This window comes from Nesoenas mayeri (genome assembly GCF_963082525.1).
Source record: "Nesoenas mayeri genome assembly, chromosome: 4".
In the NCBI taxonomy this organism is placed as follows: domain Eukaryota; kingdom Metazoa; phylum Chordata; class Aves; order Columbiformes; family Columbidae; genus Nesoenas; species Nesoenas mayeri.
Window position 1 is genome coordinate 65,174,646 of NC_137540.1, and position 206,500 is coordinate 65,381,145.

Genomic DNA, 206,500 nt, shown 5'->3' on the forward strand with positions numbered 1-206,500 from the left:
CAGGACTGACACAGTGATTGATATATCTATCACAAAAGTAAATCAAATTGAAGCAAAAAATACAAGAAACAACTTAAAATACTAGTCATCACCATACTATTGGTTCACATGAAAAGGGGACCGCTGGAATGGGCATGTAGAAGACTGCAAATCCACCAGAAAATGTAAGTTCAGTAATAAGCCCTGATAACTGCTTACACTTATTTGAAGAATAAAATCCTGCCTGTCTCCCTTGTTCGCTCTTGGTGGAAGAAGCACATAAAAGATGTACATGAAGTCTTCAATAAACAGTTTAAATAAGGTGATTGTCTTCAGATTTAGTTACAAAATAAATTCCTTTACACTGGTCTCATAGTCACAAGGCTCAAGACAGCAGTAGCAAAAAATCAGGTAGGCCTTTACCATAAACACATAGCTTTAGCAAAAAAAAAGAGAGACAAAATTTTTAAAAGTCAGGAGAAAATCATTCATTATATCAGCAATAATCTGAATTACTGTTCCATATCCATATTTTAGTATTACCTAGTCATCAAGGTAAAAGTATTGTATTATTGTCATAATTCCCCAAAAAGCAAATACTAAAAATATTATGAAAAAAAAAGAATTTTTCTGATTAGTAGGGACAATGTAGCAGATCCAAAATAAATGTTTCTACTCAGTATATCTGAGGGACAGACAGAACCAAGTTTCTGAAAAATTGTCACTTTCATCTCTCAGAATATCTTGGTAGAGACTTAGTATCTACATCGTTATGCACTTCTTTATATGTATGTTAACGTGCCATTTTTTAGGTTTTCATATTTTTATGCATACATGATTCACTTTGAACAGCAGTAATCTTGAAAATTTTTATCCTTTTTTCCACACGTTTTTGCAAATACGGTCACAGCTTTGCAGAGATGTGAGCTCATAACTGAGCCTCTTCAGTCTACGTATTTACAGAAACAGCGCTGAGTTAATGAGAAACGACCACGGAAAGCTGCCACAGCCTTCCTACTCCAGCAGAACTGCAAGGAGACACTGAAGATGAGCTGCTGTTAAGAACAACTGCGTCAAATAGCAAATGCAGATGTCACGGTCGCGCAGGGCAGGTTTGGTGGCTGTGGGACACGGGGGCAGGGTGGGGAGGCGCGATTAGCCGGGGCCCAGGGCTGGGACGGGGTTATCGCCAGCAGGGACTCCTGCCAGGTCACGGGGCTGTATTTCTCTGAAGCGGACAATCTGCAGGAGTTTAGTCACAATAAAACAGGATAAAGTGTGTTTTCGTAAACACAGAAAGGACGCGGGCCCACGCTGCGAAAACAGCTGTGAAAACTGTCGGTGTTTTGGAGTCTCAGCTTCTCAGCTTCAGCATTACAGATACTTAATTCTACATAGAATATTTAAACAGGAAACGGTGATTATAAGTACAAATTTAAGGTCTGAGCGGGGTAAAAAAAGTATTTTCAAGGGCATATAGTGTTTGGGATTTTGCTTTTGCAAAACCTCGTGAAAACAGAGGGAAGAACTGAGGCGGGGAAAAAAGGAAGGAAACTTTTTAATCAGACATATAATATTTTCCCACAAAATGATCAGTGTAGCAGAGACACTCAGTTCAATTTGTGCAAATCTCCAGTTTAGGGAAGTAAGTGAACATCACGGAGGGAGTTCCAGAAGCGAATGTCTGGGTCTCTCAGACACAGATTCTGCACACAGAAACCAAAAATAAAACCTCAGGCACTGCGGGTGCTTCCAGGATTACACCAATAACTGCACTGCTTCACTCACCTTATACTCACTGTAGGGTGGCTGGTTTTGTCTGCAGTTATAACGCCACAGCACAGTGATAACTCACTATGAAAGCGTGTGGGGCTTCACTGTGTAGTTTCATTTATGCTCGGACTGATTGTTCAGCCCGAGTCCCACAGCTGCCTTGGCAGGGCCCCGGGTAGCAATGCGGCACATTCACTTTCAAAGCTTTTTTGGGAGAAGCACGGGTTTTCTTTGTGACTGCATTATAATACAGCTGTATTTCATACTATGTCGATGACTTACTTTTTCCTTATAGAAGCATTTCCATTTTTAATGCCTTAATTCTTTCTCAGATTTTAAAGATTTGTCAACAGATGATAAAAAAATGCAGGGCTTCTAAATGCTTAACACAGCTCCATGCCTGCTATTAGATGACTTAGTCATTACTCCTGCAGTCTGGTACAGATGAGGAAGCTTGCGCTTGCAGATCCCTTGCAGGACTAGGACCACACTTCATGAGTTAAGAACAGCTCTCCAAGCTCAGCCATGTTTGGCTTTGGCATGTCACATATGACAAGGCCAGCTGTACTAGCAGGGGTCTGGGCGCCTAATCAACCAGAAAGAGCGAGCAGCTATCTCTGGCGTCCTCCCCCGTTCCCCAGCAGAACACATTTTTCCGGAGCCACTGATATTCTTGCAGCACAGACCTGATTTATGACTACTGCCTTCAGGAGCTACTGCAATGCACACACTTAATTCGATAGTTACAGTAGCCCAAGATGATAACATTAACAGAGGATCTTTCTGTAAATGACTTGTATTTACAGAAATAAATGCCATTAGTATTTCCTATGTTCAAACGGTCATATCTGTGAATATGAATGTTCCTGCATTTGTATAAAAATTTCCTCAAGGTGCTTACACTAATACATTATCGAAACACGCACAAATATATAGAGATATATGAGTGAAACACAGTATGAGAATTAAAGAAAAGAAACACACTAAGTATAATATATCAGAGAAATACACTAAATACCAGGTTTTAAATCGCCAGTTCAGCCCATATAACAGTTCAACAACTACGTTGCTCAGGCAAATGGTCCCCTCCGCTACTTTCAGCTGGAGCAGGCAAAGCTGAACTTAGCAATTAGATAACAAAGCTGAACTACTTTCTAATTTCTCCACGTTCAAGTACATTAAGCAATTAGCAGGCACACTTTGTGGATTAATTTTTGCAAGCCCTGCTAGAGGGGCCTCCTGTCCTCAGCCTGGCTGGAGCTGCACACCAACAAGCTAATAAACAGGTTAAACCTGTATAGACCCACGCAATTCACTGCAAAACACTTTGCATGTGGTAATAGGGTCGCTTCTATTACCTCTGAATGTTTTTAACATGTATAAGTTATTTGTTTTGATAGGGAACAATAAATAAAGGTGAAAAGGGCTGTCCCTTTGACCCACAGTGTGGAGTTGTGCAGCAGCACACAGTAGCCTCGGGTGGTTTTTATGCCCAGGATTAACAGGGATTGGGAATGATGCAAAAGCAGCAGCTGAATCAAGGGTCGGAAATCACTCTGTGAGACAATTTCTACAGAAAGATTCAAAACCAATGTGATTTCCAAGTATAAACAAACACCCTAATGTCCTATATTCAGAATTTGTTTATTTAATCTCAATGTTTTTTCAGTAAATGGTGCAGCTCAGAGCTTGTTTGGATGAGCGGACAACACTGTGTTTCATGGCATGAAGGTCTGGCAGCAAGTGACAAAGCTATCAGAAAATTTGGGAGAAGTGAAGGCAAGTAAGTTTGTTGAACTTCCACAGCAAACGAGAAAAAGGAGAACTTGTTTTCAATCAGACATCGTGTGATGCCCTTTTTCCCTTATTAGGGAAGGCAATCAAGCATTTCTGTTCATGCTGAACTTACTTGTAGTAGTTGTGGATACAAACAGTTTCAAATATGTATTATTTTAAAAAAGCTTTATCTCCCAACTACATATTGAACTTTGATGAAAAAAGGATTATCTTGTGTCCATTTCCAATCAGACGGATTTCTACCTCTGGATTTATTTTTTGCCTCATGTTCATTTTGGCCTTATGAAGAATTCAGTGTTAAGGAAAGTGAAACATTTATTTCCCTGCTAAGTCTTCTCCTTATAAAAGCAGCACGCCTCTTTTTTCCCCTCATGCTTGATTCTCTGTCCCCTTGGTCCATTTCTTCTCTGCGGTCTTCAAGTATCACAAAAGCTGCAATTCTCTTTTCCCTAGGTTTCTAATAATTATCTCTTACTTGTTTCTACAGTGTCTCTCCTATACCCTTTAAGAAAATTGCAAACACTCTACAAACTGTATAATGAATAATAATGAAGTATTTCATTGCATACTTAGCTGTAAGTAGACTCATGACTTATCTAAGTTTGATTGTCAATGAAGACTTATACTTAACCTTGCCTCAGATACATAGGTGCATTAAGAATATCAGTAGTATCTGTGACAGACAGAAATGTCTTCAAGTTTTCTGCAATAAGCAAGAAAATCCTGCCTTAGTTTGCTCGTCAGCAGTCTCAAAAATAAGTCTGTGGCATAAAAGTTTCTCTTCTCTCAGCTGAAGGACAGAGCTGCATAGTTCATCATGCCCAGCTAACGTATTTATGGTCCAAAGGGCTCGCCTCACCCCCAGACTTCAGGCTTACATTGGAATCCAAGGTATGTAATGATGATATGAACATGATATACTTTACTGTAACCTGTGCTTCAGGCAGCTGTTAATGCCAGTCTAGCTTTCTGCAGTCTGCAGCCAAAGGAAAGTTGTCTGCAGCGTATGTATATCTTCAGTCCCCAGCGTACTTACTGTGAGGTCAATGGCATGCTGAAGTGGATGCCACAGAACCAAAGAGCCATTTGTTAAAATTCAAGTCTCAGATGTTAATGTATATTTGGGATCATTTCTCTGCCTAAGAATGAAATTAATTTCTTCCCTGCTAAATTACTATTGCCGTAGCATCTAAGTCTCTCTCTAAGATTGAGAGACACATTGTACTGAATTTACAGAAATAGTGGGAAAGATGGTCTGGCTCCAAAGAGATAAAAGTCAAAGGTAGCAAAAAGGTCAAAATACATAAAGGAGAAACCAAGAAGTACAGTGGGAAGGGAAACAAGAGAGATACGCTGGCCTCCCACAACTGCTGAGCAGATCAAGAACAGGATTTGAACTCAGCCTGTTGGCTCCTAATCTAATCTTCTATTGTATGCTGCTGCTGCTTCGCACAATCTTGCCCAGGAGAGAGATGCCTTACTATTTCAATATTGCCCCAAATCCTCTCTTGTGAAGTTGCTCTTGTTATGCAGATCCTTCCATTTTCAGTCCCAGTTTATGCAAGTTATGCTTTGTTAACCAGTAGATCAGTACACTTTTCATCAAGTGTAAATCCTTTTAGTGGTATGCCTACTCCTTGCTCAGTTGATGAACATGCAACACTTACACACAATGTAGATGCAAAAATCTGCACAGTGAGTTTCTCTGCAGCATCGCAGTTAAGGGTTCTGGTCATGAACAGTCAGGGAAGGGAATCAATCAATTGTATTGCTTTTCCTTGGACTCTTGCTCTCATTGATCTGCAAAAAATAACATGAGTAATTTTTAAGTTCAGACCTTGAAAAAGCTATGTAGTGTGGAAAGATTGCTTGGTTTTATTTATGTGCAGCACTCCTCCTAAGACATCCCACAGGATGTTTACTTTTGTGCAGCAGCATGAAATTGTTGATTCACATGTGCTTTTTTTCTTCTACAATCTTCAAATATTTTTCTACTGAACCGCTGCTACTAAACAGTTCCCATTTTAAAATTATTAATTTTAATTCGTTAACATTAAATGATGTTCATCGGTACCTAAATGTCCCTCAACTATGAAAATACCAAGTGAAGTATTGTCAAAGGCTTCATTAACCTCATCACATATAGTTACAGCTTCTCCCTATACTCATGTTTATGCGCATACATTAGTGAAAACAATAGCAACATGTACTGATTGTACTCTGGATTAGATGATTACAGGATGTAGAACAAAGAATAATAAGTTCATGCAATATAGAACTGCTGCAGGATAAATTTACCTTATTTGCACCATTTTCTAGAAAACCAGTTCTGGTTTCAATCACACTGACTAAATATAAAACTGCATTCATAATTCAGGTGCTGTGCATCAAGTAAATCTTCAGCACGGAGGTCTTAAGACCTTTTTGGAGTGCAGGGGCATCAGTCAGGCTTACAGAGGTGGAGCTCAGGTATGGACCCAGCTATCAGCTACAACTGAATTTTTCACCTGCAGAGCCAGCTATCAGGTGCCAGGCTGAACGTGCAAGCGCACAGTGGCAGGCAGGCTTTGTGGACGAGGGAAGATAAGAAGCAGGTGCAAAGTATGCAGCAGATCAATGTGGACAGCACAGACATGCTATTTATCTTCCCAGAGCTCCCTGGAAAGGGCTCAAGACACCTTCAAGGGCATTTCCTCTCACAAGAAAGAAAGTGAGAACCTCCGTGGCTTAACTCCTTAGCGATCTATAAAGGATTAAGCATTAGAGGGCAACAAGAAGAGCCAAAGTTCTGTAATCCATTTTTGGCAGAGAGGAGCACTCAACAAGCCCCACAGATTTGGTAGCAGCAGGCAAAACTGACTTCATGGATCTAGAGCTGCACAGAATTATGAGAAGGGCGTAGACAGGAAAAGATGACAGCAAGACCGCAGGGCAAACACAGAGAGCAGGAGCTGTCTGCATGTTAAGAGGAGAGGGAAAAGGAAAAAAAAAAAAGAAGAATATTAACATCAATTTTCTTTCCATAAAAGCCCTATTTTCTCCTCAATTTTTTTCCCATTTTACCTTAGCCTTTGACGTCAGTGAACAGCGTCTGTTCATTCTAGCAATAAATCTAACCCACAGTTTCTAGATCTCACTATTTAACAAGATTTTGGAACTTTGTCATTTGATTATTTGCTCATTTCTATCTGATTATTTCTACCTTTCCACTGCAGTATTTTTCTGTGTGACATTCTGACCACTACATCCATCACAAACACCCCTGGAGTAAGTTTAACAGTGGGGTTTGCTTGCATGAGCTGTTTTAAAATCGAAATGCAATTCCAAAAGAGGAGCTAACCTGCACGCGTAGAATCATGAGACTACTTTAGCATCCTGCAAACATGTTTGGAGAGAGTAAAATGAAACATTTAAGCATGCTGATTAAGGCATTGATTCTGCAAGTACTTACTACAAGGCATAATCCCTTTGAAATCAGGGGGACTATTCATGGTCAGAAAAGCTGTGCCTGTGAGTAAACATTTGCCTCCCTCAGCCCTTGAAAGTGATTGCAGGCAATATTTTTCTTCTAAATGGACAGTGCTCACTCATTGGCAGTCCACAGCTATGAAATTACATATAGTGTAATCGTGAAAATCACATAGGACTGCCCCTAATAACAGCTTGTAGTCAGTAATTGGCTCGGTGGTGAGATGAGAAGCGCTTAGTCATTCCGCGAGAGGCACACAGGAAATGCCGAGATGAACTGTCGTAATTAGACACATATTATTAGTATTTATTAAAACACAACTAGTTACACTGGTTGTGCATATTCTGCAGGCAGACCTTCTGAAAAACTGAGTAAGCTAGCCTCAGCCTTGCAATATAGGCCTTGTTTACAACAGAAAGTTGTGCTGACCTAACTACATTACTATAGTTAAAGCTATACTACTAAATATATTACTACACATATATTACTATATATATATATTACTATAGACAAATCTCCCATTTAGGAGGAGCTGTATCAGAATATCTTCTTTTTCCTTAGCAGAAGGAAAAACAGTGGCAGTATAAGACACCTTCATATCAGTACAAGCATGCACCTACTTAAATTGTACAATTAAACGGGTTGTAAAAATTCACAGAGCTTGGATAACACAGTTAAATTGGTATGTGATGTATGAAGAGATCAGACTCTCTTATTTCACAGATAAATGTGCATCTGTGAATCTCACCCCTCTTGCATGTGAGAAGAAGTGAAAACGCCCAGTGTTTAGGATAGAGCCTTTTATGCCTGAGCATCTTGTGACTTAACCAGCATTTGCAATTCAGTGAAACGCAACGTATTCATTTGGCGGCTGCCTGTAAAAGTACTTGAATCAGTCTGAGAAAAAAGGAGAGAAGCTGCCCATTTAAGAAAACAATAAAAGGTCACAGAGGGATAAATGTTTCTGCCAGCATTAATGTCACTATAATGTTCCAGTTTCTCATCTTGAAAATTGAAGGGATTTTTCCTTGTTCTTCCAGTCAGAGAAAGTAATGCATATATATAAATAAGAAACACGCTGCGTTATGGTGGAAGCTGGTTAATACTCTCTGAAGAATGTTTTTGTTTCCCAGTGATCACTGATGAGCACCACGGGGCGGGCGGACAGACGGCAGGACCAGGCGGCAGAGACTGGGCTTCCGCCTGGGACCTGCCTCTGGCCCACTGCAAAACCGCTGGCAAATCACCTTCTCTCTTTGCACCTCAATTTCCTCCTTTACAAAATCAGAGAACGTCAATTTGCAAAGTACTTTGAGCAGTAACAATGATGAACAAGTGCTATATGTTACTTGGGAGGCATTGCTACCAGCTCCTATACCTTCTTTTCTTATGCTATAGCCACCATTGAAGGCAGAAATTTCAGCTTTGGTTGCTTATTAGATAATTTACTAATTTTGGATCCAAATCTGAATTCAGATATCAAATGAAGTTCAAAGCTTCAAATTACTGAATGTGATTTTCCAGTTTGAGGTATTAATTTCTTCAAAATCCATGTTATAGAAAATGAAAATTTTCATACGGAATACTTCCATAAAACACATTTTGTTCCTATTTTATCCAAATGGACCCAATCAAGTTACCTGTTCTTGAAGAGTCCCTCATAATGTATTTATAGAGAAATCACTACAAGCAATTCCATTACCAGTTGCTACCATTAGGCTGAATCACCAAGTAACCTTGTTTCTGACACTATAACCAGATATATCACATGAAGTAATGGATTGAATGCATCATGTGCTGGGTGGCTGATGAGAAGGATATACCAAAAGTTAGGAGATGAGAAAATAGTACACAGATGTGGGATTGAACAAATCAAGCCACAATTTGGAACCCATTATTCCTTGCTGTCCCTTACTAGTAAATTTACTACAATTAAACTGCAAAAAGAAAAACAGAAATAAAAGTTTTGATTTGCCTAGTTACTTGACATGTGGCTTGTCTTTTATGCAAGGTCTCAACTACAGAATAGAACTATTCACATGTGAAAATATTTTCAAGATCAGAATTGATATTTTCAGACGTTCCCATATGCAAGTTCCAGACAGTGTTTTCTGTCACTGCAAGGTCACATTTGGTCTCAGTTTTACTGCTTTAGTTCTGTAAAGGATCAAATATAAGTAGAGTTGAACTGGAGTAAAGGAAACATAAGCTAGTCCCAGCTGTTTGTATACTAGGTGTAGGAGAATAGCTACTCTTGCTTAATTCAAATAGTCTCTGTTTCTGTTTTACAGTTGCCTCTATTTTGTAGACACTAACTAAATTTATGCGTATTAATTAGACATATACATTTTATATTTGAAATGTTTACATTATGGTATTTTTGTTGATATAGCACATATTTCAATAATATTATGTGTCAAATTATTTAATCTATTTCATAATGAATTACTCCTTTACTTTTTTTGTATTTCCTGCATTCTTGGTATACATAAGAAATTATCTTTATATGGTACTGCATCTTTGAATTATAATAATACATTATTTTCTGTAAGATAGAAACTTCCTAGGTATGAAAACGGTCCAGTCCACAAGTCCTGATAAATTTTTCCAATATTTAAAGGTATAGTCTTGAATACTGGTGACCCAGGCCTCACTGGCATTATCAATATCAATTTTACTGAGCTGTTTGCCAAGATGCATGTAATGAAATACATGAATAGCTTTTGTTTTATTAACTGTCTTTTGGATATCATCCCAGCATCTTCTGGCCATTCCAAATTATGTTTGCTGTAGAGATGGGTTTGAATTAATTCTCCAAATTCAATGACTTCTCAGTTCAAGGAAGTTCAGAGGGAGGCTCTGATGTACTCCTTTTTCTTACAAATTTTCTGCCCGTGTCCTTACTTAGTCTTGTCTCATGCTGTTATTTGAAAACCTTATGCAAATTATGAATGCTTGTTAAAAAGCTCTAATTTTGCCCAGACTTAAATGAAAATTATTTTGTAAACGTGTATATATGGATGAGGAGCACAGACTGGGATTTTAACAGGCTGGGTTCTTCCTGTTCAATTAGTTGTAAATTGTATATTTTTCTGGCCCTAATTTAGGAAACCACTTTAACCTGTTATTAAATCCTAGTGAAATCAAGGAGATCTCAACACACATTTAAGGCTTAGCCTACACTTCAGTGTTTAAAAGAGAAACTTAACAACATGCATTCCTGAGGAATATTTACCATGGTAAACAAGTATTTCCCTGTGACTGGTGCACAGTCTCCAGGCAATCCACCAAAAGAGACATAAGTAACCATGAGATGCTGAAAAACTTACTAAGCAACACTGAGACAACTTAAATATTTAACTTTTGTGAAGTCTGACATAGTAAGTTTGGTAGCTCCACCCTTTCCATACCCCGCAGGTGACTCTTGGCATTATCTCAGTGCTCCACAACCCACACTCCCTTATCATTCACCTTCAAGAATTCAGTCAGTCTCTTGAAACACACACGGAAAAGATGTACTCTTGTACTGAGAAATGCACACACGTACCATTCAGCACTCCTATCTGAAAAAAACAGTATACTTTGAAGACATGAATATATATTATCTTATACATGTCCATTTTTGGATTGCTGCTTTTATTTTTAGGGACCTGTGCAACAAACTTTGCAACACCAGTATTTTTTTTTTCACATGGGTGCAAGAGGTTTGTGTATATTAACCAGGTAAACACAGATTCATCTCTGTATAGTGTTTTCTCTGACATTTTTCTAAACTGAAAAATCAGCTGCATCATTGTTATTCTGTGCTTTCTAGAAGTCCAAAACTGAAATGTCGGTGTGCTGGAGGTGGGAAATTATTAGAACTTTATATAGTTGCTATACCCTGGCAAAGTGTGGCAAAGCTTGTATGGTCCTTCCAGACGTTGGGGCTTACAGGGCATTTTCCCTTCCTGAAAACTAAATGTACCCCATATTTTTTGCCAAACACTTTATCTTCAGAAGCAGGTTTTCCAATACAGTATAAATGTTCTGCTGTGACTTCTTGTGGACTCGGTTATACTGTAGTGTACAAATGTATTTTTTTATTATCTGATGTCACATGGAAAACGGACCTAAAGTGAAAGAAACAACCCTTACGCAAGACGAAAGGAGTATTCATAGTGGTAAAACTTTCCCAAAGACATTACTTAAATTATGAAGCTTATTTCTTTCATTGGCATTAATCTCTTCCTGAGACATTTGGCCACCGTAAACAGTAACTGATATTGTCTGCAAATATGATATACTACTGTGGGTGTTATGCAAGCCAAATTCAGCCCACGGGACAATTCTTCTCGTACCATCGTTACCATCTTGTACAATCTTGGAGTGGAGAAGAAAGGAAATTACTAACTGAAGAAGTGCATGAATCTCAGCAGAAGTTGCTGGTTCCAGGTGAGGGAGCGGTTTGCCATTCCTTGGCAAGCAAAGGCTGGTGTTATTTGTCCAGCAGCTGCTCCAAGGTTAAAAAAAGTGGAGAATGCAGGTGTGTGAACCTCTGATAAACCTCCTCAGCAACTTCGGAGGATGGGTTGCTGCTGCAGTAATATGATCACAAGAGCCTGTCTGTAGTGAGTTCTTCCGCTGCTGTGAGTGCAGAAACGTGTGGGTACAACCTCTCTACTCAGCCCTGGGAAGGCTGAGAGCCTGGTGAGACCAGTGGAAAGACTGACCTTCCACTCAACGAAGCAGCACCATGCTGTCCACTATGCCTATGATCATGTACTCTTGACAGGTGATAAATCATCTCAACCTCCCTGGCTGCCACAACGATTCCATTGCAATTATATCTATGTATCTATTTATTGTGATGTTTTATCTTGCAGATTTTAAATATGATGTATTAAAACACGGTGCAGTGTAATCCAAATGCAATGAGGCAAGTAACTGTAAAAGCCAAAATTAGGATTCAGAGAACAATGTGTTTCAAATCAAGTGGGAACAAGATTACTTGTTATCTGAAAATAATGAGCACCTTCAGTGCCTTATGTGCATGCAAATGATAGGTGTGCCAAAGGAATATAATATCAGCTGACGTTACAAAACCTACCACCATGGAAAATAAGAGAAGTGCACTGAAGAACCTAATCATTACAGAATTAGCAGAAAATTGCCCCAAAATCAACATCACAAGCAAACAAGTATGCTGATTTAATCTGCCACTGTATAAACAAAAAACCTGTCTGTCTCCGATGAGATATGCCTCAGGCAAACACCTGAAGTGGGATGGTGAGCCAGAACAAGGCATGCAGCTAAAATGTTCTCTGCATCTATGGGTAAAATAAATAAATAAATCAATCATGAAATCGTGGAAGGTTGTTATCATCTCACATAACTAAAGAAAGCAGAATAGTTGATGCAAATAATCACACGCTCAAAATTTGAGACCAGTCACAGAAAAATGTAAGCACTTGTCATTGGCTTTGGATGAGAGCACTAACAGCAGTGAAACCAGGCAGATATTAAATTTCAGCTGAGCTATTGCTAAGGTTTTTTTTTTTGTAAAACAAATGGAGCAGTACTTTTAATGTACTTCGGAAGTACTTCTTTCTACCACTAGCTCATGTAACAGTTTTGAAAAACTCCCTTGTCACAAATAATGACAAGCAGTGATTGTCTAGAAAAGTCAGTTAATGAGTTGGGTGAAAAGAAGGTGCAGCTGAATGCCTCACCTTCTCTGCACGATACATTACTAGACAGTTGGTGGTAAATCTATGAAACAAGGAACACAAAGACTAAAAGAGCTAAAACCAAACCATGAGAATGCAAACTCCCTCATTCAGAAGTTGGGTGGCTGTAAGCAGGGAAGCTGCCTTCTTTACTTTTCCAAATGGGCATGTCTTGAAGACAAGAGAGCAAATACCACATTTCAGTTCTAAGAGCCTATTCGCACTCACTGGTCTTCCTACCAGCTTTATAGTATCTCCAGTCTGCATGGTGCCTAAAATCCGGGGGCGCTATTCAGGTCACCTATTATCCATGCATGGAAAAGCTTAAAATTTACTAGAGTTTCCGTGTCGGATTGCAAAATTTTCTACAAAGACTGCCCCATGTGTTTAAAAGTATCTCAAACTGAACTCTTTAAGCTGTAATTGAGAAAGAAGTGCCTAAACTCATCCCCAGAGAGCCAATTCCCACACCTAGCACTCACAAATAGCACGGAATTTACCTCAAAATCCATTTAGTACTCCCAGCTGACATCAGCACTCTTATCCCGCCTGTGAAGCAAGCTCTTCCAGAAGACTGCTCTAACCAGCAGCCTAGAGAACAGTTTAGGATGAGGTCCATATCCTCCCCACTCTTAACTCTCAGTAACTCACTCATGAGATCTAGTGTTTACATTTTGCATTACGGAGTTGGCTAAACTGCAGACATATAAATGGAAATAGAGTCTGAATTCCAAGACTTTTAGACTTTTCATTTCAAAGGGGTATCCTTCAGCAATAAGAGATAGGAAGTTTGGGTCTGGTTTTATTTCTTTCTGGTTCTGCCTTTCCTTTCTGACCAATAACCTAGTTCCAACAAGAGGGATGGAGAGTGGCCTGTATCCTAGGGCACTCTGCCATTTGCTCATTCATTTGGAAAATCAGAATCAGTGGCTTCAGCTTACTCAAGACTGAAAAGGTCCTAGAATAAATGTTTTTGTCTTCCAAGACAGATGCACAAATCAACAGATTACTGTGCATGGAGCCACCACAGCTACATCCTCCGCTGCCTGCTCTGAAGACACAGAATGCTATGTTAAACTTTGAAGTTATGTTCACAGTGCCACATAAAGCAAGACCAGGGTATGGACTTGAACACAGGACTATGTAGTACTTGACCGTTAGCACAGTTGGCCAATAACCCCTGCCTAGCATCACCTGGAGATAGCACATGCCAAAACCCATCCCTGATAGGAAACCTGGGTGCAGCCCCACTGGTTTTGGGGAGTGAGGAGAAAGTGCAGTCACATGGATGTGAAGCAGGGGGCCACTATGGGGCCTGCTTACTTGTAAAAATGTCTTGGTGGCTGGAAATACCGCTGGCAAAGCCAAAACTGCTGACTCTTCAGATGGTTTTCAGCAGTGTTATCCACTGCTGAGCTCTAAGTGCTTCTCCATCGCAGCATACAGGAGTCCTGGACCAGCTGGCAGCCCCAGGCAGTCGGGGCAGAGAAGCTGATGTCTTATAGAGGTGCCCTGAGACCCTTTTACAGGGCCTAAGAGCTTTTCATTGACTGCGGAAGAAATATTGCCATGATATTTTTTGGCACAGCAATGTTTCAATTTCAGATATGGAAATCACTTCTACACACTACAGTGAAGGATGGAGTTTTCAGCTTGTTTCTTACAGATTTCATTTCCCACCTGAAAAACTTTGCAGTGAAGTACTGCTCAATGTATAGAAGCACATGTGCCTGGGAAAGTGCACTCTCAGGAATAAAAATCTGTAAAATCAAAATATTGCCACAACCCAGAAAGCAGTGCCCTTAGATGCCGATTCTTATTCACGGCTGTGAAAACTGACATTGGCATTTAGGAAGATAATGTTTGTTCCGTGAAATAAACTATTATTTAATTATACTGTTTTCATTTTACCCCTTTAACAAATGAAGTCCAAGCGATCCATCTCATAGGACAATACTCCCATCTGTGATCTGTAGTTGTGGCTCAAAGCTGGCATCCAATATTCTCCTCTGATACACCATCACTGCATTAGCTCGGTCTTCAGTGCCTTCACCTTGTGTCATCGGATCACAGTAGGTTCTGATTTAGCTCAATCTGGGCCTACAATCAGCCTCAGAGAAAAAAATATACAGTGCTTTCTTAGGGGAAATTACCTCTGTCTTCCCTACACCTTAAAAAGCTGGCTGGGTCTAAAAATGTAACCATTCCTTTATTTCATGACCTCTCCAACTGCTGAAATATGCGGTGTTTTTAACATCAAGACAGCAATTTTCATCCAGCCTATTAAAACTATGCCTGCTTTTTTGTCTCTTGTGAGTTGATACTGAAATAATATCAAACACAAAAGATGCCAATTTCGACACAAAATCCCAATGAAACTAGAAAACAAGCAGTTTTCATCTCAATAGTGACAGCTTTGTGGTATCAAACATCTTTATAGTGTATATATATAAACTGTCCATGTAAAGTCAAATACTTTTGTTCCCATTAACAAGTTCCTATGAGTAACTAGAGTGTCTAGATAACATTTAGTTAGAATTACAAGACAAAATATCATGAAAGATACTTCAGAGAGCACGTTGGCATAGTTGCAAAATACTGAAATATTAGCTACCTCCTGACAGAAAAATACCCTTTCCTTCTCTTGTGCTGCTCAATTTTTTCTCTTTCAGGCTGACAGACCTGTAGTCAGTCACACCAGCTAGAAATCTCAGTGCAGTTACAGCTTTAGAAAGGCAGGTACTAGGTCCCAGAGTTTATTTAAAAACAATATTTTTTTAAGATGAAAATGGTAATATTCTTGTTGGGATTCAATAACCTTTTTCAAATGCTGCATTTGTCACACTTAACTTTTTTTCCTGTTCTATATGAACTCCTTATAATGGCTACTGGTATTAATCAGCCACTCTTAATGCTTCTTTAATATCTGTGGAATCACTTATTTTTAATGGCACCACTTCCTCGGTTATCAGCTCTATCAGAAAGCATCGATGGCCATTCTGTTTCCACACAGATAAAACAGTTCACATACTAAAAAATATACTGAATAAACACAAGTTTATTATAGCCTATAAGTTATGCATCCAGATTCACTTACATGCCAGTTTTCAAAGCATGCATTTCTTTTAAGCATCTGTAAACGTGCACTACTTTTGATTTGCAGTTTTTACAATGGGATCAGATAAGAAAGCTTTTTGATCAGTCAAAACCTAATGTCAAAGTGCCAGGACAATAAGCCATTAATACACAAAGGATCTTTTCTTTTACTAGGGTATGCAGCAGAATATCACGTTAAGAAAATGCTGATGCATTGTACAAAAATAATACTACCTTTGATGCAATTACTTTAAGAACTTGATACGTTTTCATGTGTTTCTTTTACTTTTCATTTCATATAGATCATTAATAAACGTTGAATTACTCTTTTAGTAGGTTCATTCCAAAATCTGTGGCCAGATCATCAGCTCGTATAATGCGATCCACTCTGTTTTCAGCATTTTCACTGGCTGCGAATATGGTCAATATCTGAAAAAAAATGTTTGCTGGAATTAGTGTGGAACAATAACTGTATTTCTGACAAGCAAGGCAAGGATTTGATGCTGATGCTGCAGGCTACTCAAGGATGGTTAATTGTATTCATGAACTATTTGTAAGACAGCAAGCTGCCAAAACCTCAGACATTTCCAACATGGTAATTCTGGAATGCTGCAGTAAATAGGAAAAAACAGATGTCATAATGTGTTTCATCTACTTTAAATCTTAACATGTAATTAACTTAATGGCTTGACAATAGCTGATGTAGCAACAAATATAATGCAATTAAATTAGTACCTCATTACGATATCAAATTCTTCTCTATATGCATTACCAAAAAAAGTATCAGATTTTGAGACTGTGGCGTATTTTACAGTGACTAAGTGTCCTTAAAGTGCAATCACATGTAATACTTGCTTTGTATTTCAACACTTGTGGAAATAATTTCATTTTTAGAATGCTGTATTTTCTGTAGTCTTTTCATTACACCAGTAGTGAAAGCTGTTCCTTGGTTTATTGTTTCAAATGCTATATCTAGGTACCTGGACTTTTTGCGTTCATTATGTAGTATAAGTCTTTCATTTTCTTTATCTTTTGTACTGTTTGTTTGTCCAAAGTGGTGTAGGCAATTATTGCGGTTCTTTCACATAATACCTGAATATTTCTTACAGTAGGCTTCAGGTGGTCTGTGTTATACACACAGCAGCATGTTGAGGCAGAGTCCTCTTCATGTATTATTTTTGGCTTCCCAGAGGTTTCTCAAGGTATTATTAGAGTTTCCCAATTGTTAGTGCTTCAGGATGAAACAGAGCAAGACCACACTGAAGCAGATTAATTTTAAATAAAATTTAAGGTCCCAAAGGAATGCCAACCCCATGCCCAGACATTCTTGTTACAGAACAGCACTGCCTGACCTGCAATTTCTCTGACAGTTTCCTATGTGCAGTTTGTGTCCAAATAAAGCAAAAACACATTTTGAGGTTATGGTGATATAGTTGTATTAAACAGAAAATCATTTCACTTTGAATTAGGTAATTGATTTTTCAAGTAACTCAGATCTTCCAAACTCACCGTGCCAGTGAGTTGCTATTGACGACACTAAAACCTGTTACAGAACAGTCTGAAAGGAAAAAGGTCAAACTGTGGCCTAATGCAGACCCTACTAAAATTTAATGTTACTTTCCATCCACTGTGGTAGAGGAGGTCCTCAATGCTGACAACACAGTGGCTCTCTGATGCTGTGGGTATCTCCAGCTCGCTCTTCACTGTGCAGGGGTATTATTAGGAAAGAGGGATCAGTAAAAAGGAATCTGAAACCTGATTTAGCGCTGAGGAATGCCTTTTGAATGTGTCACTTGAACCTAGTTATTACTTCTGGGAGGTGTGAACGTTTTGCATGAGTCTTTGCTCAAAACCTGAAATGGACCGTGAAAAGTAGTAAAAAAGTTACGCAATCTTTCATGCAATTAAGCAAAGTAGTTTCAAACAGATAATTATATACCTCTGTAGCTATACATCAAGATATCCAATAAAACGCATCAGGTATCTGTTGGATATTCCTCGTTTCACCTTGCACTAAGGCCTATCCATTTTCTGGATTGAAAAACAAATCTATGAAATTATGTATATATTTAGATTCTGCACACTTAGGTGATTTTTTTGTTCCTAAACTACATTTATTCCCTCATGAATGTTGGTCTATCTCTATTTCTAAACCACTGAATGGGCAGATTGTTACTATTAAGCATTTCATACGAACAGTTTATGAAGTGCGAACAATAAAGGACGGTCTAATAATTGCTTATCATGACTTTTTAAGTTAACTGATACAGAAGCCCTCTCTGGCAAAAATAAGATGTTTGTTGTTTTTTTTTTTCTTCTTTTATTGCACCTACCAGGAAATTTTAGGGAATATTATAACTGCCCAGTTTTCAGGAAGTAAGATGGATGGCTGACAGTAAAATGCTTATAAGGTGTGACTATGTAAAACTCAACTGCTGTGCAATTCCTCCTTCAGTGTGCTCCCTAATAGGAAAAAATATTATATGGTGAAATTGATACATTTTTTAGAACTTTATTGGAGACCCTTTCCAGCAGGGGTCAGAATGAAAGAGGGAAATAGCAGTACTTGCTGAGGCTGACAGCTAAAAGCACAAATCCATCAGTCACTCAGATGTAGTTTCGCATTCTTTTCAACACAGATCATTCAGCCTTGATTTTCCAAACAAGTGCTGTCACCTACGATCCACACCCACCTACTTGTTCTTGCTCTATGTAGGTTGTCACACAGGGGCAACAAACAGAGTTCCCATAGAGAACGTCCGTCTTTGATAGCAGTTCAGAAAGGAAAAGCCACTGATCCGAGTTAGCCTGTGCTATCCCTATGGCTTTTTGGAGGAAAAGTTCATTAGCTGCTTTGCATGCCAAGGGACCAGCTGTCCTTCAGCACATGGAGCAGCTCTGATTGACCAGGAGGACAAGTGGGAAATAAGCTCACAGCAGCGCCAGCGCGGCATATGGTCGTGGACCAGCTGTTTCCGAAATACTTGCCAAAGAGAGACCAGAATTGGCTTGGCTGTTAGGGAAATAAAACCCAACAAAAACCAACAAGCAAACAAAAAATTCCACTGTCAGGATTCCTGAGATCTGACCACAAAACCATAACTGTCAATTTGAAATGTCACACAGCAACTATGTGAATATTCAGAATAACGCGTCATTGGCTTCACGCTCTGACTTGCTCCATTCGGAGAACACCTATGTTCTGAGCATCTGTCCCATCTACAGAGAGGAGAAAAAAACCCCAATGCCAAAACATAGAAAGGGTGATATAAGGTAAGTGGATTCATATTAGTGATATACATTGCTAATACATTGAGAATACATTCAGAAGACTGAATGGAGATTGATTTTAATTGGTACCAATTGTTATCAGAGACAAATCCCAGGTGTCCTGCATTTTACTGTATTTTATTTCTACCTTGAAAAGAGGAATTCAGATTCTGAGCTCTCGAACAAAAGGAGATTTGATTGCAATTGGTGCAAGTCGTATTACAGTGTTGGTGAAATGCTTCTGATAAACCAGTGGAGTGACTCAGCAGTAAACAGTCAGCAGGATTTTCCCTCCAAAGCTTTTCAGTTTCAGCTTTTCGTAACAAGAAAATAACTTGAACGGTAATTAAATGGTTGAGAGAACTACGCTGTCCTTCTGTCACAGGGTTTAAAGCACTACTTTCTCTTTAGAGCTTTCCCATAATACTCCTTCAAGGCTTGAAGAAAGCCAAACTGATTAACTGCACGTTCATATGACACCAATTACTGCCTTGGCAGCGTTTAAGCGAACATTGGTAGCTCACGTAGCTACAAAATCCTGCGTATTTAACAGGAAAAACTTAGGCTTTTTGTCCAGTCTACATCAAATTTACGACTAAATAAGGTGCTAAGGATAATAAAAAAAGGCGAACTCTAGCTAAAACAAGAGCAGTGCTGCTCCTGTATCAGGAAATGACTATACAGGCTGGGAAGCAGTGGTTACTCCCTCGGATTCTTCCGAGATGTATTTTTATATACAGGTTTAACTCGTCAAAGGCCTAAACAGGACCACCTCCAGGGTGGGGGAATCATCTTGTCAAAGATTAGCCTGATTCCAGTGACTGAAGATGTTTGCACAAAAGGAACAGCATTAGCCAACCCAGATGACATACCCCGTTTTGGAACTCTAGGAGCCACACATACAGCAATGAAAGGAAGAAAACCCTTATGACTACACGCAGACGGAAGACTTACTTGGACATCTTACGTAATATTGACTTTCCTTACACCACAGTGTGTTCATATATTTGAGAAATGTGAGGTGCTAGTGTACACCTGAAAAGGGCATTATTATTTTCCCAATTAAGAAGCTTAACTAGCACTTTGGTGTGTCGTCTTTGTCATATTTTCAGTCTTACCGTGGCCCATTTTCACCCATCTACTATGCTAAAAATGTTGCTCTTTCATTACGGTTGTGTAAACAGTTGTGATTAAGCTGGCATTTAATCAATTGGAATGAAATTTCCCCGGCTCCTGAGGAGCTCACCTACTAAAACCGACTTTCAACGGCATCAGTCTTCTAAAAGACAACTTTATTTCCAGACGGACCCTCATCTAGCAGCGAAATAAACTTTTCTTTGCTAACCTTGCCCTCAAAAGTCGCCAAGGATTTCAAAACGACCTCGCATTACAAACACCGCCACGCTCCGTCATTATCCCCTATTTCCTCCTTCGCATTCCCGCCCCGGCCCTGGGTGTTTCCCTCTCCATCGTTACAGCGCAGCCAGCGCTCCCGGGGGCAGGAGCCGCCGCCCGCCTCACGGCCGCCTCCCGCCTCACGGCCGCCCGAGCCCCGACCGCCGGCGCAGCTCCCCCCTCCGCGCCGGCCGGTGACTTTCAAACGCCTCGCCCGCCCCCGTCTCCTCAGGCGCCCGGCGGACAGCGCGGCGTTCCGGCGGCGGGCGGGGCCGGGCCGAGGCTGTACAACCAGGGCAAAGGGACACTTCCCCTCCTCCCCCCCGCCCTTCCTGCGCGGCGGCCCCGCCATGGAGCCGGCTGCCTGGCGCCCCGGCGCTACCAGACGGGGACGCAGAGGCCCGGCTCCCCCCGCCGGCGCGGCGGGGAGCTCAGCGGCGCCCGCGCTGCACAGTCACCTCCGCGCGGGCCCACAACCCAGCCCGCTCGCCTGGGCGGCGGGATCCGGGCCGCCCTCTGGGCGGAAGGATACGGGGAGGAGCCTGCGGCGCGGTCCGCCGGGGCGCTGAGTCCTGTTGCCGGGTGACGGAGCGGCCGGCCCCCTCCCTCCCCGTGGCGCTGGGAGCCGCCGCTGCCGCCGCCGGTTTACGTAACGCCTCCCAGGGCAGGTCCCGGCTCCGTCCCGCCCGCCTCACTCGGGGACGGCAGCAGCGGGACGGGGTCCGCCGCCTCCTCCGGCTGCCAGAGGCCCCAGGGCCCCGCTCTACGCCGCCACGGCAGGTAAATACCCGCCGCGGGTCCGGGGAGCAGAGGGAGGGGCAGGGCTGGAGGGAGGGCGGCTGCCGCCCTCCCCGTGGCAACGGGAGGACGGAGCCGGGAGGCGGCTGCGGGCGCCCTCCCCCCGCTCGTTCCTTCCCGCCGCTGCACTGAGGGACGGGCAGGCTCGGCCCCCGGCGAACGCCGGGCCGGCGGCTTGAGGCCCGCCGAGGAGGCCCGCGCCGGCCCGCTCTCCCCTCCCCTCTCCGCTAAGAGCCCTAGAAGAGGAGGAGTTGCGGGGCTGGGTCTGGCCGGCGCTGGGAGGACGGTTTTTGAGAACGGCGCGTCCCGCTTACCGCTGTGCCTGCCGCAGCGCGGCGGGAACGTGCCGGGGAGGCCGGGGGGAGAGGGGAGGAAGCGCGGCCGCGGGAGGAGAGGGGCCGGGGAGGGGGTGACAGGAGCGCGAGGGGCCGGGCGGGGGGTGGCTGCGGGGCTGGCTGCGGGCCGGCGGAGAGGCAGCGCTGGGGGCGGGGCCGGGGGCCCGGCCGGGGTGCCCCGGTCCGAGCGCCTGCCGGGAGCGGAGCCCTCCCTGCCCCCCCGCGCTCTTGCATCCCAGCCTGGCCCCTGGGGTCCCAGCGGCAGGTGAGCGGCTTGCGCTGGGGGCCCGGGGGGAGGCGCCGGCTTCGAGCGGGAGTGGGGGCTCCCTGCCTTAGAGCCGGGGTCGCGCTCGGGAAGAGGGAGAGGAAGGCGGCACCCAGCGCCCACCCCCCGTGGGTGCCGGCCTGCGCCGATGTCACCCTGCGCAGCGGACGGGGAAGCCGGAGGATGCGGCGCTTCGGGTCCGGGTAGCAGGAGCCTGAACCGAGCGGTCCCTTCCCTGCCCGGCCTGACCGTGGAGTTGCAGTGACCGGGCTTTCCGCACCGGCCCCGGGCTGCTGCCGGGCCCGGCCGGTGCGCGGCGATGGCTCCCGCCGTGACCTTTCATCCTGCGCGTAATTGTACAAAGCGCAGGCAGCGGCCGCTGACCGGCTGGGAGGAGCCGGGTCTAAACGCCCCGGGTTGGGGTAGAGGGAAACCACCGCTGGCCCAGCTGCGGCGTTACAGGGTCACCCCCGGGGCCGAGCTGGTGGGACGCCGTCCCCTCCTTGTAATTTTTTTTTCGTTCCGAGAGCATTGTCCTTTAGGGGCCTATTGAAGGCAAAGGCGGATAGCACGGCTAGGGCTGCTGCTGTTGAGGAGGAGGAGCTGGGCTGATCGGAGACTGATGGGAGCCGCGTCCTATGGCCGCTCGGAGCTCCGCGCCGCCGGGGCGGGCCCGGCAGGGCCGCAGCCGCTCGCAGGCAGTGGGCGGGGTGGGGGGGGACAAGGTTTGGCGAAGGTTACAGCTGAATGCAGAAGTGACATGAACTGGCGCTTCATTCCTGCAAACTCATTTCCATATTCGCGGCGTGTCGTCTCGATTAAAAGTGTGCGTGTATTAAGTCGTGTTACAAAACTTTGGGAAAAGCGAAAAAACCCCAAACAAACAGGATTTTTTTTTTCCCTGTTTTGTCTTTGTTTTAATTACTCATTGCAGTACCTGATACTGATCTGAAGGGTGAAAACAGTACCATTTGCTTGTCCTTTCAAAGAAAAGACATTCCTATCTTCCGATGTTTTCCATATATAAGTAATTTGTGTTGTAATTCATAGGTCTGGGATCAGAGGACACTGTGATACGGGTAGTTGATTTTCCTTATGCAAATCCTTTTAAATGTTTAGGCTTTTACCCGTCTGTGGCACACCATATATTACCTCTGTGTTCCTGGGATGAGGTCAGAATTGCAGATCAAATTTAGTTTCTTAGCTGTCAAAAGCGAGCTCGTGATGATTCAGTAGATAATTGTGTAAAACAAACTACTTCACTGCAGTGCCTAAACCCCAAGTATTGCAGGCTTCTCACAATCCATGGGAGTCTGAAATTGACAGTTTTCTTTATTGTTTAAGACAAAAATATGCTTTATAAAAGTAAATGACATGGAACTTGATTGTTACTTGACATGTAACTATACAGATTTTATTTTGTACTAATCCTCCATCTGCTGTTTCTTGTCAGTATGGATATACTAAAATGGTACTTTATAACCCTTCCCAATCAATAAAGCATATCATATAGGTATCAAAACCTTCTATTTTGAACATTGAGATATAAGAAGGGATGTAGGTAACTTGAATAAAATGAGTAGCACACTATATATAATCTTCATTTTCAAAGTCTAAGAATTACAGGAGAAATCCTGATTTGTACACTCCACTGAAAGCATCAGCAGTTTATAACCCCATCATATTCTACCTAGCAGATATTCCCACATGTACAGTCACAGAACTTGATCAGTTCATTTATTTTGTGCACCATGGGGGTAACGATTTCTTGAGACCACAGATTCTGCAAATTGAGATTGGATACGTGACCCTCTAGCTTTTCTGCTCATCGGCAAGGGAATCAAAAGGAAAGGAAGGAACAGATAGATTTATATGTGACTCAAGAGAAAAAAATAGAGGCCTTGAACTTCTCTTGCTAGCTTAATATGTGGATATCATAGCCTGCATTCCCCACTGCATTTGTTGTTACTGCTATTCGTTATTTTTCGAAGTAAGAGAAATTCCATAGGAGTAAAATGATGTCAGCATTTTCTTTTGCTTGTTTGCTGTGCATTCTAGCAGGAATAGGGACAGGGGAACATCTAGATGCTCATAACTTCGTTATTTGTCTTTCTTGAGCATCTTGTTTCTAGATGAATAGGAGGAATGAAGGAAGCCAAGAGGTTGGTTGTATGCTTAGTATGGGTGAGTTTTCTGTGGAATTTTATTGTTTTTTTTAGCCAAGGTGCTGTAGAATCAGAATAGACTTTCTACCTACTTAGCTGGAATCCTAGCAAAATCTATTAGTTTCCTTGTTTAAGCTTTGCCTAAGAAGCATACAAAAGTCGTAATGATGGATGTTGGAAGCAGTATGTGTGAAATATTTCTTTTAAAACCATCTAAATGTTAATGTGTTCAAAATAAGAAATTTGAGATTTTATATTTTTTAAAAAAAATCTGGAGTTTTCTGTAGTTTTTGAGAATAAAAGACCCTTATTCCTTTATAGTCAATTGCAGCTTGTTTTCCTTGTCTTCCTTCTTAAGACATGCATTCATAGCATAGGTATCATACGTATCTGATGGACCCGTAATGTGAAGCCACAAAAATTGTATAATGGTAATAACAACTGATAGCAACTAACTAAAAATAATAACTTATTACTCTAATAAGATGAGTAACAGTGCCTGACAATATCTGGTAAAGCAGAATGTAAGGAAGACAGCAAGGCTTAGAATTCCTGCAGGCTAAGAGAGGTAACAGGGAACGATTCTAGTTGTCTGCACTGCTAGTGGAGCTTGGAATACAAATGATCTTCTAGAAGCTATTTAATATGCTCTGTTTATTGGAATAGGTTCTTCTGTGTTGTGGAACAGAGATTGGAATCCTTCAATTTAGTCCAAGAACAGTGACAGGCTGGTTAGGTAATTTGTAAATGTGATCATAGAAACAAGTTGTGTCTGTCCCTCCCAACCCCGCCCCAAGAATTTTTTCTGAGTAAAGTCAATTTCTTGATACAAAATAAAAATGTTCAAATGAATGTTTGAATGTTCAGTTGCATTTCAATATACAGACAAAAATAAAATTGGCTGATAGGAGGGAAATGTATGTATTTTCAGAATTGTGAAATAATTTACCAACTTTTTCTAGCTAAATACCAGGACTGCCAGCGTGTTTTAGTAGAAAAAGATCTAGATGAGCTAGCTATAATATTTTTACTAAAAAGCATCTTGTTCTACTTTCCTGAAAGTTGCTTTGGTATGTTTATAATGAATGCTGGAGGATTGAATGTGTATTTTATTCAGCCATGGCGGTGGTTGGGGGGTGGCAGGAAAGGTTGAGTAGTTTGAACATTCAGTACAACAATTATTCTTTCACAGACTTCTTACTAGAAGTTATTTCACTAGCTTTATATTTTTTAATTTGCTATTTCCTTTATAATTTCACATGCAAGTGTTTGGATTTACCTGCATAAAACTATTCATGGATTATTTCTGCACCATCTAGATTCTGTTCATAACTTAGCTTCTGTATGTCTGTTTTGGTATCTGTCTTTCCAAGAGATTTATTTCTAAGGCACTAATGTGGAAATTTCAATTACAAAGGATTTAAATTAATGTTTCACCCTTGTGATATTATATGTAATAAAGAAATTATATCCTGTAAAGTTTGTGCATAGTCTGTGCTCAAGCTTGCTATAACAATTTTAATTTTTAATATAATTTGGGGAATGTTTATCTTTTTTACTGTATTGAGGAGAAAGTTTCAAATATGTGGGCCATGCTAATTTTACTTTTCTCTGTAACTTTCTAGGACTTGTTCAAGAAAGTATTGCGTGCGAAAATTTATACTCTGTGCAAAAAACTTGTCATCCCTGTTACAATTCATGTATTCACATCTAAAGAGTATTGTGATCTTCTTTGTAACTTTTAAAAATCTTCCCATGGTTACTATTTAATTTATATAAGGAACAAGGTCTGCTGGATAGAACTCTGGACTAGGGTTGAAGAGACCTGCAGTTTTCTGTCAGCTCTGCCACTGAGTGAATTAAAGCAAATTGTTTCATCATAATGTGCCTGTGTTTAACATGCTGTATGGAAAGGAGGAGCTGTCACACCTTTTACATGTTATTAAATGGTGTGAGTGTGGGGTTTTTGTTGTTTTTATGGTTTGGCTAGATGAACTAGAAGAATTCCGAAGGGAGCCATAGTTGCATTGCAGAAGAGGTTTTGCATATATAGACTGTGGAAGAAAGTACAGAGAGAGATATAAGAGCTTAAGAGACTATAGGTAGCTGAAGGTCAGAAAAAATAAAGCCCATTTTCACAAGACTGTAGTTTTAACATCAGAACAGCAGAGCTGAATTGCAAGGTATAGTCTGCAAGTTTATTCCAGGTAGTATTAGTTTAGTCAGGACTAAGATTAAGACAGTCTTCAACAGCGAAGTGGGAAACTGCTAAAACACACATAGAGTGATTAAGGAAATTATTTGGTTATTTAGCATGTGTCATATGTGCTTTTTAAGAAAATAAAGTGTTCTATTAGCCTAAAGGAAAAAGGTTGCTTGAAGCATCACTAATGAAGAAATCGGTAATGCATTTTTCTGCATTGGGCAGGTAATTAATTCTCACTAAGTCCTTGTGACATTGTAATCTGTTATTACAAACGTGAAGCAAGTTTGAAGACTCTGCGGCTGACTGGGAGTGCAACATTAAAACACTGCATTTAATTTAGGACACTGGAGTGTCTTGAAAGAAACAGCCAACTTCCAGTGATTTCTCTGATTGATAAGTTTACTTACAAAACTTTAGGAAAAACTTACTGTTTCATGATATTTAAATTCTGCTGGCGGAAGATTTTGAGCTCATGACTGTTACTAATTAGCTGAAGGTTGCTGTTGAGTGACTTCCTATTCTCCTGGTTCTGTGTTCTCGGGTAGAAGTTCACTCTTCTGCTTATTTGACTGTTGCACTTAACAGTGAAACTAAACTACCTGTAGGATTTCTTTTTTTTAACTCTTTATAGCTAGTTTGCTGGAAGTCGTATTGGATTGTGTGAGGTGACACGAGTTCTCAAGTGTTTCTGTAAGTCCAGATTTAGTTTAATTTTCATATTTATGTAGATGATTTTTTTCACCAGCTTCTCTGAACAGGGTATCTTATCAGCTTGAGAGAAACCTCAGAGTTCTAGTTTTTAGTAACTTTGTTCTTGAGTTGTGAAAGAAATGCCTTGGTTAGCAGTACAGTAATTTCCTTGAAGAGAAGTAATGTAATGCCGACCTGCTGGTTTTGTAAGAGGTTTTCTGGCGGTGATAGTTAAATATTTCGTATTTTTAATAAAATAAGATTTCCAGCTGTCATCTGAAGTAGCAAACAGCAAATTTATTACTTTTAAGAGCAGTATTAACCTGTTCTACCTGTTTGGTGTCTAAACTAATCTTTTTTTAAAGAAAGCAATACCATTTTAAGCAACATACTTTAACATAAAAATGCACACAAGATATGACAACAAATATCATCACTGTTTTTATAGAAAAAGAAGAAAAAGTTGTTTCCCTGACAGTCTTACAACATAAACTGAACAAAAAAATGCCTATGCAAATGCTCTCAAATGCCAAAATACAGATTCTTTCATGCAAATTGTTACTCTGTTCAAAATTGCAGAGTCTTCTACCTCTGATTTCAATTTCAGAAATATATAGAATTTAATTTACTAACATGCTGGATTAAAACTAGAGGTAGTAGAAGTGCAGGAGTAAAGCATTTGAAATAATTTCCTTTGTAGATCTGCCATATTTTCATTGCTGCAAAGTTGGTATCTTCTCCACTAGTTAAGTCATAGAGTTTGAAAATTCAGCTGGTCATAACAATCTGCAATTACTGAACGTGGCTGACACGTTGTACACTTTTACACAGTTATTATAGAAAACATGGTCTATATGTGATTTCCAACTTAATTTATGATAACATCTTTTTAATGAAAAGGACTGTTGAAAAGACTGTATAGTTAGGCAATAGTTATTAGTTTTTAAACCCTTCATGAGGCTATTTTAAGCTTTTCAAAGTGTGGTAATTAACTTCACACAAATTAAATAAGCTAATAAAGCAAAATGTGTAGTGTGGTCATTAACTAGTTAAATGTTTACATACAGCTGGATTTTTAACTTTGGAATTATAAACAGCTGGCGAAATACCATAGCTTTTAAATGAGCAGGGGTAATTGGATCATTGAAATTCATAATTCATTCTCCTTTTCCCTCCCCAACTGAAAGATGCAGTGTATGCCTTAGAATAAATTGTATATTAATTGAAATTAATCCTATGTGGTTGCACTGAAAGAGCGGCCCTTGGGCTGCTTGGTGCTGCACTAGTGCTTCAGATGGCAGGAAGAGCACTGAATATTTTGTCGGGTAGCCCCACTGGTGGCTGGGGGGCAATTCCTTCTGGTGGCTGCCTGTGCCCGGGAGGCAGCTGGCAACAGCTCTCGGGCACACTGGGGCTCTGTCTGGGCACCCAGATGGTAGGAAACTGGAGGCAGGTCTGGTTTAATGGATGCACACTAGCGTGGTGCTCAGGCCTCCAAGCCGTTACTGTCCCACTTGGGAAGGGAGTTCAAACACAGGCAATAACTATTAGTAACAGTTTGAACTGCTCTAGAAGTTGAAGACATCAGGAAAGTAGGAAGCAGAGTGATCAAAATAGTCAAGAGCATGTGTCAGATCTTTCCATTACTTGACTACATCCTCAGTTGTGTTGTTAAGCCCCACATATATTCTAGTTGATGGGAAGGCCAGTAAATATAGTGAGACACAAGAAGTAGAAAGCTTTCAGATTTTACATGCTGAAAGTCCTGAAGATAAATGTCTCAGTGATCTTAAAATGTGTGCATCCTTTTTGATCTTAGTTATTTTGGGGGATTGTTTTTTATTAACACCATTTATGTTTCCTTAAATCCAAGAAGCAGTTAGTGAAGTATGATGATGGTCATCAGTGATGGTCTGTTGCTTGTGTACATAGTAAAAGCTGCAGTGTTTCGTAAATCGTGTCCCTGTGAAGATTTGCATGGGACTGAACAAAAAAGACTGTCTCCTCCTTGAAGTTACAGCTAGACAGGTATTTCTCCCCAGGACCTCCCAGGCCCTGTGGCAGTCCAACCAGGCAGTCCCGATGTGTGATGGAATTGAGGTGAATAGGAGAGAGCGAGATACTTGTCACTGGCTTTGCTCTGGTATGCTGATAAGATCTGCAATTTTAAATTGAAAAATTGAAATTATACCAGTGACTTCAGTGGTAAAAAGAAAGGTAACAGAACAGTCTGAGACCTGATGTCAGTGGTACTGAAATTACACTGATGGTTGGAGAATACTGAGTATGAACTGAGGCAGCGTCTATGTTCTTGAGGTGAACACTTGCCACCCTCTGCATTTGCACTTACATTTTCTCTTGCGTTCTTCAAACTTTGGTAATCCATAGTATGTATTCTAGGCTGGTTACAGCACCTGCCTCTCTCTTAACAAACTTAGAAGCAAGCAGAAATTTCTTTATTACCAGGCTGCTGTGGGATTCTGTTTGTTTTGAGGCTGAATCTGCTGAATGATATAAGTACAGGATACAATTGCATGGGTCTGTAAGGAATCTCTATAAAAATATTGGAAGTACATCTCATATCTATTGAAGTACCTGGATTGGCTTCCATGCTTCATGCTCCAAAGAGTAGTAGTGGTCTGAAAAACCTGCATCTGAATTGGCTAAAATGTAGTTTCTGAACTCTGCCTTCCTGATGTTTTCCTGTTATACTTCAGTGGATCCAACAGTGGGCTGCTGCTGAAGGGGGCGGCCCTGCTTCCTCTCTTATGCCAGATGTAGAAATTTGCTGGCGATGGGAAGACTTAATTGCTTATTTGTATTTTTTGAAGACTGGCCCACCAAAAACTATTTCTTTCTATTTAGAAGAAACTGATCCAGTTTGTCCCTGCAACTACGCAGTGGATGAGTTAAATACAAGGACAAAAGGTGGAGAAGGCCAGAAAGGGACCACGGGGGAAACAGCAGAACATCCTCTTGGTGGCAGCATGTGGTTGTGGGGCAGTTTGTGGTACACTGACTGGTCTTTGAGTCAGCCACACAGCGTTCTCTGTCAAGATGCTGCTGCTGGTGTTCTCTTGGAAGTTAGTTAATGCTGGTTTAAAAAACAGCACTTCTGATTTTTACAAGCTGGTACTTGTGCTGGCAATAGTAGTAATTACTTCAAATATTCTCAGTCATATGCAGCATTGTTTTAAGTTCATTTTTAATGTGAAAAATGTTTACTTTAATTCCGTGTCATTAGATACCAATTTATATTTTTTAACTTGTAAAAATTATAATATTTCTAGGTTATGCAATATTTGTACTTTTTTCTTTCTTTCAGATACAATTTTAAAAAGTAGTCTTATTTAAACAAAGGAGTAAAATTTAGTTCAAACATCAGTTTTAAGCAAGCTTGAAATTTAGTTCAAAGTCCAGTCTGGACAGTAACAAACTAAACTGGAAAAAATTTTCTTGTGGCAGTTTGTTCATAGTTTTTAAAGAATTGAATGGAATTATTAGGACTATATTGGTAGCTGGATAACATTGTTTGGACAAATCCTTACTAAAATAGTGTAGATATTGCCATTGTTAATGACAGCTAGGCATTTGAAGTTTGTGAAGCAGTATTTTATTCCTTTAGATTCAGACGGTCTATAAATACATTTCAGTATATTAAATCTGTTTGAAGGTGTTTTTAACAGTGGTAAGCCTTTCTTAAAATGAATACTGAAATTTTTAGAGACATAATGCCTTGGGTTGTGGGGGGAGGGCACAAGCTGCAGATACATGGTACTTACACTTATGTGGTACAACTGCACAATAAACTGTGGTACTAGAAATTACTTAATTTGTCATGTTTTATTTTGTCAGAAATGCTCGGGGCTCACCTGTGTTTATTGAAATGGAAGCAGTAGCTATGTGCTGCATAGTGCAGTGCCTGGTTTGGACTTCTTTTTAAAATGCATCTTTAATTTTGAGTCTTGACCTCTTGAAACAGTTTCCTGTGTGTTGCTATGAAATAACAATACTTCCCTCTGGAAGATAAAATTTCCTGCCTAAATTATCAAGACACCTATTGAACCGTGATTGCAAAACTTGTCAACTATTAGGGTTTATTAATTAAATTTTTAAGTCGTATTACATGTAGTGGAGAACCACTTCCTCAGTCTTCACTACGTAGAGATGCTCCTTACAAGTCTGTTGTATGTAATAGGAACCCTTTCAAAAGACTTTCAGACCATCTTACAATTTTCTAAAGTAATGAAGTTTTGGTACATGGTGGGCATAGTGTGCTGTGACTGTTTTTCACAGTGTTTGTAGGTTTTACTGCTAGGTCATGCTTTTTCCTCTTTCCATCTTGTTTGTTTGGTTTGTTTTTTTGTCGTCCCCCCACCCCCCCGCTTACAAATTGTACATTTTCCAGCTTATATTATGTACTTGTTTTGAGAAAGTGGAGAATATTCAGATTACCAAGAATTTGGGGTCTTGAAAATGTAGCTGAACCCCTATTGCAGGTGCCTCACCTGCTAATTCTGCAGTCCAGTGACAGCTGTTTCCCGTAGCTCAGTTTTTGCTCTCTGGCACGACTGATACTTTGACATCTTGTAGAAGACTACATATATGTTAATAATGTGCAGCCCTGTGAATGGAACAGCTAATTGAACTGCTCCAGCTACTTTTTTTGAAGTATAATATGGTGAACATGAATGTTTTATAAGAACAGCTGTACTGGTTCAGACAAAGGCTTTGTCAAATCCAGTACTTGTCTGCAACAGCATCTATAAGTGAGCCTGTTAGGGATGAGAAAGAGCAGGGAAAGTAGATGTGATACCTCTCCTGAAAACTCCCTTAGACTCACACTGTTTTCAGTCTAGGACATTTCCTGAGCCTGATGGGGTTTGTCTAGTTGGGAACTCGCAACTAATCTCCCTTGTTCAATTTCCTTTGAAGCCCATCTAAATTTTTTCTTTTGAGTCCTCAGTATCTTTTGGCAAGGGATTCCCAACACCTGTTGGGTGAAGTTTTGTACATAGTTCTTACTAACTCATTGTTACTTTCTATTAAAAAAATACATTGAGCAGTCAATCTCTATCTATGGAGGGCCATGTCGTCTTTGATATTACAGGACCGGGGTTGCATGTTATGTATAATATGTGTGCAAAACACTGATTTGGTTACACAAATATGACTTCTGTTTTGTTTTGTGATTTACTCTTCTGGCTACTGCTGGGTTTGAGCTTATAGTTATATGAAATAAACATACTACTTAGGAAACAGATCCTGGGGTTTATGGTCAGCTCACAACCCATTGTTTTATGTATTAACAGCATGAGGATATTATTCCTCCTCTTTTTCATTTCAAGTTTATCTATGCTTAATTTTGTTTGCCTTTTTACTGCCCAGTCCAGTTTCATAAGGTCCTTCTGCATTTTTCTAGTTATCTTGCATTTGCTATCCCGCATAGCTTGCTTTTGTTAAGTAGCTGGTTAACTGTATCACTCACCAGGTCACTCTTTCAGGTCGCTATAAGTTTGTTAAGCAATGCAGGTCCCAGTGCAGAATCCTACAGAACTCTGCTAGTGACTCTCCTGGTGTCATCTTGGTCATATCTCTGTTCTGTGCTAACCCAAGTAAATGAGGCTTACATGGTAGCTCTTGAATCCTTTGAATAATTCCATTAAGCTTTTATACGGGATTAACGGCTTCAGATTTTAATTTGGATAAGTGTTATGAAAATAAGCTTGCAGATTTACAAGAAAAAAAAATCCCGTGGTAACACACAGGCTGCTTTCTGTCCCCTGTGTGGGTTCTCTGACTTGACTGAGTTACACTATAAGCACAGCATAAGCCCATCCTCGTTAGACTTCAGTCAACTGTCAAACATATATCCATTACAAATGAGACTGTACCACTCTTGCACTTGCTCATAATACTTCGTAAAAAAGGAAACACTTTAAGTGTTCCTTGCTTTGATTCCAGCCAGGTGTTTCTCATGACATGACAATGCTTCTGAAGCTTTGTGGCAGAAATAGTCTGAACTGGGATGGAGGGAGAGCTTGTTTATAACACAGGCATTATCAGGTTTTTTGGTTTATTACAGTGTTTCAGTGACAGTCATGAATCAAGTCCCTACTTTGCTGTTTATTGTACAAAAGCACCAAACATCACCAGTGCATAAAAAAGCTGTCCTTGCTCTGAAGGCCATGCAGCCAAATTTTGTAGACTATCGAGGAATGTGATTAAAAAATAACAACAACTTTTACTTCCTAATTCACATGTCTTTTAAATGCCATGTGAAATTTATTAAGGTCACAAATTCTATTGTTTAGTAGATTTTAAATAGGCTTTTTTTCTGGCCTTTGACAGTGCCTTTCCAGCATGTGGCTGTTTGGTTTGTATGTTAAGGGTTTATATGGATTTTTCACTGAAAGTAACAAAATAAATTATGGTGAAGTTGCTGAGTCCTCTGTAATATGTAAGAACAATTTTGGACTTCTGTTACCATTGTATGATATGACTGTACTTCTGATAATCAGTCTTCTGGAGGGGACTGAAATTTATTGAAGTGAATATGTGATTTTAGTATCTTATTGACCAAACTTGCTAAAATTTTCACTTTGATTTATACTAATTAGGATTTGCATTTTTGCAATGTGTAGTTGTCAGGGAGAATGATTGTTTAACCATTCCAGGAAAAAATGCTACTAAAAAAATGTGTCTTGGTTAGAAAATATGGACACTTAAATCCACATTAAAAAAAAGAAAAAGGAACTCTATACTATTTTATTTTCCTCTGTGCATTGGAGAATTGTTTTAAATTGTCAAAAACCATAGCGGGGAAAAAACACTTTTGACAATGAGGGCTGTTGATTGTAAACTATGTAATGTACTGGCATATTTCACAGAATAATAGAGGAAACTGTAAAACAGCATTTATGACTTAACTATTGTGTGAGAACGCGTTTGGTCTGATTGTTAACATATAACGGGGCCAGAATGAAGCACTGGAAACACAGGTGCTACCCCTTTTGGGAGTGGAAGGAAAAAGGTGACACCTGTGGCTTTACCTAAGAGATCACTTATCTGTAGTAGATGTGTCAAAAATGTGTAAAAAGTAACTTCGAAGCTTGAGACTTTTTTTGCAGATTATATAAATAAACGTGAGTTTTCAACTTTCCTCAGTGTGTAGCTTCTGTAATTTTTCTTTTTCCACGGAGAGTGTAGAGTCCAGTGTAGTGAATTTGAGCCTGCAGACAATTGGCTTCCTTTTTAAGTTACCTTTTCATGATCTCCAAGAAATAGTCTATGGACCTTTAGTTTACCTGAAAGGTCAATAATAAGGTGTACATTTTTTACTATCCAATTCCAAAATTTTTGTTACTGTAAGAGTTGATGGTAGGTATTTCTTTAAGAAAGCTTGTTAAAGCATTATGTCTACATATTTTTTTCATTGACAAAAAATGTTTGACCAGAACCTTGCTATGTGGATATGTAATTTTCAGAGACCTCTTGGTGCTGTTAAAATATATTTAGGTTACTTTAGATTCATTCATTGGGTTTGTGATATGACTTTCGTCACTGTTTTCTGAGATTAGAAACAATTGGAAAAAAAGGCCTTTTAAGCCCCTTAAAATAACCTGTTTTTTTGTTTGTTGTTGTGGTTTTTTGTTTTATTTTGTTTTGTTTTTTGTATGTAAGGGAATTATAGAGGAAAAAAAGCTGCTGAAGACATGGGCATGTCTTGCCTGGCATGCGCTTTTAGCCAATCAACTCCTCCTGCTGATAGTCTGATAAGGGCAGTTACATATGCCAGCATGTTCTTGGTGGGCTTGTATCAAGCTTCATTGAAGAATGATTTCATTACACCTTTCTTTTACTGCACTCTTTGATAACCTTAGTGTAATTTTACGTTATCATGCTATATTCCTATAGATACAACTGTCAGAAGAAGGTGTTTGTGTGGCTCTCATTATTGTGGTACCATGACAATTTTAATTTTTTTTATTATTATTTTATGCTTTTGTTATGACAATACCTATATGCTATTTCACTTAAGGGGTAGACTAAGATTATTTAGTTGTCAAAAAAGGTTATTGACCGTGCAAGAACAACTCTGTTCTAGGGAATGGACCTGGAGTGTTCCAGCTTCAGTTTCTGTAACATTGATCCTCCTTCCTGTCCCTTGCTACAGATTATTTAAAGGTGTTGCTTTTCATAACTAGATTTCAGGATGCTAAAACTCAGTTATTGTCTTCTGCTGTCTTTTTAGGTCGAAAGAATGTTTAGTGACTATCACACTGAGTGAGTAGAATTTTGAAAAAGAGTATCTATTCCAAGATGATGTAAATTTTAAAATCCAAGTGTTTACACAATATTGTATTCTCATTCCTTTACAAGACACCTCATAAGTTGACTCTAGTGCCCATAGTTGTTGAGCTGGTGACAGCTTATCTAACAGTGACCTTGCTAAGGTTGTTGATTATTATTACAAAAACTGAAGATGACTTAAGAGGAAATATTCATCTAGGAAGTGGAGTAAGTAGAAATTCTTTTGAAATAATTTCATAATATATTTTTGACTTTAGGATTTGTAAGTAATCAGTAGTTTTCAAAAACTGTTATAGAGATGTGTAATTTTTTATTTGGTAATTCTTATTATACAACATCTCCCTCCATCACATTCTGTAGCTGGAAATGGGGAATTCTTTCCAACTTGATAGTTAAAATAACTAGCCTTGCACTAATTACTTAGACTATATTGTCGTCTCCCTGTTCACATTAGCTGTGGTCATTGGTAGGATGGAGAAAGTTATTTTTAACCAGACAGTGTGAAAAATATTAAAGAGGGAAGATAACTTATTTGTCAGAAAATGTTATATCTAAAATCTATTAGCAGAAATGTTGGCTCTTTGAATGACTTGTATTAATTTGATATGGAAAGCTTCTCTTTAGTACTGGGATGGGAAAATACTTGGTTTGCATGAAAATTTATTAATTCTAAAACATAATGGAAATATGTTTAAGAGTTTCTGTAAAACAAAGTACTTGAGACAGTTGTAAAATTAGAACTGTCAAAGTTATTTCAGAATTTTGTTCAGATTTACAGTTTCTATATCATGTATATATTTTAAAACTTAATTTTAAAATAGATGATTGAATATGATACTAAAAAAAAGTCAACTAAAGTATTTGAACATCATAGAAATCTTGTTGTCTCATTTCTTAATTCCCATGATAACCTGTCTCTCTCTTGCTGTCTCTGCCCTTTCCTTCCCATCTAAAAAAAGCCAAGATATGCTGTAACTGGTCAGCCAAAGTAGATCAGATTTTGTTAACCTGAAGCTCAATAACTGAATTTCTCAAATACCTCATGAAAATAAATGCATGATGTCATATGATATGGATTGTCCCTTGGGTCATTTGGGTCCCCTGTCCTGGCCTTGTCCCCTCCCAATGCCTTGTGCGTCCCCGGCCTCCTCATCAGTGGGTTGGGGTGAGAAGCAGAAAAGGCCTTGAGTCTGTCTAAGCACTGCTCAGCAGTAGCTAAAACATAACACGTGTTGTATTATCAACATTATTCTCATCTTAAATCCAAACCACAGCACTATACCAGCAGCCAAGAGGGCCAACCATGTCCTGGAGTGCATCCAGCACAGCATTGCCAGCCAGGCGAGGGAAGTGATTGTCCCGCTCTGCTCTGCACTGGTGCGGCCTCACCTGGAGCACTGTGTGCAGTTCTGGGCACCACAGGATAAAAAAGATATTAAGCTACTGGTGAGTGTCCAGAAGATGGCAATGGAGTTGCTGAAGGGTTTAGAGGGAAAGCTGTATGAGGAGCGTCTGAAGTCACTGGGTTTGTTCAGCCTGGAGAAGAGGAGACCTCATCACCCTCTACGGCTTCCTCACAAAGAGAGGAGGAAGGGTAGGTCCTGATTTCTTCTCTCTGATCACCAATGGCAGAACCTGAGGGGATGGCAGGAAGATGTGCCAGGGGAGGTTTAGGTTGGACATGAGGAAAAGGTTCTTCACCCAGAGGGTGCTGGACACTGGAACAGGCTCCCCAAGGAGGTGTCACGGCCCCAAGCCTGACAGTGTTCAATAAGAGACTGGACAGTGTCCTCAAACACATGGTGTGAATTTGAGAGTTGTCATACGCAGGGACAGGAGTTGGACTTGATGATCCGCTTGGGTCCCTTCCAACTGAGGACATTCTGTGATTCTGTACTAGGAAGAAAATTAACTCTATCCCAGATGAAACCAGTACAACAGAAAAGAAAGGCCACATAATCACCTCATGTAGAGAAAAGCTGAAGCATAAATTCAGTCCTTACTCGGTGCTGAGGATCTAAACCATGTGTCTAAGTAAGTCTTGGTTGAAGTGCCTCAGTATCCAGAAGCCCTTTGCTTTGTCATAAAATCATAGAATGGTTTGGTTTGGAATGAAACTTTAAAGATCATTTAGTCCAACCCCCCCTACTGTGGGCAAGGACATCTTTCATTAGATCAGGTTGCTCAAATTCCTGTCCAGCCTGACCTTGAACATTTTAAATAAGTCATCCATAACTTCTCTGATCAAGCTGTTCCAGTGTCTCATTGCCCTCATCATAAAAAATGTCTTCCTTATGTCCAATCTAAATCTATCCTCTTTTGGTTTAAAAAATTGCCCCTTGCCATGTCACTGTAGGCCCTCCCAGAAAGTCTGTCCCCAGCTTTCTTATAAGCCCCTTTTAAGTACTGAAAGGCTGCAATAAACTATCCCTGGAGCTTTTTCTTCTCCAGGCTGAACAATCCAATCCCTCTGAAGATTTTCATGGCCCTCTTCTGAATCTGCTCAAACAAGTCCATATCTTTCTTGTACTGGGGACCCCAGAGCTGGATACAGTGCTCCAGGTAGGATCTCACAAGAGTGGAGTAGAAGGGGAAGATCTCCTCTCTCAGCCTACTAGACGTGCTCCTTTTTGTGCAGCCCAGGATATGGTTGGCTTTCTGGTCTGCAAGCTCTGGCTCATGTCCAGTTTTTCAACTACCAGTATTCCCAAATCCTCTGCTGGGCTGCTCTCAATCGATTCACCCCTCAATCTGAATTGACACTGGGGATTGCTCTGATCCAGGTGCAGTACCTTGCACTTGGCCTTGTTGAATTTAATGATGTTCGCATAGGCCCACTCCTCAAGCCTGTCAGGGTCCCCCGGGCTGACGTCCCTGCCCTCCAGCATGTCAACCACACCACACAGCTTGGTGTCACCTCCTGTGAACTTGTTGAGTGTGCACTCAGTCCCACTGTGTCTCTGTCACTGATGAAGATACAAAATAGTATTGTTCTCAGTATGAACCTTAGAGGGACACCACTCATTACTGGTTTCCACTTGGACATTGAGCCATTGACTGTAACTTTTTGGACATGGCCATCCAGCTGATTCTTTATCCATCCATGGAATCCATATCTCCCAATTGAGCAGCAAGGATGTTGTGCGGGACTGTGTCAGAGGCCTTAAAGAAGTCTACGTAGGTGACATTTATAGCTCTTCTGTTGCCCACTGATGCAGTTGCTTTTGATTGAAGTAACTCAATTTCCAGAAGCCCGTTGCTTTGCTAAATGGATATTCAAAACCTTCAATGAAAAATGTGATCGTCTTAACCGAGCCCTCTCCATCCCATCTCTCTTGACTGATTTTGACAGTATCTTTGCAAATGAAAGACTGCTTGGAACGTGTGTTTGCTGTCCCTCTCCATTCCCTGTACCTGTGGTAAAAGAAAAGATTACGGGTAGATACCTGGGTAGAGACCTGCTGAATTAGAATAAATGAATTTATTTGGTCACTTTCTCACTTTCTTTTTCTGGTTTTCTTCCCCATCCACCCTTTCATAATTCCCCTTTCCAGTGGAACTTTCTGTCAACTCTATCAAAAAGCTGATTTCTTGAACACTCAGGTAGTTCTGCTCCGTGTCTCAAAAAAGACAAATCAAGAGCGTCGGTTTTCCCAGATCTTTGAAACATGGGATTTGGGGGGCTCACTGGAATTGTGGCATTGACTTAGGGAGAGTGTTAATTACATACTGTGATGTGGAACACCAACAGAAGGATGAAAGAGCTTGGACTTGCTATTGTATCTTGGTTACAATGTTAGACTTTTCTCACACTTTCCATTCTCTAATTAAGTGATGAAGCAGTTACCTCCAGCCTCTATGAAGAGCATTTCTTCCTACTGTTATTTGTGCTTACTTGTGAGATTCTGACTAATACAAACATGTTACTGACAAAGACTGCATACTCTTGGGTTACCTGCTTTCTCAAAATGAACATTGCCATCAGAGAATTAAGGGGATTTTAGTGCAGTGACTGCAGCATCTGATTATAATGGATTTCTTTTTGATGATGTCTCCATTGACTCAGTAAAGATCTGGAATATACAGTTGTCCCTGGGTGGTGATGCAAAGAAACCTCCTAAAAACTATGATCTTTTGTTGTTTGGACATAAGTGTCAACTGTAAGGTCACCCTTCAATTTTATTTGGCCACAAAACAAATGCTGCCTCAGTATATAAATGCTGCACACAGTATATAGTTTAGATAGATTAGATGATGTCTATTTTGAGTGTGTTATCTTGCAGTGGGGTTGAAACAAACCAGTAGATTTTGCTTAGATCCTTTAGTATTTGTTTCCTTTCAGTGAAGGGTATTTCCTGCTAGGATTTGAGCTTTGTTTTCTCTTGCTGAAAAGCTGGAGAGAGAAGGCCCACACAAATGACCGATTGGCATGTGGTTGACTGGCAGACTGGTCCAAAAATGCCTTTTTTGGACTGGATTCTTCAGGGCTAGAGGGCAGGATGCCTGTGTGTGTGATGCTCGCACCTTCTGCTCCTTACTTACCGAGACTATTTGGGATTGTGAGTGGTCTTAAGTCTTAGGCTGGTTTATCTGCTTTAGGATATGGTTTAAAGTTTAAGCTCTCAGGTAAGACTGGTGTATGCTTTCTGTACAGAGAGTTCAGCGTTAATTTTGGCACTGATAAATGATGTTCTGCTTGAATTTTTTAAGTTATTCTAGAAATTTTTATTTTTATGGGGACAGATTTTGGATGATAAAATGTGTAACTGTACTGATGCAATGCAAATATTGAAACTAAAAGAAAAAAAAACACCAAAAATATGCAAGCCTGAAGATAGCAACTATTTAGTGGTAGGATTTGTGAAACTCCTGGCCAGATGAATTTCATGAATTCAGTATTTTATGAACAAGACATTTTTTTCTATTCCAGAAATGGAAATCAGTGCAAACCAATAGGATGATATTGTCTTCTAGTGATGCAAAATATACAGTCAGTCTTCATGCAAGCTAGTGTAGTTTTTTTTTTTAATCAAAGTGGTGGTTTTTTAGCTGATAGTGAAAGTAATAAAATCTCAACTTTCCCATACAGCTAGGTCAAACTTGTATTTCACTCAGCAGATTAGTTGTGAAGTCTTTTATCAGGGTCTCCCTTCTTGCCTTAAAAACTACTTTTTCTAAAAGTCACCTTTAAACTTGGAATGCTTCCTGTTACTCTTCAAAATGACACTGCATAGGTGTACTATATACGTGGATTAAGCAGCATATATATGACTGCTTTCTAAATTGGGTGATTTTTTTCATTGTTTACTATAATTCATGTATGGATACATATTATCACAACTTATCATTTTTTCCTCTTTATAGGTCCTGCTGGGGACTTGCATCTGGCCTCAATGTGAAATTAAGGTAGAAAAACACATCTACATATGTGTTTGCTATTAGGAGTTAGTTTATTCACTGGTCATACCTGAAGAGTGATGTTCGTCTCTAGACGGCTAACTGCCAGGAAATATAAATGATTGTCCTAGAAGTCAAGCCTCTCTCCTATTTACTGGAGTGAAAATCACCTCCAGATACCGACGGAATATCAACTACAGAAAATGCTTCACGTTATAAGGATGCCAACCACCTAGATTCATGCGCCCTATCTGTACAGTTGTTGTGGATGGTTTGCCATCTGAAAGCTCCTCAAGCTCTTATCCAGGCCCTGAATCTGTTTCTGAAATGTCTCTGCTACATGCTTTGGGTCCAGTGCAGACCTGGCTGGGACAAGAGCTAGAGAAGTGTGGCATTGATGCCATGATTTATACTCGGTATGTCCTCAGTCTTCTGCTGCATGATAGCTATGACTACGACCTGCAGGAACAGGTATTTACATATTTTAGATGTTGTCCAGTGAAAGTGAGTTTTTGTATCAGTTATGTTTTGTGTATCATACATGGGCATGGCTCAGATGGGGGGACGGTTGTCTTTCCGTGTGTGGGTGGAAGGGGGGCTTTAAACCACACGGGAATCAAATCTGATGGGTGAAGTGAGATTAATGTAGCTAGTCTGCTGTATGAAAAATTACATTAAACAAAATTTTCACATTGCAACAATTGATATCAGAATGGTTGTATCATAAATGCAGATCTGCAGTACTCATTATTATGAGGTTAATTTAATATTGGAACGTTAGCAACTAATAAAATTACCGTAAATTGTGTGTCAAATTGGCCTGCCTCACAGTAGTCTGTAGACTCTCCCATCACTTCTCCTCATGAATTTAATCTTGTGCTATTTTCAGTAAAGGACAAAAAAACCCACCCCTTTTTTATCATTCAAGTATTCAAGATACATTATTGCACATACATTATTAATGTCTTTTTTTAAAAAGAATGTTAATGCTGAATCCTGATAAAAGGCATGCAAAAGAGTTGTGGAACAGTGAGTTGCTACACGTGGCTGTAATTCGGAAAAGGTGAGGGAAGAAAAGTGAAGCTGTGTATCACATAGGCACAACTCTATTACTGTTCCCATGTGCCTTTATTGCTATGGATTTTATGTGTTCCTAGAACATACTTATACTTTTCAGTCCTGATTTCACCTCTTTTTGTCTTTTTCTTTTTTCTTTTTTTTTAAAATATATTTTAATTTCTCTGCATTGTCAGCGTATATCAAAATACTTTTAATGGTGGAGTTTTCTGGGTGTAGGACTTGGGGAAATCCCGGTGTTTTCAAGAAGGAATGAGGATGCTGTTGATCATAAGGTGGCTGTGATTACAGTGGGAAAGAAAGGAGGCAAATACATTTTATTTGGTGGCTTAATTATTAGTTCTTTTTGTTGCTGTTGGTTTTGGTTATACTTCACACAGTGCTACCTAACTGCTTCAGAACTTTCATTGTTTTCCAGTTTGCCTTTTAAAATTCATCAAGAGCAGGGCAGGGTATTATGGAATAGATGTAGATGTAGCTGAAGCAGAAAAAAAGTCATGTCAGATGTTGCCAGTTTCTAAACTCTTACCAGCCATTACTGTGCATAAAGCCTTCATGTTTCTCTTCTGCAAAACAGAAAACTTCATATGCAAAAGTAATTTTTATTCAAAAGTTTATTTGGCAGCAGTGGAAATCACCACAAACAACCTCATGACTAATAATAGTGATAATACCACTGTAAACACTCTTTGTAATGTACCTTAACAGTGAAGTTATTTAGGACTTGGTCAGATGTGAATAGCTGTATTTTAGAAGGGGACAGAATAAATTTCCAAAACCTGTTTGACTGGAGGATGTGGGGTGGGGACATAAAAAAGAAGCCAAGTGAAACCACACCAGAATTTGAGGAGCTTTATAGATACCCTGTGGTATTGTGGAAAAATGAAGGCCTGTTTCTTTCCAGTCCGTTTTAGAATGTAGTCGTAACTGTGTAGTCACTACTGTGATAATTTGAAATGACTGAAGTGCCAAAATTAGTTTTCTTTTTATCAGGCTTTGTAAGAAGCAGCATAACTGGATTATGAAAACCTCATTCACTTCATTTCTTGTTTCAATACCTTAACTGTATGATTTGTGGGTTGATAGCAGAACTTTAAGAGTGTGTCTTCTTTATCCAAGTTGATTATCTGAACCTAATGAGCCAAAGAGGGAAGGTTGCCCCATGCTGACAGCGTAGCCAGAACCTGTGTTGCTGAGCAGGTGCTGTAGTACAAATGTGCAGGATGTCTTCTGAATGACATCAAGACGTGAAGAAGCTGGAAGTTTCTTTATCCACCTCCTGCAATTAGATCCTACTTATAACGTACTTTTATTGCATATGTTCCCTCTACTTCAGATAACAGTTTTCTAAGTTTTGAGACCTAATACCAACTTAGTTTTGGGATGCTATTCTGTAATAATGATTGGATGCATATGTTATGAACTGTACTGCTGCCTAATTCCTTTCTCAAATAGCTTAGTCTTTAAAGACTGCAAACACAAATTCTTATGTGGAGAACTGAGGAAATCTTGAAACACACATGCTTGTTCTTTTATTTATTTATTTTACTTATTGCCTACCGATTATTTGTATGACTTGGCATTTTAAAATTTATTTTAGGTAAGTCATTCAGAAACAAGAAAATCTGTGCAGTTTTAATCCAGTTTTGGCGATGGGTACAACACTGAGACAAAGGGCAAAAATAAATACTAGTGTTGTATACAAACAAAAATTGGGGATGAGTGCAACAATTAAACATCTAAATGAGAACAATTTAGGAGTAAAATATTGAGAGTTGTTGAGCTCTTTTAATTCAAATAAATTCCAAAGAAGAGTTGGTTCTTGACATCTCAGGAATTTTTTCTCCCATGCAATACTTTTGATTTTTGAGAAAGATGACAGAATTTCCACAGAAAGAACTGTTCTCAGTAGTAGATTTATTGCAGTGATTTCTCACCAACTTAGGGGGCAGCTACAAAGAGAACAGAGGCTCTCTCTTCACAAGGAGCTATATGGAGAAGACAAGGGACAGTGGGTTCACGTTGTGCTGGGTGAGGTTTCATCCTGAGAAATATTTTATTTTTTTTTTATGGTGATAACAGTCATTCACTAGAACAACCTCCTGAGGAATGTGAGTCCACGTTGCTGGAGGTTTTCAAGATGCAATAGGACAGGGTGCTTGATAATCTTACCTAGGCTCTCTTTCCCTCAGAAGGTTGGACCAGATGATCTTTTGAGGCCCCTTCCAACCTCGGCTGTTCCATGATTCTGTGATTGTTTGCTTAGAAGCACAGAATAATTTTGGTTGGAAGAGACCCTTAAGATCACAGAGTCCAACCATAACCTAGATCTAGCACTAAACCATGTCCCTAAGAAACTCACCTGTATGTCTTTTGAACAGCTCCAGGGTTGGTGACTCCACCACTTCTCTGGGCAGCCTGTTCCAATGCCTGACAATCCTTTCCATGAAGAAATGTTTCCTAATATCCAATCTGAACCTTCCCCTGATGGAACTTGGAGGCATTTCCTCTCGTCCTATCACTTGCTACTTGGAAGAAGAGACCAACACCCCCCATGCTACAACCTCCTTTCAGGTAGTTGTAGACAGCGATAAGGTCTCCCCTCAGCCTCCTTTTCTTCAGGCTAAACAGCCCCAGCTCACTCAGCCGCTCCTCATCACACTTGTGCTCCAGACCCCTCACCAGCCTTGTTGCCTCCTCTGCACTCTCTCCAGCACTCCAGTGTCTTTCTTATGATGAGGGGCCCAAAACTGAACACAGGATTCAAGGTGGGGCCTTACCAGCACTGAGTACGGTGGCACGATCTCTGCCCTAATCCTGCTGGCCACACTATTTCTGATGCTATTGGCCTTTTTGGCCACCTGGGCACACTGCTAGCTCATGTTCAGCCGGCTGTCAGTCAGCACCTCCAGATCCCTCTCTGCCAGGCACTTTCTAGCCACTCTTCCCTGAGCCTTTAGTGCTGCCTGGGGTTGTTGTGACCCAAGTGCAGGGCTTCACTGTGTTGAAGCTCATACAGCTGGCATCAGCCCAACAATCCAGCTGCTCTAGATCCCTCTGTAGAGTCTTCCTACCCTTGAGCAGATCAACACTGCCACTCAACTTGGTGTCATCTGCAGATTTACTAAGGATGCACTCAATCCCCTTGCCCAGATCGTTGACAGAGAGATTAAACAGAACAAGCCCCAGTACTGATAGAGCAATGGCTTCTGTTTTGAACAGGTTAAAAGGAACGTGTGGTCTCTGAACCCCTAGTATGGGATTACACTTATAAACAGTCCATCACAATGTGCTTTGTGGGGGTGTTGTGGGGAGGACAAATTTATGAAGTCTTAATCTTACAGATACTCTATAGATCATCTTCATTAGAAATGTTGCCAACTGATGGTCGTTAAGATCTTTCCAACTCAGAATGTTGATGACATCATTAGCAGTGTTTTAGTCGCTTCAGGGAGCCTCCTCCCATGCTTGCTGTATAGTGTTTTGGTGTCATCAGCTGTAGCAGGGAGATGGAACTCTGAAGTCCTGGACAGAAGTTCTGTCAGGTAAGTACAGAAAGATTTAAAATAAAAAATAAATGAAAAAACATCTCCAGCCTTACTAGGCATACCCAGCTGTTTAAGATACCAGTGTTATTGTATTCTCAGTCACTTCTGCTTATATTTAAAATAGATATTTCAAAAGAATATGAGAGTCTTGACTGACTAGGTCGTCAGGGTTATTTTGGAGAATAAACAGGATGTTCCCTTCTAGTTTGTTAGTAATATAGAGTATGTGGTTTCTAGTGTTGATTCTGCTACAAACTTCTGTAGCTTTGGTCATTTGACCTCTTTTCCTGCAATATTATCTATTTCTGTATGGTGGGGTACTTTGAAATGTGGATAGAAGATAAGATGTGTTTAAGGGTTTGGTGTGTGGGGTTGTTTTTTGGGTTGTGGTTTTTTTTTTTGAGGGGTGAATGTGAGTCTGGTTTGGGGAGTGCTTTTGTTTTGGTTTTGTTTGGTTGGTTTTGTTTGTTTGTTTTTATTATTACAGTTTATTTCATACCTTGCCCAGTTAGAGTGGTCTCTGTGGGTATCATTATATGGACACAGGCTCAGTATCGCAACACAATAATAGGTCGTGAGTTCTGAGAGAGTTGATGGGGGCTTTTTACCAGTACTTGTGTGTGAGGCTGTGGATGGAGGCACAGTACAAAAAACGGGTAAAAGTGAAACCCTAAACAACTGCAACCAAATTTTACTAGAATGTTTGCAATTTTTATTCTGGCTCACTGGCTTGAACTGAAATAGCTATTAAAATATTGTGAAAACCGATAAGCAGGTATGTTTAGCGCAGCTGTGTTTCAAAGCACTAGAAAGCTTTTAAGAAAGGAATCTTGTTTATGGTAAATTACACTATGGTAGCAAGATCTTCCAGAGCTGCCGTGGTTATACATATGTTATACATACCTATGAAGAATTACGGTAACACCTCCTAAATACACACCTTAATTTTTTTTTTTTTTTAAAACCTGTTTGGAAACCACTGGTGTTAAGGAAAACCTCATAAAACTGGTATGGATTTAAAGCCTCTGATGATAGCTAAAGTGCAGAGTGTTTCTGTTAAGTATATATGCTTTCATCATTCACATTTTATTACTGATTTTTCTCATTTGGGAATAAAGGATAAATTAAGGAGGGTCCTTTGGGGACCCAGAAAATTGCTATTGGGGAGATCTGGATATTGTGAGACAGCATCTTGACTTCAGACTACACTGACTTTTAATCAGAATGGCTTGCTCTTATGTTAAACCAACCAGGTGCCTTAAAGATTTCTGATTGTTATTTAAATGCTGATTTAAAGTATATTTGTAGATACGTGTGTTCTCAAAGCAGTTTGTGGTACAGTAAATATTGCATTAAGATAGTATAATCTCTGTGAAGTGGAAGGCATTGCCTTAAAATAGATTTTTGTGTGAAACATTATTACATTTATCTTTATTTGTACAGTATTAAAATCAGTGCTCTGTGTTGTATCTTTTATATACTGTTTGTAAGTGTAGCTGTTTCCAAATATAACAAGTTCATGGGTTTTTTTGCCTGCAGACTGTTCTCCCTTTTGAAGTTTATTAAAAATGACCCACAACCCCAAAACCCAAACCCAACAGCCAGACAGTCTGAGAGATAAAGGCTTTGTTTAGAAGCCTTTAGTCATGCAGCATGAAGGTATAAATGCATTTGTTACGCTTATTTTCTGAATCAAGTGGCTTCTCTTGCTTTTGATCTGCTCCTTTCAACTCATTTTTGGAAAATGACTTTTTTTCTGACCCTCAAAAGTAAAAATCCTAAAAAAGTTTCATTTTTTTTTTTTTTAAAGATAATGTTTTCCGAACTCACAAAATGAAGTAGCTGTTGTGTTGGAAACTCTGCTCTTCTGTGACCAGCATGAGGTTTTTTCTTTTTGTTTTTTTGCCGTGTAAAAGAGAGGATTTAATTCTGGAAATCTAATTATTTGTAGACTGATATAAAATAATTCCATTCAGGTAATCTTTTACATGGACGGATAGAAAAAGGCTGCAGAATGGTAGCTACGCTTCTGCTGACTGTCTGATCATAATTTTTATTCTTGCTTCTTCATCATTAGTGGGTACATATTTGAAGTCCAAAATATGGTTTTCTTTTTTGTATTAAGAACAGAGCAGTAGAAAAGAGACCTTAGCCCACATACGATAATTTTTAGGTCTTTATTCTGTGGTTGTATCTCTGTAAATGCTTCTGGCCTGTCACTCTGAACTGGGCTGGGGATGTCATTGCCAACTCCTCTGCATTTGGCGAGCGTGTGCTGGTGACATGGGACGCTTCGCTTGCTGCTCACAGCACCTGGTGCACCTGCTGGGTTCCAAGATCCAGTTGAACGCTGAGCACTTGTTCTCCCTGCCATCCCATGCTAACCCAGTAGAGGGACCTGATGTCTGTTTTATATTCTGCTAATGGATATTTCATTTTTCACATGGATATTTTAGAGGGAAGAGGATGCGTTTTGCAACTGCTTTTTTATCATCCCAGAGAAATGACTGTGGGTCATGTAAACCCTGGGTTTTTTTAAGCATTAAACTATGCAGAGTGTAGTTTAGTTATAGCAGGGTAATGCTGCGTGACTGCTGCACACAAGTGTCATTAAGTTTCAAAGTTCACCAGCAACATGTAGAAGTAAATTTCTTGAATGCAAAACATTTTCCGTTTAGTTTGTATTAGTGGTACTGGTTATTCTATTAAGCTATGCAACATTCCAGTAGGAACCTTTTTAATTTTCTGACATGAGTTCTTTAGCAGTTATCCAAACTAAGTACATAAAATTCAAGTTGTGGAAATTTCCCCTTTTCCCACCTTTTCCCACTTTGTTAATTTTTAGTTAGCATTTAACTTGTTGATTATGAGAACTGCTCTGTTCTGTATTTCTGTCTTGGTGACTGTCAGGTGTGGGGTAAATCTGAGGTATCATGGGCTATGCCTTTGTATTCTTTATTCTGTTTTGGGGATAAGAATCACAGTGGCAGTGGTTGGAGGTCAGTTCTAGGTTTTCGGGGTCATTTTATTTGTGCAAGCTGTACAGTTTCCAGAGTGCTCAGCTTCAGCTGATCTGTTAGTGGAAAAGAAAAGCATTTGGTCTCAAGGTCTCTGGTTATCTGAGGAATTTTTCTTTCATACTCTCTTCTGCCTTTTGTACTTGTGTGAGTGATCATGTTGAAATGCTGATTCCTTTGCAAACATGTCTGTTCTAATATGTGAAACATCCATTTCAAGACATCAGACTTACGTAGTGTCTGTGGTGCCTATCTCATGTGCTATAGACACTGTGTAATATAGTTACATGTTATCATTAGCTTCTGCTCTGAGTAATCAAAGCTGTCCTTTAAAACAGTTCTACATTACCTCTTGTGATTTTCTAAGTAGCATCTAGTGCTTACTTATCATGTGTCTCTCACAGCTACACAAAAAGAATAGCAGAATCACTTTTTTATTGTTATGACTACTAACGAATTCTCGCAAAGGCTCACATAATGCAAAGCAGAGATATAAGGTCAAGTGCCAAGTCGGTTAGCTGCCCTAACAGTCAGGATTTATTTGCAGCCCTCTCTGCGCTGATACAATTGTATTGTTTCAGATTTCAGGAGTAGCTGAGATACTTCCTTAGTGTTATTGGCATGGTAGATCGTTGCATGATGGTGCATTCAACACAGGTCTCCAAGAATAGGTGTGCTCTGCCTATATTCTCTGAAATCAGATAATAACAGTGGTCTGTGATGCTTACCACACAACTTTTTCCCCAAAGGCCAAGAGGTCTACCATAAAGAATGTGAAATAGCTTCTCCAGTCACAACATGTCCCTTTCAGGTCTCTGAAGCCTGTAGTAGCAGTTTCTGTTGAGTTCATGTCTTTCTTTTCTGCCACGTAGGCAAGATGTACAAGTAAAATGATGTCGCTGTAGCTATGGTCTTGCTAAATTTTCTTCTTTTCTGCTTTTACTTCAATGGAAAAAAACTCTGAAGGCAGCCTGCTCAACATAGGATTTCAACAGATGCAGCATTTGCATGTTCTCCTGCTCTTGGGAGTGGGTGTGATCAAATTTCTTCTGCTTGGTTTCAGCCTAGAGTAACTTCTAATTAGTGAGCAACACATAGACTGCCCTTTCAAGTTGGTAGGGTTATAAACAAGAGTTTACAATTGACAGAAACTTGGATTACAAGATTCTATACTCAGATGGATTGGTTTTGATAGGTAGAGTTCTTCCCTGCCTGCAGATAGTGGAATTATCAGTCCTGAATGCCTGGAGGACCTGGACATTGTAGCAGTGCTTGATGTAGTCTGATATATTGTCAGCTCTTCTGTTGCAGTCCAGCTGCCTGGGATTGTCATGTCCCAGTTACAGCAACTGGGAATGAGGTGACTGTAGCAGCCAGATGGTTCTCTGGCTTTTCACAAAAAGTCTAAGACTATTTTTTCTTCCTCTGCTAATACCTGGATTTGGAGTAATCATCTAACATTAAATAACGTTTTCCAGTCTTCTCCATTCATGGTAGCATAGTTTTTGACATGGAGGAGACTTGTGCTGCTCTCTGAAAGTGTATTTATCTGGTGGTTGACTGCAGAACCTCGTGTTGAGTGTCTTTTGGAGAATATAAGCTGAGCTTGTGCCACTGTTCTTGTGCTTGCTTCTGAATTGTCTTGCATATGTATTATCTCATTATCTTTGTCTCAGTCTGAGGCAGCCCGTGAGGAATGTCTGAGCTGATCCTGGCCCTTTATAGACCTTTCTCATTAATTATAATGAGATGCATTGTTTAGGGGAAGTATGTTTTCAGGGGAGATCATTAAAGATATTTACACAATCTTCTTCTGTATAATCTTAAAGGTGAAATAGATGTGATCTGTTGCAGTTTTCTCCAGTTCTCCACTGTGAGATCCTCCTAGAGGTAGTGAAGACCTATTCCATTTCGGCTAAACGTATGGCTATTTTTTTTCCATTCCCTACTTATCGAAATATCTGAAGAGTTGGTTTTTCGAGTTCTTTGAATAACTTTTTGGAAAAACTTTCTTGTAGTGCACAGTGGTTCATACTTGTCAATGTGAACACTGCATTTAATTAAACATCAATGCTGTAAACTGCTCTTCCCAGAAGAGACCAGGACTGCTGGACTCCTTCTGTCAGATTATAGAGTCTTTGTTTTCTTTTATTCATTAAAAACCTAGATAGCTGACACATAAGGTAACTGATGATAGACTTCAGCAGGGAAATTTTCTGGAGTGTGTGTTGGTATTCAGGGATTATTTGGGGTGTGTTTGTGGAGAGAATGTGAATGCCTTTGGAGAATGCTGCTGTCTTGAGTTGAGACTATTCTGCCTCCTAGGCAAAGATCTGCAAATTCTATAGTTCTATAAAACATTTTGGGGTTTTTGGTGTATTCCACAATCCATGACCATGGTATAGAAGTTGGCTTGGGTGATCTGTCTTTCTGGTTTTGAGCTTCTTTCTTAGAAACGACAGCATATTCATTAACTGTTCACTCTGTCTGTATGCACATTCATTCTGTCTTCCCCTTTGGCCTGTCCTGTAATTTTATGATCTCTTTTAATGGCATTTGAGCATCTTCAAAAAAGTTTTGTAAGAAAGGTTTCTCATACAGCTTGGTAGAGGAGTCTGTAGACTAATGCCCCAGTTTGGAGCAAGCAGACAAAACTTAATCTTTATGTTCTACACTGGGCAGGAACTGGTCTATAAACTGGCAGGAACTACTGTCTGTAGACATACAGCTTCAAGCTGTTAAAGGCAAAAATACTGATCAACTGCTCTACTGAGTCTTTGGCAAATGTTTATTCTCTTTTTAAAAAAACTGTGGGTAAATTTTATGCCCTTCCTTGGAGATATCTCTTAATCTGTTGACTGAGAATTATAAGAAGGAAAAATTGTTAGTGTTTGTTACTGATTCTTGCAGGACTCTACTTGCATACCTTAATTTTGGGGAATTCTTTTTCATTTTAGATTATAGTGTCTGGATGTTTGGGTTGCTTATTGCGATGGGATTCCTTGAGTTGGATTCTTAAAGGTAGAGACTCTGTGTGGGTGATTATTTTGTATTTGAGAAATTATGACATGGAATACTTATTTTTTTGTATGAACTTGTTACTAGAACTTGCTTTTTGAAGCAGCACATTTTGGCTGGCCAGCAAGCAAGAAATGTCAAGATGGTAATACGCTTGAATGGCAACTGGTTTATGCTGAAATTGAAATGCACGAAGAAGAGGAGTTTTTCGAAATTCTCTGATTCAGAATTCTTTTTAACTCGTTTTTTTTTTTTTTATTATCTTCTTTGAGAGAACGGAAATTCTTGCCCTAAAGTCTCTTGTATATAATTTTTAATAGAAATGTTGACCGCATAGATAATTAAGGCTGTTCAATACATTATCTAAAAACTTGATATATGTTTGTTCATCATTTATTGTGTAACTAATTCAGTCTGTAGTGCATTTACACAGGTAGAATCTTAGAGAATTAGTTTCCATTAACTTACTTTAAGGGAAAACAAACAAACAAAAAATTAAAATGTTTTTGTGTTGATTTGATTTCCTACTTGGGGAGTTTTTCAATCGGGTTATTAAGTCTGATTACTTTCCTGTGTGTTCTGCGGATAAGGCAAAATTGAAGCCTGTTTGCTTACCTGGGTCGAAACTGGGACCTTGAGTCATCGAGTGTTTTTGCATCAGTGAACTTGACTCCAGCTTTTATGAAACATGGGTAGATCCTGGAAGATTCTTTAAGTAGGTTTTAACACTGATTTTCTATTTATTTAGACTGTGAGCTTCAAAACAATTTTTGCTTTTATCACAAGGTACCATATTTGTTCCCTTACTGGTAGTAGATATTTCTCTATTTCTAGCAAATCAGTACCAAACTTGCTTTTCTTTCGCTTCTCCAATTTCTTGGTAGTGTGGAGAGAAGTGGTGGAATTGCTAGTTTTGCATAGTTAAGCAGAAGAAACAACTTAGAAATCTCTTTTAAAAATTTACACCGATATATTAATTGATGATTGAATTAAGCACTCCAAATACTGGATTTCTTGAGGCAGCATTAGCATAAAGAGTACAGGTACCTCATCAACATTTTTAGCCACATTTTTGGTTCTTAAGTTTTTCTTGTCATGAAACTTTGCATTTTCAGTGTTCTTACAGTTAATTTCTAATATGAAATTATCTAGTTACGTAGTAGGTAGGTACAGTTTGACTCCGAAGAGTAGATGTTTAAATAGCAGTTTAGGTATTCAAACTCAAATTTTTCCAATATTCAGATGGCCTAGGCTTCCTATTGATGTTTATGTAATATTGGGTGGTCATCTCTTAGAAAATTAACTAGTGGTAGTTTGGTTTAAATATAAGAACCTTGTAAGCCAAATTTCATCTTTTTTTTTCCATGTGTATGCATGCTTTTAAAATCGGTACATTTGGGATGACATCGCTTTTATGAAATATTAAGTGACCACAGAACAGAATTGTGAAAATTCAAAGTTATCACAGAGCTCTTGTACTAAAATGAGCGTTATCATACAATCTCCAGTTCTGTTAGGTAACAAAGATAAACAAAGGCATCTAGTAGCTGAAGAGAACAGAAGTCCCTAGTGGTTCTTTCCATGTGAAGTAACTAGTTTACTTACCTTTGTGCATACTGGATGTTTTGTTGAACCACTTGCTTTCATGTTTGGCATGGAATTAATATTTTACAGTCTACGGAGTAAACCTATTAAGAAGCTCCTGACTACTGGAGACAAAGGAAAAAAAAGTGTGACAGAAAGGAAGAGATTAATTTAAACCATTTAAAACCACTGGATTGACTTTTTTATTATCAATTTAGTCATCATAAAAGCAGAATTCCACTTAGTTTGTGTGTCACATCAAGTTCTACAAATTCACTTGCTAGGGTATATGACATTTTATTTTTTCTTGGCTGTTCTACTGTGGTGTGTTTTTTGGTGGGGTGGGGTGGTTTTGGTTTTGTGTTTCTTTTTTTTTGTTCCTTCTAATTGATTTGGTGTGGTTCTGATGAAATGCTTTATACATTTCTCTAAGTGCAGTTGTTCTCACTGCTCTGCTGCCAGACTGCCAGCACATGAGGCCAGAGATTAGCTTCAGCGTACCAGTGCAAAGCAAAGCTTTGTTGGCAGAGATAAAACAAAGTACTGTAATATATAGCATCTTGGTAATGTTATTTTATAGTAAAGATGTTGTTGTCTGAGTCAACTTCCCACCTAAGAGCAGAATACATGAGATTAACCTGGTGCGCATTTGCTGGTGTGCCTAGATTCTCATTTTGGGTAATGTATTGCAAGTGGGTCTGGGTTTCTTCATTTGTAATTGTGCCATGTGGGTGAGCAGGACGGGCTTTGGAAGCAGGTGGGCCATAGGTGGGTCTCATCAGTTTATAAACTTCGGTTAGCAGAACGGTACCATGTTCAAATGTCTTGTTTTAAATGAACCACTGGCATCTTGCACACATGTAAGGAAAAACAGAGTGACTGGTAGCTTTTTGTTCTTCCAGAACTAAATCAATTTCTTCAGTTTTAGTGATCAAATAAGACTTTTAGAAATAAAGAGATTTCTCTTTCCTGAAGGACTTGGTCATGTAAAATCATGAACAGAAGCCATTTCAGTGGCTACTTCTGAAGGTTGATTAGTCCATCTCCACCCTCTTTTTTTCCATCTTCTTTGATTGCAGAGACAACTTCTTTCTCTGCCTACTTGTTTTTACTTCGTTTTGAAGCCATGAGGAATCAGGAGTTGTTTTAAAGGAGGGCAGGCCTTAGCCTGGGTTTCATTAGAAGCAGTAACAGATCTGTTGAAAAGGCTGAAAGGGTTATGTTGAAAAACTGATTTAGATTAGTGTACATTAAAACATGTTCAAGATTATTTTCCTGGAAGCCAAAATATTTCTTTGAGGTGAAGACAGAAAATAGTGTATATATGTGAACAGATAGCAAAGAATAAGCAAGTTGGATAAAAAATTTTGTAAGTTCTGAAAAGCCATATAAAACAGATGTGATGTATCTTTAGATGATTATACATAATACAATAGCGTTCTGCTTTGATTTTATTTTTCTTAGTTAAATGTTCTTATGTGTATGGGAAGACAGCACCCCCACCCCGCAATGTTTAATTTTCTTTTGAAATTAGTTCAGATTCTTTTTAAAATAGGCACCGCTGTCTCTAATTGTAATGATGTTCATTGTTAGACTGAGTTGAAGACTTTGGGGTTTAACATTGCATTTTCTTCCTTTTGCTTGCTTAGCTTTCTCTCTAGTTTGATCCTAGCTCTGACTTACTCGGTTCTCATCATTAATTCAGAGATCAATGAAACTGACATATTTTGTGTAAATTATAGTAATACATTTAATCATAAATTTGCCCTAAGATTATCTTTAAGGACATGCTTTGCGATTGGAAAATAGTGCAGTGAAGTGTGAGTAGCCTCTGTGTCCCGTGAAAAATATGTGTCCTTTTCTGAATAGTAAGTGCAAGTTTTCTGTAATCACATTGATCTTTAATTTGGCAAAAAGTAGTTTTTAGTAGATAGGATGAGGTTGTTTTTATTTTGAACAGTGTGTTATTTGTCATCCTGTCTGTTCTGCTGTACTATGGAGATATTAACGTATTTTAAGTAATGTAATTTCTTTATTTTGATTTTAGGAGAATGACATCTTCCTGGGCTGGGAAAAGGGAGCTTACAAGAAATGGGGAAAGAGTAAGAAAAAGTGCTCTGATCTAACACTAGAGGAAATGAAAAAACAGGCTGCTGTCCAGTGTCTTCGCTCTGCTTCTGATGAAGTAAGTTTGGACTATTTAATAGATTCTTAAGAATGTATGCCCTTCTTTATGTTAGATATATTTAGCTTGTGATGCTTATAATTTAATTTAATTGCTTCTTAAAATGCAAGTTCCACAAGAGTTCTCTGAGAGTTCTTTATTTTTCTTTAGGAAATTATGAAATCTGTGTATGGCAGCAGGATTTCACAAAAGAAATGTACCGAGTAGTGTCATGCTTTCCTTTCTGTAACCCCTTACCTGTTCTTGTCAGGGACAGCTGCAATGTACCACTTAGTGTTGAAATTACCACAAAGCTTTGCATAAACATATGTCTTAAAATTTACTTTGCATTGTGTACAAGCAGCAAGGTATGGAATGTTTGGGCGGAAAACCATCTTGCTTTGTGCATGCTCTATGTGCAATCCAGAATTGCTAAATAAAATGCAATGTGTAGTAGTAGCCAGTGTTCACTTTGCACGTTATATCATTGAGTGGAAGTGGAGTTGGAAGTGCATTGAATGGAGAAGGTGAGGAGAGGTGAAGGCAGCAGGCTGAAGGGAAAGTGCCAGAGGCAGCAGATACCATGTAGCTCAAAAGAAAAGTGGAGAAAGGGAGAGGCCATCCAAGGAAATATTTAAAAAGAAAAAATAATCTGTACCACAGGTCAATGAAAGTTTTCCAAAGAGATTACTCAGACTGCAGAAATGAAAGTCTGTCTTCTAGTTTACAGAACTACAGAGACTCTGATCTGTCACTAGTGTAAGAAGAAACTCTACCCCGCCTGTGCAGTCTGGTTGTGTTATTGCTCCATATGGCTTCCTAGCCACAGTTTGTGCTTGCGCAAACATTCGTGTGGTTGTGTGGAAAACTGGATTGGGAAAGTGAATCAGTTTGTGAGATGAACCTGGCTGAGGTGGAGGAAATGTTAACACAGAAAGGTTTCCTGGTCAGATTTGTAGCAGAGGCACTAGTGCCAGCCAGAGCGAGGAAGGGATTTGACCACCAATAACGAAGGAAGTGGGGCTGATTTGTGTGCTTGTTGCCACCACCACCACCTGCCACAGCATTGCCACCCTACACTGGCTGACTGTGAAGCTACTTGACCATTTGTTCAGTTACTAAAGTGCTAATTGACTAATAGGGAGATTTCTGAACTCCCATTTTCCCATTACTTATCCTAACAACGTGATGCAAAATATAATTTTGTTGGTCATTTGCTCTGCTCTCCTAGTTACAGAATATTGAAGTCAGCACTCTGACTACTGTAAAAGTTAAGTTAAATATGAAGAAAATATGAAGAAGTAATGTCTTTTTTGAGGAAATTGCAATCTTTGTATGCTCATTTTATGAACAACAAAAAGTAGTAGTCTAGTGCATAAACCACAGTAATACTGATGATTTTTTTTAGCTTTAGAAATCACTCTATTGATGCATCTTCACATAGCTGAAAATCAAGGAGGCATCACTTAGAGCTAAATTTATATTCTATAGAAAAATCCGGTTAAAAAAAAAAGAAAATTTATTAATAATCCCTGATCTGCCTCCACTTGAAAGTTCATATAATCTAAAGCAGAAGAAGGGAAGAAACCCTTCAGCTAGAGCGTTGAAAGAATAAAAAGATGTGTGATCTGAAAGGTTGGATAAGTAACTTCCTCCTTTGACTTCTGCCCCCTTATCAGGTTTTATTGTTGAACATTAACCTATAATCTACAGCCTGTAGACTTGTGCTGTTTTGGGGCTGTTTTAACTTCTGGTGCATGTTCAGACAATTAAGCTTGCACATTCGTTGTCTTTAACAAAATTGTAGGTAATAATTTTTGTTACGTATTTTCAAACACAGAGTGGAACACTTAAAAAAAAAGTTTTTACTTAAAGCCGTTCTGTAGGTAGTTTAACACATGTATTGCAGAAGAGAGAGATGCAAATTTACTTATTTATTTATGTGTTTGGTTGTTTTACCCTGGAGTTGGGAGAAAAGGTGGACCTGCTTTGATGCTAGTGATACAAGTAAATTGTAAAGTATCTTTCCTTACTGCTTTTCAAACACATTTCCCAGGTTGGCTGGTTTCTGTGCTTATGTTTGTGTGCTAATCGGATCAGTGGTTTTTGGACTGTGAAACGTAATGTTAAAATACTATTTCTTTTGAGGCATTCAGGCTGCTTCATGCAATGTTGATGATTTCATCTCTACAAAAAAATACTCCTTAACTGTAGCCAAAATTGATGATTAGTGGTGTGTGAGTGAGGAGTGTTAGTAAGAATTGTTGAGATACAAATAAATACTTCCTTTTCAAATGCCACTTGAATTTTTTTTTTTAATCATCTGAAAATGTTTTCCTCTAGAGACTTTTTGTGTCGAATAGGTAGATGGATTAAGATCTTCATAAATCTGTCAACTAGGAGCTTTGTTCTCACAGTTTTTTCTTGCAGTAGTTTGTGTGGGCAGTTCCAGAGCTTGCTTGCACTTTTGGTGTCCTGTGCTCCTTTTACAGAGCAGGTGGACGCAGAAATACCAGTATCCTCACATGGATATGGAACACTTGCTCTTCCAGCCTCACCCCTTCTTTCAACCTCAGCATTGGAGCAAAGCAAGTGGGGTAGAGGTAGCTCCATTACTGGGAGTAATCAAAAGAAATCTTAGTGTATTTAGACTTAAATACAATTTTATTTATATATACTTAAGTGAAATAGAATGTTTACCCTGTGTGTGTATGTAGAGAGAGTATATATACACACGTGTATGCACACACAAAACCAAAAAAACCCCAACAAAACAAGGAGACAAGTTAAAATTTCAGAATTCTGCAGCCTGATCTATTTTAGGGGGAAAAATGTGCAGAGGATGAAAAAGTATTGGGGGTTAATAACTTTTCTAACTGTTATAGGAAATGAAAGAGATCCAGGTACCATAATCTTAATGTTTATATTTAATTACTTAAACCAGTAATGTATTGAGAAATTTCAGACAGTCTGTCTCCTCCCCCCTATCAGTAACCAAAGGCCCTAAGATTGGGTGATCACTTCAAAAAGATACTTGATGGGGAGAGGAAGTAATGAAATAGATTAGATGAAAATTGATTTGATAACGGTAAACACTGCTTTGTCAGTCTTTCCTTTAATAGTTGAAATTATTATTCTGAAATCTTATCTCATGTGGGTTTTCATTTACATAGTATTGATTCTTAGGGAGTACTTTATCTGGTAGCTTAGTTTTGTTTGAATTAAGTTTTTTGTCTCTTATTAAAAAGAGTAATCCTGTAAAACACTATTCTGAGACCCAAGATTCTAATTATAATTTTATGGTGCAGAAAACAAATATTTGCCTTCAAAAAGCCTACAGTTTGGTGTTCATTTCTAAAACATTTCCTAGGTTATGGAGTATGACACGTCAGAGAAGATTCATTCTTTTGGCTGCTGTGCATCACTGTGTCTTGCAGTGGCAATGCATGTTGTGCATGAAGTATTTTTGTGACAGGAGGCCTGATTTTGACAGAAACGGTCTGGTGTACATAAGAATGAAAATTGTTGATGTACGTATGTTCTGAGGACAGTATTTTTTGTGTGACAAGCATTTTGGTGTCTCACATTGTTTATATTTGCTGAGTCTTTGGCTGCAGATGCTCTCATTGCAGCCAGAAAATGTAAATATGGTACAACTTGCCAGAAAAACAGAATGATAGTGAGAAGAACTTTTAAGACAAATACTTCAGTGTAGCAATCCATTTCTATTCTTACTGCTGATCTGAAGTTTATTTTTTCCAAAATACTTGAATGGAGTATAAATAGCAGTTCAAATACCTGCTGAAGAATTGTTCAGATTTTACAGAGCTTGTTAATACTGACCTTGAGTAGAGATTTTATCTTAATTCTTATCCCACTGAATTGTAGAAGAAATTTTAGAACATTGATGTGCAATTAACTCACAAAGTAGGAGTATCCTTTCTAATGAAATGTTGATTAAAAAACCAAAACTGTTTATGTCTGGGGAGTACTTACATAAAGTCCTTTGAGGAAAATAAGAAATTTTATCCTGAAATTACTGCCTCAAGTTTTAAGTAAAAGCAGCTGTTTGTCATCATTAAATGTTTTTGTTTTTTTTTTTTCAGTTAGTTTTTGTTGTTTTCTAATTCCTGTCTGGTACACCTAAAATTGAGAAGGTCAGTTTGTTCGTGTATAGTTTCTGAGATTTTTTTTTTTAAAGCCTCTTAATTTTGAAAGTCTGTAAATTACTTTGGATTTGCATAATGGAACTTGTCAGTAACACAACAGCAATATCTTTGAGACTCAGAAGTTTAGTAAAAAAGTAAGAGTTCAGAAATTTGCCTGTGTTGTATTTTTGCAAGGTGGATACTGTTTGAGCAAGACTGGAATTAGAGGTTACTTGTTGAGTCTGATAAGTGTGAGACTTTTCAGTAGGTATATTTCATAGTAGTATTGAAACTACTCATGTTGCCTGCCTACTACTTAAGGCAGACTTAGGTACCTTTTAACTGACTAGTTTTCAGTTACAAGTTGCACTGCTCGATAGAGTAAGCAGGTGTTCAGCTGTGTTGTTGCATTTCCTATATTATTTAGCTCACTCATGGAACACTTGTAGTACTACATGTGAAATTCCACCCCAAGATGGTGCTAGAGTCTCAGTTAAAGCAGTTGATGTCTCTCTATTCTGCTGAACTGTATGAGGGCATTTTAAGAATGAGCAAAGGAGACTCCTTTGTATGTGTAATATCTTACTTTATGCACTGATGAAAACACATCTCCCAGACTTTTTCCAAAATTATCTGCTTATAGGTGGACACTTAATGTAGGCCGTTCCGCAGCACATCAGTGACATCGTGCCCGTGTCTAATGCTACTGACCTCTCAAGGCACATCCTAAGGTCCCTTTCTGAGCTAACCAGACTCTCAAAATCTGCCGACTGCCATATGAAACAGCGTACAACATGTTAAAGTTAGAATTAGTCTTGGTTAATAGACTCCATAATGAATTTTGAAAGAGCACTGCTGTAATGTAGTTGACAGAAGCAAACAGTGCCTTCCATCCCGCTGTTCTAAGAAGTTACTGCTTGGAGGCAACACTGAAACATAATTGGTGAAACTTCATGACAGTAATTTATTTGAAATGTAATCGTGTGTGGGCATGCTGTTATCTGGAGCGTTGGCTTTGCTTACTTTGAATTATGAGGGGGAAATGTGACTGTTCTGGTATCAAATGGGAGTGCTTAGGGGAACCAGTGTGGCCCTACTGAAACAGTAATCTTAATCTCAAGTGTACCTTACTTTCAGCACAAATATGAGACGTGTCTAAACTAAGATTCTGTTGAAGTTTTCTTAGCATTTGTCATCTTTCTTTAAGTACAGAACTGTCAATCTTTCCATGCAGCTACTACAGCTCTGCACATAAACCTTACTTGAATAAATAAGCTCCTAATCAGGCCAGATTAAGCAATTAGTTATGATTCTTCATATAACTGGAAGCGACATGAACAAAAGATTTGGAAAGAAAGTGCCCAATATTCTTTTGACTTGTAAAAATAAGTGAAAAATGTTAGTCAAAAGCCCTGCTAGGAGGGTAACCGAGTGCTAGGGTGAACACGGCTAATGTGAAGGTAAAGGACAGTACAAGAATGAAGCAAGTTTTGTGAAAGCTTTCTTAACAAATCAGAAAGATGAAATGCTGAAGTTCTGTTGAAAGGTCTGAATTTATTAAAGCAAAAACATGAAATTAAGGTTCCAAAACAACCGTAATGCTTCTTGAAGTGTATATCCTGACTAGCTCAATCATGAGCATTTCTGTGTGGTCAATGATGATCGTTAAGATTTTTTTCTCGAGGAAATGCCCGAACGGTTCACAAAACCAGTGAATATTCTGTTTTTTCTAGGCTGCACCCAATTGACCTTCTTCAAAGGGGTATACTAGCTGTTCCTACAACACATGGCATTATTTAGGAAAGGATTTTAAAATCTTTCAGGAGCTAAGAAGAATTTTAGACAAGATGTATGTTTTGAAAAATAAAATCAAGCCAGGACTGCTGGCACTTGTCTGCCTCTGTGAGAAGGCACCATCAGGTTTTATTATTTCCATCCAGTCATGGCTTTTCTATGATAATTTAATTTGTAATGGTTTGAGAGAATTTGTATTGGCTCTGTATTATCCAATCCATTGGCTTCAAAGGTTTTCCTTCTTTCTCTATTCATATACTAAGTAAGCTGTGTGGTATTGAATTTGGCAGACTGTATTAGCCTGTGTTTTATAGCTTCAGATACCATATAGAAAGCTGAAGTGAATTTGTCTTGCCAAGGTAACCATCATAGAATAAAATAATTACAGTAAATCAATTCATTTTTCCTTATGACTTTGGCATTTAAATAGATATCCATAGTGCCACATATCCGTTTTGTCAGGTCACTGAAGCAGCTACCCTGAGCATAATAGTCACTTTAACGGAAGTTGACAAAAGTTTTATTTTTTTCAAATTTTTATATGGATTTTCTTGCTATAGAAGTATATATCAAACTGGAGAAGTTCTTTTTGAGACCTTAATCTACACAGAATTTGCTTCCTAACTTTATATCAAGCCAGCAAAAGTAAATTAATGATGTCTATCTTGTATTTAAATATCTCCTATAGTATAGATCGTTTTGTCTTGGAGGCTGAAAGTCGATGTTCGGTATGACTGAAAGTTATTTCACCCTGCATGTGCTCCCAGTGGTACTGGGAGCATAAAGGGGGCAGGCAGTTCTCTTGCCAGCAGCTTGTTTGGCGAGTCTGGGGCAGAAGGTCAGTTTGCATGTACACGTCTTGGAGGAAGGAGGAGGCCCGGTTTTTCAGATAGATAAACAACCATGGCCATGAAAATGGCCGAGAAGTTAGTTACAGAGGTCTCCTAAATAATGCCTTGTGTTTCATCATAGAAAAATGTTATTTGATTATAATTTTCCTTAATGTACCGCAATCATTTTCATCAAAAATTTGAACTGGGATCCATTATGAATTCTTACCATAAGCACCAGCAGATTTCAGTGAACATGTCAACCTACCTACTGAGGAAATTTCAAGCATCCTTTCTGCGTTTCACTCGATGCAGAACATAAATTTTGCATAATTGGTTGGAACACACTTTAAAAAGTTTCTGCTCTTTTGTTGGTAATACAGATATGAACATTTCATCATCCTCAAGCTGGAATACTGTGATTAAGTGGAATCTTGCAGCAGCCTTGCTTACAAGGATAGTAAAGTCGTTTCTGGCTTTAAAGTCAGGGTGTTTGTTTATAAGCGATGAATAATAATCAAGAAGAATAGTTTCTAGAGAGGAATTATCCTTTCTTGGGGGGATAACTTTTTACTCAATGTAGCCTGCTATGGGAGCTACAAGAATTAAGTTTTTAATAACAGAAATCAGATTAGTTGCTCTAGTAACCTACATTTAGGGACAGGTGTTTAAGTTAATTTGAGCTAGTAGTTGACCTTTTTAATCTAGAATTAGTAAATAATGTGCTGTTATCTCTCTCTGTGAGAATGTGTGGTGTGAAGCGGTGAAGAACAGCTCTGAAATCTGAGCCTTATCCTAGATAAGTGATTTACCTTTCCTAATGCTGCTTTAGTACAGAACACAGGACTAAGAGAGTTGCAAGAAAGTATTTTAACTCCTTATGGGAAAGCTAGTGCTCTTGTATTGCTTGAAATTTTTTTGAAATTACGTCGGTTTGTCTGCTTGGATATGGGTATTCTGAGGTCACCCATCTCTTGAAGATTACATGTATCAAGCACTCGTGAACCCCAAAGGAGAAGTTAGTAGATAGAATTTGTTTTTCTGACTGGTCCAATGCCTTTGTTGTAAATCATTATATATTCAAGTCAAAAGAGAGAGATTTAATTGTGTTCTCACTACTGAAGGGTCAAAAAGGTGTTGTACAATTACATACTCTAAAATGTTTTGTAGTGTCACCACCTTATTATGCTGGAGGAAAACCCCATAATGCGAACTGGAACCTTGTTTTATTCCTTTGAACTTGACCTTGATTGAACATCTCAAGGAGGCTGCTGTTTTCATTGATTTGTTTATTTATGCATTATGTAGTGATCTTGGGGTTAGGGATTTATTTTTTTTTAGTCCCTCTCTTGAGCACTTCTTCTGTGAGTACTTGTAATCAGATGAGTTATACTGCATCACAATGTTAGAAAAGGAAAACCTAGACTTTTATCTAGCTCGCATCATCCTACAAAGTACAGAAATAGACGTGTGGTTGCAATGAATCACATTTTGTGCCTTATTCAGTTAATGTGGTTTAACAGCTGATTCATGTAGAACAGCTACCTGATCCTGCTCTTGGTGACGGGCTCCGGGCCAAGAAAACAGGCCTGGTACACTGCAGCCAGATTGCCATCTCTGTCAGAGAGTCCTGTGACCTGTTAAAAGAATGAGTTGAAACTATGAATATATTGATTTATTTTAAGTTGTTGATTGTTTGAACTCGTATTCTGTGAAAAGTGTGTCTGTATCCTGCTCTAGCTGATCGTGCTTCAGCAGGTGTCTGGGCTAGATGATCTCCGGAGGTTCTTTCCAATCAAAACAATTCTGTGCATCTGGGAAAGTGAAATGAGGATTTATTTTAAAAGTGCAAGCTAAAAAGCTCTCAAAACCCAAAAGCAAATGAGTTGTTATTTTAATTGTTGAAGTAAAATGAAGTGTAATGCTTGTGTCTTCTCAAAATGCTGAAAAGAGGAACAAGGGACTTTCCTCATACCTTACAGGCCTGAAGTAACAAGCCATATTTAGTAAATATTTACAGTACACAGTTCAAAGCTTCTGAAGGAAGCTATTGGCTAGAAGGAAAAAGAAAAAAACCAAACCCCTCAAAACAAAACACCAAAAAACAGCCCTTCCCTTTGAGCTGTATAATCTGATGGAATTTTTCAGTTTCTGTATATATATTTTTGGTATATCAGATGTGGAAAGCTCATTCTTAAATACTGGCTATCACAACTTTGTTTTCCTTTTTTTGGTCTGGAATTTTTGGCTATTGCATATGTGCAAATCTGCAGAACAAAGTACACATTTGCATGGCAATTCTTGGATGGAATACAAGAGCTATAACCAGACATCATTGCTGGGTGACAGGAAGGGGTAAAAGCTCTGAAAATGAAAAATTGTGCTGACTAATGATGTCCTGAGTTCCATAGAATAAGTACGTGAGATAATAGTGCTGCATGAACATTTGTGACCAAATTCAGGCAAAACTTGTTAAATCTCCTGGGTGGTGACTGCGCAGTGCTTGTTTCCAGCGTTCAGAAGTAAAGTACTAGCAGAGGTGAATGTCAACGAGAATTAAAGTGGTTGGTCAAAAATCTGGAGGGAGCTGATGTTCCACAGCTGCTCACTGAAAACTCTCAGAACATGCAAGTCAGTGCCCACTGTTAACATAAGCAACGGCTTTTAGTGGATTTGAATTTGATGTATATAACATTTTGTTTCCATGGTTTACAATTAAACTGATTATTTTAAATTTATAAAAATATTTCAGAAGTAGTTAAATTTATAGATTTAGTATACTCTGAGAACATTTTCTGCAGCTATACAGGGGTGTGAACATAAGCAAAAGCAATCGCATTGCTTTAAGCTAATGAGTTACCACTTGTCATCTCTGAGTGCTCTGCTTCCAAAGAAGAGCATGTTAAAGATCTTTTATTTAAGATTTTACACTACATATATATGTGTGTAAAAAAATTTACATATATATTTATATTTATATATATACACAAATGTGCATGACGTTTGCTAGTTTTTTGGTTTTTTTAATTGCTCTCATTCCTCGTTATGCAAAACTACATTAATTTGGCTCTGAATGGAGTCATGTTGGTCAGTAAGCCAGACACCGGCTGTTAGAGTGCTGTAACTCCAGCAGTCAGATTGACTGTTCCTGTTCATGCTGGGTGAGTTCAGGAGCTTAATTTATCTGTTAGCACCGACACTCCTGTGCCAGTAACATAACACCTATCCTTTATGTAATCCTTCCCTTGCTTCAGCCAGCTGATGAAAAGCCAAAAAGAATAACTTTTGATGGAACTGGTTGTAAGTTAAAGCAGGAGAAGGCAACAGAAATATGTTGGAAACAGTAGAACAGAACAAATTGTGTTTGGTATAGAGGAAGTTTTGTTATGCAAAATAAAGAATATAAATTGAAACAATGATGTGCTGCCCTTTGTAGTTTGAACAAGAGAAAAGGGTTAGTAGAAATCTAGGTCAGTAGTTTAAATGGCCTTACAGATAACCATGAGATATAAGCCTTTTGTGTTGGAATTACAAAAGCAGTCATAATTTAGGCACTTCCATGTGGAAAAATGTTTTTAAGGTACTCCAGTATTTATACTATTTGGATACTGTTTTTAAATTTGAACATAAGCAAAGAGGTTCAGGCAGATCACCTCATTTTGTTAACAGTCTGTGTCCTAGTGAACCCAGCCAGTGCCTGGAATATCTTACTATCTGGCAATGGGGTTGCTGCGACTACAACACGTTAACTTAAACAATGAAAAAACACAGTAACTGAATCTCGTCGAGGCATTAATTCTGCAGCTTGTTTTTATATACTGCAGTAAGAGGTTGAGCGAGTGGTCCCTGGAGACTTGGCATTCTGAACGGTGCCCCCCCACCCCTTTTATTTGTTTTTCATTTTTTCTTAAGCTAGTGCCAGGGCGATGAGCGAGCCGGGCCGGCCAGCGTGCAGCCCGTCAGCTGACTCCAGTATTAGTTTCATGGTACGGCAGGAAATGAAGCGTTTGATTCCAAAAGTTTTCACTTCTTCGGTGTAATGGTGAGCGTATTGTTCTTGGTTTGGGGGATGATTTTTATATTTTTACATCATGTTATAATTAAGTTAAGGCAGTGGATCTATATTGAGCGTTTGCTACAGGTGTCGGTTGGATTAGACAGTTGGGAGAGCGAGGCAAAAACAAGGCCGGCTCCTCCTCTGCTGCCCTTTTGGGAGGAGGAGGAGGAGGGGGAGTCAGGAGCCGTATAGGCATAAAGTGACAATTGTTACAACTACATAGCTTTGTCTATATTACTGTGATGCTCGGTTCTTTCCAAACGATTTAATTTCTGTTGGTAAGTTTACTGATAGAGAAGATGCCTTCTAAAGTTTAATATTGCTAAGTCATCCCTCCGTTAAGTATGTGCATAAAGGTTTATATTTAGCACGTCAGTGCAGCAATGCAGATAGGAGTAGAAAACTGCTTTCTCACTTGACTGCAGGTAATTAAAATTTAGAAGTTAGCATGTAAATCATTGCTTCAGTATATTATTTTCCAAGTGTATGTTTGTGACAGAGTTAAACAAGCTGGTTTCGCCGCATAAATTAGTATTCCCTTTTCCATAATATTTTATTGTGCTTTAGCAACACATATTAACATTTTTCTGCAATTTCTATTCAGTAGTGAAGAGACAGGAGAAACACTTAGATCTCGGAAAAATTAAATCTTTATACCACCATGGTCACACAGCAAATCAAACTTCTCTTTTATGCATTTCTGTAACTTGATACTTGGTCCGCATTATCTTTGGAGAGAATGCATATTCCGTTACTATATGCACACAAGATCATGTCAAATTCCAGTGAGACAATTTTTTGGGAGGTTTATACAAGTCTTGGAATCTCCAAGTATGGTGGGATCAAGGTGTTGGTGTCGATATTGAGGAAAGCAGGATACAAGAAGCCGCGCAGTTCTCCCCCGTCACTGGTCCCAGCTGTATGGTAATGTGCAGGGATATCGTGCACCCTCACTTGTCTGGGATCGCTGCTTGTGCTTGTACTTACGGAAATTGCGAAGTCTTATCTCCAAACATGATCCCTGAGCATCGAAATACTAAGAGCACAAATATCTACACAGTACTCACCTCACCTAGTTTTCCTTCCAACAGGAATGGTCATTTCAGGCTGTAGGTTGGTATGTAGTATTTTGCTGACTGGAATTCAACTTCTATTCCATTAGAACAGCATAGGGTTTTCTCCTATGGAATGGCTGGTTGTATATTGTACCACTTTATATGTATCTTTATTTTTCAGTAATTTGCCGTTCTGCTGCTGTTGCTTTCTCCAGAATTGCTTGCAGGTCTAGGCAGATGGTAAAAGCAGCAGCATGTGAGAATAACACTGAAATGGGATTTTAAAGGAAGCTCGAGTGTATGGAAAGTTTATGTGGAAGAATAAAGAAGGAAAATAAAGACTTACAGATGAATAAGCTGTTTATTTTCCCCTCTGCTCTCCTGAGTAAACAGTACAATGTTTAGAAAATAAAAATCTGGGCATTGTAAACTTGCAAAACTATGGGATAAGTTTTGCATGAAGATGCAGTGGAAGCTTTTCCTCTCCCTCCGTGCCACCCCTGTGTATATGACTCCATTCTGTTCTCCTCTTCACCTCCACTCCTGATTTTCAGAACTCTTTTAATGGTCCTGTTACCAGAGGCATAAACTGCAAGGGAAAAGGTCAGGCTTAGCTTTTTAAAATGCATCTTAGTGATCACTTGATTCTTGAACTTTTCTCATGAGGCTCTTGGCTAAATTCTAAGTGATATACTGCAGTAAATGTGACGGTTTTTGCAGAGTTTGCGAAAACTTGAATATACAATAATGCAACAATGTGACTCGTCGTTTGAAACCTCTGGGTGAATGAATGTATCTACATGTTTCATGGAATCATTTTGACCCCTAATTAACGTATTTATAGGAATGGATTTATACCTAGTAATATTTTTTGCTGCTTTTTAACCCGTAGTTACCATACCAAAAAAAATACATCTCTGACAAGATATGTTTACAGTATTGATTTTTGCTTTTTCTTTCCTCCCTGCCCCCTCTTTGTTTTTGTTGTGCAGAGCTCTGGGATTGAAACGCTAGTGGAGGAGCTTTGCTCCAGACTGAAAGACCTTCAGAGTAAGCAAGGTGAGGAAATCATCTTTAAACTCTCAGGCCATATATTGTATATTTCAGCGGTGCAACATTCTGAGATGTAGGAGTGGGGGAGCAGGCTGTTAATTCATTAGCTTTTAATACACGCCGTGCAATTTTAAAATACATTTGAATAATTTCATTCAAATAGCTGAAGCAATTCTGTACTAGTATGCTTTGTTTACCTAAGAAATAGCCATTCACAAATGGAGTTTCCCTCATGGAAAGCTGTGACTGTTCATATCCAGCTGTGTCTGCCTTTTTAGTGAATACTCCATATTCAGCATCCCCCTTCCCCACCAAAATAAATCAAAATAAAGTATTTATTCTGTTCCTTTTCTGTACTGATATTTGCAAAGAGTAGATGGGCCTCGAAACTGTTATGTGGTATTAACAGCTATTCCTGTGAGAAGCATCCAGGTAGCCATCATAGAGTGCTGTGCTTAAAATTTCCAGGCTCTAGGGGAGTGATAATTGGGACGTTATGTTGTCCAGTTTAGGGCAGGGAGCATAATATAAAATTGTGATGTCTCCAATGAAAGTTCATTCACACATAGATGTTTGTTCAGGCACATAGCAGCAGCCTTTGACAATAGCAGTAAAATTATGTAATATAAATAGCAATAAATAAGGGATAAATATTTACATGCTTAAAACATGATTGTTTCCATTCCCTTTTTCTGTTTTTAAACAGTAATTCTAGTTGTCTCTTAATATTTCATAGTGATATGCTTTGACACTTCCTTACTGCGCCAAGGTGATGCTGACTATTTATTATGAAACAAAGTAAAATGAATGTGTATCTCACTGCATTTTTTTTTTATATTTTACAGATTTTAATATAAAGAATTAGGAATCCTTAGAGTCACCTCTCATGCAGGAAATTTGCCTTTACCTCCACACAAAGCACAGCAGCTACTGCAGGGTTACTTCCTTTCAGTGGGCAACTGTTCCTCAAAATATTTAGTTAAATTTAGTTGATTTTGGTTTAAATATTTTCTTATATGTAGCAATGCAAGGAGATTAGAATTTGGGTGTGAAGTAAGTAAAAATTGAATAGGAAGTCTCCTAGTGGAGGAATTGCTAACCGTGAAATTGCATGCAGCTGCTGGCCAGTCACATTTGGTGACATTTGCAGGGCTTAACAAGGCAACTGTGGAAAACTTGAATCCTGGGTGATAACTTGTAATTTCTTTATTTATAATAACCAGACTATAAATTGTTCTGTTATTTACAGTGTTTTATGGAAATTTATTACTATTACAGGTATACATCCTTGTGCTTTTTGTTAAATACTGTTATAAAGTACACTGGCTTTCTGAATTTTTCTATTAAGCATTTGGAATTTTCTTCCAAAACAGAGGAGAAGATTCACAAAAAGTTAGAAGGCTCTTTGTCTCCTGAGACTGATTTATCTCCTACAGCAAAGGATCAAGTAGAAATGTATGCATTTTTTATTATCACTACTATCTAAGATGCTTTTCTCCTTTTATTCCTGTATTTTAACATAGTGAAGTTAACCTGGGGGGAATCTGGAGTTTTCTGGGTATTAAGGATTACATTTTTTTCCTGCTTCTTTTGTTAATCTTGTATGTTCAAATACAGATATTTGGTACCATGGGCTAGTTTAATTTCTGGCAAAGTCCTGACTGCTTTGTTTTGACTGTTGCAGAACTCAAACCATACTGTATTTTAGTTTCCTTCAGATGAAGTCAGCTAGACAAATGAAAAGCCTTTAAAACAGCATTAATTGACACATTAGACTTGCAGGGAGAGAATCAGTTTCCTGGGTTCATAGAATAGTTTGTGTTGGAAGGGACCTTCAAAGGTCATCTAGTCCAACCCCCCTGTCATAAGCAAGGACATCTGCAACCAGATCAGGTTGCTCAGAGCCTCTTCTAACCTGGCCTGGAATGTCTCCAGGGATGTAGCATCCACCACCTCTCTGGGCAACCTGGGCCGAGGATTCACCACCCTCATTGTAAAAGAATTTCTTCTTCATCTCTAGGCTGAATCTCCCCTCATTTAGTTTAAAACCATCACCCCTTGTTCTGTCTTGTTCAGAACTTTTTGTCTTCTGTTCCAGAAATGGGAGATTGAAACTTATAACCTTTAAACTCTTTATAACCAGAGTGGTCTACTAGTTACCAAGAACCAGAGTCCGGTGTTACTGAAGTACCCAGGAGTTTTATCACTGACTTCTCTTGGAGATGTGACTGCTTCTGTATCTCTTAATAATAACCATGGGTAGCAACAGTCTAGTAGATGTGTTGCTAAATGGATGATACTTATTCAAGGAGCTGTTTGTGCTAATGTGCATTTAACTTAATTTACTTCTGCATGTTTTTTAATAGATTTTCATTGACATATATGTGATTCAGTATAAATCTCTTTATTCTCAAACACCTACTACTTCAGACGTTGCAGAATGTATTTTAATCTTGTCCCTGTTGCACGAAGCTGTTAAGAATGAATCTTTTTTTGCAATAGCTTTTATTAAAATAAATGGACAATGAAACTGTGTAGAACTTAACAGGTAGTGCCCCATTTCACAAAGGAGAGTTTAAAAAACTGAAATTTGGGACTGAACTGACTGAAATTCAGATCTTCCTCATTTTTACTCTAAATCAAACATGTTTAAGATGACTGTAGTGAATTGCTACAATATCTACTATATCTGGAGTCAGGCCTTCACTGCTTTAAGCATCCATAATTTTTGTCTACAGTGAAGTTTAGTACTCCTTAAAAATGGAATTGTTTTACATGGCAGTATGTTTTTAAACATATATTAATATAAACACTTCTAAATATTATCTTAATCTGCCCTTTTTATCATTCACATAAACTGACATGTGCATGTGTAGAACAAACTAGATTATTTTTTTACAATGATTGGTAGTATTTTGATGTCCTTTAATAATACTTCTTAATCTTAACGCCTGTCTGAAGTTCTACCGAGTGTGACCTTTTTGTTTTGCTTTCAGGTACTATGAAGCATTTCCTCCTCTCTCTGAAAAGCCAGTTTGCCTGCAGGAAATTATGACTGTATGGAATAAATCCAAAGTATGCTCTTACTCTAGCTCCTCATCTTCATCCACTGCTCCACCAACTAGCACGGATACATCTTCTCCAAAGGACTGCAATAGTGAAAGTGAAGTTACTAAAGACAGAAGTAATAAAGCATCTGCCACTGTACAGGAAAGAACCCAACAGAAGAAAAGTAAAAATGAGAAAGAAAACAAGTTTAGTAACAACACTGTTGAAGAGAAGCCTGTTCTGTACAAAAAGCAAGTTCGACATAAGTCTGAGGGAAAGATGCGTCCTCGCTCCTGGTCATCTGGATCCAGTGAGGCTGGCTCAAGTTCTAGTGGTAATCAAGGTGAATACAAGGCATCAATGAAATGCATTAAAGTAAGGCACAAAACAAGAGAGGTTCGAAACAAAAAAGGGCGTAATGGGCAAAGCAGGCTTGCGGTGAAATCTGGTGAAAAGGCCGATAGAAAAGTCCACAGTGGAAGCAGTAGCAGCAGTAGCAGCGGGTCCGTCAAACAGCTGTGCAAAAGAGGTAAAAGGCCATTAAAAGAAATCGGAAGAAAAGAAGCTGGTGGTAGCGATGGAAAAGATTTGTATTTAGACAGCAGAAACGAAAAGGAATATAAAGAAGAACCCTTGTGGTACACTGAGCCGATCACAGAGTACTTCGTTCCTCTTAGCAGGAAAAGCAAGCTGGAGACTACGTACCGCAACAGAGAAGATATATGTGGCGTAACATCGGAGGCTGTAGAAGAGCTGTCTGAATCAGTGCATGGTCTTTGTATTAGCAACAATAATATTCATAAAACATACCTCGCAGCAGGTACTTTCATCGATGGTCACTTTGTAGAAATGCCTGCAGTTCTAAATGAGGATATTGACCTCGCTGGGACCTCAATATGTTCTCAACCAGAGGACGACAAATATTTAGATGATGTTCATCTATCAGAACTAACACACTTCTATGAAGTGGATATTGATCAATCCATGTTGGATCCTGGTGCCTCAGAAACGATGCAAGGAGAGAGTCGGATTTTAAATATGATTCGACAAAAGAGTAAAGAAAAAACTGATTTTGAGGCAGAATGTTGCATAGTGTTAGATGGAATGGAGTTGCAAGGGGAAAGTGCAATATGGACAGATTCGACCAGCTCTGTTGGTGCTGAAGGGTGGTTCTTGCAAGACCTTAGTAATTTAGCTCAATTTTGGGAGTGCTGTTCATCTTCTAGTTCTGGTGATGCAGATGGGGAGAGTTTTGGAGGAGATTCTCCGATCAGATTCTCCCCCATCCTAGACAGCACAATACTTAATTCACACATGCTTGCTGGCAATCAAGAGCTCTTTTCAGATATTAATGAAGGGTCTGGTATAAACTCTTGTTTTTCAGTGTTTGAAGTGCAATGCAGTAACTCTGTTTTACCATTTTCTTTTGAAACACTCAACTTGGGAAATGAAAATGCAGATTCTAGTAGCACTGCTAATATTCTTGGGAAAACACAGTCTAGATTGCTAATATGGACCAAAAATAGTGCCTTTGATGAAAATGAACACTGTTCCAATCTTTCAACGAGAACCTGTAGTCCATGGTCACACTCAGAAGAAACACGTTCAGACAATGAGACTTTAAATATTCCATATGAAGAATCCACGCAATTTAATGCAGAAGATATGAATTATGTAGTTCCTAGAGTGTCTTCGAGTTATGTAGATGAAGAAATTCTAGATTTTTTGCCAGAAGAAACCTGCCAGCAACAAGCTAGAACGTTAGGAGAAATGCCCACTTTGATTTTCAAAAAGAAATCTAAGCTAGAATCTGTCTGTGGTATTCAGCTAGAACAAAAAGCAGAAAGTAAAGACTATGAAACTACACAAGGGTGTAGTGAAAGCAGTCCACATGGAGATGGCTACAGCTCAGGGGTTATTAAAGATATTTGGACAAATATGACAGACAGAAATTCTGCAGCCATGGTAGAAATAGAAGGAATAGAAGATGAATTGTTTTCAACTGATGTAAATAACTATTGCTGCTGTTTGGATACAGAAGCAAAAGTTGAAACCCTGCAGGAGCCCAATAAAGCAGTGCAGAGATCAGAATATCATCTTTGGGAAGGTCAAAAGGAGAATTTAGAGAAGAGAGCCTTTGTCTCCAATGATTTATCGAAAGTAGATGGTGGTGACTATACTACACCATCAAAACCATGGGATGTTAACCAGGATAAAGAAAACTCCTTTATACTTGGTGGTGTTTATGGGGAGCTCAAAACATTTAACAGTGATGGAGAATGGGCAGTGGTGCCACCTGGTCACTCAAAAGGGAGCTTATTACAATGTGCAGCTTCTGATGTAGTGACAATAGCTGGTACAGATGTTTTTATGACTCCAGGTAATAGCTTTGCCCCTGGTCATAGGCAATTATGGAGGCCATTTGTATCATTTGAACAGAATGAGCAATCAAAGAGTGGAGATAACGGATTAAATAAGGGGTTTTCTTTTATCTTCCATGAAGACTTACTGGGAGCTTGTGGTAACTTTCAAGTTGAAGAACCAGGGCTTGAATACTCATTCTCTTCCTTTGACCTGAACAATCCATTTTCACAAGTTCTTCATGTAGAGTGTTCGTTTGAGCCAGAAGGAATTGCGTCTTTCAGCCCTAGTTTTAAACCTAAGTCAATTCTGTGCTCTGATTCAGACAGTGAGGCTTTACACCCCAGGATATGTGGTGTTGATCGAACGCAGTACAGGGCTATACGGATTTCTCCAAGGACTCACTTTCGCCCCATTTCTGCATCTGAACTTTCTCCAGGTGGTGGAAGCGAGTCAGAATTTGAGTCAGAAAAAGATGAGGGAGGTATTGCTGTGTCTTCTCAAGTAGATGTATTTGAGGATCCACAAGCAGATCTCAAACCTCTGGAAGAAGATGCAGAAAAAGAAGGGCATTATTATGGAAAATCAGAGCTCGAATCTGGAAAATTTCTTCCCAGATTAAAAAAGTCTGGAATGGAGAAGAGTGCGCAAACATCACTGGATTCCCAAGAAGAGTCGGCTGGGATGTTGCCAGTAGGAAACCAAGATCCCTGTTTAGAATGCAGTATGAAAGAATCTCTAGATGGGAGGGCGATGGAGAGCTCTAAAGTCAACTGCAGAATAGTGGAGCCACGTGAGGAGACTGCCAGGTTTTGCAGTTGTAAAGCAGGGTGCCATTTCCCCACGTACGAGGATAATCCTGTTTCTTCAGGAGAGCTTGAAGAGGTATGTGGATATATAAAATTACAGAATTTGCAGCTGGTGGCTGATAACCAGCAATTTGTCATGTGACAGTTCAATTTAAACATTTGTAATTGTATAGGTCTCTAGAAATATACAGTTTTGTAGAAACACTGGAGGTTCCATCTGAACATAAGGAAAATTTTTTTCACTGTAAGGGTGACCTAGCTCTGGCACAGGTTGCTCAGGAGGGTTGTGGAGTCTCCATCCGTGGAGATACTCAAAAGACATCTGGGCAAGATCCTGGGCAACGTGCTCTAGGTGGCCCAGCTTGAGCAGGAGGAGCTGGACATGATGACCTCCAGAGGTACTTCTGAACCTCAGTCATTCTGTGATTCTGTGAAAAATTAACCATCTTTAGGCGTTATGGTGTCATCTTGCATACCTTTAAAAATATATGCATGTGTACACTCATGTGGCTTTAAAATCTGTTTATCTTAGGTTTTTAGCTTATCTGATTTACCTGCAATATGTTAAAATGTGCATAAAGTTTGAGTAATAAGATACTACTGATTTTGATTCAAACCTATTTTAAAATTTTGAAGAGGAAGATCTGAAGTCAGTCTTTGCATTATGAATTATAGTTACTTCCAAGTAGAAGATGTTGAATTGTTGGATGTAAACTTCAGGAAAGAAAGATTTGTAGAAAGGCTTAATTGTCTGGAAATTAAAGTGTTCCTTGTCAGCATAGAAACAAAAAGAAATAAAACATGAATGTAAAATATCCATTGCTACCACAGTACTGTAAGGAGGCCTCTCTATAACTACGGGTTAAGCTCTAAGTTTTCTTCCAGGTCATTGTAGCCATAGATGAAATAATGTTGAATACCAAAAATCCCTTCCAGCCAAAAATATCCAAGTTCTTCTTGCTGTGAGCTCCCTCTGCTCTTGACAAGAAATATCTGACCAGCACAATGAAGGTCCTTGAATACTTCCGGGGGAGGGCACCAAAACTGGTGGCAGGGCTGGAAGGAATGCCCCATGAGGGGTGGCTGAGGTCTCTGGGTTTGTGTGGAGAAAAGGAGGCTGAGGGGTGACCGCATTGCTCTCTACAACCTCCTGAGGAGGGACTGTGTGGAGGGAGGTGCTGAGCTTTTCCATCTGACATCCAGTGGACATTAGGAAGCATTTCTTTACCAAGAGGGTGGTCAGACTCTTGAACAGGCTTCCTAGAGAGGTGGTTGATGCCCCAAGCCTGTCAGTGTTTCAGAGGCATTTGGACAATGCCCTCAACATGCTTGAACTTTTTCTCAGCCCTGAAGTGGTCAAGCTGTTGGACTACATGGTTGTTCTTGGTCTCTATTCTAAAATTATTTCTGCAGCCAGCCCAGAGATGATGTCTGGATAGTTATAAGTTGCATCTTACATTTTCTTTTCCTCATCAGCCTCTGCTTCCACATACTCAGCAGTGTGGTATCTACATTAGGAGGAATTTTTTCTGTTTTCAGTTGCAGAGTTGCACCCAGCTTGCGTTGGGTAACTGTATGCTCCTCAATTACAAGTTTGAAACGCTAAAGCATGTATGGGAAAGCTAACCTTTTTCTTGCTGAAACTAAAGCTACCTGCCTTTTTGTTGAACAGAATCAGAGTTCCTCATTTTCCTTCTTCTTCATTTATCCTCTGATCTTCCTTTAAATTAGTTGCTGTTGCAGCTTCTTTTCCCAATGTCAATAAGTTGATGTCTCCTGCTTGCACAGGAGAATCAAATTTGACTTTTCCAGGCCTTTTCTAGCCATCTTTTGACTCCTGCTGCTCTGTGAAGTTAATGGTGATGAAGTGGCTCAGAATCTTTTCTGAAGTTTGGGAGTTTGTGGGTTTGTGCCAAGCCTTGACAAAACAGCCACCAAAAAATGAATAAACTTAGTCTGTAAGTCAGAATAGATTTGGGAATTGCCTTTTACCCAGAGTAAACAGAATTGAGGTTCATCATGCAGTAGGGCATAACAAATGAACAAATGGTATAATACAGTTATTTGTGATAACAAGGGTCCAAAGTTCCTTCCAGCCCTTTTCAGATCTCCTTTCTGGATGTTTAGTTCTCCATGAGGATGTTTATTCTCATCATCAACTAGTTATCCATTCAAGAAAGTACCAAATGTCTAGTATAAGTTTACAGTGGTTCCATAGTTTGTTTGAGCTCTGAGGCTTGAAAAAACCCTTTGGTACTGAATAGTGCTCATAAAGCTCTAGTGTTTTATTGCTTTAAGTTCCTTAGTACAACTAACGGCTTCACTTGCTCAGGTTACATGATCTTGTAGGCATTTTCACACGTTCAAAATTATAAGCCAGTAAGAAGTACAAAGGGCCAACAACCATCTCCACAGTCTAGACTCCAATTTGGTTTGCAATTAAGCTCTTCCTAGGGGGCTTCAGGAGCCTGATTACAACCTGAAATCTGAAAAGGGGGTTAACTGGCCGCCTGTGTCTAGTGTGTCTCAAGATGATGTGGGCACACCAACAGGCCTTTTGGCTTGAGAACATTTACCTAAATTTGTTATTGTAGTTAAGACTGTCTGTAAAATAAGAGGTTTTTTTATGCATTAAAACAATTTTAATACGTTGATTGTGAAGTAAACTTTAATCAGTAAAGATTACTATACTGTGTGCAGGAAGGAGTGCAAATGTCATGCAAGTATGTCTTCTGTATATGAACTTTTTTCTTTTTAAGAGTTATATTAATTATTTTCATGAGCATAAACAAAATCAATATAAAATACCTATTCTAGAATGGTTTAGGAGAAACATTCTTCCCAGATACTCCACATATACCTGCATGGGAAAAAGAGTTTTAACTTGAGCAGAGGCTATGGAATTGACTGATCAGTATAGATCAATATTTGTAAAGGATTTTTTAAGTGAAACTTCTGTGCTTGCTTCTATTGACTTAGCATAAAAATTACTGTTTAACTCACTGTTATCTAACATAAAGTTTGAGCTGTGTTCTGAGGTACCTCTGGTATTTTTGCTTGAGTAATGGATGTGAAAATACTAATGTAGACCACAGTATAATAGTAAAACATTCTGTTTTGCATCACATAAGCTTGAATTATATTTGTGCCGTGCAAACATCTTTGAATAACTCTAGTTTATAAGACTGTAGAAGAATCTGGTTCAGTTTCCTCCCACTTAGCTTCTATATGAGCACACTTCTTTTGGAATTATAGCATATTTCGCAACAGGAATTTGCCAATAACTCCTTCAAAAGTGAATGATAATTGTATACCTAGCTTTAAGAATAAAAACAAACAAAAACCAAAAACCCACCACTAGAACAAAAACCAACACACCCACTCCCAACAACAACAACATAACCTACAAAAAATACCTGCTGAAGTACAGTCCTTTTTCTTCCAAGTAAATGTTCTTACCATTTAGCTGTGGAGTCGTGGGTAAGTACAGTCTGGTCCAGTTAATGGTGTCTCAATATAATAATACTCAATCTCTGACCAACAAATTTTAAATGGGCTCTGATCTAGTAGGTGTGTCCTAAGAATGCCTATATTCTTGAGTCCTTGACGTGGATAAAGAGACTCGTGGGTTTTGTTGGGATTGGTATCACACTTTTGAGGTCTGAACATACCTAGGATAAACTTCACTGGTAAAAACCTTAAGTGTTTATGATCTCATTACTTATTTGGCCTGTTAGATTTGTTGAAGTACTTTGCCTGACTGGAGTAGTGCAATGTAAGCGTATAAATCCTTCAGGAGAGGCTAGTGAGAGAGGAAGGGAAGAGGGGTGATCGATGTACATTGGTGCTGAGGTCAGTAGCGTAGGAGGTACCTGCCATAAACCAGGGTAGTGATAAGAGACAAAATTCAGAGGGGTCTGCTTTATGCTTTAAAATGAGGAGAATCAAGTGGGAAAAACATTCAAGAGCACGTGAAGTTGTCCACATACAAAGCAAAGGACTTGACTGTAAAAGAGAGAGTCATTTGGGGCTGAGAAGGGATTGGTCCAGGTACTTCTTGGTAAGTGCTGATCACAGCAGATGATAAAAACACCTACAAAGACTTTGAGCTCTTTTTAATTAATAAGACATTAATTTGCTGAGATTTTGAAGGGTGAAAGTATCTTGTAGAGTTCACAATGACAGCATAAAAATAATGAGGGGAAAAAAACACAAGGTTTAAAATAAGCCAATAAAATAAAAATCTAGTACAACTGAAAGTCGTAGAAGTAAGTCAGAAACAGGAAAATGACTAAAGGATATTTCTGAGACAGAACTAACAAACTTGGAAAGCTGTGAAAAGATTATGTCAAAAAGGTATCGTATAGTGCATTTTTTGTCACTGTTTGAATTGTTGGTGGAGAAACAACTAGGCAAAGCAGTAGTACAGATAAATGACACTGTTTCAGCTAGTCACAGGAGTATTTAGCTGAATATCATGAGCTGCAACTAGTTTGAAAAAAGCTTAGTAGAATACTTGTTTGAAAGCACACAGGAGCTAGAAAATATATAAAAGGCAAACACATTTCCATCTTAAAAAGGAGAATGGAACTTGGGGTATTACGGATGGCTCTCTTAATTCCCTAAATAAGTGTTTTAAACTGTACATGGCACAGATGCCTGAGAAATGGAGAAAGTTTTTAAGTACCGGTTTGGCAGAAAGATTGCACTCTCAAAATAACAGTCAGTGGCTTATTAGAGGACAAGGGAGATGATTAATTTTTTCTGGTCTGGGGTGTAAAATATATGTTTATGAAAATCCCTGATGATATCAAACTGGGAAGTTCTGCAGTTACACTGGAAGACAGGATTAGAATCAAAAGGCTGTTACATTGGAGAAATGGTCTGAAAAATAAAATGCAATCCAGGGGGAAAATCATGTGAAACAGGAAAGCATCTTCCAGTAGATCATGAGCTGAGCATGAATTAGCAATTACACACCGTACAAGCCAGCATTGTGGTATATAAATAGGAAAGCCCTTCTGTAAAGAGGAGCAGTAATCATTCCTCTGGAGCTGGAGAGTCTTCTGCTGGAGTATTGGGCTGAGCTCTGATCACCCTATATCAGGAAAGATGTCCTGAGGAGAACAGCACAGAGATCACTAGTTTTGAAAACAGAGACCTGAAGAAGAACCCAACATTTTTACAGAAGCCATGTTCACAGTTACAGGAGATACAGAAAAAGCTGCGTTGGGGTGTAAGCTCTAGTAAACTCAAAGAAAGTTCATGTGATGATCTTAAATCACAGCAAGGGAAATGGAAGAAAACTAATTCTAACCAGAAAATGAGCTTACTGTAAGGCTCAATAATTTTTAGGGAAGCAGTGGGAAATGTCTTGAAGAGATGCAGGGTGTAGGAATAGTGCATTGCAGTGTGCAAGAGTAGAGACTAGATGATCTGGTGGGGTCCCTTACACATGTATTTTCAGTTAAATTTGAGAATTAGGTGACTGCCAAATCGGTTTGAAGAATGAGAAGTCTAGACGAGGCTCCCTTCATTCAAGCTGGAACACAAGAGGTTCCACTTAAATTTGAGAAAAAACTTCTTCTCAGTGAGGGTGACAGACACTGGAACAGGCTGCCCAGGGGGGTTGTGGAGTCTCCTTCTCTGGAGACATTCAAAACCCACCTGGATGTGTTCCTGTGCGACCTCACCTAGGTGTTCCTGCTCCAGCAGGGGGATTGGACTAGATGATCTTTTGAGGTCCCTTCCAATCCCAAACATACTGTGATACTGTGATTTGTGACTAGCTTCTTGAGCCAGATGTAACTTCCCTGGGTAGCTGATGAACTAAAATTAGGATCTGATCTTTTGGAATGGGACTCAAGGGTTTAATTGCTGCTTTGACTTCTAAATTATTCATGTGTTACTTGTATTCTTTCTGATAGTGAGGGGATGCAGAGCAAGTTCAAGGAAATTTGTATTTAGAGATTAACAGGACTTTTTCTGTGGTTGGTCATGAATCTGTCAGTCATAACACTTCAGATAATATTCAGATCATGAGGCTTTAATGCTTTTTCTGTTCAGATTCTGCAAAACTCTTGTCACTGCTCAGTCGCTGTCTGTGCATTCTGAAAGAGCAGAAATAGTCAATGTGGGTGGTTGCAAATGAACATCTAAAGCCCAAGTAGTCTCTCCTGAAAGGCATATCAATTTAGATGAGAAATAATAGCTATTTAGATGGGTGGCTGGAAAGTTTGATGAAACTGTTTGTAAAATACTGGAAGTGTGCTTTTTTCAAGACCTGCAGGCAGGTGGTCCTTCAGACTGTAGACTCCAGCTCTGAGAAGATGAAGTTCTGACCAATGTAACTTTTCTAACTAGCAAGCGATTGATCTGCCATCTGAATTTGCTGTAGGCTTTTGTCTGCCACTGTAGGGAAAAACTTGTGATGGAAGCAAGGAAATCAACAAAAATGTTTGCTACTTCATACAAAATTGTTAGTTAAGGAACAGCCAAAACCATCATACTAAGATTTCCCCCTATGCAGATTGTTGGTAAAATAAGATTTAAGTTGTTAAGTACATCCTATATCTGTTCTTGTTGGAGAAGAAAAAATGTGTTGCATATTCATAAATGCTCTCTGAGAAACATATCTGAGGCTGCAAAAAAGATCTGTTTTATTCTGCCTAGAAGAAAGAATAAAGTAAATTCCTAATGAACTACTTGTATGAACAATCAAGCTCTTACCCGAGGAGAAATATTTATATATAAATATATATATATGTATAACAAAATACATATATTTTAAAAACTTTAATAACATGAACTTCCCTTTTAATACATATGTATGCATAAGGAGAGGGGGAAGGAACCTCACCTCTCTGCCCCCTCCAAATTTCTCCTGCCTTTTGTTTTGTGATTTTTGCAGCTGCAACTCTATGATTCAGGCAATAAAACCTCATACCGCAGATGTGACAGTACCAGGTTTATAATTTTATCATATTATTTGGTCTTTTTACCTTGAATTCTGCTTTCATACCTCTAGACGTGGTCTTTCCCAGCTTTGTTAGTCGTTATTTCCTTGCCTGCCTAAATGCCTCTCTCAGAGATATTCCTAACAGTTGGCTTAGTGTCCTGTTGTACAGAACGTCAAGTTAAATTTCAGCTCCGTCAGCAACCCAACAGCGCCATGCAAATGTGCTGTTTATCAGGCTGTTTGCTGGTCACAGCCGAAAACCCTGGTGTTGGGTACGGCCCTTGCTGTAGTGAGTATGGAACAGTTCACATGAGCAAAATGAGCAGAAGCGTGAAATGCTCCTCCTGGGCATTGGCTCTGGCAGGCCCAGCTTCGCAGGCTCAAGTGTCCTCACCAGAGCAGCTTGTTATTTTCCCCAGATCATTATAATATGATATTTTGCTGCGTACTCACGATACAACTTCATCAGCTAATGAATTACATACTGCTTTCCATAGTAGTCCTGTGGGTAAAGCAGCAATACAATAAAGCTGTGTAGAACAGTAGTCTTCCTGAGCTGCTTTATTTCAAACATGCAGCTGAGTGGAAGAGGTGAGGAAAAATCCCATGGATTGCAGGAAATGGTGTTCATGCTGCAGGAAACAATCTTCGACTTCTCTGCTTGTTTTCCATTCTATTCAATTGTATCCTTAAAATACTGAATTGCTTTTCCATTGTGATGCTGGAGCTCAAAGTGGGGGTTGGTCTAGCTGACCTTTGAAGGTCCCTTCCAACCCAAACTATTCAACGATTCTATGAAATACAAGTAGTTGTTACTAACTTTAACTTACAAAATCTCTCCTATGTTATCTGCTTTACACCAGCTAGATTACAGAGTCATTTCACTCTGGTTTGATCTTTGAAGCAGCACTAGGTTTTGGGGTTTTTTAGTTGAAAAAAATGTAGTACTTGCTTTTATTTCTTTGGAAAATATTTGTGTTGATGTTTGTGAAGAATGGTTGTTCTTTTGTATACCAGAGGTTTCATTTGAAATTTTGGATGAAAGACCTAAGTGGACAGCCCTGCTGTTACATGAAGTTCTTAGGAAGGTTCATGTGAGAAAAAAAGACATAAAATGAGGTTGGAAGGAACAAATGCAAGCTAGATGCCAATGAAAGTCTTACAAGTGCTTTTTAAAGTTTTGAAACTTATTTTTCCTCTTTCAAACTCTTGTACAAGCATTAGCAAAGCAAACTTTAAAATTACTTTTTCTGCTGTTGGCTTAACTCTTAGTATGGGAGAGGTAACAGGGGGACAGAAGCAGAATTTGACTTGTAGTTTCTGCATGTAAACATACAGTTCTGACCCAAATCTATTTAAAATTCATAGACCATTGTGGCTGAAATCCAGGACTCGAAGCAGGAGGATCTTGTGTAACTGTAACTTTACAGTAGTGTTTGTGCTTGGGAATGCTGACGTCCTCAAGAGATTTTTACCTCACATCAGGCTCTACGAGAAGCCTCTGTTACCATATGTCCGGCTGTGAAAAAAGAAAGAAACCCCATCAGCCTTCTGTCAGACCTGCAGCAAGACTGAGAGTGCAGCAGCACTGCGGTTGGGTTGGCCTTATTGGCTTTGAGCTCTGCTTAAGAATAAAGCAAAACAATTATGAATGGTTTGAGAGAGGAAGGGCTTCCGCTGGCTATTTCTAATAGCAATATCATTGAGAAGAATAGCTATTTAGATGGGTAGCTGGAAAATCCAGTAAAACTCTTCATATATGAAAATTTAGTAAAACTTTTCATATTTCATACTGAAAGTGTATGTGAGTATGTGTGAGAGAGGAGGAGGGGGCATAAATTGAAAATGCCATTTTAGAAGGGGAAGAATGCCAATGAAGGAAGGTAGAGTCATGGTACTACACAGGAGTTGGTATTTCGTATATACTAATTGGGAATATTTCTTTAATTCACAGAAATTTTCATGATGATAGACCATGCAATTATAGTAAACACTGAATGTATAAAACTGACATCAGCTCGTGCCCCCCATCACCTCCCAAACAAAACTCCCAAATAGTGGGTCTGTCTACCTCTGTCCGTTTGCTTTATACGCCTGACCTTAATGCTGGTTGAGAAATGAAGACAAGTCATTCCACGAGGGTCAGTGTGGAGGCAAGAGGGCCAGGTCTGAGCTCAAACTGAAGTCTTGCTGGGCTGCTGCTGCGCTCAGCTCAGCGTCTGGCTGTCACTGCTCTGGTCCCCGGGCAGGGCTGGGAGGACACAGGGGCTGAGGCAGCTGCAGTCGACACCAGCTCAGTCCCTGGCCCAGCCTGAAGCAGACGCACAGGCTCTGATGGTGACTTAGCCCTGGAATCAGGGCTGCTGGAGCTTCTTACACGTGCCCGACTTGAGATGGCTTTGCTTGTGACCCACAGTGGTTCATCCAGCTTCTCACGACACCAGCGATGGGGGAAACTTGGAACTTAATAAAGCTTTGTGCCTGTGGAGTTGGGCTGCCTCTGTCTATAGTCAGCAGCAGAGTGAAGCTTCCATGATTGAATTTATTTGCAAATGCACATATTTCTTACTAAATCCTGCTTCAAATACCCTAGAGCTTTTTTAAACTATGATTTAATTTTCTAAGAACTCCCTTTTCTGGAGTTGGGGTTTGAGCTTTTGGAGGGTCGTTCCAAAAGGACTGTTCTTCAGTGTTATGAGAAGAAAACAGCATGGATAATTTCAGTATTCGTTATAGCAGAATTTTACAGGGAAAAGGGTTTAATCTGGCACCCATTTCAGAATAGAGTATTCTTGAGTTGCTTATTTGAGTTAAGAGGGATTTCTCTTATATTAAATCAGAGGTGGTTTTGAGTTTAGGTTCTATAGGTTTGTAGGTCTGGAGTAGCTTTAGGAGGAACAAAAGGAGATTCATTCAGTTTCCATGCTTGAATATTCTCAGATTTACAGAAAAGGAAGCTGGATAGAAACTTAGTGTTGAAGCTCCTTTGTTACTGTTTGTCGTAGCTAGTGGTACTATAGTTTTTGAATAATTCTGTTTAATATCTATAAGGGATATTACAAGCTGGCATCATCTTTTCCGAGCTGATGAGGTTACCACAGATGCAGTTACAAAACAGGGACATGTCTGTTGTGACGAGCCTTTGGTATTTTAGCCATGTCCATTAATTTCATAAGGACAGGGCTCTGGTAAACTTAAATTAGCATTAAAAGATGGGGAAAGAGTATTTAGGCATTTTTAGCGAGTAGATTTAGATTAATAATTTGACTTTATGCTAAAAATAATCACCCTCATAACCAGTTTTCCCTCACGTTGACACATTCTCTAATTTTATGTTACCCCATTGATGGTAATAATTTAAACATTAAATTTTGCTGCTTTTTGTTTGCTTTTCTGTTTTGTTTTACACTGAACCATTTGTCACGTTGACTGATGTTGCTTCATTGTATTTTCATCTCTTGGGTAGCTCATCTGTTTTTTCTTTTTGTACTTGGATTATGAAGCACAGGGCTGGCATTCATCTTTTTGTTGTGGTTTTGTACAACTCTGTATCGATGAAGTTTGAGCCCCTGCGTGGAGTTCATATTGATTATAAGAGCTCAGATAATGGATGTTCTATTGTAGTTTGACAGTCCTTTCCTGTTAGTGTTAGAAATCAGTGTGACCTTTAAGACCTAGCAAATGGGTTGTAATACCAGAGTTTCCTCTTATACATGTAAGTATATTATTTATGGCATAATGAAGTGTGATTATTGTCTAAACACTTTCCTGTATTGAATACTAATCTGCAGAGAATGAGTGGCAGCCAGGAAAAGCAATGTTGGTGGGAAAAGGCGCTCTATTCTCCCCTTTTTCCTGCATCACAGTGTGAAGGTAAGAAGCTGTGCCTGTTTGACCTAACTTGCTCTTGCACCTGTGTTAGAATGAAATGCTCTTTCTTACGGATTGGAATTGCTGCAGATGAAGTGGAACTTCCTTCTGTATTGAAAACAAACAAAACCTTTCATAATAAATTCTCTTATCTGAGAGAGAACTGAGATGGTTCAGTTGCATTTGCAATAAGTCTCTAGCATGTTTCTAAATAGTTTTAAAATGGAAGTACTTTAAAAATATTCTTAATATTTATGCAAACTTATTCTATTCCAGAGCCAGAATATTAATCTCTGACTCTGAAAATACTTTATTACATTTCTTGAATGTTTCAACCTGAATAATACTTATCAGGTAGCTAATTTTTTAAGGATGTGAAAACACGGTAATTACCTTTCATGGGTTCACGTAAATGACATGCCAGTTGTTCAGTGAATGTGTGGTATTTCCATCCAGCTGGGAAGGAGAGGGATGTGCCTCTTGGCGCCTGGTTTCACAGTGTCAATCTGGGAATGTTTCTGTCCCGCACAGAGCCAGCCCAACCCGCAGGGCGGCTGCTCACCCGCAGCAGCAGCTGCGCTGCCGCGCTCTTTATTGCCTCCCAAGCATTCATAGCATCTGACAGCTGGCCCAAACCCAGGCCTTCAGTGGACAGGCGACAATCCAGACAGTTTTGGGTTTGGGTTTTTTTTTGCCTTCAAACCAATTTACCTTTTCTGGAGAGAAGGCAAGAAGCTAAATAAGAACATTTTGTATACCACATGGACAGACTTTCTGCTGGTAGAGGCTCAGTGCAAAAGAGTTTTGACCAGAAACCTGCCTCCTTAATAATCTGGAAGTAGATTAGCTGGTAATTATTACTGAACTTTTTTTGGAGTGCACCTTAAAGTGCAACCAACTAGAAGGTGTTCTCGGTGCCACAGTAAATGCTCTTTACTGTGGTGTTCAGAACAGTTTGGGTTACTTTCAAGAGCATCTTCACATACTTCACTCCCAACTGTAGCATTGTGTTTGCACAGTGAAAGAGAATAGATTGATGCTTGCAGGACTTTGATTTCCCTCTGGGACTGGTCACAGAACCTCCCATATTAGAAAAAACCCTCAGTATTTACAAAGTAGAGATATTTAGTGTCCTTTTATAAAGTTTCATTTTTCCCCACGGTGATAATTGCAGAGGCATTATTGGTGTACTAGCAAATGTCGTGACTCCCATTCTTTGAGGATGTATTTAACACGGTAGTCCTTGCATTCCTGTGAGTGCATTGTGTCATCCTTTTGCTGACATCCACTGGTGATCCTGCAGAACTGTCTCAGTGTTCACCACCTTATTTCATCAGAGGAAGACAGAATATACAGTACGAAATACTGTGAAGTCCAGAACCTGCTCAATACAGTGGCAGAATTTCTGTGAAGTATAATAGTTGCACAATTTCCTCTTTTAGACTAAGTTTAAAAAAACAGAGCTTTATCCTCAGAACTAATGTTATTCTTTCACAAATCTTTAGCTGTATCCAGTTTTCTGTGTGGGTATTTTTATATGTGGATATTGATGCATGTGAGCCATATATATTTCTGTGATATATGTTGGTATTATCTCTGGAAATTTACTCTGGTAAGTAGAAACCACAGCCATTCATGTTAACTTTTTTGAGCTGAAGTCAGGATCAGGCTGCTGTTGCAGTGTATTTTGTGTGGGTATAAAAACAGGAATGATTTGGAAAACTGCAGTATCAGAATTTAAAAATACACTGAACCATTTATAATAGAAAGGTAATTATTGGTCTTTGTACCTTACTATTTTAGATGTTTCCATTAACTAAGTAGCTGCTTTTTTTTTTTCTTTCAAATTTGGTTATCTAGGTAAGATTTGATGATGCTTCATTTAGGTATTCAGCTCTTCTCTTTAAGGATATCAAACTAAAACACCCACAAGTACAGAGTTTACATGACTTAGAGTGTGAATTTCAACAATACTTCTCTAGATGATTTCATTTTGGCTAAATGTAAATAACAATGTTCCTCAATTGTTTTTTCTTCCTTTTTCCTCTGAAACACCCCCACAAACACAATCTAAGAATGTTATACAAATGCCAAGGGAGAGAATGGTGTAGGAGAATTTGCAGATGCAAAGGAAATATCCAATGATGATGAACATCTTTTAGATTTTAATATGGTAAGTTTGTCATTGGTTTGGGGGAGGAGGTTTTTTGTTTATTTTATGAGAGTGTGCTATCACACCTTTCCTTTCATCGCAGTTTCCAGTCTGGCCTCAAATGCAGTTTCCACAAGAACCTTCTAAAGCTTTTCTTCCCTTACTTTGTTTTTTTTTCCTTGCCTCTGTGTCCTGAGCGTTCTTCTGAAAACTCCTCGGTGTTGTATTAATACTTGGGGGAATTACAGCCCCAGTTGTACTTCTAGTAGTTAAGCAAATTCACTTTCCTTTGGGAACATTTGACTTTGGGTTATTGTCTATATTAAACATGAGTCTTTTTTCCCTCAACTTCTAATTTCAGTAAGCGTAGAGTGGGCTGATGTGCACTATGAAGGCAGAAAGGACTGGTAACTATAGGAGTAAACATAATGTATGCTGAATTCTGTCTTATTTACAAGCAAAAAACCACCTTTTTTTTTTTTTTTCCATAGAGAAATTTTTTCGTTTCTCTGTGAACTTACTGATGTACTTTTAAACTTTATAGTGATGGTAGCAGGTAAATTTACACCATGACATGCTTACTATAGCTTTACTGATTCAGCTGAAAAGATACTGGGTTTGCATTGTTAGTCAGATCTGTGCTGTGTTTTCTTCATATTTAACACTTACTACCACATTTTGGAGGTAACTTTTACAGTCGTTTTCTAACATGAACTGTGATAATGATGCATTCTAAGTTCACTTTTGATTCTCTTGCTGTTTTGTGCAAATCCTAAAATTAAGGAGTAGGAAAAACTAATAAAAGCCCCACCTCTTCCCCCGATGTTCAGCATTCCTTCCTACACAGTGGCCTAAGTCAGGAAAGAGGACTTGCCCTGTAATTGTGACATCTCTCTTGAACAGCTACAGAATTATAAAGCCTCCCAGCCCAGACAAAAGCAAGCATGTTCTTTATTGTTCCCCATCAACACTGTCAGTTTAAATCCTTAGGTTTCTTCTGTTTATGAAGCAAGATGTGCAGATGATATAAATGCTGAGGCAAAACCAAATGGCTTCAGGAAGAAGATCTACTCCAGCGATAGCTCCGGCTCTGCAGACACAGCTTCAGAAGGTGGAAGTGAATGGGCTGATCCGTGTGAGGAGGAGCTTTTTTCTCGAACTCAACTATAAAAACTGCAGAGTAGAAAAGATGATTTAAAAGGAACATGAGATGGAAAACTATCTTTCTTGAGGGTCTGTAGCTCTAAACCAACAACTTGAGTTTCCTCTTCAGTTAATGGATTCAGATGTGTATTTATCTTTCTCTTCTTGCTGATTTTATAGATGAGGACACAGCTGTCCTGTTGAAGATTTTTTTTTTCTCCAAAAAAACTGTTAAATTCTTGGCTATTTGAACTAGACTAGATTGTGTTGTCAAATCAAGAATGGATGTGCATGTGCTTGTCTTAGTAGTACCACTGCTTTTTTGCATCTTAATTGCAGTTATTTTCATTCGTAACTGTAGCCCTACCACTATTACAACCTTCTTAGCATCGCAGTGTCTACAACTACTTCTGCTATTCTGAGACTTCAGCTTTCTGCACATTAGGCTTTGTTCTTTAAGAACTGGGAGATAAATACTTAACACTGTAATCTATCAGTGCCTTTCTGAGCGCAGGAGAAAAGCATGAATGACTTGTCCAGTCTTCATTCAGTAAATCTCATAATTTTGAAGTAGGAACAACAGGGTTGTGCTTTAGAGACTTACAGAAACTGTGTTTTCTATCCTATGATTCCCCCCTCCCGCAAACCAACACTGAGGATACCATGGTTTGTATTTTTGCTAACTGGAGAAGCCAAGGATTTTTTTTGTAGGATTGGAGGCAATGTGGGTGATTTTTTTCCTTTTTTTTTTTTTCCTTTTTTTTTTTTTCTTTTTTTGTCCTTTTTAGCAACTTGCCAATGTGGGGCAGACATTTAAAAAGTAACACCAAAAATAATAAACCACTGGGGTGGTGAGTGGATTGTTGTGAATTTTGTACCGAGTAATGAGAATGTTGTCTTGTTGCAGATGATGGCATTCATGTAACCTGCAAAAGCATCCTGTACTGAACTTGAGCCTGAATGACTGAAACTCTCTAAAATGCTCAGAGCGTTCAATGTTTGAAATGCAAAGGGTCAGTGCTTCACTTGAAAGAAATCCTGTGGCTGCTGCAGTTAGCTGCTGTTGTGGCTGTAATCTAGTAAATCTCGTAGTTCATTTTGTGTTCCTGAGAGAATGTGTGGGGCAAGTTATGTGTGTGGTGGGTGGGGGCAGGGAAAGCGACGACTTACAACATACATGTGTGATTGCAGTAGTGATTGTTGCTTTATGTGACTTGCTTTTAAATTTTATTTTCTTAACTTAGAAAGTCAATACATTGTCAAGTTGCATCTGTACAAGACTATCAACTCCTTGTGCTTTTAAGACATTATGCAAAATGTATAAGCCAGGAGGAGCAATATTTGCAAAACTAAACATTCTAAGTTTTCACCAACTCATAGTTTAAAAAACAACAACAACTAACTAGTCTATACAATAGCAGCATGTCTATAACATCAGGAAGTGCAGGAAGTCCAATACCAACTTGAAAAGCTTAACCATTAATTTTGACAGGCAATAAACCTCATGAAAACTATAGCTGTGTGAAATGTGAGCTGAACTGCCTTTGAAATATGTTCTGTGGTGGTAAGGGTTTCTGAGTAACTGGGTTTTGTTGCCTTTATTCAGTTGATAATGTAAGAATTGAAATCCGTGGTTGGAGAACCATGCCGCTCTTTGTGCAACTCTTACGTTGAGATCCTTACTGAAAACTGGCTTGGTTTGTCCTTACCTGGGGACTTTCTTTTGGTCCTCCTCTTAGACTATGTTTTAGGGTTTGTATTCATACAACAGATCTTTTGACACATTACACTTTCTTTCCTTAATTTATTTGCAGACTTTGGGTAGATTTTTATATATTTTACTTTCTTCTGGAGCTTCCTTGAGAGGTTGTTTAGCACCTGCACTGAGAACTAGTTAACTGTAACATGAAAGTAAAAAAGAACTTAACACACAAATTCTTCAAATCACTGCAGTGAAGAATGGAATAGAACTTCATTCGAGAACAAGAAATGACCAAATGGACATATTTCAAACACAAACTTCAGCTCAGTTAATTTTGGCTAGAGCTGCTTCTTTGGTAAGAAAGGGCTCAAAAATGACAAAGGTGTTGCTTATAATTACATTGTGGCATGTAATAATTCCAGCACCTTTGGGGAAAATAAAATCGTATCTTGAGCTTGGGCAATAACAAATTGTCTTTACTTGTTTTCATAGTTTAATGGCTAAAGCTCTAAAGCTTTCAGTGAGAGTTGAAGTGTGGTTTTTAGTTTTTCTGTATGGATAGAAACACACACAACAACAACCAACAAAACACCAACAACAGAAGCATTACAGGTTGGCATACGCTGAACCGCACTGTGGTATGAAGCGCATTGCATATCCATAGCACTGAAGTATCAGTTTTCCATTCCTGGGCTGAAATTTGTTTCTACTTTTTGCTTCAAGTGGTTGTATTGTTCTGATTTCACGTACACCAGAGTAACTGATTTTGTTTTCTTGTGGAGTTACTTAACACCGAATAAAAATATAAAAAGGACAATTGGATGGTGTGTGTGCGTGTGTGTGTTCATTTTCTTTGGCTAATGTATATAACTTAGATACAAGATGGTAACTAAGCATTAAACATTCTGGAGAGAGAGCTTGAGGTATCTGATTTGGGTGTCCTTTTTATTGCTATATTTTTTTAAACTTTTTTTTTTCAGCACAATGCAGGAAAATGAAATACACTGCATATGTTCTTTAATATATATATATATATAAAAAAACAGACATAATAAGCTTAGTTCTTGGGTCCTTTCTCACATAACAGTCAAAGAACTTTTATATAATAGTGGACTTTATTTCTGCTCTCGTGTTCAGCCGTCAGTGGTCAGTATCTCACTGTATCTTTAGAAGAAGGCACCCGTACACAAGAACATGCTCACTCTTAACCCCATGGCCAGACCTCTTTTTCTAAAAAGGAAAAAAGAAAGACCCTGTTTTGAACAGCTCCCATGCAGCTTGGTGGAGACAAGTACATGATCTCACTGTAAGTTTACAGCAGTAGTGACCTGGGATTGTACATAGAATGATTTGCCATTCCCCTGAACTAGAGTGCAGTGAAAATGCCACATAAATACACACAGGAAATAATGGAAAATAGTTGTTCTGCATGGTTCTTGGGTAAATACTTTTGTTCATTAACATCGAGCATGCTTTAAATTCTGTAGTTGAAACTTTCAAAGGCACAAATTATTTTTAGTTATTTCTTAAATACAGCAGGAGTATATTTTCACTGCGTTTACAGAAGATGCTTGATAAAAGAAGTACATCTGGTCAGCCAGGCCTTTCAGTTGTTGTATCTGAATTATTAACTCCACATATGCTAAAGAATTAGTTTCCAATGTAAAGAATGCTGCTGTCATGCAAACCCCTCTGTGTTGTCCTTGGCAGCAATTGCGCCTGTCAGCAGTAGCACAGGCGGTAGGTGCGCATGGAACTGTGACTTAGGAGAGTGCCGTCCGCAGTGAAAACACACAGAAAGGTACTGCAGCTCCTGCACAGCCAGTCTGCCCGGGATTCCTTGCTGGTAACTCATTCTTTCCCTGCCAGGACCAGCATATTTAAGCATTATCCCCAACAAATTTGTCATCGGCCTTTCATACGTTATTTTATCACCTGTGAAACTAGTTGCAATGAGAGTCCAGAGGTTTAAGACAAATTAAACTTAACGGATACATTTTAGGCTTATGCAATATCCCTTTTCCCGTTATTCAAGCTGCTCTTAAAATATAATATGCAAGTGCTTGTAAGTTTTATGAGCTACCTCTGTGTTCTAATACGATGATAATGGGATTAAAAGGAAAAGCAAAGCCAACAGAGCTGGCAGTGGGTCAGCACGCTGCCCAGACAAGGTGACTGCGTGGCAAAACAGGGGTTTCCCTGCCCTCCTTCCTCGGTGTGCGGAGCTTCACCTGTAAAGAATGCACCGAGGACAGACACTGAGATAAGAGACTTCCATGGACGCTGCCTTCTCGTACCCGACTGCCGACCCGTAGGGCAAGTGATTCTGGAAGAACTGCGTCTGTTACTAGAATGGATTTGCAGCTGTAGAACCCAGTTAATCCAAGACCATAAGACGGTGCAAAAGCAGCAGTGAGTCCCTGTCACCACAAGGCATGGTTGCTTTTATTAACAGCAGTAACAACTATATAATATTGTTGCAATTGCTTTGCACATAAAGATTTTATAAATTGTTACCGAAGAAGGCCTAAATGCCCATCATTTCTGTGCCGATCTTATTTTACTGACCACAAGGGAATGGAGCACAGTGAGATGTAGCAACTCTCGTCGTATCATGGAACTAGGCAGTCTCAAATTCTTTAATTTCTTCTACAATCAATCTAAACAGTCAAGCCTGTTAAAAAGTGTCAATGAGGACGTGTTCATTTCAGTGTTTTTCTTGTTCATAGCCATGGAAACCCTGAGGAAATGGCACCGTAGTACAGGAGCAGTACTGAACGCAAGTACGTAAGCACTAGAATAGACTGCCTAAAAAAGGGATGCCACTTCCACCATGGGACATTTTTAGGAACACATTAGACAAATGTGTTTTTTCCTCGGGGGAAAAACGAGGAATTAAGTGATCTACAGATTTCTCTGAATCCTGTTTTCCATACAGGAACAGCTTACATCCAGAAGGGCTATTAAATTGATTCACAGTTTACAAAGGAAAAAACTATTAGATTGCCTGTGGGACATTAAAACGTGCAGTTTTTCCTTTATTGATCCCAAACTTGTGTTTGAAAGGAGTATAGCTTGTGTGTGGTTTAAGCCCATTATCCAAAGGATAATTTGCCTCATCAGTCCCTGCCTGCCATTAACATCTGCCGTCCTGATCCCTTCCAGATACAGGACAGAAACTGGTATTGAATGTTTCTTTTTTTGCACAGTTACTTCATGCAATAATGAATGTTACAGACTGTGAGCGTCCTTTGGTTCCAAATACCCTTTCGGTAGGATTTTTTCCCCCTTTTCTCTTACATTTTTTGTAATATTATGTAACTTCTAATTTTTATATTCCTGTTTGGCTTTCAATTGTCTTCACTTTGAAATGGTGTTTTAGCCCATAGTCTTTTGACCCTGGAACATTTATTCATTTGACAACAAAGTCTCCTTCAAGAAGTTTCAATTGTGATTCATGCTTTTAAGATATGTTTCATATAATTTTATTCAAGACAAAAATATTTTTTGAATCACTGCAGATCCACAGAGACATAAGAATTGGATCTGTTGAATGTTACCTGGTTTCATTCATTATTACTAGTTCCAGACAACAAATAATTTTTAGTCGAGTACTTTTTTCCTAGCAAGTCCCAACAGAAAGTTACCACATTGGGTGCAATGCCTCTTGTGTTACAGAATGAATGTTTGCTTTTGGAAATGTAATTTAAATTGTGCTCGCTTAAGAGAATCTGCTGCAGCATTCCAACTTCTCATTATTCAGTTGTGCATTAAAAAAAAACAACCTTGTTTTCTTCTCTGGTGTGATATAGTGATGAATTAAGATCCAAAAAAGAAGTACCATGGAGGCTTTGTTAGCAGTTATTTATGGGCACTTAAGATTCTGCAATTCTGAGATATTTAAAAGTAGCAATATTTTTAGTTTGTACAGTCTTATTCCTTTAAGCCTTATTACTCACGTTGTCTTTCCTAAACAGCTTGTAGACAGCAATAGAAACATTCCAGTCACACACATCACAGTTCAGTAAAATCAATTTGATGTGCTGGAAAGTCTCGCACCATCTTCCCTGCCTTTGCTGCTCTTTATTTTCTTGCTGTCTCATGGAGGGGAACTTTAAACCATATAAGTCTGTTCTTACCCAGTGGTTACAGAAGGGTTAACAGTAATGATAGTTACAGACCTGGCTTCATTTTCCTCCTCCTTTATCAGGTTTAAACTCCATAGGAGGCGGCAGGCTTTTCTCCAGCTGTTCCTGACTCAGACCAAACCTATTAAAACGGTTCGGTGCACAGACCTTCCCCTGCTCGCAGGAACGCCCGTGCAGACGGCGGCTGTACTGGAAATGAACTACTATCCAACGTGCAAAAGACAGATGTTAGTTTTGTGTGAGCACAATTAATTTGAGATGAATTTGAAGAGCGTGGTATTCTCCATTTGTCAAAAACATCACCATCTTCTTGTGAGGTATTGATATTTTTGATCAAATCATCCTGCTCATTGCTACAAGTCAGTAGAAACCTGAATTTATTCATTGTTCCCTTTCCTGTGTCATAAAACATGCATTAGTTACTTTACCATGCATACACAGATCAATATCTCATCACTGTTCTAACACCTTCAGGAGTGAACTTTTCTGTCTCTTAGCAGGATGGACAATAACAGATTATCCATCACCTGCTACACTGCACTCCTGCTTGCATGAGCTAAAACTGCCTTAAATGACTGTGATGGGAAATGGAGCCAAGAGCTGCTGACCAGCTATTATTCAATGATGTGCAATCATTTTATCTTCTCAATATGCAAATCTCTGGTTAGAGAAAAAAGATACCGAGATGTCTTCTACTTTATGACAGAATTACTGACCTTGAGCTAGGCAGGGAGCTGCACAGCTCAGTTTGGCTCTCTCTGAAAGCTGCTTGTATCATACTTGGCTTCTGATGAATGGAAATTCAATCTAGATGTTCCCATCTAGTTCTTAAAAAAATTAAAAGTTGTATCAGTTGCAAAATTGCTGAAGGTTAGCCTAAGCAGAGAATGATTTCCTACATCTACAGGCGTAAGATGCATGAGGGAAGCTTGTGTTTCTGCTCCTGAACTCAACCTTGTTCTACAGGAACAAAGGAAGGACCATTACTCTGCATTCCTTTGTCATATATAGTATATGTTGGACAAATTTGCGAGACAGAACAGAGCACAAACCCTTCAAGTTTTTTTTACAGAGTAACCATAAAATTGGCCTATATAATTCTGCTGGTATGAGTTTGTATGACAAGGCTTCTGAATTGAAAGTTTTCAGAGAATTAAAATCTCTAGCACTGATATGTTGTTAGACCACTTCCATGTTTTTGCCCACTAGGTGAATACTGGTTGCCAATTTGAGGCCACTCTGTGTGGTGCTTCATTTCTACACAACAGCCATGGGCAAGACACTACTGAGCAAAACATCAGCATTTTCTCCCAAGAATTTTTAGGAAATTAAGTATTTTACAGGTTTAGCTGACTCTGAATCAGTGGCAGAGCACTGATGATAACCATGCTCAGTAAGTGCCACAACTAACTTCTTATGCTTTTAAAGATTTACTTACAAGACGACTTGGTTTTTCAGCATGCCCTCCCAGATGAACTTTGTATTTTGCACAGCTGAAAAACAAAGGCGCTGAAGGTCCCCCTTGCACTTCGTTACGCATTTATACTTCCTGTGCCTGGTAGTACCTGTTCTGTTTCCTTTCAGTAATTGGGACACGCCACGCTTCCCTGAGAGCTAATGGTGTGATGCTGCATTTAGTCACATAATGTCAGCCCTTCAGCTTTTCCCAGTCTGGAGGAACAGTAATACACAATACTTGCAGACAGAAACTATCTTATCTCGGATGGAGGTGGCTTTCAGTGACCTAACACTAACTGCTAATGCAAAAAGTCCATTTTTGCTAATAGCTCGCAACAAGCAGAAGTGCTATGTGCCCTTTTCCACGAGTTATAGAGTCATTTGCATGCAATAAAAAGTATTTTTTTAATATTACTAGGCTGGGACCCTGGTTGTTCTGTGTTTCTTCAGTGCAAAGAACAGTAAGAATTTTGTTGTGAGTGGCTATCAAGAAACCTACCAGATGAATAGGAAGAGTCATCTGTGGGTTGGAAATGGAAAATATCCACTAAAATAAATCACTTGGAAGGGGATCTCAAAGGTATTCTGGTTGTTAGGCAAAATTCTATCCTTAAATAAGTACTGACTCAAAAAGTATTTAAGTACCTAACTCCTTGCATGATTTGAACCTTCCAGCTGTGCTCTATACTCTGCCACGGCTGAAAGATTTCCTGCAGCAGATTTTTCTAACAGTTCCTTCAGCCTAAATAATATTATGAAGATGAGATTATAATTGTTGCCTTTGGAGTCAATCTGCAGACTTACAGGATACATGACCGTCTATTTTTGTTCTGCTGTTTACCCTGGGAACTCAACAACTTTGACCCAGGTTTGAGGATACCATTATGACAATACACTGTTCCGGTTGCTCCAATAGAAGAATTGATCCCCCCTCAAAATCAGAAGGAAAATGTTAATACTGAAAAAGGAATTAGTGACAGCATATGCTTCAAAATAGTATACCTCTTGCATATAAGTAAGTTTATAGTGCTTCAAAGCTGTTTTGCTTTTATTTACCTTCTATTGGTAGTAATATGCAAGCTGCCTTGAAAAGGCAGCACTGGTTTTCAAAGAAAGATATGGAGAAATTAGGGCCAATCTTGTGTTGATACCCATCTTAGAAATCCAGCGGAATAAGCACTGAACTTCATCAGTCTCTGACCCAGTCACAGAAAGTATCTGCAGAGGTATCATTTTTGGTTCAGCATAGGTTTTCGTTGCCTACTTCTCATGTTGATAACATGAAACTGGGGTCACGGTGGCAAATACTTCTGTACAAGTTCACCTCAGCCTCTCACAGTTTATCCAGGTGCAACCTGCCCACATCAAAGCTTGAACAATTGCAGCTTTGCTCTTGTTGATATTGAGCTCATTACATTAACACAAGTTCAGATATTTCTGCATTTGCTGCACTCAGTTCCAGCTTCAGGGCAGACATAAAAGGAGTGAGGTGATGAGAAGCTGGTACTTACATCCTTAGTTAAGATAGGAGACAAGTTTATCTTACTACCATTGTAGAGAAACAATCACCAGATGCAAAATGTACATGAGCTTTGCAACAAAACACACATGCATGCAAACAAAAACAAGAAAACCCACCCAACCAAAACCCAAACAACAAAAAGAACCCCAACCACAAGAGTTCAAAGATGTCAGGGACACATGAGGTCTCTGCTCCCGAATCCTGTCAGTGTGGGGGCGGAGGGGTGTGCACAACAGGTTGACTTTGCCGACATCCAAAGGGGACACTTCGAGACGGAGGGTGAAGAAAACGGGAAGATAAACACGCTGGAATAGCAATTACCATCCTGAAGCCTTCACTTTTGTTATTACAGTTCAGTTTCACAGAGCTGTGCATACACCTCCACGTATGCCCCCGACTAAAACGTCCCACAGCCCAAACCTGCAAAACCGACCAGACTTTGCTTTATTACTAAATGCAGCCGGGAGCACAAGAGACCCTCGTGCAGCCCGACCCGGCCCGTGCCCCCGCCGCCGGTACCGCGGGCCGGGCTGCAGCCGCCCGGTACCGGCGGAGCGGCCCCGCTCCCGCGCGGGCGGAACTGCTCTGAGCGAGGGGCCTCAGTTACAGCCCCCGCTGCTCAATCCGCCCCGCTCCGCTCCCGGTACCCGCCTCCGAGCTGGGGCTCACAACGCACCCCCGCGTTAACCCCTAACCCGGGACGCGCTGAGGCGAGTCAAGATGGCGGCCGCGCCCAACGGCCGCCTCCCCGCCCCCCCACCGCGCAGGCGTTTCGCTCCCGGCGGGCGGTGCTTCTCCCCGCCGCGCTGGGGAGGGGGAGCGGCGGCGGGGCGGGAGGAGGCCGGGCCGCGAGGAGCGGAGCGTCCCGGGAAGAGCCCGGCACCTGTCCCGCCGGCAGACCCGCAGCCAGGTGCGCGCCGCACCGCCCGTGCCCGCCGCGGGGGCGGGCGCCATGGGAGGCTCCGCGCCGTGCGGGGAGAGCGCCCGGCGGGCGGGGGCTGCGCCCCCTCACCTGCGCTGAACCCGCCGTTCCTCCGCGGCGACCGCACAGCGACATGGACCGTCCGCCGCAGCCGCCGGCCGCCTCCTAGTCCCGCAGCAGCTGTGAGGCGGGTCGGGCATGGCCCAGCATGAGGAGAGCGGCGGAGGGCAGCGCTGCCCCGGTGAGGCGTCAAAGTTTCTGCGCGGCTGTTCCTCCGCGGGCGGCGGCGGGCAGCGCTGCTCGGGGCCGGGGCGTGCGGGGCACCTGTTGGGGTGAGGGGCAGAGCCTGGGGGGGAGCGGGCCAGGGCTGGGCCGGGCCGTGCGGAACCGCCGCCACCTGCGCGCCGGCCGGGCGGGAGCAGGAGCAGCCCCGCGGTGCGGGGTCTCCGGGCCGGGCGGGAGCAGGAGCAGCCCCGCGGTGCGGGGTCTCCGGGCCGGGCGGGAGCAGGAGCAGCCCCGCGGTGCGGGGTCTCCGGGCCGGGCGGGAGCAGGAGCAGCCCCGCGGTGCGGGGTCTCCGGGCCGGGCGGGAGCAGCAGCAGCCCCGCGGTGCGGGGTCTCTGGGCCGGGCGGGAGCAGCAGCAGCCCCGCGGTGCGGGGTCTCTGGGCCGGGCGGGAGCAGCAGCAGCCCCGCGGTGCGGGGTCTCCGGGCCGGGCGGGAGCAGGAGCAGCCCCGCCGTGCGGGGTCTCTGGGCCGGCCGGGCCGCGCTCGGTCTCTCCGCGGCCACCTTAAAAAGTTGGAGGAGCTGCTCGGCACCGCCGGAGTCTTCGCCGAGTGGTTTGAAGACCGAAAGACGACAGGGGAGGGTGAGCGTTGCTTCCTCAAGCCCTTGGGGAAACACATCGGCTGGGTGCTTTTTTTTTGAAGGCCACCAGCCAGGAAACCTGCGCGGTGTCAGGTCAGCGCCGTGTAAAGGAAGCGACTTTAATCTGTTTCACTTTCTAATCGAAGTCTTTTAGGTGATTCCCAGACACCAAACAAAACTACTGACATCAGCTGAAGTTCTTACGACGCTGCTGATAATTTAATGTGGCCTCAGATCTTTCCTTCAGTGATATTGATGTGGGGAGGAAAAAAAAATCCCGGTAAACTGCTTCTGGAACACAGGCTTTAGAAGAACACTGTGACTCATTTATATTACCTGCCCGACATAGCAAAAACGTGGAAAAGCAGTGAATGGTTTACTTATAATCATTCTCCAAGCAATTCGCTTGGAAGCCAGGTTTATAAAGCTCACACTCTGTGAAGGACGCCAGCTGGGAGTTACATAAAAGACTTCTTAATAAAAAAAAAAATCCCATTTCTTTTTGCCATTAAAGTTTTGGCAGTGCTTGCACATGTAGCCTCAGTCACTGTATTTCATTCTCATGCTTTGTTAAAGGCTGTTTTGTAGGCTCAGGAATTCTTCAGCAATGCTGTGGCTGTTAGAACATGAACAATCTGAACCAAGGTTTAATAAACAAAACTGGTTCTGATGCTCTTGTGCACTGAGGTCACCTGCTGTTGGTAGCAGCAGTGTGTTGTTACATTCAACAAATGTGGTTACATTCAACAAAAATACCGTCAAATGCATGGAGATTTTAAACCTTTCACTTTTAAAAATGTTTTTTCTTTGAGAAGAAAAAAAAAAACAACAAAAAAACCAACCAGTTGCAACTTTGTAATTGAAACAATTCCTTGCTCTTAAAACCTTGTTTTAAAAGCTGCCACAGGTAAGTGTTGAAGAAACGAGGTGATAAAAACTGAGATGTTAACTCTTTGAGAACTGAGCAGTATTCATAGGCTACTGTTGTCATTCCTGTGAGGCAAGAAGATAAAAAGCCTGTTCTGTAGATAGTTTTCTTACCCATATTTCTCAGCAAGTTCATTGCCTAAATTCCATTGCAAGTCACAGCAAACTGGGAACAACATGTCTCGAGCTGGCATCTTTCAGATCTTTGTTTTACCCTAATGGTTTGGCATTGCTATTAACTTTCTTTAAATTTTACATAAAAATGAATTAAAAAGCCATTTTATTCTAGATCTTAGAAATTATAAACTGATATGACTTGTTCCCTCTGTGTTGTTAGGAGATGTGTAAAGTCAAAGTCTGGTTTAAAGCCTCTGGTTATTGTCAGAGCGTTCGTACATGTTGCCATCAGAATCTGGGGAATGTAAGAGGAATGTATGGACAGCCATACAGGGACGGACCAGACAGAAGAATTTACCTGGGAGAGAGCCTAAAAGCAGCACTCATGTACACTGGTATTTCCCTGAAGTTCTGACACTTGCAGTTCAGAGATCTCCTGAGTTTCTCTTTGTTCAGGAATCCTCTAGTGATTTTTTTTCTTCCCTGAGCCTACATGTGAACTTCCAGGATCTTCAGTGTCCTGTGGCAAGGAGTTATGCAGTTCAGCTACTTTTGCATGAATAGCTATGTCCTGTTGGTTAATTCTGAACGTAGCTACAAAACTATGTTTATTTGGTGCCCCTTAGCATTTATGTTGGAAGAGTTACCCCATCTGGAGTATTGTGTCCGGTTCTGGGCCCCTCAGTTCCAGAAGGACAGGGAACTGCTGAAGAGAGTCCAGCGCAGGGCAACAAAGATGATTAAGGGAGTGGAGCATCTCCCTTATGAGGAAAGACTGAGGGAGCTGGGTCTCTTTAGTTTGGAGAAGAGGAGACTGAGAGGTGACCTTATTAATGTTTATAAATATATAAAGGGTGAGTGCCATGAGGATGGAGCCAGGCTCTTCTCGGTGGCAAACAATGATAGGACAAGGGGTAGTGGGACCAAGCTGGAACACAAGAGGTTCCACTTAAATTTGAGAAGAAACTTCTTCTCAGTGAGGGTGACAGACACTGGAACAGGCTGCCCAGGGAGGTTGTGGAGTCTCCTTCCCTGGAGACATTTAAAACCCACCTGGTCATGTTCCTGTGTAACCTCATCTTGGTGTTCCTGCTCCGGCAGGGGGATTGGACTAGAGGATCTTTTGAGGTCCCTTCCAATCCCAAACATACTGTGATACTGTGAAGAGTTAATGAGTAAATAATGCCTGCCTTCCCTCTCCTTGCCACTTGTGACCTCTGCTGTGTTTTCCTATCTCCCTTTCCCTCTTCAACTCTCTTCTGGGACACTCACACTCATAAGGTCATGGTTCCTGTAAGACATAGGTTATTTACAAATACAAGTTTTATTTAAATATATGAGCATCTAAATAAACCATGGGAATTATTAATGTTGTGCAGAAAAAAATTCATTATTCTTTCTCAGTAGTTTATTACAGTGCTAATACTTCAATAACGTTATGTTTATTGTTGCAACAATGTTATGTTATTAAATTATTTATGGAAAGAAGTTAGTGTTGGAGCACAGAACACTTAAAATGTTTGAAATCAGTTGTTAGATTTTGCACTTAGCAGTGAGGCAACTAAAATACGGAGTGTAAATATCACTTCACTACATCCTTAAAAACAATCCTACAACAACCTAATGCAAAATTAATCAAGGAGTTCTCATGTATGTTTTTGACAGCTGATTACATCTCAAGTTTCCATTTAAAGCCCTTGATGGGTATACTTCAAAGCTTCCAACAGTTTCGCTGAACTATGTAAAACCTTTGGAGCTTGTTATTGCATAATTTGCTCCAGCAAGCTGTAGCTGTTATATATTTCTGTTTTTGCTGGTTGCCTGTTTAAAGGATCTCTTCCTGTTAAATTTCTTGCTTAAAAAAAATACCAAGCCAAGTTAAAATAGCTTCAGTACCCCACATAGAAATTTATTTTCGCTTCTCTTCGAACTCTCTCCTTTAAAGAATTGTTTGGTCTCTTGAGGTGCTGTGTTTACTGGCTCTTCCAAGGCCACTTGTGCACTTTCCATTTGTAAGCTTAGTTGAGAAGAGCTGTGCAATTAAACTAAGGACTGGTTCTTACTTGGGAAAGTCATTGAGCAGAAGAGAAGGCGGTCACTCAAGGTCTTTGTTATTGGAACATGCTGGTGCTGTTTACCCAAACAGCATCAAAGTTGTCCCTGGCTGAATACATTTCTGAACTACATTGTCTGGATGTGTTAATAAGTACAAATTGTGGTAAAGCAAACACCTGCACCCTTGCAGACACAGTTCTGCAGTGTGTGTGATACTCTTTGGAGAAACAGTGGGGCTGGGTAAGCTGTTAAGTTAAAGAGCAATATGATGTATATGAAAGAGTGGGTGAGCATGAACAAGAGAAAATAGCCAGACTTACATTAGAAAAATAAAAGAATCCAAGCAAGAAGGTCTGAGAGCAGGAGATCCAAGTGCGTGCAACAGTAATTATATCTAATGCTCCATGTTACATTATATTTGTACACTTTGATTATCACAGTTGACTTCATGAAGTAGAACAGTTTGTTGGCTGTATTTGCGGATTGTTGTTCAGGGTTTTCTGTGTGTGTGTTTGTTTTCTTTTGTTTTGCTTTCTCTTCTATGGCCCTTGCAGTTTAATTTAGTGAGCAGAGAGGTTTGTAATGTACATAGTTGGTATGCCAGCTATCTCAAGACATCACTTCTTTAATTTGCAGGGGATGTAAACTTTTCAAACTGTGGTAATGTACAAAAAAGTTGCTATAGCAACTCTATATGAAAAGTGTGCATCTTTCACAAGCTTTTTGGTCAAAACAGTACTTGGAAGCCTTGCTTATTCAAAGGATTAGGCAATTGATGCATTGATTGATTTGTGTGGGTAGTACATAACTGGTGGTTAGAAGGTTCTGAAAAGGTCTAAAAGATGAAATATCCAAAGTTGTTTCTACTTGACTTTTCCCTGCACAGGGGAGTGCATTGAACTGGAGTGCTGCGTCAGCGAGTGAATAGCATTTGTGTCCTTCCTAAGCTAAGGAGTCGGTATAGCACATGAAGTACATTTGGATTCATGAACTTTTCATGTGACTGAAAGCTTGTGGCAAAAACTGTTACCATTTGGACCAGCAGAATATGTTTGAAATGTGTTTTCTGTCACTTACTCCCTGTCAGTATCGCAAAGTCAAAATATTGATGGGTTCAGAACTAAGAATGAAGTGTGTCAAACCCTGGTGTTTGTCTGGGCTTGGGTGCCAGTAGCCAGTGGTTTGGAACTGCTGGGAGGAACCAGTTTTCCTAAATTAGATTTTTTTATTTTCTTTTTTTTCTTTTTGATTTTTTTTGGGAGGGGGTGGGGTGGGTGAGTCTTGTTTGTTTTTTAAAAGCTGAATGCAGGGAGTACCTTTTAGGGGCCAACTGGCACCTTTAATTAGGTGCTACACTTGAGAGAGAGTAGAAGGCCAGAAGCAGGAGACTCAGCTTCAGGAACCAGAGAAAAATCTGTCTAGAAAGCAAGCTGTTTGTGAGATGGGAAGAGTATTCTTCACTCCTTCACACTTAGCCCAGAGTGTTTCAGAGTGAAGAAACTGAAGCAATATGTGCATATTTGTTCTGCCAGCTGCTGCAGAATAATTACATTGCAAACTTCAGCAGAGCTGCAGATAATTTAACTATTCATATAGAAAGAGAATATAATGGTATAGTGTGCTCAAAGGTCAGCAGCAGTTCTGGGAGCCAGGGCAGTGTCCTGATGGTGTTCAGGTTTATGAAAGGCTGAAGTTGCCCATGAGGACAGTGCATCTAACCTGCAGCTCGTGCTGGGCTGCCCTCTCTTTGAGCCGCTTGGATTTAGGCTGGAAGTGGGGCACTGACTGGATTAACTGCCCCGCTGGCAGCTCCTGGGGAGGAGTGTGAGTGTGTATCGCAGATATGAAGAACAGCAGTCTCGGAGTGCGGGAAATACTATATATTCGCAAGTGTCAGTTTTGTTGGACGTGAGCTAATGAAGTGCATCATGTGTGTTGTCCAAACGTTGACTACAGGGATAGCTTTGTAGCTGTTCCGATTTTGCATCTCTTGATTAATGCAAAACTGATATATTATGCATTCTGTTTCGGTGACAAATTTATTACTATTTTTGTGTTTTCCAGAAGAATGCTAAGAATGCTAAGAAGTTCAAATGAACACTTCAGAATTTTGGTTGAAGTGTACGAAAATAAGTTTTGTAGCCCCCCAACATTAGTAAATATGCATTTCTGACTGTATAAAATTTTTTTCAAATATTTGTCTCGATATTGACATGGAATGTTAAAGTACTGCAGTTTTTATAATATGTAATTTCACTCTCAGGAGATGTATATGAAACAAACACTGGCACACAAACTGCTTATGCAAAGCTTTTCGTGCTTGACATTTTCTAGAAGCCTAATTTAAGTTGCCATTGTCCTGCTTGTTTGAGCAGGGAGAAGGAACAGTAATCATGTGCAAGAGAAGATTAATAACTTTTAATTAAAAGCCTAAATTATGATAGGACTGAGTGTATATATATATTAACAACCAACCAAACCACAACCTTCCTGCAAACTCATAATCTTGTCTTTTCTTTCTTTTTAACCAGTTACGAGTTGGACCAAGACAACTGATGTGAACTTATCCAACTCCTTAAACGGTTTGAGCTTCATGGGAATTCTGGATGCAAGAGTGGGTGGTATCCAGGGCCTTCAAAACTTGAACTCCGGGACCCCAAGATCTCTCTCATTGCCTGAGTATGGGCCTGACCAGCTGTCCAGTGCTTTAGAAGATTGTCATAGCCTTAAATCAGTGGATTCTGGTATTCCAACTCTAGAAATAGGAAATCCAGAGCCTGTTCACTGCAATGTGTTAAATGTGAAGAGAAAGCAGTCAGAAGCTGAAATTGTGCCTGACAAGGCTTTTCAGAGTGCGTGCACGCTGCCGTCTTATGTGCCTCCACATCCTCTGACTTCTGAACATGACCATGCTGTGCGAAAATCCTCTACTTTCCCAAGAACTGGGTATGACACTGTCAAACTTTATAGTCCAACTTCAAAAACTCTGAATCGAAGTGATGATATCTCTGTCTGTAGTGTTTCTAGTCTTAGCACAGAACTGTCAACAACTTTATCAGTTAGCAATGAAGACATTTTGGACTTTGTGGTCACAAGCAGTTCAAGTGCAATTGTTAATCTGGAGACTGATGAGACACATTTCTCAGATGTTACCCTGAATTCCACTAAAGAGACCAATGATGAGAGCCAGCAAGAGATCAGTGATGAGTGTTGTCAAGAGACAGATGTGGACAGTAAACGAAAAATATTGGGACCTTTTACGAACTTCTTTGCCAGGTAGTATTTCCATATAGTATATTTGTATTTTAACAGGGAGATTAAGTAAGATCATAGGACAAAGTTCTTTTGTGATATTTTACTTTGAAAGAGGTAATAGCTTGCTATTTGCATTTAAATTGGTGTTAACAACATATTTTTTCTGTTCTGACTAAGCTGACAAATATTGCTAGGGACCAAGGCTCTCAATCCTACTCTGTATTATCTTTATGGTATATGGAAGCATCTTAAATCTACTTAAAATATACCTCCTATATTACAGTGAAAGGAGTTCTGAACAAGGCTTTTTTCCTCTGAACAAGGGTTTTTCTTTCTGGCTTCTCTAGTGATGCCTTTTGTGATTTTGGCCATAGTTCTTAATCTCATGTTCTGTAAATAGGTTAATATTGGTAGAGTCCATACCTGTATTGAAGAGCTTTGACATTTAAGGATTCATAAGTGGTCTAGTAGTAATGGAGTATTTTATTGATCGATATAAGTGTATGTAGCTTAAAATACAAATATTTGCCAAACACGTGAATGACTACTATGATTTTCCCAAATCTGAGTTATAGTTTTGTTAATACATTTTTTTCCTTCATTTTTGTATAGAATGAGAACACCCAACATTTTGTCACTCAGTTGTTGAAATGAAAGCATTTGCTACTTAAAGCAGTTACGTGACCTCTTTTAAACACGGCCCTTGTATGAATGATAAGGTATTCTAAATGCAGATACCCAGTTAAAGCAGTGAATGAGGAAGAGGACTAGTCTACTTTTTGGTGTTTGGGTTGTTTGGTGTTTTTTTATTTATTTAAGGCCTTAATAATGTCTCTCATTTTTTGTCATATAATGTCTGAAGTATGATATATTTTGAATAAATGGTTCTAGAAGTAAACTTCAGACATCAAGCAGAGTTGGCTGTATCTAACATATTTTGAACACGATAGCTTCAGCTAATCTTTCTCCTCCTGTAAACTTATTTTTTTTTTGCATGAGATGAATAGGGTGATAAAATACTTAAATAATTATATAGCTACATAGATAATAATAACATCATTCTTTGAAAGCCTGCTGCTTTTTGAAGCAGTTTCTTTAGATTTACTAAATTGGCTGAAACCTTCATTGATTTTTGTTCTTAGGTTAAAGTTAATGTAGAGTACAGTGCAGCAGAACTGCAGTCATCAGTCATGTTTGAGGTGCTGAAGCTTTTGTGGACCTCTCTCTGTTTGTTGCCATGGGACCAGACTTAATTCTGAAGCAGGAGGCTTCTCAGCACTTCAAAGCGTGAACTTTTGTTACCCATTCTGGTAGCACAACTGCTACCTCAAACAAATGCTGTCCTTCTGCCCAGAGGAAGCACAGTGGAACGGGCACATTTAGACCCTGCTCAAAGTATATTTAACTGCTGCTCAGCTTTTCTCATCCAACAAAATAGAGCCATCTGTCCAAATTCTGTTCTAGTGTAGTCTCTAGTGGTTTTGCCAGTGTTACAGAAATGGTGATACTCAGTAAACTGAGTTTTTTAACCTGAATCTTTTCAAGTACGTTGAATTCCAGAGAGCAAAGGCTGTCCTTACTACCTTTTAAAGGAGGAACATGTAATCTTGGTCACCATGTGATGTCATCATGAGCATCTGAGGATTAAGTTCGAACAGGTCATCCGCTTTGAAGTTCCACGTGCTCTGTCTGTAACCTGGCCTTTAATATCCTTCCCTTTAACATCCACTTCTGCTTGGTTTTGAAAACAAGAGCTGCTCACTTTTTGTTTGTACTTGCACTCCACACACCAATATTTTATGCATCTGTTCTCTTCTGTCCTGCGACCTGTTGGTGAATTTCACAGGTATTGAACAAGCAGGGAGCTTCTGAGGGTCCTTTTGTCCCACGGGGAATGCTATCTACATTTATGCTGTCCACAATGTTAAGGATCAAAATATGCTGTTGCTAGTTTTTGTTAATATTTGCAGTCTGCTGTCCATGGGGTTGTAATTGCTTCCTCTAATGATCCCATACAGTGTCTGTTCCCTGGGATTCCTTTGTGCTCCTTGGATTCCCAGGGCTTAAACAAGTACTTCAGCAAATGAACGAGGGCCCTGCAGTGTTTGGTTTGGAGTGACTGACTTGTGGGGCCCTGGCTGCCTGCTAGTGCTGTGTGCCGGGGTTTGTGTGCAGGGTTAGACAAGGAGGAGACATTTGGAATAGGATCTTTGAAGACCAGCTTGCAGAGAAGGGAGCTTCTTAAAGACGTTTGTAAAAAATATTGCTGTGATAGTTATAAACAAAGTCCCGAGAGGAGCGTGTTCTTAGTACTCCATTCTGTGCTGAAAGAGTTTCCACTTGATTCTTGCGGTCTTGCAGGTTAGAATGTCCTGAGTTGGAAGGTACCCACAAGGATCATTGAGTCCAACTCCTGCCCCTGCACAGGACAATCCCACAGTTCACACCATGTATCTGAGGGCATTGTCCGTTCTCTTCTTGAACACTGTCAGGCTTGGGGCCGTGACACCTCCCTGGGGAGCCTGTTCCAGTGTCCAGCACCCTCTGGTTGAAGAACCTTTTCCTAATGTCCAACCTAAACCTCTCCTAGCACATCTTCCTGCCATTCCCTCAGGTTCTGTCATTGGTCACTAAAGAGAAGAGTTCGACACCACCTCCTCCTCCTCCCCTTGTGAGGAAGCTGTAGCTGTGATGAGGTCTCCCCTCACTCTCCTCCAAGCTGAACAAACAAAGTGGCTTTAGCTGCTCCTCATATGGCTTCCTCTCCAAACCCTTCACCAACTTCATAGTCTCTTCTGGACGCTTTCTAGTAGCTTAATATCTTCCTTATCCTGTGATGCCCAGAACTGCACACAGTGCTCCAGGTGAGGCTGCACCAGTGCAGAGTGGGAGGTTAAGTGCATAAACCTTACTTTGAAAACCAAGGATGAGCTATGGCAAGAGAAAGCCAAATTGTTTTGGCTTTGGTCAGTGGCTGACACACTTGTGTACAATGTGGAAGAACAGGCACCTGAGTGGTTTGTATGTGGCCTTTGTGCCTTCAGCAGCCTGACGGTCCGGAGAGGCTGCAGTGGGGCTCTCAGCCTGTGCCTGCGGGTCTTGCTCTTTGAGGGCTCCTCTGGGTAGCAGAATTGAACCACTGAGAGCAAAGATGAATCACCTTAGTTTTTCCTCAAGTTGCGGACATTTGGTAAAAGAACCCTTGCTTCTCGAAACGGTAGCTGTACTTGCATTGAAACCCATTTGTCATCTGAGAAGGTGTTAGTTTCGCTGAACTTGTCAAGATGGAGTTTGCCCTGGTTATGTCAATTAAGATTTACAGCTGTCTGTAGGCATAATACTGACAAAACTTAGATGTATCCAGTGCTTGATCACATGCACCTAAGCTGCTTATGTATCAATTAAGGGTAAATCTTATATAGTATCAAGAAGATGCTTAGAGAAGCACCTGCTTTGGAAAGTAAAATTATTTCTTAGCACTCTGACAATTTATTTTTCTTTGCAAGACTGTGTGCATGTGTGCACATGCACTATGCATGAGGTTGTGTGTTACATATCAGTTGTGGCAATATCTGTGGTGTGTTATGAAGTGTTGGTTTTGGCTTGGGGTTGCAGTTGAAAATTGTGTTACAGAGGAGGTGAAAGGAGAACTCGTTGGCTCATTATCTGTCAGTCCTGGCACCTTCCAGGGCACCTGAGCATGGAGTGCGCCTGCCCTGCCCTTCTCAGAACTGTGGTGAAGAAAGTTTCCTGAACTGCTCCCGTCTCAGTTGTTGCCTTTTCAGTGGTTTGAGACTATGAAAGATCTGGTTGTTTCCTCAAGCTCCTCATTGCCTTTTGGGTGTGGCAGGAAGATCCAAAGTGGGAAAGAGAGGCTGCTTTCCTGCTTGTTTGCACATGGCTTTCCCCTTGAAAGAGCTTGAGGCATGGCAGGGATTGTGCTAGGTGGAGTACTGGTGCTCTCATTAGGCTCCAGGTTAGCACATGAAAATGCTGCTGCCAAACAAACTTGGCATGTTGGTTGTTTTCAAGTGTCACACATATCAGCTCTAAAAGGCTGGAGGTGTTTCACATAAAGCATGAGTTTGAATTGTTTTTCTTTGTTTGAATATGTACAGGAACTTGGTTTGAGAAATAGTGTGAGCAAATAATTGGCTTCGAGACTAAGGAGTTGGTGACTTGTTTGTCCCTTTGCCCTGGTGACCCAGAGTAGTGCAGGATAATGAGTGTTACCTTTGGACTTCGCTTCTGTACAGTACTGCTGAAGCACACAGACTTTTTAAATGCTTAGGTTTTTAAACAGCTTTGCTGAATCAGGACAGTTGTGATCTTACTGTAGAAGTTGTACTTTTCATTTATTGTTTTCATTTATCATTTTGGAGAGTGAGGCTGAGGCTTTTAATGTTTACACACAGAGTGACCGTAAAAAGCACTAGGACTTTGTTCACTTAAATAATAAGCAATGCAGTTCCCTCCCTTTTGAGGGGACTGCAAGAATCCTAAGTTTTTACTTAGTCCACTGCTGTGGATTTTGTCCAGATCTCCAGGAATCTGGATCTTCTTTCTCTTCAGGCTGCTCCTGAAGTTTTTGATTTGAATGTTCTAAGTAGCGGGATCTTGGGAAACCTCTACAGAGAATAGGGACTAAACATGAAATAAAGGGCTTTAAGAAGAATGTTATGTTTTATTGTGTCCAAAGAATCTCTGTGTTTTTGACAGAAAGCTTCTGAAGCGGGGTTGGCATCCTACACCATCCGCAGAAGCACAGACTTAGGCCAGGCTGTGGTCTTATTGTAGTCTGAGAAGAAAAAGGGTTTAAGTTTCACAGTAATAGCTACTGATTTCAGCAGTAAGTCTGAAATAATGTAACTTGTACATTTATATCACACACACACTCATACACTGGTCACACTTACTTTGGAGTTCTGAACTTGGAATTATATCCATCAATACTGTAGATAAAGCACCTGTGTTATTGAATAGGATCCTTTCATAATGCTGTTTGTTGCTTTTAATGAGAGAGCAGCTTATTGTACTTCTAATTTTGGTGTTAAAAGGAAGGTAGAATAACAAAGAGCATTTTACTGTTGATTTCCCACTTTCCTCTCTTCAAAAAGTGAATTCACTGACCAGAAAGTGGAAGAGCAAGGGTTAAAATTATTATGATTGAGTAATCTGAGATATTAAACTTTAGATATGATGTTTCCTCTTCTGTGCATGTTTGATATTAAATGAAGACTATTATAGGTTGTTAAGGAGGAAACAGACTGAGAACAGGACTGAAGTGCATTTTGAGCTAATTGTTGTCAATAACAGGCGTTTGAAAGGGTTGTAGAGAGGAAGGCAGACAAGCTGATGTTTCAGTGGTGTGAGAAGCCGCATGGGCACTGACTATCTGTATCAACAGATGATGCTGGAAACAATATTTCAGCAGCAGCAGAGGCATTCCGGTACACTCATCTGACAGCTGCTTTCATCTTCACAATATGGGTTTGAATAGTACTTATTTGAAAGCCACTTTCTGTCTACTTGAAACAAAACTAGTGGTCTCCCTTTATCTATGTTTAATATCATGTCCCTGTGTGGAATAAAAGAAAAGTTGCAGAATTTTTCTGAAATAAACATTATCTATCAAAGCAAATCTTCCATAGGTACAAAGTTGGAATTCTACAAAGACAACAGCCTTTTCTTTTGAAAAAGGTTGAAAATTGAATGATACAGTTTTCAAAATTCTTTATCCTCTAATTCAGTGTGTTAAGTTTTGAACTTTGTCATGTGGCTTGTTCTCCACTAGGTGTTGAACTGAAACTGTCTACATTAATTTTAATCCCTATTTTCCCTTTATACATGGAATAATATAACTTCTGCTTAGAATTATTATTTTATTAGTTCTTCCTTAAATTTTGCACTTAATCTTACTTGACATGCGGCTCTTCAAAATAAAGGGAAGTTGCTTTTGCAGATAAAACCGGCTTTATTTAAACTCCTGTTTGCGCAAAACTGTTTTAAGTTGCTCAACAGCAAAACTAAGAGGCTTGTTGAAGTTATTTGTTCATCCTGGAAGTTAAATGAAAATCTGCTCAGCAGTGCTTTGAATTCTGGGATTTTGTTTCAGTAATGCTACAGAACTATGCAGTAAATGAGGACTTAATGTGATCCTGTTATTATTTTAAATAGAGTTAAATGTGTATGTTTCTTTTCTAGTGGCTGTTGGGAAGCATTACAAGGTCTCCCGCTGGTTAGTGAACGAGATTTGTAGCGTACGTGGGTGTTGTGTGTGACTTGCAGCATTCAGCTGTAATGCTTTTTCGCCCCATTCCTTCTCGTTCATCCTCCATGTGAGGCTGCCTTTTGGAGAGCTTGTGGTGGTTTGGTTCTGCATGCTTGTTTTTGCATAGAAAGAGTGTGAATTATGTTTTGATAGATGTACACAAGACTTCAGGAACTAATTCAGATGAATGAAATGGAAGTCTGTTTTAATTCTGATTCATTTTCTATATGAAGGGTTAGTGAATCAGTGGGTTAGATGTACCTTGTATCTTTAGTTAACTCACAAGGACTTTCCTGATGTCTCCCTGTGTTGAAAGGGACTGTGAGAAGAAGTGAACAGGCACTGGGGAACAGGGAGAATATCAACACTATCACTGCCACGTGGCACTCTATCTATCTCTCTCATCAAAATACCATTTAATGTTCAGCTGACTTTTTGTTTGCTCCCTTCCTTATCAGCAATATCAACTATTTTAAGTTTTTGCAAGTACAGAAATTATTAAAAACCACCCACTTCTGACTGTAAAGAATACCTGTTTCGGGGTCAACATTGTGAGGGTATGTTAGATATGGTTAGAGATTCTGAAAAATGAAGTAGGCAAGGTGAAATTAGATGGAATAAATCTGCTCATTGATTATTATTGTTTTTAATAGTGTCTCCCTTCTTTTCCCAGTTTTACGTGATCTGTGGGGAAGTTGGCATCAACACTAACTTTTGTTTTTAAATATCTTTATGAAGGCTCAAACAAGAAACGATCTGTTAATAGAATTCTATGTATGGATGAATACTTGTTCAACAGAAATAGTTTATGGAGACCACAGGTGTTGTGGAGCAAGAATATGTGTTTTTATGCATTTCTGTGGGCATTCGGAGTTCTGTTAAATACTGAGTTTGCTTTAAGGAAAAAAATCGGACTTCTTTTTTATGAACTGTTAATCTCAATTAGAGCATTATTTACATTGCTGTTTTAAGGAGCTATCCACTCTTCATAGCCATTAAGTGCCTCAGAGGTTTTTGAACCATACTGTCAGAATAATAAAGAAAAAAACCCCTGCAGTAACTGAGGAGTCATTCACACCTTACACTGACAACTGGCAGAATAAGTGCAAGAATTTGGTTACAATTATGAGATAAGATTTTTACTTAGGGCTTGGACTCCCCTTTTGTGAGTATATCCCAGGACAGAGTCACCACAATCTCTCCAGGCTACATAGTCCAGGATTTAGCCACTGCTACTGGGAGTATTTTTTTCTCCTCTGTTTTTTCCAGGTGGAATTTACCTTGCAGCGGCTTGCTGCTTTGCCTCTTGTTTTTTTTTCTGTTTGCTTCTCTGAGAATGGTCGCACAGGCTAAATGAAACCCCCTCTCAGCATCCCCAGTTCTGTGTTGTAGGCCGCCCAGCCACCATTGTGGCCAGACACTGCACTGCCTTCAGGTTTTGATCGCTCTTCATTTTAGTCCAGGGTCCCCAAATTGGATGCAGATATATTTTAATCATTTTTTCCTCTTGATCTTGCTAATACGACCCTGCCCATGTTTAATCTTTATTGCTGCAAGGTCTTCACTGCTGACACAGGTTCAGCTTTTTGCTTAGGATGACATTTCATGTATTCATTCAGTTTTTGATTTGTGTGATAATAGTGCTTCAGATCAATGAAGAAATCTGCTTTCAGAGTCTGGGAATAGAATTTTGTGTTATTCTGATAGCATTGGGATAACTAGGAATTTTGCCAGCTAGAAAAGAACCATTATGTATAGTTGGTGACTAATTCTTTAAACTTGGATACAGATGTTGATTTTGTGTGAGAGCCCTAACTTGCTGAAACTCCTGTTTCTGATAATTCTGCAGCATTAGCATGGTAGGCTAGTGCTGGGCATCACCGACATGCAAAATAGGTCTTGGCTTGCTCCAACTGGTCCTAACTGCTAAACATGCAGGATTAGTGTCTGACTTCTCTTTTCACGTCTTTGACACTTCAGTGTAGACAGCTCTGCTTTGTTCTCCTCTGAAATGAGGGCTACCCTCTAGGAAAAAAGGCAGAACATTGTAGTCTTGATAAGTAGTTTATCGAACCCTGCTTTTTTGTTTTGTTTTGTTTTCCCTCAGAAATCTAAGGAGAGATTTCAAAGTTACCCAATTGCAAGCCGTTAGAAATCCTGTGCTGCTAACTTCTATTGTCTCCTGCAACTGTGAAAATCTTTTTTCAGACTTGCAGGTATCTGTTACGTTGTAAAGTGTCATTATTCTTTATTCTTACTGAACACACTGGAATGCCAGTGGTCGGAAAACTTTGTTTATGAAATGAGATGGAGATTTATAAAACACCATTTGCCATTCGTTAACCTCTTTCATAGGTAGGTCAACTTCTTGGCTCTCTGGCTGTACCTCTGTTGGGTTTGTTTATCCATAAACCAAGCATTGTTCTTCCTTTACCTTGACCTTTGGCAATCTCTCAGAGGTAAAACTCTGCAAACCCTGCCTTTGTATGTGATTTTGGAATCTTGTTCAAAGCATAACTTTTGACTTGTTGATGAAGGTTCTTCACCAGAGCCAAAGCACTTGGACTTTTGTGTGTGTGTGGAGGGGGGTGGTTTGGAGTGTTGTGGTTGGTGGTTGTTTCTTGTTTTTGTTTTTTAATAAAGGTGTAGGTTGACTGAGAGGTGGTCTGGAGTGGGGAGAGGGAACTGGCAATCACTGCATCTAGTGAATTATTTCTAGAAACCAATGTTATCTGGTCCTGGGTACCAGCTGTTGGCTTTCATATGTGGAGAATGTAGATTTAAGGCTTTTCACAGATTTTTGGTAGGTCTGACAAGTGTTTCTTCTCAAGTCTTGTCAGTTCCCTAGCCATCATGATTATGTGTCAATGTTGTTTCCTCCACTAATCAGGTAACCAAAGTTCTGAGGCAGAATACATTGCTGATTTTTCATGGTTTATTTTCTATTCCTCTGGAAATGGTTTAGGTGGCCAGCATGCAAATTTGGAACATCTAGGGTGAGATCTTTCTTCTGTTTGTTGAGGGTAAGTTGTGAAGGTTATGGTTAGTACAGAATACAAAAGGTCATTGAAGGATGAAGATTAAATGGTGGTGTTATACCTTTTGCCTAAATTCCATAATAGCTTGAGAATGTTTCCTAGATAGTGTTAATTGAATTTGTACCATGCCGGCTAAGGTGGCTGGACACTTTTGTGCACAATACAGCAAATGCTTAATGTAATTTCTCTTTTTTTTTTTTTCTCTATATGTGCAATATATTACTTAAAATGGTCGTTTTTCAATGTAGGTTTCTGCATGGCTGTCTTTGCATAGGCCGAGGAGGCTCAAGATCCGAGTCCTCTCTCCACATGTAGAATTATCAGAGAATTTCAGGATCTTCTCCCAGAAGCTGCTAAAATGAACTTTAACTTGACTTGTTTCTTTCCTGCTTCTTAAGAATACATATGAGCCTGATACTCATTTAAAATTTCAATGTAATTTTGTTCTGCAAAAACTGAATCTTTTGAACTTTCTCCACTGTCCTTATTTTTTATCTGCTCTACTTATGAGACTGGTAAGTCCTTCCAGTTGTTAAATTGCATGACTATTCCTGCTGTTTTATGTTCTGAAAATAACCTTCTTAATAGAAAGAGTAATGAAAATTTGAATGTAAGCATGCATCTTGAGAGCTGGAAGTGTTGTACGTGTTTTTAATGCTTGCAATGAAAATTTACTTGCAATTGCAAATTTGTTTTGGATAAATGCAAATGAAAAATTGCATCAGTCTGCGCATGAGTTGGGTCAGTTCTTAGTTAATTCTCATGCGTGTTTCTTTACAGCAACTGTTTTTCTTAAGACTTTTTAAGTCAAGGAACCCATTTATTTTGCAAACATAATCTCTTTGTGAAGTCAGTGTTAAAGTAGTCTATGACAGAGCAGCATATGCCATCTCCCTTTTGCTCATGACTGTCATTCTGTGCTTCATGCCAGTAGCTCATGTAATGTGGACATTCATCTAAGGAGCCATGGCAAAATAGTTAAAAATAATGAACTTCAGATTTTCTGAAGAACCCAAATACTCTGATGATGAAAACTTCTAAGTCCTGAGCTCCTGTACCCTTTATTTCAGGCAGCTGGTGTATCTTGGGAGTTGTGGGGAACCCCAGGCTGTGTGTTGCCGGGCAGCCCGGGGGCAGCCCCTGGCAGCGACTCTGTGGGAGCCCAGCCTGGCTCCTGTTGTTCCATGACGTGTGCCCGAGAAACAGTTCGCCTGGTGCTGAACTTCAGAGGTATCTCAAGGGGCACAGCGCTGAGCCTGCCTGCCTGGAGAGGACTTTTGAGAGCTTTCGGGGGAGAGGTTTACTGATGACTTTTAAGATCTGGACTTGTGGAGTGGTGCAATGAACATGTCGTGTGGCAGTAGCTGCCAGTAGTTGTATTACAGACTTGTTGGCTTTTTAGAAAGAGAATTGGACTGAACTAGATAAGCTTTCTGTTTAAAAGCATAAACTGGAAAAAACTGTAATAGGTGCTATATGGATAGGTTTGGCTTGATTACTTCTAGTTGATGTGATTCCAATATATATATATTATTTTTTTTTTATTATTTGATTAAGGCTACAGCCTGGCCATGGCAGCCCACAGGGCTACATAAATACTGGCAATATATGAATGTGTAGTATGTGTATGCGGCAACTATTCAGTAAGTTTATCTTAGCAATGCTTATAGAACTAAAATGAAGTTGTTCTTAAGTTTCATAAAAGGATAAGGTTTTCTTGACACTGCTGAATTTACCTTAGTCTTAACTTCTCCCCTTCCCACTAAAAGGCAGTTGAACAGGTCAGTACAGGGTCATGGTGCAGCATGTGTGTGTTCAAGCAAAAGATTGTTTGGTCTCTTTCCTGTATCACAGGATGCTATTTGTACATGTATGAACATTAACTCTGGAGTTAGAATTAAATTCTATTCATGCAGGTAATTCCTTTCCATAGCTCAATTAAAATAACCAAGGTAAACAGCTGTTTGGTGCTAAATACTGTTTTAGGGGACTGTGGAAAAGTAATTATCTGTGGAAACGTGATCTCAATTTAACTTCTGTGCTTGGTTTTCCTAAAAAAAGCAGCTTCATACACTTAGTGTAAAATAGTTAACATGTTCAATAGGAATGCAAGTGTAACCCATGACACTTCAATGGCTCCACATTAAGAATACTCCAGACATGATGTATCATGTCAGGTATTCCTGTTAATATCTCTGTTATAAATCAGCATGGTTGTGAAGAGGACAATGAGACCGAGCTAATGATCAGCATGTGATCTTTTCTTTCCAGGCATGTCAACCCTTTTTAGGTTCAAGATCTCTAATTAATTTTTTATAATTTAAAACAGTTGGAAGTAAACTTTGAGATCTTTTACTCTGGGATTTCTGAGTTCATATTTGGATGGAAATCTGGTTGTTTTTTCAAATAGCGAACTCTTGCTCCCTGTTAACCTGCATTTTTTATTAGGTAAGATCTCCTTAAGTTACCTTTAGAGTGGAATATTTTGGTGGATTATATTTGCTCAGAAGCGAGACTGCTTAGTACTGGTTTTGAAAATCCTGGGAGCTGTGTAAGCATGGCAAAAAAGGAATGCCTTTTTGTGCTGCGGCAGCAGAAAAATGAAAAGCTTGTGCTAGGAATTATTTGCTCTGATATACATGGCAGAAATCATTACTTGCCTCTAAGGGAGCTGCATATTTTAAGGGTCTGCTTTCAGTCCAGAAGTCTCAAGTAGTAGTTTTATCAGGACCCTGCGGTGTTGTCCTGATTTATTGCAAAGCTCTGCAGAAGTTGGACCAGAAGACGTTCCACAGTTTGTGGGGTTTTTTTCCTTAAGTTTTCTAAAATTAGGTGCAAAAGCTGCTCCTCCCACGCCAGCCCAGCTGTCATGTGCTTTACCTTTGGCTTGTTGCAGCCTGGGGCAGGTCAGGGTTTAATGATGTTGTGTGTCCTCAGTCAAAGCCAGAACAGGTTGTGTTTTGTGGTTCTACGTCTGATTGTGCCAATTTGTGGCCTCAGATGATGTTATGCTTTTTGGGACATTTGAGACTTTCTGGCGTGCATAAGGAGTGCAGACACTGCAAAACACCAGGAGTTAGGCATAGACAGAGGGCAGGGAAAAAGAGGAAAGGAGAGTAAGTTGCTCCGTACAGAATGGGAATTGTAAATGCCTGGTGCTTTCAGTTCAATATTTTAAGTTTAAAAAAAAGTCCCTGACATAGCACAAAGAGAGGAAGAGACGCCTGGTGCCCTAGAACATGCAGTGGAAATCTCAGAGAGAGCGAAAAGTGAGCTGAACAAGTCCTGTGCCATCTGCTAGATAAGCTGTAGAACAGATTACTTATTATGACGCTCCCCCTAAAGGGAAAACAGTTAGGATTGCAGAATTGAATTGAAAGCGAGTATGTGAGATTGACTCTTCAGATTTAGTTCATTTTGTGCAGGCACTTAGAGGAGAGAGCTTTAATGCTTTATCATTCCAATTCATCTGTGTTTTGCTCTGAGGATAAAGACCTGCTGCTCTTAAAATCCCTCGGAGGAAGTGGGGGCGTTTGTTGCTTGTATATACCTGTGCTAGCAACCTCTGATGTGGATGGACAGGGAGAGAATATCACCTGACAGTCCTTCAGTTTTCATGCTTTTGCAGCGCTAATGATCTGTGACGAAAGCCCTTGACTTGCAGGAGAGGACTGGAATGCGCAGGGGTCTGTCACACGGCTGTGCCACCTCGTGGGGCTCCTCCAGGTGACCCTGCTGCTACAAGTTCTTGTTTCTCTGAAGACAGCGTGTAGTCTGGAATTGCATTTGCTTGCATCTGAAGCAGTAACAACCTGAAAGAAAACGTTTTGCAAGAACAGCCAGCCTGTCTTGCATTGTGTGTCCTGTTTACCTGCAGTGACTTTGACGTTTCTGTCATGTTTCACTTTTTATTCTTAGACATATTTTAGAACTTGCTTGATATTTCTCCATTTAAAATTAACTAAACACACACACATATATATATATGTATAAGATAATCTCATGTCTGTCTCTTTTTACATTTTATTTCCCTGGTAGCTCTCTCAGTTGACCCTATAAATCCATCATTTCAGGCTCCCTTACATACATGTATGAACCTGGGCAGAGGTAAGGAGATAATTACATGTATAATCCCTTCAGGGTATTGAACGCTCAAGCAGAACGAATTCTTTACATTGCCAAGATGAAGGAATTGCTGGTGAAAAGAGAGCAAATTCAGCTGAGTTACCTTTATTGGAAGCTGGTTTTGATGGTCTCTTTTTCCCAGCACTAGCAGGTGTAGTGGTAACGTGGTGTTCAAACTTGTTGATTAATTCTCTACTTAGCTTATAAATCTCTAAGTAGCATTACAACTGTAATGATGAACTACAAGAGAGTCTCATAACACTGAAATGGAGTATGCTAATTAAGACAAAGCAAATATTTGGGTTTGATCCAGTGGTTTACCTGCATAATATAATTTCATTGTTTGAAAAAAGTGGAAAGAGGCAAACCATGGCAGTGTATTTCCATGTTTTCCATGCTGTTCTTCTTTAGTGCTTTCCCCACAGTTGTTTCCCCTATACCTTGATACTATTTTTTGTGTGGGGTGGAGTAGGGGAAAGCTGAAAGGGGCTTGATAGAATTACAGTAACTGCTTAGCTTTGATATCAGTTGTTAGTCACTTGTGTGATTTCTGTACCTAAACACTTTGTTCTTATCTTTTCATATGATAATCTGTTCCTGGTTTGGGTTTCAAGGTAACTGTACCCTTGTGATGTAGAAGCATGTGATCATTTGTGTAAATTTATGCATATTTAAGGATGGCAGTTCATCCTATTAACTTTATAATACATTCCAGCACACTGATGTTTGTGCGATTGTTTTGCTCATGTGAAACGTTTCTCCTGTATTCCAAGCAACATTATCGCTGTCGGTGTATTTATGATATTGTTCACGTTAGCTGATGTGGAGTGGCCAGGAAAACCTTTTTAGCATCCAGGTTGTATTCAGCCCTTTTAGAACATGAAGCTCAATGTAATTTTATTTCCCAAACAGCCACGCTTTATGAATAAGAAACAATCTGGGCATTAAGGTAGTAACTGTAGGTAAGGAAAAGCAGTAATGCCAGACTGGAAGTGTCTGTGGTAACAAGCTACTATAGCTGCCTGCTCATTGACGTAGCAGAAGTGCTTTAGTCTCAGTGTAATTGTGGGGTTTTGTGTGTGTATGTATGTGTGTGTGTGTTTGTTTGTTTGAATTTCCTCTGTTAAATGAGAGAGCAAAAGCCACTAGTCAAGTTCCCAGAAAAACCTGTCAGAAGGTGTGTAAATAATTGAGCTAACCTGGACATACTTGAATATTAGGTGAACTAGACAGCAGGACGAAAGAAAATCTGTTATTGTAATAATCCAGACATGCTGTGGGTGTAGAATGTATGTTGTGCTCTTGGTGGAGCTGAGAGCTACCAGAAGCATGAACACTGATCTTCAGTCCAGTTTTAGAAGAAACTGTTCACATAGTTGTGTTGAGAAGACACATATCACTTTGTGATTAAAAACTAGCAATGGCAGTAAAAATAAGTTAACTCAGTGGCTTTATATCTAGCTTTATGACGGTTACTACAGTGTTTAAGCTGATTAATTTGAGATGGTTTAGAGAGACCTCAGAATTAATGTGTTTTGATAGCTGCTTTTAAAGTTATTCAGGAAAAATAATCTTTTATGAAAGCATATCAATTACAGTAAAAGGCTGCTATGTCTGCAACTTTTTGTGATTTTTGGTAGCAGTGTGTTGTAAGAGGTGGGTGAAGAATGTTTATGCAGCAAGAGATTTCAGTGTCTTAGTCTTATTTTAAAAGAGTGAGGCTGAATGATCTAAAAAAGAAGGCTGCTGTTTTAGAAAGTTACAGATGATTTTTTTTCTTTATCTACTAAAAATTCTTATTTAACCAAGTCCATTGCCTAGTATGGCGATATTGCTGCATAATGTACCTCTTGAGGATGGGAAACAGTAGCTACCAGCATAACCACAAAAAGGAGCTGGAATGTGTGAATGGGGTACATAAGGTTAGCAAATTGTCTGTCCTCCTGTTTTTTGTAATGAATCAACTCTCTTAATCAGACCTTGTTGTTTGTGGTTTTTTTTTTTTGTAGGAATTTGTTTACCAGAAAGCAAAGTGCAAGATTTGAAAAACAAAATGATGTGGGATGGAAGTTGTTTGGAAAAGTACCTCTCAGAGAAAACTCACAGAAAGATCCAAAGAAAACACAAAAGGTATTTGTTTAACTCTGTGTTAGGATTAGTGGTGAAAGTTAAGTTTATGATCTGTGTAATGACTGTGAAGCTTGTTTCTTTGATGAGTTGTGCACAATTTCTTGGGCGGTATCAAAGAAGGTTCTTCATTGAAGTTTTGCTTCCGTTATAGTAGTGCTTTTCAAAAGAATATGTTCTACGTGGTCATTACGTTCAGTACTCCATGAAAATGCCACTTTGATATAAAGCTTTGCATGTGAAGATTCAAAGTATATGAATGTGTCTTTGTGTTTTTTAATAAAGCTTAGCAGAGATTTTGAAAATCTTTCAATTGTCTTTATCTCATGGTAGTTTTCACTGGTTTGTGGCCTTTGTGTCACAGACCCATCTATAACATGCTGTTGAAAGGGAAATAGTGTTCTGCTGGGCGTTGGCTTATCTGTGCTTAAATAGTAATTAAAAAATGCATAAATTCAAGATAGAGTGAATGTGATGGAGTGCCAGAAACTTATGTAGGAATGCTGGTTTGACCCATTCCTTGTTTTCTGAAGTACTTGCTGTTTGGAGTTGAAATTTTCCATGTGTGGTCCTTGATGAAAATTTGGTTACTGACTTGAAATGTTGGAACAGAGTACAGTTCAGAATAAGTACGTGGAATAAAATTGTGTGGGTTTTTTTGTTGTTGGTGGTTTTGTTGTTGTTGTTCAAAAGGGAATTGAAAGTGTTTACTGAAGTGGTTCCCTGAATTAAGAAAAAATTTAAAAACATCAGAAACATAAAAGAATTTGGGTTTCTCCCTGTCTTCATTGCTGCTTAACTAGTTTTGACGTTGGTTTTTATGTGTGTGTCTGTTGCTTACATTTGCTGGTAGTTCGATCCATGATTTGTCAAATTTTAGCAGCTGTTTTTTGGGATGCAGAGGAAGGGGCTGAAGAGGCTATATATACAAAATCCTTTACAGGCCTTACTTTACTGTATCATAAGGTAATAAAAACACAGTGAAAACCCTTTTTCTCCTTCTTTGCATATTATTTCGGAACCTATAGCATTATAACTTTATTGAAAAACGTAACATTTCAGAGTACTGGTTCTGCTGCAGATAAATCCAAGTACATTGCTAGTGAATCAAAGAACCTGCCTTCCCAAGGGGGAAAAAAAATCCTGTGAAATCCAAATATGTGGCCAGTAGTTTATGAGCTGCTCTTTCAGTGAGAAGGGAACAACCTCTTTCGATCTGTCTTGCTTGATCTGGGATTTTTGCATTGCATTATATAGGCATTTTATGTGTTTGAGCCTTTTGTTGTATTTCATTCGGTTCTTACTTAGTTGGAACTGTGGGACTAGTAAGGTTTGCATGGAAAGAGACCGTGCAGTTAGAACTTCAAAACCAGTCGCTGTGTGTGAAATGAGAATGCTGATTTGAAGGACTGAGCTGCTTAATTTAGGATAAAGTGCTCTGAAAATCCAGGTATCTCATGTGACTGTTCTTAGCTGTAGCTAGGCTGTGAATGTAAGTGAACTTCAAGCAGCTTTTTGAAGTTGTCGTTATGATCAACCGTTCAGACTTTATCTACAGCTTATCTTGATACAATTAACAGTTCTGAAGTGTTCCCTGAAGATTTTTGATGACACAATTGAAGGGGCTTAATCATCGCAGTACTCTGACAGTGTATTTTATTGTAGTTATCTGTTATATTATAAGTGTGTAAGTAATTTATTAACATGTTGTGTTTGTTACTGGTACTGTGAAGATTTGTCCTTTAGATCCAAACATTGTGAGTATTCAGTATTTGTAGAACATTACAACTTTGAATGGTTATATTAAATTTGTTATAAAAAGAGTAGTTATTAAAAAATTACATGGTATGGCATCCAACCATCAGTGAGTTTCTGGCAAGATTGCAAGTCTGGAACAATTGTCTCCAATGCCTCTTGTATAACAATAATTAGAGCTTCTTAATTTATTTGGTGCTTTCTTGAAGTTATTTTTGACATGTAAAATTTCTGAGACGGTGCTGTAAATAACTAATCCAGTCTCACCAGCACCCAAAGGCACGCCCCAATTTAGGCCACCCCTCACGGGTTGCTTTGACAATGACAGGGTAGCACTTGTGTTGCAGAGTTTTTTGCCCACTTAAGAGGCAAGCTTTTAGCCCTTTGATTTGTGCCTAAAGAGCTTGCATATGTTTAAGTGGAGAAGCTGACAGTACATGGCTATTGGGATAATGCCTGTTGGCCAGCACCAGTTCCTTCTGCTTTCTGGAGAAAAAAAAAAAAAGGCGGGGGTAGGTAATAGGCCAGAAGAACGAATATTCTGTCTCTTTGTACCATCAGGTATTTTATTTCCAAGACCAAGACAGTTTGTGATCAAGGTAAATAGTTAGTGTCCTAGTAGGTGATTTCAGTGTGTGCACTTTTTCCTGTGGGGCATGAAACAAGGTGGCTGTTAATTGTCTGTGCTTTGTGTATGCTTTACTGGAAATTGTTGTGGTTTTTTTTTAATTCTAGAATTGCTGGGGCTTTCCTTAAAGCTCAATGGAATGGGAGTTACATTTGCATTATATGAAATAAACTATAAATGTTAAGTGCCTGAGAAGCCAGTTGTCTGGGGATACAGAATTGGTGACTGTTTTGGAGCTCGAGACTCCATATCCTGGTCACCAGTGTTTTATGACTTGACTTCCACACTGTCTTATGCAAAGAGATGTGGAAAATATCGTGGAACACCCTTACATGAATTTGTTAGTTATGGGATCTGGGTCTTGAAGACAGTGTGGGAGCTCTGAGGCTTTGAGCAGTGGTGGCAACATGGTGGTTGTTAATTGAACCTATAGAGAGAAGTGGGTAGGACACACAGTCTGAGTGGAAAGTACCACCTGGACAGAAGGGACTAATTCAAACTCTAAGGATTCTCTTAACATAGCATTGTGTGTAACTTCCTATATACTTCAAGAAAATCAAGCTGGAGGGAGAAAAGGGAGAGTCCGTTTTTCTGATGTCAGGAGGGTTGTGAACCCTGCTGTCTGTGATCTCTTGAGCTAACGTCATGATTCATAGCACCAGTCACCTGTCACTCCATGCTGTGATTTTCTGATTATATTACACAACTCATCTTGTGCAAACTTGATGAGAAATAGTTAGGCATTGCCCATGTGCTGCTGGCCACAGTTTCATGGGTATTGCTTCCTTCCCATAGTACATTTTATTCCTTCCGTCTTGTGTATGTGCAGGATTATCTGACTTCATTCATAGGATTCAATGCTCTGACAGGTTTAGTCCTAATGTTTTGTGCTGCTGACAAGATGAACAAAAGAATTGTGCGTTGGCGTGCCCTTGTAACTAACTTTTCATCACTCTGCCTCTTGGGTGTTCATCTGGATTTGTTCTGAAGAGACACTGGTAAAGCGTTTCATGCCTGTTTGCTGGTGACACAAAACTGACAGGCTTCTGAGAGTCTCTTACTTGAGATGCCTCAGGTTTGGGAAAGGGTGGATGTACAGGCTGTGCTGCCTGCTTGAGCTTGACACTGCCCTTCCTGTTCCAGTTCCCACCTCTTGCTGATGCTGGACATTACTGGGGTACTTGAAACAGGGGTTGTTTATTGAGCAAGAGCCTTTCCGTTCTCTGGCTGCTTAGGCTTGGCTTACTGATCCTTTTCAAAGAAAAAAAAACAAATGTATTCCTACCTTTCTTCCTGCAAATTGTCTGTTTGTTACTGTCTACATGATTAAACGCTCACTAGCCCACAGGTAGTAGACTCAGTCTGCCTGGCTACAGAGGCTCTTGAGTAGTGTTTCTGTTAGCAAAATCTTGGTCTAAGTTAATTCGGAAAGGCAACTTAGAGGAGAGGTGATCAATTCCTTGTCATGATTTTTACTTGACCATGGTTTCCCATCTTGGGCATGTAACTTGTTTAGACTGTTAAAAATCCTTTGGATTTTCTAAGATGCTACAAAATAGCCTGACTGTAGTACTAGCTACCGCTATCAATTTCTGTTCTTATCTGTCCTCAAGTTTCACATACCTAGGGAAATCATCTGACCATTAGTGCTTGCTATGAAGCTCTTGGTGCACAGGAATAAGGTGACTGAGCCACCAAGTAATCCTTTCTCAAGTCAGCTACTTTGACTTCTGGACAAACATCAAAGAAATCTATTGTGCAGGTCCCTAATTAGAGCCCTGTGACTATGCAGTTAATTTGGCTGTAGACTCCCATAGTGAGTTAATTGGTATGTTCGTGGTTCCATATTTTGATACCTTTATATTTTTTTTCACAGAATTAGACGAACAAAGTTAAATGCAAACTTAATCTTCTAAAAGATAAGGATGTTTGTGTGCAGAATTAAAAAAAAAAAAAGTAGGGAATTAAAATTATATGAAGGGAAAAATCTTTAAATACATTCACATTCTATATTATTCTGATACTTTCCCTGTAATAAAATTTGTAAGACATAATGCAATAGTAAGGTGCACAAAAGAGAGGGGGGAGGAAAAGTAATTGAACTCTGAACTGGTTTAAGATTGTTCATATAAATACCAGTTCTTATTTCCTTCTGGCCGCCTACTTAATAAATAAATGCTGAAAACTGCAGACCCTCAGACTTCAGTTGCCATTAACAAACTGAATATAATTACAGCACAGCTGAAGATGGCTGTACATACACAGCTGAGGCCAGACGCACTATGTAAGGAGCAGTTGCATTGTGTTCTGTCTGACCTCCCACCGAAGGAATGGTCAAACAGGTTTTTGGGCACATAAACCTTTTCTCAAGTCCCATAAAAACTTCTAACAGCTCTCACTTGTTCAACTGGTATATGTAAGACATAGCATCATACTCTGTTTTAACAATATGGGATTAAAGTCACTCCGGCTAAGTTGGTGTTTGGCCGGCTTTTACTGCTGACAGGATACGTGACAAAGAATCAGTATTGCCATACGCTAAGGTTGGGCTGCTTGCGTGATCACCAAGAGATTTTATATGGTTTTTATCCAGTTAAATGTTTTAAAGCTTAAAAGCTGTCAGCAGAAGTAACTCCTCTGAGAAGCTACAAGTACATTTGCAGTGGAGGTTTGCATGGTTACTTTTTTGTATCAATTATCTTCAGGAATCCTGCTTAAATAGAACTGGTTATGCCAGTTGCTTTTGTAATTGATGTGTGAAAATGCATTAGAAGTCAGATGATAGTACTTCATTGAGAGTAGTAACTGAAGTTAAATTATCTTCCTTTCTCGATAGACTGTAGAGCTGAGCTGGATTCTGCAGCCACTGTTGCTTTCAGGACGTCTTTTCAGGATTGGCAGGAACAGCAGGTGTAAATACCATGTGTTTGCAACTTCTTTTTTATTCCTTTCAGTGGTTTTGCTAGTGAATGCTCTTGAAAAAGAAATTCCTTTACAAATTCAAGAAGAGTTAATGTTGTTCTCAGCATCTCCTTTGGTTGTCTCCTCTCATGTGATCGGTCTTCACAGAACTTATTTGCAAGTGCACAGTCAAGATCTTCTGTATGAAGCGACTAATGTGTATAGAGGAAAGTCAGATTTTAGGTATATCCTGCAGATGCATTACAGCTCTCTTCCCCAAAGGAGCAGCTTAAATGAAAATGCTTTATGGTGTATTTATCTTCTTTTTTTTTTTTTCTGTAATGTGAAAATCCATTTTTAAAAATCATTGCATATTTTTTCCCTTCCAAATGCTCTATGACCCCATGAAGACTGCTCAATTTAACTTCAACTGTATAAATTCCAATAAGAGCACAATGGGATATATTCATTTTCCTTGAGTTTCAATACCAGTAAAATTCAGCATATGTAACAGTTGAGGCCTTTCAGTAACAATCTTAACTCAAAAATTCAGGTCTAAATATTATATTATTTTGTTTGCTGACATTCCATATCAGAATATTTAGAATTCCTAATGGTGGTTCCTTAATAATAAGTAACTATGAATTTTAACCTAGGGCTTTTCACTTTTCCAAACTTAAAAAGATCTGAGACTGTTTTAGGGTTTATTTGATCCTCTCCCTCCCCCAGTCATTCCTGTATTTGTTTCTTTTGAGAAGGGAGGGAGATGGAATAGTCTCATTTCTTTTTTGGTACCATTGAGAACATTTCCAAACTGGGCTGTCTTCAGATGGAGACACAACAGCCTTGCTTTTAGGAGTGATGCACTAACAGGAAATGAATCAATATGATTTACCAGTTATGTTTTTCTGTAATAATTAGATCATGACAATATGTGGGTTCAGCATTCCAGTCAGTTAAATTCAATCGTACTTAAGCTTACTTTGTAGCATGTGATATGATGAAAATGAGCTCTTGAAAGAGCTAAATACATTGCTTGGCTCATAGGTAATCCTTTTTTGTGGGATGAATGGTTAAGTTTTTAATAGTACTCATTGAAAAACCTGTGTAAGTTGATTTGGATCAATTATCATTCAAGTCAATCTTCACTTGATTTTGTTTTCCATTAAGCTATTACCCCAGTTGATTAAAAAAAATCACTTTTACTCAACACCTAGTGTTTGGTTCAAATCTATTATGTGGAAAAGAGTTGCAGAGCAGCAGCACCCAGCAAGAATTACTGAAAGAAATTACTACAACTCATGCTTCAGGCAGACAGTGGTAAGTACTGAGAGCAGTGTGTTCTATCCAGGAAAAAAACAAAGAGAAAAGTCCAGCGTCTGCTGCTGTGTGGAGGTTCTGGTGCAGGTCCATGAGCAGCAGCACGGCTGTGCCGCCACGCATTCTGCTTCCCCTGGCCCTCCGCTGAGGGGTGGCCGATGTCTGAAAACACCCACCTTTGGGAAGCGTTTGCATTGAGCACACGCTGTGCTGTGTTCAGATGGTCCATTCGGGGCCTTGTGAAGGGGAAGTGGTTGGTTCAAGCTGGCTGCAGATTCTGAAAGGAGCTAGATCTCTACAATTTTGGATAAAGCATTGCCTTCTGCTCGTACTGACTTTGCTTTGGATAGATCACTGGTTAAATTGTTGTGACTAATGGCTGTAGCTGATAATGGCGAGGGGGCTGTTTACGTGTAGAGTTCATTCACAGTTTAAAGCATTCTAGGTATTAAACTGTCTAGTGCATTTTTTCTGTTCTGCAGTAGAAGTCCAGGGGTGTTAATGAGTCATTTCCTGTTTTTTTTCCTCCTCTGGGTTCATTTCTACTTGTCAGCCATCAAAAACGCAGGATTTCAATCTGTTGTGGTGTGCCCGAGTTCCTTTTTGTTTCTAAGAATAAAGAAACAAAAACTCATTTGCAGTGCAAGAAGACATAGTTACTGTGGTTACTCTAAAACTAACCTATGCTTATTCTTGTTGCGGTCTCTAGAAATAAAGGTGTAACTCTTATTTTGACACTTAAGAATTATAACCCTAAACTTGCAAGTTGCCTTAATGCACTGCTGTCTCACGTCTTTCCTTCTCATCCAGTTATAAATATTTTTATCATAATAATTTGTAAAAGGCATCTATTTTTTTCATAAATAAAAATAAGTAAATAAAGGAAATCTGTTTTGTAACTCAAGTCCTAAAACATCTGTTTTTCTCCAATATCAAGAAATGTACTGCACAGATTATTCAGCAATTCCAGTTGGCTGTATTACTCTACAAAGAGTGTGTTGCAGTTGTTCTGACTTGAAAATTACCTGCCTCAAACAAATCTACTATCATATTTAAACAGATAAAGCAAGCCTCTATCCACAGTAAATGAAAGGGTAATTTAATACTGTGGCAAAAGGATTGTTCTTGAGTATTTTAATAATAAAAGAATGTAATGAGACCCACCTTGGTGTTATAATCTAGAGGAGTCTAGCTGTCAAAGTGCTGCTCTTGATGCTCTTGGAACTTCTTCCCTTATGAACATGTGAAAGCACAGAATATGTTACGAACATTAAGGTAACAGGAAATAATAGGCTTTGAGTATCAGTTTTAACAGTTATGGCAAGCTACAAAGTATTTTTTGAAAGTGAGAGGGCTCCCCCCAACCCTTTCCAGTTTTAAAGCTTTTATTTTAGTTTTATCACTCTTTAGCACTCCTCATAAATTGTCTTGGTCAAAAGCCTTGGAAGCTGGAGGGATCCTAAATAGGTCTAACAGGCAGGTTTTAAGGATAAGTATCTCCTTTCTGGAATAAAGATAGTAAATAGTTATAAGTATTTGTTAGTTGTTATTGCAGTTAAGATGTCAGCTGCTGGTCTCTACTGAAGGGTCTGTTTCAGTGCCAGTGGTATGTTTTGGAGGAAATGCAGTAAGTTTAAAGTTGTCCATTGAGATGGTAAAGTTTGTCTGTCTTAATTGAATTAGTTACTTTGTAGCCCTAGTTGATGCTTACCATTAGAAGGAGTATAAATTGGCATGGCACAAGATTATTTTTAAATGCAGGAAAGCACAAATTCGTTGAAAAATACTTGACTTGTTAGAATGATATAAACAGCTCTTCCTGCCCCCACAGTTTCAAGGCCAGGGAAGGCAACTTTTCAGAAGACCTGACACATGGGTTTAAGTTCCTTCTCATTTGCTGTTAAATGAGGATCCAAGATGCAGGTGGGATCTGTGTGTCTGATAGTCCTTTTAGATAGATACTGAAACACTCACATCTTGGTGTCAGTGTAGAAACCTTCCACCATGTGTGCTGAACAGCAGCACACAGAAGGCGTTTGGATTGTTAGTTTCCCCATGTGTTTTTAAATGAAAATAGAAGTCTGTAGAGAGCAAGCCTGGAAGTACTGGTGTGTAATTTTGAACACTTAGAAAAACATTGCTGTGAAGCAAAGCTGGAGAGAAATCATTAAAGGCAGGTGTGTGTGTTAGCTTCTGAATACTGTGGTGGAACTGTCTATCCTAACAGGAGACTAGAACTTGCATCACTAAAATGTAAAATTGATAAAGTTTGGTAGACTTCAGTATGTTATTTCTGTGTTAAACAGAAGTAAGCTCACAAGAAACCTGACCCAGAGGTTTTCTTTGTCTGTCTTCCAGTTTATACATCTCCATCTCAATTAAAGAATAGAGAGGAGGTGGAGGTTTTGAAAGGCCAACTCTTACCATGCTCACTAGCAACAACAAACAAAGCTGATGTTCTTTGGCTCTGCAAAATGAATGGAGTTACCATATGTGTGTTAGTGGAAAGCCTGAGGATCTGGATGTATGGGTTTTAAAACACCCAGACTGGTACTTTTTAATTAAATATCTTTCTGAACAAAACCCCTGTGAAAATATTTCTTCAAATTTAATATTCTCATTCTCACTCTCTGTCTCTTAGAGGACACTTGATCTCATTTTTTGACATGATTTTATTACACATTTTTTGTGCCTATTAGTAATTTCCACATAATACTGCACCTTATATTGTAAAGAAGGTTGTATTCTGGAAGATTGCCATGTTGATACAATTTTTTTGTAAAATACTGAATGCACAGGAGTCCACCAGATGATGACAGATAATATGAAGCACAGCATCAGTGTGAGTACAAAAGAAACTTTTATTTGGATGTCTAAGAAATTGGCTTCAGTAACTGCTTCAAGGGTAATTTTAGGGATCAGAGAAGCAAACATGGATGTAGGAAAACACTGAGTGGCTTTAGTGCAATAGACTGATCACGTTGTTTTTCCATAATTTCTAAGGGCAGACAAGTGTCAACCTTGGAAAAGTCAGAGATCCTTAGAAATGCACGAATTTTGATGAGGAAGCAGAATAGAAATTGGCAGAGGGGTCTGAAAAGAGGGAGGGAAGTGGAATGTCGTTAAAAGTATCATGTGAAGTACCTTTTCTCACACTAGTTTGATGTACGTACTGAAGTCATGTAGCTAAATACAAGCCTGCACATACTTATCTATAAGACAGCTGTTTGCAAACAAAAATAGTAACTGTGTGCTGCTGTGAGTGTAAACAGCATAATGCTACGAGTTGCTGTGCATTGCAAAGTAGATGGCATTCCTGGGTGGCTTGTACGCTGTCTTGAAGACTGCGAGTATTCGACGTCATATTTGCAACTGATTTGAGAACTTGGAAGATAAAATGCCTTACTCCTGTGACTCCTTTTCTATATCCCAGAGTTTACCTGATGCATTGGCGATTTTAGCAGCTGACATGACTTGGAGAGTGCTTTTATTTCTGTGTCAGGTGAGCAGGACAGCTCTGACACGCTCTTCAGCCTCACTGAAGAGCGTGTTGTTTGAGAATAGACCAGAAAGATAAGTTTTCTTTTGCAACATCAGCACTGATGTGAAATGTCAGAAGAAAAAGTTGCTGAGAGATGATTTGGAAGGGTATGGTGCTGAAGCTATATAGAAGACTGAGGTGGACAGATGAGTGAGCAGACATATATAGTTTATGTAAAATTGTTTATATGTGAAGCTCACATCCAGTGTTACCCTGGTCTCTGAAAGTGACATTTAAGGGATATGCTGAAACCAGATGTTGATATTATTTTATTCTGGCAGATATTAATAAAAAAAAACCAAAAAACCACAGCATTTAGCTCGTATTCTCTTGCTCAAGCACTTATCAGATGCTTGCTGTGTGCTGGAAGCCTTTCTTGTAGATGTTTCCACTTGTTTGATACTGCAGTGTATCAGATCCTATCAGTATATAGGGAAACTGTGCACATGTTTGTATATGCAGATTAAATTACATCCTTTTCAGCGTTCTAAGCAGCAGGGAGGTTTTTTTTTGTGACTGTGACTCATGCTGGAGTCACTGGTAGCAGTATGCTGGTTACAATAAAGAGCTGTTTGTAAGCCACACAGTTCATAGGTATGCTTTGTCTTGGAGTACTTCCAACATAGGGAACTATTCTAGCTTCCTTTTTAAAAAATAAAGCGTGCCACTCTACATGAACCAAAAAGCACTTAAATTATTAACATATAGCACAAATGAAACATGAACCCTGAGGGCGAGAACCACCTGATATGTAGCGTGTTACGTGACAGACTCCAAAACGGCAAACTGTTATTCTTTCTTGGAAGACCTACCTCGGCCTTATCTAGCGTTAGGTTTTAAGTGTTTCTTAATTTGATGCCTCCATTGCTCAAAATACAACTGTATAAAATACAAATATGTACTTTTTAAAAATAATCCAGTGGCTGGAGCACAGGGCTTCTGTTAACCTTTTTGAAGATGTGTGCGTTGTTTTATTCTTTTTGCTTCAGTGTGATTGTGTGGGACCAAAGTTGCAAACCCAAGCTCTGTCTCACCTCTAATCAGAAGAGAAAAGTAGATACTTTTCAGGGCAAAAGAGGGAAATTTCAGAGCACTTGATGCCTAGAAACAGGTAGTGTGGGGTTTTCCTCGTCTGAACTGGAGTGTAGTCTTTTACACTTAATTGCTTAAGCATTCCTAATTTGTTAAGTATGGAACAGAAGAATACTGTGCTACTACAGACAAGAAGGTTGTCCTGGTGGAAGATAAAACTTTACGTCCATAACGTTATGTCAGTCAAGTTGTGTCATCACATTGCTATTTTCTGCTCTAGTATCCTTTCTATAGCATAAGAGGATTACATATATATATGTGTATGTGTGTATATATATATGTATGTATGTGTGTATGTATATATATGGGTAAAGCAAGTAGGGGCGATGGATCTTGAACCATTAATTAACTATAGAACTTGTCAGATCACTTTGGCAAAGTGTGCAGGTTGAGTGCACAACTCTGATTTGTCAGGTTGTCAGATCAGTAACTAATAAACTAAACACATTTCAGAATAGTTCTGTATCGGTTTTGGAGTTTAAAAAAGCCGCCATATATGTTTGTAAGTTTGATATCTGAGCTCAGCGGTTTGTATTCTCTTTCTGTTGAGTTTTGAAGGATATTCTCATAATTCGACAGTTGCCAGTTTCAATTAAGCTTCTGAAGGAACAGTCCTTTTCCTTCCATTTACTTCCACATTGACGTTGCCCCACAGCAGGCATTGCCAGAGTAACCGCACTAATCCGACAAAACCAAAGGTACTACTTTTAGCAGTATCATTTCCCCAATCGAGTGTGTTGTGCAGTCACACAACTACGTATGGTAATACAAAAAACTGGTGTGAGGGGCCAGAAAGGCAGGGGAGGGCACTGAAGTGCTGAGTGTGTACCAACCTAAGTTTATCTGGTAAACCACTTTATAAAGAAAAGGCAAGAGGTTGCAGATGGACATGCAGTTAGAAAACTATGAAGCAAGAGAAGGGAACATTGAAGCAAAATTTAGGTAGCAGTGAGACTCAAAAAAACCAGGAAAGACCAGTTTTCAGTTTGCTTGTGCAATCCTGGTCCAGTTCCTATCTTGTATGCTGAATTGAGGCGAGGATTCCAGTGGAAAAAATATGTAATTAAAGCATGTGCATAGATTGTTCAGGTAGCCTCAGGTGCTCTTATAATTGAAGCAGCCTAAAAATAGTGACTGTTACTGTCTGTGTAATGTGTGGCTGGGTACGGCTTGAGTTGCAGATCTTCCCATGTCACCAGAAATCACTCTCCAAATCAGTGTTTTGCAGAGTTAGTTGTTTGAGCTCCTATTTATGTGAATTGATACACGACTATTTCCTACATCCAGAAGAGCTGCAGTTTCCTTCTGTTTTCATCATGTGAAAACAGACAGATTTACCACAGGATTACTATTGTTCACCTAAGTTTGCTCTTCCTCATGATCTGAACGGGGTTTTTGTGTTAGTAGCGATAATTTTACATAAATGTATTTTAATATGTGCGATAATTTACTGCTTCAGATAAGTTATGAGAAAAAGCGTTATCAGTGGAGGCTGGAGTGCTTTCCGTGAACTATATTGACTTGCCATCGTGGTAATTATTAGTGCTCTCACACTAGATGCTTGGATGGCAGATGTCTGTAATTAATTGGTGATGGTGGGAATGAAGCCAAAATACTTTTAAACAGTGAGCTCTTCCTCATTTGGTATAATATCGCTTCATCTGTGAATTAGATGAGAAGTCGTGGGTTGAACACATTAGCTAACGCAACAGTTAGAAATTTTGAGAAAATAAGTTATCTCAGCTCTTGCAAAGCCACCTCTTGAAAGCAGAATGCTGAGGTGACTTCGGTTGTTTTTGAGTCCACCTTTGCTGCTCGTCTTGTGGTTCAAGATCAGGCCTTGAGCCAGGCGTGAGGCAAAGGAGTGTGGAATCCCGAGGAAAGGACAACTAACGGCTGCAGATTAGCGGATGAACAGCTTAAAAAGTGGGTCTGCCAAAGATGGTGCCACTGCAGGTTGGCTACCTCCCCTGAGTTAGATAGTGGGTTTCTGGACAAAGGAAAAGTCGCAAACCTAATTCATCTAGATTGAGGCAAACTATTTAACGAGATGTGACGTGGAGTTTGTCTGAACTGTGGAAGAAAGATTTGTATCTCTTACATTTTAGCGCTGGCTGGAGTGGACAGGGTGGGAGTTGCGGTGAGAAGATGCTTATGCTTTGGGGGTATTTCAGCGTGACACCGCTGCGGTTCCCTCTGGACTGGTTTGAGCGCCGGTGAGCCGTGGCTGCCCGTGACTGCAGGGCCGGGACGGGCTGTCCGGGGGTCGGTACCGCTGACCGTGGCCGCAGAGCCGGGCCGGGCCGGGCCGTCCAGGGGTCGGTACCGCTGCCCGTGGCCGCAGAGCCGGGCCGGGCCGGGCCGTCCGGGGGTCGGTACCGCTGCCCGTGCCCGCGGGGCCGGGATGGGCTGTCCAGGGGTCGGTACCGCTGCCCGTGGCCGCAGAGCCGGGCCGGGCCATCCGGGGGTCGGTACCGCTGCCCGTGGCCGCGGGGCTGTGACGGGCTGTCCGGGGGTCGGTACCGCTGCCCGTGACCGCAGAGCCGGGCCGGGCTGTCCGGGGGTCGGTACCGCTGTGCCCGCCGGGCCGGGCTGTCCGGGGGTCGGTACCGCTGTGGCCGCAGAGCCGGGCCGGGCTGTCCGGGGGTCGGTACCGCTGTGCCCGCAGGGCCGGGCCGGGCTGTCCGGGGGTCGGTACCGCTGTGCCCGCAGGGCCGGGCCGGGCTGTCCGGGGGTCGGTACCGCCGCCACCGGGCGCGCCGTGCGTGCTCAGGCAGCGCTGGCCGAGGCGGAGAGAACCGATCGGCTGCGCCGGCTCCGCGGGTGATTACGGAGGCTGGCGGGGCGGGGCGGGGCGGGCGGAGGCGCCGCGGTGGGCGGCCCGGGCAGGGCAGGGCAGGGTCGGGGCGGGCGGCCCGCGAGGCCGTGCGGGCCCGGGCGGCGCCGCGGCGGGAGCCAGGCCCGCGGTGCGGGGCGGGCATGGGGCTCCGGGGCCGCCGCCTGTGACAGGCCGCAGCTTTCATGGTGAGTGAGGGGCAGCCGGGTGCGGGCAGCCGTGCCGGCGGGCAGGGCAGGGCAGGGCAGGGCAGGACGGGCGGCTGCTGGGCGCTTGGGTTCGGGGAGACGGGATGGGTGGGCGCGGACTCTAAAGCTTCTCAGTAAAACCGGCCTTGTCTCCTCCGAACTCGCCTTGCCGGGTCCGGTAGCAAATCCCTTCCCGGGAAGGGGCTCCCTTTGTGTGAGGCGGGCAGGGCGGCGGGACCCCACCGTGGGAGGCGGTGGCTCGGAGCGGCTCCCCGGGCTGGGGCTGCTCCCGCCGGGGCCGCTGGCGACAGCTGTGCCGGCCCCGCCGCCTCCGTCCCGAGCGGAGCTGCCGGCCCTGGGGCGCTCCGGCGCCTGCCGCGCTGTCACCCGGCAGGAATATTTCAGCTTCGGCTGCCTCGGAGGGTGGCTACCTCCAAATAAACAGGGCCAAGACGAGATGACCTTGGTAGAGCAGTCGGTGTGTTGCAGGTTCGGTTGTGCCCGGTCCCCGGGGAGGCTCGGTGGGTGTGCGGAGGCGCACAGCCGCCTCCCGCCCGGTGCCCTGCGTCTTGTGGCACCTGCCCTGCTTTCTGGTGGGTTATTTGTGTTTCTCCTTAAAGATGGCTTAGGATCCCTTTGCAGATTAGCGTCTCTTTAAGAACTACGGGGGGTCACCACAGCTTGAGCTTTTTGCATCTCAACTGCAAAGCTGTCAGGTTCCACCTACAGTTAAACTTGGTTTGGGGGGTGTGTGCTTCTGTGGAGTTTTTTGTTTGTTTGCTTTGGGTTTTTTAAATCCGTGCTTTGATCTGCAGCACACTATCATAGAACATCTTCAAACCCTAGTTCAGCTGTTGTGGCTGAATGCTGAATAGCTTAAGACAGAAACCTGGAAGACAGCCTAAGTGATCTCAGTGATAAGAATGTATTTTAAATTGTAAACGATCAGCTCATCTTAAATTGATCCTAAAATTAATTTGCAACCATATCAGGTTAGTAACCCCTAATCACAGTATAGAATTATTTGTACCTGTGAGAGATTTGAGTGTGAGTTAAAAAAAAAAAAGCTTAAAATGAGCTATTGTGTGGCTCAGCCTATCGCAGTATGCCTGGGTGTGCAAATACTTCCACTTGCTCAGTCAGCACATACTCTTTAACATGAGTTTGTGGAGGCTTCATTCTCCTTCACTGCTGTATCATCCGTTGTTCTCGGTTCAAACTGCATTCTTTTCTTACTGGAATAAAATATCATTTTCACGAGCTTTTGTCATCTGTGAATTTTGGTGGCTTTCTGTTAGAGTTTTTTGGGGGGTGGAGTGTGGTTTTATTGTTGTCAGGTTTTTCTGTTTGTTTGTTTTTCCCTAATTAAAAAACAGCCTTGTGGATAACAACTGTCACCAACAGACATTTTTATTGGTTTTTTGGCTACTGGTGAAAAGGATGATATTACTACAAAAGACTCATACTTGTCGTCAGATAAAATGTGCCACTCCCATTTTTGTGCTGCTCTGGCTTCTTTACCATAGGGTAGTGCTGAGCGGAACACATCAGTGAATACTTGCTGAGGTACAGGGTGGGCTTTTGCTCTTTAAGAGGTTTCAATAACTGTACTAATATGCCAGTACTGTAACTAGCCATCCGTATTTGAAAATGAAACATTCCTTGACCAAGAAATTCTTGGAAGAATGATATCCATCTGTAGTGCTGGTCTGGAAAACATTGTGCTTGGCCGAATGAGCTATCCAAGATAATCCTACTGTAAGGAATAACATCCCCATTGCAGCCGGGTGTGTACAGTTTTTCTCATCTTCCAAAAGCAGTTTTGCTCACTAGTTGGCTTTCAGTGAAAGAAAGCCCAGAAAAGAATTTTCCTAAGCAAAATTAAGCAACTTTTCTGGAACTTCTACTGTAATAGGCATTGGGTACATGTCTTTTAATGTCAAGTTCTGTGATGCTTCAGGGAGATCAGTATATGAGGATTTCTGCATATTGGCAGTTGGATGCTGGATGGTTTTTCATTCACCAGCAGTCTCTCAAAGGAGTAAAAATGTTAGATTTAGGGACAAAGTTCACTTTGGCCTTTGAAGCAGCAATGGAGGTTAATATTTGACTGTGTTAATTTGTGAAAAATAGCTAATAAAAAAGTCAGTCTCCTCATTGAAACTGGGAAAAAGAAAAACCATTAGCCTCATTCCTGCCCACACTGTATTTCTTTCCTTATTTTCTCAATAGAGGTTTTTTTTTAGTGAACATCTTTGTCAGCATGAGCACTATCCCTTTATTAAACAAAGCTAAGTATTATTCAGTAGTCGAAATGCGTTTTTCTTGGTTCTTTTCCTTGTTTTCAAACTGATGTCATGCATAGCAGCATTAACTGGTATTAATGAGGCAGACATTCCCAATTCGTGACTGTTTCCTGTCACAGCAATGCAGGCATCACAGGATTGATTATTGGGGCAGTGCCCAGTTAACACACAAGGAAAAGGAGGGTTTTTCTGTGTCCCAGGAGCTTTGCAGACCTGCCCCTGTGAGTCCCACAAAACCTAGCGTGAACTAGAATTGAATTGTATGACTTGGAGTAGAAAACCACGGCTGTGTTGCTTGGCATTTGTATGTATTTTTCACCTATCCTCTTTTTTTCTAAGGTGGGATTGGAGGAGAAGACCTTTCTGGAAGTGGTAGGGAGCCTGTTTTAGGTTCTGAATGATCCAGACTGTTCTGACTGTGTTGGAAAGGCTGGATCTGCTGCCCAAGGAAGTTTTGACCTGATTGACAGGTTAGGTCGAGAGAAAGAGATCGGAACCATTTGAGGAGCTGTGTGTGCTAACGGGACGCCGTCCATGGCTGGAACACTGTTCGTAGGGCTCATTTATAATGATTAGTTCTCACAGTATTGTTTATTTTATTTTAATAGAAATTGCATAAACAAGCTACACGAGAACAGGTGGGTTTGGGAAGTGGCAAAAATCATTATGATGTAGGTTGTAGAAGTATATATAATATGGATTTTTTTTTTTCCTGTAGGACTGTTTGACTGTGCTAGTTTTTTATATATCACACTTTGAATACTTAATGTTTGCTCTACTATTTCAAGCATTGGAGTAGATGGTAGTTGTGTAAAGTTTGTTTTATCCCACTAGGCTATGTTTTTGATACATTTTGTTCCAAAATGATGTTTGTAGGAAAAATAATAATAGCATGGTACATGTAACGCCAAGTCCTCTAATGTAGATCGTGGTGATACAGTAACTAAGGGTGAAAGGACCTCTGAGTCTCAGGGTTCATCCACTTGGGTTTTGAATGCCTTCAAGGTCAGAGGTTCCACCACTTCTCAGGAAACTTGTCCCAGTGTTTGACTACCTTCCTAGTGGTTGTTGTTTTGTTGTCCTTTTGTCTTTTTTTCCCTAAGAGCAGAATTCTCCTTGTAGCAGTTTGTGCCTGTTGTCTTCACGTTCTTTACACGAGCTCCTCAGAGACTCATGCTCAGCCTTCACTGTCCCATTCCTGCCGCCTGCCAAAGATTCTGTGCAGCCTCGTCCTCCGAAGGCTGAACAAGCCCAGTTCTCTGAGCCTCTCCTCGTGTGTCACTTGCCCCAGACCCCGGTCATCTTGGTGCCTCTTCACTAATCTTGCTCTGCTGTGTCAGCATCTGTATTACAAACACAGTACCTTGTGCTCTGTTAGGCTTTGGGGTTGTCGTACTTCAAGACGTCATAACAAGTGTGGGGTTTGTGTCTAACTGTGATTTTAACCTCCCCCTCCAGTCCTTGAAAGGTTGCATCCTAAAATAGCTCAAGTTGGAGAAATCTTACCATGAGATTTTAAGATAAGGAGCTTATGGTTGGTTTTGGCTTCAATTTCAAAATCATGTAAATGAAAACAATAATATTTTAAATAGGTCTTAGTTTATACCTCAGATAGTATGTGCTGTTTGTAAGCTTGTTCAGTACTGCTAAGTAGTAAGTACAGTAGAGGAACTTTAGATGTTGCTACAAACAGAAGGAATGGAAAAAAACATCAAATCTCACTCCTGAACATAAATTGAAAAGCTTTAAGTGGACTGCAGTTGGGCAGAGATGTGAAAGCACTATCTTGAAGAATTTTGTAGGCCCTGTTTAAATGTTTATGTGCATTATGTTGGTGTTCTCCACTCTTGTAACCTGCCCTGTCTTTTGCTTCTCTAGGAATATGAAGAAAAAACTGGACGAGCTCACAGACCACTCTCTCCTAAACAGAATGTGAGGAAGAATCTTGATTTTGAACCCCTCTCCACTACAGCGCTCATTCTAGAGGACAGACCAGCGTAAGTTTTGGGAAATACCACAATGAAGGTGCCTTTAAAACTAGATGAGCAAAGCTTTTCTTACCATGTGTATTTGGTTACTCTTAGCTTAAACAGATGATTTAAAATTTAAAATAGATTTTTTCTTTTTCAGGCTAGTGAATATGAAAGTGTGCTGATTATGAGAAAAAATTATTCAAACAAAAGTACCCTTATTTTATAATAAAAGCAACAGATTTGTATGAAAAGAGGCAATTAGGAGAGCAGAGATCTAGATTTGAGTAATTCTAACTTCTAAACATGAATAAGGGGTTTTTATTTTCTCTGAGAGAACATAAGCATAGACGTGAAGCTGGTATATGCTAAAGAAATTGAGAAGCAAGGATACGGTGTCCTGTTTACACAGAGAAAGACCACACTTCCATAAATAATGAAACAACATAATGATTGTTCTGCAGTGGGTTCAGCATTGCATTTTAGAGGTTGTCCAGTACTTGCTAAGTTGTTTCATGCTGTTAGTGTAAGGAGATTCTTGCAAACACAGATGAACTCCATAGCGATTTACTGGCAGCTGTTCTACCGTGGTTTGCTCCTGAAGCACACAAAGTCATGTTTAGTCCATTTATGAATGGTACCCAGCTTTACAGGTGTGGCATCTGCGTTTTTAATAGAGCTGTGCATTGCTGTAAAGAATAAGTCTGTATTTTCATCAACAAGCTGGATGAAGACTGCTCATCAAAGTAGTCTAGTTGTAGGGTCATTTAGAACAGTTTTTTACTTGACTCGTAGGCTGTGACAAGAGTTCTTGGTATATCTAGAGCGATATAAGAGTGATTATTTGTTATAGCAGGTTTTATTGTATGCAGCTGCAAGCAATACATACTATCTTATTTGTTGTATTTAAAACGTGTCTGTTAAAAATAATTTTTTATGTGAGATGGTCTGAGAAGTACAGTGCTCGGGTTGAGTTAGTGATACATTAGAGGATAACATTCAGATTTTGCTTTCTTATTTTTCTACTGTTGATAGACTGAGGAACTCCCAGCACAAAAAGTACTTTTTAAGATTCCGTAAAATTGAATCTTCATTTCTTCTGTCTAGTAGGGAAAAGTGCTCTGGACAGCAGTGCTGTCCTCTGATGAATCTTTCTAAATAATATTTTTTAATTGTTTACTTACAGTTACCGTACACTTTTTTAACATATTAGGCTTTAATTATTTTTTTTTTAAATTTCCTATGGCAAAAATATTTAAAACTTCTGTATCAAAAATGTAGTGAGATTTTTTTTCACTTGTAGGGTTTGGGTAAAACTGTATAGAAAAAAATCAATAGATATTCCATAATCACTCTAGCTTTAGCTGGAAAAAGTGTTAGGTGAATCTTAGTAGATAGTAAACACCATCTCATGTGTATGGTGTTGTCTGTAAGAGACAGGACAAATCATTGAAGCGGTGGAATTTAAGTTAGCAGAACTTGAGTTGTTTAATCTGTTTTTTCCTTTCCAAACTTTCCCTAACTTACACTACTTCTAAAGACTTGGATTTAAATAAGATGCTGGTCAATTTACATAAACGAAACTGTAAAAGAATAGATTGTTCTCCGTGGTTAACAATGGCACTCATGTGAAAATCCACTTGTTCTTGTCACAATCTTGATACATGCCTATGAATATTTTTAAAAATCACCTGTCTATGCATACTTTACTGATAATATGATTATGTAAATAGTGAAGGATACTACCACTAGTGGTGACTTATGTTGATGGGTAGCAGCTGCCTGATGTGTGACACCTTACAGGAATGTGACAGTGAATTTTTGCATATCTTTGTTATTAACCAAAGATATAAACTGTCCCAGGAATACAATACAGTGTTCTGTCATACAGAAGAGCAGAATACTTAGTTGTTTCCTGTGTTGATGTTTTGGTGATGCTGTAGTTGTGTGAGATACATAGTGGTTATGTTAATTACAAATATGATTACCTTAAAGTTAATGTGGTCTGAGATATGAGCATGTGTATTTGTATGGCAGATACGTTACCAGTTCAGGCTTTAGTCACAGATCAAAAAGGCTGTGCTAGTGTTGATAAATGGAGAATATAGAGGATGACTCCAGTGCCACTTGTTGCTGTAGAAGCGAGGGGGAGGAGATAAGCCTTTAAAATAGAAATGGGGTCTCAGAGAGTGGAGGGGAAAAGGAAGCTGATGTATGGAGTCCTTACTGTGTGGGGAAATATTGTGAATGTAACTCTTACATGAGGTGCGTGGTAAAAGAGAATATGTTCTTGAATCTTATCTGTAGAAATCAGTTTAAATAAAAAACTACCAGCTTGGTATATACCAGTATACTCTCTTTATTTATGAAGATCAGCCTGTGGGTTCAGTTGGTTTAATAATAAAAATGCTGAAATTGCCAAGCATAAGGAAATTACTCAGCATATTTTGTATATAAACGTAGTCGTAGCTGGTCAGTGTTCTTTCCGTCTCTTCTGCTGACTCTGGGGAAAAAAATCTTTCCAAGGATCCATTGCTCTACTCTTTGATCACGTATTTTGACAAGAAGCAGTATATGCTTTTCTTTTAGAAGTGTGTAGAATTTTCTTTACACAGGCTAGCCAGCTTCAAAGACTGATTATTATTATTTTTTTAAATTTAAGGAACCTCCCTGCAAAACCAGCTGAAGAAGCTCAGAAACACAGGCAACAGTACGAAGAAATGGTGGTTCAAGCAAAAAAAAGAGGTGATGGAATTTCTTGTCTTCAGAGGAGAAAAGTAAAGTTTAAGGGGTGTTTCTAAACCTGAAATATACTTGTGTCAGTCTGCTGCTCTGTGCCATGAGGGACCTGTACCTCCCCTAGAGAAGAATCGATCCAGAGAAGAGAGAGGAGAGAGAGGGATGGTGGTAGTTTAATTTAAAAGCCCTATGCCAAGCTAAAAAAGGAAACAATCCAAGAATCCAGCAGGAAATAATTTTTTAATTTGCAATACTTAAATAATTGAGTGGCATCTGTCTGTGTGTTTAAAAAGTTATTACTATATTGAAATAGATTATCAGTCAAATTAGTGAAGACTAGACTTATGTAGATAACTACAGCATATTTGATAGTCTCATGTTGGGAACAACCTGTTGAGGCTGTAGTACGTAAATACATAATTTTCCCCATAGGAAAATTAATGTAGTTATGTTCACTTGATAATCTATCTCCCACTTAAAATTTACAGCTTTCCCAAGGTTTTGCTAATCACTTCTGTCTGATGTTGTTCAGAGAAGGGTCTCAGCAGCACTGTACTGCGCACATCAGGTGGAGCTGAGAGTTGTGGTTTCCTTCTGCTGACATTTTTGACCATCTGGCTTTTCTAATAAAAAGCATTGCAATAATAGGAAATTTGGACTCATAGAAGTTTCGTGTCCAGTGAGAGCTACTGGAAATTCTTCTTTTTCCAGATGGCCAGACCTCTGAGCCGTATGAAACAGTGGAAAGGTGATACGAACACAACACGTGCTTTCTGCAGTTGACATATTAATAAAAGTATCCTCTCTTGGTTTGAACATCATGCAGCTACCAGTGAAGTTCTAATTTCATGCGACTCCTGTGTTAGCACCGCACTTAATGTGTAGTGCTCCAAAGGGGCTTCTCTGTTCTTTCTTTGAACATAGGGTAGATGGTTTGGGCAAAATGGGCTGTGCTGAGTTTAGGCAGTGGGCCAGCCCCTTGTGCTGTCTTCACTGGACTGGAGTATGTCATTCTGTCTGGATAAATATCTTGACAAGCCCCTTTTCCCAAAAGCCACTCCAGAGCAACAGCTTTGCAGAGTGATGTGTAGAGGTCAGGATCTCAAAGAGTATGAACACCCTCTTTTTTGTTTAGAGAATAATTCAAAGCCTGTATTCAGGCAGACTTACAAAGAGCTCCTATCACAGCTGAAAGTATTCGCAGGCAGTTGGTACGGTTCTGCTCAGGCACAGCTTCTGTTGGGCTTTAAAGTGGACCCATCAGGTTGTGTGTGTTCCTTCCAAAGACCTTGTTCACGGTACTGCTGTCCTTCAGTTAATTTCCTCACCAGGTCAGAACCTTCCTGTGTGCTGGACATTGTGAGTGTGCACGCACGTCCTGTATTTCCACTTCGCCGCTCTAAAGAGCGTCTGCCTGCATTTGTTAAATTGCATGTCTAGCAAATTTGCCTGTAGAAAAAATACTAGTTGATGATTCAAGAAGAAATACTGAGCGATGATGCAAAAGTGTAAAATATGTTTAAGTTAATCTTGAAAACTGTTATCTTTTTAAGGGACTGGAGGTTTCTGGTATATATATATATATCTACTTGTGATGTATGACATGTAGATCAAGCATGCACTAAGTAGCATCAAAAATGTGGCTTTTTTGATTTTCTGACAGTATATATAATTCATGATTTACAAAGACCAACACGTAAGAGTGATGAGAACAAAATACAAGATCTGTATTATTTTGGCCAGTCTTTTTGAGTCTGCCATAAAACAAGGGGTGGGGCTTTATTGGGAAGCGCTCTGACCTGTCCTACCAGGTGGGGCTGTTGGCTGTCAGAGATGTTAATTCAAAGGTACTTATGTGGTTAGATTTGAAGGGTGAAAGGAGCAGTATATTATCCGACTCCCTTTGCCCCATCCATCAGAAATGAGCCTTATGCATAGTTCCACTTTTTTCTTTATTCCCATTTGACCTCACTGCTCAGCTTGCTGTATGACTGGGAAATCTTTAGAATTTGAACAGTCCACTGTATATTTAGGTGAATATAGTGTGCTTTTATATGGCCATATAGCCATGAATAGCTAACTATGAATACTTGGTTTCTGTTTTTATTAACTTAAAATGGAAATTGGTTTTCTGCAGAGCTTAAAGAAGCCCAGAGGAGAAAGAAACAACTGGAAGAACGGTGTAAACTGGAAGACAGCATCGGCAATGCTGTTTTAACTTGGAACAATGAAATCTTGCCCAACTGGGAAACTATGTAAGACAGTATGTTATACTGAGTTTTAATTACAATTGCCGAGTCTGTGTCCTGAAGATAAGTTACAAAGTTAGCAAGTATAATTTTAAGTGGTCTTGGAAGCTTTTTGTTTGAAAGTCACTTTTGGACAGCTGCAGAAAATATGAGCGACATGTTATTTCTACAAGGTTGCTGGAAGTTATGCTGTTGTTATTTGTCTCTAGTGGAGGTTCAGAATATTTAGAACCTGTGAAACAGTGAGAAGTAATCTGTGGTAAAGAATGTAAAAGCGCAAAACGTAATATTGTTGATGTTATAGTATCAGATGCAGACTGAAGTGTGTCTATGGTATCACGTAGGCTCTTTAATTACAGGGTGCTTTACCTGCTGGGGTAATCAAGTGATGGAAAAGAGCAGTAAGGAAAAAGTTACTTTTAAAAAAATGCTAAGTGCTAAAAGATTTCCTGCAAAGATACAGCATAGGCAATTGGTAAGCTGCTTTCACTGTCTAGTTTTTCATGGACTTCACTAGTAATCTTAAAAATAACCAGCCTCCCCCCAGCGAATATAACCACCACAGCAACCAGCCTCCACAGCGCTACAATTGCAATTTGCCTGATCATGGAATTCAGTTGTCATGAGAATATATGTTAAAAATATGGATGGAATTTGTTGGAAAATGCATTTCTGGAGAACTGAAGTAATAAATTCAGTATAAGGAATCACAGTTTTACATGTCTGCCTTTAGCATTTGAAGGTGCATTTGTTATAGCTGCTATTAAAATAAGGACACCTTTTCCTATATTGGTTTATAAATCCAGAAGTCCCCCAATGTATTCACTATTCTACATTTAATTCAGAATCTGCTTTCAGATAAGTACATTGTTGTGGTTTTTGTCACCACCACAAACTTTCATTGGTGCTTGGGTGGTATTTGGTTCCTCCTCCTGAGCTCTCAAGTCGCTGAACATCAGCTGCAGGTGTTTCAAAGCCTGTCTCTTGTTAAAATGTCTTTCATGCTCCTACCTAAAAGTTGGTACTTTTTACATCTTCATGCATTTTTCTGGAGGGTTAGAGCTGCACAGCTGGGTGGGAAACAGCATATCACACTGGCACAGCAGGGTAATGACAGAGCAGAGAGGGTAGGCTTCTGTAAATTGTTTCTGTGTTTAATTTTACCTGGAGATTTAAGTCTGTCCAGTCTTCAGCATAGGCAGTGGCATAGATGTGAATTTCAGTTCCATTTGTTTATTTCTGTTCCTATGATTTTTGCCCAGTTAAGTGTGGTTGCAGATTACAGATACTGTGATTGCAGAGTTGCTGTCAGAATAAACCATTATCTTGGAAGAAAGTTAAGCTTTCCTTACAGTTCAAAGCAAAGTAGTACTGAAGGATGGGTATACACAAACCATGTTTCACTTCTTGGCCTGTTGATGTTCGTTTTGGTTTGGATCCCTTCAGCAGTGCTAGGAGGACACATTCGCAATTCAGCTGGCAATGAAGTATTTCTTAGAATTATCTGTTTTGTTTTGAACAGGTGCTGTTCCCGTAAAGTTCGAGAGCTCTGGTGGCAGGGCATCCCTCCGAGTGTGAGAGGCAAAGTCTGGAGCTTGGCAATTGGCAACGAATTAAACATCACCCACGGTGAGACTGTTTTGTCTGCATTGTCTTAAGAAGACAAAGAGCAAAGGGACAGTCTTGTATTTATTATGATGTATCAGAATGTGAGGTGTGAGTGTTGAGAAGGTGTTATCTAGCTACACTTTGTGGTGCTTTGACGTGTTTTGTTCAAAAATAGTGTCTTTTAATCTTGTAACTGCTCTAGGAGTGCTGCCGTGAATTGTTTCTGATGAGTGCTGTCACTGTCTTGCCTTGTTAGATGGAGATGGTCAGAATTTTTGTATTTTTCAAACTTAAGAGTTGTTAATATCGGAATGCCTATGAGTATGCATACAGCATGCTTCCTTTGTTTAAGAGCAAGACATTAGGTTTGTGAGAGATTAAAAGACTCTGGGAAAATTTGTACTTTTGTACATGTTCGTGAAAATAGAAATAGCGTGCTACTTCAGACTACAGAAAAACACAGCTCCAAAAGGCTAATGTGTGATTCATTCCAACAAGAGAGTGTGGTAGGCTGCCTGTATTCCTGCTGTATTATGCTGCATTTCTGTGCTGGGCTTAGTTACCTTGGGTGTAGTTCTTACATGGAATTTTCTAGACTTCTACCCATTCAGACTATAATTTTGAACCCCAGTGCTCTGTAAGAAGAGCATATCCTTGAACATGAAATGCAACTTGTGCCTAGATTGCCTTTCCTTATCACTTAATCTTCAGTTATAGGTCAGCGGAACAAGTCTTTCAGAACCATAACCTACTTAGAAATTCAGCCACTGTGGTAGGGATGCTGTACTTGTAATGACTGGGACAGCATTTGTCATGTGGTTGGTAGGTAGTACCTGACAGTGGGAACAAGTGTGTACAAATAGTGGACTTGATGTTCTCTGGTTTTTGTTTTCCAGAACTGTACGATATTTGCCTGGCTCGTGCCAAAGAGAAGTGGCGATCACTTAGCACAGGAGGGGCTGAAGTAGAATGTGAAGGTACATTGTTCGTGAAGCATTTATGCTGTGTTATAAAACGAGAGATTTTGTAAAATCATTCCTTAAAATGAAATCACAGATTTAAAACAAAAAAAAATTCAGCTATGAAGATGCCACTGGTAAAAAGAAAGCTGCTTTTTGTGGAAGCAAGAAATAGCTGTGTTCTTTCTCTCAATGAAACTATAGTCTGTTATAAAACACACTTGTTCATTTTTCTTTAGAAACTATCTGTAGGTACAGTTCTTACTTGATGCTGATTTGCAGAAAAACTAGGAAAGTTTGGAGATTGTAATTTGAATGGCAACACAAAAATACTTTTCTGCATCTGTAGTTTTGGAATTGAAACTCAAATTATAGCAGAAAATAGCTCTTTAGTCCCTTATTACAGCTTTGAGCTCATCTCTCAGGTGTATTTCAGAGAGCAGCAATTTAATTTTGCAGATGAAGTGGTTTGAGGTTTACTAATTGATTGGAAGAGTTGTCTGGTTTTGAGAAGATATAAAACTACATGCAGATACTTGAAATTGCCTTTGCTAAGGAGTTACGCTGAGCAAAAAAAGGATGACATACATACTGGCATTTATCAACAGAAAAATACATTTAATTGGAAATTCCATACTTAGCTTTCTCATGATTGTCTGCACCTTACCTAAGTTGACATTTAGTACACTTCCAGCTTCCTTTTCTGGAGCGTATATGTTCATGTGGTTAGTGTGAGCACTGATTAGTGACAACTCTTGTTTTTTGATTACTCAATAAGTAGCAGTAGGTAATTCCCAACTATACTTAGCAGAGCAGACAAAATACAAGTAAAACTTCTTCATATCAGAAAGAAAACTAATTCTTCAGGAATGTACTTTGGATGAGATCTGTTTCAGTTACATAGAGTGTGTTGCAATATCCATTTTGATGTGTTTAACAACACATACAAAGAGTAAATAAACAGTATTTTGGAAGGAGAGCTGACAGTAGTAGAGGTAGGTGGAATCCGTCGAATGCTTCTGCTTTGAGACTTATCCCTTCCACCACAACCTTTGAGGAGAGGCAGCTACTTCAGGAGCCACTAGGAAGCCTTGTTGAGAGTGAGGGGTCACAGGTTACCAGGCTTGTGTGTCTGTCTGATGTTTGGTCAGCAGATACCAGTGAAGTGCCTGGCCTGCCTTGCCTGGCATCTTTTCCCTGTCGCTTTGAAACATATTGAGGGTCATTGTGCACTGTAGAGTTGCTGTGAGTCACAACATATTTGCTGCTTAGCCTGTGTGCTGAATTCAGGGAATTGTCTTGTCTATACCCTTATTCCTTAGCATTCACATTGAAATACGTGAACTATGCAAAAGCTAACCCTTACCAGGGGAAAACAAACAAACAACAGAAACTTACTCGTGTAATAAATGCAGTAACTTTGGCTTTTTAGATGCTGGATTTTCTGCAGCTGACAGAGAAGCAAGCTTGGAGTTAATAAAACTGGATATCTCCAGGACGTTTCCTAACCTCTGTATATTCCAGCAAGTAAGCAATGATAACTTTTGTCTTGACTTCTCAGAGAAATTAACTTCATGTAATCTTGTCTGTCCCCTGGTTGAAACAGCCTATTGAGTTCAAATATGAAGGACTAGACATCTTGAGAGTAAAAAGTTCCTAGAGATTTTGGAAAACTATAAATAATCTAGAAGAAGAGTAACTTCAAGGTACTATACATTTGTGAGAGGAAAAAACCAAAACCAACCAAACAAAAAACAAACAAACAAAAATCTGTTGACTAATAGACGTGATTCATCCAATCCAGTTCATGCTGGCTTCTGTCTGATGAAGTGATGCAGGTGAGTGTTTCTGGGTCAGTGAATCAACACTGGTGGGTTACAAATACATGGTAAGTGAGAGAGAGCACAGCTCAAGCAAGGTTTGGTGGCCTTTTTTTGGTTCCATGCAAGAACAATATAACTTGTATGTTTTTGGTGTACTTTAATGACTCACTTAACCAGATATTTTGTCCTTCTATACGCAAATTTCAGAAGCCCTGTAAAAAGTTGAGATTGTGGTAAATCAACATCTTTGGTTGAAAAACTTCCCTTTGGAAATTCTCAGCCAGTTACAGTACTTAGCGTAAGATGTGGCAGCTGTCAATAGTCAACAATTTGAAATTCTTTTTAGCCATACATGTCATACTTTATACGCTTCCTGTGTGTTACGGCATATCATTGTTTTAACTATTTTCATTGTTACTGAATTCTACCTCTAGTCTAACAGCCAATTAAGTAGTTCTCATTAGTGTTCTGCTTTCTTGGCACCATTGTCTAAGTGTTGCTAAGCTATAAGGAATCTCTTGGGCTGACATTCCTCTTATATAAGGACTTAATATGTAATCGATGTATTGAATGAACTGTATGCATTTGTAATAAATGTGGTATGAAGGGCTGTTTCATACTTTCAAAATCAAAATTATTTTGAAGGACTTGGGGCTGTCAAAGCTGCACAGAGAAATAATGTCATTGGAAGCAATAGATACTGTCTGTGGCACTGAAGGGTTTTTAGCATTTGTTATATACTCAGATGTCTCATTTTTGTTTAATTGCAGGGTGGTCCCTACCATGACACGTTGCACAGTATTTTAGGAGCCTATACTTGTTACAGACCTGATGTAGGCTATGTAAGTGAAGAATTTTTTTGGGGGATGGGGACAGAGAGGGAGAATTGTGTTAATCAGTCCTTTGTAAACCAGTATTAAGTGGTTTCTTTTGTGAATATTTGTGAGATTTCTGTTTGCTCTCTTCTATTCCAGTACAAGCTTGAGAAGTGTATCTAATGGTTTTGTTTCTAGATTTAAGCTTTTTAACAGGTTAAGTAATTGGAAAACTGAAAAGTACATATTTGTAGTGCTTGAAAAAGAGAAGATGGAGTTAAGTTGGTTGTTTGAAGTACATAGTGTTCTTAGTGGCAGTCTTATTGAGACTATTCTGTTGAGTATTTTACTCCTGCTTATACATTTTTGTGCCTCAGCACTGTGAGCTTCTGGAACAGTCTTTAAAGCAATGCCCATCAGGGCTACATGCACTCCTCAAAGTATTTGAAGTAGTGATGTGGAGAGGACTGAGTGGATTTCAGATACTCCAATTAGTCTTTTTCCCCTGAGCAGGGATATATATAGGAGCTTATTCTTTATTCAGGAGCAGTGGTTTTAGAGAAGACAAATGTAGAAAGATAACGTTCCTATTCTGTGAGTAGTATGTGATGCTTGGCAAAAACTGCTGGATGTGTCTGCCGGGAAACTAGAAGAGAGGAGATCAGGTGGTGTACTCTGCTTGGCACGGAACCTGCTGTTGTGTTGGGAAGCAGCTTGTTCCTCAGGCTTGCAGGAAGGATTGTCACACCTTGGTCTGTGTGACTGCACAGCAGCGCTGCACCCTCTGAGTGAGCTTTGCCTAGATCCAGCATCGATCCTGTAGCATACTGTGTAGAAAAATGCAACAACATTGTGAGCTTATGGTAAATTAAACATGAGCTTAATCTCAAAATGGTGCTGCTTGTCAAATGACTCATTGCAGTTGTCTGTAACTGCTGGTAATTGATTGAAGAAGAACAATCATTGTTCCTGGTGTCCAGCTTTCTAGAAATAAGGGTATATATGATCTTTTCTTAGGAGAGGAGTGGTTACTTAGAAACAGATTGTTCTTCAAAAAAATCTTTATTCTGCATATTTGAAAGTGCTGTCATCCTAACCTGTCTTTGGAATCCTACTTAGCCTTTGAAAGGAGGCAGCATGGGGATCATTAGCTTCCGAGCTCGGAACATGCAATTCCAAAGGGTCAAGTGGGTTAAACCCCTGCCTTTCTGAATGTTGTGCAGAAGCTCCACAACTGCTTTAATTCAGCAGCTCAGCAAGTACATTAAAAATGAGTGATTGCAAGGACAAAACGAAGCAATGTTCTTGGAAGAATACAGTTATTACTGAATGGTAACTCTTCTCCTTTCTTCAGGTACAGGGCATGTCATTCATAGCAGCAGTATTGATCTTGAACTTGGATACTGCAGATGCCTTCATTGCTTTTTCTAACCTTTTAAATAAACCCTGTCAGATGGCGTTTTTCCGTGTGGACCATGGCCTTGTAAGTATGCAAGAAAACAGTAATCTACATGTGGTAGATATGTGTAGGGAAAGTTTAAAAAATAGCTTTCAAAATAAGTCAGAATTTATCTTAAAGCAACGTGGTTGATAAAAAAAACCCCAACACACGCATCTGCACCCCCTGAAAAACGCAAACAAAACCAAAGCAAAACCACCCCACTAACCTTTTTGAATAGGCAGGTGAATTAAATTGTTCAGCTGCTGTTTTATGATGCTTGGAGAATAGTTATGAGACTGTTACTGTAGGTGTTTTTCAATTGAGCACTGTAGTTGAAGGCTGAAAACACCTCAATATTAGAAGAAATGTCTTGAAGGTGCTTTTTACCCTGAGCTAATAAGTTGCTAAAAATAGACTGTTGCAGCGAGAACGAGGTTTCCCAGCTCTTGCTGTAGCTGCTGTGTTTGAAAATGTGCCCAGGGGAAGCAGATGATGAGACCACTTCAGTTTCCAGTGGGAGCTGGTCACCTGGTTCTCTCTCGAGGATCTAAAAGTCCTTGTTAGCACGTACACTGGCCTACTTGTGTACCATAGCAAAATAAGACATATCTCCTGAAATGTGTTCTTAATTTACTTCAGAAATTTGGGGTTTTTTTGTAAAATGTCTGGCATTCTGCATTTCTTTCTCACTTATTTACCTTTTAACACTATGAAGATAGGATCTGTTTCTCAAGAGTTCACATGGAAGAGAGTTCAAAAGCAAGGGAGTGGATGATGTCAACAACAATCGCTTTTGTTGCCTGAACAGCGGGGCACTGGGGATGCTGTAGGAGCAGCGTGAAATTCCTTATTGCAGCCCCTGAATCTCCTCAGTTGTAAATGCCCATGGGGAGATGTACCACAGCGCAGACAGCATTGCTAGAAGCGGTGTCAGTCACCTCCATTAATGTACTTGGAAGAACAGGGCATGTTCATCCATTCAGGGTGTGAATATGATCCTTGCGAATAATGTTTTGGAATTAAACTTGCTAGAATAAGATTTTTTGCTCTTTTTAGCTGAAATAGTGGGGGTTTGGTATATTCTTGGATAGTGCATTTAGTTCTGTTAGCCTGGCTAAATAGAGGCTATGTGATAAATGAATGCTTATGGAGAGTAGAGGTGGTGATACATGAAGAATATTAACATATGAAATTACAAAGCCATGATTCACAGCACACGGAAAACTTTGTACCTAATATTTCAAACAGAGAAGCGAGACAGTTTTGGCTTCCTGTGGTTAATATACTGATCTCCTGTCTACCCTCATCTTTTTGTGTCAGTTTTACAGTTTAATAACTAAACTAAATGCTTATTTGTCTTAATGTGTAATAAAATAAAAAACAAAACAAAACCACAAACAAACAAACCAACCACATAAGTTAGTTGTGGAAATAAGGTAATTTATGCTGACTGATCTTGATTTCTTTTGTTGGTTGCAGCTTTATTAAACTAGAATGTTTTTAATTACTACTGAGTAACTGTCTTGTTTAATGTTTTTGATTAAGATACCTAAAACTGCTATTGCATTTCTAACAGAGCTGCCTGCATTACTATCAGTAGATGTGACCATAGCAGTTGTGTGTAAGATCTCTTCTCTAAAGTACCTTTGAAAAGCGTTAGTAGATAGATCTCTCTTGCTGTGGTTCTAGCAGGTAAACACATAATTTTGGAAGTAGGAATATCTGCTGTATTACCTGCCTCCTTCTTTATACTCAGATCTCACCTGATGCTTGGATTTCATGCATTTAAAAGTCTGTACTAGGAAGCTGGTTTAGTTGTACAGTTGTACAGTTCCCTTAGGTGGGTTTCTAAATTTCTGGCTTCATATTTGCCATGAAACTGCTTCTCTGTAGCTGATGGTTCAGAGATTTTATGTGACTTTATGTTCTTACTGACTACCTGGCTCAATTTTTCGCTTGCCGCTGTTACTGAAGGACTACTGAAGGTAGTCCACCATCTGCCAGCTCATGCAGATGAAACAGGAAAATTTCCTGTAAGAACATAAAAAGACCCTGGGAAACAAACCTGTCATCTTTTAAAAGGTTTTCAGACAAAAGGGTCCAGAAGGCTCCTCTTTTTCTTTATTGTTGTGGTGTTTTGAGGGGAAGCATGCTGATACAACTCAAACTTGGAAGAAATCACAGCCATTCTCTATTGCTTTTATTTGGATATTGTAATTAAAATTACTGAAACATTCAAGGACTTTGATTAACTTTTCTCCCCCTAGTATTGAGAGGAGAGGGTAGGGGGAGTAGGAGGGAGCTAAGAAGCTCCTGCTATGAAATTTGACTTAAATATTCAAATTTTAAAATAACATGGAAGTCTCTGTATTAAAAGCAGTACAATTCAGGAGTTACGATATCAGATGGGAGTTATCTGTTTCTTTTGTATAGATGTTTTATCCTGATCTTTGGCATTTACATGTGAACTTTGACTGTCCCTCTTTGCAATAGAAATGCTCTTATTTTACAATATATGATATAGAAGCAGCTTTGGGATTAGAATATGATTTATGACTGGAGTCAACTGGACACTTCACTCATGCATTGAACTATTAAATTATTTTAGTTTCGTATTTCATTTTATAATCTATTGGGCCTTGGATTTTATTCAGTGTAATATTAAATTACTGCCTCAAGCATAAAGAACCATTCTGTTATCATAATTATTTTGAGAAATCAGCAAATAACTTCGCTCCTGCTGGTATTTTTATTTCCCAAGGAAACTGGCCAAGACCCAAAAAAATAATTACATTGTTTAGAATGAGAACAGTATATAGGGTGGATCTTAAACTCTCTGTGCTTGCAAATGGTGTCCTTTATGTAAATGTTTAGCTCCTTATTGTATCATGTAATTCATATGATCCTGGCTTTGAAGAGCATTAATCCAACAACAGGCAATACATCTAAGCCTATTAATACAGCTAACTGCTTTTTTTTTCCCCGTTGTATTTTCCCAGATGTTGACTTACTTTGCTGCGTTTGAGGTGTTCTTTGAAGAAAATCTGCCAAAGTTATTTGCTCACTTCAAAAAAAATAACTTAACTCCAGACATCTACCTTATTGATTGGTAAGACACTGAAAGCATAATTGATGTGCATACTAGCGTTTAGCTCCGTGTCAGTATTCAAGACAGAAGCTGGAGTGCTCTTACCTGATTTATAGTGTTCTTTTAAGATAACGACTTTATCTTTTATTCGATACTTGAGTTTGTCAATCCAAATAATTCACACTGACTTCTGTGGTGTTTAACCTTTGCCTAACCATCGTTGTACTTCCATCGAGTTTGAAGCTTGTTTTGAAATTCAGCTTTTCTACTTCATGTGCCAGGGTGTATATCCAGACAGTGTTGCTAGTCTTGCATTTGAAATTTATAGTTTGTCCCCTTGCACAGAACAGGAAAAGAGTAGTTAAAACATAGTCTTTCTGTCCATACAACAAAAAGCTAGAAGCTACAGAAAAGCGAACACCTGGGCTTTTGGCAGGATGAACTGAGACTCTGAGGCAGTATCTCACTCAATGTAAGGTGGTCCCAGATCCTATTTGGAGGATCCCAGTACAGGTTGTTTAAAAACCATACTGACATCTCCCAATCACCTTTTTGCCCATCACATGTTTTGAAATGATCTCCAGGAGTTTTTCTTCCATTACTTTCCCAGGGACAGAGGTGAGGCTGACCAGCCTGTAGTTCCCTGGATCCTACTTCTTGAAGACAGGAGTGACATATGTTTCTTCAAGTTTTCAGGAACCTCCCCTGATTACTGGGACCTTTCAAAGATAATTGAGAGTGGCTTCACAGTGGCACCAGACAGTCTCCTCAGCACTCATATGTGTATCTCACCAGGTCCCGTGCACTTGCATGTACTTATTTGTATAAATGTTCCCTCATGTGATCCTCCTCCACCTGAGGCAGCCTTGCACTAGGTTTTCACAATGGTCTGGAGGACCTGGGATTTCTGAAGGCAAGTCTTCTTAGTAAAGGCTGAGATAAAGAGGGCAGTGAGTACCATGGTCTTCTGCCTGTGCTTTGTCACCAGGTTCCCTGCCCTGTTCAGCAGTGGGCTCACGTCTTCTCAAGTCTTCTTTTCTGCTGACGTGTCTTTAAACAGCCCTTCTCATTGACCTTGACATCCATTGCCAGATTCAACTCCAGGTGGGCTTTGGCTTTCTTAGCCCCTTCCCTGCATACTCAGTGTCTCTGTTTCTCCAGGGTCATCTGTCCCTCCTTCAGCCTCTTTTTTGCTTCCTTTTTAGGAGGTTCTTGTTCATCTGTACAGGCCTCATGCTGGTTTTATTTGAGTTCCCTGATTTTCGTATGCCTCTTGCACAGAGGACAGTATAATATGGGCTTTGTTTGACTTGGCTTTTACACTGGGATTAAATTTTAATGCAACATAAGTAAGAGAATGAAGAGATGTGTAGTGGATAGACTCATTTCTCCCAGCATTTGGTGGGAGAAATACTATCGGAAAGGTTTTTGTGACTGAAGGCTGAGAATATATTAAACTGAACTAGATCTATGCACAGAGCAAGAAGGTGCTAAAAATAATACTGGAATAGGATAGAAGGGAAGCAAGAGGACAGAGGCTGGTATGTTCAGTGATAAGAGGAAAGGTGTTGAAATTGTATTGCCTCAGACAATGTTGTGAAAAGCCTGTGTGGAAGAAGCAATTGAATAAAAGGGGTGTCAGAGTAGGAAGTCTGTAAACGTGATGGAGAATAACTGGATAGACAGCATTAAAATCACCAGGTTATAATATTTTTTATGGATTGCTAGTTTAATATGATGTTGTCCTGTCATGTTGATCTTTTTATGTAGGAGAGACTAAAAATGTGTGTCTTCATGCTGCAGTCATGTTAATGTCACTCCTTTGTCTAACCTTGAGCTTTATGTTGTAAAGAAGAAATCCTGAGGAACAACACCACAAATTGGGGATTTAGAAAAAGACTTTTGATGAAAGGTTGAAGGTTTACATCCCCCTCAGCAATTGTGCTTTGATAGATTAGTCTTTGCTGTATTTCCTTGAGTAAACATTTACGTGATCAGTTGCTCTGATTTATAGGTTTAAAAAAACAGACTTACCAGCAGAGAACTGAAGTGCTGAGGGGTGAGCGTGTGGGGCACACCAGACCCCCTTTCGTTCCTTCTGTGGGTGTTGTTAAAAGCACTTGAAAGACACTTCTCTCAGGAGTGCTTGTGGATGGCACTTCTCAAGGTCTTTGTATGAGTGGACTGACAAACCTTAGCATTTCTTGCTGCCTACCTGCATCCATGTTAAAGCTGTTTGTTTTAATCCCAAGGACAGTTTGTGTTCCTCCCCATCCGTAGAGAGTCACACACTGGTCTTGCACAGGAATGTAGGCTGGTTGAGGCTGTCTTGCCCAATCCTGTATTAAACTTTTTTCACACTTGTCTTGAGCTAGACAGCTGGTCCCGCTCTGTCTTTAATTTTGTTAGACAGCAGAGTTGGTGTTTAACTGTTTAAGATTTAGGTATGATAATTAAATACGTGTTTGTGTGCATGTGTCTATAAGTATGTATATACCATGTGCACACGTATACTTTCTACTTTAAAGTACTTCAATCCTGTAGGAAGCAGATTTAGATTTTTTAATTGTATGTATTCTAAATGGCCACTGGAAACTGAACGAATTGGACTTTATATGTGCTGTCCTTCCATCACTTCCAGGAATTAGTATAGAGAAGTTGTAAGGAAAAATCAGGTGGGTCTGTGTTCACACAAGTGAGTAACTATTAAAGGACTTTGGAAAATGTTTATAAGGGTACCAGTGGCTCATGGCTGACGAGGAATTTGCTGTAGTACAGATATTGCTCCATTAAAAACAGAACTGCTTCCGCAGAGATAAGGATGTGGTTTCAGTGTGTTAAAGTCAGGGAAGAACATGGTACAGTGTCGCTCTGAATAGGGAGGTAGGTAAAAATCTTTGTGAAACAACCTTGCTCTGACAACGTGACTTTTATGTAAATGTGCGTTAGTTCCGAGCTGCGCGGGGATGGCGGCTGCTGCGGCGCTGGCCGGCGCGGTTGCTCCGTAGCCGTGTGTGCCGCCCGTGTCCCTGGTGCCTGCGCTGCACAGGCCAGTTGCTGGGAAACCCTTCTGCTCCTGCCGCAATTACAGCGCGATCAGGGCGTCTCCTTTGTGCTGCAGGGAACAGCAGTAAAATGTATACGCTTAAATCATTTTTTGAAGAGGTATGTTCCAAGAAGAAGAAATGCTGTGCATGTAGGTGGCTCAGCTATGCGGGTGAGGCAGTGCTGCTTTGGGTTTTCTCAGGGCCAGCAGAGGATTTAGGGAGGGGAACGCCCCTGCCAGTTCAGTTCCACTACTGCCTTCTGTGCTTGGAAAACACCAAGGACTTAGGAATCTAATGAAAAGGTACAGTGGTGTGATTATCAGTGGATACTTGCCAGAAATAAGACATCTCTTAAAAAAGACCAGCGTGCCTCAACCCCAAACTCCAGCTGTTAAATCTCATGGAAAGAATTGAAAAGCTAGACAGGTTTTTACTTTTTTTGAAGAATATAAAGGGAATCCAGTGTGAGTGGGTGTAAAGAGCAACATGCAGTCAGGTTCCCATAGGGGGGAAATAGTGTGTCTGAACAGCCCAGCTTTGGCCTCCCGGCTCTGTCAGCTGATGAACCACAGGCTCTTCCGAGCAGAGCAGAATGTGGATTTGCGAAGGACACGTGCTGTCTATTTCTGGCCTGCTGCTGCTGCACAAACACCTCTTTATCCCTACCCAGAAAAATGATTTGGGCAATTATTATAGCCAGGGGCTTTGTTTGTACTGATGGATTGATCGGTGGTTCTTTAGTATTGCATTGACTGTGATTGTGCCCTGTGAGCACTAACTTTCTGTTGACACCATTTACTCGTTGTGAGAAAGCTCCGAAGCACTTTGGATGTTTGAAGTGGGCACTTCCAGTGAAGTATTATAAGCTTGCTATCTGTTTAATTAAGAAAAACATAGTCCATGTCATGCCAGTAACTCTCCACCCCCCAAAAAAAATAAAGCTTAAGATGATGCTTGGAGTGCATGCCTCCTTTGCAAGGGAAAAATGGACTGTAATTCTGTCCAAAGGTTTCTGGTGACTTTCTGATTTTTTGAAATTTGAGTTGTTACTGGAGTCCAAAAGATCAGAGTCTTCAGTCCAATTTACAGTGTGCTCATCCTTATGTCACTGCAGGTGAGGGTGAAATCAAGTGAAATACTCCATTGCTGTGTAGTATTCCTGGGCGAGAGAACAGGGCTTTTGGGATGCTTCTGACTGGTTGGAAGTTTCTCAGAAACTCACATTGTATTGTAATATATTGATACATTTTACAATGCAGTCAGATTTGCTGAGTGCTAAGAAGTAGCTCTGTTGCAGTCAGTATTGTATAGTACTTAATATGTAAGATTTTATTTTCCTAATGAAAATACTTCCACTTTTTTTTTTTCAACTGTGGTGATTTAAAATTGTACTAAATAAACTGTTACCAACAAGCTTATTGCAGTAACTCTGAAAGTGCTAATGAGATGCCACTATACAATGAAGTGATACACAAACACTTAGAAGGATGCAGTCTTTGTATCAAAGGAGATATAGCTGAAATTGATGCAAAATGTAACAACTGAAAATTAGTGCTAGGATTAAGGGGGGAGGATGCAAGAATAAGTTTAAAAGGTAGTTTGGTTCATCAGTTCCCACAACTGAACTCTGACATTGCAGAAATATTTTTTTGCTGTTACTGACGTGGGAAATGTGTAGTGCAGGAATTGATCTGAACCAAGGTCTGAAGTGCAAGATCTGATTCACATCAGTCGATTTGTATGAGTTGTCAATCCAAAATCTGGCATACCTGTCTTCATTGCTGTTGCTAACAGTATCTTGTGAAGACATTTTAATTAGAAAGGAAAGAGCGGGGGGACAAGGAGAAACAAAGCAAAGACAACACTAGGCATATGGTTATCATGGTAACAGTGCTTTGCTTTCTTGGTAACATTATGGTCACACGCCTTCCCCGTGAGCCAGGATTTCATGCCTCTACCTCAGAGTCCACTTGAATCATGAGCAGGAGCATCTGGTACTTTTTCTTTTCTTCCTCTGCTTCCACACAGATCGTGGCCGGTAGCCTCTGCCATGTCTGTGCTAGTTGACCTGTAGTCTGTGCCTGGGACTCATAGCGCGCTGGGAGCGAGCTGCAGACACATCATCCTGCGGCACAGCAGCGTGAGCAGGTCCTGAGCAAGTAGTGCTGGTGCTGCCTAGAGCCACTGCTGCTGCTGTTCTCTAGCAGCTGCTTTATTACTATAACCGATTTCAGCTGGGTTTCAGACCAGTAGCTCAGATGTCTGCTAAAAAATGTCTTTTGGTAGGAAGCGTTTGAAGGGAGCAAGTGCTGTATTAGTTCTTAGCAGTAATGATTACTGCTGTTGTTCCGTTGCTTATTTCAGGGGACCCCTTCATTCTTAGGGCTTGACACATTTAATTCCATGCTAGTATTAATGAAAGTTAATTGCCTTACGAATTTCCTGCAAATTGCACTTCATTCCAAATTATGAAGAGATCAGTGTCAATTACCTTATTTGATATGACAGCTTTTTTGCTGCAAGTAAATCTTTTCCTGCAAAAAGTAGTGTTCTAATAAATAGCTCTGTCTATTTCTTCTGACAGTTAATTTTCTGCATAGTTCCAGATTTAATACATGTGGGTTATTCAGGTTAGGTCTGAATCATGACAGAATAATAGCTTTTGGGAGTAAAAACGGATTAAAAAAATAGACATTGTTACTTATCCTTAACCAGGACTAGTTTCAGGCTGTTTGCCTGCTACGTCGTGACCAGGAAAGGACTCACTTCAATTGCTTCCTATTACACTGTTATTTTTAAATGGAAAAGCTGTTGCTGCTTCCATTGCGTGTGTCCATATAGATAAAAAGCCTTAGTTCTGCTGTGTCAGTGTTCTGTAGCAAGATGTTTTTATGTGGCATGTGACTGTACAAAAATGCTGAAAGAGTACACAAAGTCTGCAAGGCAGGATAAGCCAATAACCCAGAGAAGGGGTTTGTATTGTGCTGTTCTTCTACAGTCATGTATGTATGTAAAAGACATATATGAACAATAGTGGTTTTTTTCATCCCAGACTCTCCCTCACATTTGCTTATTTTAATACTTCTAATTTAGCTTTTTTGGAGAACAGAATGTAAAGGATTTCTACTTGTTATAAAGACATTGCAATGAGAATTAAAAATAGAAAATCCTATAAATCCTAAACCTGCAATTTACTTGTCACCTGTATTTGTGCAAATGGTTTAGTTTCATATTGCTGCTTGTAAAATGAACGTATTTTCCCATTTTCCTGAAGTGTGCTGATTCACAGAGAAGTCAGATACTTGATGACACATCATTCAAATCATCTTATATAGTAAAAAGCAGATACTGCAGAAAACCTTTGTTAGAATTTGCTATGAAAATCATTCATATTCTATACCTCTCTATATGTGTGTGTATATCCTGTTCCATTGTAGTATTTTAATGTAACCCAAATTTCCTAAGTAAGAAGTTGGAGGGGATGAGGGGAGTCTTAAACACAAGAGAACTACTGCTCAATTCATCATATTTAAGAAGAGATTTTGTGTTAAAAGATGTGGAAAGCTCGTATAGAAATGTGGGCCTTTGCCGACCTCTGCCGGACAAAGAATTATTTGCAGTTTTAGAGAGCTCTTGTGCAGTGCGTCTCTGGAGAAGTGTTCTCTCTCTAAATTCTGAAGGAAAAAAATCACTGAAACTCTTTACCCTTAAATACTATGACATGATTCCAGGTAACTAAATTCTTTTCACTTGCTATTATGACGTTATTAATGAAAAAGAAAACTGCTCTGCCTTGTAGCAAAGTGTTGGGTCAGGAGGGAGTAGGGAGCATTTTGCATTTCTGGCTGCAAGGCATTTTGATGAAGGAAGAAATGTGCTCTTGGCAGTTAACGAAAATGCGGCTTTAGCAACTGGGAGGAAGTTCTTGTTCTGCTGTTCTCTTTACTCGTTGGGGATCATATCTGCTGGAGCACTCTGAGCATATTTGCAGCTATCCCAGGGTTCTCTCTGGACATCTTACGTGTTTTTCTCAACTCATGAGAGTTTAAACAGGTCTTTCCTCCAAAACTCATGCTATTATTGCTTTGCCAGTCAATCAAGCCTAGAACACAGAGTTGATTTTACACATCTCCTTCATCTCATCCACAATGAGATGCACTATGTCTTAAGATGCATGTTTTTGTGTTCTCACAGCTAAAACTGCATCAATCCTCAACTTCGAAGTGATAAGTTTAAGTATGCCTTTGATTATATTTATGGCCAGTACATGTCTGTCATTAAACCATATATATTGATTCTCCTGGTGTGATCTGAGAAAATTGAACTTGGAGACCCAGACTGATAGCAAGATGCTGTAACTGTTGTACAATTTGATGTTGTTTCATGTATTGCTTTGCAACAACTAATAGAAGTACTTTCGAAATAAGAAAGTATTCAGGTGCACATATTTGAGAAGCCTCAAACTTAACTAAAAAACAGTTTGTGTACTTCTGTGAGTGTCCAAAATGTTTTTTCTTGTGCTGTAAGTCTGAAAATTTTAATGTGTTTTTCAGGATATTCACATTGTACAGCAAATCTTTGCCACTAGACTTGGCATGTCGTGTCTGGGATGTGTTCTGCCGTGATGGAGAAGAGTTCTTATTCCGTACAGCTCTGGGAATATTAAAACTTTTTGAAGATATTTTGACCAAAATGGACTTCATTCATATAGCTCAGTTTTTAACAAAGCTACCAGAGGACTTGCCTTCGGAAGAATTCTTCACGTCTATTGCCGCCATTCAGATGCAAAGTAGAAACAAAAAGTGGGCTCAGGTAAGGAGGATGTTGATCTTTGATAACACGCGACTACTGTCCTAATGGAAATGAGGTTTGGCAACATCTGGAAGAAGGTTTTAACAGAGCTAGTGTTTGATTTTACAGGTAGGTAGGACTATATAGCTCACTCAGTGCTTTTAGTATACATTCAGATGAGTGGGTTCCTTGAGCTTTTCTGGAAAGGGAGACGTCAGGCAACATTCAAAATTGAAACGTTTGGTGGAGTCGATGATACGACTTTTAAAATTTATTAATTACAAAGGCTACTAGCAGCATTACAAATTGATATTTAAAAGCATACATTCAGTCTTTGGGAGATGCTGACAATTCATCGGGACGCATTGTCATACAGTCATTATCTTAATACCCTTGAGGATCCAGTCTGCCTGATTTTGGGCTGTAGAGAATTGACTACTCTGATTTCTTCCTTGGATTTTTGCACTGGAGCTTTTACTTCAAAAATTGTAGTCTCATCACTGTAAGTTGAACTAAATCCCAGCTTTAAAGAACTTACCTTCTGGTTTTGGTCATAAGTTGCTAGTACCGATTCAGCTTTGTTTCTGTCCCTAAGAACATTTTTCAGCCAGCAGTGTCTCTACAAGTAGTCTCCTAGTCTTGTTCCTCATTCAGGTGGCTCACTTTCTTTGAACATGTCTTGTGTGGACGAGGATCACATACCAAATCAGTTCTCAGTCTACCACTGCTTCCTTTGCAGAGAAGGGGAGACAGTGGTCCTGTTCTGCCAGGTACCCTGAGTAATGGTCTTGCTTAGCCAGTGGTTTTCAGTCTGTGACACCTGTGGAGGTTTAGTGCTGATTATCATACCAGGAGGACTCCTTCAAAGTACTCTAGCCCAAATCGTCTTCCTTAGTATCATCAGCTTCATTCAGACTGCTCTGTAAGGTCTGATTGTTTTCACTTGTGGTGAAATGAAGAAAAAAAATGCTGTTGAACTATGGTGCAGATAGGTCTTAAGACACAGCACAACATAGGTTGGTGTTGGCTGACTTCTTGCCTGTCTTGACTTCTGCACCAAGTGGCTTTCTTCACCAGATAGTTCCATTGCTGAGTAAGTTTCCATCAAGAAAGCCTCTTCACTCTCTAGCCTGCCATCCTTTTCTAAGCCAAAGTGGGTAGGGGCTATGAGTTTGCTCACATATGCACTTAGCAGGTACTTACTGAGGTACCACTATTGGAACCAACCTAGAAACATGAACAAGACGAAGAGTGTATGGGATTATGTTTTCTATTATTAAGGTGCTACCTGTGGTGACTACCTACCTCTCTTGAGGTTTTTAAAATTCATCAGGATGAGTTTGGACTCAGAAACCTGGGCTTTGCTGTTCCAGGGCAGACAAGCTTTTGATAGCGTGTGACTTGTTTGCACAGGTGGACTCGTAGCAGTGCTGGGGCAGAACACACCCACACAGTGTGCTTGAGAAGTCTGGCCGCAGCTGGGATGCTTCTTAGCTGGATAATTATAGTTGTAGGAGTCAGATGTTTTGCTGTAGTATCCATGTGTTTTCTGTAGGGAAATGCCTTTTCAAAGTAGCAAAATAAATGTCCATTGTGATGGACATTACCGTTAAATAAACTCTATGTGGACTGACTGACAAGGGACACTGGTTGCCAGAGAATGCAGAGTGTTCTTGAGCTTAGAAAAGTGGGCTTTGTGTTCTCATCTCTAGCATCATCTTGTTTGGTTACAGTGATCATACTGCATAAGCAGGGAGCAGAGCTTGTGGTACCACTTCTTTGTAGGAGTGTATTTGGTCACATTCAGCTGCACATCTCGGCAGTAGTTGCATTTGGTACTCAGGAAAACACCTGCTTACTGAACCTTTCATCTTGCTGTACCATGGTAATTATGGTCCTGGTATCCTGTGAGTCACATTCTGGCATCATGATTATATAAGTAGGGCCTGGTCTAAAATATTACGGGCTCCTTATGAGTCTCAATCCCATGGTCCTGGTTCCCTCCTCAGACAGACTGGTGTATATTTTCCATCTTACTCCATTTTGCATCATTGACAATGTGATCAGGAAACTAAAGACTGAAAGGAGTCCTAGTAAATCACAGACATGGCACTTCTGGTAAGAATTACTCTGGTTATCAGTAGGAAACCTGCAAGCCCTATTTTCCATCTGGAATTACCTTCAAAGAACTGCAGGGTACTGTGCCAATACAGCCTTAGTCTGAAATGTGAGTGGCTGTCGTTACACTTTGTCATCAACAGCAGAGAAATAGAGATGGTAGAACAGACCGGACTGTGGGCTTAGCGTTTCTGTCATCTGCGCACTCCAAATCTTAGCTCCATAAAGTTTTCCAAATAACTAAAGAATCTGAGCTTTATTAGTTGGCTTAATGTCTGTGCTTTTCTGCATCCGTATTTTTGTGTAATTGTCCGAATCTTTAAAGAGGTTAATTTTATTTCTACCAAGGACATTGTTATTATGGCACTTGAAACTCTCATAAGCTCATGTGATTGAGTAGCTGCTGATTTACCCTGAGTCTCTGTGAACAGGACCTTACTGAAATCTCTGCAGTTCTAGAAACTGCCCATCAGCCAGCCAGCTGTGGCTCTGTTCAGAGCCATGGTGGACTCTTTCATTGCAACAGCCAAGGATGCTTTTGCATTAAAGCAATTAAAGCATAGTCAGTGTTGTGTGATTGCCCTGTGAGTGATTTAGCCCCAGCTGCTGTTAACTCAGGTGGCACAGAGGTTGTTTTGAAATCAGAGAGAATCCAGCAGGCTTACTTGTAACTGCATTTATTTGAGATGAAGTGGCCCTCAGTATGTTCGATTCCAGCGTGATTCTTGCGGATGCTGCTGGACTTCTTCAGCAAACTATGGGGCAGGGAGTATGTTAAGCAGCATGAGAAACTGGCGATCATTTTGCCCTCTAGATGAGGGCTAACAAAATGAAATTGTGCATTGGATAATAGGAAATAAAAATTTTCAGTGTGGATGCAAATGCGGACTTTTTGCTTCAGAAAAGGATCTAAGCACATCTGGAGACAGTGATGTGCTCTAGACAAGCACCAGTCAGTGCTAAGGTAATTCTGGCCTGAACTCTTAGATGATATCACACAGCTCAGGCTGCTCACTTGCCGTGTTTTCACACAGACCATTTATCTTGAGAATTATACCTTCTCCTCAGGCACCGTCACTTAATAGTACTAGACTTGTGTAATCTGGGTAAGAATCTCATCTCCGAGCTTCATAAGTGTGTGTTGGGGGAGAGTGAGCTTAAACCTTTGTTAAATCCATTTATATCCATGCCACAAGGACTCACGGGAATGGTCTCCATCAGTGGAGAGATTTTGTAAATTACTAATAATAAATTTAATATTTAACAGTTAAAATAGTGCTGCTCAGAGATAATTAAATTGAAAACTCTTCAGACAATGACTTATTGAATAGCTTTTTAAATCTAATACTTTTTCTCTTTCTCATTCCTTGAAATGTCTAGATACTGGCTGCTCTGCAGAAAGATAACCGGGAAATGGAAAAAGGAAGTCCTTCACTTAAACGCTAAATTATGGTTGCCTCCAGTGACTCGCGGACAAAGAGCTAAAGTGGCAGAAGTATTGAGTACGGTTTGACATGTGTGAGCCTACAAATCAAAGTGTTATTTCGGAGTTTGTTTGGTAGTAGGATAGCCTTAAAGGGGAGAGAGGAAAAAAGAGGAGGGGGCAAATCGGGGGATAAAACCCTTATAAGTGAAACCTAGGCTTAGCCTTAAACTTTTAGTGGAATGAGCATTTGCTGTGGACAGTGTTACACATTCTGTACTTCTGATGAGGGCAGTGAAACTAAACAATATTAAGGTGTTTTTTTAAGGTTTTTCTTTGATCTTTTAAAAGACTGGACAGACATTCAGCAATGTCAGTTGCTTTGAGAGCTATTGCCCAATAGACAGGATCTACTTTCCATACCCGTAACAGAACCTGGATCTGGGTTTTAAATACCTGGTGCTGGAATTTGTAGTTAAATGATGTAAGGACCATTTCTTTAGAAATGCTTCTTGTTTAATAGGTTGTGGGTCCCATTTGCCAAAGAAGTCATGTAGACATAGAATTACATTCCATTCTTTCAAAAATTAAGTAGAAAGTAAATGCAGAGGTCACGCTAGCAGTACAGAACCAGTTCTTCTTCAAGATGCCTTGAAGAGCTGTGTTTCCAATCTGGATGCATGTGGAAGACGTTCCATTAATCAGGTTAGATTCCAAACTCACTGGGGGGTTTCTAGTATTGAGCTGGCATCATTTCTCAATTGTACTCTCTTTCCTTTGTTAAAAGCCAGGGTGACATACTGCTAAATGTATGTTTCCATGCCTCCCTCTTCTGGGACAGTGCTGTTTTGCTTACCAGCTACTTACTCCTGTGCCGTCTCTCCAGTCATGCTGATAAAACTGTGGGCTGAGCAGATGAATTGAGAAATGGTTACAAGCATTTTTTATAGTTACTTTAAACCCAGCTCTGCTCACTGGCAAAACTGAGGAGGAAGGGTGTAGGGGAGAAGTTTGGTGAGCCAGCCTTGCTGCTGAAAATAAAAGGTTGTGTGGGATCTCCTGAAGCCGCTGCTGCCACAGCGGGAAAGCGTGATGTGGAGCTGATCTGTACGTAGTGACAAGTGAAAGAAGTTTATTGGGAAATGCACCAGATAAATACTACCAAAGCTGTTGTTTCCTAGTGTTTTATCCAGCCTCTAATACGTGGGAGCAAGTTACAGAGGGGGCAGACTGTGGCTGTGTAGTTCTGTTATACAGCTTAGATCCCCTCTGCACTCAGATCAATGTTGAACTGTAAATCATGAGTGCCTCTGATTTACAAGGATGTTTCTTGCATAATGTATAGTGTAAAATCTATTTTATAAATAATGAGGATCATTGAAAAGGGAAACTAACTGAAGCAATATTTGTGTTAACTGTAAAGAGGCGTTACTAAATCCTCTAGCTGTATGGTCAGCTGTTTCCCAATGCTCTTCAGTCTGGTTTATGCTGATTAATTTGGCATTGTCTGAATTTAAAAAAATGAGAAAAACAGTTGTACACTGATCAACTCAACATACAATATAAAGGACTGTAGGACTCAATCAAAATGCTGTCCTTCAGTACAAACATTGTTTCTGCGAGGGGCAGTTTGACTGTACTATTAAAAGAGTGAGATCAAGATTCCTTGCTGAGGACTCGTGATCACTTTGGAAGATGAGTAATGCAAATGCAGCGTGCAGATCTGATACCTCCTTGGCCTCTTTTCCTGTCCGCTTTGTCTACCTGGCATAGTGGATGGGCTTTTTGGGTGGCCGTCTTAATTCCTCCGTAAGACTTCTAGGTCATCACTTACTGAAAACAGACATCAAGATGTTGATATGAAACAAATGTTAGTTCTCCCAGAATTTGTAAATCTTTGTTCCTTCAATGACCGGTACTTGTATTGCTACACTGCTGTGAGGTGCAATAGAAAGCTGGAAGGTCAGTAAGTGTTTTTTAATATTACTTTTTCTATTACGACAACAAATATGCCTTTCCATGAAGGTTATGAGAGGCCTACAATCTGAAACATTTGCACTATGCTTTTAAATGATTTATTAAACACATAGACAGCTTTCCCTCAGTACACAGTTTCAGGTGGTACTGTAACTGGCTTTGTGATTTAGGTCTTCATTGCACCTAGATTTGTAGTTCCTTTTAAACCAAGTCTGCAAGTGTGGCTCATTTGTCTGGCTAAAATGCGTTCTTTTGCTGTTAGGTATCTTTGCAGCCATCCACAGCCTCTTCTCCTTTTTCTCTTCTCAATAAGATGTTGAATGTAACAGTGAAAATGGGCATAGCTGGGGGGAGAAGACCTGCTGCAACACTTGTGCACTGTTTGTTACTTGCAAATGTAATTATTTTGTTCTGTGATTTGATCTTTCTGTTCTTAGAAGATGTATATATTTTCTAAATGATTTCTTTGTGTATATAAGGTATGTTCTTTAATGAAGAAAAGCAATGCAATAAGGAGCTTTGCACAGTTTGTTTTCAAACTAAATACATTTGAAAAAAAAATAATCACCTGCCTAAAGATGCAATTGTTCCAACTTCTCTGTAACTTGATTTGAAGGTAATGCTTGAATTTTGATAAAAAGATGAGTTGTAAGGGCATAGAATTACTTGCCACTGAGCTTTTTAGGTTTGTTGCAGCATACCAAATCTCTTAATTAGCCATTAAGGAAGATTTCTGTAAAAAATTCAGGGATTGCATAAAAATTTCGACAATTGTATTGTTCAGGTGCTTGAGAGTATCTGTAACAAGATGCATGAGATTTTCTTTCATTGAGCAAGTGTCCCCATCAAACAACCTTTATTTTCTTCGTGGGTTTAAGGAAAAATAAAAACGCTGCAATACATCTTAAGTCTGCAACTACCTACCAGTGTACATACAGCAGATCAGAGAAACCAGGAGACTTCAGCCAGGTTTGGAATTCTGTACGACCTGCACTTTATAATAAAGCCGTTTTGCAACTTCAATCAGCAATCAGTCATTAATGTTATTTCATTTAGTAAAGAATTTCATCTGGGAAAAAAAAAAAAAAAGGTACCTTGTAACAGCTTATTTTCCAAAAAAATTAGAGTGACATACAGAGAACTGTTGATACATCCCCAGTACATCATGTTTAAATTGGTTTTATGTAGGTATCAAGTTTGTTTTGTTTAGATATGTGTATCAAACTGGAACTTTTTTCAACTGTAAATATATGGTTTTGTTAAATAAAGTCATGTAAAGTTATCTTAATCACCTATCATCAGTGTGTTTCGGAAGTTAAAAACTCAAGTACCTGTCTCTTTCTTCACAGGCTTCTGTAGCAGTTTTTGTCTGTCCGAAATCTGGACCTCAGGACATTTAAATATTGCAGGTGGAAGATTTTTTCCTGCTGCTTTCCAAGTTCTCATGTTAAAATACTTGTTATAGTACACATGACATTTAGAAGATTCACTACTTAATGGTGTCCGTGGTTTAATCGATTTCATACGCCTTTCTCTGAACTAGGTCTAAGATCTGATAAGTTTATTGTTAAAAAAAGACGTGAATGCATCTTTGTGAGATGCACAGAACTTGGAAATGCTTGAATACATTATCCTTTCTATGTTTTTATGTAAGAAATCTTGGTTTATTGCAAGTTTCATAATCACAAGACATTTTTGTGCTCAACTTAAGGCAGTATTTTTTGAATTCTTACATAGGCATAACTTCCGAGAGTAAAGTGGAGAAGTTTCCAGTTGCTTACTTAACTGACAAAAGGTTGAAGCACCAAATAAAAGATAAATAAAAGCAGAGAGAAGACAGCACCTGTGCAACAGGACTACGTGCGGAACGTAGTCAAAGACTTGGCTGCCACGGTTCTAGTTCCTCTGGTAAACATGTCTCTCCCTTCCTTGCACCAAAGTATTTTACTTTTTGATTTGCTGGATTAGAGTGTAAAATCAGAATTGCTTTCAATAAGCCTATACCAATTTGATACCAATAAAGTTTTATATCGTATACATTACAGGAGTTGCATAAAATTGTTCAAAACGAGATTTACTTTTCCTTACCTGTTTTCCCAGTACTAATTCCGATCTGTTGGAAGAGAAGTGAAATACTTTCCTGCCTGCAGGCACATGCGATTAGGAAATAAAGAGACTTTTGTCTTTACTGCTTCCTGACGAAATGTCTGCCTATATTTATAGGACAAAACCAGAATAATCTTTGACCTTCATCCCCATGGTGCTTTGGAAAGCCAGGGTAGCAGTGGGCAGTGTCAACAGCTCAGCGCTGTCCTGGAGACAGCATGTGAAGTTTAAGCAAATACATTAGTAGTATTTGTTTCCAGTAGAAATAATTCAGTTCAGGGAATACATGATCACATATGCTTATTTGCTGTCTAAATTCTTGCCTTTTCCAGATGTCAAACACGCATTAATCAAAAGCATCTAAGACTTGGTTTCCCTCCTCCTCCCTTTGTCTATATTTGTTGCTTGATGGTGTTGAAGAAGCTAAAGGAAGGTTTATTTGCCTTAAGCCAAAAGCAGCAAGAAGTGTAAGAATTTTCATGGCAGGAATTTGCAGGATGTTAAAACAGGTAAAAGTAACTGCTCTTAGGGAGACGATTGCTGATCAACCTTAATTATTTACTGAAAACAGTTTGGTGGAGCACCAGGAGGCTACTCGGCTTGTGCAATAGCTACTCTTGCAGCAGGAGAAGAGCTCGCGTTTGGTAACGGCTTACAATGAAAGGTACTGATTTTGGTGTCTTCTTTTTAAAGAAAGTGGTTGGCAGTTATGCTTGTAACTGCAAAAAGTCTTTGAATGTTAGTTGTGTAATGTAATGTCTCTTCATGAGTAGAGCGTGTGAGCTGCTGGAGATCCAGAGTGCTCGAGCTGTGGGCAGAACCAGAGCCTGCGCTGTTCCACTGTGTTTATGCGATAGTTCTGCAGAACTGGAAGGACCTTAGAGAATATAACCAAATTGCTCCTGCGTGACTGCAGAAAGAAATTACTCTTCTCTCATTTCCCTGTCACACAAGAACAAGATTTAAACCTTCAGTAGTGTAATAACCACTTCAAGTATGTTTGTCTTTTAAACATTCAGGCAATTCAGAAAACCTAGTTCAGAGATGATTTAAAAGATGCAGCAAATTCCTAGAGATGCCTTTTTGTAAGTTTATCTACTTTTTATCCCTATATAAGTGTATTCAGTGACTTGCATACTTCATTTAAATGCATGTGCAACTTAGTTTGAAACTAGAACCAGCAGCTCAGATAAATACTGGTCCCACGGGGTGTAATTCCAGCCTGTTGTAGAAAACTATAGATGCCACTCCTGCTCTTTCCCATGGGGATGTGGCTTCTTTCCTGCAAAATTCACAGCCTTTGAGCACTTAAGTCTGAGCTTTTAATACCCAGCTCTGACTACCAAAAATGGGACTAAAGGTTGCTGGTCTCTCTAGGCAAAGTAGTGGTATGACACACAGAGGTTAATAATTAACTGAAGTAGGGCTGATTAAATTACTGGGTCCATCAGCTGGTGGTGGTCTGTAAGGCACCTATGAAGGCTGTGGTTACGTCAGTGATGAGAACATTCCCTATGGTGAGCTCCAAAATTTTACTGGCCTAAAATGTTTCTATATTCTTGACATCCATCCCATACTTCTGAGGGAATAGAGTGCACTGTCAGCAAGTTTGCTGATGACAGGAAGCTGGGAGGAGTGGCTGACACACCAGAAGGCTGTGCTGCCATCCAGAGACCTGGACAGGCTGGAGAGTTGGGTGGGGAAAAGTCTAATGAGATATAACAAGGGAAAGTGTAAAGTCTTGCATCTGGGCAGGAACAACCCCAGGTTCCAGTATAGGTTGGGGAATGACCTATTAGAGAGCAGTGCAGGGGAAAGGGACCTGGGGGTCCTGGCGGACAACAGGATGACCATGAGCCAGCACTGTGCCCTTGTGGCCAGGAAGGCCAATGGCATCCTGGGGTGTATTACAAGGGGGGTGGTTAGTAGGTCGAGAGAGGTTCTCCTTCCCCTCTACTCAGCCCTGGTGAGACCACATCTGGAATATTGTGTCCAGTTCTGGGCCCTTCAGTTCCAGAAGGACAGGGAACTGCTGGAGAGGGTCCAGCACAGGGCAACAAAGATGATGAAGGGAGTGGAGCATCTCCCTTATGAGGAAAGACTGAGGGAGCTGGGGCTCTTTAGCTTGGAGGAGACTGAGGGGTGACCTCATGAATGTTTATAAATATATAAAGGGTCAGTGTCACGGAGATAGAGCCAGGCTCTTCTCGGTGACAATCAACAGTAGGGCAAGGAGCAATGGGTACAAACTGGAACACAGGAGGTTCCACTTAAATATGAGAAGAAACTTCTTCTCAGGGTGACAGACACTGGAACAGGCTGCCCAGGGAGGTTGTGGAGTCTCCTTCTCTGGAGACATTCAAAACCCACCTGGACACCTTCCTGTGTAACCTCATCTGGGTGTTCCTGCTCTGGCAGGGGGATTGGACTGGATGATCTTTCGAGGTCCCTTCCAATCCCTGACATTCTGTGATTCTGTGACCTTAAAAACAATGCTACAATAGCAACAACAAGAGCTACAGGATATGGATCAGTCACACAGTTGCTGGTTGCCATGGGGAATGGGACTTTAAAGAATGTATCATTTTGAAAGGGGAATCTGATTCCTGTAAGTAAAGCTCTGTGAGCAAGGGGTAATGATTTTAAACTAAAATAGGATAGATTTAGACTAGATACAAGAAAGAATTTTTTTTTTTTATGGTAAGAGTGGTGAAACACTGTCCCAGGTTGCCCAGAGAGGTGGTAGATGCCCCATCTCTGGAAGCATTCAAGGCCAGGCTGGATGGGGCTCTGAGCAACCTGATCTGGTTGCAGATGTCCCTACTCATTGCAGGGGGGTTGGACTGGATGACCTTTGAAGGTCCCTTCCAACCCAAACTATTCCCTCCCTTTTCTCTTCAACCTTTTTTTTCCTGGAATTCTGATACACTACAGTAGAGCAGTGCAGAGGGGGCCGAAAGAGTGATGGGCTCGCACTGGTCTTTACATCATCACACGCCATGAATACGGAGGACAAGGAAGAGTGCCCTTTAAAACTGTAGAACCTGAAAGACCAAAAAGCTTAAAACTATAGTTTTGAGTAATAAGATTTATGTATATATTTATATTATGAAAATAGCTCTTTAAGTAATTAACCTTTCTTCTTGTGCACCACCAAGGCAAACTTGGCAGCCAAGTATATTTTCAAAATGGGTGAGTGGTTCAGTGCTTCTATAGCAGTGGCTGTGAGTCACGTCAGGTATTGTCACTAAGCTGCTCTCCACTTCTCAGCCACATCTCTGAAAATCCCCCTCACTGTGTGCCCAGAGACAGGTGTCTTTATTGTACAGATGAAGTTGATATATTCTGAAATTCGCAGAGAGGGTGGAGTTAGGGTGTGGTGAGTGCTCTGCTTAAACAGTATTGCCATGATCTTAAGGAACTGAATGCTAAGATGGTTTTCTAACAGGGTAGGCTTTTGGCTGTAGCTTTTTGTTTGTTTAAGATAGGCATATGTATATGGCTTCATCCAAAATAAGTAACTACGGTAATCTCTTCATTGAATATCGACACATCATGTAGAAAAGGCTTTTTCAGGAGTGCGGTGTAGTATATTCCCCAGGGCTTACCAAAGAGAAGCATGTTAAAAATGGGAATGATAGAAAACTCCTTTGTTTATTTCTTTTCCATATGTTCTTCAGTTGTCCTCAGCAAGAACAGAGTAATTGGCTTTCTTGATCTTGTTCTGAATTCCCCTACAAGTAACAATTAGCCCAGCATGGTGACGTTTCAGTGTTTCTAATTGCTGACTTAGCAGCTCTTCAGCATCCACCTTCTCCTCAAAGTCCCGAAGCAATATCTCATTTCCAAGCAACCCACATTGCTGCTGCAATTTCAAATTGAGTTTCCGCAGTCTGTCTCTGGCCTGTTTGCTTTTGGTCAGAACGTCTCTCTTCTGTGCCAAGTCGGTCTCAATGTCCATCAGTTCAGCCTTTCTGCCTGCATTATCAGCTTCCACAAACTGTAGTTTTTCCCTGAACTGGCTGAGAATATGTACTGCATTTGCTACCTTCTTTTTGAGCTTCAGGATTTCATCACTGAGGTCATCAACCCTTTTGCTGTGTTTCTGATTCTCTTTCTTCATTTGCTCTAAGTCCACAAAAGGCTGACCCTCTGCCTCTTCTGCCTGAGCTTTCAAGGTGGTTTCAAGGTTTTGGATTTCATGCTTCAGCTTGATGTTTTCCACACGGGCCTAGAGGAGTAGAAATAAAAGATTAATTACTCTATTTCTTTAATATTTGCCTTGCCAGAGAAGAAGTGCCTCCATTTCAAATAAGCCATGACAATAATAAAACTGCAAGGGGAGAAAAGCATCACACATCTTCTGTTAATACTGAAAAAGTGCTTTTAGTGGAAGAAATTACCCCATCTTTAACAAGAGGAAAATGCTGGACTTGCAGCAATCTTTTTGACAAGAGAAGGCAGAGAAGGGACAGACGCCTGCAGCCACAGCTCCACCGGGGTCGGGCCCTCACCTCCCGCACTCGCTGTTCCTTGTCCCACTCCCTGTTCTGGATGTGTGCCGCTGCCCTCGCCGCCGCCTCCCCGCCCAGCTGCCGACAGAGGCTGGACACGGTCACCGCCTTCTTGCGGGCCTGGAAGACGGTCCACTCGGCCTGGGCCCGGGACTGCCGCTCCTCGCCGGCCCGCTCCCGGATCTCCAGCCGGCCTCGGCAGTCAGCGGCCACCAGCTCCCGCTGCTGCCGCAGCTCCTGCAGCCGCCGCAGGAGCTGCCCGTACAGCTGCGCCGAGCCCCGCTCGGCCCGGGGCCGCCGCGCTCCCTGCCGCAGCCGCAGCAGCTGCGCCAGCCGCATCTGCAGGCGGGAGCTGGCCTGCCGCAGCCGGTCCCGCTCGCCCGACAGCTGCCCGTACTGCTCCAGCAGCTCGTCCCGCTCCTGCCGCTCCTCCTCGCTCTCCTCCGCGGAGTCCTCCTGACCGCCCCCCTGCTCGGCTCCGCCGGGGACGGCCGGGGCCGGGGGAGCCGGGGGTTCCTCAGCCGGCGCGGCGGGAGGCGCTGCGCCCGCCGACTCGTCCTCGCTGCTCGACTCCTCCTCCCCGACACCGCCGGCTGGCGGCTCGGCCACCGACAGCCCCGGCGATCCCGCCGCGACCTCTAGCTCTGACGGTTCCGAGGGCCCCGACGGCTCCTTCTCCTCCAGCCCCAGCTTCTCTGGCTCGCAGGGCTGCGGTTCCGCGGACTCCTCTGGCCTCGGTTCCGCGGGCTCCCCGGGCCCGTCGAGCACCTCGGGCCCTGGCGGCTCCCCGGGGGCACCCGGGCTCAGCTCCTCCGGCTCTGCCACCGCCTCCATGGCCGGGCTCCTCCCCGCTTCCCCCGTTGCCCGGGCAACGGGACTCGGCTCTGGCGGGTGGCTCCGCCCTTCTCCCCGGGCGCCGGCTCGGCCCCGCCCCCTCTCCTCTGACCACCACTCAGCAGCGGGGTCGCTTGGGGTCCTCTCTCCGATTGGCTGCAGGAAAGGGCAGAGGGATACCTGTGGGCCAATCGTAGCTTTTCATTTGTTTCAATACCCCCCGCGCCCAGGCGCCTTGGCCCCATTGGCCAGAGATGGGAGAGGAGGGCCGAGCCCTCCGCGTCCATTGGCTGTCCGTCGCGGGGCTCCGCCCGCCGGGCGCGCGGCCATTGGCGCTGCCCGTGCCGGGGCGTGCCGGCGCGTGCGCGCGGGCTGCGGGCGGGCGGGGTAAGATGGCGGAACTGGGGAAGAAGTACTGCGTGTACTGCCTGGCCGAGGTGAGCTCCCTGCGCTTCCGCTGCACCGACTGCGCCGACATCGAGCTCTGCCCCGACTGCTTCTCGGCGGGCGCCGAGATCGGCCCGCATCGCCGATGGCACGGCTACCAGCTCGTCGACGGCGGCCGCTTCACCCTCTGGGGCGCCGAGGCCGAGGGCGGCTGGAGCAGCCGGGAGGAGCAGCTGCTGCTGGACGCCATCGAGCAGTTCGGCTTCGGCAACTGGGTAAGGGCCGCCGGGCCAGCGGGCGGGGGGCGGCCCGTCAGGGGAGCGTCCGGCCTTCGCCTGCCCGCTCAGCCCCAGCCGCGCCGCCCTCCAGCCTGGCTGCGTGACGGGCTGTGCCCCTCTGCTTCGCGCCCCCCTCTGCCCCGCGCCCCCCTCTGCTCCGCGCCCCCCTCTGCCCCGCGCCCCCCTCTGCCCCGCGCCCCCCTCTGCCCCGCGCCCCCTCTGCCCCGCGCCCCCCTCTGCTCCGCGCCCCCTCTGCTCCGCGCCCCCCTCTGCTCCGCGCCCCCCTCTGCTCCGCGCCCCCCTCTGCTCCGCGCCCCCTCTGCTTCGCGCCCCCCTCTGCTCCGCGCCCCCTCTGCTCCGCGCCCCCCTCTGCTCCGCGCCCCCTCTGCTTCGCGCCCCCCTCTGCTCCGCGCCCCCTCTGCCCCGCGCCCCCCTCTGCCCCGCGCCCCCCTCTGCCCCGCGCCCCCCTCTGCCCCGCGCCCCCCTCTGCCCCGCGCCCCCCTCTGCCCCGCGCCCCCTCTGCCCCGCGCCCCCTCTGCCCCGCGCCCCCCTCTGCCCCCGCGCCCCCCTCTGCCCCCGCGCCCCCCTCTGCCCCCGCGCCCCCCTCTGCCCCCGCGCCCCCCTCTGCTCCGCGCCCCCCGTTTCCCTCAGCGTGTCACCGCTCGGGACATACCGCTCGCCTTCCGTGCCAGCGCACGGCCAGGCTCGCTCTGAAAAAACAGCAGCGGAGACCGACATCGTTTGATTCGTTAATTGTTACTTGATTAAGTTTTGCTTCATTAAATGTAAAGAAAGAAATTCTTTACCAAGAGAGTGGTCAGGCATTGGAATGGCTGCCCAGGGAGGTGCTGGACTCACCGTCCCTGGAGGCTTTTAAACTGAGATTGGACATGGCACTTAGTGCCATGATCAAGTAAACAGACTAGAGTTGGACCAAGGGTTGGACTCGATGATCTCTGAGGTCTTTTCCAACCCAGTCCATTCTGTGATTCTGTGACTTTTTCAAAATCTTAAGGCCTATGATAGTCGTAGCTTGTTTTAGTTCTTAAATAACTAGAAAAGCATAAATACCATATTTCATGCTGTAAATACTACCTTTATTTCTATATTGCTTTAAAAGTACTTCAGCAATGCAATATAAGTGAGCAAAATCCAAATGACGTAGTGATCTCAGTGCTGGCGTGGGACTTAGGAAGCTTCCTGGTGATGCTAAGTGGATTTTTTGAGCAAGCAATGGATGCTCAGGGGTCCCCACGTGGATCCTGTGTCTCGATGGTGTTCCTGTACCCGAGGATCTGACACAGCTCGCCTCAGTGGGGTTTCTGGTGCTGTGTTCATGGCTTACGTGCCCCTGTGCACCTGTCAATACTTATCTGGACCTAAAAATGCAGATCTGGTGAAAACCTGGCTCATTGCAGTGTTGCCAGAAAAGTTTAGGTATTTAGGGTTGGCTTTTGAGGGGCAGGGAACAAGTGCTCTTACCTGAGTGAACATTATGTGGGAGATGTGACGGGAATCACTTTATGACTCGCCCTTATTTTCCATTTAGGAGGACATGGCTGCTCACGTGGGGGCATCCCGGACGCCTCAGGAGGTGATGGAGCATTACGTGAGCATGTACATCCACGGCAACCTGGGCAAAGCCTGCATCCCTGACACCATTCCCAACAGAGTGACGGACCACACGTGTCCCAGCGGCGGCCCGCTTTCCCCCAGCCTCACCACGCCGCTCCCGCCGCTGGACATCTCGGTGGCCGAGCAGCAGCAGCTGGGTTACATGCCGCTGCGGGACGACTACGAGATCGAATACGATCAAGACGCGGAGACTCTGATCAGTGGCCTTTCGGTGAACTATGACGATGATGACGTGGAAATAGAGTTAAAAAGGGCTCACGTGGACATGTACGTCAGGAAACTCAAGGAGAGGCAACGGCGGAAGAACATTGCACGAGACTATAACTTGGTACCGGCCTTTCTGGGGAAGGATAAAAAGGACAAGGAGAAAGCTCCCAAACGAAAGATCACAAAAGAAGAGAAGGAGCTGAGGCTGAAACTGAGGCCTCTCTACCAGTTCATGTCTTGTAAGGAGTTTGAAGACTTCTTTGAGAACATGCACAAGGAGAGGATACTTCGAGCAAAGATTCGGGAGCTGCAGCGGTATCGCCGAAATGGAATCACCAAAATGGAAGAGTCGGCAGAATACGAGGCAGCCAGGCACAAACGGGAAAAGAGGAAGGAGAACAAAAACATTGCTAGTTCCAAGAGGGGGAAGGAAGATGGTAAAGAAGGTGAATTTGCTGCCATTGAAAACCTGCCAGGCTTTGAACTCTTATCGGACAGGGAAAAGGTGCTGTGCAGCTCTCTAAATTTGAGTCCTGCACGTTACGTGACTGTAAAAACTATAATCATTAAAGACCATCTCCAAAAAAGACAAGGAATTCCTTCCAAGAGTCGCCTTCCCAGTTACTTAGATAAGGTACTGAAGAAAAGGATTTTAAACTTTCTAACAGAAAGTGGTTGGATATCCAGGGATGCTTCATGAAGCAACTGATCTGAAAAAAACACAGCAGAGGCCCATTATGGCCTCAAGGACTCCGTTATTTTTTCCTTCCCTCCCCAAAGATACAGAAATTATGTCACTTAAAAACAACAACAACAAAAGGCAAATACATAAACCCCCACAGTATTCATGATCCATGGTTCAAATAGACTTTAGCTTTGGATCATGGAAAATACTTAATTTGTGATACTTCTGCATTGGATTTCACTGCTTTTGGTACATAATCACAACAGATTTCTTTCATGTGAACTTAATCAATCCAATAGTCCCGGAGTAGTTACTTTACTCTGTGCTATTGGACAAATGAATATCAGCGTAATCCTTGCTTTTCTTTGAAGGTGGGAGATATAGTTTCATTTCTTGGAAACTTTCCTCACCCTTTGTGTTTTGGCATAATACTGGCAGCAAAGTGCAGCTTACAGAAGTCCTGAGCTCAGGAGCACAGTGAGCGGGGCTTTTTGTGACCGTTGCTAAGCTTTCAGAACATTCTCCTTAGTAACTACAGCCAAGGTGCTGGGACAGTTGGGTGAGAGCTCCTGCCGAGAATCCAGCGGGGTGAGCCGTGGCAGGGAGTGGAGGGAAAGAAGCGCGGCAGGTGGGATGTCTTCAGGTACTTGTGCTGCGGAAAGGGCTCTTGAAGAGCTGCCCTTGCATCCAGCTGATCCAGACATAGCTTTGACTTGAGTTTGTGCGGAAACAGACCCACTGAAGCTTTGATGTTAACTATTAGTAGTGAAGTTGCAGGAGTACGGGGGAGCTGTGGCGCTGTGTGCCAGCGAGGGGCCAGCACTACTGTGAAGTGGCTGATTTGGGCCAGAAATGGGGTTCGGGTGAGTAGGCAGCGAGTTGTCTTGTAGTGGTTGGGAGCCGCAGGCAGCAAAATTGTCATTTCTTCTTGCTGGGGGAGCCTGCTGCTCCTTTGGTATGTACTGCTGAGCTTGTGTGGGCTGCCTCCTTCTGAGTTTGATTGGGAGGGACAGGGAAAGGCAGCGAGATTCTCAGATGGGGAGTGATTGCTGAGATTGGTTTTTAAAAACAAAAATGAGAAGAGATATGCATTAGGTCGAAACGCACAGCTCATGTGCTCCTCAGTACGGAGCTGTGAATCAAACCATTACAGGGTTCTAATTGCACATTCCTTGAAACGTACCGGACTAAACGTGCTGAATTGTGGATGCGGCGCAGGGCGGTGAGCAGAGCGCAGCTCGAGCGGTGACAGGTCCCAGCTCCGAGTCCAGCCCGAGCGGGGTGCTCGTGACAGGCGGCAGCTGGTGGCATAGTGCAGCACTTGACAGCAATGCCTGATCCACAGTCCTGTTTTAGTATGATCTACCGATTAAGGGAAAGACATCGAGGGAGGACTAGAAAAGGATTTTTATACTTATTTCATCCTTAAATTCTTGTGCTGGTATTTAACCAAATGAATGAGTGGTGGCTGGCGTGCAGCAGACGGCACAGCGTTACTGAGCCTGAGCCTCTCTCCGGGTCGTGTCCAGAGCAGGAAGCTGCGAGTGGAGCCAGCTGGGCAGCTCTGGTGTGCCAAAGCAGGGAACCCCACTGGCTGCGGAACAAGTGTGAGCACTGGAAATGTCATCTTGGTTTGATGCTTTGGGCTGTAGTCAGTGAGGATACCACGAAATCTTAAAACAGTATTAATTCTGCAACTTGGCAGACTGCAACTGCTCAGAACTGGGTTGTAGTTAACGTATCCAGCGTTACCAAAAGAGTGTTACCAGTGAGTTTAGAATAAACGGGGTACAATTGCAAAGCCAGCATTTCTAAGGAAGAAGAAACCAAAACTCTAGTGCCTTTTTCTTTTGAGCTTGTGATGTTATGTCCCTTCAAAAAAGGTAAGGGCTATGTCCTCTCGGAGGCAATACTTTGGTTGGCTTACCTGTAAGTGGCTTGTTGTGGAATTCCGTGAGACAAAACTGTCTCTCCTTGGCAGCAGTGGAACTAACTGCGGTGTGCTGAGTAGCTTTAAGAACCACGTCCACCCCATGTGCATGTACAAATGGCACACGAGTTCATCAGGTATAACCCCTTGGTTATTTTCTCTGTCGTGCTCCTGTGGGAAGGAAGCTCAGCCTTTCTTTCTAGTATTCTAGTTATGCAATTTGGTTCTTCCTGTACCTTCCTACCTACCTGCCATAATGCACCATTACTGAGAGTGTTCTGGAGCTCAGCTCTGCATGGAGCTGGGAGTTTAAAAGAGTTTATTTTTTATTATTTTCTTTCTCAAATACATTTTTTTTTTTTATATTTCTACCTGTTTTAGCACATCTAAGTCTAACTGAAGCAATAGTCTAAAGCCCATTGGAACAATAACTTAAAAAAAAATCTAGGCACCAATGAGTCATTTAAATGTTGAAGTGAATTCTGCATTTATACTTCGTAGTTTCTTAATTCCTCAGCCCCTCCAAAATGTTTCTTTGGTGCTAGGCGTAACTTATTGAACATCAAAATGAATGTAAAATAAAGTATTTTTAATGTATGAAATATGGATATCAATATTTATTTTGTACTTTCAAGCACATTCAAGGTGGTAAATGTTTGCTTTAGCAAATACTAGTCCCTTGGAAAGGGCTTCCCTAGAAGCAATGTCTCACTGTCAGCTATGCTTTTGATTTCAAAGGTGACTTGCACTAGAGGATGCTGCTGTTCCGTATTTTCCCATGGAACTGATTTAGTCCAAGCATTCCTTTGTTATGAGCTGCTGTTTGTTTGTTTGTTTTAAAGTTGAGATGCAGTTATGTTAATGCAGCAACTTACTAGAGCTACGCTGCTTCTCTTTGGTGGTGAAGGGGCTGAGAAAAAACATGGCAAAGAGCTCTTCAACTTGTATCTTGTGTTGATCTGGAAGTGCTTCCTGTACTGTACCAATAAGCTAGCCTTCATGTTGCTAATGAAAGTGTTTTATATGCTTAATGCTCTTGACTTTTCTAATTAAAGACATTACTAATGATAGTATCTGTTCTAACAGCGTTGATGTAAGCCTATGAAAAAGTGACACTCTAAGCTGTTCAAAATACTGACCTTCTGCTACTGATAGAGGCAGCAATGTCTGTTTTAATGCTGTATCAGTCCAGTCCCAGTGATGTTCTACAGTAATATTTGCTCGCTAGGTAACACGGGAGCATTCATCTCCATTCTGCGTGTACCACCCAGTGCAGAAGGGCTTTGTAACAGAGCGTTCTGGATACACACCCTCCCGCTTTACATTCCATTGCGGTCCCAGCACGCATTAAGAACAGCATTAGTAGGTTTGCACGAGTCTTTGACCATAAGCTGCCTTTTAAGTCACACAAACCAAGCACTCTGCCATTATTCTCTTGTGCAGCGGCTGCATCAAATTTCTTTGCAACGGTAATGGACTTCTTTAGCCTTTCGGTTTACTATTTCTTCTTGCAAAATGTTTTTGCATGTGCCCCAGTTGCTCTTAAGTGATGACACATTGAAATACTGTGAAAGAAGGTACCTGCTGAGCACATTCAGCTCATCAGCTTCTTCCTTAAAGGGAATGTTGCACTCATGCGATCCGTGTACTGGTGTAGTGGTGCCAGACACACAAATGTCTGTGCTGAAATAATGGAAAACCTAACTGATGTTGTGCACACTCAGTATTTTACTAGGTTTTTACATTGTACAGTGGTAAATAAACTTGTATTAAAGTTTCTTTCCATTACTGACTTAGTGGTAATGTAGCTTGTGTAATGAGGAACACGGTTTAAGCCTTTGCAATAACAAACGGAGATGCATTTTAGTTACATGGCGATGGGTGGAGAAGTGGTTTCTATGAAACAGCTAAACCAGAGGTACTGCTGGAGGCTGCTTTGCCTGCTCTTATGCTTCAGTTTCAGGACCACCTTCCTCTGCTGTCTTCCGTGTGTCTTACCGATGTATGGCACAGGGCATAGGTGGTTTGGCTCTCAGCAGACAAGTTCTCCAAGCTGAAAGCCTCTCTATTTAGAGGGCAGGCTGAGGAAAAGGAACCGCTTAAATGAGATACTCAGCTTTAAAGATACTAGTTTGAATCTTGTGCTGAAACTTTAAAAACTTGTGTTTACAACCACCCTGAATGAAGTCATGTAGTCCAAAAAAGACAGTTTATGTGAGGTGCTGGGAAGCTCATCAACAAAATCTTGATCTGCTTGGGAAGATGATGTCCCTTTGTTTAATTGCCCTAGTGGAAAAACTTCTATACTAATGAAGTTATTAGATTTAGATCCAGGTGGGCTGGGGGGATTGGGCAGAATGACACAGGACAGCTCAACAAAGGGGTATATAAATTGACCCTGGTCCCTTTATGGCATCAGTTCAGTGTGGGTTCCAATTAAAAAAACCCCAGAAAGAACAACCCCCTTTCTTCAGTCGTACTTCACGTGTGCTCTAACCCAGAGGGGAAGATGTTACCTTCACATTCAGCTTACTTAAGTATATGTAATGGGCCCCCCCTTACTTTTCTCCTGTAGTTTTACACTCAGTGTTTGCATTTTGATCCCTGTACTTGTTTAGTTTAAAAGAAATGAATTCTGTAGTTATTTTTCTCTCACACACTGAAGATTATTCTCCCTCTCCTACTCAGTTAGGGCACTGATTTTCTTTCTTAAAGAAAGAATGAATCCTTAGACAGGATTAACCCCCATACAGCAGTATGCCCTTCTGTTGTTCCTTGTTAACTGTCTGATTGCCATGTGGGAAAAAAAAGTCTTAAAGAACAAGTAATCACTTTCCACCATGAGTAAATCTAGTGTTCAGCAAGCTGTTGGCAACTCTGCACATGAACCAAACCAAACCAAATCAGTAGCTCACCTTAAGGTAAAAAGGTCGGTAATCCAAGACAACCAGAAACAAGGGTGAAAAATCCACAAGTGCTTACTGTTTACCAGATGCTAACAACACACATAGGTTTGAAGTTTCTGTCCTGTGTGTTCAATGTGTGGCCTTTAAGGATGTGAGAGGACAGATGCTTTATCAGTTGTGTAATCTGCCAAGTTTCATCCACTCCTATCCCAGTGACCAGAAAAATGTAGGATAAAGCATTTGGTTAATCACATATTTTAGCCTCATTCTGCAGGACTGGGAGCAGCAGGTGGAGTTTGACAAAGCAAGAGCTAGGCAGGGAAAAAGTTCTGTTGCAACTCAAGATTCAAGCTGAGTAAATGCAAGAAATGGAGATAAAAACTAAGTTCACAGAGTTTTTTTGAGCCACTTACATGCAATTATTTATGTAATTTAAAAGACAGTATTTAGCAAACTCTCGGCTTCTCACTTCTTTGGGTATTGTGGCTTTCAGCGGGGCTGTAACTACAGTTTGCATAAGAAACTGATTGTAAAGCTTGGAAGTTACAAGACTATCAAAATTGTTTAAACCAATTTATACAATATTAAATTAAAAATCCAGAGATAGGATAAATTCCATTGGTTCTTCAATGCCATACAAGTATTAGATGGTTTTCTTGCGGCAACATTACTATAGAATACAAAGGGTTGAACAATTACAAAATATATCTACTCTCCATTGCCTTTTATTTACAGGTCAGAATTCACAAAGGTTTTAATTTCAGTTGTTGAGACTGTTTCTGAAGAGACAGAGGGCATTTACCACGAGTGTGTGAAAGCTGATGGACACTTGCAGAAAATGGGTTATTTCTATTACTTCACCCACTTCTGCAATGTTAGATTCTAAAAAACAAAAGGACATGTTTGAACCACTATTTGGATTTTCAATCTACACACAGTGATAAATGGAGGATTGCAAAATTCTTGTGAGCATTTCATTCCTTTCAATTTAGCGCACCTTCAGTAGCAATAGTTGTAAAAACTGTTATCTAAGCTGGAGCATGAGAGGGCGTAATAGCTCTTGTATTTCACACTTAGGAAGGGAGCTTACAGAACAGTGATGGTGAAGGCCACTAAGCAGGAGAACTTCACCAACTGCATCATTTTCACTGGGAGACCTCAACCAGTTCGTTTAAACCTCTCAGGCAGGGGGCAGAGGAATGAGGAAAGCACAGTGTATGAGAAAAACCATCCAGCTGTTTAATAGTTGTATGGCATTTTCAACTCTCGGATTAAGCAGCTAAGCTTCCTTCACAACACCCACCAGGGCAGGCCGCAGCGTACGCCCGTGCAGCTTATAGCCAATCTTGGATACTAACGCGATAGTGCCCGGCTCCTGCCCTTCCACGGGAGCGTGGAACAACGCCTCGTGTTCATAGGGATCAAACTTGGCTCCGACAGGATTCAGTCTGAGCAGGCCATGTTTTTTGAACACTTTTTGAATCTGTACTTCTGTCATAACGAGACCTTCGTATAAGCTCTTCAGGTGAGGATTTTCATCCTTGATTTCTTCTTTTGGAACACTTTCTGTTGCTTTCTCCAAAATGTCTGCGACTTCTAGTAAGTCCTTACAGAAGCTTTGAATCCCTAAAAATAAATAAAAGAGAAGGGACTGGGATTAGTCTACTGACAGGAAGAAACATTAAAACAAAACAACCCCAAAACCTACGGCAATAATCTGTACTCTGTTAGATTTTTAACAAGATATGGGATACTGTCAATCTTTGGGCTAAAATGTTCTTCCCCATTTTACTTGATGATAGAGAACTATTACAGATACCTTGAAATACACACCACCCCTTTTAGTTCTATGGAAAAAAAAGTATTTCAACTTCATATTTGAAAGAGTCAAAGCTATGCTGATGAGCTGACATTAACAGTTAGAATTCTAACCAAAGCTACCAAAACCTTCAGATGATTTAATGTAATTTCCTCATTTGTCTCTCATCCTGGGATTCACCTAAAGTTCAAAGCACTATGTTGCCCTATTCCAACCCTTTCATCTGATGTGCTAAAAATATCTGCAAAAGAAAAAGCATCTAGTCAGACTGGTGAGGAGTCCAAGAGATGAACAGGGATTCTTCCACGAATGACAAGAACTCTCACCTCTCCCTCCCACTGCAAATCACTTTTACACAAGTCAGAAGCTGTGCCTTGTAAACACCAAGCAATTCTGAAGCTCACAACAGTCTGTTTGCTAGTCCACACTAAAAGAATCTGGACTAATATCACTGAAGGCAAACTGTCTCTAGAAATCATGAAAAATCACAATGATTCAGTAGAATAACACATTTCTACATAGAGGTGAGGCAGTGACAAACTGCACTGCGTTTTGGTACCCTTGGGTTCTTTTTGAGGGGAAGGGCGGTCTTGGTGGTTGTTTTGTTCTGTAGCCACAGACAGCCTTTTTAATTCTAGCTCACATTTTAGATGGGGTTTTTGGGTTTTTTTTCTTACCAAGAAGGAATATGAACATTAGCAGAGGCCAAGGCTTTGGTTTGAACAAAAAGAGCTATGAAAGCACCTTGCAGGATCTACAGGGATCAGCTAGTTGTCAGGAAAGGGTCACTGTAACAACTGCACAACTTCAAGGAGACTTGAGCTCTTTATAGAACAATAACTAACCATGTCTAAGTAGTTCCAAAAATAGGAACAAATGAATCCAAGTTTTAAATTCAAACTAAAACTGGGGTTAGGGCTGAAGTGTCCCAAATATAGATTTGTTGTCTTGTGATCTGGATTAAACCAAATAACCAAACTCTTCAGAAGGTGGTTTATTTTGGCTTGTGGAGGTATATATATGTATATATATATTTTTGTTTGTTTGTTTGTTTATGTTACCTCTGCGGGTGTCTGACCGCATCTTTCTGAATTTATGCACGTATCAGAAATTAGTTTCTCTTCCTTCAACAGAAAAAGTAGTCATATACAGATGATAAAACTTACAATCATGCAGATTATCTGCAATTTAGTTTTCACAAGAAATTTTATTTACATATTTATTTCTGTTGTAGCATCTCTGAGCTCAGACATGACTCAAAGTCCTTCTGCAATAAGTAGCATATTAGTGAAACGATGCTTATTGCAAATCACCTTCAGGATGAAGCATTCAAACATCCATGAAAATGATACAAGAATAGTATATAACGGAGAAATGCTTTTTCTGACAGTATGCAATAACTGAAGATCCTGTATTAGAAATTCTGTATTCAGAATTAAACTTTACAGCTATCTATAGTGGCAAAAAGGGCAACTCGTGTTTCAAGCCAGAGTGACAAACCCTAAGATGATCGAGCACTCTTCTGCTGCAGTATTTGTATACCATTTCTGTTTGACAGATTTGTGTTTTAATTCTAAATCAGATGTCAGCAGCCTGGCTCTTGAAGAAGGATGTGTTTTCTAGCATGCCTCATAACCAGTGATTGTGCCTTCCTACCACTGAAAAGAAACCACTCACCTAAATGTATTACTTCTACTTAAAAGCCATGGCCTTCAACAGACCAGAAGAGTTATTCAAATATAAAAGGCTAAGAAAGTAAAAAACATCCCCAAAACCCAACCTCATAATAAACAACAAGAACAAAAAAAAAACCCAAGACAGAAGAAAAGCTAGTATGCCATACTCTTGGTTCTGTTTTTGCAGTCAGGTTTGAGATCGAAGGGGGTGAAAAAGGCAAACTTCAGGCTGCAGACCTTATTGAAAAATCTACTAGTGCAGTACATATTGTACGAAATCAGATACCCAAGTTAAAGAAAATTTCAAGTTGTTGACTTTAGCAGTTTAAGTCTTGCCCTTGTCTAGCGAGATGATTACAGTTCTGATGCAAAGCGAGGAACTGTTCAAACCTCTCTGCCTCAAATACATTTTTTAACCAAGTAAACCAAGTCAGAATCACTGTAAAGTACAGCTTGTCAAAACTGCAGGCCAGGCAGCTCTGTTTTCAGGCTTTGCATTTCACGCTGGTATTCCTGGGTCTTATGAGTACACACAAAAAAGAGCCTCCACTGACCGTATAACTTTGCCTCTTCTACCAGTTTCTGGCTTCTTTGCCTCACGTTTTCTGCATCTGCCAAGGCACGCTTGTACTTCTCCTAAAGATGAAAAACCAGCAACAGATTTCATTCCTGGTGGTTGGGTAGTTGACAATAATTCAAATCAGTACATTCAGTATAAAACAGCATTTTAAACAGTTACATAACCTAAACCTACCATCTAAAGAGTAAGCTAAAGACAACACGCCAATTATCACAGCATCCTTCCTACAAAGGTAGATATTTGCTCCACTTCAGTGCAGACAGAAGAGAGGGAAAGGAAATAAGATGGATTTCCAGATACTCGCTATTTGTCAACAGATTAGCTGGAAGAAATTTTTAACTCTATGCATATATAATGCCTTATAAATCAAAGATTTCTGCTTCTTTTCTGGTGTGTGTTCACAGAAAGCCTTCATCAGTCAAAAGGTATTTTGAGACTATGAAAAATGAGACTTAACCAGCCATGACTTTCAAACCGTCCCTTCCCTGTCCATACATAGCACGGAGTGTCCTCCAGTTTTTTCAAACTTCACTAACTATGAAGTCTAACTCCTCTATTGATCAGGTTAAGTTTTGGACCGTTCCTAGCAAAACAGCTATCTAGCAGATGTACGAAGAATGAAATTCAATAAATTTAGGCACTTCAGGTTGAGCCCTTCACATCCAGCCCCAAACTCTACATTGGGCTTCCACTCTCGGTATGTTTGATCTTCACATTCTAGTGAAGAATCTCAAACCAGAATAAAAACAGTTAACAAGTTGACCGAAAAGCGACATTTGGTAGTCAACAGCAAATACTTTCAACAGAGATGTTAAATGATGTCTCAGTTTTGTCCTTCAGGGCTTTGGGAAGGGCAGCAGAAACAAAACGCAATCCACTTATGAGCCATAGGTGCTGCTTCTACAAAAGTTTCTGGGCTACCTTTCAAAGTCTCAGATGCTCTAGAAACACATTTTATATAAAACATTCATCCAGAACAGCAACACCTTTGCTTAATCCTCATCTCCCACCTCTCAGGGCATTCTTCACCCTCTGCTGAAGTCACGCAAGGGAATGTGATGTTTCAGCCTTGTGTTGGAAGGGCTCTCCAACAGAGAAGATTTGAAACTCCCACTTTCTCAGCACGCAATAAGTACAGTATTATATAAAAGCTAACCATCATTAACCTCGACCTTTGGAAAAGTCAGCAGCTGTTTTCAGAAAGCCTACTCTTAGCACACACAAACACGCACAAAGACACACACAAACTCTTCAATGGGCTTCCAAAAATTTCTCCACTAAGCAACACCTATGTGAACTGAAGCGAGCAAAACCAAGAAACAAATTTTCAGGCTGGAAGAGAAACAATTCTATGCAGAAATTGGAATTAAAACTATCAAAAAAATCTTAATTTTGGACCAGGACTACATCTCAGGTCTTCTAGCACATCTACTCTTAAATTTAAAGAAATTATCAAATCACAGGTTTTTATTCAGCAACTAAACAGGAGTGACAAAAACCCATCCAGATTGTGTGTTGCAAACCCGTAATGAATGCTCTTAGGAATGCAGTTTGTAAGATATTTAACCTGATGACTAAACGATACTTACAGTAACTTCTTTTAGTTGTTCTTCCAGTTTAGTCTTTTCTTCATGTAACATTTTTTCAGCAGAGCTGGGTTCAACCTTCTGCTCATTTTGGCTCTGACTCTGGTCCTCTTCCAAGTTCTGGCCAGTATTTTTCTGTTGTGTTGCTACACAAAGCAGTCGTGGAGAAGTCCTACAGCAAAAACATGTGGACGATATTAATCAGTGGCTTACTTTGTATGCTGCATTTTCTGGATATACTGGACACTTTGACATATCAATGTCTATAAAATGCTCACATTGAAGCTCAAATTAATACAACAACTTTAGGTCTGTGAAACTGCGGAAGGTCTCATCAGAAGTAACTGATCTTGGCTTATTTAAACTGTTGCAAAAAATAACTCTGCTGCAAGGTAACAACCTTACAAGGCAGCAGCTTGTAAGTGCCTGTTATATTCATTTTATAAAGTTGCAGCAACTTTAAGGAGAATATGAGCTTGTTTTCAGCGCAGAACTCTATGAGGAAGCACACCTAGTGTGTGTGATGCAATCACCTGCAGCAGCCCCCAGCGGCACGCTACCGACAGCAGCGGTTGGCGCCGGCTGCCCAAGAGCAATGAAAGGCGCCTTCAGTGCCCCGGCTGCATCGCTAATGTCACAAGAACTGACCAGCCTCCATGAAGAGGCTACTGATCCTTTCCTGACGTTCCTCAGGCTGAACTGCCTGAGCAAACCTGTTCACGGCGAGGCGGGCGGGTCGGGGCCACACGGACTAAAGGCACCCGATGCCTGCCCGCCACCTCCAGCCCTCGGGCCCGGCGGCGTTCGGACTGCAGACCGGGCCGCTGCCCCGGGGGAGGGGAAGGGGCACCCGGCACATGGCGGCAGGGGCTGAGAGGCCGGCATCAGCCCGTCCCGGCTGCAGGAAGGAGTCCCCGGCGCGGAGCCGGAGGGCCGGGGCTCGGGGGGTGAAGCATCGCGGCCGGGCTGGGCCCCGCTCTGCTCCCGGCTCGGCCGGGCGAGGCGCTGAGTGAGTGCGGACCCGGACCCGGACCCGGACCCGGACCCGGACCCGGACCCGGACCCGGACCCGGACCCGTCCCGCCGCGCCCGACCCAGCCCGGGCGGCGCGACCCTCACCTCAGGGAGAAGCTCAGCAGCGGGTACCGCGGGCGCAGCGCGGCCCGCACGCACTGGGCCACCGCCGCCATAGCGCCTGCCTGCCCACCGACCGCCTCGGCCCGGGCTCCGCGGGACCGCCGCCAATCAGTCAGCGGGTCTGCCTGGAGTGACGCGCCCGACGACCAATCCACAAGGCGGATGCACGCCTCAGGCCAAACAGGCGAGTCAGGAGGCGGAGCCCGCAGCTCTTCCGGGGCGCTCCTGGGAGGAGCGCTCTGCCCCACTTCTTTCGCTCCCCTCGTGGCGGAAGGTGACGCGAGGATGGGCGTGGCCGCGGGCGGGGCGGGGCGGGGCGGGGCTCGCGCTGGGGCTCGTGAGCCGCGTGAGGGCGGGACGGGGCTCGCGCTGGGGCTCGTGAGCCGCGTGAGGGCGGGACGGGTCGAGTCGAGTCGAGGGTGTCGCTGCCCTGAGCTGCGGTGTCGTTGCGTCCCGCCGGGTCCAGCGGCCCCTCCCGCCCCTCCGCGGGGTGGTGGAGCGTCATGCGGGGAGCGAGAGGCTGCGGGAGTTCGCAGGGCACGGGCTGAGGCCGAGCAGCGGGATTTTCCTGTCACAACTGACCAACGCAAGCAGTGAGCAGTTTGGTGGCTCCGGGTGGAGCTGTCCCTAATGGTTCACATCTTTCCTGTGCAAATTGTGACTGGAAAAGTTTGAAGATTGCAGCTCGTTTCAACTGCTGAATAACCCTGTTATCAGTAATACCTCATAGCACCTGTCAGTAGTTTGTCTGCAAAGCTCCACGTAGATGTTTTCATCACTATAGCTGCTGTACAGACTCCCCCTGGATAACCGTGATCTAAAATCTTGAGCTTTCTTTAAAAGGGATAATGTTGCTCATCCACTGCTTCCACACATGGCCACCTGCTTGTGCAGGCTGTTTGTGCAGCGTCCTGTGTACCTGACGCTCTGGGAACCCAAGTGACGCCTGGGTGACTTCTCAACTCCTAACTGCAGTGGTGTTGATTAGTTTGTCGTTATCCTGTTAAAAGGGGGAAAAAACAAGGCAATGAGTTTATCGTACCGTCCCAAAGTGAGTTCTAGATTATCCACAAATGCCTGAACACCAGCTGTTAACCTGATTTTTGCACGCGTTTGTGCACTTTGCAAATAAAATCTGAAGGATGCAGGAGATGCAGATTCCATAATGCAAATTAAGTAAATGTTATATTCAAGGGTATAATTAAAGTATTACTAAAAAAAGCTGCAGAAGATGTTTCTGGCTGGCCACATGGGAATCTTGCAGAAGTTAGGACTGCGCTAAGTTCAATCAAACTTCAGCAGAGTGCACGAAGTTTTCAGCATGGCCTTTATTTGGCAGGTTTGCTTGTCTGTGTGTGTTATTTCACAGCCTCTGCAGAAATCAGGATAAATGGTATAACGAGCCCAGTGGCCTCATACTATGACAACTGCTAGATGCCAAGCAGTCTTGCTGTCTCTTACTGTTGCATGGATGTGGATTACTCCTCTCATAAGAAGGTTTGGAAGTGCTAGAAGCGTACCAGTAAATGCTCTTGGGTGACAACAGACAACAGCTCTAAAATAAGAACCAAATGATTTTGCAGTCTATGGTTTTTATATTTTGATGATTGCTGTTTTGTGATGTGACACTGGCACAGTCCAACTGCTTGCCTGTACAGAACACAGCAAAGAAAAAGGGGAGTTGCCATGTGCCGTCCGTACACCGAGTGGCTGTAGTGCTGTCAGTATCTGCTTTCTGAAACACAGGTAAGCCACAAATTCAAACTGCATCCTCAGAAATACTGAAATAGGACGTCGAAATCTGTTAAAGATGCTGATAATTCTGAGGAAGGATTAGAGAGACCAAGGAAAAAAATAGGAAAAGCCACCAAGGATGATACCTGTGGAAGCCATGAAGAAATGAGACAGAAGATAAGTGGATCTTTAGGTCTGATGTTTTTAAATGTTTCCTGGAAAGATTATTGGTTCCTTACAAAACTCAGACAAGCAGTTGGCTCATGTCGTCTGTTGTTTTTCCCTGACACGCTCGGCATGCAGCTTCCTACTTCAGCCTTTCTTCATTCTCTGCTGCCTACCATTTGTGGAAGCTGAGCTTGGTTAATGATTGATCACCAAATCACAGATTTGATAACAAAAGGTCGAGAAAGGCCCATTGCCAGCATGTCTCGTTAATAACCAATTAAAGTATATTGGACTCGAGATTTCTGAAACAAATTCCTTCTTGTATATAGGACCCATTTACCCCAAATGATGGTTCATAGGCTTTTTGCAAGTAAATTTTCAAGCTTCTCTGCAATGAAAATTAGTTTTGTTGTGATTTTCTGAACTCGAACAGTAGTGAAGAAAAACCACAGCTAGTTCAAATAGTGATGGCTCAAGACTAAACAGCATGTGCAGCATAAAAGAAGAGGATGCAAGTTTATGTGGAGCCTGCTCGGATAATGAATGATGTTGGCTGTAAGTACTGTCTCACTTTGACAAAAAAGTTTTTCATGCTTTGTTCTGACTTACAATATTGCAGTCTGTTCTGTTTTAATTGTAGTGCCACCTAGTGGGTTGGGGTTTTTTTTAGCTAATGAGTTTTCGGCATCTGTTGCTTGACCTGGTTGGCAGTCACAGATGTTCAGTAACAAGCACAGTTTTGTTCTTGAGCAGTTCTGTCCATATCAAACAGTCTTTTGCTCTTCACATAAATACCAGGTTTGAATATGATTTGATGATAAATAATGCTTATCCTGAATTCTGAAACATTAACCAGCTGCTGCATTTCAGCTTGTGGTTAAAAGTGACTCTGGCCTTTAATTTTGGTGGACTAGTGATAGACCACTAGTCTGGATATAATTCCAGGTTCCTCTAGTGATGCGCTTTGTGGTCTTGTGTAGTTATTTAACTTCATTTCCACATTTCTACAACTACAAATTAAGGGCAGTAATCTTTCAGTACCGTACAAGAAAGTCGTTTAGAGAGCACAAGGGAATTTCTGCGATATTTTGAAAATTCAGAATGTCAACTGAAAGATAAGTCTTTTTATTATTATTAACATGGCACTTGAAGTAACGAGACTTGTAATCCTTTGAGATGAAAAATGCCATAAATGCAAGATTTGTGCTTCAAAAGTTTCATTTGTATCTCTTAAAAAAGAAAAAAAGTCTAGTTCTGTCTCTTAGCGCTAAGATGTAGTCTATTGATATTCAACCAGCAAACAGAATGCCATTACATTTGTGCTTCAAATATGAATGGTATTATTAATGATTTGAAGGTAAAAGCAAAAGGATATTGTACCTCTCCAATCAGATATGTTATATGTCATCCTAATCAGAACCAAATATTGAGCTATGATGGGAGTAAGTAGAAAAAATGTAATTAAAAAAAAATCTTTGTAAATATTGTAGCAGTGACCTTTCAGGCCAGCTGCCAGGAAATACCTAAATGAAATTTAAAAATGTTAATTTAGCTGTAAGACTATTACTAAACTATATAGCAGTGAGGACAAACTTGTTATTTGTACCTGTGCCCTTTAGAAAAGATCACAGATAAGGCCACCTAACCATGGAATTCCCTAGTCCATTGTGGGAAGATGTCTAGTGTAAAATTAAGGGAGTGATCCTCATGTATAAAATACTAAAAAAGGAATATTGACACTGAGGATCAGCTACACCTGAATCCATTTCAGACAGAGGACAATAGAGATTAGATCATTACTTGAATCCAGAAACTTTAAATCCTGAAATGCAGGTTTGGGTGGTGGGGCAGAGATGACCTTAATTTCTTGTAATTAGAGCAGTACTAAAATGGTTAATTTGTACATATAGAATTTATAATTTTTAATGCAAACACTTAAAAAAATCTTTCCCAAGAGAAAACGTGTAATACCTAGTTTCTGCCTAGTTTCTCCTCGGGCTAAAAATGCAGAATCATACGTCTTTCTCTGATTATAAGAGTATTCTTTGAGTTCCCATAGCTTTTTGCTAACTAGTTTGAAAGGTACATTTTGGAAGTATCTTATTGCCTGCAGAATGTTGTCCCTGTGTTGGAAATGTAATAGCTATAGCCACAGGGCTCTGAAGAGAGATAATTAGAGCAATTTAGAATAACAAAAGTTCCGTTCCTGGGAGGACACAGAAGAGATCCTTCCCCAAAGCAGCCTGCCGCGATTTCAGAAACAATTTATTGTAATATTCCTGCATAAGTCATCTGGTATCCCAAGGATTTACAAATCTGGCTCTCTATTGCAGTTTGTTCTCTTAGGCCTCACATTATCAGGGCCACTCGTGTATGTCTTGTAACATTCCTGGAGATATAAAAATGGAAAAACTGTCAATCAAGCGTTGTCTGTCTTACTTTTGCACCACAGTGGGAAGGGAGGAAGAATGGGAAAAAAAAAAAGTAAAACTCCTGGATTGAGATAAAGGCCGTTTAATAGGACAACAGAGGAAGAGAAAGCAATAAAAATAATAATGATAAAAGAATATACAAAACTAGTGAGGCACAACGCAATTGCTCAACACCCAGTGATCAATGCTCTGCTGGTTTCCCTGGTCAGCTTCCCACAAAATATACACTGAGCATGACGTGTGGAATATCTATTTGGCCAGCTGGGGTCAGCTGTCCTGGCCCTGTCCCCTTCCAGCTCCTTGTGTACTTGGCACAGAGTGAGAAGCTGAAAAGTCCTTGACTGCTTAACAACAACAAAAACATTAGTGTTTTATCACCATTACTCTAAATCCAAAACACAGCACCATACCAGCTACTAGGAAGGAAATTAACTCCATTCCAGCCAAAACCAGAACTTCTAGTTACCAGTCAGAACCAAGCTGTTCAAATGCACAGAAACAATCTTCTGTCATGCTGGTGTGGCTTTCCACCTTGAGAAAAATTCATTGAGCTTTGGGAGAAGAGTTTTGAAATAAATTGTGATTCTTTTTAGTGTGGTGTCATGGATATTTTTAATATTCTTAAAAATAAATTGTTGACTTTCAACTTGCCAGAACAAGTCGATAGAAGAGGAGGTGAGCTCTCTTCTGTCACATTCAGATTTGCCAGGAAGAAAGCAGTTGTTGGCATCCGTTTCGGTACAAAGCTAACAATAGAAGTGCTGTTATTGGAATGGTATTTTGACATTTCGATCTATTTATTTTTTTCTTTCTTAATTTTATTTTAAGATTTGATTAATTAGTTGCTCTGGGGCTGTTTCCACTGCCCTTGTGTCCAAGTGATTTGTTTTAGTCAAAGGGAATGTTCTACGTGAAGGACTGCCCAGGCAAGCTTGAGGCAAATCGCCTGCTAGTAGTGCTGTAAAAGCCAGAGGTCTGGCTACTTATTGCTAAACTGTGACTTGTGCAAATGTTTCTCCCTTGCTTTTTACATGTTTTTGCTGATGACTGACAGCATGTTGAACCACGTGGTTGGTTGGGCTGGTGCACAGAGCTCTGTTTCAACATGATGTTTTGGTGCCATGGTTCACAGTCCAGTCTCAGGCAGGCTGTTTTTCGTGCACCCAGATGGCTGACAAAGGAGTGATGCTCATTCTGCTGATGTTGTGCAAGTGTATTGAAAAGCTATGAATACAAGAAGCATAAAGCAAAATTTAAAAAGATCATCATCTGCTTTTATTCAACTCCTGTAGAATGCCAGAGCTTTTAGTTGTGTTCCTGTGTGTAATTAATGAGTGGGTGAACGCTCCCATGGGACCATTGCTGTACTTCATTCTATCCTACTGTGGCTAAATGGGTCTGGCCAGAATGGGGACAAAGAGTTCAGCTAAAAATAGCTGAAGTGAGAGGGAATAAAAAGCTTCCAAAAATCTGATTGCCACATAAATAAGATCTACCTAACAACTTTTTGGGTTTTTATGTAGAAGTCACAATCTCTGAACCTGAACTTAAACCTGTCCCTAAAATGAGTGCTTCACACTTTGTTCCATTTCCACAAGCATCTGTAAAGGCACAGCTTCAACTCTGTTATAGGAGCTCATAATATCATTAAATTTAGACTGCTGAAATTGTTTGTCAGATCTTCCTCAAAATCAGTTTGGTTCTGCTGCTGATATCTGTGGTGTAACTCCAGGTTTTGGAGTTTATTTGAATGTAAAACCTGTGCCAGGCAGAACTGAATGAAAGCTCTTGTTTTGCATCCACAGCACCTGCAGCTTGTTCAGAAAGCAAGAGCATGTCTGCCTTTACATTTTCTAATAGTTGTCACCCAAGGTACTTTCACTGCTGTTTTAAAGGTCACCGTAGATTCATTAATCACCTCAGGTTAATGTGTTATTAATCAATTAGAAACCAGTTGAAAATGATTGGTTCAGCACTGTCAATGCTCTTACACTAGATGTTTATCAAATAAAATCCAGGAAGGAAATCTGTGCTTCCATACAATGTGTTAAATAGGATTTCTGCTGCTGTAGCTGAAACCACGTTGCCTTTCCCTTTCCCTTTGACTTCATTACCAGCTCCTGGTCTCTGTACTGTTCCCTGGTCTGACTGGGCAAGCTGCTTCTTTTCACTTTTACAGCCTGAGTTGGCCCTTTGATTTTGCCAAGGCTTATGCTGTCCTTTCTCCTTTTTCCACTTTTACCTTCTGCTCTGCACTTTCCATCACCATGTCTGTGGTGTTTGGAGTGGAAGAGCCTCCATCTCTGCTTACTCACTTGATCATAGGTTTTGCTAAAGCTATCCTTGCCCAAGATTTCATAATGATTTGTGATCAAGAACACTTTCACCTTTTTGATATTAAAGACTACTTCAACAGCACTGTGTTCATTTCTAGACATATGTGATCGATATCCCCTGCTCCTGTTCATGATACAAGTGGTGCTTGATGATTATGGTTGTGCTAAGGTAAAACATCAAGGTGGGGAAGCCCTGCCCCCTGTGGCTTCTCTTTTAATTCATCTTTATTACTGAACATAGCAGACTCTTCCATTTCAAAGAGCTTATAGTTTTTTATGACTAATGCCGTCTTTACTTTATTAGACCACCTTTTTCTGCTTGCTTAATTTGTATTTTAAGTCTGTTTTCAAAATGGTATTTCTATTGTATCTTTTTAAATATGTGTTTATTACTTTTATATTGCTCCCCAAGTGCCATGGCTGGCAAAGTCTTAAAGAATAAAATTACTGTCATGTTATAGCTATAAAAATCCACTCCCTCCTTGGAATGGGGTGTGCAAGTTTGAAGTCGAGGAAAATGAGAAGTATAATTATCTTTGAGTTATTTTAAGTAAAATTGGATAAATACAGAGGAAAAATCTTTGCTAAATTATTTTGCAGTTATGAAGAGTTAATATGTCTATCCTTCTAATTCTACGTTATGTACGTAAAATAAAGGGTCCGTCTGTGCTATTATTACAATCATGTTTGTGGACAGATCCACTCTGGCTAACTTGGTAGATGTCGAATGCTGACAGTCATCTGGAAGAACCAAAGAATTCTGGATGTGCTTGAAAACATGCTTGAATGTCACAGTACGTCATCAGGCTAATCAGCTCTGAGCTGGCTGTGCTGCTGGAAAGCAACTAGTATCTGAGGCAGCTGGTATCTCATACAGCTCTGTACTATTCTCCAGACATATTAGCAACTGTCTACATGGTGATTTCACAGCCTTTCTGTTATTTGGAACAGAAGGAGCAGCTTTGGACTGCTGGCTTGTTTTTCTCAATACCTTAGTGCAACACTAAGTGCATAAAAGATTTACAAATAAGAAGCTGAGGCTTCAGAAATAACTCAGAGCTTTAAAGTAGATGCTGTACTCTTCTGCCAGAAGACGGCATGACAGAGGGTCTGGTCTCATGATTCTCCATGTTGCAAATAACCGTGTTTCAGAGGCAGCTTTTTAGTAAACTCCAGCCAAACTATGTAGATGATGTAAGCAGTTGGCCAGCGCAGCTACAAGCAGGGTCAAGCAAGAGCATAACACAGGAAATATTTATGAATTAATGGCAGTTTCATTGGTACAGCTCATGGTTTGTAAGCAATAAATTCCCAGATGGGGGCAATCCTGGGGTGGCAAGTAAATTGCCCAGCTTTTTGCCTTTCAGCTATTACCTGCTTTTGTAAGGGCTCTACAGATCACTAGGTAAGTGCAAAATGCTGATAAAGTAGGTGATGACTTAAGGCAGTCTCAGCTTTTCAGGCAGAGTCACTGAATGGGCAACACAGGATACATTTGTCTTCCCCTGTTTGCTCAATGTGAAGGGTTGACCCTGGTCAGCAACAAAGCACCACCAGCTACTTGCTTAAGTCCCACCCCCAGCAGCAAGGGGGGAAGAGAATCAGAAGGGCAGAAGCAAGAGGGACTCTTGAGCTGAGATAAAGACAGTTTGAAGGAAAACATGAAAAAACCCCAACAAGTGATGCAAAGGCAATCACCACCCTCACCAACAGACTCATGCCCATTCAGCCTCTGAGGAATGACTGCTTGGGAAAGACTCCTTCCCTGTTTGTATTGCTGAACATGACACATGGCATGGAGTGACCCTTTGGTCAGTTTGGGTCAGCTGTCCCAACCGTGTCCCCTCCCAACCTCCTGTTCACCCCCAGCCTCTTTGCTGGGGCAGGGGGGCAGAGTGAAAACCAGAGAAAGCTTTGGTGCTCTGCAAGAACTGTTCAGCAATAGCTAAAACACTGGTGTGTTAATAACACAGTTTTAGTCATAAATTGAAAACAGCATCATACAGGTTGCTGTGAATAAAATTAACTCCATCCCAGCCAGACTCAGTACATGCAATAACAGATGGGTCTGACCCTATGGTGGGATGAACACTGTGCTAACCATAGATACAACTTGACTGCATTTGCATCGTCTCATTTTCTGTAGTTAGTGTTAAGGACATATATCCAGTTGACATAGAGAAATACCTGTATCTTAAACTCCAAAGAAATTTTATGGAAGCTATAAGCAAAAATTTTGAAATGGAATGGCTGAAATTATGCATCTGATCTCTGTTCATGCACATAAATATTTTGGTCTTCAGACACATACTTCCCTTGCAGTTGCAGAAAATTTGTAGTAGTCTGATCAGTCTAAAACTGCATTTTATAGAGGTTGTATATGAATCATTTTTTGCTTGCATTTCATGATATATTTTCACTGTATATTTAGGTGTAATTCTAGTTTAGATAAATCTGCAATCTAGATGAATCTAAGCCTCTGGTTTAGAGAAACTTATTCCTGTAGAAACCTCTCTGGTTTCTTCTAGAAAAGTCTGTGCTCTGTGGGGCTTTCCGAATTTCTCCATTTGTCCTGTAAGTGCTCCTACTTTAACTGTTTTGATGTGAAATTTGTTACATTTCTTTTTGGAAGAGAAAATCATTTGGAGCAGAGAACCTGAGATGATCTGTGATGTGGGATGGAAACAGTAATATGTTATTAAAACCAAGGAGTGTTTTGGCCTACAAAGGGTCAAGGGATAAGCTGAATACCACACTTCATTTTGTTTGACCAGTGATACCACTGTGGAACTTTTGTATCTGTCGTTTGTGCTGTCAGAGGAGTCCTCTGTTTTTTCCACTGTGTAAGTTAGAAAGCGAGTGTTCAGGTGCTAAGTATGTGTAGTCCCATTGTAGGTACCCCATGTACCCCACCTGGCCTCCATCAGCTGTTCCTGAAGTGCACAAGCCTTAGTAAGTCTTATTTTGTTTCCACCAGCACCATGCTGATGTCTCATTTAAAACATTTTAAAATATCTATTTTAGGTGCCTTAATCGCTTTTCAGACACTGGTTCTAGCAAACAGGTCTACAAAAATCCTGGAAGCCACGGTCCTACACCTAGTTCATCAGCTGTACCATTGCAGCTGATGTTGCAGCATGGGAGCTGGTGCTCTTCTGTGCATGTCAAAACAAGGTCATATGACAGATATTTAAGGCCCAGCAAGTTGTTCTCTGTTTTGCAGTTAGTGGGCAGCTTTATATCATTGGGGCTTGTCTGCCTGTGCATCCCCTGTGTTTGTGTTGTCTGCTTGGCTCGTGGCAAAATTATTTATGCCCTTTCTAGTCTGCCTTCCAGAATCATCCTGAGGCCTTTGTTTGGCTCAGTTGTCTGGCCATCAGTCTGTTTTCCCTGCCTCCGCTCTCCTCTGCTTCACCCAGTGTTTCTTATAACTGTGACTTTTGCCAGTGGTTTACCCAGCTATTTCAGGAGATACCCTGTCTTTTGACTTTTGTGTTTTCTGCTGTCTTGTGAGCTGATCAGAAATGTGAAGGTCACCATAACCTTGATTTGAGTCATCTGAATGCATCCCAATATCTCATGTGGATTTCCTAACTATATGTTGAATTCCTAACTATTTACCAGCATGTTCTTCTTGCTTTGGACCCAAAAGAAACCTCAGGAGACAGGCTTATAAACCAAACCCTTGGCCTAAGAACACTTGGACTTCTCCTTAAGAGCCTCCTTCTGTAGCTTTGGATAACTAGGTCCTTCTAAGTGAACCGGAAGGAAGGTCAAATGTTTGGGGTGAGTGAGAAAGTAGTTTAACCTCACAAAGGACTTCATAAACCTTAGTGAAAGCCGGGTTTACTGTTTCTATATCAGATCTTATTTCTTCAGCAAGATTTGTGATGAACCAAATGTTCATTGCTTATCCTTTATGTTTCTTAGTTTCTCTAACACACGCTGATGCCAGAGACGAAGTGTGCATATAGTACATACAGAAATGTGTGTAATGGTCAGGTTAACATAGTGTCAGAATACTACCATGTCTGTTTGATGGGCATGTTGATGTGTATCACAGACTGAACCAAACACTTAAAATGTATTTCCTTGTTTAGAAAGCAAGCAGTACTAGTAATGACATTACAAAGATCTCTTTTCATTCATGTCAAGTTGGTGGATTTGTTCTTACTTGTTAAAAAAAAGATGTTGATTTATATGATTTAACCATAAATACTTACCTGGTGTTTGGATCATATTGAAAATAAACCCCAGTGTGTTTAACAAGAAATGCTGCCCCATATGCCACACAGAAGTGGCAGGGAGCATTCAGCAGATTGGAAAGATGTTATTTTTCTAAAGTTCTGAAGTGAAAAGAACATACCTGTGAAAATATTTAAGTAATATATTCTTCTTACATTGTACCTTGTGTTCTGTAAATGCCTCTGAAAGTCAATACAAACAAATTGTACCTAGTGTAGTCTGTATTTTGCAAGGATGGCAAGGCTTTCCCCCTGATTTATTAATGTTTGGAAAAAAGTAATTGCACATAAAAATCCTATATTATAAATAGTAATTCATGATGTTTTAATATGTTTTTCCCCTAGTTAAACAAACATATGAAGTATAGGAGTGATTTTATTTACTATGAAAATATTTCTATTTTTGACAGTAACTGGCATCAAGAATAACAATAAAAAAAATTTAAGCCATACCGAATATTCCTCCTCTGATGTTTTATGTCTACTCAGAGAAGATACAGTACAGACAATTGTTCAGGTGCAATAAAGTTCTCATTTTTATTGTGCAGAGCTAAATTTATCCCTGCTGCAGTATTTCTGAAATCATCAGAGTTACTTCTGCGAGGCATGAGACTGACCTGCTCTGATCGTATTGCTGTTCTAAGAGAGACTACACTTGAGTGGAATTTCCTCCCTTCAGTTGAATACACTCATACACGTAAATGATGTTCACCGTGCAACTGTTTGTATGATTCCAGCCAGCACAGATAGAAGAGCGCTGTAACTTCAATCTGTTGCTTTCAGGTGGATGCGATAAGCTTCTGTCATTTCAGAGGAAGGATGCTGTTCCATATCACGTACTTCATCTGAAATGCTTCACCACATACCTGATTAGGTAGAAGCCTTCTTTAAAAACAAATTTGGGTTAGTACCCAAGAGATGTTCAGGCTCGATATTTTCTACAGAGTATCCAGAAATCAAGGTGGGAGGGAAGGCAGGGCAAGGGCAAGAGTTTGATTTTTTTACTAAATAACTTTCTAACATTGTATCAGAATATTTTGTGGTTATAAAAGAAACAGGTGGTGCAAAAGAAAATGGGCCGATGAGAGTTTTTTCCAAAGCTTCTATTTTAATGAAACAAATATGTCACAAAGGCATTAAGAAATACAAGGTTTATACAGAAGTAGGACCAAACTGAGATTTGACATAGAGTTTCTATTTTGAGATAGCTCATTTTCTCTGTATTAGGCTGTACAGACCCAAATTGAGCAAGTTCTCTGTAAACTGAAGATTAATAATTCACTCCCAACATTTAATGTTCCAGACTTCTTTGTATTGATGTGAAAATATGGATTTTTAGTAGAGCTGATTCATTTTTTTTTCTCATCCTTTGGAACTATTATGTGTCCAGAAAAGTTTATGGCTTATTTCCATGCTTGCTGATTTTTATGGTTTTTTTTGATGGATTCACTCTCATCAGTAGCATATGTATGATACAGGTTGCGATGGTAAATATTTATTTATTAACATTGTAAATAACAATTGAAGATATAAGAAGCTGGTAACTGAGATGTTAACACTTCTTTGGAGATTTTCCTGCTCCTGAGGTGATAGAAGTTATATATGGGGTTAAAAATATGGAAAGCAACATGTTTTGGGAAGGAGGTTCTATAGTGACAGTACAGCAGCCTCAGGGCACAGCAATGTAGGCTGTTTGGACTATGATGCAAAGACAATAGGTGGTCAGACATAAGCTGCTGAAAGTTAATAGTAGAGATGACATGGAACCAAGGTTCGTGTTTTAAACTTCTTCCTTGCATTTCTGGACCATTTGTAGCCAGGCCTGTGCATCAGAGTATGACCAGTGGGCTCAGCTGAATCCAGTGTAAGAAAGAGTCCATGAAGGTACAGGGTCAGCTCTGAGGCAGGGGGTGACACAGGGCAGGCCTCCTGCACCTTCTTTTCTGACTTCACATCTGTGATAAGCAAGTAACTTTAGGCAGATTTTTGTCAACTCCCAGTTATCCAAATTTAATTGAGCTCAATGGAAGTTACCTGCCAGGAAGTTCTTGAACATTCACCTTTCTAGACATATCACATCTCTAAAAGTCATGTCATTCAGTCTCTGTTAGGTTGTGAAATGAGCCTGATGCTGCTTTCTTTCTTGAGAGATGAGGAAACAGAAGTATTTTGAGTGGTAGTTTTGTCCAATGGATTTTTTTTTTTTTCTACATAACCTGTGATTTCTGGTAAATTTCTATTCATGAAGTCCCGGGTGTTATGACCAAGAGTTCATTTTTCACTGTGGATTCACTTCTGGAGCAGAAAGTTATGAGGTTCTGGTCTGGCCCTGGGACTTTGACTCTTATTTGATGCTGTCACTGAAGAGTGATTTTAGAAGAAACTACATGATGAGACGTACTATCTTTCAGCTGATAGGTTAAATTAAGGTTGCTTCTGTCAATGGCCCTCTTAAAAATCACCTCTGTGTCTTGTCAGACATTCCATTTCCCTGTGAAATTAATTCTAAAAATCAAGGACTGTGTCTGAGATATTACGATGCCCATAATGGCAGCTCTGTTTGCCCTGTCTTTATGGCACTCTAGTATTTCACTTGCTATTTTTGTCAGGACTTATATTATAAAACTCAATTTTACTCCGTTCTATATCACAAAGCAGCATATGTCACACCAACTCTACTGAGCAGAGTAAGATTACTGCATGAAATCTTATATCATCTTGTGATATATATACACAAAAGATTACTCAGGAAATAACTTGTCACCACTGTAGACACTTCATGGTTGCTGGAAAAAACACTCCATACTGAAGGTCACATGTATATATACACAGATTTAACAGCTCTATTCCCCCTTTGCTGGAACGGTGCTGCTAAGAATGACAGGAGACTGGTAAGGCTTCATACTTGCAAGGAAAGGTTTCTGATCCTTTCTGTTTAAAGGACTGAAGTTCTTTGTATTAAAAGGAAACAGATCTTTGTAACTAAATTATTTTGTGAAAATAAAAGCCCTCTCAACTCCATTTCACATTGGACACTATCAAAATTCCAAATGTGTCACAAATGCTGCCTTATAGCACACACCATAGTGACTGCAGCATTAAATTTGACTTTCAGATTGTTACTTCCTTGGTTTGAATCATGATCATGGTTTTGTTGGTGGTTTTGTTTGTGCGTTTTCATAAAGATAAACATGTCAAATAGTTGTGTCTCCGTTTCTTCCAGCTGAGATGTTAAAAACTGTAGTCCTCTTGCATTCTTTGTCAACTGAAATCTTTAAATTCATTCAGAAGAGGAGGACTTGGGAAAGCTCATTTTGGTTGCATGTCTCTCCTCCATTATCCTGTTCACTGTACTGTCCTATTTTCTGCTCGACACGTTTCAGTAGTGATCTCAAAGGCAGGAAGGCTTCCTTTCCTCATGAAAAAACACTTAGATTTTGCCGCTCTGTAACCTACTGAAGTATAATCTTGACTATTAGTGTCCTGTGCCTTTGAGGTGGCTCCCAGAAGCCCAGGTCTTTGTGTTGGTTCTGTGCATTCCCAACTGAGATGGTTACTTTTGCAGACTCACCTTTTATGTGTTCTGACTGTATATATAGAACTAAAGTTTGTTTTGGCTGTGTGACCCTGGCAGATTTCTTGTCTTAAAAAACATTTCAGAAAACAAGTATGTTTCCTTTCTTTCCATGGGATGTATTTGATAAGAAGTGACAGCATTGCACATTCTTCTTTTGTCAGTACACGAAAATGATGCCCTAAGTTCTAACAGACCCACATTCAGTTTTTCACAAGGTTCTGATCTGGCTTTTTGTTAATTGATTTCTTTAATGGTTCCAGTGATATCTTAGAACAGAACAATGTTATGTGTGACCCAGTAGTGTTGTGCTCTTCGTAGTCCACAAATCAATAGATGCACTTAAAAAACTAAACTCTAAAAACATTAATTATAGATATCAGCAAAGGTTACTGTCTCTGTCAAATTCCTCTCCCTATCCCATTTCTATACAAAGAAATTATAAAGCAGCATGCAATTTGTGAAGTCTAGTCACAATGCTTATTTTTATATATAAATTAGATGGTAAGGGTTCCATTTTGGAGATGGAATGGAAAAATTTAAGTGATTTCAGAATTCCCTATATGCTCAATAAAAATGGAGGTCTCTCCTAGCATATCGTGTAACAACAATGACAACAAAATCCAGAAACATTGTTGTGCTCACTGTCATGTCTCCATGCAGAATTACTTCTTGATTGTAAAACGGCAGCAGAGTCTCTCAGCACTTTCACAGGAACCAATTTGGGACCTAAATTGGTATTCAACCACTTTCATTTAAATTCTAGCAATTATATAAAATAAATAGATAGACACCCTTTGATATTTTTTCAAGCCCTGAATGTTGAATTAAAATGTGGAACTTCCTAAATATGTCAAATGCTGTCATGAAGAGTTCACTTGAAAGCAATTCAAACATTACAAAGAAGGGTATGACTTAGTCAGCTTATTATTTCTTTCACTTAACCCGAGTTCTAATGTGAAATTGCTTTAATAGCTTTGTTGCTGTTTTAAATGTTTTATGGGCTTTCCTTTTCCACACATATGGTTTAGTCACCATGTTTAATTTAAGAATATTTCCGTAATGAAATTGGTATTTGTAAAAGTTTGCAACCTTGGAGGCAAAATTCTGTGTTTATTCTCAGGACAGCTACGGCATAGACAAGAATGTAGTGCTGCTGCTAGACAACAATTGTCGTCTGGATCAACCTCCATCAATTGCCATCATGGCCATGGCCCCTGGCCACGGCCACGCTGTGTCCTGTGCTCTGCACGGTGCAGATGCTCTCAAACCATGTCCAGGCGAAGTCAGTGGAGACAGCAGCTTTGCACTGGAGGGGAGCAGAGGCATTTACTTGTTTCTCCTACTAGCAAAGGTTTAGGGGCAGTCACCTATGGCAAGGGATAATAACAAGCCACTGTAAATTATCAATACCTATCCTGACATGCTTCCTTGCAACATGAATGTGAATCATGATGTGAATTTCCATTTCGCTTGTTTAGTTATACTTTGGTCTTATTTTGGAATAGAACAACTGCTAGCATTAAAAATATGCTCGTTTTTCCTGCTGGTCTGTACGTTGATGAAATGTGGGCAGATCTGCTATCCAGAAGGTGAATAGGGGGACAGATCTACTCTTCAGCTAGAGGTTAACACGCCTGATGCAGAGTATCAGATTGGTAAATGTGTGACATGGTGCAGAATCAGGCAGTGTATCTCCAGCCATGACTAGCATGGTTTAAGGTGAGCTTTGACCTTGTCCTGAAGAAACGAGAAGGATTTAGCCATTCTGGCTTGTTGGTTCTGATGCAAGGGGAGTACCTTCCAGCTGAGAAAGAGCAACATGCATCTTTAGGGCAGTGACACTGCCTAAGGCAATGTTGGAGCAGTAACTGCTCCAGACAGCTGCTAAAAATCTAGTCAATATTTTTTAGTTTTATACCATAAAAATATAGGTGTGAACTCAAAAACTCAAAGAAGCAGATGCAAATCACACAGGTGTAGGCCAGATTAGATGTAACACAAGAATGTCATAATATTCAGGCATAATACTTCAAAATATCGTTCATTAAGCCCATGCAAGTCAGAGAGAGAGCTGGGGGGGAGAAGAGGTTCTATGTTAAAAAATTGCTAAGCTCCACTGTCTGAATCAGCTCAGGCACTGGAAAGAATAAATGTCATGGAAAGTCAATAAGACTTGGCTCCTGGGTAACCCATGTTATTTTAAATGCCATGCTCTGTACTGAATAGTGACTTATTTTGCAC

At 40.6% G+C, this 206,500-nt stretch overlaps 5 protein-coding genes across 11 annotated transcripts; 3 read left to right on the forward strand and 2 right to left on the reverse strand.

The window, feature by feature from the left end:
• Positions 1–20,918: 20,918 nt before the first annotated feature.
• On the forward strand, positions 20,919–91,131 carry KIAA0232. Of its 4 annotated transcripts, none has more exons than XR_013922045.1 (10): positions 20,919–21,267; positions 40,624–41,127; positions 54,948–55,085; positions 67,941–68,007; positions 69,375–69,456; positions 70,998–74,295; positions 84,969–85,050; positions 87,123–87,220; positions 88,190–88,432; positions 89,250–89,291. XR_013922045.1 is itself a non-coding variant. In XM_080343166.1 (10 exons), the coding sequence occupies exons 2-10, from the start codon at positions 40,897–40,899 to the stop codon at positions 89,288–89,290; spliced, it is 4,182 nt and encodes a 1,393-aa protein (XP_080199292.1). In that variant the 5' UTR covers positions 20,919–21,267; positions 40,624–40,896; the 3' UTR covers positions 89,291–91,131. The 4 variants fall into 4 exon arrangements, 3 of the variants coding, with proteins under 3 accessions (XP_080199292.1, XP_080199294.1, XP_080199293.1); XM_080343166.1 differs by having other exon boundaries at positions 88,190–88,334; positions 89,250–91,131; XM_080343168.1 differs by lacking the exon at positions 88,190–88,432 and having other exon boundaries at positions 89,250–91,131.
• A 7,031-nt stretch (positions 91,132–98,162) lies between these two features.
• TBC1D14 (TBC1 domain family member 14) lies at positions 98,163–168,868 on the forward strand. Of its 4 annotated transcripts, none has more exons than XM_080343954.1 (14): positions 98,163–98,335; positions 104,589–105,333; positions 120,756–120,876; positions 139,319–139,437; positions 142,073–142,155; positions 144,287–144,404; positions 145,921–146,027; positions 146,903–146,983; positions 148,398–148,492; positions 149,559–149,630; positions 150,958–151,086; positions 154,044–154,153; positions 161,733–161,991; positions 165,469–168,868. In XM_080343954.1, exons 1-14 carry the CDS (start codon positions 98,293–98,295, stop codon positions 165,532–165,534), a joined length of 2,148 nt encoding a protein of 715 aa, XP_080200080.1. In that variant the 5' UTR covers positions 98,163–98,292; the 3' UTR covers positions 165,535–168,868. The 4 variants fall into 4 exon arrangements, with proteins under 4 accessions (XP_080200080.1, XP_080200081.1, XP_080200083.1 ...); XM_080343955.1 differs by lacking the exon at positions 98,163–98,335 and adding an exon at positions 98,898–98,959; XM_080343957.1 differs by lacking the exons at positions 98,163–98,335; positions 120,756–120,876 and having other exon boundaries at positions 105,232–105,333.
• Positions 168,869–173,270: 4,402 nt separating this feature from the next.
• Positions 173,271–174,942, reverse strand: CFAP184 (cilia and flagella associated protein 184; the record flags this gene model as incomplete). Its single annotated transcript, XM_080343867.1, has 2 exons — positions 173,271–173,825; positions 174,109–174,942. 2 exons carry the CDS (start codon positions 174,940–174,942, stop codon positions 173,271–173,273), a joined length of 1,389 nt encoding a protein of 462 aa, XP_080199993.1.
• A 383-nt stretch (positions 174,943–175,325) lies between these two features.
• Positions 175,326–182,028, forward strand: TADA2B (transcriptional adaptor 2B). Its single transcript, XM_080344258.1, has 2 exons — positions 175,326–175,604; positions 177,157–182,028. The coding sequence occupies exons 1-2, from the start codon at positions 175,335–175,337 to the stop codon at positions 178,147–178,149; spliced, it is 1,263 nt and encodes a 420-aa protein (XP_080200384.1). The 5' UTR covers positions 175,326–175,334; the 3' UTR covers positions 178,150–182,028.
• Positions 182,029–183,070: 1,042 nt separating this feature from the next.
• Positions 183,071–189,999, reverse strand: GRPEL1 (GrpE like 1, mitochondrial). The gene is made up of 4 exons (XM_080344338.1): positions 189,751–189,999; positions 188,635–188,803; positions 187,020–187,101; positions 183,071–184,596 (listed from the first exon to the last, which is right to left on the reverse strand). Exons 1-4 carry the CDS (start codon positions 189,819–189,821, stop codon positions 184,250–184,252), a joined length of 669 nt encoding a protein of 222 aa, XP_080200464.1. The 5' UTR covers positions 189,822–189,999; the 3' UTR covers positions 183,071–184,249.
• Between the last annotated feature and the right edge of the window lie 16,501 nt (positions 190,000–206,500).

Coding starts and splice junctions, on each gene's coding strand:
- KIAA0232 (XM_080343166.1), top strand. CDS start 40,897: ATGCGCCCTATCTGTACAGTTGTTGTGGATGGTTTGCCATCTGAAAGC. Junction 41,128..54,947: donor ACTACGACCTGCAGGAACAG/GTATTTACATAT, acceptor TTTTGATTTTAG/GAGAATGACATCTTCCTGGG. Junction 88,335..89,249: donor AAGTGAATGGGCTGATCCGT/GTGAGGAGGAGC, acceptor GTCTTGTTGCAG/ATGATGGCATTCATGTAACC.
- GRPEL1 (XM_080344338.1), bottom strand. CDS start 189,821: ATGGCGGCGGTGGCCCAGTGCGTGCGGGCCGCGCTGCGCCCGCGGTAC. Junction 188,804..189,750: donor CTGCTGAGCTTCTCCCTGAG/GTGAGGGTCGCG, acceptor TTTTTGCTGTAG/GACTTCTCCACGACTGCTTT. Junction 184,597..187,019: donor AGAAGAGGCAAAGTTATACG/GTCAGTGGAGGC, acceptor ATTTATTTTTAG/GGATTCAAAGCTTCTGTAAG.
- TBC1D14 (XM_080343954.1), top strand. CDS start 98,293: ATGGCCCAGCATGAGGAGAGCGGCGGAGGGCAGCGCTGCCCCG. Junction 146,984..148,397: donor GGCTGAAGTAGAATGTGAAG/GTACATTGTTCG, acceptor TTGGCTTTTTAG/ATGCTGGATTTTCTGCAGCT. Junction 161,992..165,468: donor GAAACAAAAAGTGGGCTCAG/GTAAGGAGGATG, acceptor TGAAATGTCTAG/ATACTGGCTGCTCTGCAGAA.
- TADA2B (XM_080344258.1), top strand. CDS start 175,335: ATGGCGGAACTGGGGAAGAAGTACTGCGTGTACTGCCTGGCCGAGGTG. Junction 175,605..177,156: donor AGTTCGGCTTCGGCAACTGG/GTAAGGGCCGCC, acceptor TTTTCCATTTAG/GAGGACATGGCTGCTCACGT.